Source organism: Chroicocephalus ridibundus, chromosome 10, assembly GCF_963924245.1.
Source record: "Chroicocephalus ridibundus chromosome 10, bChrRid1.1, whole genome shotgun sequence".
Taxonomy (NCBI): Eukaryota; Metazoa; Chordata; class Aves; order Charadriiformes; family Laridae; genus Chroicocephalus; species Chroicocephalus ridibundus.
In genome coordinates, this window is record NC_086293.1 from 359,899 (window position 1) to 644,166 (window position 284,268).

General features: G+C 47.2%; 7 protein-coding genes across 19 annotated transcripts in view; all 7 read left to right on the plus strand.

The window, feature by feature from the left end:
• The first annotated feature begins 3,719 nt into the window (after positions 1 to 3,719).
• Positions 3,720 to 5,642, plus strand: LOC134521550 (antigen-presenting glycoprotein CD1d-like). The gene is made up of 6 exons (XM_063348127.1): positions 3,720 to 3,798; positions 4,121 to 4,378; positions 4,537 to 4,818; positions 4,929 to 5,213; positions 5,320 to 5,410; positions 5,582 to 5,642. The coding sequence occupies exons 1-6, from the start codon at positions 3,720 to 3,722 to the stop codon at positions 5,640 to 5,642; spliced, it is 1,056 nt and encodes a 351-aa protein (XP_063204197.1).
• A 4,213-nt stretch (positions 5,643 to 9,855) lies between these two features.
• LOC134521671 (T-cell surface glycoprotein CD1b-3-like) lies at positions 9,856 to 13,995 on the plus strand. 3 transcript variants are annotated; one of them, XM_063348380.1, is made up of 6 exons: positions 9,856 to 10,023; positions 11,267 to 11,527; positions 12,286 to 12,389; positions 12,501 to 12,785; positions 12,907 to 13,003; positions 13,137 to 13,995. In XM_063348380.1, exons 1-6 carry the CDS (start codon positions 9,951 to 9,953, stop codon positions 13,175 to 13,177), a joined length of 861 nt encoding a protein of 286 aa, XP_063204450.1. In that variant the 5' UTR covers positions 9,856 to 9,950; the 3' UTR covers positions 13,178 to 13,995. The 3 variants fall into 3 exon arrangements, with proteins under 3 accessions (XP_063204450.1, XP_063204447.1, XP_063204449.1); XM_063348377.1 differs by having other exon boundaries at positions 9,861 to 10,023; positions 12,108 to 12,389; XM_063348379.1 differs by having other exon boundaries at positions 9,861 to 10,023; positions 11,270 to 11,527; positions 12,108 to 12,389.
• Positions 13,996 to 14,986: 991 nt separating this feature from the next.
• Positions 14,987 to 19,429, plus strand: LOC134521533 (antigen-presenting glycoprotein CD1d-like). Its single transcript, XM_063348106.1, has 6 exons — positions 14,987 to 15,228; positions 16,381 to 16,638; positions 18,287 to 18,568; positions 18,680 to 18,964; positions 19,116 to 19,212; positions 19,335 to 19,429. Exons 1-6 carry the CDS (start codon positions 15,030 to 15,032, stop codon positions 19,339 to 19,341), a joined length of 1,128 nt encoding a protein of 375 aa, XP_063204176.1. The 5' UTR covers positions 14,987 to 15,029; the 3' UTR covers positions 19,342 to 19,429.
• A 12,046-nt stretch (positions 19,430 to 31,475) lies between these two features.
• LOC134521530 (antigen-presenting glycoprotein CD1d-like) lies at positions 31,476 to 35,759 on the plus strand. The gene is made up of 6 exons (XM_063348097.1): positions 31,476 to 31,565; positions 32,718 to 32,975; positions 34,617 to 34,898; positions 35,010 to 35,294; positions 35,446 to 35,542; positions 35,665 to 35,759. The coding sequence occupies exons 1-6, from the start codon at positions 31,490 to 31,492 to the stop codon at positions 35,669 to 35,671; spliced, it is 1,005 nt and encodes a 334-aa protein (XP_063204167.1). The 5' UTR covers positions 31,476 to 31,489; the 3' UTR covers positions 35,672 to 35,759.
• Positions 35,760 to 47,807: 12,048 nt separating this feature from the next.
• LOC134521577 (antigen-presenting glycoprotein CD1d-like) lies at positions 47,808 to 60,794 on the plus strand. Its single transcript, XM_063348164.1, has 8 exons — positions 47,808 to 47,958; positions 49,111 to 49,368; positions 51,953 to 52,234; positions 52,346 to 52,630; positions 52,782 to 52,878; positions 58,979 to 59,073; positions 59,372 to 59,389; positions 60,718 to 60,794. Exons 1-8 carry the CDS (start codon positions 47,883 to 47,885, stop codon positions 60,792 to 60,794), a joined length of 1,188 nt encoding a protein of 395 aa, XP_063204234.1. The 5' UTR covers positions 47,808 to 47,882.
• A 43,150-nt stretch (positions 60,795 to 103,944) lies between these two features.
• BICD2 (BICD cargo adaptor 2) lies at positions 103,945 to 202,119 on the plus strand. Its single transcript, XM_063347829.1, has 7 exons — positions 103,945 to 104,411; positions 156,244 to 156,456; positions 177,363 to 177,515; positions 179,677 to 180,129; positions 181,140 to 182,159; positions 183,294 to 183,445; positions 196,471 to 202,119. Exons 1-7 carry the CDS (start codon positions 104,172 to 104,174, stop codon positions 196,775 to 196,777), a joined length of 2,538 nt encoding a protein of 845 aa, XP_063203899.1. The 5' UTR covers positions 103,945 to 104,171; the 3' UTR covers positions 196,778 to 202,119.
• A 16,706-nt stretch (positions 202,120 to 218,825) lies between these two features.
• The window catches only part of FGD3 (FYVE, RhoGEF and PH domain containing 3), a 113,851-nt gene continuing 48,408 nt past the window's right edge, over positions 218,826 to 284,268 (plus strand). Inside the window, exons 1-2 of one of the 11 annotated variants that reach the window (XM_063347865.1) lie at positions 218,826 to 219,392; positions 279,792 to 279,962. In XM_063347865.1, coding sequence (XP_063203935.1) covers positions 219,257 to 219,392; positions 279,792 to 279,962 — 307 coding nt within the window. In that variant the 5' untranslated portion in view covers positions 218,826 to 219,256. The other 10 variants (XM_063347857.1, XM_063347856.1, XM_063347858.1 and 7 more) reach the window with 10 other exon arrangements.

Consider the following 284,268-nt stretch of genomic DNA (forward strand, 5'->3'; position numbering starts at 1 on the left):
CGTGCACTGGTGCCTCGCACCACTTGAGATGTCCTTTGGTGTCCAAGGTAAGTGTGCGGGACTGGCAGAAAGGACATGTGAAACCTGGTCTTCTGCAGTAATAAGTCAAGACCATGCTCATAATCCTTGGGTGTGACAAATGTCTGCCGTTAGGAAATGGTTTGTACCTTTACAGTTAATATTCAGAAATAGTGACTTGAGGGGATGAATCTGTTCCCCAAGCTTTGAAGACCATGCTAATATGCGATGACTTGTGTCCTTGAAGTGAATGTTTCTTCCACTAAAGTAGCTCGGCTATAATCACCTACAATAAAGACTATGTTGTTTGGACAGACAATTCACAGCTACCAAGGCTCCTTTGACTAATATCGGGACTGCTAAGTGTACTCATCTATGGCTGTTATATGGGGGGGGGGGGGGGCGCAGCCCGTTGTTACAGTTTATACTAAGACTTCAGCTCAGCCATCTGAAAAGCTAAAAGAAATCTTTATACATTACACCCATACTGCAATGTAACGTGGGAGGCAATGGATGTATTTGAGAAATTGAGAGTACGGGGGAGGCAAAAAGTCTACGTTGCTCCTTGATGCTAATTTATCCCTTGGGGTGTCTTTAATAACTGTGAAATATCCAACTTCTGTGTTTGTTCAGCAAATTTTAACCAAGAAATATGAGAGAAGCAATTAAGCATTGTATACTACCAAACCCATTCAACTTTTAGTAAGTGCAACTAAGAGAAACAGGGCAAGTTGTATCATTTTGTGAAATCACCCACAGCAAGTTGCTCCACACTGAGGTGCTCTCTCTATACGAACAGATGAAAGGCTTCATTCAAAAACAAAACCAGGGAGAGGTGGAAACTAAGAGATTCATCTTCTGTACCAATAGGCACATTTGCATCTTGCACGGGTCTGATCACCTAGGCTCCATCGACACTTAGTGAAGAGAAGCAGGCAGTTCTCAGGTATGATTCATGCCGTTCTTGGGAAAAATAACTTTGAAAGTGCAAGGCTTCTCAGCCCAAAATTTATCAGTCGATCAAAGCCGATTTGACTAGTTGGACAGTTTACTTAATGGGATATAAAACCAGTTTATAGTTTGGATCACTTAAACCACTGAGAAAAATGTCTCATTTCACAAAAAGGACAAAATAACTTAGCATCACTGGGGACAAAGAATGAGGTCTTCAACTGATGGGAAACTGGTATAGCTCCAGCAAAGAGCAAGTGGCCAAGACTGACAAATAAATCATTCTTCACGTACAAAACCTCCCCAGGCAGTCCTAGGGTAAAACCACTGTATGCTCTTGACATACGTCAATGGTGTGTCCATGGTGTCAAGGACAGGCTGTTCTGCAAGGGAAGGTGAGCTAGGAACTGAGGGTGACAGCAAGGGAGTAAGGTTGTTACATCACCAACTAGGAGCCAGGAAGTCAAACCAGCAAACTGGGGGTAAGAATCAGGTTTGGAAATGGTAACCAGCATCAGCCGGGAGTCCAGTGATCACCCAGCAAATCTGAGGTGACAATTCAGATCCACTCAAGCCAATGGGACAGGACTGGTGTCAGGAATGGAGAAGTACAAGACTTGCAGCAGACAGAGCTGAAGCATAGCTCCTGTGTAGCTCCTACACAGATGGGAGCCAAGGACAAGATTCTCGGTTAAAAGCAGTTCCCAAGTGGAGGTGAGGTTACGACCAGGTTTCTTAATGACAGCTGTCATCAGCAAGCCATCCTAAAGCTTAATTTGAAAGATGGAAGTGCACTGCAGTCCCTCATAAATGTAACTTCTATCTTACTATGGTGAATATGCACCAACCCCAATAAAACCTCAGACAAACAGTCATCCAGTTCAAGCCATTGTAGCTGTACTGCTGTAAAGAATTGTATTGGTGCCATTTCTGGGTCCGCCAGGCCACCACAGCATCCCTACTTCTCCATGGGGCAGCTCCACAGAAGGGAAGGGGTTTCCTTGTCTCCCCATGTCTGACTCAGTGTCATGGGATGCTGTAGCTCAGCCCGCAGCAGCCCCATATGGGGCATCCCCATGTCCCCACCACAGCTGGGGACATCTGAGATGAAGACGTGGCACGGGGACACCTTGGAGGGGTCACATGGCACCCTGCCACATTTCAGAGGGAACATCTCTGCCCTGGTTGTGTTTGGAGGTAATCAGGGCGTCCCATCTCAAACTTCCCCTTGGCTTCCCGTTTCAGTTCTGCCTTTGACCACAACATGGGCACCCCCAGGAAAGGGGAAGAGAAACTGCAGGGCGAGGGGATGCACCAGGGGACAGCCGGGGACGAGCGGTGGGTAGGGGACATTGTGGGGGTGAGACCAGCTCTGGTCACCCCATTGACCCTCCAGTGCTGAACAGTGGTCACAATGGGGACAGAGTAGGGGGATGGACTCCACCATTCCTGTTCCCATGGCCATGGGGGGACAGGGTTCCCCACCAAAGATGGTGGTAAGGAAAGGGGAGAGCCAGGCTGCAGCCCAGCCCCAGGCCCTCTCCTGGGGCCGTTTGCGGGAGAGTTGGAGCTCCCCAGCACTGTGGGGTGCAGTTCCCAGGCCCCGTGGCATGGATGGAGCTCCGTGGAAATGGGGAGGCTGTTCATCCACAGCAGCCCTCTGGAATGGGCCTCGGGGTGAGGGGGACCGTGGACCCATCCCTGTCCCAACTTGGTGATCCTGCCTGGCCAAGTGCCACTGCTCCAAGTGTCTTATGACTGTCCGTGGAAAACAGACCCTTCCAGGCCCTGCAGCCCATCTCTCCCCTTGGGGACCATCACACTACAGCTGCTCCAGCCCATCCTCTTCCTGCATCCCCAGAGGAATTCCTGCAGTGGCAGCTTCCTCCAGCCCTGCCTGCACCCGTCCCCAACCCTGCAGCCCTGGGCCTGGAACTACTCGTCACCTCCTTCCTGGGGAGCCCCTTCCCCAGCATCAGGGCAGCGGTGCTGAGCAGTCGGGGGATATCACCAGCACTCCTCACTCTTCCCCCCCAGAGCCGTCCATGGCCACGGTCTTCGCCCGCACACCTGGCCCAGCTTTGCTCCTGCTGGTTTGACACATCACCAGCTAGCTTCTCCCTGCATCCCATCATGCGGGACGGCCGGGAGGTGGCATGGGGCCAACACACAGCCTGGGGGCATGGGGAGCCCAGGCATGTGGCCAGGCTGTGGGAATGGCGTTTGTCTCCTCTGCAGGAAAGACAGCCACGTAGGGGTGAACCTGCCAGGTTGAGTAGGCATCACAGAACGGATGGAGATGTCTGTGCTATGCAGGACCAGACATGCCGGGCCCAAGTGGCAGCAAGAAACATTCCTGTCAGGGACAGTGGATGCTAATGGCCAGGTGGGACCTCCACCTGTAGTGGGGTTAGAAAAGTGGGGGCCCGCCACACTGCCCTGATTGTCAAGGTGCTGCTGCAGCCATGAGGGACCCCTCCTGCAGCCAGTGGGATGGACTTACTCCCACACAAGTTCCCCAGTACTCACAGCCATACTCGGGGTGTCGCAGCCCAGCCCACCCCACGCAGGAGCCGTGGGTCCTCCCCAAAACCTCAGTACCAGCCTCATTGGCTGCCAGGGACAGCAGCACCAGTGGTGCTGCCCAAACAGAGCCACCCTGACAAGAAGTGTGTGGTCACATCTCTCACACCCCCTTCCTCCTGCCGCTGCACCCTCTACTGCATGCTTGGGACCTCGCTGCTGACACCATGCAGCCCCCTCACCGCTGCCTCCTCCTCCTTCTGCTCTACCTCCTCCTCCTCTCTGGGACATGGGCAGACCTGGAGGGTAAGTGGGAGCCCTGGCTCATCCACATCTTCTCCCATGCCCCCATAGAACCCCATGGACGAGGGGCTTCCTGCTCCCCACCAGCCTTGGGCACTTGCCTCCTTACCCCTCTTTGTCCCCTGGTTTTAAACCTCCTCTCTGGTAGGGATGCAGCCACTGCAGCTGGGTGCAGGGGGTGGGAGCTGGGGCTGCCAAGGATGCAGGGGGCTTACTGTGGCCCACAGATCCCTGCAACCTCAAGGACCTGTCCCTCAGCCCCTCCACTTTCCCCAGCCCTCTCCTCTCACTCCCATCTCCCCCGGTCAATCTCTCTCTCATGTAGGAACCTTCACTGTCCGCCTGCTCCAAACCTCCACCTTCCAAAACACCTCCTTCGTGGACACAGAAGGGCTGGGGCTGCTGGAGGACATCGAGCTTGGTTCTATTGATAAGCACACCTGGACCATCCGCTTCCACCAGCCCTGGGTGCGCCCAGCCCTGCCCCGCAGTGACTGGGACACCATTCAGAACATGATCAGGATCTATTTGCAGAAGTTCAACCACCTGGTCAATGAAGGTGCCATGCAGAAGGGTGTGCCCTGTGAGTACCTGATCTTCTCTGTGTCCCCTCTTCAAACAGTATCTGGGAAGCGGGGAAGGACCCAGCAGTGCTGGCACTGCACAGGAGATGCTGATCACGTCCGCAGGAAGGCAGTGCCAGCCCCTTATGCAAACTCTCCCTCCTCTCTGCTCCTCCAGACCCTTTCGTGGCCCAATGCGTGGCGGGCTGTGTGCTCTACCCCAACAGGACCTCCCGGGCCTTCGCCTATGTGGGCTACAATGGCCAGGACTTCCTCAGCTTCAACACGGACAATGTTACATGGCTGCTGTCCCAAGACACCAACCTGTCGCGCTACGTCCAGGCTGTTCTCCAGAACTATACTGCCTTTACTGAGATGGTGGAAGTCCTCTTCAACGATACCTGTGTTGACGACATGGAGGTGTTACTGGCCCATGGGAAGGCAGCTCTGGAGAGACAAGGTGAGACACCCCCCCGACCCTGGCACGGCCACCGCAAAGCCCCCCACTCACTGGGGACAAAAGTGGTGCCCCACCAGGGCTCCCCCCACCCCTTTGCTCTCACACCCCAGAGATGCCCGTGCCCACGGTCTTCGCCCGCACACCCAGACCAGACCAGCTCCTGCTGGTTTGCCATGTCACCGGCTTCTACCCGCGACCCATCAGCGTGGCCTGGCTGCGGGACGGCCAGGAGGTGCCACCAGGCCCGACGCTCAACACCAGCGCCATCCTGCCCAATGCCGACCTCACCTACCAGCTCCGCAGCGTCCTGGCCGTGGCCCCCCGTGATGGGCACAGCTACGCCTGCCGCGTGCGGCACAGCAGCCTGGGCACGCGCAGCCTCCTCATCCCTTGGGGTAGGTGCCACCCACGGGGACAGGGATAGGACTCCTGAGCTGCCCTGCCCCGCGGAATGGAGCAAAGCTGGGAAAGCTCATGGCAGCCTCTGCTTGTGTTTCTCAGGGAACTCGGAGGTGGTGCTGATCGCAGGGCTCGGGGCCGGGCTGCTGGCAGCTGTGGCTGCTATCACAGCGCTTTGGGTGTGGAGACGCAGGTGAGGCCCTTTCTGCCCCGTGGAGCTGCAGTGGGAGAGGAGGGGAGGAAATGCCCCAGGGGATGGCTGCACTTAGCAGCGAAGCTCCTGCTCCAACCCTGCCAGCTGCTGTCTGCACCCCATGAAACCTCTTGCATGGAGTACCCATGAGCAATCCCCCTCTCATTTCAGAAAGCACCAGCAGATGGAGGAATCGGAGTCCAGGAACTCCATCCTGAGCAAAGAAGCTTAGCCTGGAAGGGAGTCAACAGCCCCCGTTTCCTTCCACCACCCTCACAGGGACAAAAACTCTACCTTTTTCTGCTTCAGCAAAATTCTGGACACTGCTGAGTGCGAGATCAGCTCGACTCAGAGACACAGGGGGGGAACCTGGGGGTATCCTGACCAGCTTCAATTTGCTAAGCAGACAAGGATGCAAGTCTGAGACCTTCTCACTCGTTACACATGATCACTTCTTACCTTGTGGCACTGTCCCATACACTCATGGAGGCTCTTTAGGGCACCCCAGTGCCCAGTTGCAATTTCTTCCAGTTCTGGTACAATAACACATTTATCCATAGGCAGTAAGCTGTGCCCTTCTACTGTCACTTTCTAGCGTTTTTTCCTAAAAGCTGCCTTTATTAACCATATTCCAGAACTTTTCCACACAGACTAACAACACCTGGCCACAAACCAGTGCTGAGTAACACTGAAGCTCTGATGTAATCTGTGGGAATTGCAGATGTGCATAAAATGAAATTAAAATGTTCATGTTTTCACTAAGAACGCGTGCCTTTCCTCAGGATTTGGATGGGCTTGGGGATATTTTGACCAGCTGCAAATGGAAGCTGGAGAACCACTGAATCATTTGGGCTAATTGCAGGAAACACCAAAGGAAAAAAAAGGATAAAAGAGTATTTGTGCATATACAAACACGTTCTTACATATTTCATGGAAATAAGCAACTGTGTACATGGGGGTAAAGTGCCCCCAAGCCTCCCAATTAAGGAGAAGAAGGAAGTGAATCTCCCATCAGAGACAGTGGAATTCAGACAGGCATAGGAAGAAAGTTAGTTCGTGCTCCCAATCAACCACACTCTTGAATGTTCTTCAAAAGGCTTGGTTTCACAGGACAACTTCCTGGCAAAGTTGCACGGGAAAAGTCTCTGGCAACTACGTGTGAGCCAACTATCTACTGACTCAGAAGAAAACCCGGCTGGCCTATGGCCACATCCACCACAACTCCGCTGGGGCGGCTTCTCCCCTGGCCAAACCCTATGACCCACAGTGCTGCAGGCAGGACTGGATTTCCCTGACACTCAGAGTCAACCGCCGGCACTGCAGGGCTCAAGGGTCTCCCTGCAGGAGAAGGGATGCTGCATCTCTCCCAGACCTCGCTGAGCTAGGACAGACAGATGAACCTTTCAGCTGCAGGTAGGGCTCACCTCGGGGCTGGGAGCCCGCAGTCTCAGCATCAACAGGGCACATGGGGCAATTCGTCTCCCAGATGGAGGGAAACACCCTGCAGCACTCATGGGACGTGGCAGGATGAAGCTCACCCAACAAACCTGGAGAGCAGATGCAGCCGGTGAGCAAACATGGTAAGAAAAGGTGGTCATGTGTATGATCTCCCAAGAGAACCTACAATAACACTGTCACGGTTTGGTCTCAGATGGTGACAAAGAACCACGTGCCGCTCGCTCGAACTCCCCCCCTCCACGGGGAAGGATCAGAAGAAAAAGGCAAAACTCATGGGTTGAGACAAAGGCAGTTAAACACAACAGCAAAGGGAACAAGAAAACAACAACAATAACACGAATAGAGGAATGTACAAACACGAACCACTCACCGACTGGACCCTGAACGCCCCAGCCCGCTCCCCCCGGCAGCTCACACTGGGCATGGCTCCCATGGGATGGAATACCTGTGTCCCTGCCAGAGCCTGGGGGGAATTAACCCTGTCCCTGCCGGAACCAGGACAAACACACACAAACACCCGGGCATTTCGAGAGGTCTGTTTACGCGTTTCGTCCCAGCCCTAGAGACACTGCTTCTCCGATAATTGACCTTTGCCTCATTACCTGTGGAATGCATATGAAAGTTGACACCCCTGTATATGCTAATGAAGATTTTAGAGATCACGCTAAACGTACATGACCACAGCACTCATCTCTCTACCCAAGGCATACTACAGATCACCTAGGGGAGGGAAACCTCATAATTTTGGGGATGAAAGGATGGAGAAAATGCCTGTTAAACTGGGAGAGAAGAAACTTGATACCTGACGGACCAATCCACGGGCTGCGTTCTCTCCCTCCACCCCAGGCAGGGACACCTTTCGGGGCAAGCGCTGCGCCCTTCACCCTCTGGGGAATGTTACCCCGGGTTGTTGTACTATCGTTATTTTTGCTAGCAATATTAACTTTAACTAATTAGCGCCGTTGTAGTCAGTGAATTCTTTAATGACGATCTCAAGTCTGTTTCTGTCGCTCTCAACAAAATAACTAATTATGATTACTTGTGAATCTGATTCAGTGAAAGTCCTTTGGTGGGACTCTGACAGACAGATATCGGAACTGTTATTATTTTTGCTACACTAATTTTGATTATTTTCAAATCTGACTCAGTGAAAGTCCTTTGATGGGGCTCTGATAGCAAATCAGTGAAAGTCCTGGGACTCCGTCAGACAAATATCAAAACTCTGAATGCGACAGGGGGTTACAGCCCTCACCCGAGGGGAGACCAGAGATTCGTCGGGTATGTGAGGACCAATGGTCACATGAAGTGTTACTGCAAAGTGCTACAGTCATCTCGGGAGGGACAGTGAGGACCAGTGGTCACCTGTGAGGACTGTAAGAACCAATGTCACCTGACGGGACTGTGAGGACCAATGATCTGTGTGGACAAACAGTCCCCTGCCCCCTTTGGCCATCTGCTGACCAAAGGAAGTGACGATATCAAGGAGGAGAAAGTTGAGACCTCTGCTATAGCAAGGAAGAAAGTGCAAAAAGCCAACAAAAACATGAGGACAAGTACATTCAATAGAGATGAGGAAGAGCTAAAGCAGAACTTCTGGTCCACTGCAACAGTGGGAGATATCTGGAGAAAATTTGGAGTGGGTTGAACACATCATGAGCACCTGCAAAAACAGATGCTTGCTCCTGCCCCATCAGGTACTCAGCTACCAGTGACCCCCACATGCACCTGCAGAAGCCAGAGGCCTGCTAATGGCCTATCAGCTGCTCAGCAAGAAGTGACAGTCATCCTAGGGGGAACCGTGAGGACAAATGGTCACCTCATAAGACTGCATGGACAAATATCCCCCTACCCCTTCCCTCACTGGCCACACCATGGCTGCGCTTTGTCATCCCACCAGATAAACACTCTCCTCTGACACCAGCACTGGTGGAACCGCTGGGAGGGATGTGGACATTGTGGTGGCATGGCCGGATATCCCCTGAGTGATGCCAAGGTGACCTGCTGGGGAAGTGGGACTGTTGGTGCCATTTCTGGGCCTGCCAAGCCACCAGAGCATCTCCACTTCTTCATGGGACAGCTCCATGGAAGGGAAGGGGTTCAGTGTTTGGAGGTTAGTGGAGCACGCCCCCTCAAACTTCCCCTTGGCTGTGGTTTCAGTTCTGCCTTTGACCACAACATGGGCACCCCAAGAAAGGGGAAGAGAAACTGCAGGGCGAGGGGATGCACCAGGGGACAGCCGGGGACGAGCGGTGGGTAGGGGACATTGTGGGGGTGAGACCAGCTCTGGTCACCCCATTGACCCTCCAGTGCTGGACACTGGTCACAATGGGGACAGAGTAGGGGGAGGGACTCCCCATTCCTGTTCCCATGGCCAGAGGGGGACAGGGTTCCCCACCAAAGATGGTGGTAAGGAAAGGGGAGAGCCAGGCTGCAGCCCAGCCCCAGGCCCTCTCCTGGGGCCGTTAACGGGAGAGTTGGAGCTCCCCAGCAGTGTTCCCGCAGCCATGGGCTCGGCAGGAACTGCTTGTCACCTCCTCCCTGGGGAGCCCCGTTGCAGGAGGAGCCTGAGCTGGAGGTGCTGGGGCAGAGCGAGGGGGAAAGCAGTTCTTCTCCCCATGTGGGGCTGAGAGGACAGCGGCTCTCTTTCTCCAGTCAGGGCTGAAACCCAAAAGCCACCATCACCTCCTTTGGAGCTGGTACATCCCACAAGAATGGGGATACGGGCAAGGTACCATCGGTGGGGAGGGGGAGTCGGGGGACCCAGCTCAGGTCCTTGAGCAGCCGTTTTCTCCCAGTGTGATTCCTCCCTTTCTATGCCCTCTCCTCCTGGCCGGACTCTCCCCAGCCCCAGCCTTTCACAGCACTTCAGGCTCAAGACCTTATTTCAGCTTTCCTCCCTGCCACTCATCCCCAGCCCCCTGCCTGGGGCCTCTGGGGCCCTCCCTGACACATCTGCACTGGTTTCATTGGCGGAGAGCCACCGCCGTGGCTGCTGGGATGGGTTGACGCGTGGGACCCAACGGGTGCTTCCTCCTCCTGCAGTCACTGCTGCTGCTGCTGCTTCAGCCTTGCTGCGTGCACCATGCAGCCCCCTCACCTCGTCCTCTTCCTCTTTCTCACCCTTCTCCTCCCTGGGACGTGGGCAGACCCAGAGGGTAAGTGGGAGCACTGGCTCACCCCAACCGCTCTCGCCCCCCTGGCAGAGGACCCCACAGGTTCCTCAGGGGAGGCATGGCCAGGCCACCGTCCCCTGCTTGGGGGGGATGGTCCCCAGCATCAAAGGGCCACCCTCCCCTCCATGATGCAGCACCCAAAGGTGCCCTGTCCCTGCCCACCCTCTCTGTTCCTGACTCCAGCTCCGGGCTTAATGCCCCACCGGCTCCAGCACAGAGGTTCAGGCACCCAAGCAGAAGTGGGACCAGGGGTCCCCAGCGAGGCCTGGGGTGTTGGGGTTCTCCCAAAGTTGCCTTCCTCCTACAAGGAGCCCGTGGGTGCTGGGGGGGTCTCAGCTCCATCTCTCTCTCCTCCCCTTCCAGCATCCCCGTTTGTTGGGGAACTGCACCTGCGAGAGGGCATTTTGTGTGATGCCATTGCACAGGCATTTTTCCACAACCCCGTGAGACCTCAGGTTTCTTAGGGGAGAAGCAGCAGCAGACATTGAAATGCAGGACTGATCTCTGGGCTGGGCTATTCTCCTGCCCCTGTCAGGGTTTGGTCTCCTTGAGTTGCCGATGCTGCCGAATCTGGATGAAATGCCCTTTCTCCTCCTCTGTCCTCCATGTCCTCTGTGCCGTATGCAAGTCTAGGTCCTGGCATGGGTGCGTCTTCTGGGGGAAGCATCACCCCAGATAAGCACTGAGGTGCCCACCACACAGACAGACAGCAGACGCTGGGCAGGACGGAGGCAGGGAGGGGACAAGCTGCCTGAAATGCTGTACGGCAGAGAAATACCTCACTGAAAGTAAAATAGAGAAGAACAAAGAGCATCGGGGACAGAGGAAGTTCAGACAGGAAAGCAACCCTGAGCAGGCGAGGAGGTGAGAGTCCAGAGAAGACATGCCTGAGTGCAGGCTGATGGGGATCCCTGGGGTGTGGGGTGAAGAGCGTAGAATCATAGAATGGTTTGGTTTAGAAGGGACCTTTAAAGGTCATCTAGCCCAATCTCCCTGCAGTGAGCAGGGACATCTTCAGGTTGCTCAGAGCCTTGTCCAGCCTGATCTTGAATGTTACCAGGGATGGGGCATCTACCACCTCTCTGGGCAACCTGGGCCAGTGCTTCACCACCCTCAGTGTAAAAAAATGTCTTCCTTATACCTAGTCTGAACCCCATTTCCCCTCCAGCCCCCGCACTCCTCTCCTCTTTCCTGCATCCCTTTCCATCCCCATCCTCTTTCCCAGCAGAGACACAGGTTCTCCAGTTGCTCCAGACCATCCTCTTCACCAATGTCAGCTCCGCTGAGGTGTTCGGGGTGACTCTCCTGGGGGATGTGCCCATCTACGCGCTGGATCCTGCCGACCGGAGCCTCCGCTTCCACTGGCCGTGGTCCCGACAGGCTGCAACCGAGGGTGATATGGGGAAGATAAAGTCCCATTTAAAAGTCGCTCTGCGCAATATGGTCCGATACGTGCATGAAGTGGCGCAGAAGGTGCAACTGGACTGTGAGTACGGGGACAATCCAAGACAGAGCCCCAGTCCCTTTCCCCGGGTTCCAGGTGTGCCCTCTTCCCCACCACCGTGGCATTTGTAGGGTCTCATAGGGTCCAACAGCTCCTGAAAGGGCAATGGGAAATGCTGTGGCTGACAGGGCACAGGGCTAGCAGGGGTGGGGAGAGCAGCGCACCAAAAACAACCCTCAGGGCTGCTGCCATCTGGCACAGGGGAACCCGTCTGCACACTGGGGAGCTGCCACCAAATTTATGGGGGCTGCAGGACCTGTACAGCGCAGATTAGGGAGAAGGAAAGTTGGGTGACTTTTGGGAAAGAGAAATATTTTGGGGGGCAACATTCTGTTTGAGCAATTGCCCCGTGATAACTGGTCCCATATCCACTCCAGCCTTCCAAGGGGACTGAAGCCATGCAGGGTGTCCCGGGGCTCCCTGAAGCATGGCCCCATGCCCCGCTGCCCATTTCACCCTGCTGCCCATAGCACCCCCTCATGCGCCTCCAGTCAAATCCTGCCTTGTGCCACCCATGTTCCACACACTCACGGGATTTCTCCACCGGCTCTGCCTTTGGCAGACCCATTGGTGATACAGAGCCGTGCGGGCTGTGTGCTGCACCCCAATAGGACAAGCTGGGGTTTCATGGATGTTGGGGAGGGTGGCAGAGACCTCATAGCTTTTGAGGTGGAGAGGCAGCGCTGGGAGCCCCGGCAGATGTCCTCGCTAGCAGAGCTGATCAGCAAGTCCCTCAACAGCAAAAAGGCAGTCACGAGTCTCCTGGAGCACCTCCTCTCCATCTCCTGCCAGAGCCACATCCTCGCCCTGTGCAGGTACGGGAGGGCTGATCTGGAAAGACAAGGTGAGACACCCCCCCCGATCCTGGCATGGCCACCGCAAAGCGCCCCACTCACTGGGGACAAAAGTGGTGCCCCACCAGGGCTCCCCCCACCCCTTTGCTCTCACACCCCAGAGATGCCCGTGGCCACGGTCTTCGCCCGCACGCCCAGACCAGACCAGCTCCTGCTGGTTTGCCATGTCACCGGCTTCTACCCGCGACCCATCAGCGTGGCATGGCTGCGGGACGGCCAGGAGGTGCCACCAGGCCCGACGCTCAACACCAGCGCCATCCTGCCCAACGCCGACCTCACCTACCAGCTCCGCAGCGTCCTGGCCGTGGCCCCCCATGATGGGCACAGCTACGCCTGCCGCGTGCGGCACCGCAGCCTGGGCACGCGCAGCCTCCTCATCCCTTGGGGTAGGTGCCACCCATGGGGATGGGGCACAGGGTGCAGGTAGCAGCCACTGGCCCTGCAAGGGGCAGCTCCTGCCTGGTGCTGCCACACTCACATGCCCACCATCTTCTCTCCCTGTTCCAGAAAACCACAGTGGAGCTCCAACCACCAGCATCACCATCGCAGTGCTGCTTCTTGTGGCTGCAGCCTCTGCTGGGGGATTTTGGTGGTGGAAGCGCAGGTGAGGTCTCCCTCCCACCGTCTCCTCTCAGGTTTCTGGGCAGATGGGTCAGGCCAGGGACTGCAGCAGCAGCAGCTGATGCAGCAATGAATTCCCCGGCCCTGAGCGTGGCTCACTGTGGACCCCCCTGCAGAAAAGGTGATGAGACCACATGGGAGACCCAGGAATTCATGATTTGACGCCTGGCTGCCTCCCCACCAATGAGTTCCCTTGCCACCAGCTCTCCTGGCTCATCTCATCTCCCATCCCTGACCCACCAGCACCTACAGGCGTTTGCTCTGGAAAACCACCGCATTAAACAGCTACAAACCTCCCTAGCTGCAAGTGGCTCCTGTGGTTCTCACCCTCCTTCCCCCTCAGGAGGTCCCCCCAGGAAGCACCGCCAGCGCACTGCAGATTCCCCACACTGCGGCCAGGAAGACTTTCCCTTTTCCTGGACACTGGCCCATGTCCCTGGCATGTCAGGAGAAGCAATGCCTCCCCCAGCCTCTCCCACCCCTCGGCATCTCCATGGCCAGTGTCCGTCCCTGGCAGAAGGGCAGTGACAACCTGGGGCCAGACCAGCGTGGGGCTGCTGAGTGGGATGGAGGATGGAGCAGTCCACAAACCAGGGAGAGATGGAGCGATTTGAGCTGTTTTGCTGAGGAGAAAGGGGAAGGGAGGACCCAAGTGACCTCTCCAATCCCCTGACACCGGGAGCCATTTCGAGCAGGTGCGAAGCCGCTCTGGCTCCAGTGCTGATCTCCCCCTCTGTCTGGGATGGGTTTGGATCAGGATCTCCTCCCCTCCTGACTCCTGCCCCCACGCCCGACTCCTGCCCCTGCAAAAGCTGGAGGGATTGGGGGCCAGTCACCCTCCGAATAAGGGAGATCGCTCAGCAATTATCGTCATGAGCAAAACAGACTCAGCTTTAGGAAATTAATCAAATTTATTGCCAATCAAAATCAGGTACGATAATGAGAAATAAAATATCTAAAAGCATCTTCCCCCGACCCCTCCCTTCTTCCTGGGCTGCACTTCACTCTTGACTTCTCTGCCTCCTACTCACAAGTGGCACAGCGTGATGGGGAATGGGGACTGCCATCAGTTTATTATGCATTGTCTCTGTTGCTCCTTCCTCCTCACCCTGCTCCAGCACGGGGTCCCACCCACAGGAGACAGTCCTTCCCAAACTGCTCCAGCATGGGTCCTTCCCAATGGTTGCAGTTCTTCACAAACTGCTCCAGCGTGGGTGTTTTCTACAGGGTGCAGTCCCTCCGGGAACAGACTGCTCCAGCACGGGTCCCACATGGGGTTACAAGTCCTGCCAGGAGCCTGCTCCAGCATAGGCTCTCCACGGGATCACAGCCACCTTCAGGCACATCCACCTGCTCCAGCGCGGGGTGCTCCATGGGCACCATGGTCCTTCACCATGGGCTGCACAGGCACCACGCCTGGAGCATCTCCGCCTCCTCCTTCGTCGCTGACTTTGGTGTCTCCATAGTTTTTTCTGTCACATATTCTCACTTCTCTCTCCCAGCTGCTGTTGTGCAGCAGTTTTTACCCCTTCTTAAATATGCTATCGCAGAGGAACTACCAACATCGCTGACTGGCTCATCCTCGGCCAGCGGCGAGTGTGTCTTGCAGCTGTCTGGAACTGGTTCTGTTGGACATGGGGGCAGCTTCTGGCAACTTCTCCCAGAAGCCACCCCAGCAGGCTTCCTGCTACCAAAACCTTGCCGCATAAACCCAGTGCTCTCTGCCAGGGGTCTACAGAGTAAAGTCCTGGGCGGTACCATGGGAGAAGGCAAAGGCCACTATGGGCTGGACTCAGACTACATCTCCTTGGGTGCCAGGGTGCTGTTGTAGCCGGGAGGGATGCCCACTGCAGCTGACTTTGCACCCACGCAAATCCCCTGGCAGTCACAGCCACTGGCCAGAGCGTCCCAGCCCTCCACCAGCCACACCATCTCTCCATGGGGAACACACCCAGCCAGGCCCTCCCCAAAACCTCAGCACCAGCCTCATTGGCTACAGGAGCCACGCAATGACACTGCCACTGCCAGAGCTGCACAGGCAGAGCAGCCCTGGGGAGAAGAAAGTGGTCACAGCTTCCGTGGCCCCTTCCTCCTCTTGCTTCATTCGCTCCTGCACACCTGCTGCCGGCACCATGCAGCCTCCTCGCCGCCTCCTCCTCCTCCTCCTCTTTCTCCTGCTTCTTCCTGCGATGTGGGCAGATCCAGAGGGTAAGTGAGAGCCCTGCCTCACCCCGACCTGCTCCCATTGCTGCACTGTGGGACCCCACAGAGCTGGCAGGGGGTGGGCACAGACAGGCCACTGGCCCCATCATCAGTGGGACAACCCCCACCCCACAGCACCCAAAGCTGCCCCATCCTTGCCCACCTGCTTGGCATTCCCTGCCCCACACCATCCTGCCCAGCCCAGCACCACCGGCACGGGAGTTCAGCCGCCTGAGCAGCCATGCGGCAAGGGGTCCCTAAGCCAGGCCTGGGGTGCTGGGGTGCCCCCAAAGATGCCTTCCTCCTGCAAGGAGCCTGCAGGCAGCAGGCGTTCTCAGCCCTTCACGGCACAACAGCCCTGCACTGGGCTCCAACCCCTTGAGCAGGTCCTGGGCATCGCCCTTTGCCTGCAGGAGCATTTCTCTTGCATTCAAAGGGTCCCTGAATCCTCTACATTCTCCCCCTGTGAAACAAAGCTGAAAGGTTCCTCCTGCAGCTACAACCAGCCCTGCACGCCCAGCCTGTGCTTGCCATTCCAGGGGCAGGCACTCCCCACACCCTGGCCAGGGGGGCACCCACTGCTCCAAAGCAGGCTTCACTCTGCCCTGCTTATTCTGCCAGATCCTCATTCAGCGCTGCAGCATCGAACTCAGTCCCCTGCCTCCTGTTAGGGTTCACCCTTGAGCATTTCCTGGGAGCCCTAAGCAGTGGTGAAATGCCCTTCCCTCCCAGCCCCCCAAGCCCCCGCAGCGTGTGCAGGTCTCCAGTGGATCCAGTTCCTGGCATGGGCACTCCTTGCCAGGGGAAGCATCAACCCAAACCGTCACCAAGGTTCCCCCTACCATCCCTGCCATGTGGCTAAGTGACAGCTTAGAGAGAGGGACAGACCCTGGGGAGGTGGGTGGCTAAAAAAAGGAAAGTAGAGGAGAAGCGGGGAGAGGCTGAGAGAGCCTGCCAAAGGAAACTGCAAACTGAGTAAAAACAGGGGATTTCCCCCGCCCTGCCCGTCTGACCCATCTTGCCTTGCCTGTCCCCAGGGACACTATAAACCACCGTTCTTCCTAGGGCTGCCCACCAGCACTGGAACTGGCAGTCCCCGATCTCCTCCTTCATCCTCATGTACCCCAACGCTGCTTCCTCTCCCACCTCTCCCCACAGGCTCTTATAAACTCCACCTTTTCCAAACCTCCATCTTCCACAACACCAGCTTTGTGGACATTTCGGCCTGGGGCACCCTGGAGGACATTGTCTTTGTTACCCTGGAGAAATACACCTGGAACATCCTCTACCTATACCCATGGGTTTACCCATCCCTGCCTGCAGTAGAGTGGGAGAACCTCGAAAACCTGTTCAGGACCTATGTGCACAACTTCCCTCTGTCCCTGTCCAGTGACGCCAGGATGTTCCAGGCACCCTGTGAGTACCAGGTGCTCAGCACCTCCTCATCTATCGCAGGGAGCTGTGAGAATGAGCTCAGAGCCACCGCCAACGGCTTTCCAAAACCGGGGCTGCAGGAGGGAAGGGACTGGGGCTTCATCCTGCACCAGCAAAACCCCCGAACCACCCTGTCCTGTGCAGGGGTCACACGGGGCCATCCTGGTCCCCCACACAAACCTTGGCCGTATTTAGCTCCACTTACACCCTCACACCAGCCGCACCTATTCTTCTCCAAGCACCCCAAATCCCACCAGAGAAGTCATCTGAGAAATGCAGTGGAGGGGCCTCTCCACTCCTGTCTGTGGGATGGGACACACAGAGCAAGCACCTGGCCCTACAGGCTGGTGCAGTGCTGGATAACCAAGGGCAAGGTACCCTGCAGAGCGCCACAGTCCTCTTACTCGCCCAAACCCCACACCAACAACCCCTCTCAACAACACCCACCCCAACCCCGTGTCCTGTCACTCCCCCAGAGCAGTGCTTTGTGCTCGGCCAGGGCTCTCAACTCTGTTGTGGGCAGGGGGCAGCTTGAGGACAATGAGCCACAGGGTTAGGACAGGTTTCTCACACACAGTTTCTACCGGGCGTAAAGCAGAGCAGTGACATGGGAGAATAGAATATAGAATACAGAATACAGAATACAGAACACAGAACATAGAATGTAGACTAGTTCAGTTTAGTTCAGTTGGAAGGGACCTACAACGATCATCTAGTCCAACGGCCTGACCAATTCAGGGTTGACCAAAAGTTAATGCAAATTATTAAGGGCATTGTTCAAATGCCTCTTCAACATTGACGGGCTTGGGGCATCAACCACCTCTGTAAAGAAAAGTTTCCTCATGTCGAGTCTGAACCTACCCTGACGCAGTTTGAACCATTCTCATGCATCAAGTCCCTGGATCCCAAGGAGAAGAGATCAGCACCTCCCTCTCCACATCTCCTCCTCAGAAAGCTGTAGACATCAATGAGGTCGTCCCTCAGCCTTCTTTTCTCCAAACTAGACAAGCCCAGGGCCCTCAGCCACTCCTCATAGGATGGGCCTTCCAGCCCCTTCACCAGCTTTGTTGCCCTCCTCTGGGTGCATTCAAGGACCTTCACATCTCTCTTAAAGGGTGGGGCCCAGAACTGCACACAGTGCTCAAGGTGAGGCCGCACCAACACTAACTACAACACGGCAATCCCCTCTCTTGACCCGCTGGTTATACTGTGTTTGGTGCACCCCAGGATGTGGTTTGCCCTCTTGGGTCCTGCGGCTGGCTCAAACTGAACCTGCTCTTAGCCAGCACCCCCGGATACCTTTCTGCACTGTTGCTCAAAAAAGCATCGAATGCCCCCACTTTCTCTTCATCCCTGTTAGTCAGTTGACAATCTTCAACAAGTATCGGTCCAATATTTTCTTTAGACCTCTTGCTATTAATGCACTTTAAAAAAAAACCCTTCTTCTTGCCTGACAGCCTGAAACACTGGCCAGTTTCAGCTGTAATTGAGCTTTGGCCTTTCGTGTCTTCTCCCTGGGGAGAATGACTTGGGGTGCAGAGGGAGTGGGAAAAGGGTTGCACTCAAAGAAGCAGGTGCAATTTAGGGCTCCAGCTCCAGCTGCACTCATGATGACCATTGTTCCCCCCAGACCCCTTTGTGTTCCAGTGCACGGCCGGCTGCGACTTGTATCCCAATGGCTCCTATACCAAATTCTACCATGTCGCCTACAACGCCCATAACTTCCTCAGCTTCAATGCAGATAAGAGCCGCTGGGAGAGACAGCAGGAGAGCGAGCTGGCGGCACAAGTTGAGGGGCAGTTCAACAACTTCACCGTCTTCTCTGACACCCTGCAGCACCTTCTCAATGTCACCTGTATTGACCACATGAAGAAATTCATCGAGTATGGGAAGGCATCTCTGGAGAGACAAGGTGAGACACCCCCCCTGACCCTGGCACGGCCACCGCAAAGCCCCCCACTCACTGGGGACAAAAGTGGTGCCCCACCAGGGCTCCCCCCACCCCTTTGCTCTCACACCCCAGAGATGCCCGTGGCCACGGTCTTCGCGCGCACGCCCAGACCAGACCAGCTCCTGCTGGTTTGCCATGTCACCGGCTTCTACCCGCGACCCATCAGCGTGGCCTGGCTGCGGGACGGCCAGGAGGTGCCATCAGGCCCGACGCTCAACACCAGCGCCATCCTGCCCAACGCCGACCTCACCTACCAGCTCCGCAGCGTCCTGGCCGTGGCCCCCCGTGATGGGCACAGCTACGCCTGCCGCGTGCGGCACCGCAGCCTGGGCACGCACAGCCTCCTCATCCCTTGGGGTAGGTGCCACCCACGGGGATGGGGCACAGGGTGCAGACAGAGGCCCGTGGCCCCATGCAGGTGCCTGGAGGATGGTGGGTCAGGCTCCTGTGGCAGCTCCAGCCATGGCCTCCTGTGCACCTGTACCTCTCGCTCTCCTCTCTCCTCCAGGCAGCTCCAAGGTAGCTCTCAGTGTCGGCATCACCATTGTGGTCCTGCTGGCCATTGCTGCAGCCCTCGCTGGGGCCATCTGGCACTACAGGCGCAGGTGAGGTCTCCTCCTCGCCCAGCTGCACCAGCCCCATCAGCTCCAGACCATGGCAGGTGGGAGCTGCCTGGCCAGGTCTGCCTGCTCTTGTCCAGCCTCACTCACCTCCTCCTCTCCTGCAGGAGCTGAGAGCACGGGACACACCACACCAGGGATTCCCCAGTGCCACACTGGCCCCCGACATCTCCCTGATAATAAATAGCTAATTAACACCACCATGCAATGTGGAAACTCCTGGTGTGCCATGCCCAGCGCCCGCAAGCACAGGGCATCACACAGCTCCTGACCACCCCAGGACAGATGGGAAGAGCCTCAGTGCAGCGCAGGGGCATGCCTGCACTCCTCATCCAAGGGTGAACCACTGGAACAGCCCCCCAACACCAGCAGGGTGTCCCTGGCCCCAGCCCCTAATCCTGGAGGGCATCAGGCTCCCCACGAGGCAGCAGGACTCAGACATTGCCGACGCAGGCTGGGGCAGGGATGCAGCAGGGCGAAGGAGCACCGTCTTCCCCCCACTCACCCTCCTGGGGGCACGTCAGCGCCTCTGCACCAGATCCCAGGCCCTGCTGACAGCAGGCGTGGGGCCAGCACACAGCCTGGGGGCACGGGGAGCCCAGGCACATGTCGGGCTGTGGGAACGGGGTTTGCCTCCCCCATGGGACATACCGCCACGCTGGGGCAAATCCACCCAGTTCAGTGCTGGGGGCAGCAGCACGGAGGGGACAGAGATGTCTGTGCCACGCAGGGCCAGGCTCTCAGGGCACGAGTGGCAGCAAAGGACCTTCCCATCAGGGACAGCAGAGGCAGCCCGTAGCCAGGCAGCGACCCACCTGCACCGAGGGCAGGAAAGAGGGGCCGGGTCACCCGCACCGCCCCAGGTGCCAGGGTGCCGCCGTGGCCATGGGGGACCCCACCTCTAGCCAGGCGGATGGCCTTGCTCCCACCCTAATTCCCCGAGCACTTGTGGCCACAGGCCAGGGTTCTCCAGCCCGGCCTTCCCCTCCTGCTGTGTGACCCCACGGGCCAGGGACACCCCCCCAGCCGCCCACCCAGGCACTCGCCCTCACTCCCCTCCCCACCCCGCTTCTAACCCCGCCCCCGTTCCTCCCCCCACCCTCAGCACCCTTCCCTCTCGCCCCCCCACCCCCGGTCCTGGCGCTGGCTGCCTTCCTCACCCCAAACCGCCCCTTCCCACTTCCCCTTCCACAGCCCCACCCGCCCCTCCTCTGTCCCCACGGGTCCCTTCCTCCTCCCCACAAGTCCCCGTGCCCCCACCCCATGGCGCGAAGCCCAGACGGGGACTGCGCCCGAGCGTCCCGCCAATGGCGACCCGTACTGCACCTGACGTCATCAGGCACCGGGCGGACGAGGGGTGAGTGTGGCGGGGGTGGGGAAGAGGGCTGCGGGAAGCCCCCCGGCCTGACCCAGACCCAGACCCACCCCCCGGATCCCTCCGGCAGCCCCCGGCTCCATCCAAACCCCAGCGCCCCACGACAAGCAACCCCAGGGCTTCTCCCGCTCCCTCCACCCCTTCACGCCCGCATCCAGCCCTCAGCTTCCCCCAGCACCCCGGGGCCACGGATGATCCCCGGGGGTTTCCATCCCGGTCCTCCTCTTTGGCTCTCTGTGTGTTCCTCCGTCCCATAGCCCAGTATCCTCTGCCAGGCAGGGGTGAAGGCAGCAGGGATGACTGCACTGCCTTTAGGTCTGCGGGGACGCCTTCTTCCCTTCCCGAGGAGCCCTGGCTCCAGCACGGGGACACCCTCCTTCCCTGAGCAGGATGAGCACAGCCCACCCTGACTGACCACGGGGCTCTCCCGCCATGGAGGACAAGCACTGCAGGCACCATGTGGGAGAGCCCGGGGGCGTGGGGCAATCATGTCAGCAGTCCCTGAAACAGGTGAGCAGAGCGACAGCAGGAGAAGCTCCATGCAATTGCTCACCCTTGGAGGACAGACCAGCAGCATCTGGTCCCTGGTGCTCGCACACGTGCTCAGCGAGCTTGACTGCGACATTGGCTTCTTCAAGCAAACGTTTGGACAGATTGTGCACGCCTTCATAATCAATAGGTGATAATTTAAACTTGACCTTCTTGAACATGCCCAGCACAAGGTCCTCCAGTGCTTCCAAAAGGATGTCCTAGGAATTCACCTCTCCTGCTGTCCCATGATGAAAAAAATACCCTGGAAAAAGGCAGGACTTTAAAAATTAATTCTCTCCCAAGACCGCAGAGCTGCTTTGAGCCCTTTCCTGCAGCCCCTGCTGTTGTCCCTACATGAGGGTTCTCCGCCTGCTGTGCAAGAGCCAATCCGCACACTGAGTCGAGATACTTGGTTTTGTTCCAGTTCTGCAGAATTGGGTGCCGGCCATTTAACAACAGCCAGCACACCTCACATTTCAAACCACCCAATAGTCATAACGATAAAATACAGCTGATTGGTCAATAATGATTCATTCGCCACTCCTAACTCTACATATGCATCTAGAGCTCATTTTTAAAACGTTTCGGGAGGTTACCTCATTAGCATGCTCATTATTCACAAAGGGGGATGTATTTTAGCATCATAATTACCCAAGGTTAGTTCGGAATACGCTCTTGGCTCAAATTTGGTCCAGAAGTTCTCATTTTGCTGTCTTATGTCTAAGTCAGCAACTGCAAAAGAACACGTAAGACACATTTGTTCCGTTTCACAGCCTAGTCAAGGTTAAATACATTCCTCGATGCCTCAACCATGTCCCCACCCAAACTTCTTGATCAACTTCTAACTTTGTTCTTTAGACATCACTGCCTCAGTGGAAGGGCTGACGCACGGAGTCAGGCTGTGATGGAGCTGCAGCAGCACCCCGCCATGCCATGCGTATAAACCAGAGAGAGGAGCACCCAAGGAACCTCCGGGTCCTTCTGCAGGGACAGTCACTGTGGCAGGGCCGGGGCTGTACCCTCCATGTTTCTGGAGGCCGCGCTTAGCCCAGGAATAGCAGCGTGTCTCTAGGACCCTTACATACAGCATCTTTCCCAGCCAAGGGGCAGCAGCAGTGCTCAGGGAGCCTTGAACACAGCAGCATGCCAATCAGCCAGGAGAGCGGTGGGGATCAGAGACACGTGCCCAGAGCAGTGGGGCTCCAGTCGCGCACAGCATTCCCACTGACAGTACACTAGCCAGGCCCTGGGGTGCAGGCACACGGCTGTGTGCTCAACCTGCGTGCTCACTGGTGGAGCTCCATGGAGCAGTGGCTCCATCCCCAGGAGGCTGCAGCCCTCACCCAAAGCGGCATTCCTCCCTGGGGTAGCCCTGGGCATGCTGGCTCACAGCAGCGGAACCAGGCACGGTGCACCAGAGGGGCTTGGGGATGCACACCCCCAGCAGCGTTCGTTTCCATCATGGGAGCACCAGTGGGATTCAGAGCCCTCGTACACAGAAGCTCTCCCATCCCTGCAAGGCAAGATGGCTCGAGGACTTTGCATTGCATATCGTTTTCCTCAACAACACTGCAACAGCAGGCCTCAGGAAGCCTCAGTGATCCCATCAGCATGAGACCAGTGGTGACTGAGGACCTGGGGGCTGGCTTGTGCAGGTGATTGCGATGTCACTGGTGGGTGAGCAGCTGATAGGTCAGGTGTGGGAACTTGGCTTGTGCAGGTGATTGCAATGTCACTGGTGGGTGAGCAGCTGATAGGTCAGGTGTGGGAACTTGGCTTGTGAAGGTTCTTGTGGTGTCACTGGTGGGTGAGCAGCTGATAGGTCAGGTGTGGGAACTTGGCTTGTGAAGGTTCTTGTGATGTCACTGGTGGGTGAGCAGCTAAGAGGGCAGGAGCAAGCCCCTACCTCGTGTCATGCTTATGAGGTCACTGACGGATGAGTAGCTTTTAGAGCAGGAGCAGGCGCCTGGCTTTTGTAGATGCTTGTGAGTTCACCAGTGGCTGAGTAGATGATAAGAGCAGGCCCCGGCTTGGGCGGGTTCTTGCGAGGTCACTGGTGGCTGAGGAGCTTTGCAGGTTGGGAGAACTCTTGCATGTCCGCTTCCAGTCTGGCCACTTCTGCAGGTGCGGTAATTCTGCAGGAATCCCATTTCTTATACCAATGCTTGGGGAAATTTTTATTGTACCTCTTGCGGTGAATTAAACACACTTTTGTGCTTAAGTTTAGAAAGATTTAATGAGCAATGCATTGGACAGAGTCCTACAACCTTAAGCAGTTCCACAAGGAACAACCCTGCCTTAAAGACGCTTGTGTGCATGTCTCAGCACTTATCATGAGAGAAAGGCCTAACAAATGCAAAAAATACGCTGCCTTTTTCAAGCTGGTTCAGTGCAACATTGCTTTGGGCAGTATGCCTGTGGATCCCAGTTTGACGCTTCAAACCCACCTTGGGTCAAAGCTTATCCTACAGCAACCAAATTCTATTTTGTACTGTCCAATACCCTAAATGTGTAATTGTCATTGCAGACTTGCCGATCAGAGTGTTCCTTTCAAATCTGGAAAAATGCTTTTTGCATCAAAATTTATCATATTTTCAGGACTGAATTAAGGACTATCTCTCCTGAACTGGAAGGAATGCGGGGACTTGACTGGGGTAGTCCTGCACGACCCATTACAGGAGACAACACCTAGCAGCTGTGATTCTGGCTGGCCGTGGAGAGAAGCAAACGCTATGGATGCAAATGGGCTCGTAGAGATGGGCTGTGTCCTTGGAGGCAAGTCTCTGTCTCCAGGATGCTCTGCTGTCTGCTCAGAGTATGCAGGGAAGGACCTGATGGCTTTCCCTGCGCAGCATTTAGCTCTGATCGCTCTCCGTGTGGATTGTGTCTTGTCCTCAGCCAGGCGTGCAGTAGCTTTCAGATGAGGAATGGGACTATTCCAGGGCAAAGCGAACAATCGGGATCCCAAGCCCGTGTCGTTCAAGACAATCAGGCGAAAATGTGCTCTTAGAGCTGTCCGCATTGTGGAATAAATACTAAATTGGCTAAAAATACAAAAGTACAGCATTGTTCACACATTAAGGAAAAGTATAAAATCAAGAGGCTTCTGAGGTAGAAAATAGCCGCAGCTGGCATGAAGGACACAACATCTGTGGTTCCCTGATAAGCTACATGAGGTACGGGGCAGGATGCCATTATTCCGCGGCTTTACCTGATGATGTATAGCAGACACGGGAATGGGATGATACCATGAAACAGATAAGCTGCCAATTAGCTGCCCACTCGATACTCGGAGCCAACATTTTGTCAAATTTTGATGAAATGCTGTCCTTTGTGCGAACTTTGCTCATTATAATGTCATTATAATACCAAAACACACCTCCATCCCGAAGGCTACCCGCCTCCAAGGTGCGACCAGTCCTCCTTGAGTCTGCGCCCCGAATTTCTCGTAAACTATACCTTTAATTGTGAAGCGAGAGAAATTTACACCAATCATAGTAAAAGTATGTCTGACTAAAGTCACTCAAACTCCACCTTGAAGATAACAAATAGTATAAAAATAGCCCGAGGGAGGGGGGATACCCAGGGAAGACACCATCGCGAAGAATTCCATCGCTGATTTCCGGGATCAGTCGATGGGCTGAGCCTCTCTTCCCCCCCATAGGGACGCCTTTGGGTAAGACTTCGATTATACCGAGTGTTTTCTTGGGGACTTAGAAATTTCTCTAGAGAATCTCTTTCCTACATTTAGAGCCAGGCTGTATCTTTTATAACTTTGTCACACGTTTTGTATATGTCACCAGTATAATAGCCAACATTATCATCATCGTGGCTTTACATCTAGAATGTCATCTCCAACACCCAGGTATTTTTCCCTGGGGTTGTCCTTCCTGCATATGACGTATACCTCAGTCATAGTCCCCAAGTTGCTCTCCATGCTAGTAAGTTGGAATCAGACTATCTGTTTTGCCATCTGAGTCTCGCAGTCTTATTTCTTCTTTATCCTTGGGATAGCTGAGCGTGTCCTACTTGCAGTGGTGGCCTGTGACAGATACATAGCCATCTGCTACTCCCTCAGGTTAATGTTACAAGTAGAAGAACAAGCACCCAGATCATCCTCCTTTGCTGGATTGGAGGCTGTCTGTCACCTTTGATGCCTGCTGTTTTACTGACTGATTTACCTTCTTGTGGCTCCAGTGTAGTTAACCACTTCTGTGATACGCTACCGCTGCTGCAATTGGCACGTGTGGGCAAGTATGTGATGAAAAAGATGATATCGATACTTTCTTCTCTGGTGACCTTTGGGCATCTTCCTCTCTGTTGCTATGTCTTAGGTCTATATTGTCATCACTGTCCTGAAGACCCCTTCTACTGAAACCTTCTCCACTTGCGTTTCCCATCTCATGATTCTCTCATTGCTTTGTGGGGCAGGAATTTTCATGTGTTTGCATCCAACAGCAAGGACTTCCTTGAATATGAAACACACTGAGACAGTGGTATACAGTGTGGCCATTCCCACATTGAATCCAATGATCTGCAGCCTGAGAAATCAAGATCTGAAGAAGGTTTTGAGGACAATCCTCATAAAAAGAAAGTTGGGAACTAGATCGTTTGTGTAGCCAATTAGAGAACAAAAGAAGAAACACTTCCTTAAATAAAGGGTAGATAACTTGTGTTTCTTATTCATTTGATAGCAGGATTTTCCAGAACAGTGCTTTAATTTCCAGACAACCAGACAACATCAGATGAAAGTCCCCAAGGGGAAAGGACCACCATATTCTCCAGGCTTGAGGACAAGTTGTTATCACTCACTGCGTTAGACTGAACTGAAGTCTTGGTCGTTTTCAGTGGCATTCCTTTTTTTTTTTACCATTGCTACTTGAGCTACTTGAAGAGCCTCAGTCACCCTGCAACACAGATGGATTGGTCCTGAAATTTCTCCCCTTAGGTTTATGGCATGTTTAAAGCCCATGTTTAGGAATCACCCCCTATCATTTTAGGCATTCGTGGAAAACACACATAGGTGTCATTTTGCTTGTTTGACCAGATCTGTCTAGTGTGCTTCAGAAATGCCCCTGGCTATCTGGCAACTCTGCCTGAGGTGGAGAGGAACCTACAGGGAACTTGAACTGCTTTGAAGCAGGAAAAAGATGCTGGATCACCTGAAATGGCATCGGACAACTCTAGCCTAGGGTCACAGCTCCATTGCTAACAGATGAGATGTATGAGACCAACCCTTCAGTAATTTCTTCACAAGATTTTAGAGGGGGTTTGACTCATTTGCCCGTGCACTGGTGCCTCGCACCACTTGAGATGTCCTTTGGTGTCCAAGGTAAGTGTGCGGGACTGGCAGAAAGGACATGTGAAACCTGGTCTTCTGCAGTAATAAGTCAAGACCATGCTCATAATCCTTGGGTGTGACAAATGTCTGCCGTTAGGAAATGGTTTGTACCTTTACAGTTAATATTCAGAAATAGTGACTTGAGGGGATGAATCTGTTCCCCAAGCTTTGAAGACCATGCTAATATGCGATGACTTGTGTCCTTGAAGTGAATGTTTCTTCCACTAAAGTAGCTCGGCTATAATCACCTACAATAAAGACTATGTTGTTTGGACAGACAATTCACAGCTACCAAGGTTCCTTTGACTAATATCGGGACTGCTAAGTGTACTCATCTATGGCTGTTATATGGGGGGGGGGGGGGGGGGGCGCAGCCCGTTGTTACAGTTTATACTAAGACTTCAGCTCAGCCATCTGAAAAGCTAAAAGAAATCTTTATACATTACACCCATACTGCAATGTAACGTGGGAGGCAATGGATGTATTTGAGAAATTGAGAGTACGGGGGAGGCAAAAAGTCTACGTTGCTCCTTGATGCTAATTTATCCCTTGGGGTGTCTTTAATAACTGTGAAATATCCAACTTCTGTGTTTGTTCAGCAAATTTTAACCAAGAAATATGAGAGAAGCAATTAAGCATTGTATACTACCAAACCCATTCAACTTTTAGTAAGTGCAACTAAGAGAAACAGGGCAAGTTGTATCATTTTGTGAAATCACCCACAGCAAGTTGCTCCACACTGAGGTGCTCTCTCTATACGAACAGATGAAAGGCTTCATTCAAAAACAAAACCAGGGAGAGGTGGAAACTAAGAGATTCATCTTCTGTACCAATAGGCACATTTGCATCTTGCACGGGTCTGATCACCTAGGCTCCATCGACACTTAGTGAAGAGAAGCAGGCAGTTCTCAGGTATGATTCATGCCGTTCTTGGGAAAAATAACTTTGAAAGTGCAAGGCTTCTCAGCCCAAAATTTATCAGTCGATCAAAGCCGATTTGACTAGTTGGACAGTTTACTTAATGGGATATAAAACCAGTTTATAGTTTGGATCACTTAAACCACTGAGAAAAATGTCTCATTTCACAAAAAGGACAAAATAACTTAGCATCACTGGGGACAAAGAATGAGGTCTTCAACTGATGGGAAACTGGTATAGCTCCAGCAAAGAGCAAGTGGCCAAGACTGACAAATAAATCATTCTTCACGTACAAAACCTCCCCAGGCAGTCCTAGGGTAAAACCACTGTATGCTCTTGACATACGTCAATGGTGTGTCCATGGTGTCAAGGACAGGCTGTTCTGCAAGGGAAGGTGAGCTAGGAACTGAGGGTGACAGCAAGGGAGTAAGGTTGTTACATCACCAACTAGGAGCCAGGAAGTCAAACCAGCAAACTGGGGGTAAGAATCAGGTTTGGAAATGGTAACCAGCATCAGCCGGGAGTCCAGTGATCACCCAGCAAATCTGAGGTGACAATTCAGATCCACTCAAGCCAATGGGACAGGACTGGTGTCAGGAATGGAGAAGTACAAGACTTGCAGCAGACAGAGCTGAAGCATAGCTCCTGTGTAGCTCCTACACAGATGGGAGCCAAGGACAAGATTCTCGGTTAAAAGCAGTTCCCAAGTGGAGGTGAGGTTATGACCAGGTTTCTTAATGACAGCTGTCATCAGCAAGCCATCCTAAAGCTTAATTTGAAAGATGGAAGTGCACTGCAGTCCCTCATAAATGTAACTTCTATCTTACTATGGTGAATATGCACCAACCCCAATAAAACCTCAGACAAACAGTCATCCAGTTCAAGCCATTGTAGCTGTACTGCTGTAAAGAATTGTATTGGTGCCATTTCTGGGTCCGCCAGGCCACCACAGCATCCCTACTTCTCCATGGGGCAGCTCCACAGAAGGGAAGGGGTTTCCTTGTCTCCCCATGTCTGACTCAGTGTCATGGGATGCTGTAGCTCAGCCCGCAGCAGCCCCATATGGGGCATCCCCATGTCCCCACCACAGCTGGGGACATCTGAGATGAAGACGTGGCACGGGGACACCTTGGAGGGGTCACATGGCACCCTGCCACATTTCAGAGGGAACATCTCTGCCCTGGTTGTGTTTGGAGGTAATCAGGGCGTCCCATCTCAAACTTCCCCTTGGCTTCCCGTTTCAGTTCTGCCTTTGACCACAACATGGGCACCCCCAGGAAAGGGGAAGAGAAACTGCAGGGCGAGGGGATGCACCAGGGGACAGCCGGGGACGAGCGGTGGGTAGGGGACATTGTGGGGGTGAGACCAGCTCTGGTCACCCCATTGACCCTCCAGTGCTGAACAGTGGTCACAATGGGGACAGAGTAGGGGGATGGACTCCACCATTCCTGTTCCCATGGCCATGGGGGGACAGGGTTCCCCACCAAAGATGGTGGTAAGGAAAGGGGAGAGCCAGGCTGCAGCCCAGCCCCAGGCCCTCTCCTGGGGCCGTTTGCAGGAGAGTTGGAGCTCCCCAGCACTGTGGGGTGCAGTTCCCAGGCCCCGTGGCATGGATGGAGCTCCGTGGAAATGGGGAGGCTGTTCATCCACAGCAGCCCTCTGGAATGGGCCTCGGGGTGAGGGGGACCGTGGACCCATCCCTGTCCCAACTTGGTGATCCTGCCTGGCCAAGTGCCACTGCTCCAAGTGTCTGATGACTGTCCGTGGAAAACAGACCCTTCCAGGCCCCGCAGCCCATCTCTCCCCTTGGGGACCATCACACTACAGCTGCTCCAGCCCATCCTCTTCCTGCATCCCCAGAGGAATTCCTGCAGTGGCCACTTCCTCCAGCCCTGCCTGCACCCGTCCCCAACCCTGCAGGCCTGGGCCTGGAACTACTCGTCACCTCCTTCCTGGGGAGCCCCTTCCCCAGCATCAGGGCAGCGGTGCTGAGCAGTCGGGGGATATCACCAGCACTCCTCACTCTTCCCCCCCAGAGCCGCCCATGGCCACGGTCTTCGCCCGCACACCTGGCCCAGCTTTGCTCCTGCTGGTTTGACACATCACCAGCTAGCTTCTCCCTGCATCCCATCATGCAGGACGGCCGGGAGGTGGCATGGGGCCAACACACAGCCTGGGGGCATGGGGAGCCCAGGCATGTGGCCACGCTGTGGGAATGGCGTTTGTCTCCTCTGCAGGAAAGACAGCCACGTAGGGGTGAACCTAGCTGCAAGTGGCTCCTGTGGTTCTCACCCTCCTTCCCCCTCAGGAGGTCCCCCCAGGAAGCACCGCCAGCGCACTGCAGAATCCCCACACTGCGGCCAGGAAGACTTTCCCTTTTCCTGGACACTGGCCCATGTCCCTGGCATGTCAGGAGAAGCAATGCCTCCCCCAGCCTCTCCCACCCCTCGGCATCTCCATGGCCAGTGTCCGTCCCTGGCAGAAGGGCAGTGACAACCTGGGGCCAGACCAGCGTGGGGCTGCTGAGTGGGATGGAGGATGGAGCAGTCCACAAACCAGGGAGAGATGGAGCGATTTGAGCTGTTTTGCTGAGGAGAAAGGGGAAGGGAGGACCCAAGTGACCTCTCCAATCCCCTGACACCGGGAGCCATTTCGAGCAGGTGCGAAGCCGCTCTGGCTCCAGTGCTGATCTCCCCCTCTGTCTGGGATGGGTTTGGATCAGGATCTCCTCCCCTCCTGACTCCTGCCCCCACGCCCGACTCCTGCCTCTGCAAAAGCTGGAGGGATTGGGGGCCAGTCACCCTCCGAATAAGGGAGATCGCTCAGCAATTATCGTCATGAGCAAAACAGACTCAGCTTTAGGAAATTAATCAAATTTATTGCCAATCAAAATCAGGTACGATAATGAGAAATAAAATGTCTAAAAGCATCTTCCCCCGACCCCTCCCTTCTTCCTGGGCTGCACTTCACTCTTGACTTCTCTGCCTCCTACTCACAAGTGGCACAGCATGATGGGGAATGGGGACTGCCATCAGTTTATTATGCATTGTCTCTGTTGCTCCTTCCTCCTCACCCTGCTCCAGCACGGGGTCCCACCCACAGGAGACAGTCCTTCCCAAACTTCTCCAGCATGGGTCCTTCCCATTGGCTGCAGTTCTTCACAAACTGCTCCAGCGTGGGTGTTTTCTACAGGGTGCAGTCCCTCCGGGAACAGACTGCTCCAGCACGGGTCCCACATGGGGTTTCAAGTCCTGCCAGGAGCCTGCTCCAGCATAGGCTCTCCACGGGATCACAGCCACCTTCAGGCACATCCACCTGCTCCAGCACGGGGTGCTCCATGGGCACCATGGTCCTTCACCATGGGCTGCACAGGCACCACGCCTGGAGCATCTCCGCCTCCTCCTTCTTCGCTGACTTTGGTGTCTCCATAGTTTTTTCTGTCACATATTCTCACTTCTCTCTCCCAGCTGCTGTTGTGCAGCAGTTTTTACCCCTTCTTAAATATGCTATCGCAGAGGAACTACCAACATCGCTGACTGGCTCATCCTCGACCAGCGGCGAGTGTGTCTTGCAGCTGTCTGGAACTGGTTCTGTTGGACATGGGGGCAGCTTCTGGCATCTTCTCCCAGAAGCCACGCCAGCAGGCTTCCTGCTACCAAAACCTTGCCGCATAAACCCAGTGCTCTCTGCCAGGGGTCTACAGAGTAAAGTCCTGGGCGTTACCATGGGAGAAGGCAAAGGCCACTATGGGCTGGACTCAGACTACATCTCCTTGGGTGCCAGGGTGCTGTTGTAGCCGGGAGGGATGCCCACTGCAGCTGACTTTGCACCCACGCAAATCCCCTGGCAGTCACAGCCACTGGCCAGAGCGTCCCAGCCCTCCACCAGCCACACCATCTCTCCATGGGGAACACACCCAGCCAGGCCCTCCCCAAAACCTCAGCACCAGCCTCATTGGCTACAGGAGCCACGCAATGACACTGCCACTGCCAGAGCTGCACAGGCAGAGCAGCCCCGGGGAGAAGAAGGTGGTCACGGCTTCCGTGGCCCCTTCCTCCTCTTGCTTCATTCGCTCCTGCACACCTGCTGCTGGCACTATGCAGCCTCCTCGCCGCCTCCTCCTCCTCCTCCTCTTTCTCCTGCTTCTTCCTGCGATGTGGGCAGATCCAGAGGGTAAGTGAGAGCCCTGCCTCACCCCGACCTGCTCCCATTGCTGCACTGCGGGACCCCACAGAGCTGGCAGGGGGTGGGCACAGACAGGCCACTGGCCCCATCATCAGTGGGACAACCCCCACCCCACAGCACCCAAAGCTGCCCCATCCTTGCCCACCTGCTTGGCATTCCCTGCCCCACACCATCCTGCCCAGCCCAGCACCACCGGCACGGGGGTTCAGCCGCCTGAGCAGCCATGGGGCAAGGGGTCCCTAAGCCAGGCCTGGGGTGCTGGCGTGCCCCCAAAGATGCCTTCCTCCTGCAAGGAGCCTGCAGGCAGCAGGCGTTCTCAGCCCTTCACGGCACAACAGCCCTGCACTGGGCTCCAACCCCTTGAGCAGGTCCTGGGCATCGCCCTTTGCCTGCAGGAGCATTTCTCTTGCATTCAAAGGGTCCCTGAATCCTCTACATTCTCCCCCTGTGAAACAAAGCTGAAAGGTTCCTCCTGCAGCTACAACCAGCCCTGCATGCCCAGCCTGTGCTTGCCATTCCAGGGGCAGGCACTCCCCACACCCTGGCCAGGGGGGCACCCACTGCTCCAAAGCAGGCTTCACTCTGCCCTGCTTATTCTGCCAGATCCTCATTCAGCGCTGCAGCATCGAACTCAGTCCCCTGCCTCCTGTTAGGGTTCACCCTTGAGCATTTCCTGGGAGCCCTAAGCAGTGGTGAAATGCCCTTCCCTCCCAGCCCCCCAAGCCCCCGCAGCGTGTGCAGGTCTCCAGTGGATCCAGTTCCTGGCACGGGCACTCCTTGCCAGGGGAAGCATCAACCCAAACCATCACCAAGGTTCCCCCTACCATCCCTGCCATGCAGCTAAGTGACAGCTTAGAGAGAGGGACAGACCCTGGGGAGGTGGGTGGCTAAAAAACGGAAAGTAGAGGAGAAGCGGGGAGAGGCTGAGAGAGCCTGCCGAAGGAAACTGCAAACTGAGTAAAAACAGGGGATTTCCCCCGCCCTGCCCGTCTGACCCATCTTGCCTTGCCTGTCCCCAGGGACACTATAAACCACCGTTCTTCCTAGGGCTGCCCACCAGCACTGGAACTGGCAGTCCCCGATCTCCTCCTTCATCCTCATGTACCCCAACGCTGCTTCCTCTCTCACCTCTCCCCACAGGCTCTTATAAACTCCACCTTTTCCAAACCTCCATCTTCCACAACACCAGCTTTGTGGACATTTCGGCCTGGGGCACCCTGGAGGACATTGTCTTTGTTACCCTGGAGAAATACACCTGGAACATCCTCTACCTATACCCATGGGTTTACCCATCCCTGCCTGCAGTAGAGTGGGAGAACCTCGAAAACCTGTTCAGGACCTATGTGCACAACTTCCCTCTGTCCCTGTCCAGTGACGCCAGGATGTTCCAGGCACCCTGTGAGTACCAGGTGCTCAGCACCTCCTCATCTATCGCAGGGAGCTGTGAGAATGAGCTCAGAGCCACCGCCAACGGCTTTCCAAAACCGGGGCTGCAGGAGGGAAGGGACTGGGGCTTCATCCTGCACCAGCAAAACCCCCGAACCACCCTGTCCTGTGCAGGGGTCACACGGGGCCATCCTGGTCCCCCACACAAACCTTGGCCGTGTTTAGCTTCACTTACACCCTCACACCAGACGCACTTATTCTTCTCCAAGCACCCCAAATCCCACCGGAGAAGTCATCTGAGAAATGCAGTGGAGGGGCCTCTCCACTCCTGTCTGTGGGATGGGACACACAGAGCAAGCGCCTGGCCCTACAGGCTGGTGCAGTGCTGGATAACCAAGGGCAAGGTACCCTGCAGAGCGCCACAGTCCTCTTACTCGCCCAAACCCCACACCAACAACCCCTCTCAACAACACCCACCCCAACCCCGTGTCCTGTCACTCCCCCAGAGCAGTGCTTTGTGCTCGGCCAGGGCTCTCAACCCTGTTGTGGGCAGGGGGCAGCTTGAGGACAATGAGCCACAGGGTTAGGACAGGTTTCTCACACGCAGTTTCTACCGGGCGTAAAGCAGAGCAGTGACATGGGAGAATAGAATATAGAATACAGAATACAGAACACAGAACATAGAACGTAGACTAGTTCAGTTTAGTTCACTTGGAAGGGACCTACAACGATCATCTAGTCCAACGGCCTGACCAATTCAGGGTTGACCAAAAGTTAATGCAAATTATTAAGGGCATTGTTCAAATGCCTCTTCAACATTGACGGGCTTGGGACATCAACCACCTCTGTAAAGAAAAGTTTCCTCATGTCAAGTCTGAACCTACCCTGACACAGTTTGAACCATTCTCATGCATCAAGTCCCTGGATCCCAAGGAGAAGAGATCAGCACCTCCCTCTCCACATCTCCTCCTCAGAAAGCTGTAGACATCAATGAGGTCGTCCCTCAGCCTTCTTTTCTCCAAACTAGACAAGCCCAGGGCCCTCAGCCACTCCTCATAGGATGGGCCTTCCAGCCCCTTCACCAGCTTTGTTGCCCTCCTCTGGGTGCATTCAAGGACCTTCACATCTCTCTTAAAGGGTGGGGCCCAGAACTGCACACAGTGCTCAAGGTGAGGCCGCACCAACACTAACTACAACATGGCAATCCCCTCTCTTGACCCGCTGGTTATACTGTGTTTGGTGCACCCCAGGATGTGGTTTGCCCTCTTGGGTCCTGCGGCTGGCTCAAACTGAACCTGCTCTTAGCCAGCACCCCCGGATACCTTTCTGCACTGTTGCTCAAAAAAGCATCGAATGCCCCCACTTTCTCTTCATCCCTGTTAGTCAGTTGACAATCTTCAACAAGTATCGGTCCAATATTTTCTTTAGACCTCTTGCTATTAATGCACTTTAAAAAAAAACCCTTCTTCTTGCCTGACAGCCTGAAACACTGGCCAGTTTCAGCTGTAATTGAGCTTTGGCCTTTCGTGTCTTCTCCCTGGGGAGAATGACTTGGGGTGCAGAGGGAGTGGGAAAAGGGTTGCACTCAAAGAAGCAGGTGCAATTTAGGGCTCCAGCTCCAGCTGCACTCATGATGACCATTGTTCCCCCCAGACCCCTTTGTGTTCCAGTGCACGGCCGGCTGTGACTTGTATCCCAATGGCTCCTATACCAAATTCTACCATGTCGCCTACAACGCCCATAACTTCCTCAGCTTCAATGCAGATAAGAGCCGCTGGGAGAGACAGCAGGAGAGCGAGCTGGCGGCACAAGTTGAGGGGCAGTTCAACAACTTCACCGTCTTCTCTGACACCCTGCAGCACCTTCTCAATGTCACCTGTATTGACCACATGAAGAAATTCATCGAGTATGGGAAGGCATCTCTGGAGAGACAAGGTGAGACACCCCCCCTGACCCTGGCACGGCCACCGCAAAGCCCCCCACTCACTGGGGACAAAAGTGGTGCCCCACCAGGGCTCCCCCCACCCCTTTGCTCTCACACCCCAGAGATGCCCGTGGCCACGGTCTTCGCCCGCACGCCCAGACCAGACCAGCTCCTGCTGGTTTGCCATGTCACCGGCTTCTACCCGCGACCCATCAGCGTGGCCTGGCTGCGGGACGGCCAGGAGGTGCCACCAGGCCCGACGCTCAACACCAGCGCCATCCTGCCCAACGCCGACCTCACCTACCAGCTCCGCAGCGTCCTGGCCGTGGCCCCCCGTGATGGGCACAGCTACGCCTGCCGCGTGCGGCACCGCAGCCTGGGCACGCACAGCCTCCTCATCCCTTGGGGTAGGTGCCACCCACGGGGATGGGGCACAGGGTGCAGACAGAGGCCCGTGGCCCCATGCAGGTGCCTGGAGGATGGTGGGTCAGGCTCCTATGGCAGCTCCAGCCATGGCCTCCTGTGCACCTGTACCTCTCGCTCTCCTCTCTCCTCCAGGCAGCTCCAAGGTAGCTCTCAGTGTCGGCATCACCATTGTGGTCCTGCTGGCCATTGCTGCAGCCCTCGCTGGGGCCATCTGGCACTACAGGCGCAGGTGAGGTCTCCTCCTCGCCCAGCTGCACCAGCCCCATCAGCTCCAGACCATGGCAGGTGGGAGCTGCCTGGCCAGGTCTGCCTGCTCTTGTCCAGCCTCACTCACCTCCTCCTCTTCTGCAGGAGCTGAGAGCACGGGACACACCACACCAGGGATTCCCCAGTGCCACACTGGCCCCCGACATCTCCCTGATAATAAATAGCTAATTAACACCACCATGCAATGTGGAAACTCCTGGTGTGCCATGCCCAGCGCCCGCAAGCACAGGGCATCACACAGCTCCTGACCACCCCAGGACAGATGGGAAGAGCCTCAGTGCAGCGCAGGGGCATGCCTGCACTCCTCATCCAAGGGTGAACCACTGGAACAGCCCCCCAACACCAGCAGGGTGTCCCTGGCCCCAGCCCCTAATCCTGGAGGGCATCAGGCTCCCCACGAGGCAGCAGGACTCAGACATTGCCGACGCAGGCTGGGGCAGGGATGCAGCAGGGCGAAGGAGCACCGTCTTCCCCCCACTCACCCTCCTGGGGGCACGTCAGCGCCTCTGCACCAGATCCCAGGCCCTGCTGACAGCAGGCGTGGGGCCAGCACACAGCCTGGGGGCACGGGGAGCCCAGGCACATGTCGGGCTGTGGGAACGGGGTTTGCCTCCCCCATGGGACATACCGCCACGCTGGGGCAAATCCACCCAGTTCAGTGCTGGGGGCAGCAGCACGGAGGGGACAGAGATGTCTGTGCCACGCAGGGCCAGGCTCTCAGGGCACGAGTGGCAGCAAAGGACCTTCCCATCAGGGACAGCAGAGGCAGCCCGTAGCCAGGCAGCGACCCACCTGCACCGAGGGCAGGAAAGAGGGGCCGGGTCACCCGCACCGCCCCAGGTGCCAGGGTGCCGCCGTGGCCATGGGGGACCCCACCTCTAGCCAGGCGGATGGCCTTGCTCCCACCCTAATTCCCCGAGCACTTGTGGCCACAGGCCAGGGTTCTCCAGCCCGGCCTTCCCCTCCTGCTGTGTGACCCCACGGGCCAGGGACACCCCCTCAGCCGCCCACCCAGGCACTCGCCCTCACTCCCCTCCCCACCCCGCTTCCAACCCCGCCCCCGTTCCTCCCCCCACCCTCAGCACCCTTCCCTCTCGCCCCCCCACCCCCGGTCCTGGCGCTGGCTGCCTTCCTCACCCCAAACCGCCCCTTCCCACTTCCCCTTCCACAGCCCCACCCGCCCCTCCTCTGTCCCCACGGGTCCCTTCCTCCTCCCCACAAGTCCCCGTGCCCCCACCCCATGGCGCGAAGCCCAGACGGGGACTGCGCCCGAGCGTCCCGCCAATGGCGACCCGTACTGCACCTGACGTCATCAGGCACCGGGCGGACGAGGGGTGAGTGTGGCGGGGGTGGGGAAGAGGGCTGCGGGAAGCCCCCCGGCCTGACCCAGACCCAGACCCACCCCCCGGATCCCTCCGGCAGCCCCCGGCTCCATCCAAACCCCAGCGCCCCACGACAAGCAACCCCAGGGCTTCCCCCGCTCCCTCCACCCCTTCACGCCCGCATCCAGCCCTCAGCTTCCCCCAGCACCCCGGGGCCACGGATGATCCCCGGGGGTTTCCATCCCGGTCCTCCTCTTTGGCTCTCTGTGTGTTCCTCCGTCCCATAGCCCAGTATCCTCTGCCAGGCAGGGGTGAAGGCAGCAGGGATGACTGCACTGCCTTTAGGTCTGCGGGGACGCCTTCTTCCCTTCCCGAGGAGCCCTGGCTCCAGCACGGGGACACCCTCCTTCCCTGAGCAGGATGAGCACAGCCCACCCTGACTGACCACGGGGCTCTCCCGCCATGGAGGACAAGCACTGCAGGCACCATGTGGGAGATCCCGGGGGCGTGGGGCAATCATGTCAGCAGTCCCTGAAACAGGTGAGCAGAGCGACAGCAGGAGAAGCTCCATGCAATTGCTCACCCTTGGAGGACAGACCAGCAGCATCTGGTCCCTGGTGCTCGCACACGTGCTCAGCGAGCTTGACTGCGACATTGGCTTCTTCAAGCAAACGTTTGGACAGATTGTGCACGCCTTCATAATCAATAGGTGATAATTTAAACTTGACCTTCTTGAACATGCCCAGCACAAGGTCCTCCAGTGCTTCCAAAAGGATGTCCTAGGAATTCACCTCTCCTGCTGTCCCAGAATGAAAAAAATACCCTGGAAAAAGGCAGGACTTTAAAAATTAATTCTCTCCCAAGACCGCAGAGCTGCTTTGAGCCCTTTCCTGCAGCCCCTGCTGTTGTCCCTACATGAGGGTTCTCCGCCTGCTGTGCAAGAGCCAATCCGCACACTGAGTCGAGATACTTGGTTTTGTTCCAGTTCTGCAGAATTGGGTGCCGGCCATTTAACAACAGCCAGCACACCTCACATTTCAAACCACCCAATAGTCATAACGATAAAATACAGCTGATTGGTCAATAATGATTCATTCGCCACTCCTAACTCTACATATGCATCTAGAGCTCATTTTTAAAACGTTTCGGGAGGTTACCTCATTAGCATGCTCATTATTCACAAAGGGGGATGTATTTTAGCATCATAATTACCCAAGGTTAGTTCGGAATACGCTCTTGGCTCAAATTTGGTCCAGAAGTTCTCATTTTGCTGTCTTATGTCTAAGTCAGCAACTGCAAAAGAACACGTAAGACACATTTGTTCCGTTTCACAGCCTAGTCAAGGTTAAATACATTCCTCGATGCCTCAACCATGTCCCCACCCAAACTTCTTGATCAACTTCTAACTTTGTTCTTTAGACATCACTGCCTCAGTGGAAGGGCTGACGCACGGAGTCAGGCTGTGATGGAGCTGCAGCAGCACCCCGCCATGCCATGCGTATAAACCAGAGAGAGGAGCACCCAAGGAACCTCCGGGTCCTTCTGCAGGGACAGTCACTGTGGCAGGGCCGGGGCTGTACCCTCCATGTTTCTGGAGGCCGCGCTTAGCCCAGGAATAGCAGCGTGTCTCTAGGACCCTTACATACAGCATCTTTCCCAGCCAAGGGGCAGCAGCAGTGCTCAGGGAGCCTTGAACACAGCAGCATGCCAATCAGCCAGGAGAGCGGTGGGGATCAGAGACACGTGCCCAGAGCAGTGGGGCTCCAGTCGCGCACAGCATTCCCACTGACAGTACACCAGCCAGGCCCTGGGGTGCAGGCACACGGCTGTGTGCTCAACCTGCGTGCTCACTGGTGGAGCTCCATGGAGCAGTGGCTCCATCCCCAGGAGGCTGCAGCCCTCACCCAAAGCAGCATTCCTCCCTGGGGTAGCCCTGGGCATGCTGGCTCACAGCAGTGGAACCAGGCACGGTGCACCAGAGGGGCTTGGGGATGCACACCCCCAGCAGCGTTCGTTTCCATCATGGGAGCACCAGTGGGATTCAGAGCCCTCGTACACAGAAGCTCTCCCATCCCTGCAAGGCAAGATGGCTCGAGGACTTTGCATTGCATATCGTTTTCCTCAACAACACTGCAACAGCAGGCCTCAGGAAGCCTCAGTGATCCCATCAGCATGAGACCAGTGGTGACTGAGGACCTGGGGGCTGGCTTGTGCAGGTGATTGCGATGTCACTGGTGGGTGAGCAGCTGATAGGTCAGGTGTGGGAACTTGGCTTGTGAAGGTTCTTGTGGTGTCACTGGTGGGTGAGCAGCTGATAGGTCAGGTGTGGGAACTTGGCTTGTGCAGGTGATTGCGATGTCACTGGTGGGTGAGCAGCTGATAGGTCAGGTGTGGGAACTTGGCTTGTGAAGGTTCTTGTGGTGTCACTGGTGGGTGAGCAGCTGATAGGTCAGGTGTGGGAACTTGGCTTGTGAAGGTTCTTGTGGTGTCACTGGTGGGTGAGCAGCTAAGAGGGCAGGAGCAAGCCCCTACCTCGTGTCATGCTTATGAGGTCACTGACGGATGAGTAGCTTTTAGAGCAGGAGCAGGCGCCTGGCTTTTATAGATGCTTGTGAGTTCACCAGTGGCTGAGTAGATGATAAGAGCAGGCCCCGGCTTGGGCGGGTTCTTGCGAGGTCACTGGTGGCTGAGGAGCTTTGCAGGTTGGGAGAACTCTTGCATGTCCGCTTCCAGTCTGGCCACTTCTGCAGGTGCGGTAATTCTGCAGGAATCCCATTTCTTATACCAATGCTTGGGGAAATTTTTATTGTACCTCTTGCGGTGAATTAAACACACTTTTGTGCTTAAGTTTAGAAAGATTTAATGAGCAATGCATTGGACAGAGTCCTACCACCTTAAGCAGTTCCACAAGGAACAACCCTGCCTTAAAGACGCTTGTGTGCATGTCTCAGCACTTATCATGAGAGAAAGGCCTAACAAATGCAAAAAATACGCTGCCTTTTTCAAGCTGGTTCAGTGCAACATTGCTTTGGGCAGTATGCCTGTGGATCCCAGTTTGACGCTTCAAACCCACCTTGGGTCAAAGCTTATCCTACAGCAACCAAATTCTATTTTGTACTGTCCAATACCCTAAATGTGTAATTGTCATTGCAGACTTGCCGATCAGAGTGTTCCTTTCAAATCTGGAAAAATGCTTTTTGCATCAAAATTTATCATATTTTCAGGACTGAATTAAGGACTATCTCTCCTGAACTGGAAGGAATGCGGGGACTTGACTGGGGTAGTCCTGCACGACCCATTACAGGAGACAACACCTAGCAGCTGTGATTCTGGCTGGCCGTGGAGAGAAGCAAACGCTATGGATGCAAATGGGCTCGTAGAGATGGGCTGTGTCCTTGGAGGCAAGTCTCTGTCTCCAGGATGCTCTGCTGTCTGCTCAGAGTATGCAGGGAAGGACCTGATGGCTTTCCCTGCGCAGCATTTAGCTCTGATCGCCCTCCGTGTGGATTGTGTCTTGTCCTCAGCCAGGCGTGCAGTAGCTTTCAGATGAGGAATGGGACTATTCCAGGGCAAAGCGAACAATCGGGATCCCAAGCCCGTGTCGTTCAAGACAATCAGGCGAAAATGTGCTCTTAGAGCTGTCCGCATTGTGGAATAAATACTAAATTGGCTAAAAATACAAAAGTACAGCATTGTTCACACATTAAGGAAAAGTATAAAATCAAGAGGCTTCTGAGGTAGAAAATAGCCGCAGCTGGCATGAAGGACACAACATCTGTGGTTCCCTGATAAGCTACATGAGGTACGGGGCAGGATGCCATTATTCCGCGGCTTTACCTGATGATGTATAGCAGACACGGGAATGGGATGATACCATGAAACAGATAAGCTGCCAATTAGCTGCCCACTCGATACTCGGAGCCAACATTTTGTCAAATTTTGATGAAATGCTGTCCTTTGTGCGAACTTTGCTCATTTTAATGTCATTATAATACCAAAACACACCTCCATCCTGAAGGCTACCCGCCTCCAAGGTGCGACCAGTCCTCCTTGAGTCTGCGCCCCGAATTTCTCGTAAACTATACCTTTAATTGTGAAGCGAGAGAAATTTACACCAATCATAGTAAAAGTATGTCTGACTAAAGTCACTCAAACTCCACCTTGAAGATAACAAATAGTATAAAAATAGCCCGAGGGAGGGGGGATACCCAGGGAAGACACCATCGCGAAGAATTCCATCGCTGATTTCCGGGATCAGTCGATGGGCTGAGCCTCTCTTCCCCCCCATAGGGACGCCTTTGGGTAAGACTTCGATTATACCGAGTGTTTTCTTGGGGACTTAGAAATTTCTCTAGAGAATCTCTTTCCTACATTTAGAGCCAGGCTGTATCTTTTATAACTTTGTCACACGTTTTGTATATGTCACCAGTATAATAGCCAACATTATCATCATCGTGGCTTTACATCTAGAATGTCATCTCCAACACCCAGGTATTTTTCCCTGGGGTTGTCCTTCCTGCATATGACGTATACCTCAGTCATAGTCCCCAAGTTGCTCTCCATGCTAGTAAGTTGGAATCAGACTATCTGTTTTGCCATCTGAGTCTCGCAGTCTTATTTCTTCTTTATCCTTGGGATAGCTGAGCGTGTCCTACTTGCAGTGGTGGCCTGTGACAGATACATAGCCATCTGCTACTCCCTCAGGTTAATGTTACAAGTAGAAGAACAAGCACCCAGATCATCCTCCTTTGCTGGATTGGAGGCTGTCTGTCACCTTTGATGCCTGCTGTTTTACTGACTGATTTACCTTCTTGTGGCTCCAGTGTAGTTAACCACTTCTGTGATACGCTACCGCTGCTGCAATTGGCACGTGTGGGCAAGTATGTGATGAAAAAGATGATATCGATACTTTCTTCTCTGGTGACCTTTGGGCATCTTCCTCTCTGTTGCTATGTCTTAGGTCTATATTGTCATCACTGTCCTGAAGACCCCTTCTACTGAAACCTTCTCCACTTGCGTTTCCCATCTCATGATTCTCTCATTGCTTTGTGGGGCAGGAATTTTCATGTGTTTGCATCCAACAGCAAGGACTTCCTTGAATATGAAACACACTGAGACAGTGGTATACAGTGTGGCCATTCCCACGTTGAATCCAATGATCTGCAGCCTGAGAAATCAAGATCTGAAGAAGGTTTTGAGGACAATCCTCATAAAAAGAAAGTTGGGAACTAGATCGTTTGTGTAGCCAATTAGAGAACAAAAGAAGAAACACTTCCTTAAATAAAGGGTAGATAACTTGTGTTTCTTATTCATTTGATAGCAGGATTTTCCAGAACAGTGCTTTAATTTCCAGACAACCAGACAACATCAGATGAAAGTCCCCAAGGGGAAAGGACCACCATATTCTCCAGGCTTGAGGACAAGTTGTTATCACTCACTGCGTTAGACTGAACTGAAGTCTTGGTCGTTTTCAGTGGCATTCCTTTTTTTTTTTACCATTGCTACTTGAGCTACTTGAAGAGCCTCAGTCACCCTGCAACACAGATGGATTGGTCCTGAAATTTCTCCCCTTAGGTTTATGGCATGTTTAAAGCCCATGTTTAGGAATCACCCCCTATCATTTTAGGCATTCGTGGAAAACACACATAGGTGTCATTTTGCTTGTTTGACCAGATCTGTCTAGTGTGCTTCAGAAATGCCCCTGGCTATCTGGCAACTCTGCCTGAGGTGGAGAGGAACCTACAGGGAACTTGAACTGCTTTGAAGCAGGAAAAAGATGCTGGATCACCTGAAATGGCATCGGACAACTCTAGCCTAGGGTCACAGCTCCATTGCTAACAGATGAGATGTATGAGACCAACCCTTCAGCAATTTCTTCACAAGATTTTAGAGGGGGTTTGACTCATTTGCCCGTGCACTGGTGCCTCGCACCACTTGAGATGTCCTTTGGTGTCCAAGGTAAGTGTGCGGGACTGGCAGAAAGGACATGTGAAACCTGGTCTTCTGCAGTAATAAGTCAAGACCATGCTCATAATCCTTGGGTGTGACAAATGTCTGCCGTTAGGAAATGGTTTGTACCTTTACAGTTAATATTCAGAAATAGTGACTTGAGGGGATGAATCTGTTCCCCAAGCTTTGAAGACCATGCTAATATGCGATGACTTGTGTCCTTGAAGTGAATGTTTCTTCCACTAAAGTAGCTCGGCTATAATCACCTACAATAAAGACTATGTTGTTTGGACAGACAATTCACAGCTACCAAGGCTCCTTTGACTAATATCGGGACTGCTAAGTGTACTCATCTATGGCTGTTATATGGGGGGGGGGGGGGGGGCGCAGCCCGTTGTTACAGTTTATACTAAGACTTCAGCTCAGCCATCTGAAAAGCTAAAAGAAATCTTTATACATTACACCCATACTGCAATGTAACGTGGGAGGCAATGGATGTATTTGAGAAATTGAGAGTACGGGGGAGGCAAAAAGTCTACGTTGCTCCTTGATGCTAATTTATCCCTTGGGGTGTCTTTAATAACTGTGAAATATCCAACTTCTGTGTTTGTTCAGCAAATTTTAACCAAGAAATATGAGAGAAGCAATTAAGCATTGTATACTACCAAACCCATTCAACTTTTAGTAAGTGCAACTAAGAGAAACAGGGCAAGTTGTATCATTTTGTGAAATCACCCACAGCAAGTTGCTCCACACTGAGGTGCTCTCTCTATACGAACAGATGAAAGGCTTCATTCAAAAACAAAACCAGGGAGAGGTGGAAACTAAGAGATTCATCTTCTGTACCAATAGGCACATTTGCATCTTGAACGGGTCTGATCACCTAGGCTCCATCGACACTTAGTGAAGAGAAGCAGGCAGTTCTCAGGTATGATTCATGCCGTTCTTGGGAAAAATAACTTTGAAAGTGCAAGGCTTCTCAGCCCAAAATTTATCAGTCGATCAAAGCCGATTTGACTAGTTGGACAGTTTACTTAATGGGATATAAAACCAGTTTATAGTTTGGATCACTTAAACCACTGAGAAAAATGTCTCATTTCACAAAAAGGACAAAATAACTTAGCATCACTGGGGACAAAGAATGAGGTCTTCAACTGATGGGAAACTGGTATAGCTCCAGCAAAGAGCAAGTGGCCAAGACTGACAAATAAATCATTCTTCACGTACAAAACCTCCCCAGGCAGTCCTAGGGTAAAACCACTGTATGCTCTTGACATACGTCAATGGTGTGTCCATGGTGTCAAGGACAGGCTGTTCTGCAAGGGAAGGTGAGCTAGGAACTGAGGGTGACAGCAAGGGAGTAAGGTTGTTACATCACCAACAAGGAGCCAGGAAGTCAAACCAGCAAACTGGGGGTAAGAATCAGGTTTGGAAATGGTAACCAGCATCAGCCGGGAGTCCAGTGATCACCCAGCAAATCTGAGGTGACAATTCAGATCCACTCAAGCCAATGGGACAGGACTGGTGTCAGGAATGGAGAAGTACAAGACTTGCAGCAGACAGAGCTGAAGCATAGCTCCTGTGTAGCTCCTACACAGATGGGAGCCAAGGACAAGATTCTGCGTTAAAAGCAGTTCCCAAGTGGAGGTGAGGTTATGACCAGGTTTCTTAATGACAGCTGTCATCAGCAAGCCATCCTAAAGCTTAATTTGAAAGATGGAAGTGCACTGCAGTCCCTCATAAATGTAACTTCTATCTTACTATGGTGAATATGCACCAACCCCAATAAAACCTCAGACAAACAGTCATCCAGTTCAAGCCATTGTAGCTGTACTGCTGTAAAGAATTGTATTGGTGCCATTTCTGGGTCCGCCAGGCCACCACAGCATCCCTACTTCTCCATGGGGCAGCTCCACAGAAGGGAAGGGGTTTCCTTGTCTCCCCATGTCTGACTCAGTGTCATGGGATGCTGTAGCTCAGCCCGCAGCAGCCCCATATGGGGCATCCCCATGTCCCCACCACAGCTGGGGACATCTGAGATGAAGACGTGGCGCGGGGACACCTTGGAGGGGTCACATGGCACCCTGCCACATTTCAGAGGGAACATCTCTGCCCTGGTTGTGTTTGGAGGTAATCAGGGCGTCCCATCTCAAACTTCCCCTTGGCTTCCCGTTTCAGTTCTGCCTTTGACCACAACATGGGCACCCCCAGGAAAGGGGAAGAGAAACTGCAGGGCGAGGGGATGCACCAGGGGACAGCCGGGGACGAGCGGTGGGTAGGGGACATTGTGGGGGTGAGACCACCTCTGGTCACCCCATTGACCCTCCAGTGCTGAACAGTGGTCACAATGGGGACAGAGTAGGGGGATGGACTCCACCATTCCTGTTCCCATGGCCATGGGGGGACAGGGTTCCCCACCAAAGATGGTGGTAAGGAAAGGGGAGAGCCAGGCTGCAGCCCAGCCCCAGGCCCTCTCCTGGGGCCGTTTGCGGGAGAGTTGGAGCTCCCCAGCACTGTGGGGTGCAGTTCCCAGGCCCCGTGGCATGGATGGAGCTCCGTGGAAATGGGGATGCTGTTCATCCACAGCAGCCCTCTGGAATGGGCCTCGGGGTGAGGGGGACCGTGGACCCATCCCTGTCCCAACTTGGTGATCCTGCCTGGCCAAGTGCCACTGCTCCAAGTGTCTGATGACTGTCCGTGGAAAACAGACCCTTCCAGGCCCCGCAGCCCATCTCTCCCCTTGGGGACCATCACACTACAGCTGCTCCAGTCCATCCTCTTCCTGCATCCCCAGAGGAATTCCTGCAGTGGCCACTTCCTCCAGCCCTGCCTGCACCCGTCCCCAACCCTGCAGGCCTGGGCCTGGAACTACTCGTCACCTCCTTCCTGGGGAGCCCCTTCCCCAGCATCAGGGCAGCGGTGCTGAGCAGTCGGGGGATATCACCAGCACTCCTCACTCTTCCCCCCCAGAGCCGTCCATGGCCACGGTCTTCGCCCGCACACCTGGCCCAGCTTTGCTCCTGCTGGTTTGACACATCACCAGCTAGCTTCTCCCTGCATCCCATCATGCGGGACGGCCGGGAGGTGGCATGGGGCCAACACACAGCCTGGGGGCATGGGGAGCCCAGGCATGTGGCCACGCTGTGGGAATGGCGTTTGTCTCCTCTGCAGGAAAGACAGCCACGTAGGGGTGAACCTAGCTGCAAGTGGCTCCTGTGGTTCTCACCCTCCTTCCCCCTCAGGAGGTCCCCCCAGGAAGCACCGCCAGCGCACTGCAGAATCCCCACACTGCGGCCAGGAAGACTTTCCCTTTTCCTGGACACTGGCCCATGTCCCTGGCATGTCAGGAGAAGCAATGCCTCCCCCAGCCTCTCCCACCCCTCGGCATCTCCATGGCCAGTGTCCGTCCCTGGCAGAAGGGCAGTGACAACCTGGGGCCAGACCAGCGTGGGGCTGCTGAGTGGGATGGAGGATGGAGCAGTCCACAAACCAGGGAGAGATGGAGCGATTTGAGCTGTTTTGCTGAGGAGAAAGGGGAAGGGAGGACCCAAGTGACCTCTCCAATCCCCTGACACCGGGAGCCATTTCGAGCAGGTGCGAAGCCGCTCTGGCTCCAGTGCTGATCTCCCCCTCTGTCTGGGATGGGTTTGGATCAGGATCTCCTCCCCTCCTGACTCCTGCCCCCACGCCCGACTCCTGCCCCTGCAAAAGCTGGAGGGATTGGGGGCCAGTCACCCTCCGAATAAGGGAGATCGCTCAGCAATTATCGTCATGAGCAAAACAGACTCAGCTTTAGGAAATTAATCAAATTTATTGCCAATCAAAATCAGGTACGATAATGAGAAATAAAATGTCTAAAAGCATCTTCCCCCGACCCCTCCCTTCTTCCTGGGCTGCACTTCACTCTTGACTTCTCTGCCTCCTACTCACAAGTGGCACAGCGTGATGGGGAATGGGGACTGCCATCAGTTTATTATGCATTGTCTCTGTTGCTCCTTCCTCCTCACCCTGCTCCAGCACGGGGTCCCACCCACAGGAAACAGTCCTTCCCAAACTGCTCCAGCATGGGTCCTTCCCATTGGCTGCAGTTCTTCACAAACTGCTCCAGCGTGGGTGTTTTCTACAGGGTGCAGTCCCTCCAGGAACAGACTGCTCCAGCACGGGTCCCACATGGGGTCACAAGTCCTGCCAGGAGCCTGCCCCAGCATAGGCTCTCCACGGGATCACAGCCACCTTCAGGCACATCCACCTGCTCCAGCGCGGGGTGCTCCATGGGCACCATGGTCCTTCACCATGGGCTGCACAGGCACCACGCCTGGAGCATCTCCGCCTCCTCCTTCGTCGCTGACTTTGGTGTCTCCATAGTTTTTTCTGTCACATATTCTCACTTCTCTCTCCCAGCTGCTGTTGTGCAGCAGTTTTTACCCCTTCTTAAATATGCTATCGCAGAGGAACTACCAACATCGCTGACTGGCTCATCCTTGGCCAGCGGCGAGTGTGTCTTGCAGCTGTCTGGAACTGGTTCTGTTGGACATGGGGGCAGCTTCTGGCATCTTCTCCCAGAAGCCACGCCAGCAGGCTTCCTGCTACCAAAACCTTGCCGCATAAACCCAGTGCTCTCTGCCAGGGGTCTACAGAGTAAAGTCCTGGGCGTTACCATGGGAGAAGGCAAAGGCCACTATGGGCTGGACTCAGACTACATCTCCTTGGGTGCCAGGGTGCTGTTGTAGCCGGGAGGGATGCCCACTGCAGCTGACTTTGCACCCACGCAAATCCCCTGGCAGTCACAGCCACTGGCCAGAGCGTCCCAGCCCTCCACCAGCCACACCATCTCTCCATGGGGAACACACCCAGCCAGGCCCTCCCCAAAACCTCAGCACCAGCCTCATTGGCTACAGGAGCCACGCAATGACACTGCCACTGCCAGAGCTGCACAGGCAGAGCAGCCCCGGGGAGAAGAAGGTGGTCACGGCTTCCGTGGCCCCTTCCTCCTCTTGCTTCATTCGCTCCTGCACACCTGCTGCCGGCACCATGCAGCCTCCTCGCCGCCTCCTCCTCCTCCTCCTCTTTCTCCTGCTTCTTCCTGCGATGTGGGCAGATCCAGAGGGTAAGTGAGAGCCCTGCCTCACCCCGACCTGCTCCCATTGCTGCACTGTGGGACCCCACAGAGCTGGCAGGGGGTGGGCACAGACAGGCCACTGGCCCCATCATCAGTGGGACAACCCCCACCCCACAGCACCCAAAGCTGCCCCATCCTTGCCCACCTGCTTGGCATTCCCTGCCCCACACCATCCTGCCCAGCCCAGCACCACCGGCACGGGAGTTCAGCCGCCTGAGCAGCCATGGGGCAAGGGGTCCCTAAGCCAGGCCTGGGGTGCTGGGGTGCCCCCAAAGATGCCTTCCTCCTGCAAGGAGCCTGCAGGCAGCAGGCGTTCTCAGCCCTTCACGGCACAACAGCCCTGCACTGGGCTCCAACCCCTTGAGCAGGTCCTGGGCATCGCCCTTTGCCTGCAGGAGCATTTCTCTTGCATTCAAAGGGTCCCTGAATCCTCTACATTCTCCCCCTGTGAAACAAAGCTGAAAGGTTCCTCCTGCAGCTACAACCAGCCCTGCACGCCCAGCCTGTGCTTGCCATTCCAGGGGCAGGCACTCCCCACACCCTGGCCAGGGGGGCACCCACTGCTCCAAAGCAGGCTTCACTCTGCCCTGCTTATTCTGCCAGATCCTCATTCAGCGCTGCAGCATCGAACTCAGTCCCCTGCCTCCTGTTAGGGTTCACCCTTGAGCATTTCCTGGGAGCCCTAAGCAGTGGTGAAATGCCCTTCCCTCCCAGCCCCCCAAGCCCCCGCAGCGTATGCAGGTCTCCAGTGGATCCAGTTCCTGGCATGGGCACTCCTTGCCAGGGGAAGCATCAACCCAAACCGTCACCAAGGTTCCCCCTACCATCCCTGCCATGCAGCTAAGTGACAGCTTAGAGAGAGGGACAGACCCTGGGGAGGTGGGTGGCTAAAAAAAGGAAAGTAGAGGAGAAGCGGGGAGAGGCTGAGAGAGCCTGCCGAAGGAAACTGCAAACTGAGTAAAAACAGGGGATTTCCCCCGCCCTGCCCGTCTGCCCCATCTTGCCTTGCCTGTCCCCAGGGACACTATAAACCACCATTCTTCCTAGGGCTGCCCACCAGCACTGGAACTGGCAGTCCCCAATCTCCTCCTTCATCCTCATGTACCCCAACGCTGCTTCCTCTCCCACCTCTCCCCACAGGCTCTTATAAACTCCGTGCTTTCCAAACCTCCATCTTCCACAACACCAGCTTTGTGGACAATTCAGCCTGGAGCACCCTGGAGGACATTGTCTTTGCTGCCCTGGAGAAATACACCTGGAACATCCTCTACCTATACCCATGGGTTTACCCATCCCTGCCTGCAGTAGAGTGGGAGAACCTGCAAAACGTGTTCAGGATTTATATGCACAACATCCCTCTGTCCCTGTCCAGTGACGCCAGGATGTTCCAGGCACCCTGTGAGTACCAGGCGCTCAGCACCTCCTCATCTATCGCAGGGAGCTGTGAGAATGAGCTCAGAGCCACCGCCAACGGCTTTCCAAAACTGGGGCTGCAGGAGGGAAGGGACTGGGGCTTCATCCTGCACCAGCAAAACCCCCGAACCACCCTGTCCTGTGCAGGGGTCACACGGGGCCATCCTGGTCCCCCACACAAACCTTGGCCGTGTTTAGCTCCACTTACACCCTCACACCAGCCGCACCTATTCTTCTCCAAGCACCCCAAATCCCACCAGAGAAGTCATCTGAGAAATGCAGTGGAGGGGCCTCTCCACTCCTGTCTGTGGGATGGGACACACAGAGCAAGCGCCTGGCCCTACAGGCTGGTGCAGTGCTGGATAACCAAGGGCAAGGTACCCTGCAGAGCGCCACAGTCCTCTTACTCGCCCAAACCCCACACCAACAACCCCTCTCAACAACACCCACCCCAACCCCGTGTCCTGTCACTCCCCCAGAGCAGTGCTTTGTGCTCGGCCAGGGCTCTCAACTCTGTTGTGGGCAGGGGGCAGCTTGAGGACAATGAGCTACAGGGTTAGGACAGGTTTCTCACACGCAGTTTCTACTGGACGTAAAGCAGAGCAGTGACATGGGAGAATAGAATATAGAATACAGAATACAGAACACAGAACACAGAACATAGAATGTAGACTAGTTCAGTTTAGTTCAGTTGGAAGGGACCAACAACGATCATCTAGTCCAACGGCCTGACCAATTCAGGGTTGACCAAAAGTTAATGCAAATTATTAAGGGCATTGTTCAAATGCCTCTTCAACATTGACGGGCTTGGGGCATCAACCACCTCTGTAAAGAAAAGTTTCCTCATGTCAAGTCTGAACCTACCCTGACGCAGTTTGAACCATTCTCATGCATCAAGTCCCTGGATCCCAAGGAGAAGAGATCAGCACCTCCCTCTCCACATCTCCTCCTCAGAAAGCTGTAGACATCAATGAGGTCGTCCCTCAGCCTTCTTTTCTCCAAACTAGACAAGCCCAGGGCCCTCAGCCACTCCTCATAGGATGGGCCTTCCAGCCCCTTCACCAGCTTTGTTGCCCTCCTCTGGGTGCATTCAAGGACCTTCACATCTCTCTTAAAGGGTGGGGCCCAGAACTGCACACAGTGCTCAAGGTGAGGCCGCACCAACACTAACTACAGCATGGCAATCCCCTCTCTTGACCCGCTGGTTATACTGTGTTTGGTGCACCCCAGGATGTGGTTTGCCCTCTTGGGTCCTGCGGCTGGCTCAAACTGAACCTGCTCTTAGCCAGCACCCCCGGATACCTCTCTGCACTGTTGCTCTCCAGATATTCCCCTCCCAGTTTATATTTGTGTCGGGTGTTACGCTCTCCCAGATGCAGAATCTGGCATCTGTTCGTGTTAAATTTCATGCCATTGACAGTTGCCCAATGCTCCAATCTCTCTAGATCCCTCTTCAAGGCCTCTTGTCCCTCGAGAGTAAACAGCACCTCCCAGTTTAGTATCATCAGCAGATTTGCTAGTGGTGCATTTAACTCCAGCATCCAGGCCATTGATCAAAATATTGAACAGCACTGGCCCTAGGATTGAGCCCTGAGGAACAGCACTGGTGACCGGTTGCCAGCCAGATGTAGCCCCATTCACTACAACCCTTTGAGCTCTGCCGTTCAGACAGTTCTTCACCCAGCGCACCGTGAACCCGCTCACCCCACAGCTGGACAACCTGTCCAGAAGGATGCTGTGAGGAATGCTATCAAAAGCCTTACGAAATCCAGAAAAACTACATCCACTGCCTTCCCTTCACCCACCAGGTGGGTGACCTTATTGTAGAAGGGTATCGAATGAGTTACAGGACTTTCCCTTTGTGAACACATAGTGACTCTGCCTGATAATTACATCTTCTCCATAATTTTTCCAGGTATTGAGGTTAGACTAACAGGTCTGTAGATTCCTGGGTCTTCCCTCACACCCTTCTTGTAATAAAATAATGTCGGTTGGTTTGCAGTCAGCAGGGACCTCCCCAGACACCCAAGACATTTGGTAGATCATTAAGAGGTGTCTTGCCATCACATCCACTAGTTCCTTCAGTACTCTGGGATGAATCCCATCGGGCCCTATGGACTTGTGAACATTCAGCTGGTACAGATGGTTCCTTACAATTTCAGTGTCCACAAATGGAAAGTCACTTTTTCTGTAGTCGTGGTCCTCTGACTCAGTGGACTGGGCAGCCCAAGGTCTATCAGTATTATTAAACACTGAGGCAAAAAAAGCATCGAATGCCCCCACTTTCTCTTCATCCCTGTTAGTCAGTTGACAATCTTCAACAAGTATCGGTCCAATATTTTCTTTAGACCTCTTGCTATTAATGCACTTTAAAAAAAAACCTTCTTGCCTGACAGCCTGAAACACTGGCCAGTTTCAGCTGTAATTGAGCTTTGGCCTTTCATGTCTTCTCCCTGGGGAGAATGACTTGGGGTGCAGAGGGAGTGGGAAAAGGGTTGTGCTCAAAGAAGCAGGTGCAATTTAGGGCTCCAGCTCCAGCTGCGCTTATGATGACCATTGTGCCCCCCAGACCCCTTTGTGATCCAGTACGTGACCGGCTGCGACTTGTATCCCAATGGCTCCTATACCAAATTCTATCATATCGCATACAATGCCCATGATTTCCTCAACTTCAATGTGGACAAGGGCCGCTGGGAGAGACAGCAGGAGAGCGAGCTGGCGGCACAAGTTGAGGGGCAGTTCAACAACTATACCATCTTCTCTGCCACCCTGCAGTACCACCTCAATGTCACCTGTGTTGACTACATGAAGAAATTCATCGAGTATGGGAAGGCATCTCTGGAGAGACAAGGTGAGACACCCCCCCTGACCCTGGCACGGCCACCGCAGAGCCCCCCACTCACTGGGGACAAAAGTGGTGCCCCACCAGGGCTCCCTCCACCCCTTTGCTCTCACACCCCAGAGATGCCCGTGGCCACGGTCTTCGCCCGCACGCCCAGACCAGACCAGCTCCTGCTGGTTTGCCATGTCACCGGCTTCTACCCGCGACCCATCAGCGTGGCATGGCTGCGGGACGGCCAGGAGGTGCCACCAGGCCCGACGCTCAACACCAGCGCCATCCTGCCCAACGCCGACCTCACCTACCAGCTCCGCAGCATCCTGGCCGTGGCCCCCCGTGATGGGCACAGCTACGCCTGCCGCGTGCGGCACCGCAGCCTGGGCACGCACAGCCTCCTCATCCCTTGGGGTAGGTGCCACCCACGGGGATGGGGCACAGGGTGCAGACAGAGGCCCGTGGCCCCATGCAGGTGCCTGGAGGATGGTGGGTCAGGCTCCTATGGCAGCTCCAGCCATGGCCTCCTGTGCACCTGTACCTCTCGCTCTCCTCTCTCCTCCAGGCAGCTCCAAGGTAGCTCTCAGTGTCGGCATCACCACTGTGGTCCTGCTGGCCATTGCTGCAGCCCTCGCTGGGGCCATCTGGCACTACAGGCGCAGGTGAGGTCTCCTCCTCGCCCAGCTGCACCAGCCCCATCAGCTCCAGACCATGGCAGGTGGGAGCTGCCTGGCCAGGTCTGCCTGCTCTTGTCCAGCCTCACTCACCTCCTCCTCTCCTGCAGGAGCTGAGAGCACGGGACACACCACACCAGGGATTCCCCAGTGCCACACTGGCCCCCGACATCTCCCTGATAATAAATAGCTAATTAACACCACCATGCAATGTGGAAACTCCTGGTGTGCCATGCCCAGCGCCCGCAAGCACAGGGCATCACACAGCTCCTGACCACCCCAGGACAGATGGGAAGAGCCTCAGTGCAGCGCAGGGGCATGCCTGCACTCCTCATCCAAGGGCGAACCACTGGAACAGCCCCCCAACACCAGCAGGGTGTCCCTGGCCCCAGCCCCTAATCCTGGAGGGCATCAGGCTCCCCACGAGGCAGCAGGACTCAGACATTGCCGACGCAGGCTGGGGCAGGGATGCAGCAGGGCGAAGGAGCACCGTCTTCCCCCCACTCACCCTCCTGGGGGCACGTCAGCACCTCTGCACCAGATCCCAGGCCCTGCTGACAGCAGGCGTGGGGCCAGCACACAGCCCGGGGGCACGGGGAGCCCAGGCACATGTCGGGCTGTGGGAACGGGGTTTGCCTCCCCCATGGGACATACCGCCACGCTGGGGCAAATCCACCCAGTTCAGTGCTGGGGGCAGCAGCACGGAGGGGACAGAGATGTCTGTGCCACGCAGGGCCAGGCTCTCTGGGCACGAGTGGCAGCAAAGGACCTTCCCATCAGGGACAGCAGAGGCAGCCCGTAGCCAGGCAGCGACCCACCTGCACCGAGGGCAGGAAAGAGGGGCCGGGTCACCCGCACCGCCCCAGGTGCCAGGGTGCCGCCGTGGCCATGGGGGACCCCACCTCTAGCCAGGCGGATGGCCTTGCTCCCACCCTAATTCCCCGAGCACTTGTGGCCACAGGCCAGGGTTCTCCAGCCCGGCCTTCCCCTCCTGCTGTGTGACCCCACGGGCCAGGGACACCCCCTCAGCCGCCCACCCAGGCACTCGCCCTCACTCCCCTCCCCACCCCGCTTCCAACCCCGCCCCCGTCCCTCCCCCCACCCTCAGCACCCTTCCCTCTCGCCCCCCCACCCCCGGTCCTGGCGCTGGCTGCCTTCCTCACCCCAAACCGCCCCTTCCCACTTCCCCTTCCACAGCCCCACCCGTCCCTCCTCTGTCCCCACGGGTCCCTTCCTCCTCCCCACAAGTCCCCGTGCCCCCACCCCATGGCGCGAAGCCCAGACGGGGACTGCGCCCGAGCGTCCCGCCAATGGCGACCCGTACTGCACCTGACGTCATCAGGCACCGGGCGGACGAGGGGTGAGTGTGGCGGGGGTGGGGAAGAGGGCTGCGGGAAGCCCCCCGGCCTGACCCAGACCCAGACCCACCCCCCGGATCCCTCCGGCAGCCCCCGGCTCCATCCAAACCCCAGCGCCCCACGACAAGCAACCCCAGGGCTTCCCCCGCTCCCTCCACCCCTTCACGCCCGCATCCAGCCCTCAGCTTCCCCCAGCACCCCGGGGCCACGGATGATCCCCGGGGGTTTCCATCCCGGTCCTCCTCTTTGGCTCTCTGTGTGTTCCTCCGTCCCATAGCCCAGTATCCTCTGCCAGGCAGGGGTGAAGGCAGCAGGGATGACTGCACTGCCTTTAGGTCTGCGGGGACGCCTTCTTCCCTTCCCGAGGAGCCCTGGCTCCAGCACGGGGACACCCTCCTTCCCTGAGCAGGATGAGCACAGCCCACCCTGACTGACCACGGGGCTCTCCCGCCATGGAGGACAAGCACTGCAGGCACCATGTGGGAGATCCCGGGGGCGTGGGGCAATCATGTCAGCAGTCCCTGAAACAGGTGAGCAGAGCGACAGCAGGAGAAGCTCCATGCAATTGCTCACCCTTGGAGGACAGACCAGCAGCATCTGGTCCCTGGTGCTCGCACACGTGCTCAGCGAGCTTGACTGCGACATTGGCTTCTTCAAGCAAACGTTTGGACAGATTGTGCACGCCTTCATAATCAATAGGTGATAATTTAAACTTGACCTTCTTGAACATGCCCAGCACAAGGTCCTCCAGTGCTTCCAAAAGGATGTCCTAGGAATTCACCTCTCCTGCTGTCCCATGATGAAAAAAATACCCTGGAAAAAGGCAGGACTTTAAAAATTAATTCTCTCCCAAGACCGCAGAGCTGCTTTGAGCCCTTTCCTGCAGCCCCTGCTGTTGTCCCTACATGAGGGTTCTCCGCCTGCTGTGCAAGAGCCAATCCGCACACTGAGTCGAGATACTTGGTTTTGTTCCAGTTCTGCAGAATTGGGTGCCGGCCATTTAACAACAGCCAGCACACCTCACATTTCAAACCACCCAATAGTCATAACGATAAAATACAGCTGATTGGTCAATAATGATTCATTCGCCACTCCTAACTCTACATATGCATCTAGAGCTCATTTTTAAAACGTTTCGGGAGGTTACCTCATTAGCATGCTCATTATTCACAAAGGGGGATGTATTTTAGCATCATAATTACCCAAGGTTAGTTCGGAATACGCTCTTGGCTCAAATTTGGTCCAGAAGTTCTCATTTTGCTGTCTTATGTCTAAGTCAGCAACTGCAAAAGAACACGTAAGACACATTTGTTCCGTTTCACAGCCTAGTCAAGGTTAAATACATTCCTCGATGCCTCAACCATGTCCCCACCCAAACTTCTTGATCAACTTCTAACTTTGTTCTTTAGACATCACTGCCTCAGTGGAAGGGCTGACGCACGGAGTCAGGCTGTGATGGAGCTGCAGCAGCACCCCGCCATGCCATGCATATAAACCAGAGAGAGGAGCACCCAAGGAACCTCCGGGTCCTTCTGCAGGGACAGTCACTGTGGCAGGGCCGGGGCTGTACCCTCCATGTTTCTGGAGGCCGCGCTTAGCCCAGGAATAGCAGCGTGTCTCTAGGACCCTTACATACAGCATCTTTCCCAGCCAAGGGGCAGCAGCAGTGCTCAGGGAGCCTTGAACACAGCAGCATGCCAATCAGCCAGGAGAGCGGTGGGGATCAGAGACACGTGCCCAGAGCAGTGGGGCTCCAGTCGCGCACAGCATTCCCACTGACAGTACACCAGCCAGGCCCTGGGGTGCAGGCACACGGCTGTGTGCTCAACCTGCGTGCTCACTGGTGGAGCTCCATGGAGCAGTGGCTCCATCCCCAGGAGGCTGCAGCCCTCACCCAAAGCAGCATTCCTCCCTGGGGTAGCCCTGGGCATGCTGGCTCACAGCAGTGGAACCAGGCACGGTGCACCAGAGGGGCTTGGGGATGCACACCCCCAGCAGCGTTCGTTTCCATCATGGGAGCACCAGTGGGATTCAGAGCCCTCGTACACAGAAGCTCTCCCATCCCTGCAAGGCAAGATGGCTCGAGGACTTTGCATTGCATATCGTTTTCCTCAACAACACTGCAACAGCAGGCCTCAGGAAGCCTCAGTGATCCCATCAGCATGAGACCAGTGGTGACTGAGGACCTGGGGGCTGGCTTGTGCAGGTGATTGCGATGTCACTGGTGGGTGAGCAGCTGATAGGTCAGGTGTGGGAACTTGGCTTGTGAAGGTTCTTGTGGTGTCACTGGTGGGTGAGCAGCTGATAGGTCAGGTGTGGGAACTTGGCTTGTGAAGGTTCTTGTGGTGTCACTGGTGGGTGAGCAGCTAAGAGGGCAGGAGCAAGCCCCTACCTCGTGTCATGCTTATGAGGTCACTGACGGATGAGTAGCTTTTAGAGCAGGAGCAGGCGCCTGGCTTTTGTAGATGCTTGTGAGTTCACCAGTGGCTGAGTAGATGATAAGAGCAGGCCCCAGCTTGGGCGGGTTCTTGCGAGGTCACTGGTGGCTGAGGAGCTTTGCAGGTTGGGAGAACTCTTGCATGTCCGCTTCCAGTCTGGCCACTTCTGCAGGTGCGGTAATTCTGCAGGAATCCCATTTCTTATACCAATGCTTGGGGAAATTTTTATTGTACCTCTTGCGGTGAATTAAACACACTTTTGTGCTTAAGTTTAGAAAGATTTAATGAGCAATGCATTGGACAGAGTCCTACAACCTTAAGCAGTTCCACAAGGAACAACCCTGCCTTAAAGACGCTTGTGTGCATGTCTCAGCACTTATCATGAGAGAAAGGCCTAACAAATGCAAAAAATACGCTGCCTTTTTCAAGCTGGTTCAGTGCAACATTGCTTTGGGCAGTATGCCTGTGGATCCCAGTTTGACGCTTCAAACCCACCTTGGGTCAAAGCTTATCCTACAGCAACCAAATTCTATTTTGTACTGTCCAATACCCTAAATGTGTAATTGTCATTGCAGACTTGCCGATCAGAGTGTTCCTTTCAAATCTGGAAAAATGCTTTTTGCATCAAAATTTATCATATTTTCAGGACTGAATTAAGGACTATCTCTCCTGAACTGGAAGGAATGCGGGGACTTGACTGGGGTAGTCCTGCACGACCCATTACAGGAGACAACACCTAGCAGCTGTGATTCTGGCTGGCCGTGGAGAGAAGCAAACGCTATGGATGCAAATGGGCTCGTAGAGATGGGCTGTGTCCTTGGAGGCAAGTCTCTGTCTCCAGGATGCTCTGCTGTCTGCTCAGAGTATGCAGGGAAGGACCTGATGGCTTTCCCTGCGCAGCATTTAGCTCTGATCGCTCTCCGTGTGGATTGTGTCTTGTCCTCAGCCAGGCGTGCAGTAGCTTTCAGATGAGGAATGGGACTATTCCAGGGCAAAGCGAACAATCGGGATCCCAAGCCCGTGTCGTTCAAGACAATCAGGCGAAAATGTGCTCTTAGAGCTGTCCGCATTGTGGAATAAATACTAAATTGGCTAAAAATACAAAAGTACAGCATTGTTCACACATTAAGGAAAAGTATAAAATCAAGAGGCTTCTGAGGTAGAAAATAGCCGCAGCTGGCATGAAGGACACAACATCTGTGGTTCCCTGATAAGCTACATGAGGTACGGGGCAGGATGCCATTATTCCGCGGCTTTACCTGATGATGTATAGCAGACACGGGAATGGGATGATACCATGAAACAGATAAGCTGCCAATTAGCTGCCCACTCGATACTCGGAGCCAACATTTTGTCAAATTTTGATGAAATGCTGTCCTTTGTGCGAACTTTGCTCATTTTAATGTCATTATAATACCAAAACACACCTCCATCCCGAAGGCTACCCGCCTCCAAGGTGCGACCACTCCTCCTTGAGTCTGCGCCCCGAATTTCTCATAAACTATACCTTTAATTGTGAAGCGAGAGAAATTTACACCAATCATAGTAAAAGTATGTCTGACTAAAGTCACTCAAACTCCACCTTGAAGATAACAAATAGTATAAAAATAGCCCGAGGGAGGGGGGATACCCAGGGAAGACACCATCGCGAAGAATTCCATCGCTGATTTCCGGGATCAGTCGATGGGCTGAGCCTCTCTTCCCCCGCATAGGGACGCCTTTGGGTAAGACTTCGATTATACCGAGTGTTTTCTTGGGGACTTAGAAATTTCTCTAGAGAATCTCTTTCCTACATTTAGAGCCAGGCTGTATCTTTTATAACTTTGTCACACGTTTTGTATATGTCACCATGCTTTCATTTGCACGTGCTTTGCAGACAGTGTATTTATCACCGGCAATCCTAAGAACCTATAAATCTGTTGTTTAGATAAACTGCACTTTTTTTAAAGTAGCTAGTCGTTTTGGTTTCTCACTGAACGCGACCAAAGACGGGAGAGTGGCCGTGCTGGTTCATGAGCACGACGAGACTGAAGGTGCGGTCCACTATTAGTGTATCCAAATCGTAACAGTTTAATATATTAAACGTGACTGGACTGATAGTGGTGAACTGGGCATCACTCAGAACTTAAACCCAGCCGCACCCGGCCTCCCGCCTCGGTGAGGAGTGTTAGAACGCAAGGGGGTTTATCTTCTGCCAAAACCGCTTTGCCCCTTTTCACGCAACACGCATTGCTTACAATTTTGGTTCCAGTGCTCTCGTGTAGTTCTAATCTTGCAATGTTTTTGCTGCAGCATAGACATTAAATCAAGAAAGAAGGTCTTCCTCACCCACGCGCAGCCCTTCCCCACAGCTCAAGGTGAACAAACAAACTGGTCGGAAGGCGCAGGTGGGGTTCGAACCCCTGATCTTCAGTTTATGAACTGTCCTCTGCTTGGGGGAAAGAAGGAGCAAGGGGGGCGCTTTCAGAGTGATGGCGCTCGTCTCCTGGAATCACCGCTCTGCGTGATGGAGCCCTGCTTTCCTGGAGATGGCTGAACGCCTGCCTGCTGATGGGAAGCAGTGAATTAATTCCTTATCTTGCTTTGCTTGCACATGCAGCTTTTGCTTTACCTATTAAACTGTCTTTACCTCAACCCACGAGTTTTTCCACTTTTCTCCTTCTGACGCTTCTCCCCATCCCCTAGGTGGCAGTGAGCTAGCGGGTGCGTAGGGCTGAGCTGCCGGCCGGGGCTAAAGCCAAACGGTGTCTGTCTCTGTCCTGTGTTTGGACTAGGAGTGCTTTAGAAAGGAGCTTTCTGCTGGGATCTGTGCAGCTCATAGCCCAGGATAGCTGCGTCTGTGACTACCACACAGGTTTCACTCTGTCAAGCCAAGCTGTGATACAAGGGCTTTGGTCTCCCCTGTGTCCCGAGCAAAGCCAGAAATAGCGTTATATGATCAAGCTCCGGTGGGACATAGAGGAAGCTTGTAAGGAAACCATTGTGTCCTGCTGTGTAGGCTTTGAACTAGCCCTGGTGAAAAAGCTGACCAGCAGATTGTCACGAGAGGACTCTCGGGATGCAAGGGCATGTGTTTCCCAGAGCTCGCTTGCCTGGTGGGACGTGTGCTTTGGTGGTCCCATGCCAAAAGAACGTGGACTGCACAGCCAGGCATTTACAGATGTATCTCTTGTACTTCCCAGTGGAATAATCACCTAAGGCAGAGGAGACCGGCGCAGAAGCAGTGAAGTTCTGGCCTTTTTCTCAAGCCAAGGAGGCAATTTCACCAGGAGATGGCTCTCCTTAACAGCTGCAGGCAGCTGCCAGCTGTCTGAAAACATTACAGCTCTTTCCAGGGGTGAGCTGATTGTTTTGTACCCGCTAATGGGCGGCAAAAAGAAAGCATGTGTGTCTTGGCTGAATGAATGGCTGGAGAAATGTTACTCACGCGGACAGGGGCGATCTTGGTGTTTGTCTTCGGAAGTCTGCAGATGGGATATGCTGGAGCCACATCCTCCCCATTCCTGGTCACGGAGGGCTTCACACTGTCACGAGGACCCGGAGAGCAGATGTCTTCCGTGGGACGTTTTGCCCCTTTAACTTGTGTAAGTGGCGGCTTTGGTTTTGGAGGGACTGTGATTCAGGTAAGCTAGGAAGAAAAGCATGTGAAAGGACACCTGCATGCAACTGCATATTTAAAGCTCCTTTGTAACTGAAGGAGTTTGAATTTCCAGCCTCATGAAATTCCCTTCATGGGTGACTTTTTCCTCCATGAATAATATACGTGAGTTACACGGTGCCTTGTAGTGCCAAAGAGTAAAATGCTAAGCACGAAAGGTTTTGCAACTGCATTGCTAAATTATCTTGAAAAGAAAGTGGCTCTCCTGCCAGCAGGGTTCCTGAAACAACAATGGAGGCACTAAATAGTTAATGGTAATATCAACAATATTTTATTGTGCTGAAGTATTCTAACCCCATAAGTAGGTGCTAAGCTGACTTGAAGCAAATGTAAAGAACGATTCTGTGATTATTTTCGTTTTTTTCTTTTCCAGGAGTCCAGATAGGAAGATCCCCAGCAAGTGCTGCACAGTCACTAGCTGTTATTGATAGGAAAATGGCACCTTCCTAGCCATGGCAAAGCAGAGCTTCATAATGAAATAAAGTCCGTGTGTGCCACAGAATATCTCAAGTTGGAAGGGACCCATAAGGACCATCTAGTCCAACTCCCCACTCCTCGTAGGACTGCCTAAAACCAAACCACATGACTAAGTCTTGTCCAGACACCCGGTGAACTCTGACAGGCTTGGTGCCGTGACCACTTCCCTGGGAAGCCTGTCCCAGTGACTGACCACCCTCTCAGTGAAGAACTTTTTCCCAATGTCCAATCTGAACTTCCTCTGACAGAGCTCCTTTCCATTTCCTCGTGTCCTGTCGCTGGGCACCAGAGAGGAGATCAGCAGGAGATCAGCACCACCCCCTCCGCTGCCCTCCTTGAGGACGGTGTAGACTCTGATGAGGGCACCCCTCAGCCTTCTCTTCTCCAAGATGAACAACCCAAGTCACCTCGGCTGCTCCTTGGAAGTCTTGCCCTGCAGACCTTTCACCATCTTGGTGACCCTCCTCTGGACACACTCTGGTAGTTTGCTGCCCTTCTTATATTGAGGTGCCCAAAACTGCACCTCATACTCGAGGTGGGGCTGCATTAGTGCAGCGTAGAATGGGATGATCACCCGCCTCGACTGGCTCACGATATTGTGCTTGATGCACCCCAGGACACTGTTGGCCCCTTTGGCTGCCAGGGCACACTGTTGACTCCAATCCAACTTGCCATCAACCCAAACCCCAGATCTCTTTCTGCGGGGCTGCTCTCCAGGCTCTTGTCCCCCAGTTTGTATGTGTAACCAGGATTACCCTTTTCCAGGTGGAGAATCCGGCACTTGCTCTTGTTAAATTTCACACAGTTGGTGATTGCCCAGCTGTCTAGTCTATCCAGATCTCTCTGTAAGGTCTCTCTACCCTCCAGGGATTCCACAGCTCCCCATAGTTTAGGATGATTTGCAAACTGACTTAACCTACATTTGACTCCTGTATCCAGATCATTTATAAAAACTTTAAAGACCATTGGCCCTAAAATGGACCCCTGGGGAACCCCACTGATGACTGGCTCCCAGGGTTAGGGTTTGGGTTAGGGTTACCTGATGTAACCCCATTTACTATAACTCTTTGAGCCCAACCCATCAGCCAATTGCTCACTCAATGTATTATGGACTTGTCTAGCCATGCACCGAACATTTTGTCCAGAAGGATACTGTGAGAGACAGTATCAAAAGCTTTGCTAAAATCCAAAAAACCAACGTTTTCTGGCTTCCATTGGTCAACGAGGTGTGTGACCTTGTCATAAAAAGGAAATTAAGTTCATTAAACAGGACTTTCCCTGCATGAACCCGTGCTCACTATGACCAATGACTGCGTTGCGTCTCAAGTGTTCTTCAATAACTCCCAAAATAACCTTCTCCATGACTTTACCAGGCACTGAAGTGGAACCGACAGGCCTGTAATTACCAGGGTCTTCCTTCTTTCCCTTTTTGAAAACTGGGACAACATTTGCCAGCTTCAGGTTGACTGGCACCTCTCCAGACTCCCAAGACCACTGAAAAATAAAGGAGAGAGGTCCCCCTATAACATCCGCCATCTCTTTCAGTACCCTGGGATGAATTCCATCGGGCACCATATGCACCAATGCACACCCAGCTAAAGCAGCAAGTCTCGAACAAGTTCAGGGTCAGCTGAGAGTTTATCATCCCCCCAGTCACGGTCTTCCAACACAGGGCTCCACAGGTCCCAGGGCCCATCATTACTGTTAAAGACAGAGGCAAAGAAAGCATTAAACATCTCTGCTTTGTCTATGTCCCTAGGCACGTGAGGTGACCCCACACAACTTCATCAAGTAACAGACCAATGTTTTTTCTTATCTTCCTTTTGCTGTTAACATATTTTTAAAAGCCCTTTTTGTTTTCCTTCACAGTGCTGGCCAGCTTGAATTCTAATTGAGCTTTGGCTGCACAAATTTTCTCCCTACAGCAAAGTGACCAGCATTCATGGACCCCATTAACTTCAAAAGCATATTCCCAGGGGTCCTTACTAACCAGCTCCTTCAGCAGCCCCGAGTCTGCTCTCATATATCCAGGGACAAAGTTTTGCTGGCAGTTTTTCTCCCATCACCAACAATTTGAAACTCGGCTACTTCATGGTCACTGTGACCAAGACAGCCCCCAGTCACCACTTCCCCCATGGGTGCCTCGCTGTTTACAAACAACAAATCTAGGAGGGCACCTTTCCTAGTCAGCTCCCTTAATACCTGCACCAAGAAGTCATCTGCAATGTGCTTCAGGAATTTCCTGGGCCTGTTTGTGTCCGCAGTATGCTATTCCCAGTTCACAACTGGGAAGTTAAAATCACCCATAAGGACAAGGGCAGCTGATCTAGAGATATCCCTTAATTCCTTGTAGAAAAATTCAACAGTGCTGTTGTCCTGTCTATGTGGTCGATAGTAGACTCCCACAACAACATCTGCTTTATTTGCTTTCCCCTTAATCCTTACCCAGAGACTCTCAACCATGTCATTGCCAACTGCAAGTGCCATACAATCCAACCCCTGCCTTACATCCAGCGCCACCTCCCCCGATGTTGCCTGCCTTGCCTATCCTCCCTGAAGAGCCTATAACCATCCAGCACAGCAACCCTGACAGAGAACTCATCCCACCAGGTTTTGCTAATGCCAATGGTGTCATAGCTCCGTAACCAGGCCAACGCTTCTTGCTTCTCTTGTTTATTCCTCATGCTGCACACATTAGTATAGAGGCATTTCAAATGTGCTCTGGTGTAGTCAGCACATTGTGGACCAGGCTGAAGGCCCTCGCTAGCACACTGTCCCTCAAACATTGATGTGTCGCCCCCAGGCTTATCTCTAGCGAGCCTGGTTTTACCTCTTCCCTCCCTTCAAATCTAGTTTAAAGCTTTTTCAATGATCCCTGCTAACCCTTGTGCAAAGATCCTTTTCCCCCATTGAGAAAGGTGTACCCTGTCTGTAGCCTGCAGGCCTGCTGTCGTGTAGACATGATCAAAAAACCCAAAATTCTATCAGTGAGCCCAGTCATGGAGCCAGGGATTGATCAGCTGTATCTTCTTATTTCTTCCCTCTTTGTTCCCTGCAAATGGAAGGATAGAGGAAAAGACTACTTGTGCTCTTGATCCCTTAACCAGTCATTCCAAGGTCCTGAAATCTCTTTCGATTGCCCTCAGACTTATTGCAACACCATGCAACTGCTTACATGAAAAAGCAATAATGGATAATCATCTGAGGGCTGTGCCAGGGTAGGAAGTTTTCTCGTCACATCTTTAACCTGGGCCCCAGGGAGGCAGCAGACTTCCCTAAGAAGTGTGTCAGGCCGACATATGTATTATGTTTATACAACTTATGTTTCATATGTATTATGAAAGTAATTTTAATAATATGTAGTCAGGAAATTGAAACTTTACTCCTATTGCAAAGAAGAAGAAAACGATGAGGTGGGAGCAACGAGTTAAGTGCAAAGATGCAAGACAAGATTCATCCTGTGAAAGCCTTTGTTTAATTTCACACGCAAGGGAGTTATACAGTCAGGCCTGTCTTTAGCTGTCTGGAGAGCAATGGCTCTTGATCTTGAGCACCGAGGCTGACCCCAGCTCCCCACAGCAGAACTGAGCAGAGGCATTTCTGAGTTCCCCTGGTGCATCTGTCCTGAGCGCTGAACAGGGAAACTACCCAGCCTGGGTGCGGCAGTGGCGTTTTGAGTAGCAAGGTGTTAAGGGGTAGCTGAGGTTCCTCCTTCCTTCCTTCCTTCCTTCCTTCCTTCCTTCCTTCCTTCCTTCCTTCCTTCCTTCCTTCCTTCCTTCCTTCCTTCCTTCCTTCCTTCCTTCCTTCCTTCCTTCCTTCCTTCCTTCCTTCCTTCCTTCCTTCCTTCCTCCCTCCCTCCCTCCCTCCCTCCCTCCCTCCCTCCTTCCCTCCCTTCCTCTTTGTTGTCCGAACAGTCATGAAGTCTGACAACATATTATAAACAAAGCTTTATTGAGGGCAGTAAAAAAGAGGATCAACAATGCGCGCATTGTTGATCCTCTTTCTTACTGCCCTCAATAAAGCCACTCACCCAGTCACCAATAGTAAACACAAGATCACAAACGATGGCTGCAGTGGACTGCCAGGTACATAGAATCATAGAATCACAAAATGGTTTGGGTTGTAAGGGACCTTCAAAGATCACCTAGTTGAACGCCCCTGCCTTGGGCAGGGACATCTTCCACTAGACCAGGTTGCTCAAAGTCCCATCCAACCTGATCTTGAACACTTCCAATGATGGGAAGTGTGCGCTTCCACTGAGCCCAGGCTGCCACCAATTTTGACTTCTCTAATTAGTTCGTCTGTGTTGGTAACACAGATCCAGTTATGCTTCTTCTCTGGTTGGGCTGTCATATCAACTGGATTAAGAAAGTATCCTCGATGTATTCCCAAGGATCTCCTGGACTGCTTACAGCTTGCTGTGGTGCTTTTCCAGCAGATGTCAGGGGGATTAAAAACTCACCTTTTTAGAGGAACATGCCATAATTCCTTTTAGACTTTTCACAGGTGTTTCCTATTGGTTTCTAATACATCAGCAGCCCTTAGCTCTTTGTAACTACTCAAAACTCCATACCCTCCCCCCACTAAATCTAGTTTAAAGCTCCCCTTATAGGTCTGGCTGGCTTGTTGGCAAAGACCCTCTTGCCCCGCTTGGTCAAGTGAATCCCGTCAGCTCCCAACAGATCTGGCTTCTGAAAGGTAGATTCATGATCGTAGAAACCAAATTCTTGAGTATGGCACCAGCCATGCAGCTGAGCATTCACCTGTTCAATTTGTCTCTTCCTTCCTGATCCCCTTACTCTGACTAGGAGGATGGAGAATACCACCTATGCCCTGATCCTTTCAACATTGCTCTCTTTGAATGGTTTTAAGTTGCCTTGTTGCAGTGTCATTAAACCCTACATGGAACAGTAGGAGCAAATGATAATCTGTAGGGTTCACCAGGCTTGGAAGTGAACTGCGAATGTGAATGAGAGGTCTTTCTAGGCAGCAAACTTCTCTAGAAAAACTGTCTGGACAGCAAATGGGTGCTTTGTTGCCTCTCAGCAAGGAATCTGCAATTGCTAACACTTTAACATGCTTTTCTGGTAGCACTGGTTCTAATGCAGATGGGTGGATGGATCAACTTTGTACAGTCAGTTTTTCCTGGATCCTGTCCATTGCTCATGTGCTCTTCATTCTCCAACACCAGAGCATCCTACCCGTTACAGAGGGGCACTTCAGGGGGAGGGGGAAGGGTCTTTCTGTTCTGAGCAGAAACAAGGTACCTGTCTCCTCCATCTCATGAATTACTTGTGTCAGTCAGCTTGAGGTTGATTTCAGGTTTACCTTCCCCTTGCACAGCCTTAAGACTGTCACTCAGCCTGGGACAGTGAACAATACCGCGTATCAGTCTCCTGTTCGCATTCCCAGATATACTGCGTCGCCTGTTGAGCTTCTCTTGTAACGTAGCCACTTGTTTGAAGAATTCTTCTAGCTGGGCACACTTGCAGGTGTGACTGCTGCCTTCAGGTAGCAAAGGTAGAGAAGCCTTACAGAGAGATCTTGAGATATAAGAGCACTGAGCAACCATCAACCATATGGAATTTAACAAGGACAATCACTGGATTCTGCTCCTGGGATGGTATAAACCTGGATGTACATATAGACTGGAAGACAAGTAGCTGGAATGTAGCCCTGCAGAAAGGGATCTGGGGGTTTGGGTTGATGTTAAACTATGTGAGTCAACAATGTGCCCTGGCAGGCAAAAGGTCCAACTGTGTCTTGCGGTACATTAAGCACAGTACAGCTAACCATTTGGAAAAAGTGATTGTCCCACTCTACTCAGCATTGGTGCGGCCTCATCTTGAGTACTGTGTGCAGTTTTAGGGCTCCACAATATAAGAAGGATATAAAAATATTAGAATATGTCCAAAGGAGGGCAGCAAAGATGGCAAATGGACTAGAGGGCATGACTTAGGAGGAGTAACTGAGGATAGTAGGTCTGTTCAGAACAGAGCAGAGGAAACTGACAGGTGATCTCATTGCTCTCTACAACTTCCTTATGAGGGGGAGCAGAGAGGGAGGCATTGATGTCTTCTCTCAGGGAATGGCTTAAAGCTGTATTGGAGAAGTTCAGATTGGCTATCAGGAAAAAGTTCTTCACTGAGAGGGTGGTCAAGCACTGGAACAAGCTCTCCAGGGAAGCGGTCATGGCCCCTAGCCTGTCCATGTTCAAGAAGTGTTTGGACAACACTCTTCAATACACTCTTCTTGTACATCGCCCTGTGTGGAGTCAGGAGTTGGACTTGGTGATCCTCGTGACTCCCTTCCAACTCAGGATATTCTATGATTCTATGACAAGCCTCCACAACAGCCAGGTGCCTGTTTTTGTGCTGTCATCTACTCAGCCACATATGGCATCACAAGAACCTGAACAAGCCAAGTTCTGGGTCCTGCCCAATCAGCTACCAGGGACATCACGAGCACCTGTACAAGACAGGTTTTCCTCCTGAGCTATCAGTTATCAGCAGCTTGTTCAAACGGTGAAATGCTGACACGAGCAGCAGCAGTTGAAGTGCTGAGAGGAGTGCAAGGCTTGTGAGCTTGCCAGGAGAGGTCTGAGGGTGTTTCTGTGCCCCTGAAACCCTTGGGCTGTGTGAGTGGGGAGGGACCAGGCAGCAGCAAGGATGACCAGCTGCTGGAGGACACCAAGATGCTGGGGAACTGCAGCTTCACCAACCAGACCACATGCTCCCAGTCTCTCATCACTGGTCATAATTCATCCACTCCCCCCAGGCACCTGACAGAAAGCTATGTCCTCTGCATCCTCTGTGGTATTATCAACCACTGGGTCCAGTGCAGCTACCGAGACAGAGCTCCCAAGGGAACATGCAGCCATCCAGATCTCCAGCTGCAGGTTGTGCCCAAGGTTTCTACTGGTGTAGAAACTGGGCAGTAGCAAGAACGTCTGTGGGAGATGTGCATCCATGTAGAAGAACTGCTGAGCTTGTTGGCCAAGCTGAGGTTGACTGGTGGAACCATACTCAGCCCTCATTGGAACAGAAATGTCAACTAGGCTTTACACATGACAAAGGAGATCCTGCACTCCACCAGGCAGAACGCAGTGAGCTGAGCAATAGTGGTGAATGGAAACAATTCTCTGCTCAGGGCAGTGGGAGAAGCTCCTCCTTGTCTACCTTGCCTTCCTAGGTGCCCTTATGCAACACATACAAGGCTCTAGAATTGGAAGGACAAGGACATGATGAGGTGGATGACAATCCATCTATGCTAGAGGAGTCACCGAGGTCAGGACAGCCTATCCCCTGCGTCATGACCTCCATGAAGTCAAAATGGCCAGTTTTTCCAACTGATCCTACCCTATCATCTGCACAGCTACCAGAAACACCACAGGCACCTGCAGAAGCCAAGTGCCTGCTCCTGCCCTATCATCTGTCTATTTGGGAACATGTGACATCACACGAACTTGAACCAGCCATGGAAAACAGGTGCAAAGTGGATGTAAAGTCTTACACTTTTTCTATAACTAGAGATCCAGCACGTATTTTAGGGACTTCTCTGGGTGTTGCTGCAAAGAAATGTCTCTTAGTGGCTGGCACGACAGGAAGGTCTGACTCTACCTCTACATCAACCATGTAGAGCACCAGCTTGTCAGGGCCTTCGCGCTTCCTTTATTGTGCTGGGCCCCCCCAGCCCCCTGGGGCCCCGCCTCTGGTTGGAGGAGCCTGTGCCTGGCTCCTGCCCACCGACACTGTGGGCAGCCACGGCTGCGCCCGGCTGTGGAGCTCAGCCAGTGCTGGTGCCTTGCAGAGTTTGCTGTTGGTATGAGCCAGACACTTGCATGACAGCTCTATGTCACACTCTGTCACACACTTTTGTGTCGCACAGTGGCTTCATTTGGAGAGAAACGACTGATCCTCAAAGCTGTCAGTAGGGTTTCTGCCACTGCACTCCCAGCCCGTACCTCATGCAGAAGAGCCAGAGAAGTGGGTGCTGGGGACAAGGGAGCCATTTCAGTTTCAGCTTGCAGCTACAGGGTGGCCAGGGTCAGGCCAGGGAGTGCAGGGGCTGGGGACAGGCAGGGCATGCTGGCTTTCCTGGCATGAGCTGCAGCTGATGACATTGGGTCCAGCTCTCAGGGCTGCCAGGGCGGCTGGTCCGGCTGTCTAGGTGTGAGGGCCAGCCACTGCTGTCGATCAGGGTGACCAAAGCTGCGCAGAGAGCGCAGCTCTGCGCAGCTCCCTGTGGAACGAGAAAGCTACTGAGACCCTTGGCTGTGGGTGGGATGCAGCGACTCTCTGGACTAGAAATGCTTTGTGGCTCTGAGTAGCCATCTAAGAAAGCAGTGGAGGGGAAAGCAGCAACTCGTTATTCTCTCCTCCTCCTCTGCCATTTCACTGCACAAGCAGCAAGAAAACCAGGAATGACACTGTGTCTGTCATACAGCGCCTTTGTACATCTTGGGGATGCGAAACCCTTGTGCTTCTCTTGCCGACCACATCTGGAGGAGCAACTTGGGGCGTTACTCAGTCCTGTGCACCACAGATAACCTCACAGCAGGTTTGATAGGGCCAGGAATTCTCTTTTTCCCTCTGTTAGCAGCTCTGCAACGCCTCCTGGCTTGCAGCAGAAGTAAAGAGAACTCCCCAAGCCAGTGCACATCAGTATGCTTGGGAGCCTCTCCTTCGCCTCTCAGCCTTCTTTACATGCTGGGATGTCCATAATCCAGTTTTCCCAGATAAGCACTGTCACCCCCATCATCTAGAGGCAAGCACAGATGAGAAACATTTCCATAGCATGTTAGGCTCCTTGTCTGTCTTAGTGAACTGTAGGCACTGGAAAGGGATTAGGTAACAACATGGGAGCCAGACATAGGTACGGCTTATCAGCCTTCTAGCTGCTTGTGAACAGAGACAGTGGGATCTTTCAGTGTGTATGTACCCATGCAGGAGGAACAGAACTGTAAAGCTCCCTGTGTGAAGCCAGAAAGGTACTTTGAGCTAAAACGACTTTTATGATCATTACATCTCTTGGTGAGACTATTTCTGTTTGCTCCGAGCAGCAGGTAAGCACTGAAACTTGTCTGAAAGCCTGCACTACAGGGCCCAAATGGAGGTATAATTTAAATAGATACTAAAAAACTAATGCTAGTAAAGGCTGCTGATTTGCTAATGTTGAAGATGAAGGCTCAGTGCAGAGGTTCATTACGAAGTACCAAAGAGGTTCATTTGAACAGCCGTGCTTGGAACACTCTGGAGCCAAGCCCCTGTTTCCTCTTTGCAGCATCTCCATCTTCACAAGGCTCTTAACTCACAGTAGTGCCTGGGGTGCGCTGTTATGCTGGGGTGTATCACCGGCGTCACAATGGTGAATGTTCATGTAAAGGATTGCTAGGGCTTTTTTCAACCGCATCGACAGCCCTGCAGAAAGAATAAAGGGCCAACATGGTGTAAAGAAACCCAGTAACTGTTTGCCCTTGCCCCCCTTACCCTCATGTTTGCGTTGATTCTACAACAAGGCAGGAGGCTTTGCGGTGCAGTGAAAACAGAGCTGGTAGTGCTAATTTCACCCAAGACCAGGACATTCTTGAAGCAGTAGAATGTCTGCTGTTTTGTTTTATCCATGAGAGGATTTTCAGATTCCGTTTTTGCTCTCGATTGACTGTACCTTGTGCCCTGACATGGATTTACTGGGATGTTGTGGAGTTGAAGCCTCCTCTCCAGCATGCCAAGCCCTCGGGTGGGAGAGAAGCAGCACAACCCCCAGTTAACAAACACGCAATGCACTAAAGGAGCTTCAGTGCAGTGCTCTAGGATTTGGGTCGTTTCCAGAGAAATTAACAAGTCAAACCAAAAGAAAAAAGGGAAAGGGCACAGATGCTCTCAGGGTATTTGAGATGCAGTTCATCAGACCCGTTCCATCAAAAGTGAAACCAAGTGTGAATCGGCATGATGATTCGGTATCATTTATTTCTGGTTTTGAAAACCCCAAAAAGACATCTGAGCAGTTTGTTTCTCTTTCCATATTTCTAAATAGATGCAGGGTAAGAGTGAGTCACTGACTAAAAATAAAGCCAAGCCTCTTATTTTTTCATATCCTGAAGTAGAAAGTGGGATGTGATGCATTAATCAAGCCTTGATTGGAAGTCCTGTGTAGGTTGGGTGTACTGAAAAAGGGGACTTGATAAAGCTTCCCTTTCTTGGGCAATTTTCCCCCTCTTGGGAATTCTTCATCAAGAAACAGAAATGATACAAAACTGTCACAGGGAATATCTTTGATAGGCTCTTACTTTCTATGTACACATGTGTCAAATTGTGATTTGAGAAGGGTTCCTTGAGACAGTTCCTAACTTTGTGGGTACCTAGTTGTTGCGGTTTGGCCTCAGACGGCAACAAAGAACCACCTGCCGCTCTCTCGAGCTTCTTCCCCCACGGGGAAGAATCTGAAGTAAAAGGCAAAACTCGTGGGTTGAGACCAAGGCAGTTTAACACAACAGCAATTTCTTCTTGTTTGAAGAAAACAACAACAGTAACGCGGACAGAGGAATGTACAAGCACGATTACAGAACCACTGCTCACCGACCGGACCCAGGATGCCCCCACCTGCTCCAAGCGGTGGCGACTTCCAGCCCCCTCCCCCAGCAGCTCAGAGTGGGCATGGCTCACATGGGGTGGGATACCTGTGTCCCTGATGGAGCCTGTGGAAAATTAACCCTATCCCCACCGGAACCAGGACATTATCCACCCCTTATTCCATACCATCTATGCCATGCCCACATCTTACAGGTTCCAATAAATTGCCACCACTTTCCCCTGTCTTACATAATATATATATATTTATGTACATATATATTCATGCAGATATAATGCCCTTAGCCTATGGGCCATCCCTCTAAAACGTCTGTTGAGTTCATTTAATCCATGGCTTTGGGGTCCATCTGTTAGAATAGGCTCTCAGGGCAGGTGAGATGGTGTGTGGTGCTGACTGTTCAATGCTGTATTTTCGGAGCTTGCGGCTGGTGTATCCAGTGTGGCTCATGCCCACAGTCCGTGGGCTGAAGATGTAGATCTCAAGGAAGCTGCTGGGCGCCAGCTGCTGAGGTCAGGTCTGATCCCATCACCGCTGTGCTTTACTCAGTTTTTCCTCAAAGTCCATCTGTCCTAAATTTGGGTGATTCTCACTGTAGTACAGCTGATAGCAATTATAGTAATGAGGACATACAGTGACAGGGTTACTTAGCAATTAACATCATACCATTTGATTCGTTGGCTATTCTCGCCCAAAATCAGATCCCCATGAGGTACACATCGGACCTTCCCATTCTTCCACATCACCCACCAAGTGCACCGAGGTCCTTGGGAAAAGAAATCCCACAGATGGATTTGCCTTTGCCTGAGGCAGGACTAACCCCCACTGTCTTCCCTAACACGTTCTTCACGTGCACTACGGGGACTTTATCCCCTTCTATGGTACGTGGAAGTTTTGATTGGGTAGGGCCCGCCCGATTGGTAGATCCCCTGGGGTTAACTAGCCAGGTGGCCTTTGCTAAATGTGCATCCCAATGTTTTAAAGTCCCACCACCCATTGCTCTCAGTGTAGTTTTTAACAGTCCATTGTATCGTTCCATCTTCCCAGAGGCTGGTGTGTGATAGGGGATGTGATACACCCACTTGATACCATGCTCTTTGGCCCAGGTGTCTATGAGGCTGTTTCGGAAATGAGTCCCGTTGTCCGACTCAGTTCTCTCTGGGGTGCCATGTCTCCAGAGGATCTGTTTTCCAAGGCCCAGGATAGTGTTACGGGCAGTAGCATGGGGCACAGGGTATGTTTCCAGCGATCCGGTGGTTGCTTCCACCATTGTGAGCACATGGCGCTTGCCTTGGTGGGTTTGTGGCAGTGTGATATAATCAATCTGCCAGGCCTCCCCATATTTATATTTCAGCCATCGCCCTCCATACCAAAGAGGCTTCAAACGCTTGGCTTGTTTGATCGCAGCGCATGTCTCACATTCATGGATGACCTGTGCAATAGTGTCCATGGTCAAGTCCACCCCTCGGTCACGAGCCCATCTATATGTCGCATCTCTTCCTTGATGGCCTGAGGAGTCATGGGCCCACCAAGCCATGAAGAGTTCACCCTTATGTTGCCAGTCCAGATCCACCTGAGCCACTTCAATCCTAGCAGCCCGATCCACCTGCTGGTTGTTCTAATGTTCCTCAGTGTCCCGATTCTTGGGTATATGGGCATCTACATGGCGTACTTTCACAACCAGATTCTCTATCCGGGCAGCAGCAATATCTTGCCACAGTTCAGCAGCCCAGATGGGTTTGCCCCTGCGCTGCCGGTTGCCCTGCTTCCACTGCTGTAGCCACCCCCACAGAGCATTTGCCACCATCCATAACTATCCAGCCTCTGAGCAGATCTCCGGGTGGTAGTCTTAAATAGTCGTTTAACCCTAAACAAGACCTGGAACACATTCAGGAGACATAACACTAGGAACATGCTGGTTTGAGCATTCAAGGATATTAAAAATTCTCAAAAGCTGTCACACCTGGCCCGAAGGAAAAAAGGGAGGCAAAAGAGCTGGGGAAAATGTTCCCTCCTGTTTCCCCCATAGACTGGGTGTGATTATTAATAAATGCCGAGAGATGATGCCCAAGGTACAGACAGGTCAGCAATACCACATAAACACCCAAAAATAACTGTCTGAACAGTGATGTTATCATATCATAAGATGATATCGCACAGGACAGCAAAATGATAATCCTGATCCCTCTCCCAGAGGTGATAAACAGCATCGTGGGGAGTACATAAATCATATAGGAAATCATGTAACATAGCCACGAGAACAAACCGAGCAACATGGTGACCAGCAACTATTTACCTAGTACAATAAATGCACACAACAAATTTGTTTTTACAAGCTCTAGTTTGATTTTGTTGTTATCTCAACCCTTCGAGCTCCACGTTGGGTGCCAAAAAGGATTGTCGTGGTTTGGCCTCAGACAGCAACAAAGAACCACGTGCCACTCTCTTGAGCTTCCCTCACCATGGGGAAGAATTGGAAGAAAAAGGCAAAACTCGTGAGTTGAGACAAAGGCAGTTTATCAGAACAGCAAAAGGGAACAAGAAAACAACAACAATAACACGAACAGAGGAAGGTACAAACGTGATTACGGAACCACCGCTCACCGACTGGGACCCAGGACGCCCCCAGCAGCTCCCAAGAGACGACTTCCAGCCCCCTCCCCCAGCAGCTCAGAGTGGGCATGGGTCCCATGGGATGGAATACCTGTGTCCCTGCCAGAGCCTGGGGAGGATTAACCCTGTTGCCACCCATTAGAGTTTTTTGGCCCTACTGGTCACGGCCTGCTGTCAAGAGCCATTAGAGTTAACAGAAATTGCAAAAGAGCAGAGGAGTTGACAGACTGTATGTCATCTGCCTCACAACCTGCAAAGCACCGTACTTGTGTACCGTCCACCAAGGCAGCTCAGGGGTCCTGTTGCCTGGATTTGCCTATACCATGGTAAGCCACAGCAAGCCTTCTAACTCTTTGAGGAAACCAAGTATGAGTCCTGATTATCTGTGTCTTTTCTCCTCGCTTCCCTCAACGCTGTGCCACTATCAACCACATAAACAAAGCATCAAGATTAAACCAGCTTTGGGGAGAATCCTTCCTCAGTCCCTATGATACCTCTCGCAAGGCGTCATACGTAGGGGATGTTTGTGCACTAGCCACCATTTAACTGCACGCAGTGGTTTGTCTGTCATCTAGTGTCCAATAAAACATGCTGGTGAGATTAGTCTATTATAGCTGCCAAGTGACACTCAGGAGTCTGCAATTTTAAGAATGCTTCCGGCGTTTGGCTTTACCAGTTTCTACAGCGAGACCAGTATGACTTGCTTGTTTAACATGGACCCTATGACTTAGTGAGATGCTCCAATATCATCCGACTTCGTAATTTTGAAAGTATCACAGCATCACATGGCCTTATTTGGGGATGTTGTAACCTATTATGCTCTTTGTGGTCTGATCAGTAATAGATCCTTAACCTTAATACAGAGATAGATCTTATTAGGTCTTAATACAGAGCCTCTGCAGTTCGAGTTGTAATTAATCAATCACATTTTTCAGGTATGGAGGTCACTAATTCATTTTTAAGAAGGGTAGAAAGGAGGACCCTGGGAACTAACAATCTGTTGGACTCACCTCTGTGCCTGGGAAGATCATGGAACAGATCCTCTTAGAAGCTATGCTAAGGCATGAGGAGGGCAGGGAGGTGATTTGAGACAGCCAGCATGGCTTCACCAGGGGCAAGTCCTGCCTGACCAACCTCGTGGCCTTCTATGATGGATTGAATGCATCAGTGGACAAGGGAAGAACTAGGGATGTTGTCTATCTGGACTTCTGTAAGGTCTTTGACACTATCACCCACAACATCCTTCTCTCTAAATTGGAGAGAGATGGATTTGATGGGTGGACTGTTCAGTGAATGAGAAATTGGTTGGATAGTTGCATCCACAGGGTAGTGGTCAATGTCTCAATGTCTGAATGGAGATCAGTGATGAGTGGTGTCTCTCAGAGGTCCGCACTGGGACCAGTACTGTTCAATATCTTCATCAATGACATAGACAGTGGGATCGAGTGCACCCTCAGCAAGTTTGCAGAGCTGGGTGAGTGATGGGGCTGATATGCCTGAGGGACAGGATGCCACCCAGAGGGACCTGGGCAAGCCCAAGAGGTGGGCCCATGTGAATCTCATGGTGTTCAACAAGGCCAAGTGCAGGGTCCTCCACCTGGGTCAGGGCAACTCCCAGTATCAATACAGGCTGGGGGGTGAAGACATTGAGAGCAGCCTGGCCAAGAAGGACTTGGGGGTACTGGAGGATGAAAAGCTGTACATGAGACGGCAATGTGCACTGGCAGCCCAGAAACCACCTGCATCCTGGGCTCATCCCCAGCAGCGTGGGCAGCAGGGTGAGGGGGGAGATTCTGCCCCTCTCCTCCGCTCTGGGGACACCCCACTGCAGGGCTGCCTCCAGCTCTGGGGCACCAACATCAGAAGGACACAGAGCTGTTGGAGCGGGACCAGAGGAGGCCATGAAGATGATCAGAGGGCGGGAGCCCCTCTGCTGTGAGGACAGGCTGAGAGAGCTGGGGGGGTTCAGCCTGGAGAAGAGAAGGCTCCAGGAAGACCTTATTGTAGCCTTCCAATATTTAAAGGGGGCTTATAAGAAAGATGGGGCAAAGATTTTAGCAGCATCTGTTGCAATAGGACAAGGGGTGGTGGTTTTAAACACAAAGAGGGTAGATTTAGAAAGACATTTTTTATGATGAGGGTGGTGAGACACTGGCCCAGGTTGCCCAGAGAGGAGGTCGATGCCCCATCCCTTGAAACATTCAAGGTCAGGTTGGATCGGGCTCTGAGCAACCCGATCTAGTCAAAGCTGTCCCTGCTTACTGCAGGGGTGTTGGACTAGCTGGCCTTTAAGTGTCCCTTCCAACCCAAACTATTCTATGATTCCATGTGTTTCTGTCTGTCTCTTGGCACAGCAGGACAGTGAGGCTGTAACCCAGCCTCAGGCAAATCACTGATGTTGGTGGTGCCAGTGGAGACCTGAGAAAAGAGTCTGAAACTGCTGGTGTTTCAAAACACTGCACACAACTGGGAATCCTTATGCAAATATCTGAGATAATTTATTAAAAATGGGATTATAATAAGGACTCTAGAAAGCTATTTTTGCTTCAACACAGACTTCTGTTTTTTCAACTAATGTAATGCAAATCTGTGACTGAAATAGGAGTCCAAATATTCGGTCCCTTGTTCTGTTTTTTCTAAGAGTCTGTGATTTCTAGCTACCTTTTTTGTGCACCACTGCATCTTAGGGCTGGAAAGGGTCCAAGTGATCAAATTCCAACTGAGTCGGGAGAAACATGAGCTTCAAGAGGGCGTAAGTGACACACTCATAGGGCTAGACTTGGGTTCTGATCTCCTCCTTCTGCAATAATTTCATACCAAAGACAGAAACCTGAATCAGCATATGCAAGAGTTCACCTCTTCTGTTATTTAAAAGTGTACAGGCAAGCAACGGCAGCACAGACCCCGCAGTGGAGATCTGCAGCAGAGCAGTAGCTTGGTCTTCACCTCCTTCTACTTCAGAAGAAAGGTCCAAGACACACCAGGGAGAGAGTAACGCACGTGCGCCATGTGAGAACTGAATGAAGGGCCATAGTTAAAGCACGCTATTGGGGAGGCACTAGCCAATTTTTGCCAAAACTGGTTTTGTCAGATAGATGACACTAGGCATATCTGCTAGATGTTTCGGTTCCTTGCTTACCTCTCCTTGATAAGATGCTCTCTCTTAAAATATCAAATCCTTAATATAAACCAAGCAATTTTAATGGATAGGCATTTTTTTGATCCATAAAAGGGGTGACTATTTTGCTATCCTTGTTTATGTACACATGCCTTTGAACAGAACCTATGGCCAGCTAGATAAACAGAAGTACATGCCGCTTGATAATTAAAAAGAGAGAATCTTCTGCACTATCTTTGGTGCTTCCCTTTAACCACAGTTCCTGGGTTACTAACCTTGGCAAAATTTAATTAGAACAACACAATAGCCACAGAATAAGCTTATCAAAGGGCACGCGGGCATTATAAAGTGCCGTTCCCCTTTGTGAGTCACAGTCCCTATAAAACTTGCAAATAACTGTGCTACAGTGCTTAAAGATCAGCTTTGCATATCCTAAAAGAAGGAGCATTTTATATTAATTCAAGTTCTTGTGTTATATTGATATATATGTGAATATTATATATCCAAGCTCTTGTGGCTAACCAGGTTAATTCAAGCAACGGTTTAAGGCCATTGAGTTAATAATGATGGATCATCTGCAACTACCGTCTTGAATATTCCTGCTTAGAAAGACCTCAATTATGTCTGCTCAACTTCAGAATAACTAACTGAACAAAGCTAAAATCAGGGCTTGAACTGCTTCATTCTCTGCCCTTACACAGCAGCACATCAGCTCTGCAGCTAGTGCTGGGCTACTTAGGATTAGTCCAGCGCTTCTCCCTTTGACTCCAGCCAGCCATACGAGCAAACGCGAGTTGCTCTGTGTCTCGGTGGCTGTGCCTACAGGTCGGTGCTTTGACCACAAATAGAGAGCAAGGATCGAAAAGGAAGAAAAAAAGAGGTGGTTTGCTATTCTTATTTATGTTACAATAACACACAGACTTTTACTATTATTTGATGTGCTCAATATAAAGAAATAAAAGCTCCAGAACATTACGGGTTTTTCACTTGTAGCAATTGCATTTGTCACAAATTAATGTGACTGCTTTAAGCGGAGTGTCAGTGCAATTTAGGATGTTACAGGCAAACAGAGCTCTCCGAAAGCGTGCAGGCTGGCAGGGATGACTGAGGCCTTGATGTAGCAGACAAGATATAAAGAGACAAAGCATAAGATCTTCTTCTGGCAGGATCTGGGAAATAGGTGTTAGCTATGTTAGCTTATGTTCTTAGAACAAAGGTATTTATTTATAGAAAAAAAAAAAGATACAGAACGGAAATTTAATATCAGGCATTCAGAAAGAAAATTACTTGCTGCAATTTTCTATGCTTAGTTGAATAGCTACAATCTCGCTCAGCCCATAAAGACGATGGCTGGAAAAAATCCACTTGAAACAATGGGAATTTTTGATGTATGTTTCACTGGGGCCAGGATGCGTCCCGGGGGAGGAGGGATGGGGAGATGTTTTGCTTATTTGTATTACTGTTTGCCCTTTCTCCTCCTTTCTGCTTTTACTTCTAAAGACCTTTAGCAAACAATCGAAATAAAAATGAGAAAAATAATATAATATTGAAATTAATCGTCTATTTGGTTTAACAGGTTTATAACTGGTAGCACAACAATAAATGCTATTTGTGTTCAGCAGCCTCGTGGAGAAATGGAGCATAATCATGAAGGGTTTTGGCTAAGCCTTTAAGGGTTTTAGGACATACACTATACATTAAAGGAGACAATATTTAAACAGGCCTATGGACATATGCCCAACACTCAGATTATCTGATAACAAAAACTTGCCACCAGTGAAAGATGCTGGTCCCCACCCCCTGAGCACGACCTGCCCGCAAGTGGCCTTATCAGGCACTGGGAATTACCGTTGTGTTCGACAGTTCGACAGTAGCTGGGCTTTACTGAAAGGTCCTGGATTTTAAACACTTCAAGTCATGTACTTTTGCGAAGTAATCATAGAAGAATTTTTCAATGTCTAGGCAAACGCTGGCAAGGGAAGACCGGAGCGAATAACGAGGGGGGCGGATGCTAGCTGAATGCGTTGCTTGGGCTTAAGACCAGACTTGCCTGTACCTAGAGGCTGGAGCCAAATAATGGACAAAAACACACTTTACTGAAGTCTGGATCTAATTAAAAGTCAATAGATCATTTCTGCTGTGAAAAAAAAAAAATAGGTTTAGAGAATTTGTTTTGTATGTGATCCATTATTATCTCTCAAATCACTACTGCTTCCGATCAAGCAGAAATGGGATCTAAATATGTCATATTACCCAGCTGCTTACAACTTGAGCAAAAGTAAGTTAAAAATGTTGGGGAGCCTTATTATTCACTTTGCTCAGCCACGCTTTCTTCACTGGTATGGACAGTGGGTTTGTTCAGTCTGCACATGCAGAGGGGGGATCTTATCAACGCTTATAAATACTGAAAGGGTGGGTGTCAGGAGGATGGGGCCAGGCTCTTCTCAGTGGTGCCTGGGGACAGGACAAGGGGTAACGGGCACAAACTTGAGCATGGAAAGTTCCACCTAAACCTGAGGAGGAACTTCTTTGCTGTGAGGGTGGCAGAGCCCTGGCACAGGCTGCCCAGAGAGGTGGGGGAGTCTCCATCTCTGGAGACATTCCAACCCCGCCTGGACGCGTTCCTGTGCCACCTGCTCTGGGTGACCCTGCTCTGGCCAGGGGGTTGAACGGGATGATCTCCAGAGGGCCCTTCCAACCCTACAATTCTGTGATTCTGTGATTTTGGCAGGCGCTAGCAGATGGGAATTAATGAGGTTTAACTGCTGTCAACCCTCCTGGCAATGGTCAAGTTTCATACTTCCAGTTTGGAACTTCTTACTGGTTCAGGACTCTGCTGTGCAGTGTGGATGGGCAGTGCCCCATAGTGGCCCTGCCTGTGGGGAGGGCAAGGTGAAACACTTCTGAAATAAAATTCTGAGTGACAAAATAGAAGACAAAGGGCAAAGGAATAATAATAATTTTAAAAAAAACCCATATTTTGATTAAAAAAAACCAGAACTTGGAACATTGCCTGACTGGAAGCAATTGAGGGACAAAAAGTCACGTCAAAAGCAATTTCAGGTATTTTCTGGAGAGTCCTGCTGGGATGAATTAATTCGGTGGCTCAGTTAATGCAGCATGCGATGAGCAGAGGCAGCTGAAAAGGCAGAGCATATTCATTTCAGCTAATTCTATTATGGAAAGGGGAATAAGAGGTCTAATCTCCATCAGGATGGGAAGGGCAGCTGAGGGAACTCATATGCCCCCATAAACACCTCCAGAAATTTTTTGGAGCACCCTAATGAAGCAGAGGAGCTCAGGACCAGAGGGAGAGCCTCAGCAGCTTTGTACGACACGTCTGTACGCCAGAGCAGAGATCCACACACACCGGTCAGTCGAGAGCTGAGGATAGAGACACAAAATGACATAAAATGAGGTTAGTTAAGGATGGAACAGCTACAGAGCTATATTAGCCGGGCACTGGGTGGCACATGACTTCCATTTGGTGAACAGTTCTTAGTGTAGGTTGGAAGGACAGAACTGACACACACACATTAGGGGTTTCTATGCCAACAGGCATGAGAAAAGATGTGGGCCTCAGCTTATGTACGTGAAAGAAAAAAATGAAAAAATGAAAAAAACCTTACAGCCCCATGAAACCTTTTGCTTCCTACTGCCAAACATATAGGAGACCTCCAGAGATGGAGAGGCAAAATTATTTATAGCTAGTTTTAGAAATACATGCATGACAGAGAGTAAGAACTAATACTAAGTTCAGAAAGGAACTGGTGTAATTTATTTTCCTTGATTCAGATTTCAAGACAAGGCAAGGAAACAGGAAGAAGATGTTTGTAATTGTTGAGCCTATTTGAAAATGCCTATCTCAAGAACATGATAACGTAATCTAACCATTTTGTAAGGTACAGAATGATCAGACCTCTGTGGGCCTTATTGTCATCACATCATTTCTCTCTTCCTCTGTCTTTCTGTATGGATGGATGTATGTGTCTATATATAAAGTGTGTGTATAAAAATATTGAAAATACAAGCCTTCCAATTTCATGCCAAAGCAAGAAAATGTTGCCTTTTGGGTGGGTTATCCTGCAATTCCCACATTTTTTGTGAAACATCTCTTGCTGGCAGGTACGGCAGGCAGAACTCTGAGACGCCACGGTACTAGCACGCCTGGGGACTGACACCAGCAAAATAGCTGCGTATGAGCTCAAGGGAAAAACCTTTATTGTAAAACAAGTTAACCGATGGAGATTACAAACTGAAAAGACTAAAATGCACCCGACCTGTGAACTTCTTAACCCTCATTCAAACACTGGTTTCTGAACGCTTCCAAAACCTCACCAGTATCAGTTTATCAGCAGCTGCTGTGAACCGCAAGTTGCAGACCCAGGCATAAACTCCTCAGAGTTTGGAGGGGAGCATCCGAATGGGCATTTGGGCTCTGATCCAGCCAAACCCTGCAGCTGTACTAATGACCTTGAGAAAGGAGAAGCCCCAAACACTAATAATCAGGGTTTCCTAGGCCATCGGTTTCTCACAGATGGTCATTAATCCCCAGAAAACGCGTGCTGTGCCTCAATTGTTAATGCCTAATTAACCCCATAATGGCCACACCTCTGCCATAGCTACAGGTTTTCTGTTCCCCCTTAAATGTATTGAAGACCCTGATACTACTCAATCAAGGCATGTGCTTTCCAAGAGGCACAGCAGACTGTATCCTATCAATTACACTCCAATTACTGGGAAAAAAAGATCCCCGTGGAGTATAGATATGTCAGATGACACTTTGTACTGCTGCAAGAAACGCATTAGCCATTAAAAACCTGCTGATCCCAGGACTGTATGTGCATTCCAGATCTCTACATACAATATTCCCTTGGAAATTATAGTGCAGAGGACGGCTGTCAGCTTTAGTAACTTTTCTTGCAAAATACCCTTTTCCCAGGACTTCCTTCAGCTGTTGCACGTTGTGTGACCTTCCTGAGAACGGTGGCTGTCGCTGAACCTATCAGAGCAGCAGTGAGCAGCCGTGACTAAACAGTTAATAATTTATTTTCTCTTCACTAGCAGCGGGTGACTCAAGTCTTACCTCCTGCATCCACAGTGACGGTTGAGAATTACCAAATCCTCCCAGCTGTGGTGTACGGTAAAGGCATTGGTGCTTCATGACATCTTATTTTCAGCCCTGTGAGGGCAGGGGATATTTTAACCCACGTTTTAGAGAGAATCATAGAATCATAGAATCATAGAATCTTCATGGTTGGAAAGGACCTTCGAGATCATCGAGTCCAACCATACACACACAAAAAAACCCCGACAATCTCTGCCACTAGAGCATGCCCTGAGGGGCCACATCTGGTCGTTTCTTAAACACCTCTAGGGATGGTGACACAACCCCCTCCCTGGGCAGGCTGTTCAGTGCCTGACCACTCTTTCAGTAAAGTCATTCTTCCTAATAGCTAATCTAAACCTCCCCTGCCGCAACTTCAGACCATTTCCTCTGGTCCTGTCATTATTCCCCTGGGAGAAGAGGCCAACACCCACCTCTCTACACCCTCCTTTCAGGGAGTTGTAGAGGGCAATGAGGTCTCCCCTCAGCCTCCTCTTCTCCAAACTAAACATGCCCAGCTCCCTCAGCCTCTCCTCATATGCCCTGGTCTCCAGACCCCTCACCAGCTTGGTGGCTCCCCTCTGGACACGCTCCAGCACTTCAATGTCTTTCCTGTAGTGAGGGGCCCAAAACTGAACACAGCCCTCAAGGTGAGGCCTCAACAGTGCTGAGTACAGAGGCACCATCACTTCCCTACTCCTGCTGGCCACGCTATTCCTGATACAAGCCAGAATGCTGTTGGCCTTCTTGGCCACCTGGGCACACTGCTGGCTCATTTTAAGCTGGCCATCCACCAGCACCCCCAGGTCCTTTTCTGCCGGGCAGCTTTCCAGCCACTCTGCCCCAAGCCTGTAGCGCTGCTTGGGGTTGTTGTGACCGAAATGCAGGACCCAACACTTGGCCTTATTAAACCTCATACAGTTGGCCTTGGCCCATCGATCCAGCCTGTCCAGGGCCCTCTGTAGAGCCTTCCTACCCTCCAGCAGATCAACACTCCCACCTAGTTTGGTGTCATCTGCGAACTTACTGAGGGTGCATTCAATTCCCTCATCCAGATCATTGATAAAGATATTAAACAAAACTGGCCCCAAAACTGAGCCCTGAGGGACACCACTGGTGACTGGCCACCAAGAGGATTTCATCCCATTGATCACAACTCTCTGGGCACGGCCAGCCAGACAGTTTTTAACCCAGCGAAGAGTACACTTGTCCATGCCATGATTCACCAGCTTCTCCAGGAGAATGCTGTGGGGGACAGTGTCAAAGGCTTTACCAAAGTCCAGACAGACAACGTCCACAGCCTTCCCCACATCCAGGAGGTGGGTCACATGGTCATAGAAAGAGATCAGGTTGGTTAAGCAGGACCTCCCCTTCCTAAACCCATGCTGGCTGGCCCTGATCCCTTGGCTGCCCTGCACTTGCTGTGAGAGCTCATTCAAGATGATCCTCTCCATGATCTTTCCTGGTACCGAGGTCAGGCTGACAGGCCTGTAGTTTCCCAGATCCTCCTTCCGACCCTTCTTGTAATGGGTGTCACATTTGCCACCCTCCAGTCATCTGGTACCTGCCCTGTTGACCAGGATTGTTGATAAATGATGGAGAGAGGCTTGGGGAGCTTCCATTCCCCCCCATCCTCTCCTAGTTCCCCTCCTTCTGCCTGGTGACAAGAGGGCAGGTGATCCTCTGCCTCTCAGAGAAGGAGATAAAGCAGAGGGACATCTCAATCGTCTCTCATTTTGGATGCCCATGTCAAATAATCTCTGACCAGATTTTTCAGAACACGTTAATAGGATGTAGGTGACCCTCCCACTGCTCCTCATATGCTGGGGCGGGGAGTGACAGCCCATGCACCTCTGCCAGCAAGGTGTTAAGCCTCTCACCTGATGTCAGCTCTTCCAGACCCTCTTGTTAAACTTTTCTGTCTTGGGCTATTTCTCCAGCATCTCTTGAGCGATGCCTGCCTTATTCTTGGTCAGCAAAAGTGAGTCATCGGTCTCCCTCCCATGCTCACTGCAGTTGTTCATCAGAGTGGGAAGGGTTGTTTGCCTCCACAGTTTATGACAGAGAAGCAGAAATTGTGTCTCTCCAAGCTTCTTACTGTTTGGAGCAAACATATTTAAAGGAGGGAGAGCTATCTTTGTGTCATTTGATTCCTACAGATCATCTGAACTCGGTTAATTCTGGCTTGGATTTTGGAAGCTCATCCATGCTGGCCAAATTACCACTCTCTTTATTGCCATCTCTATTTCATTGTTGTCCGGTCCTCTTGAAATCTTTCTGAGAGATCTCCTGAGCTGATGTTCTTTGCTTGCACGGGCTGTGTGCAGCACGACCTGGGAGCTGAAGTGCTGGGAAAAGATACAGGAGCTGTTTCAATCATGCTTTAAAATGACTTGTTCCAGATTTTTGCTTTTGTAAACAGCCTTCAAAATTTTAATAATCAACTCAAAATTTGACAAGAGATAATTCCTTTCTTAAAGATATGCTAAATATATACTGTTCCTATTTTTCCCACCAGTGTAGAAATTGGTGTAAAAATGCTCAAAACACCCAGCAAGTTACTCCAGCCAGCATGACCCCATTTGTCCTTTCGGGCTTTCCTGGCTTATTTTGAAGGTAGAATAAAAAGCTCCTAAACTCTATGCTCAAGCCCACAGCAATTTTTGGGACCATCTTGATACATACCGGAGAAAGAAGGGTCAGGAATCTCCACGGAACCTGTTACTCCTTTGCCATTGCCATTTACCTCAGTTTAGCCATTTTTTGTTTTAAACCCTAGATGGTACCAGCCCACCCGTCTGAAACATTACTATGTTTATTTTAGCTTGCAGCGATCTGGCAGCTGGAATCACTCAGCCCCAGGCACCCCATCACCTACCACCAGCTCAGACCCATAAACACGGTCCATACAGCTTGCTCGGGGTGTTTCCCTGTTTATAGCTGGGACTGAGGTCTCTTTTTGCTGGGGGCAGCAGCTTGCCACCTGGAAGTTGGTTTTGCTTTGCCGTAGCCACTTCCTGGCTTTCACATACTGCTGGAAAGAGCAGTGACTGTCTGCAAAGGAAAGGGCAGCATTTGAAATGTCAGTGGTCAAAATGAAAGAGGGTAGCAGCTGTAGCAACTGTAATTTTGAGGGCTACATAGATAGATTTGAATAGCAGAGTAAAGCTGAAATATGAAGATATTTCTTTCTTTCTCTCTCTCACTCCACTCCCTCCCTTTCCCCTCTTCACCCCAAGCCACAGTAATCTGAGCGTTTTTGCTAATTCACCAGCTGATTCAGCTCTTTGCTTGGGAATTTCCCTTGCAGATGATAGAGGTCACCTTAAGAAAACTGTCACATTCACTCTGGTAAAAGGCATTTGGGAAGCAGAGGATGGAGACGTTAGCTCCCTTGAGGGACTGGGACGTGGGTATTTGGGGGTTTCATTTGTTTTTTTTCGTAATTTCTTTTGACAAGCTGTGTACCAGAGGCTTGAAACAGAAGAGGACTTCAGAAAGATATCCTGTACCTAGCAACAGCATGTTAAATTTAAATCCTCATGGCTGTGATAAACAGGGAAAGAACATCCAACTCATTCTTGCAATCTGCAGCTGACAGGCTGTTTCTCAGGAATTTACCGTGGTTGTTTTGTAGAAGAGATAGGAAAAACATCTCTCCTCCTAAAACCCCTTCTGGGGATTTCCAGGTGATCAGGCAGTTCCTTCTTTCTCCAGAATGAGTTTTAACACTTTGGCAAATAGGTGGTTTTTTTTCTCTGACATTATACTGAATAGCATGGAATACTTTAAGGTCGTTTTTACCTAACCTGTGGGTCATGAATTTTCCTTGATCTACTTGTTCATCTAAATTTTGAATTAGCTTCAGTGGAACTGGAATTAGGTTTGGAAACAATCTAGCTTAAGTTTAAAACGTATTCAAGCCTATCAGCCCTACGTAAACTCCATCTTAGTGTTCCTGGATGGATGGATCTGTGTTACAAGGCATCACATCCATGGCAACCTACGCTGTCAAGTCGAACTTTTTGAATTTGGATATCCAGGTAGAAACCTGAGAGCTTTTCTCCCAGATGAGCTGACCCCCACCATACTGATGTAGAAGAATTGGATACCACCATTCAAAGGAACTTTTTATAAAACGGCGAGAAGTCAAAGACAGCCTGTGGCCCAGACCTTGGTACAAAATAGCATAGATCTGCCAGACTGTCCACTAGATGGAAGTGTTATCCGGTCCTTGTGCAGGGGATGTACAGGATCGTCCTTGCAAGGACAGAAATGTCACATGGACTTGAAAGGCCACAAAAATCCATGTGGAAGACCCTTGCGGTCCGCCTTTCCCTGCCACCCGCGCACTCAGCCCCAGTTTGAGCAGAGCCGAGTGAGGGGGACCTGCAGAGCACTTAAGGGTCCTTGTTTGCCTGCAGTTGGCAACCACAGGACTTTTTGTCCTGGTATTATAAGAGCTGCAGAGAGGCTCAGTAGTGCTGCCTGACAGAGAGGGCAGGGAATGACAACAGTCAGCAAAAACCAAACAGAAGACAGTATTTGTTTCAGCTTTTCTTGCCACAGTCATGACCTGAAATCCAAGAGACAGTTTTTTCCCTTTTATCTGTTTCTGCCATCCCCTCCCCAATTATTTCCTTATTCCTGCCTTCTTTGTTTTCTTGTCTTCCAAAAGATCAAGTACTGTATAAACACTATCTCCATCATTACAACCACCTCTGGGAACTGCCCAGTTGCTCCGTCTGTCACAAGTGCCCTGCGCTCTCCTGGTGTGTTCTGCACTCCAACACTTAAATTATTTTTCATTTTTGATAATCCTGTCAGAAAAGCTCGGCTCTTTGAGCAATTGCTCTTACCATTGTTTCCTTGTTAATAACCTCCACACCCTCTTTTTCCTACGCTCTTGTCTCAGGTCCGATCACGCTTACCTTCAACTGGAAATGCCCTCAGGCTAGGGAGTGTGTGTAATTATGAAAGGGATGATTAAATCTCATTACTCTGAAGAAATTACTGTTAATAATGGTCTTAAGAATCCAGGTGAATGTGTATTGAATCAATGATGCTATAGGGAGAGGGAAGAATTACTATATGACCTCTTTGGCTTTACAAAATCAGTCTCAAATAAAGCTTATTTTTGTCCAAAACCTGGAAAAAGCCCTTATAATCTTATGCTGTCTTTATTCTAGGAAAGAAAAATCTCTGCTTGTGGCAAGCTGCTGCATCGCATTCTTTACTAGAGAAGAACTGCTAAAACTCTACTTGAAATAATAAAATATAAGTGTTGTGATTGGAAAAAAATGATAGGATCAAGAGCCATACCCATGTACAATTGACACCATCATCAGTCGAAGGCAGCCTTCTTGTTATAGCTACTATTTCCTTAGTCATTGGCAGAACACACGCAGCTGTCTGAGAGAGAAGCGTTAAGCAATGGGCCAAAAATGTTAGCAAAACACTTTCAAGGCTCACAACGTACTGGTAAAAGAGGCTTGTCTTCATTGCAGCTGGTAAGGATTAACTTCAGCGACTTTGCTCCGAAGTACCTTGCACCTACAAATATTTTTTTTTCTTGGATTTATTTTTTTTCAATAACTAAGTATTTGGAGTAATCATTCGGCACTTGAACATATGATTAAGCCCATTTATGGTGACGCAAGACCTGCTGGCTTCCAACAAAGTAGGTGTGGAAGCATCTCCGTTCCAACGCAGCTGTTGCTCACGGGTCAGGTCCTCCCACTTCCCTGCTGCTCTGCTGAGCCCCGTCTTTTCACCCGTGTTCCCTCTGTGATGACAGGTCTTCCCTCTCCCAGCGTGCAGCACCAGGGTTCGTCCTCTCTGACAGAGTCCCTGTTTGCTTCCCCACCTTCTCGTACTTTGGGTTACCCGGCAGTTTCAGGGAGACCTGTTCTGGCAGCTGGGGCTGGCTGGTCTCAGGGAGACAGGAACTACCATCGCTCCACCTCTGTCTCCAAATAGACGTCATAACAAATACAGGATAGTGTGTGAGTGGGCTTTAGCTGGAATAACAGTGAAGCAAAGAAGCTCTGGCGCCAGCAACAAGAATGTTAACAGCACAAAAGGGTTTTAAGAGCATACGCAAGGCACGCGGTTACAGAAACAGGTGAGATCCCACCACCAGCTGCTACATTTTGTAGATTTCCTAATTACTGCCCAAACTCTCGGGCCACACAATTTGCACAAAAAAATGTTGTCATCTGTCTTTTTTTTTTCTCATTTTTCCTACTGTAACATCAGCACAATGAAAAGGGGGGACGAAGTGCAGAGTGGGAAATGGCCGCCATGTCACAAGGAGAGATGTGACATGAGCTCCCAGGAGCACAGAGCTTTGAAAACCTGACTTTGTCCACGTACACAAGTCCAAAAGGTCTCACTGCACATAGCACGGTGCAGCAATCCTCTCCTGTGCTGCCCAAGCAAAGCACTGAGGATGTATTTCAAAATCCCATGGTGCTGCCCGGCTGCGGTGATCCCCAGGGAAAGCAAGCTGGGGCAGATGAGCCCCGCACACCCAGCTGCTCCTGCTGATCCGGTGACAGGGAGACAGAAAACCTGCAAAAAATGAGCACACCCTGAGATATTTATATAGCCTAGGTATGGTAACAAAGCTGGGGTCATAAAGCGAAGTGTTTGAAGTGGGGATATGAGGAATGTAACCATACAGGAGAAAGAATTACGGCAGGAGTTGAACTAAGGGCTTTGATGGCAAAGCTCTAGTACAGGAGGTTGTGGTCATCTGCAAGTGTTTAATCTAAAGGTGGGGTTGGGCCTTTTAAAGGTTTACTGGACAGGCAAGCAGCATGCGGAAGTGGCAGGAAAAAAAAAAAAAACTGAACAGAAGAGAAATTCAACCCCACAAGTACAGCTGCACAGGATCAGTCCCACTGGAAACATCATCTATCTGCCGGGAGTGGAGAAAGAGGAAAGGGCAACCTCAGAATCTGTTTCTCAAAACACTCTGGTTCCACTCATTCTTAGTTTACGTAGAGTGTAAATAGTTCCGTAGAGTACAGACTCTTGAAGTAGGGGAACAAGGAGGCCACGCTATAAAGTCTCATTCAGATGTCTCCAAGGGTGCCTCACAAATCTCAGTTTTCTAATTGACCTTCTTAATTGTCACTCTAACCTCAGTTCTTCTCATTGGGAAATTACACTGTAGCCAGCGCCTGCTGCAGAACTAGGCTGGAAAAGTGGGGATAACGATCCCTTTCTTTTGATGTTTATTTTATCAATATTTGTGGAAATGTGGAAGTTTTGGTTCTGTCCAAGCTGAATCACTGGTGTAGAAAAATCTGTAACAGTGATGTGCAGACGTAGCTGTCTATAGCCAGCATGTATACTCCTGGGAGCTTGGGGTTGACAATGTATTTGCTTATTTACTGAAGCCGTAAAAACAAACAGACTCTTCATTTCACCCCACAAATGTTTTATTTGAGTGTAGAGTACGGCACATGGTAAGTGTTTGGACCATGTAATAAATACAGCTTATGTTCCCATTTTTATATTTTATCCTAACTTTCTGTATAAAACCCGTGGGGTTTATATTTTTTCAATCGTCTCCTTCTACCTCATCCTTCATTATTTCCTTCAGAGCAACATTGGTTCCCAAACTGAAGATGTTCATGATTCAATTATCTCTTTTCTAAAGGGAATAAATGCAAACATCTCTATGCAAATTGCAACCTTCTGGGGGGTATCTTCTAAGTCAGCAGAAGAACACAAGATACCTAATTACAGGTCCTGTATAGGCTAGTTTGTTAAAATGTGTACAAATCTTCTAGAAGTAGGATCCTCCGGGCTTTGCCTTACCTTCCAAGACTTGAGTGGGGAATCCATTCCCCTTCCTCCTTCCCACACTGACACTTCAGTATTTCCTTTCTGTTTGCTTGTGCAGCAGCATCAGGATAACAGCCGCAGCCACGTGAGTAAATGATTTAGGGGATATCTGGGCTTTATTCTGCTGGAAAGAAGCTGTGGAGAACAAGATATAGAAGCCATATGTGCCAGGCTCTGGATGATGCTCTCTTTCCTCTGTTTGCTCTTTCCTGTTAGGTCAACAGGCAGCAGAGTTGGCTGGCAAGAGCTGTTGAAGCAAGGTCACCTGTGATGTTCCAGCCTGGCGTGCCTCTTCGCTAATGGCCAGAGCTCATCTTGTGCGTGGGGGCAGGTTTGCTCATCTGAGGGGCCAGTTTGGGGTGGTGGGGTGGCAAGTTTCTACACAGTGCAAGCTGAAGAAATTAAACGTGCTCTCTGAGGGCGCCTTTAACCATGCCTTTAATGATCTGTAATCAGAGTTGGGCAATTGGTAGAGAGGCCATCGCATGCTAGCAATTCTGCCTAAACAGGGGGAAGGAGCAAAGTGGGAGATGTTACCAGGAGAGGCTGGGAGTAGCTGCACCAAGCTATGGGAGACCTGAGCTTCCAGTGTCCCCCCAGGTGTGACCTTCCAACCTGCCCTTCCATGTCCTGGAGCTAGGCGCAGGTCTTGTGTCCACAGGAGAGGCTAGAGGGGCAGCCCGTGCCCCAGAGACCCCCTGTCTGTACAATCCTCTATCCCTGGACCGGTCAGTCTCCTCCAGCCTCTTCAGGTATCTTCGTGCACAGCCATTTGGTGCGAGCCTTTCAGCCCACCGCACTCAGGGAGAAACAATCCTCCTCCCAGGGCACAGCATCTGCGCTAGTTATGTGCAAAGCTCTGTGAGAAGCTGTAAAACTGATGTGGTGTCCGAGGAATTGGAGCCGCAGTTAGCCTCTGTGGGGAGTGCCTGTGCTGGCCCCTTCTTCTTTCTTTTGCACTTGTAGGAAAGAATATATTGAGTTCCTGCTCCTGCTGCTGCAATCCATTAACTGCCTTCCATTTCACAGCCGGGTGCTATTTTCCTCAGGGAAAGTGCTGCAATAAACATGCTTCGAATAATGAAAGCTCTCTACCCCATTAATGGCTTTTTGAGTTATGCCTGGAGGGAGAGATTTTCAAAGGTACTGCATGAGGTCCCATTTCTCCCTCTGCTTTTGAAACCTTTCTCTGTTACTGTACAGGCTCCAGGGGTGTCTGGGTCACCCAGTACAAACAAGAGCAAGGTCTTGGCTTTGGCCAGCTTTCCCCTCAGGTAAGTGGGTTGCAGTGCCCGGGCAGGTGGGTTGTTGGTGAGCACCACCTTGAGTTACTACTGCTTGACTGTTTACACCAGACCAAAAACATAGTAGGTAAAAAATCTTTCTGTGTGGGGAATATGTTGTGCTGTAGAGAAGGGAAAGGAGGTATTTTTCCTTCTCCAGAATGCAGTTATCCAACTAGTAGAGAGGATAGCGGGCATGTTATTTGAACGGATAGGGGATATAGTATTTCAAGTGTTCAATGAAATTAAATTTTAGTCTTGTCTTTGAAACAAGTCACTTTTTTTTTTTTAATACAGCACATTTATTGATGAGAAGAATATTCTAGAGATTAGAATGTGAAATTGTGATTTTCCTGGATCTCCTCCTGGCTGAGGGCATTGCGACTACCCGCCAAAAAGCAGTTTCAAAGCGTGTTCTCCATACCTGGCTTACGGGTGCATGTCCCTACATTCGCTGGATTTACTGCATCTCCCACTGGCTTTAGCACTGCTGAACATCCAGAGCAGACGCGGAAATTCCAAACACACAGCACCTAGAATCCAGAGCCATTCCCAGAAATTAATACATACCTCTACGTGAAAGGTGTTATACTTCATAGCTGTTACATGGCTATCCCTGCAGATATCAAGCCATATAAATAGTAGTTATCTATATCAAATAATCATTATGTAGTTCTGGGAATGTTATCTGAAGACTGTCACACAAAGGCAAGGCATACCTTTCAGCAGATCAATTGCTTTCAGGGCTTTTTTTACCTGCAGTTTGTATTTCATGGGACTGACTCACCTTTTCCACAAAAGACCAAATGTACTTACTGGCCACTCTCAAACCCAAATTTCCTATGTGGTATGAGGGACTCTTGCGTGCTTTTAAAGAAGAATAACGCCTTCCCTGTATAGGTACCTTATACGAAAGCAGAATGTACAGGACACGCTGTGAAGCACACAAGGGTTAGCATCCGCACAATAAAAAGCCGGTCCTGCAGTGACATTTCATTTGGGTGTGCGACGTAACAAAAGAAGGTACACTGAGGTATACAATTTCCTTTAGGCTGGTTTAGGTTTAAGTTAAGTGACGTATGTCCAGTTAATGTGCTTTTATCTGGTTATGTCGAACCAGGAGATGGTATCCCCTTCCTCACTGGACTAGCAATAGTTAAGGAGCAAAATAAAACATTTCTCCAGCCCTCCTAGCTCCTGCATGGTCATGCAGACACTCAGGTAAGGAATTTTACTCATGTCAATAAGATCTTTGGAGTTATTCAAATACAGAACTGTTTGCAGAAGTTGGCCTGTGGTTTGCCTAAGCAGTGTTGCAGTTTGAGGCAGATAGTCGGGGTCAAAGCTCTGCTTTCTTTGTTCCTAGCTTTGCCCTCATTTCTGACATCCCCTTATTCCTAAATCCATGTTCAAAGCCCAACTTGATGATTCCAGTTGGTTTATTTAATTTTTCTTAATGTTTATTTCTTTGCACTGAATTATACTGTCAAGCATTGGAACAGGCTGCCCAGGGAAGCGGTGGAGTCGTCATCCCTGGAGGTATTTAAAAGATGGGTAGACGTGGCACTGAGGGACATAGTTTAGTGGTGGACTTGGCAGTGGCAGGTTTATGGTTGGACTCAATGATCTTAACGGTCTTTTCCAACGTAAATGATCCTATGCTTAGAATAAATTGCCATTTTAAAGATGTTACATAGCAGTACATAATCAGCTGGCCAAGTAAAAGATTTGGTTTACTCTTTTCTCCGTAAGGATGACTTCAGGAAGCAATGTGACTTGCCCATCTGCAAAAGGTCTACCGCAGTAGGAGTTTAATATTCAGTGCTAACAGGTAAAGATGGGGATGATGGATTTAGAAACATCGTAAGTGGCACTGCACTGTGCTGGGGACCATGCACCTTTGGGACAAAGAGAAGCTTTCCAGGTGACTGAAACCTGGTCCCTTGCACTCAGCTGAGCAGGGGAACATGGGAAGTAAGAAGAGCTTGGAAAGATGGGAAAGAAACAGAGCAAAACATATGGGTAAAATACTGATAAATACTGCACTCTTAAAAACTAATAGCCACAGCGACGTAAAAAATACAGCTAGTTTCAGTGAAGTGACAAATATGGGGAGCATCTTTTTCAAATGTGACAGATCTGGGATATGTATGGGATATCCGCATGGAAGGGATGCTTAGATGGAAACAGGAGAATGCCGGTTATGTTCTTGGCATCGTGGGCTTTCCATTCTGGTAGCACTTTGTCAGTGGACCTTCTAATTGTAATGATGTGCTACAATGACGATACAATTTGCATTTGTTAACCCCACAAGAATTGCAGTTATTCCAGTCAAGAACAGGACCAGTAACATTTCTTTTATTTGTGCTACGTGTTGAATGGTGTTACCTGTATAATAGTGTGAATTTCTTCACGACAGGGTGACAGAGGGTTGCGGTTCTTTGGACGTGGTTTCACATCAGGCAGTCTCCGGGTTCTAGCTCCTCCCCTCCGACTGCAAGTCTTTTTCCAGATATGGTGATGAAAGACATAGATAATGCTTTGGCCAGCTTACAGCCTTTCCTGACAGAAGAAGAAAGCAAAAGTCTAATTCTATTTTTGTTTGTATTTTTGCCCACCACTTTCTTTTTTTATGCGTTATTGGCAGCCCACCATCACATGGGGAGCTACCAAAAGAAATGGGGCATGTGCTCAGAAAAAAGCTCACCTCTTTCTGTGCACAGTCCTAGTGGCCAGTCTGGTGAGCTGACACTATGGATGGAGGCATCAACTCCCACTGACAGTGCTTAGGAAAAGCGGTGGTGCATCTGCTTTTACCTTTCATAGAATCATAGGGTTGGAAGGGACCTCTGGAGATCATCCCGTCCAACCCCCTGCCAGAGCAGGGTCACCCAGAGCAGGTGGCACAGGAACGCGTCCAGGCGGGGTTGGGATGTCTCCAGAGATGGAGACTCCACCACCTCTCTGGGCAGCCTGTGCCAGGGCTCTGCCACCCTCACCGCAAAGAAGTTCCTCCTCAGGTTTAGGTGGAACTTCCCATGCTCAAGTTTGTGCCCGTTACCCCTTGTCCTGTCCCCGGGCACCACTGAGAAGAGCCTGGCCCCATCCTCCTGACACCCACCCTTTCAGTATTTATAAGCGTTGATAAGATCCCCCTCAGCCGTCTTTTTTCCTGACTGAAGAGACCCAAATCCCTCAGCCTTTCTTCATCAGAGAGGTGTTCCAGTCCCCTCAGCATCTTGGTAGCCCTTTGCTGTCCCCTCTCCAGCAGTTCCCTGTCCCTCTTGACCCGGGGAGCCCAGAACTGGACACAGTGCTCCAGACGTGGCCTCCCCAGGGCAGAGCAGAGGGGGAGGATGACCTCCCTCCACCTGCTGGCCACACTCTTCTTGATGCACACCACGATGCCATTGGCCTTCTTGGCCACAAGGGCCCATTGTTGGCTCATGGTCATCCTGTTGTCCGCCAGGACTCCCAGGTCTCCTTCCAGAAAGCTGCTCTCCAGCAGGTCCCCCCCAACCTGTCCTGGTGCAGGGGGTTATTCCTCCCCAGGTGCAGCACCCTACACTTGCCCTGGTTGAGTTTCACAAGGTTCCTCTCTGCCCAACTCTCCAGCTTGTCCAGGTCTCTCTGGATGGCGGCACAGCCTTCTGGTGTGTCGGCCACCCCCCCCCAGCTTTGTTTCATCGCCAAACTTGCTGAGGGGGCACTCTGTCCCCTCATCCAGGTCATTGATGAATACTTTCTGTGGACTTAGCTTTGCTTATAGCAGCAAAGAATTTGACCGTTGGGTACACGCACATGCCTTTGAAGTACTGCACCCCTGGGGTTTTGTCAGTGTCAATGTAGGCTCATTCTTCCTTTTTAAGCAAGTCTCTCTGTAGAAGGGACCTGCCTTGCTGTGCACCGGTAGTATCTCCGGTGAAGGCAGTACAGCCACGTTTGTCTGTAAGCAGTGTTACAGCCACCTGCCGCACAGCCTGTGAGCGTATACCCTGAACCAATACACCCCTGCGTCTGCTTTGCAGATACACAAAAGCCACTTTGGAAAATAGTTCAGACATATAAAACTGCTGTAGCTATAGAAAGTAGCCCATTAAGGCCTAGTTGTCTCAATGGTTACATTTAACAAGGCGCAATTAACTTGGCACTCCGTTTCCTTGTTTGACTGCACCCTCCCATGGGGTCTCTGAACTGAGCAGTGAAGCATTTTATTATATTTTAATTGTAGATTTTATAATACCCAGTGAAACACTGCCCGTACCAACACATTAGTGTTAGCCCTTTTTATACATCTGATTTTTTTAGTTGCCTGGGGTTGCCTTCTTATGGATTTTGGAGTTTGATTGGGTTGGTTTTTTTTTTTGATAAGAGATATATTTAATCAGTTCTGGAAAGGCAGCATTATCTGAAGGCCAGAGCAGAGGGATAGACATCAAAGGACAAAGACTAAGGTATAAGTCTGTTTATTTCTAACCAGATGTATAAAATAGGAGCCTACTGTTACGATCTTAAAACCACACAGGATCTTAAAACCACAGGCTGAAGTTGAGCCCTGCCTCAGTTATCAGCTGCTGACATTGACCACAACGACACATTTTCCTTTCACAAAATTTTTAATTAGAAATAAGAGGAATTTAATAGGCATTCAAGTTGTCGCAGACGTCAGTGAAATCTGTGAATTCCCAAAACACGTAAGTGGAAATAACGTTCTCCAAAACCCAGCACCTTTCTGTTCCATAACTCGTTAGCGCAGTGCTAAAGGCACAGACTAATTCAGCTGGGTTCTGGATCACACCCTGTTTCCCTTACGGTACCGCTGCCGGTGAGCTGGCTGGCTGGCAGCTTTGTCCCGGCACACTGTGACCTCTCTGTGTGCTTCTGCTTCTTTCCAAAATGCACTAACTTTGCTCCGCTACCAGCCTACGCAACTTCACCAGCCTTGTGATTTTTCTTTGTTTAAACCTGATGATCTTGTCAGCGAGGGCCCTTATAGAACAGAGGAAAATAACGTCGAGCTCAGACCAATTGTGAATTATTTAGTTGATCAGCTTTTAAATGAATGAAATGAATGCCACAGCTAGGTTTTGGGTGTTTGGGGGCTTTTTTTAAGTTTTTCCTTAATCTAATCTAGAAAACTGGCACTGCGGAATGCTACGTTTAGAACAGGGCAAAGTGAACAGAGAAGGACCAACAGCCATTTCCCACTTTGTTGAGCTACTCAGCAGCGCAATGGGCATGTGAATGCATCAGCGAGAGATGTAAGTTACAGCTTAACTTCCCTGATGTGGGGAAAATGCTCTATTTTAAACTCATGCGTCATCTATTGAGTGACATTAAGTCATTCAAAATAGATCAAATTCTGGCCAAGAGGTGAGATGCCACAGAAGCGCGTTTCTTGGAAGCAGAGAGAAACTTTTGAAAGTGACTTTTACGTGAGCTTTGTCTTGAATCTAAAGCAGATCTGACGCACTTCCCAGAGGCTTGCTTTATATTAAGAAAACAGGCATTGCCAGGACGATATTCTAGCAGTGAGAAAATTATCCAGCTGCAGAAATGCTGCCTCACTGTTTCTCCCAGATTAGCTCTTCAGCGAAAATGATGGAGAAGGTGCCAGCAGCATCCTGGGACTCTGGCACGTTGCCGGGGTTTGCAGAAACACTCTTCAAAGGCACCAAAGCTGCTGTATCCCATTGGTGTTTTAAGAGCGTCCTCTCTGGGGCCAAACCCCCGACCCACTGATTTCAGGCACATCCCATCAATTTGGAGTAATTCAACTGACTTCAGTGAAATTCCTGATGCGTGTAACAACGCAGCCAAAAAGCAGGCTCTGGCTGTGCCAGACTCGCTTCAGAGCTTATGAGAAGAGGGAAAACATACAAATGTCTTTTCTAACACTGGTGGAAGTAAGTAGAAATATTTCTTACTTGTACAGAGAAAAGCAAAATCTGTCCCTGCCAAAATACATGCCGCATTTCTGTGTGTCCATCTAATATATAACTATATTACGCCCCTGGAGGTGACCTTTGACACCTGAGGCCCTTCTGAGTTACAGTAGGAAAATGAAGAGGGGAAAAAAAAAATGAGAGAGAGAAATAGCGTTGCAATGATCCACTTGGTTATACTGGTACACCCCGCTGTGCGGGCTCTAGTTTTGCTTCAGTTTAAACATGTGCCTAAATGATTTATCTAAAATGGAACAGGCTTGGTTTAAATCCAAATAAGGGCGTGTTTACCTCATCAAAAGAGAATGAGTAATGGCCGTTCGTTTACTGCTTGTCGGTCAGATTTGCAAAGATGTTGTAAAAGGGAACATTTTCAGCAGTGTGAAGCATAAACATGGTCCTTTCCTGCAGCTCAGTTGAAGAGGTCAACCACTTGGGATGACTTGGCCCTTTCTGCAGACCTACAGGAGGGGCTTCCTCAGGTGAATGAGACCAAGGAAGGAAAATGCTGAAGAGCGAGAGGATGCAGCATGGTCTAGAGAAGCTGTCGGTGGCTCTGAGGGAGGTGCTGGGCTTGCAGTACAGGTGGGAGGAGGAGGAAACGGAGATGTTTGAGGGGGGGGGAAATCCTCCCTTCCTCTCTGGCTTGTTCCCTCCTGGCAGAGTAAAGAAGTATCCTGAGCATCTGCTCCCTGCTGCGCCTCGCAGATGGTATGCCAGGCATACCATTATTTGGACCCTCCAGCCACGCCTTCTTCGGAGCTCCTGGCAGTGGGCCAGGCGCTTATCAGGCTGCACATCCAACCGCTCGGGCCAAGGCGCAATCCCCGCCGTTGTTGTATGCTCTCAAATCCAGCCCAGGCATTTCAAACGTCCAAAGTCAAGGCACCTCTTTCTCCTGATGCTTAGACATCTCAAGAATTCAGTTTCGTGGCAACCAGCTCTTAATTCCTCTTCTCATTTCTTGCATGCCCATGTTACCTCCAGCAGCTTTGTCAGCCAGTTCAGCCAGGAACTCACCAAACTCTTGAAAATAAATATTTACAAGCCACCTGAGCCTTTCAGGTTCTTATTTTGAAGCATGTTTAAGACCAGTCAATGCCATACCTTACCCAAACATCTAGCTAGTCACAAAGTGTTCTTGCCCCTAAAGTAATTCTTTTTTCTTAAATAGGAAACAAGAGTAGGAACTGGGGACCGCTTGTCAGGGTTTCTTACGGTTGTTTCACGGTCACTTTAAAGATTTTTGGTTCTGGTGTTTGCTATGGCTGAGCTGCACACAGATGCAGTGGATAAAAGGAGAATGAAACAATGTCGTGCTGTACCACCTCATTTGGGTACACTTCAACTAATCCAAAGGAAGATATAAAAATAAGGGCATTTTTAAAGATTCTCATGTCTGCAGTCATCCCAATTTTAGGCACAGGTTAGGTTGGCTTTCCACATTCATTCAGCAGGGTTTATCAGAAAATTCAGCTTGTTCCAAGCTGGTCGTGCCTGCAGATACCTGAACGTTTAGAAGCGTTGGATTAGAGTGCCTACACGCTTTGGGGGTTGGACTCGGGTTGAATAAAACTAGCATTGCAGGGCTTTGCCTTTGCTGCGATCTTTCAATCCGGGAAAAATTTTTCTATGGGTAAACTCCCACAAGGAGAAACACTACCCGACTTTATTTTAGTATTCGAGATGGCACCACCTTGTGCTCCGTGGTTAGCTTTAAAATCTCAGCAGGAAAAAAAGACCGACAGTCTGCCTTCTCCATCTATGGTGTAAGGCTTACAGCACCGTAAACACACTCGGCCGCGACACCTTCAGTCGGTGGGGTAACAGCTGAGCCTTTGCATTAGTGGCATTTGGGGGCAGTGAACAGTGCCGAAACGGGCAGCGGACCCTGGCTGTGCCCAGGAGGAGGCGATGGGCACAGGCCAGGCCGTGCTCATGCACTCATTGCGAGCTTTTATTACGCTGCATCGTTAGAGCGAACAGTGATGGGAACCTGAGCTGCTACAAGGCCACTCCAGTTTTCTGAAACTGTGCAGAAATGCTTTTGAAATAGCTATTGCCGTATTTATAATTGCTGCTGGATATTTGCCTTTGCGTCTTGGGCAGTTTATCAAAATAACAAAGCGTGCAACCTAGCAACAGATCTTACTTTTAAGAATGACCTAGAAAACAAGTAATTACCCAATGAAGTCACTTGCACTATGATGAGTTGATCAGCTCGTCTGTATTAATCCCCAAAACTGGTCAGGTCTCACAATTTACTCAGGATGTGAACCGAAGCTCTGTGTCCTGAGAGCAAGTACTTACGTGCAGATTTCAGCTTTGGAAAGGGAGGAGCACCAAAGGGCAGCTAATTTTGTTCAAGCCCGGGCTTGCAGAGAAAAACCTGAGCACAGTGAAGGCTCAGAAAGTATAAGGCAAAAGAAAACAAGCCAGTATTTATAAATTAAAAATATCTTATTGATGAATGAGTTGCAGATGGGTAAGATGAGCAATGCTACCTAGCAGAGGCAGACAAAAGAAAAACATAAAAGGCAACAGATTTGAGAAGAAATCCTAATACTTAAAAACAGTGTGTGGAGGTGAATCTGAGAGACAATGTTTTTATTTTCCTTGCTTTGGTTTAAAAAAGAATCAGGAAGTTTAAACCCCCTAAAAATGGTCTAGGTTGCACGGTGACAGTCATGGTGGTACAGCAGCATAAATAATAAATAGAGTGAAGACGCCTTTACACGAGGATTCAGCATTATGGAAACGGCCTCAAGTTGCGCCAGGGGAGGTTTGGGTTGGATATTAGGAAAATTTTTTTCACTGAAAGGGTTATCAAACATTGGAACAGGCTGCCCAGGGCAGTGGTGGAATGGCCATCCCTGGAGGTGTAGACATGCTACAGAGGGACATGGGTTAGTGGTGGTTTTGGCAGTGTTGGGTTAACGGTTAGACTCGATGATCTTGAAGTTCCCTTCCCACCTAGACAATTCTATGATTCTATAAATAGCATTACACTTTTTTGTTTTCCACATTAATTTCATCTGAAAACAGTGAGTTGCAGCTACTGCCATTTTAATGTGGGCATTTCTCAATAAATACATGGCGGGGACACTCTTTGAAAGCCACCAGAGCTTGAGCAGACAGGAGCAGGAGACAGCTCTGCCACAGCTGAGTGTGCCTGGAGCAGGATTTTAGGAGGTGAGGTCCAATCATAGAATCATAGGGTTGGAAGAGACCTCTGGAGATGATCCTGTCCAGCCCCCTGCCAGAGCAGGGTCACCCAGAGCAGGTGGCACAGGAACGCGTCCAGGTGGGGTTGGGATGTCTCCAGAGACGGAGACTCCACCACCTCTCTGGGCAGCCTGTGCCAGGGCTCTGCCACCCTCACAGCAAAGAAGTTCCTCCTCAGGTTTAGGTGGAACTTCCCATGCTCAAGTTTGTGCCCGTTACCCCTTGTCCTGTCCCCGGGCACCACTGAGAAGAGCCTGGCCCCATCCTCCTGACACCCACCCTTTCAGTATTTATAAGGGTTGATAAGGTCCCCCCTCAGTCGTCTTTTTTCCAGACTGAAGAGACCCAAATCCCTCAGCCTTTCTTCATCAGAGAGGGTTCCAGTCCCCTAATCCCCAGTGAAGGTCGCCTCCCAGGCCGATGGCTGCCTCTGCATCATACACCCTTCTGATGGGTTTCAAGGTATTCTGAGATGGTGCAAGATTCCCACCACAGAGCTGTGGTATGGTTTGAGTCGGAAGAGTTGTTAATTTACGCCTCATTTATGATATATTTTTCCGCCTTCCTAGTGCATTGGCTACAGCATGTTAACTCCCAGGGACACCTGTGTTGAGGGATTAAAAGTAACTCTGAGGAAGTGTTACTGACTTTAAGATGCACCTTCTCCCTCTGAGGACACCTGTTAGAGGCACCTCTCAGTATCCAAAACCAAATCTGCATGATTCGTGATGAACTAACTACCTGGATTTTAACGATCCCTTTGGGGTGTAATACTAGAATTTGCCAAGGTAGCACATTCCTTGAAAAAAAAAAGGTGAAAAAACCCCCTACGTTTCTAAAGGGAAAGCCCATCGGTGACTGCTGCGCCTGCCAACCGTCCCTCTTCTCCATCAGTCCATGGTGGGGCCAGTGTGAGGCAGAGACGCTCCTGTGCCGCCAGCCTCCCAGTTCTCTTAGGGAGTAATGGAGGAGAAGCAGATTCCCACAGTTTCACACGAAATGCGGTTGCCTGAAGGTTTTGCAGTCCGGCGGCCGTATGGTCCAAACCAACAATGGTGTCTTTTGCACCAGCTGGAAATGATGCAAGATCACAGGCAGCCCCAGGTAGTGCCTAAAAGTAACAGGTGCTCAAAGGTAACGAGCTTTGGCATGTGCGGCTGACGTGGCTTCAGAGGAACACCGAAACCCGACACCGCGCCAATGCCAGCGTATTCATTACAGAGTGAGTATGTGAGTATTTTCTGGCTTAGGCCAACCAGATATGTGTCTGCTATTAGAAAAAGAACTTTCCTGCGGAATTCTGAAAATAAAAAGCTAAAGCGATTTCACATACAACAACGTAGGCTGAGGACATCGACCTGCGACTTCTTAGATCCAGGTGACTGAGTGTTGCATTGGTGCTCGTGGGACAAATACATCCCTGCACGTGAGGCACGGGGAGCTCCAGGCAGCGTCGAGGCCCTTCAGAAAAAATTGTCTGAGGCAGTTTCATGACTAAGAGGCAGTGTTCAGATATTACACAGTTTATTCAAGGGACAAGGGTTTATATCTACCAGGACAGAGTGTGATGAACACACGCAGAAGTTGAAAGTAGCTTGAAAAAACCCTGCAGCTGTGAGCAAATACGTCGCTTTATGTTCTAGACCTTGTGGGGCACTCAAACCTGTAATTGTTTTTATCATGTTTGGCATTTGCTTACCAGTTCATTACCAATTATTTTTGACACTGGAAGAAACCCTGAGCCGCATGTGCTGCCCTAAAGGAGAGTGAAGCAGCAGGGGAGCCAGGCGAGCTCTCCTGCTGATGGGGGTGAAGCCATCATCTCCCCCGCCCTGGTGTAAAGCAGGGGCACATTCACACCGCCTTTATAGAGCTGCTTAGGAATTACAACGGTCCAACTAAGAGAGGCGTCAGCCTTCATTATGTTTTAGAAATTAATTCTACGCAACTTCTGTGCCTTTGCCACCGCACTTGCCCAATGGTGTAACCTGTAGCAACAGCTGATTACATTTTCCTACCAGACTGACAACTCCTTTTTCAAGCGGTGTGGTGAGGTTGCCCAAGTATTACCGTCTCACCATTATTCGTGCTGGCTGAACTTGCTGCGACATTTCCTTCCTTCTATCAGGCAGTCCGGCAGTATGTGAGCACCCAGTGGGTGCTCATCCTCAGTGTTATGGTCTGATAAATCCACAACAATTTACTGTTGTTGAGACACTTATTCTGTCACCTGATGACCCCTCCCCACTCGAGAAGGGGAACTGGGGAAAAACAAGGAAACACAAGGATTGAAATATAAATAGATGTAATAGGATAAGACTAAATAATTAACATTCGTAATACTAAAGAACCAGTATTGATCCTGATGCCAGTATAAAATACGCACGGACTGTTCCCAGCCCGTTCCATCAGCAGGAGCCGTGCACTCCCCGTGGGGACACCCAGTGTGGGACCCCGCGAGCGCTGGGGCTGCGGGAGGAAGGGAAGGGCTCGGGGCTCTGTCACCGGGGCAAGGAGTGCTCAGGGTGGCAGCCATCGAGGGAGAGAAAGAGAACTCCTCAGCAAACTTTCTAATTTATATTGAGTGTGCCGTTTGTGGTATGAAATAACCCTGGTGGCCAGCCTGGGTCAAATGCCCGGGTCTCGCTGCTCCTCGTCCCTGCACCTGGCAAGGCTTGAAAACACAGAGACCCTGAATCCCACATGCCACAGCTGGCTATAAAGTAAACATTTTCACAAATTCAAACACTAGAGTCTTCTAAAAGTGCGGTTCTCCCAAGCATTAGAAGGGAAATCAAGAAGAGTCGCTCAAGCCAGGATGCTCGGGACGGCGCTGGGGAAGAGGGTCTGCTCCCCCTCGGCGGACTGAGCACTGCTCGAAGTGGGAACGGATGTCAAACACCAGAAACAAATGCGACGCTCGCAGCCCTGGCGCGGGCTCGACGCCAGTGCGTGGCACATTAACCTTCCGTTCCGTCCGTGCTGGTGGGGCCTACCACACCCTCCCTTCTGGCAGCGGCAGCCATCCCGCCGCAGCCCCGTGACTTTGCCCCCACGCGTGGCTGCTGTCAGACCTCCCTGGCGCAGCCCTCGCCCTTCCATGCTCCGAGGCCTCCTGGCTCCCGCCCGTCCGGGATGCGGGGTGTTTTTGACGCCGCGGCGGCTGAAGGCCGTACCAGCCCGACCCCCGGGCCCGCTCCCGCCCCGCCGCGCTGCCGCCGCCGCCCGGCAGGGGCCGCTCTCTCCCCCAGCAGGCGCCCCCGCCGCCACCGCCCATCGCGGTGCATGCTGGGAGTTGTAGTCCAGCGGGCGGAGCGCCCCAGCCGGGCGGCGGCGGACGCGGACTACCGGCCCCAGCGTGCCGCGGGGCGCCGGGCCGGCCGTTCCTTTTGAATGATTTCACTACGGTCGGCGCTCGGGGCGAGTTCGGCGGCGGCGTGACGGGTTCGGCGGCGCGGCGCAGCGCAGCTCAGCGGGCGCGTCGCCCGTCGATGGCAGCACCAGCCGGCTCCGCCATGGCCGCCCGCCGGCCGCGCCGCTGTTAGGAGCGGCAGACGGGCTGCGCGTTCCCCCTTTCGCCCGGCCAGCTGGGACCCGGCGGCCGCCCCCGCCGACATGTCGCTGGCCATGGAGGAGGAGGAGTACGCCAGGCTGGTGATGGAGTCGGAGCCCGAGTGGCTGCGGAGCGAGATCAAGCGGCTCTTCCAGGAGCTGGGCGAGACCACCCGGGAGAAGATCCAGGCGGCGGAGTACGGGCTGGCCGTGCTGGAGGAGAAGCAGCAGCTGAAGCAGCAGTACGAGGAGCTGGAGCTGGAGTACGAGACCATCCGCACCGAGATGGAGCAGCTGAAGGAGGTGAGGCGGAGGTGGGGGGCCCGGCGGCAGGTGCCCGCCCTGCGGGCGGTTTGGGGACGGCGGGGGCGGGACAGATGGCCATCCCCGGAGCCCGGGGGTGGTGGGCTGCGGGGCCCCGGGGCTGCTGCGGGACGGCCGGAGGGTCAGCATTCCCCCCCCGCCCCCGCCGTTTCCTCGCAGAATTTGGAGGGGGTCGACCAGGCCTCGGCCTTGCTGCAGGCTGCCCGGTTAAAGCTTCCCTCTGCAGAATGACAGCTCTCGGGGGTGGGGGGGGGCGGGAAGGAAAAAAAAAAATGGAGGCTTTTCTGCCCCAGCCCCTCTGCTGCGCCAGGGGGACGTGGGAGGGAAGCTGGTAGACGCTCTGTTTTCCCTTCCCGTCCCGCTTCCCCTCGGGCTCCGCAGCGGGGAGCGGAGCAGCCGGCCCCGGGCCGCAGCGGGGAGCGGAGCCTGCCGGGGAGCGGAGCCTGCCGGCCGCCCCGGGGGACAGCGGAGCGCGCCGCCGGCCCCGGGCACCGAGCGAGCGGTGCTGGGGGTCGGGGGGGGATCCGGGGTGCTGGGGGGGCCGCCACATGCCTGCTGTGGTGTGTGTAGGGAGAAACCTTGCGTTGGTGTCAATGGCTCCCTGATGCGGACCACCACCGAAAGGCTATCGCGGGCTTCAGCTCACACGGCTTTGTTTTGGTGCGTTTCCCTGTTCTTGGCCTTTTTTTTTTTGTTTTTCTTTAAGGGGAACTTCAGATGTAATCTGTGCAGCGGAGCGAGGTTTGTCAAATCCTCTTTTCTTAGGTCAACTGGCGCTTACGTTTTTCTCATGCAAGACCTTCCCCAGGTCTCGACCACGGGAAAAGCGCTGCCTTGGGAAGAGTCTGTGCGCAGGGCGGCACTGACTTGCCGGGATACTTGGACACATGATTAGCTCTTCTGACGAGAGCATCGCTGATCCCCTGCCAGTCTACTGCATACTGTGTGTCCCAGGGGAACTTGCTTGCCTGCCTGTACGCTTGTTATTTTGGTAGCTGTTTCCGTGCAGGCAAACCCTGCGCTGCTTTTCGACTGATTTAGGCCTTGCCTTGATGGCAAAAGATCTGATGCAGCCTATAGAGGTGAATATGAATATACGTGGATTTATTTGTCCAGTGCAAACTGTATCCGGTGGGTCTTTGGTTTAGCTCATTCAGTTGGAAATGGACTTGAAGTAACATCAAAACGTGCTATTTCAAAGGGAAAGTAAATACTTGTAAATGGACTGGCACAAATTCAATTGAGTCTGTGGACACCCTCACTTCCTGTATCCCATGTGTTTTTTGGTCTTGTAAACAAAGCTTTATTCTGCTTTTATTATGTTAAACACGCATAAGCAAAAGAGGTTAATTACTTTAAATTACACGGCTCTGAACTTGTTAACTAAATATGCAAGCTGAACTCGTGAACTGCTATAACTAAAGCCACTTGAGACCAACAGGGTTACGGCAGCGATGCTGTGTGAAAGTCAAGGGTACAGGCAGCCTTGAAAAGAAGGTGAGAGCCAATAGACTTGTGCTAAAGGGACAGAAAAGTCAGTAAACCCTTTTAGTGGGTGGGATGGGAGACACGGCCTCGAGGGGTGACGGGACTGGCCCAACCCCATTCAGCAAGCCAGTGCCTGACCCGTGAATGGAAGCCAGATTGCGTCAGTCACTGGTAGTGCTTTATTCACTGGGCTGCGCTGCGTACGCTTGGGCATTACATGTTTTGGCTTTCAGGTGGAAGAAGGCTTGAAGACAACTTTTTTTCATTCTTTTAGGGCTGCAACACTTCAGAAGATTGTCAAAGAGATTAAAAAAAAAAAAAAAGAAAATGGCAGGATCAGCAATGATTCACTCCTTTTTGCTTTTAACTTTCTGAAGGATTTGCTTTGTGTGTACGTGTCCCGTTGTAATTAAGTCAAAACCTGTGAGGCAAACAATTCTGGGAATAGCTTGAGGACTCTGCTAGTTAGCCGACTAGCAGAGTAGGCTGGGGAAAATGGGGAAAAAGAATTGCTCCTCCAGCTTTCTCGTGATGCTTGTGGAGGAATCTGGTCTGCATTAGATCTTGTAAACCCCTAGCAGATGCATGAAGCATGCTCTCAGAGGAGGAGTTTGTCTTCTTTTTTGTTTATGCAACTCCTTGCTCTTCCCAGACACAGCTAGCGGAGCCTTGCGTACAAGGCTTGCCACATGTCAAGCTCCAATCTAAAGGGACTCCACCTTGGGTTACCTGAGGTTGTTCCTGGGGAAGGCATGGGATTGATGGTGGCATGTCTGACTCGAACAGGAGTGCTTTTCCATCTCTTGCTTCTGAACTATGACTTCACGCAGCCTTTTAAAATACAGCAATTCTAGCTTCTATAAATCTTGTTTTGTTGTTCTCTACTACATCTGGAGACCTCAGTAGTGGCACAGGGCCACGTTATGCTGAGTGCTGTGTGGACACACTACAGAGTTTCCTGTCCTGCTGGGTGTTGTAGGTTTGTGTAGGTTTTAATTTGTTTAATGTTATGAAGCACCCCATATCATGGCCTTGTTCATACCATAGGTAAATGGGCTCCAAGCGTGGTAACTTTGTAATGCAGTCTGTTGAAAGTACAGGTTTTTCTGCTCCAATAATCAGATCTTCCGTAGCTTTCTGGCCAGGCTCTCCTACCTCCCCCCATCCCCGACTGTGGCAGAATTTCATAGCCTGAACCTCCGCAGTTTTATCCCTTCAGTAAGTGCAGATGGCATCCCCGGGGTGTACCCCATTTTGTAAAGGTGTCTGTGTACACCCAGTGTTTGCCATTCGGGTCCTCCTGGTGAAGCTGGGAAGCTGTCCTGTCCTTGCACTGGGGCTCCATGCCAGCCTCTCTTTACCCAGGGTCCTTGATAAATCGTCCATTTACTGGCTTGTGTGCTGACTTGATCTCATATCTTTTATGATAATTATTTGTGCTGCATTTCTTTTTTTGCTTTTGTTTGAGAGAACTAAATCTAGATACAAACCTCTCCCCAGGTACACTTATTGGTTATCTTGAATCTCACCTTTGCTTGTATAAAAGGGAATTGATTTCAAACTTTTATAGATAAATAACACATTTTGTCCCTAGTTCAGAGAAAATAAGCTACTGGCTTTCTTGTGGTGAAGCACTACATCGCATTGTATACGTATAATTTTTATTGTTGTTTTTTCCCCTCTAGGAGATGAAGTAATAAAGAGTTGTTTCTGTAGGCTGTGTTCAACTAGTAAGTCTTCCTGCAAACCTTTGTCTGCAATGGCGCTAATTGTATAAATTGTAGGACTACCTACCTGTCTGAGCTGGGATTTCTGTACTTACGGGGAAGATATGTAGGATCAGCTCTTTGTGCGCTCCAGCTCCCAAAAGTGATTGTCTGGGGATTCGGTTACTGGCGTTCCCGATGATTTGTAGGGGAATGTGGCATGGAAGGTTAGGTTAGAAAAGGGGTTATCTGGTTTACTCGCTACTTTCAAGTTGCTTTTGAGCTGTCAGTTAGATTTATAACTGTTGGTTCAGTTATGAAACCGGTGGCTCTCAAAAGCTCCTTTCTGATTAGGTGGTTGTGTTGTATTGGTGGTTGTAGACTCGTGTTTAAATCCCTCAGAAAACATGGGTTATTATATTATGCATTATTTATTTCTGTAATAATGTAAAAGTATGCAAGTAGACTGTGGCTGTCATTAAAGTCTAAAAGCATGTGTCAGTACATCACAGTTAATGTGATGTATATGGTTTTTGAGGCGGGGGGGAGCTTACAAGGAAGCGTGGAAATGATCTGTACGTGCCTCTTGATTTCTTTGTAGGATAGCAATGGGTCTTGTTTCTTTTTTTTTTTTTCTTCCTGCTTTTAAGGATCATATATTGACTTTATGCCGTGACGTGAATTCTCTGTAGGGGATTCCTAGATAGACTTGGAAGCTGTTGTTGAAAGAAAAACATTCAAATGACACCTTGCTGCTCCATTTCCTCTTTAAAGTGGGGCAGTACTGCGCAACGGAGGTGATACGTCCCAGGCTGGAGTATTTGTGCTGTTTATTTGAATGCGCTGCGCAGGTGGAGTGTACAGTATCTGTGATCACCGATGGAGGTTTTGCTTTGCCTAATTCACTTAAATATGTAACAGTTAATTGGATATGTGATACTTCATCCAGACTGGTCTAACATTTTAGCTGTGCACCTTCAAAAGTGAAGGAGAAATCGTACCCTTTCCTGTGCACCTTATATAAAACTGTATACCATCGAGAGAGACGTATAAGCTGGTTAGTGAAGTAGCAGTGATTTTCCTCACTGGATTCATCTGCTTTCAAAGCACTTTACCAGTTGTGCTGCTGTCCTGCTGTGCTCACATTGTGTGTAGGAACATGGGAGCAAAGAGGGAAGAAATGGCTGGACTAAAGTCACCGAACAAGCTAGTGGCAAACTGGGATTAACTCCTCTGTGCTCCTAGTTCAGTGCTGGATTGACCAGGTCTTTCCATTTAATCATAGTAAATAATGATATTCAGTAGTAATAACTCTAAGGCCTCAGGTACACCTCTGCAGCCTCCTGCTAACAAATATTCAGGTGTAGTACTGATTTCTGCTGCAGGGGAAGGACCTTAATGACACTTGAGATAACCTGTAACCTTCCAGCGCTGTTAAAACCAAAAGGTTTTGTGCACAAAATGAAGGAGATGTTTTTTTAAACAGACCAGCTTAGGTGAAGTTTAATTCTGGTTATATGGTATGTAAATCTAGAATAAATATGATTACAAATTGATGTTGTGGAACTGATCCCGGTTTTGCCCATACCAATGGAAAATAGTTATATTTTTGTGAACCTGTCTTGTGGATTTAGTGGTGATTGTTAATTGGACTCCCACACCTGCCATGCTTGAAATCTAAGAAGAGAACAGAATTGTTGTCTCTAGTGTAAAATGAGTCTGAAAACTGTGGTTGGGGTAAGCAAAATACTCCTGTGTAAACTAAGCTTCTTATATTTTGATAAATCGTAGTTCATTTATGTTAAGAATAGAGCCACCTGTAACTTTAATGTGATGTCTGCAGTGGTAGAGACACTTAGTACTGTGTTTTGGAAAAGGTACTTTTCTTACAGATCCTTATTTTGGAAAAAACAAAGCCTGAAAAGTTAAACATTCCAGTTTTTCCTGCTATACTAGAAATAGTAACCTGTAAGGTTTCATGTTGCAAACTTCTTTTTCTTTGCCAGTGTTGCTTAAACTGCGTTTCTTAAAATTCATAAAAAACCCTAGTCTTAAAGTGATGACTTCAGATTATTTTCTTGTAAAATTGCTGAATTTTCTTGGGCTTTTTCTGATAAAATTCACTGTACCTTGTGTAATAGAACAGCCATGAATATTTGGATGAATAGTAAGGACCTTCTTGTGGAATTAAATTATTAAAAAAACCCTACGTTTCCAGAGTAGTGGTTTTCCTTAAACTGCTGTAGCCTCAGCTGAGAGCTGGGTTTTACTGAAACAGGATGTTTTATTTTTGTTTTGTGATGTTTGTCTGTACCTTGGCCCAGAATGACGGCTGTCCCTGACCCTCCAGCAAACATTAATTTTTAATAATTTCTAATTTTCTACACTAGATTAAACCCAAGGTTTCATTAAACGAAAGTTAGGCAGCAGTAGTGCCATTTACTACGTATTTTTCCCTGGAAGTATGGCAGCGCTGGGTGTTTGCTGTCCTGGTGGAGGGGGATACAGTGAACTGCACTATGGAAGTGAGCCAAAACTTTCCTCTTTATTCGTTTTTCCTTTTTTTTTGTTTTTTTTTTTGTTTTTTTTTTTTTGTTTGTTAGCAAATTTCTCTTTGTTTTCAAATGAGGTCAGTTCCCCGATTTGGGTCACCGGTGCGCTGCATGCGGTTGTGGTGGTACCGCCTCGCTGAGAGCCTGTTGGAGCAGCCGCAAATAGGTGATGAGAAGAGCATCTTAAGCCGGGCTTCTCGCTGCTGAGCTCAGCGGAGAGACTGCTGCTGTGCAGCCCGCGTGGGTCCTTCTCGTCTGCCTGCTGGGAACTGGCCGTCCTGGGGATGCCGCAGTGGCGACAGCGTTATTGTCAGGCCGGCGTTATGGTAGGGGTCTGTACTGGGACGTAGTCTCTCCTGCAACACTCTTTGTCTTTACCCAAATAAACCGTTCCTCTTAGAGGCTGACATTTGGCATCCTTCAGCGTGCAGTCCCGGCCGAGGGCACTTTCGCGCCGAGGCTCTGCATGTGGGGTGGAGAGCGCAACGGTGGGTTCCGCGGCAGGGGGCTGATGGTCTCGGCAGGAGGAACAGGACTCCTGCATGCCGGCAGCCTCTCTCTGCAGGTGCTGCAGGGGAAGGTTTCTTCAGAGCCGTATTGCTCAGGGCTCGGGTGAACCTGGAGGGCTTCTGACAGGCACCGCTACGTGGTTGCCGGCTGCGTCCTCCTGCCTCCCCGAAGCAGAAGTTTACGCAGCCCCTGAGGTGGAAACTAAAATCCTCACCCTGACTGGAAACTGGAAGTCTCAAACCTACAACCATCAGCGTTTTGTCGCATGGGGGTTTTTGTACAGCTCTGCTATGGTGATACCTGCGGTTCACTCGTTTCAAATCACAATTCTTGCTTGCTATTTCAACATCGGCTGGAACAAACTCGCTAGTTTCAGGGGTGTTAATGCCCAATTTATCCCTTTGAATTTAGGACCATTTTTCTTCTAATGTGAAAGAAAATTCTAATGATTTGGAGAATTGCCTGGTTTCCCTAGGAGGGGGGCAAGTGTGTGGGAACAGCAGTTTTTAGGTCTGCGTGCTGCTCTGGAGTTAATGGATTCACCATTTCCTCTTTCGTTCTACTGTATGTGAGGTTGTGACTAATCTGTAGCAGCGTGGGGCCATAAGATGACTTCCAGAGGGTGATGCATCCTCCAGGCATTCGTTTGCTTTCTTTCTTTGCTTTTGGCAGACTGCGGAGAATTGTTTGTTCAGATCTGGTAACCCAGCAACAGAGGAATATAACGTGGGTTTGAAATATGATCCACAAAAGCTTAGCAAAGGGAAGCGACATAAATAAACGTTGCCATCCAAATGAATGCAGGAGCCTCCATTTCAGAGAATAGCTGAAGTTTTAAGTGCAATAGCTGCAGAACTGTGACTTTTTTTCTTATTTTCCCCTTCTTCCAGCTCTTGCCTTCCTTCATCCCGCCTCCTGCTTTCCTTCCCTTCCTCTCTCCGGCTGTTTTCCCTGCTCCGGCTGAAATGCCCACCAGGCAGCAGAGCCTGCGTCCACATCCCAACTGGTGGCAGGCTCGTGCTGCAGACAGGCATCACTTTGGAGTGGGCAGACGGGACCTACCCGAAGAGTCGGCTAAAAGCCATGCTCTGTCTTGCCCATAAAGCAGATGGGTTTGCCACCAGGGTTCGGGGGAAGCAGGGACCCGCATAATGTCTAGAGGGTCCTTGAGTCATAAAACTGCTTGGCTCTGGGGTCTGTGTGCCTGAACATGGGCCTAATTGGGAATGTGTGGCCCAAACATAGTTGAAGCGTGGTGTGGGAATGGTTTCTCTGCAGTCCTGTGGCCACGTTCGGCACTGGGCTGGGCAGCGGCAGCGCCGTATCAGGACCTGTACAGCTCTCTCTGAAATTAATGGCATGTCTGTTGGTGTGCAGCGCTCCTGCTGCACGGCCTGGCCTCTGCGCTGTGCCGCACTCCTTTGTCTCCGTACGTCTTTTGTTTTCACCCCTTAATTGCTGCCTGGATTGCAGTCTGGATCTTAGCGAGCTTACGGAGTGGTGCTGTCGGCAGCGAGGCAGTATTAAGGTAAATTCATTAGAAGTCTCTCCACGTGTCCTGTCTGTCAGCGCTGCACAGAACTGGTCCTGCGGTTTAGCTCTGGCTCCAAGGCAGGGACGTGTGTTGACCTGATGGATGAATAACCTTATTTCTTCAATATTGCTACGAACGAAAAAGATGTTTGAACTGCCATCTAACCTGCCAAAGCCAAACAAGTTTAGTTGCTTCCTATGCACAGAGAGTTTGTTACATCTGCTTTTGGTCTCTTCCCAAGGCCAGAATCCTTTTTGTTTTCAAATGATCAAGGGATGATGTTTGTTTGGAGCTTGTTCTGTTGCATGAACAGATGACTCTGAAGTAGAAGGGCTTTTCTGGCACTCCCTGCACACAGGCTGTGTGTGTTCTGGGGGAGGGATCTGGTTGTGATGCCCAGCGTGCCGGGTATGGTGACCTGTGTAGTCCAGCCCAGCTCTCTCGCTCTTGCTGGAGCTCAGTAGCACGTGCCTGGCCAGGAGCAGTGAATGAAACTTTTCAACAGTAGGACGTCAGGAAGAAAACAGAGAGAATGCGTTTTCAAGCAGTCGGTATATAATTATTTTGTGGTTATCCCGGATGTCATTTGGAGGGGGTGTTCTGGCTTTGAAATGGGAGTTGACTATTGTAGGGTGAACGTGGCTGTCCCCGAGAGGTGATGAGCAGAAGAAAGCGGTGTCATGTAGCACGTGCCCTCGGGTTTGGTACATGCTATCAAAAGAAGATCAAGATTATTTTGCCAATACATACTTCCCTACATAAATTTTGGTCTCTGATTGAGCTGAAATCGTTCAGCAGTGGTCCTGATCAAAACTTTTCGCTGGCAGGGTTTAATCTAGTAGCTTTCTGAGACCTGTACCTATGTGAATAAAGGCTCCAGTCTAACTCCTGTCTTAGTTCACTACGTTCAACAGCTGTGCAAGCAATCCCGCTTGGCTCTCTTTTGGTGATGCTTTCGTAAAGTGTTTGTTTTTAACCAAGAAGTGGTTAAAATCAAATATTCTCAGCTGTTTAAATCAGATAATCATTTTTCACATTAAATATTTCTCTTGAAATGAGGAACAGGGATTGATCGAGTAATTTCCAGCTCAAATTTTCTTCTGTCCCCTTCAAATCTATATAAATGTACATAATTTAACAGCTGTAATACCAATAACAGTGAGGGTTGACCTGTAACAAGAGGTGTCGTTTTTCCCTCCGTCAAATACCTATTCTTCCGTGTGGTTCCTTTTTCCCCTCCAACTTCTGTGGCTTCAATCTCTGGCATTTCTCATTGCAAAAGTCCATTTTACACATTTGGTAATGGTTTTCATTCTGTCAATTAGCAGTACTGGGATATTCTCCCACATCTTACAGCTGCGGTGGTAGGCAGAGGGTTTTAAAGGAGAATTTGCATTTTGAGTACGGCAGCATATTTAGCGTGACAAAATGTATAAGAAAATGCAAACCTTTGTGCCCCCTCTGAAGCGTTAGTACCCTTACGAAGGCTTTGTCCTGACCTTGTTCTCTAGAAAAATACGCTGATTTTCTTTTCTTCCAATTATAATGGAATGATAAGCTTTGTGATCTTAAATAAATCTGACCGCTCTAGCTTTGGTTGGCCAGCTTTCTGGTCTTTTATAACAATATGGATGGTTGTTTTTAAATTTGAATGGCTAGTTGGTTTTTGAGGTGAATGAGACCCTGTCACGTAAAAATCTCTCTTATGTGTACGTACCAACTAAGCCTAATGTGAAAGTGGGATCTTTAGCATACTGTTTAGCTAGACGGAATCTGCATTTAAATAGTATAAATGAGTTAACTCCAAGTCCGTGAAAACCAGAACATTTTGTTAAGTTGTAAAATCCCCTTGTTATGGCAGATTTATTAGGCATTGCTTGTGTGTTTGTGGAGGCCTTTTCTTTCCTGATGGGAAGGAGAATATGACTGACTTTTATTTTTTTATATATATATATATCCTCTGACTTTTGTGTCATTAGTTTTTAGTAAGCGCTTCTGAATTTTTCAGTCTGCTTGTGTTAGGGTATAATGGTCTCTTCCTCCTGGTGTTTTTGTGATCAAAACCATTCCAGGTGGGCAGGAAGGTACTTACCTGTCCCCTCATCTCAACTGCAAAGGTTACAGTTACATTGAGCTGACGAGGGCAGAATTGTAATTTCCTTTTCCTAATTAGTAAGATCCCTCTGATGAATCAGATGAAGTAATATCTGATTATTCAGTTGTGATGAGATCCTCTGGGATCTCATCCTGAGGTCCTGAGACTTCAGTGGAGCAGAGACCAGTCCAATATGACTTTGTTTCACAAGCGAGTTGTGGCAGTCCTGCCGGAACTAATTGAAGCAAGAGGGACATAAGAAAACATTAAGGCTTCTGTTCTGCCATGTGCTGGGGGGGACGTGCTGAGATCTGTGCCCGCCCTTGTGCAGCAAACTTGTTCAGGGGAGACAAACGAGAGAAAGCTGACCCTCTAGCCTCAAATACAGTTTTTCATAGACAAAATCTTGGCTTTGCACACCTGCCTATTTATTGGCAGGGTTGCCAGTCTTAAATGCCAAGATATCAGGAATTGTGCCTTAAAAAAAAAAAACAACCAGTCATGCCTATGGTTTTTTTTTTTTGAAGTGAAGATAGCAGAAGGAGGAATTGAGAGTTGACTTGTTTCTTTTGTGCACCCATAGAGGCTAGAAAGTACCTGAACCGCCGTGGCATTTCACCCTTCCCCTCTCCCGAGGAGAGCAATTTCCGTGGCTCCAGTAGTTGTGTTTTAAATGCCAAATAATTTAAGACCTCTCATACTCATGAGACGGTTTTGTATTTGCATGTCTGAAGTGTTAACTGAGCATCTAACCTTGTACAGATGTTTGTACTCCTAAGTCCTTAATATAAACAAATGCATGCACAAAATCATGCCCTGAGCTCTGTAGCTGCTTTGAGCTTAATGTGAGTTAAGGCTTGTGCGCTCAAAGAGCCTTTGTTGCAACTTTTCTAAAAACAGCAGAAAAGTGTAGTCTGTGTTGTGCTCTAATTACTTACAAAATGGGAGATTTAATGGGAATGCAGACAGACCCTGAAACCTAATGACCACGACTGCAATGACCTTTCTTCCCCGCCAACAGGAAAATTATGTGCTGGCATTTCCTTGGAGCTGAGCCTCAGTGTTTGGTGGGAGAGCATGCACGCTGCAGCGGGGAAGTTCAGTGAGACACCCTCATAAATACTTGGATTTTGTTCTGCAGTTGCAGCACCAGATTTTTGTCTTGTTTTTCTCCCTCCTTTCTTTAAAATGGGTTGGGAATGTTTTATGGGCAGGAAATGGGAATGACTGTTTTGTGAGCGCAGCTGTTTTAAATAAACTTAAACCAGTGGAAGGGTGTTGAACTCTCTCCTTTTGGAAATGGCCAAAAATTTCATGGAATTGGAGTTTTTGGAATAGCTCATTTGCTTTTTGAAACAGCAAACTCAGTTTTTAAACTGTCCTCTTGCATCCTTGGTTTACAGCATCACAAGTTTCCTGACTCCGTCAATGAGGCTATTAAGGATGTTTTCCTCATTAAATTTGTGAGAAAGTAAATTGAAGGGAAGGGATTTTAGATTTTATGCTTTACTGCTGTTTAATGCTCTTTTATGCTGTTTAATCTGAAATTAACATTCTTTTCTTCTTTAATTCTGTTTAGGGTTTGAATTTCTAATTCTTGTTACCCTTGTTGAGAAAGGAAATACATTCTGAAATTCCAAAAATCTGTTTTCAGGTAAAACTTAATGTGCTCAAGCAATTCTTGATAAAACTCCCTTAGCTACAGTCCATGAGATTAGTGCTTTCTTTCACCTTGGTGCTACAGTACAGGCAATTAAATACTGAATGGATGGACTTGGCTAATTTAATGTGAACTGCGTTGAGAAATCTCTTTGAAGACATCAAACCTAATTGTAAACACAAATTTCTCAATGACACGCAACTAACACAATGCAAATATCTGTATTACATTGGAAGCTAATAAAGTATAGATGCGTACTGAGTATCTTGCAACAGGAGGCAGCTACTTGTATTTTTAGTCCTTACTTTCAGTGGGTACATATGCATATGTCTGGCAAATTCTAGCACTGTGAGAAGACTGAAAAAGGTCAAATCTTTCTTTTTTGCATACATAGCTAAATACAAGAAGAAAAGACCTTAAATCTGCTGCTGTTTTTAAGAATGTATTTTGAAAGATGTTTATGATCTCTCACATTTTTTTATATATAATGAAAGGATGCGTAAATCATTCTCTTATGTAGATCTTGGCAGGTGCCAGTTAAGTAGGGGGAAAAGGTAAGGAGAGCAAAAATGAGATATGAGCTAGCAACTGAGCTTGTAACTGTAAATCCTTGTTTATGCTGAGCATTATCAAAACATTCCCCATGACTACCCAAGCACTGTGTTCGACAGAAACCTCTTTCCTGGAGCTGTGGGGGTGGAGGATGTTGCAGCCCTGCCTGATGATTCCCTTCCCGATTCCCTTCGCCTTCCCTCAGTCTTCTAAAGTTTTGAAAAGGGTGTTGTGTCTGGTTTCCAAATAAACTTTCCTGGAGAGTTTAATTGCATCCGTGAAAGGATTTTTGAAGGCATTCCCAAAAGTGAGTTGGGCAGTTGTAGAGCTGCCTCTCTCATTTTCTGGCTCCTAGTCATTCAATGCTTGTCATTGCACGAAGGTTTGTCCCTTCTGTTCAGATCCTTTCTGATTACAGGTGCGGAATTCAGTCTCCTAATTCAATATGCATCTTTTTGGTAATTCAGTTAGGTCTTAAAATTTCTTCGTGTTCAGAAGATAAAAGGAAATACATGGAAAAGTCAACAGATTTTTTTTTTTTTGGTATTTTTTTTTCCTCAACGGATGCTGCTTCTCTCACCCTCCTGCCTGTCCCTAGATGCATCGTGCGCTCAAGAGCCACTGTCATCTTCATGAACTTGAAAGGGAATCTCTGAGGCTGGGGGTAATCTACGCTGGACAGGCGGGACGACTGGGTGGCGGCAGGTAGGTCTGTCTGAGCTCCACACAAGGAGAAACTGCAGTGGTTGATCGGACAGACGTCAGCCAGCTCCAGCTTCCCTCCGGCCTCCCCTCCTGTGTTCCTCTGTAAACCCAGGGGGCTTTGGTTTTGTTCTGTTACTGGTGCCGATTGTGAAATCACTGCAGTTGGAGAGCAGAGCACTTTACATAACGTTTTATAAAGTTTCTCCTTTTTCTCTTCCTGAAGGATTTTTTACTGAAAGGCCTTCAAAAGTGAAGGCTTAGAGTAAAATAAAAATTACTCGGAGTTTTATTTGAAACTTAACATTACTAATCTGTTACAAGCCAGCCATATTTTTCTTAAAATGTTACCAGTTACCATGTGTAACTGTTGCTTTGAGTTGTGTGGGTATGCCAGGTTTTGTCCTGCGTGGGTTTATTTATATAATAAACATTACATGGTAATTTCTGTATTCACTACATTAGTGTTATAGCAATGCCAGGTGTACAAGTACGTGCACAGTTGGCTTAAAAAGAAAATAAGCCTTGTCCCAGGCTACTTTGTCTAAAGCATAGTCAGCAGGAAGGAATGTTGTTCTGCCCAGGGTCAGGTAATGTCCGGACGGCAGAGCTGTCTGTCTCTTGTGACTATCTCTAAATACCAGCCAACTTCAAATGAAAGTTTATCTTTGCAAGATAAGTAAGTTTGTCAGTGGTGGAGAGAGAGCTGATGGTGATCTTACAGCACATTTGCATGTTAATAACTTGATGCTTCTGCGTCTTTTCTTGAGGAAGGGATGGTTTATCGGGGTGAGCATGCTGGGTGCCGCGATGGTGAGCAGCAGCGGCACAAGAAGGGGACGTTCCACTGGGAAGCTGCCGTACGCCAGCACGAAGCTGACTGACGAACAGATGAGAGGCTGTACGTTCTGTGTGAGAATAAGAGAATAAGTGAGATTGACCTCGCGATGGCTGCAGGCTGGGGGGGATGGAACGGAGTCAGGCCATGCTGGTGAGGAGCGTCCGCTGGTGGGAACGTGTCTGTGTGTCCACTGGACTCTTGTGGCTCTGGGGTGCAACTTGGGGTTTGGGATATCACATCTGCTCGCTCCCACCTGCAGCTTTGTTTGTGGCTTCGTTTCAGCCACGCTTGACTCAGACATAATAGGTGAAATATAAGGCAGCTATTTTTGTAAGTTTCTTCTTTTAAGGGTAATTAGTACTTTTTTTTTTTTTTTTTTTGCATGAGTGCAGCCTATGTTCTCTACTGTGAGACCAATTCAGGAAGCAATTTAAAGGTCGGCTGAAGCCAAAATACCCAAATTAATCCCTGGGAAATGAGACCGCTTGCACTTAACTGGCTAAATTAGAGCAGTGTTTGGGGAGCAGGGGTGTTTTAAAACGTCGTCCCCCCCCCTCCGCCCCTTCCCCCCATGCTGGTTACAATGAAGTCTTGTTCTAAGATCCTTCAGTAATCACAGAAATATTTTAAGAGCACATTTGAGTCACTTGGAACCAATCCATCTGTGTAGCTGTTTAGCTCCAGCCTCTAGTGTATTTGTGTTGCTACAGAACAGTCCATAAAAAATAAAGACTGAACTACAGAACATACGTGAGTAACCACAGACACAATGTGCCATGTTTAACTTATTTTCTCTTTTGCTATTCTTTGCCCGTAACTTATGGAGCCTTCAACTTTGGAGGCATTCAAAACCCAACTGGACAATGTCCTGAGCAACCTGCTGTGGGTGGCCCTGCTTTAAGCAGGGAAGTTGGACTAGGTGATCTCCAGAGGTCCCTTCCAGCCTCAACTATTCTGTGACTCTGTTATTCTGCTGCTTTTTAAAATACATATATATGTGTGTGTGTGTGTGTGTGTGTTTTACATACTGTGCTTTATAGTATGCCCCATGGTTTGGGATACAGTTCTGAAGTTTGAACTCATTTTTATGATTTCCCCCTTCCAGCTATTTTTAGGCAGCGAATACTTGCTGAAGGATTGAGTAGCTGAATCTAGATTTTAGCAAGTGGAGCATGTGAGCTATGTTAGTTGTTTGACTGGATTTTGGGAGGGCTAAAGGAATGCTGTCTGCTGTGACACTTGCAGCATTACCTCTTAGGAAAGGAATGCAGAGATGCGTTGCCTTCTGTCAGTGTTGGGCCTTTCACAGGCTTCGTAGTTTCATTCCTGCATTTAGGTTTTTGCAGTGATCTTACTAATAGCTCTCATGTTCAGGAGTTTTGAAGCCCTCCTCTCATATGTTCTGTGTCATTCTACCCTCTATCCTTGCAAACTGCTATTTGATTCCTAGAACGGTGTGTATGAATCATGGTCACCTTTAACTTCTGTGGGGTTCTGGGATGGGAAAAACCCTGTATTCCAGGATTAATTGTGACTCAAGTGAGCCATGGTTGTCCTCCTGGGTCCCCAGTGGAGGTAAGCACAGTGGTGAACTGGAGGGAAACTGTACCTAGGACCGTCCACGGCCAGTAGAATCAGGCTTGAAGTATGTATTTTAGCTTGTGACTCCTCCTTTCTGAATTTTGGGAGGTTTTTAGGAAGATGAGAGAGTCTGTGAGGGCTGGGATGTAGGCTTTGCGTCAGGGCTGCTGGGACAGTGGACTCGAACGGCGAGCTGACCAGGAAGTTTGGAGGAAAACTTGCCCATCCAAATGTTCTTCATTTCAGTCTCTCATGGATATGTGGGAGGCTAGGGAAAGCATAGCTTTCCTGCCAGTTTCATGTTTGAGATACTCCCCACCCAAAGACTTGCTAATAAATCAGCTTGATCTTATCCTCTGTGTGGAAGGAGGCAAGGAAGAGGAATGTCTCTAAAGATTCCTTGTCGCCTGCTCGTTTGACTTTGGAATCAGGTAGAAACCAAACAACAGGAGCACTGTAAGAAATGCGGTGACAGAGAACTGCTAATATCTGCAGATACATCTGCAAAGAATGAAAGCTGTGTAGATTTACACTAGCTACTGTACTGGTTTGTAGCTAGTTGTTCTAATCTAGCCTGTGTGGCCAAGCGCCCTAAAATATAAAAGAGTTATTGGGACCGAAGCAAATAGACTCTTTTAACATGACACAATGCCTGTTAACATCAAAATTGGTCTGATGTTCCCTCTGACCCCCCCATTGTTAGGGTTTGCAGGGAGCATAGTAAGGCATTCATTCCTTTCATGCTCCTCAGCGTGTGGGACTGCAGCTGGGGAACGTCTCTTGGAATTTGGCTTATCCAGGGAGCCTTTCGGGGCTGGTGAAGCCCCTGCAAGGTGTCTGTTTGCTTTTAAGGTTCTTGGCTCTGGGAACTGTGAGGACCGGCCTCAAAGAGCATTTATCGACCCGACCCTGTGGTCTGCCATGCCTTTTCTTCATCAGCGTGGTTGTGTATGTCCTTATCTTCACAACAGGCCTGTCCTGTACTGACTCACAATAGGCCTGAAATAGCATTATGGCTGACCCTGTATTCCTGTGTGTGCTTCACAAGGAATGTATTTTCTCGTCTTATTATCGTTGTTCTCTGGCAAGGTCATCTCCATAGAAAGTGATTAATTTTGATGAAAGTATTTCTCTTGCCCTGGGCTCCTCTATTTGCTGCATAGTACCATGCTGTGTTAGTCATGTGTTCGCTTTGTCTTACTGCACATAATGTTAGGCTTTGTGTGAAGAACGTGGCCTTAATCTTCAGTGGGCACTGCTGTAAAAGGGAATAGAGCCTCCACGAGATGTGGAGCTTATGCAGATCTCCGTTTTGTTCCATGGCGCTTGGTTCAGTGAGGTTCTAAATCCAGGTTTTACTTGTAAGAGATAGCCAGAGCTACCAAGAGCAGCCCAGTACTTGGTGTCGGTGGGCACGTGAATACTCTCCAGTTCACAGGCTTGGATTCTTTAACTCTTCCTCTTGTCTTTCAAGATCGGTCTTAATGCTGCCTTTATAACTGGTGTTGCAGCAGAGTAGTTACAGCGTTTTCCCATTGGATTTACTGATCCTAGTGTCTTGAAACTTCAGGACTATAGATTGTGTATATTTCTATCTTTCTTCGTGGAATGCAGAAAACCAGTCTAATAATGGAAAAGTTATGTTTGAGGAATTTGAATAACATCTGTGGAGAAAGCTAGAACTCCTCTTACTCCATTTATTTGGTTTTTCTTTAACTTTGAGGCCTTCGTGTGCCTGAAAATGGTGTCTCTTTATTATACAACAAAACAACTTGCTCAAATTCCAGCTCTAATTGTGAAACGAGCTCTTGGAGAGACAGAGAATTCTTCCTTGTAGTCTTAAAAATTAAACCTGATCTGCTTCAGTATGTCACTGAGCGCGAGATGGGGTGCTCTGCTTCTCTCGGTTCTGTGTTGGGATCGTAGTTCGGTTTTGAATTAATCGTGCTTTAGGTGTTAGTCCTGTATAGATGCACCCAATGTTTTGTTTGAGAATGAACAGCAAGGGCAGCAGTGGTAGTGAATGCAAAGAAGTTTAATAATATCCAAGGAAATGGTGGGGTGGGTAGCATGCTATTAAGTGTGCCCTTAAGAAGAGCCATGTGTTTGATTCTGAAAGGCTGAAGAATGTAGCTTTAAAACTTATTTCGGTGTTGACTTTGCTCTTTACTACAGTCTCTTGCTTAGTCTTCTAAAGCTAGGAAAATGTACTTTTCATCAATCACCTCTTTGTGACCAGAGTAGGGCAAACCTGAATGGAGATGTGCTACAGCAGCTCATGAAGCTGAACACTAAGGTGTAGTTAATGTACTCCATGGCTCTGTAAACATCACAGTGTATCTGCTGTGTCCCTGATGTGTGACTGCATTAAATAAGTATTGCATATTTGGGGTCTGGTTTCCTTCCAGGCCCACTCTCTGTCTACAGCACGCTACATCTTAAATGTAGTTAGATGCTTTCAATCATCTGTTGGCAGTAACTTCAGCGTCCGTGAGCTACGGAATTCCTTCACATTCGGTCCTGGGGAGAGTGGTAGGGCGATGAACTTCTTTTATCAGCGTGCCAAGATTGTGGTAGTTTGCAGTGGTTTATTCAGTCAAATACTATTACACAAGCACCCTGAATATTTAACTGCAAAAATACATCCCTCATTAAAAAACAAAACCAAGCAAGTCAAAATCCCACTACTGTTTGTTCCTCTAAAGTGTCTTCCAAGGTACTTTTGAGTGCAGTGCCAGGCTACTTGGTGTTGAAGGGAACTTACATGTTTAGGGAAAAATGTCCTGGGCAAATGACACAGTTATTCAAGTCAGGTATTGTTCTCACATAACCACTGTATTTCAAACTAGTATGTGCTTGCTCGCTAAAGCTGAAGTTTGGTCATCTGCTTTCTCCACCGCAGCTGAAAGGTCAGAAATGGTCTGCTTGCATGTGTGAAAACTAGACAAAAACTGTAGTTCTTGCATACTGCTAAGTTTGAAGCAGCACTGTTCCTTGTCCTGGCTAGGGTGGTTTCCCTGTCCTATGTAAAGATTTAATCTGAAATAATGTCTTGAATAGACTTGTGTCTCTGGCAGTTGCTGGTTAGCTACATTTGGTCAATGTGTGATTTTTAAGGACTCTTACACAGCTCTGTTGGAGGCCATGCTTGTCGATCTTTACCTTGGGAGACCAGCATGGGAGACAAACTTTAGCCTTAGGCCAAGAAGTTGGAAGCGGTTACAGTGCAAAGTGGATGAGGACAGCTGGCTGCCCGCTTGTATCTGAAGGGCAGTATGGTCGCGTCTCATCTTCCCCCTCCGACTTCCTCCTGCTCTTGGTTTTGTTCTTCCTCAGTTTCCTCCTGAACTCCATTGCAGCCTCTGCCCTGCAGGTTCCTTGATCTCCCTGTGCCATTGTCTTTACTGTCTTCTCTTATCTTTTCCCGTGGACACATGCTCTTTGCCTCCTCCTTATAAGATTGGCTTTCTCCCTTGAATCTAGTAGTTCTCATGGTTCCTCATCTAATCAGTCCTTTCCTGACAATTTTCTTCTCCAGCTCCCAGTCTCCTTGCTGAAGAGCCCCTTTCCTCCTTCCCTGCTTTCCAGGATGTTCATTCCCATGGCTCGGTCACTAGGCAGTACCATCGTCTTTCAGGCCTGAGGCCTTCAGAAGTGCCAGGCGCTGCCAAGCACTCGTAAGAAGTGGAGGAGGAGGAGGTTTAATGTTGGCTTAAGGCCTTCTCTATGCATAGAAATTACTACCTTTCATTGAACTTTTAAAAATAAAGTTGGGTTGAGTTAAACTGTGCAGCAGGCTCCGGGATGTCCAATGCCAGCCTAAACTGGGATTATTCCAGTTTATTGTTCGAGCACAGCTGCAAGACAGGTGTTACTGCTGCAGCAAAATCTGTTTGAACAAGAGTTAGATTTTCCTGGACCCCGTTCTGGAAGAGCATTAGGATTGCCCCAAATTAGATAACATTTGTAACGGGCTCCCAGGTGGCTATGAGCTATTGGATCTTGGCAGGAGTATGGCAACCCTACACCTGAGGCATGTTGTGCGTCTGCTCCGGCAGAGCTCTTGCTATCCAAAAATACAGCCCGGTGCCTGGCTCACCCTGTCACCAGGGAATGGCAGCGGCATGGCGAGCTGAGGTCTGTGGGGACATGCCCCTGACCTGGCCAGTCTGATGCCAAAATGGAAGAAATTGGCATCTCCCCTGGTATGTGGTCTCTGCCTGAACCAGTCGGGGCCCCGAGCTGAGCCCCTGCAGGCTGGGCCCTGTGCGTTATTTACATCCGAGCCCCTCGCAAGGCCGCCGCTCCTCCCCGTCCCTTGCAGCACCTTCTCTGCCCCTCATCACCGCAGGCTCTGCCAGATTCACATGCCAATGAACGAGGGGTTTGTGTCTTCCTTCACACGCCATTGACCACAGAGCCACCAGCAGCTGCAGCGCCACCAGCTGCCCCTTGCCCTGCCAGCCCCCAGTGGCCAGCTGGAGACAGCCCGGGGTGGCCATCGTGCCTGGCCCAGTGGCTGGCTTGGGACAGCCCGGGGTGGCCATCCTGCCCAGCCAGGCTGGGGACAGCCAGGGGTGGCTGTCCTGCCTGGCCTGGTGGCCAGCTGGGGACAGCCCGGGATGGCGCTGAGCTTCTGGCTGTGGAGCTGTTGCTGGCTGGTTGGAAGCTTTGCAGGATAAACGCTTTTCATTGCTGCCTGTGTCTGCCAGCTCCTATTGCAATTAAAGGGTAATCTTTTCTAAATGGTGCTAAATTAAGGCTAAATCCCTCCCTCATGCCACATAAGAGGATGAATCCTCGGTTTTCTAAAAACAGCTTATTGTTTGGGCCACTGTCCAGCTGACCCGTACAACAATGGTCTGGATAATTCGTCTGTTGAGAGGACTCAAACTTTTTGGTCGGTCTGTCTGTGTAGATCGTAGTCAGACGTTCCCTATGGGGGATTTGGAGAAGTAGAGGGGTTATTCACCATTTCGTTGTGCTGCATTTGCGTGGAAACTTGGGAGAAGTTTTTGTTTGCTGAAGTTCTTATCCTGGCTGCCGTGGCGGTGGGGAGATGGCTTTCCCCATGACCGGCCTGTGCCGGGCCCATGCTGGCAGCCGTCAGCTCGCTGCCCACTGGCTGTGCGGGGTGTGAGCCTCGTCTGTCAGAAAACAGCTTTGGCAGCATTGGTCAGGTTTTTTTAATCAAGGCAACTGTGTGTGTAAAACTGTAGCTTAAATGATGGTTGTTTGACACAAGGCCACTGCCAACGCATAAATCAGTGAGGAGGGGGGTTAACTTTTGACCTCTCTTTTGGGTTTGCTGATCTGGATTAATAAACATGATATGCAACAAATTTCATCCTGGAGGAAAGGAGGAGACTGCCTTTTGATCACTTGGTAACACTAGTCTTTTTTGCCTCTCTTTAGGTGTGAACTACTGTGTCTGCAATCAGAAGTTTATTTGCTTATAAATACATGGGCTTGTTTGTCAAAGGGTTCTTAAATAAGGAAATGCAGTTGAGTAATAAGGAGGGACGGGGCAAGAATGGGGGCAGAAATTGGTGCCCAACTCATCAGTGAACGTGCTGTTGTAAAACATCCAGAAGCTTGTTTTTATTCCATGTTTTAACACAGGTTCCTCAGGGAGAAGAAAATCATTTGGGGAATTTCAGTGATAGGATATGAAATCCTGCAGTATTATAAAGTATTGTTATATAAAATCTTCTATTGTTATGTAAGATTTTTTTTTTCCTTCCTGTTCACTCTACAACCAGATGTATAAATGTCTGTAGTATTCCTACAAAGATCAGACCTGGTTTTGGCTTTCTGAGTGCGCATGCGGTCTCCAGGACTAGGTGACTCCTGAAGTGGTCTGATCTCACCAAAGCGTAAGAGTTGGTGGTTCTTGCTGGGGTGCTGGCAGGTGGGTTCAAAGGCATAACCTCAGGCAGGTGACCTTAGGCAGCTGAACCTTTATAGAGGTGTTTGGATTATAATTAATGGCAACGAAACCTGCATTATGTTCGTACTAAATGTGAGTTCAGAACGTGAGTAAAGATCACAGAATCACAGAATGGTTTGGGCTGGAAGGGACCTTAAAGATCATCTCATTAGAACCCCCTGCCCTGGGCAGGGACACCTCCCACCAGCCCAGGTCGCTCCAAGCCCCGTCCAACCTGGCCTTGAACCCCTCCAGGGATGGGGCAGCCACAAATGATGTGTTTACTTGTTTAAAGATGGGGCTTCTATTAGCAGCTACCATCTGTAGGAAGTATTCGGAAAGCAGGCTGCACCCACGTGAAAGGCCTCTGGCTGGAGATACGGTAAAAATCTTTAATGGGCATCCCCTGTCTTGGAAAACAAAAACACAAACAAAACCGAAGAGCTGGCTCAACAGCAGCGCTGATCAAAAGTGGCCTTTGAATTAGTCCTTGCAGCAGTTAAAAAATGAAGCTCTCTCACACGTCCAAAGTCTTAAATGAAGTTTCCTGCATGCGTGTTTTTTTTTTTTTTTAAAGTTGATAATGACATTTGTTTCTTTTTAGCGGGAATGGAAGCCACTGAGAGCACTGCTGAGGAATGTAAACATTCCTCTGTCCTTCCTGCTGCTCAGCTTCACTGCAGTATCCTGCTCTGCTGCAGTCAGGGGTGTGATGAACTTGTGAGCAGAAGAAATAAAATTAGATTCATTCAGAGGAAGAAAAGTACTTCCTTTTTATTTTTAAACACTACTTTGCTGTCACTTCCTTAGTACTGCTTAAAAACCTGCTTAAAAACTTAGCCCTGACCTCTTTTTATTGGGTTTTTGTGTATGCGGTTATGTCCGGTGTTGTTTAATAAGCAATTTAGGATCTGCTGTTTGTGGTCAGGATTTTGCGTTTTTCATCAAGGCTGTATTTACTGTCTCCCGTGCAAACCACAGAGTTCTTCACACCTTTACACAGAAGACGTACAGTCATACCGGGTCAGCATGAGCAGTACTTTGAGCCTAAGTGTACATTTGGAAACAGTTACCCATGGAGCAAGGCAGCAAAAATGAGATTCTTATCTCCTGAAATGATGAAACACGCGTAATTATTTTTAAATTTGTCTGGAGGAGAGAGAAAATCAGTTGACTAGATGTATGTATGAAGTCTCAGTCTTCTTAGTTGGAAAATAATTCTTTAATGAAATACAAGATATATTTATGTTTTGACTTAGCTGTAAGCAGATGTATTTCACCATTTTAGGGCCTCTGACTGTGATGTGCTTTCAAGGACTCCGAAAATTCGCGGACTTAATTTACTGCCTTTTATTTCTGAATGTGTAGAGCTTTGGAATAAAGTAACCACGTAGATTATTCAAGTTGCCCGTCTTTTGATAATCTTGAACGGATTGCTACAGCCTGATCCGCTCCTTTCCTTTGTAGTGTTTTCTGCAGTTTCTCGCTGTGTATACATCCATCATGCTGTTTCAGCATCTTTGTTGCTCTTCCTTAGATTCTCTGGAGCACTAGTGCCATCTCAGGTTTCAGACCTTGGCTCTGGGCTCCCAGAACAGAGGTTTTCAAGACACTCTTCTTGAACTTGTTGTAATGCTTTATATATTTGTTGATTTCTAACTGTAGTTAAAATACCCTTTGCATGTAGTAAGTATCTGGGGAGCAATTCTCTGAAGAGTTTGGGAATTCCATCTTTTCTGCATTGAATCCTGAAAGTTTTGACGCATCTTTTAACTTTGAAGATTTATTTTTTGGTGTTTTGTGTTTGTCTTTTTGTTTGGTTGGGTTTTTGTCTGTTTGTTTTTTTAACAGTTTGCTTTTCTGTTGTGCTTTACAGTTCAGCCAATAATTAAAAAACCTACATGAGTTTTCCTTTCATAGTTCTTTAATTAACAAAAAAAAAACCCCTTTGGCATTGCCAAAATGAGTCAGGCTCTTGTCCTGTTATCATTCGGTCATTTATTTTAAATAATTCTGGTCTCTTTTCAGTATCCTGTGATTGTGTACAACTAATTTGCAGTCTGAAGACAGCTTTTTCTTGACTCGTCCCTGTTGCTTGCTTGCTGCGGCATTGCCGGGAAGGACAGGCTGTTGGTTTGGTTTGGTTTGCTTTGCTTTTTTCCTGAAGGCCCATTTTGGGGTGTGTTTTTGTTTGTTTGTTTTAAATGACAATTCTTCTGGAATTTTTTTTTTAAGTCAGGAACAGCCCATGTTCAGAGGCTGTCTTGGGGTTTCTCAGGTTACATCCAATTTAGAGGATTTGGAGTTTATGCTGATTTCGGACACTGGCCTTGCTGTGATAAGGTAGCTAGACAAGGAGTCTCCCATTGCGTTTAGCAGCTTGGTCTCTCAAGTGGTGGGATTCATTCACTGCCTCCCCTCCCCTGGGCAACACTTAAATCTGTCCTGGTGGAACTGAGAAGCTTCAGTATGAGGAAAAAGTCTGTATTTAAACTGTTCTTTTTGAAAATCTTGAAATATGTAACAGGCTTTCAGTTTTCTTAGAGCTGTAGTTCCTCTCGGGTAGAAGCTTAGACCATGCCTCCCATGTTAAAAAAGTCATTTACCATTCAGGCCTTGAACCTGATCAATTCTGGGCACCCCCAAATGTGAATGGGAACACGTAAATCCTTGTCTATGGCTGTCCTTAAATCACATTCCATAGTCAGCCACTTAGCAGTGGCAGTGGAAGTGGCACTGTTTGTCCAGGAGTGGGAACTGTGATGTCATCATTGCCAACGGCATGATGTTTGGCACAGGAGCCCATCAGATGGAAGGTGTTCACTGTCTGACGTGTGTGATCTGCCATTTAATCGGTTGAGGGCAAATCTGCAGTTTTGTCATCCATATAAACAAACTGTGCTGAGTGAACTCTGGAACTTACGATGCATGGACCATGCTGACTGGTCTCTTTTCTTTAAAAAAAAATAAATAAAAAATTAAAAAGGGAATTTGGAAAGCCATTGAGAAGATGCATTTCTTTTTTCCCACTGACATCTTTTGGTGGAAGGGGAAAGTATCTGAATGAACTAATTCTGCCTTGTAACTCATGCAGACACCGATGTTTGGCTGAGAAATTGGCCAGTTTTGAGGAATGGGATCTGTTGGGGTTTTTTCTTATCAGTTTTAATTATGGTGTTTAGTGCAATTTGAGCAAAGACCGTTATTTCCAGCTGAAGTGCCAGAAATCAGTTTTGTTATTTGCTATTTGTATTTATGGGACTGACCTTCAGGGAGACATGCCGTCATTTGTAAATATGGGGAAGAGCAACGCTGAAAAGCGGCTGCCAGGAATAATTGTAGCTCTGGTGATCTTTGTGCTGGCATGCAGCGTTTAATTCCTCTCGAAATCAAGATACTGTGGCCTTTGTCATGGAATTTCTACGAGTCTGTTGATTTTCATTTACCTTCTCCTTGTTTCCATGCTAACTTGTCTGTCACTTTTTTTTTTTTTTCTGCTCGTTTAACAGGGGCATTAAGACTGCGGAACTGATATTGAAGGGTTTTGTGCTTCTGATGATCGCCAGCAGATTGCCATTGCACAAGGTTATTCCTGGTGTAGCTGTATTTCCTAAATAGAAATCAAATATCTATTAATAGAGTCTTTATTATTTTGTGCACCCTGCACCTTTGCTGTTCACCTGTATTTTTCCATTGTGTTTCCAACAACCTTATTCCCTCGCAGGTCAGGCAGGATACATAAAAAACCCGTAAGCTTTAATGTCTTAATGCAATCCATTTGGATCGATGCCCTTGTGCTGCATCGTGAGGGAGGAGGCGGTATGGCAGGGGAGACTGCCTTTGGGCTATATTTGGCCGCTGACTGCACCGCGGTCGGCGCAGACTCTGCCGCAGGCATCCCGCCTGCAGAGCACGAGCTGGACGTTGTCTGCAGACGGGGACTTGGCATGTTGGCATGACTTCGGCTTCGCTTTTGCAGCGGCTCTGTGCTAGCGAAGATCCCCTTTTCTTAACGATGGCAATTGCTTTTGCGCGTGCATGTTAGACTAAATAAAGCCTTGTGAGGAGAGCCCTACACTTTCAGGGGCAACACAGAAGCTGAAAATTTGTAAGGCTGCCTGTGTTAAATTTAGATCTAATGGAAGAAAAATGAATTGGCCAGAGGGGCTGCAAGATTCTGTGAAGCAACCTGGTTTCGGTCATTCGGAGAGTCCTAATTTAAGGAATGCTGAAAGTTTTAAACACAAGGGCCTTGCATAGCTGGAAGACTGACAAGGACTAAAGGATTGATGCTCTTAATGGGCATCTGTAATTCATAGCAGCAGGACCTCTGCCTGTGAGTGGTAATTTTTTATAATTCTAAGTAACACATGATGCTTATTAAAATCATTAAGAGCTGAAGAATGAAGACTTATTTTGATGAATTTTTTTTAGCGCTGACCATAGAAGAAATTAGCATCTGTATTGAGTGAGTCTTCCTGGGTGTATTTAAGTTGTCTTACTAAAACCAGCAATGTCACAAAAAAGCGGCAAGAAATCAGTACTAGAATGGCATATTTGCAAATTTGTGAAAGATTTTAAATGTGTACTGAGTGCTTCTTTCTTTCTGTGATACAAACAGCAGTTAACTGGGTAGCATGTATGAAGACTAGGCATCTCTTCTGATATCAAAGAATCACGAATAGCAGGGGTGGGAAGGGCCCTCTGGAGATGATCGCGTCCAACCCCCTGCCAGAGCAGGGTCACCCACAGCAGGTGGCACAGGAACGCGTCCAGGCGGGGTTGGAATGTCTCCAGAGACGGAGACTCCCCCACCTCTCTGGGCAGCCTGTGCCAGGGCTCTGCCACCCTCACCACAAAGAAGTTCCTCCTCAGGTTTAGGTGGAACTTCCCATGCTCAAGTTTGTGCCCGTTACCCCTTGTCCTGTCCCCGGGCACCACTGAGAAGAGCCTGGCCCCATCCTCCTGACACCCCCCCTTTCAGTATTTATAAGGGTTGATAAGGTCCCCCCTCAGCCGTCTTCTTTCCAGACTGAAGAGACCCAAATCCCTCAGCCTTTCTTCATCAGAGAGGTGTTCCAGTCCCCTCAGCATCTTGGTAGCCCTTTGCTGTCCCCTCTCCAGCAGGACTCCAGACGTGGCCTCCCCAGGGCAGAGCAGAGGGGGAGGATGACCTCCTCCACCTGCTGGCCACACTCTTCTTGATGCCCCCCAGGATGCCATTGGCCTTCTTGGCCACAAGGGCACATTGCTGGGTCATGGTCACCCTGTTGTCCACCAGGACTCCCAGGTCTCTTTCCACCGAGCTGCTCTCCAGCAGGTCCCCCCCAACCTGTCCTGGTGCAGGGGGTTATTCCTCCCCAGGTGCAGCACCCTACACTTGCCCTGGTTGAATTTCATAAGATTTCTCTCTGCCCAACTCTCCAGCCTGTCCAGGTCTCTGGATGGCGGCACGATCTTCTGGTGTGTCAGCCACCCCCCCACCCCAACTTTGTTTCATCAGCAAACTTGCTGAGGGTGCACTCTGTCCCTTCATCCAGGTCATTGATGAATATATTGAAGAGGACTGGACCCAGTACCGACCCCTGGGGAACACCACTATTTACGGACTGCCAACTAGACTCTGTGCCCCTAAGCATGACCCTCTGAGCTCTGTCTTTCAACTAGTTATCTATCCACCTCACTGACCATTCATCCAACCTAAGCTTCCCTATGAGGATGCTGTGGGAGACTATGTTGAAAGCCTTGCTGAAGTCAAGGTAGACAACGTCCAGTGCCCTCCCCTCATCTATCCACCCAGTCATGCCATCATAGAAGGCTATCAGGCTAGTCAGACATGATTTCCCCTTGGTGAATCCATGTTGAGTACTTCAGATTGCTTTCTTTTCCTCCACATGCCTTGAGATGACACCCAGAACAAGCTGTTCCATCATCTTTCCAGGGATGGAGGTGAGGCTGACCGGCCTGTAGTTCCCCGGCTCCTCCTTCTTGCCCTTTTTGAAGACTGGAGTGACATTGGCTTTCCTCCAGTCCTCAGGCACCTCGCCTGTTCTGCAGGACCTTTCAAAGATCATGGAGAGTGGCCCAGCAATGACATCTGCCAGCTCCCTCAGCACTCTCAGGTGCATCCCATCGGGACCCATGGACCTGTGGACATCTAATTGACCTGATTGATTTCTCACTTGATCCTCCTCAACCAAGGCGAAGTCTTCCTTCTATACTTGTTTTTATCAGTCCAAATCTTTACCATCTTCCACTTACGTTCCTGTAAATGAAAGCAGAACTTAAGCCCTTGGTGTAAAAATTTAGGGCAGGAAGTGGGAACAGGAAAGACTTTGTCCTAAAGTTGCATTTTTGAGCCAGCAATTATGGGTGGAAATGGCAAGAATGGTATTTGTCAATAGTTAACTACAAAGGTCTTTAAATTGCTTCTGTAACTTCAGAGTTACTCAGTAGGCAGAAGAGAAATACCTTTCTCTCATACTGTGGCACAACTAGTTAACGTGTGGCTCTGGCATCCATTAGGAATTCACAAAGAAGGGAGGTAGACTAGCCATGCTTTAAAAAAAGACCTCAGGTTTTGTTTTGGAATGTCAAGGTGCTTAATGTCATGGATGCTTTTTGTTCAGGGTTCATGTGGAATTTTGTGTCTCCTTTTGATGCTGTTACGTATCAAGGTGTGGAAGTGTTGATGCCGACAAAATAAAAGAATGGGCTTGCGTTAATGTTGTTTTCATCAATGTATTAAAGTGTCTTGGTGTTCCCAGACAGTTCTGTCCGATTCTACAGAATTGCAGTTTTTTGTCATAACTGAAGAACTCAACGTCAGTAAGCAAAGCCCATTGCTAGAAGGCTGGATTGTTTGTGGTTGCCTGTGTGATAACAGGAATTGAGCCACCTCTTGTTATTTGGTGCCAAATGTGGACGTCTTCATTATTATGGATCCTGTGATAAAGTCTGAGCTCTGTACGCAAGGTAGGGGGGTACCTGATTATCATTCCTCAAGTAGTTGGAAAAGAGGTATGTGGAAATACAGTGATCGTGTGTCTACAAAACTGAGGAAAATGAATGTGAAACTGATGTAGTGTTTTTTTTTTTTTCTTTTTTAATTTATAGTACAGAATAAGTATTTACTTTCTAGCTATTCCAAGGAATGGCCCACGGGCATAAAAAGCAAGCTGGAATCTTTCTGATTATAGTAATTGCAGACATTCTCTAATTATTTAAACAATGTGGTGCTTGAAATAATCTACATAGGAGGTGCCAGAGCAGCCCGGGGTACTGTCAATCTGGGCTTTGGAGACTGTGGCCTTGCTCATAAGGTGAAAAACAAAAATTAACTTAAATCACAAGAAGTATGAGAAATATTTAAATGCTTGAAGAGAAAGAGAGGGCATTCGCTTTGCCGCTGATGCAGTGTCGTGAGAAATTGGTGATTCGGAACGCCTCAGGTGGCTACAGAGCAGTAACTGGGCCTGGGTGCCATCCCTTTGGATACTGGCGATGCCGCTTCCACGCAGGTGTGGAACCCGTAATCGCTTCAGCACGTATGTGGTTGTGTTCAGGTCTGCCTTTTGTGCTACCCATTTTAGCAAAGCCTCTTGCTCTTTCTGTCTGCCGGCGAGAACAGTGTATGTTATTTCTTTATTTTGACAGGCGTTCTGCTCTGAAATAGGTGGCGACTGCGGCGACCCTGATGGGGCTGTGTGAAAACAGCCACCAGTGCGTTGGAGAGGTGCTGTGCTGGGCTGCTTCCTCCACACCAGCGTGGTTCGCTGCTGGGACCCGCAGGGAGCGACGGGGCTCGAGAGGAAGGAAGTCTGTGCTTCCTGTTTGCCGGTGTCGCAGCAACGCACTGGGGCTTTGTTTCCTCCTGTAGTTTGCAGTTCTGTCTTCCCTAATCCTTCTCTGTCCTCCAGAAAGCGCCTCGTGGAGTCGTGTGCGTTGAAATGCATTTGTCCTCCCTTTTTTTTTTTTTTTTTTTTTTTTTTTTTTTTTTTAGGTCCCGGGAAAAGCCTGCCCTTGAACCGTTCCTGGCAGTGCTGTCCCTAGCAGCCAGCCGCCCATCCGAGCACGGTGGCAAGTCCCCCGGCAGCGCTCCCTCGCGCGGGCTGAGCGCTGATTTGGCTGCATGTTTCAGGTGAAATGGCGCACGCCAGCGGCTTGGCCGCGTGTGCAAGCAGGGCTGGCAGTTCCTCGCTAGCGTTTGGTTGTAGAAATTGTGTTACAAGGAGGAGGCTGGGGTTTTTTCACTCTCCCTTCTTGCTTTTTAACTCAAGCCTTAACATAAAGGCCCAAATGTGTCTGTGTATAATATTTTTATTTTTTTTTTTTTAAACGACATACAACCATTATGGGCAATGGTAAGTAGATGTGCTGTGGGTCAGCGTGAAGCCTGGTGGATGTAGGCTGCAAGCAAAAAATGTGAAATGGAATCAAGAAACTCATCTGGAGTTTGCTGTAAATACATTATGTACTAGCTGGACACAAAAGATTATGCAGCTGTAGTTGGATTAAATTCTCTGTGCCTTTGCGCAGGTTCCAAGCGTAAAATAAATTTGCTATTCAGGTTTAAGGAGTTCTTAATGAAAAGATAACAAGAAAAAGTCTGCTTTTGTAGTGCAGAAATTGCTACTAATGGTATATTTGACGATGTGCCTTGTGCAGTCTTGTGTGCGTATGCCAGAATGATTGAAGACCACTATGACCAAGATGCCTGAGCAGGAGGTTTGGTTTTTAGAAAGCTCTCTGTGTACAAGGCAAATGAGCAACTGAGCTCACGTGGGCACAGGCAACTTTAACATATGTAGTAAGTGATTCCACAGTTATTATCATTCAGTCTCCTTTACTACTTCAGTGATTTAAAAGTGCGCTTAGGTATTTTAAATAATTAGCCTGAGGTTGATTTTTTTTTTTTCTTTTATTTTTCCCCAAAGTGCCTCATGGCTTGGCTCATTCTGGCCCTGGCAGCTCACAGGTATTTACATCTACTGGACTGTGTTTACGCAATCATATTTCTGACTCCTTGTGGACCAGGGTTTGTTCACGAAAGCCTCTATCATTGCCACATCAGAGGAAGCCACTATCCTGTTCAACGAGCAGCAGGGTGATGAGCTTTACATTAAATATGTTTTGCAGGATGCCACTTACTTCCTCTTGTTGTTTCTTGAGTGGGTGGCGCCCACTCAGCGGGCGAGCATTGCTCTTTGTCAGGAGGATTCCTCACGCAATGAGATGCTAATGGCCATTAACTACTATATTAAAAACACACAAAAAAAAGGAAAAAAGTTACATGAATATTACTGCAGAATTTCATGCTCACTGTTAGCTCGTGGTACGGATAAAAGATCATTTGCTGGGGAGTAAAGCTCTCCATAGTGCACCAAGTCTCAGTACTGAAGAGAAGAGAATGAAGGCTTCTAATTCGGTACCCTGTGCGTGCGGGTGGTCCTTTGGTTACCAGTCATTAAAGAGTGAGTGGAAGCTGTGTCTTCTCATCCCTAAATGCTCAGACTTGCTCCCAGTTAAAACAGCAGTCTTCTCAGCTCTCCAGCTGCAAATGCTGGGTGTGGGCACAGGAGGTGAGAGGGGTTGAGTCTAATTTCTCGGGGCTGGGTGCTGCGCCAGGGAGCACTTCCCTCTACACTGACTCCAATTTTTGCTTGACGTTTTAGAAGTCTGCAATGAAATATTGGTTGCACAAGCAGGTTGTGTTCATATTCAATCAGTAATCTTTCTTGTGTGAGAATAAGGTGTTATACCTGGTATTTTATTTTTATGCTAACTTTATAGAAGAGTAGTTCTTAATACTGCAGCAGCATCTCTCCATTGTTAGGTTAGCCCATCGCGTTGGAGGACATCTATCAGGCTTTTATAGGAGCAGATGAGGAGCCTGATACCCTGAATTTCTGCAACGTCGGTTTGTTTCCTCACAGTTGCAGTCTATTACTTAACAGGCACCTAATGATAAGCAAGCTCTGCCGCAGAGTTGTGCTGCAGTCATGTTCCAGAATGACTAATCCTGCTCCAACTCAAACCACAACATTTTATAGAAAGGCAATCTAGAATTATTTTGTGTATTAATTGGGCTTTCACTAAAAAAAGCACACACCATTATTTTAACAAAATCGAAGCCAGATTGTGGACTGGGCTCTTTTCTGGAGTGTGCACAGATCTTCACTGTTGCATCCCCTCTTGGAAGATTTGGTGACCGTGTGTGGGGTGGGCTGGCATGATAGGAAGTGATGTGTTGTTTTGAAAAGCCTCATGACTTCCTGGTAGGTACAGGATCGACAGTGAGCTGGTGGTTGTGAATCTGCTCCTGCTCCTTAGTCAAGGTCTGTGTTTGGCCCCTGGGGCTATTGGAGTGTGGGAGGAAGAGCCTGCTCCCAAGCTTGTGGAAATGCGAGAGCTTTTGCAATGGGAAGGAACAAATGAGGAGCTGAGGTCTGTCCCTGTGGTTACACTGACACCCCCGTGGTGGCTGGCCGCAGTCTGAGCGTGGGCTGGGGCTCCCGAGGGAGCTGGTGTTGGTGCCGGGCTGGAGAGCAGAGCCTGCCATGGGGAGACTCGGACACTCCTGCTTCAACGGGGCCACACACGTTTGCACTGCACATGGCCCAGGCTGCAGTCAAACTGTTTGCAGATGTTCAAATATAAACAAAAAAGATTTTTTCTTTTTTAGGGGGGATGTGTGTGGGGGGGGAGTAATTACACTGTTTCCATTTTGGTCTAATGTGAAGGACATAATCATAAAATCATAGAATCGTTTAGGTTGGAAAAGACCCTTGGGATCATCGAGTCCTGCTTTGTCAGATAAACATAACTTCTCCTAACTTTAAATACAGTTACACGTGTGACAACCAAGAGAACCGAGATCTCATTTTACTTTTCTTTTATCTAGTTTGCAGAAGTTTTTAGTTGTAGCAAAAGTTCAACTGACTCTGTGGGAATAGCATCGTGGTACAGTACATTAGGCTAAACGTAAAAGAGCAAAAAGGCACATGCATGGGGGGGAACACTGGTGCTAATGGTATTGAATATTACTTAATGCTTGTCCCCCTGCCAAGTTATGTTGTTAGGTTGAAGGTAAAGACAAGAAGCAATGCAATACTGTCAGCAGAGGTATCTCCGTGATGCATTTGCTCAGTTTCCAGGGATTTATTGATCAGGCGCTTGCTGGACAGCAATAGCTCTCTTTGTGTTTAACAGCACCCGATGAAAGATTTCTCTTGCATGAATTTTTATAACAAAGGCTGTGTGAGGCATGTGCTTAATAACCACCCACAGAACCACAGAATGGTAGGGTTGGAAGGGACCTCTGGAGATCACCTAGTCCGACGCCCCTGCCAGAGCAGGGTCATGACATGTATAATTTCAGTATGATTTTGTTGACTTTTAAGTAAAGAGCTAACATTTTAAGAAGGAATGGGCTTTTTCTAACATTTCTAGTGTCCGTTACAGCCTTGGAAAGTTCATCACATATCTTCTCAGGACTATTAATGGACTTCAGTTACTTAACGCTTTGTGGTCAGCTGCCAGAGATCTACTCTAATGTTTATAGATCACTGATCTTGGTTTTCAGTTTTTAAAAATTATTTCATTGTACATAATACCTACATCAAATTTCTGCACTATTGTTGTTCTATGCGAGTCCTGACAATTGCTCAGCTCAAGTGCCTGTAGAAGAGCAACAGCCCAACCGGACAGTATTGTTCATAATCTGCTTGCAGGGCAAGATGAAGACCTGATATCCTACTTAACAGGATCAAACTGATGTTGTGAACTGACCTGTACAAGCAACGCATTCCGTCAAATTTAGCAGAAGGGTTTAAACATCAGCAATTGATGATAAAAATTCCCGCAATCGGGGAGTGAGTTTTAGCTGTGCTTTGGTTCCCCAGTGGGCAGTGAAGGGCACCCTTTGCACTCGTGAGTAGACGTTTATAGTCTCTTCTGCTCTCAAACTACTAAACAGAGCTGATGTTCAGCAGCATTAACTCCTTATCCCACACATCTCCATCCACGGCAGCATCTTTCATTTCTTTATGGCCTGGTCTTGAGCTGTGCAGATGTCTGCTGGCAGCAGACAAGACCATTAGTTCATTGATCTGTTATCATGCAGAGGAGAGAAAGATGCCTCAGGAGAGCTTTTTAAAATTTTTTTCCTTTATCCATCAGACTTGAAATTATCCTGAAAGGAGGGCTTTTTTGTGTTGACTTCTGTATTGCTCCCCTTCACATTCCTGCCCCCACATGCTCTCCTTTTCTTTATTTATAAGAAAGCACAAATGTATGCACACCAAAACCACTGTTCCTCTCTAACTTAAGCTCAGAAAAATGCATTTGGGGCCTTCTAATTTTCCTTCCCTGCTATGGATACAGTAATTTTTCTTAGAAAAAAAAGGACCAACCAACTGAAAAAAAAAAAAAAAAACCCAAAAAAACCCCAACCAAACAAACAAAAAAAACCAACAAAACAAAAAACCCACCTTGGATGGATGCCCATTCCAGTTGCTGAGAACCACTAGCGCAGCTGCTGGTTAGCCACTTACTTGCAGGTGGGCTTTGAAGCCGGCCACTGGCCAGGTGGCTTTCCCAGGAAGATGTCTAATGGTGGAGGCAGCACCAGGTTCTGATCTGGTCATGGGGACATCGTCCCACAAACTGTCCCCAGGGCAGGACTCTGGGGGCTGGGAAAATGCTCCACGCTGTCATTAAGTGTATTTTTGATGTCAGTAGTCGCGTGTGCTTGTAAGTGACAGAGAACATATTTTGGGAAGGTATGAATACTGATTTCTAGCATGAGCAGTGAAACAAAACTAGTGTTTGCATCTTCAGGGACAGGGCGTTGTGGTGAGGGCGATGCTGGCAGGAGGGAACAGTAATGACTGAAATGCCTTGTGACTAGTGTCCTTTGGCTTTTAACCCCAAGCTCTCCAGTGCCTCCCCTTGGAAGTCAGAGCGGACAGTAATAAGCCCTGGCAGGGCTGGCTGTGCTCGCTGACGCCCAAGGGAGAGCGCGTGTGCGCTGAGCACGTTCCGGTGCCGCTAGTTGAAGGAGGGGAGGATGTGTGGTGTTCTCTGCTAACCGATACAAAGCCTTCTGGAGGGAAAAAAAAGCCTTCAATCTCTTTGAGCTGTTGTAAAGAACAACGGAAGGAAAACGCTTTCTCTGATTTTTTGATCTCGTGATTTTTACCCATCTTGATTAACTGTAGCTTTTTTAATTTTCTTGCTGGTTTGGGTTCTATTTAATTGTTGATGGATAACCTCCTTTTTCACTGGAAGCACAGCTAATGATAGCCTCCTAAAAGGGGCAGTTTCAGCAAATCCTGCTTGATTTTCAGCAGAGAAGAAACTGAAACGCATCTACTAGAGTGCTCCCAACCTGCAAACAAGGACCTCTGTCGTGTGTTTGCTCTAGCGATGGTACGTACGTGATGCTGCTTTCCTGGAGCATGCACACACGCAGACATTGCTGTGCTTTTCAGACTTTATTGGGAAAGGCAAGGGATTATTTTCAATCAAGCTCTTTTATCACCTTTCCTCCCGTATTTATGCCTGCTTTTCTATTCAATGAGTTTGAAACTAATTCCTCTTCTTTTTAACTTGCCTCTGGGAGGAACGCATTGTGCATGTTCCAGGCGGCTTGTGATGGTGCATCATACACGGTAACGTGACTGTGATAACAAGCTTCAGCCCTTAAACGTCCCCGGGCGAGTGAAAGCAAGGGTTAATGCCTCATGTGGGTTCATCGGCTGAGTAGAATTAGCTTCATCTAGTGGTGTTTCACTGCAGAGAAAAGGGCAGCATGGCATTTATTAAAGGCGGCCCCTCAGTGCTTGACATCTCAGCATCACGTGCGGCTGGATGCACAGCCCGGAGAACGGGGAGAAATGTGCTTCTTGGCTGGGTGAACGCTGCTGTGGGACGTGCACCGGCGATGGAGACTTCCCTCGAGCAGAAACGAGCACGAGGGATGCTTGCGTCCAGTTTTCCCTGCACAATTCCTTTATGAGGTTAAAGGAGAAAAACACGCACCCTTTGGTGTGCAGGCCCCAGGCAGTCAGTGGTGCCCCGTCTCTCCCTTCCAACTGACCGTGCTTAATTAGGGCCCGCTGTGATAAGGCCTTCTGACTCCAGGGCGTTTGTGGTCGGGCAGGAGTTGTGTGGTTTGCTGCCAGCATGCTTTATCGTGTCGGATTGATCCTGTTTTCATTGTATTTTTCAAACCTCTCTTATGCTTTTGAAGATTACCTTTCGATCTCAGAAAAGCGGTCACTGAGGTAACTGTCTGAGGAATTAGGGAGGCTGGTGACTAGCAGAAATGCATTGGTTTTCATGAGCGTTGTGATGTTGTTTGCAGGACAGAAGACCAAATCGTAATGGAAAAAATACTCTCTCGTGTAACTGCTTTCCGTTTTGTCATCGGATTGTGTATGTAACAGTGTAAACGTGCTCCTTCTGTAGATGTTGATTCTGAAGAGACGGCCCTTGGCCAGTGATGTGATGATGTGGAAATACGTGGGAAATGCTAGTCGTGACCCAGGGTGCACATCAGGAGTGAGCACAAGCTTCTCGCCTTCGTTATGAAGTCCACAAATAAGTGCTCTTCCTAGCAAACTGGGTTCACAACAAAGTTAAATGAAGAAAGCTTACTAATGCAAGGATTGCCTTTGAAAACTGCTGCCAAGCATAAAAGCGCTGGGGCATTATCACGGATTAAGTTTGTCCTTCCTCCCGTGTTGTGTATGAATCTCTTCTTGAGGCAAGGGCACCTTTGGACTAGAGCTTAGGTTGGTTTCATCTGCTCCTTCGTCTGCGAGAGTGCAAGAGGTGACGTATAAACCCCAAACTTGGTTATTGGGTGCCCGCCCTCCTCTTTTGTAGATCTACTACTACGCTGTGCTTTACAGGGCATTGGGACTGTTGTTTCTGTACTCGAGGTCAGGAAACTGAAGCAAAAAGGGATGAAAACAGCAGTCCAAATAGTCATACAAGAAACTTACTGAAGAGCTGGGAATTAAACCAGTCTCCTGGCGACATACAGCTTTTAATTCTTAACTTTCTTACTTAACAAAGACTGTCCGAAGGGAAGCCATTGCAAAAATTAGATTCCACATTTAATATCAGCAAACATTTTATGGGCAAGGATGGTTTGGTTTTTGTTTGTTGTTTGGTTTTGGAGTTGTTTGTTGTTTGGGGTTTTTTTTGGTTTGTTTTTTTTTTTTTTTCTCAGGCGTGTTTCCTTTAATCTCTGGGAGGGATAAAATTGGGATGAGGACAGGAAAACTCTGATTTTTTTTTTTTTTTTTTTTTTTTTTTTTTTTTTTGGGAGGACAGATGAAGCTTGTGAGTTTCCTCTGTGCCTGCAACTGACCAGGCTGGGAAAAAGGAGTCCCTAAACACAGCATGACCAGTATAGGAGAATCCTCCTCTCCATTCCTTTTTGCCCACTCTTTCTTTTTCTAGTGTAGATCTTTGTACCTGTGCTAATTTTGGGTTAGATTTACGTTGGTGATCTTGTTTTATGGAAGTTGATGTTGACCAGCCTTTTGACCTCTGAAGTGAAATCATCCTCCTGGCATCATTCTCTAATTCATTCTCTGTTCTTCAGCATCAGATTTGATGAACAAGGAAGACAAAAAAAAGACCCTCAAAAGCAATAGGTAGGACTGAACTAGAGGGAGTGTGTGTAGGAAGAAAAATAGTTTTGTTTTGTTTTTTTTTTGCTGGAACTCTTTATCAACCTATTTTGGAAAGGGCTTTTTTGGTTTGTATCCAAATTTGGATTGCCATGAACGTTGTATGTTTAGTTTAGGTTTAATTTAGTTTTATGGTGAGATCAGGCAACTCCTTCCCCCCTGTTTTTTCTTCTGAGATGTCTTTTTCTTCTTCTGAGATGTCTTTTTCTTCTTCTGAGATGTCTTTTTCTTCTTCTGAGATGTCTTTTTCTTCTTCTGAGATGTCTTTTTCTTCTTCTGAGATGTCTTTTTCTTCTTCTGAGATGTCTTTTTCTTCTTCTGAGATGTCTTTTTCTTCTTCTGAGATGTCTTTTTTTTTGAAGCGTATTGATTTAATTATGAAGAAACCTTTTTCATAATAGGTTTAATAATTCAATAAGATACTGTCTCACAGACACCTTGATATATCACCTTTTCTGCATGTTACGCACTGTTCAATGATGTGGTGACCAGGCATGAGCAGGATCACTAGATACTACTGTGCAATAAAGCGTGCCAGTAGGAATAAATTCTCAATGTGGGTATTTGCCTGTAGGGAGGCAGAGTAATGAAGCTGAAGGTTGTCTGGTCAGGAGACTTGGCAAGCTTTGGGTTTATTCCTTCTCTCATTGATTGATATTTAACCTTGGGTGAGGCATTTAACCTCCTTGTATCTCAAAAATGGGCTGTAACACTTCGTCCTTCCTGTGAGAGTTGAATTTCCAGCATGAGGAAGAGTGTAAAAATGTTACAGGTAACGTACAAAGCCTCGTTGCTTGTCACTATGCTTCTTCCAGCATCTTCTAAGAGTGGCAGAAAGCAAGATGTATGTGTAAATCCTCACCTAGCATTATGTGTGTATATTACAGTAGATGGAGACCCTTCTGTAGTTTAATGCAAGCATTGATCGTGCAGGTTTTCTCTCAGAAACCAGACCTGCGGTACTAAACTCTGCAGCATTAATTTGTTAGCTTGAGCTCTTTTTTTTTTTTTTTTTTTTTCTTCCCTGTGCCATCTCAGAGATGCTTAATGCTCCTGGTCTCTTACCTTGCATGAAATCCAAAAGCCTTTTCACGGAATCACGGAATCTTCAGAGTTGGAAGGGACCTCTAGAGATCATCTAGTCCAACTCCCCTGCTAGAGCAGGATTGCCTAAAGCACATCCCTCGGGGCTGCATCCAGGCGGGTCTTGAAAATCTCCAGAGAAGGGACTCCACACCCTCCCTGGGCAGCCTGTTCCAGTGCTCTGTCACCCTCAGTGTAAAGAAGTTTTTCCGTGTATTTGAACGGAACTTCCTATGTTCTAGCTTGTGCCCATTGCCCCTTGTCCTGTCACTGGGAACCATTGAAAAGAGTCTGGCTCCGTCCTCCTTAAACCCACCCTTTAGGTACTTGTAAACATTAATCAGGTCCCCCCTCAACCTTCTCTTCTCCAGGCTAAAGAGCCCCAGCTCTTTCAGCCTTTCCTCATAAGGGAGGTGCTCCAGTCCCATAATCATTTCTTAAAATGTGTTTCATCACTTACCGCTCTGTTCAGCGTAGCGTTATACCTCACGCAATCCCTTACCGTCTCTGCACGGCTGTACACGTTGCAGGCGGAACGGTACCGTGTGACGAGTCAGCGACCGGTTTCTGATCTTATTCTTTGCAATAGCACAGAGCTGCCAGCTAGCAGCGCCTGCCTTATCCTGACAGATCATGGGGAAGCTCCCATGAATTATGCGGGATAGCCTGACCCGTTTGCGGGGCAGTCTGTTGGCCATTCCGGGCAGGCGACTTGCCGGCTGTGGGATTGCCTTTGCCGTCAAGGATGATGGCTGCTCCAGGTGCCGGTCCTGCGTGGTTTGCCTTACCAGCCTGCCTTTTGTGTCCCCCCACCAGGGAATGGTGGGGAAAGGGCTCCAGGCGTGTTCGGATTGCCTGCTCGCTAACGACCTGAAGGGGCAGTTCAGCTTGGTGGATCAGGGGTAGTTTAAAATAGCCGATGCGTGTTTTTCTCTGTGCTTGAGCAAGTGTTGCTCTATCCCTGTGATTCTAATGGGACTGTTTTGTGGGACAACATGTTAAGCAGATGTTTTAAAAGACAGGGAGCAACCTTTCCCCCTCCTTAGTATGTTTTATCAGCGTACCGTAAAGGGGATGGGAGCTGCCTCGAATTTTAACTTGACAATGGGTTAACGGGATGGGACAGCCCAAGCGATTTCACCTTGGGTCAGTTGGGTCAAGAGTGTCCAGAAATAAATAAATAATTGCTGCTTCATATCTGATGTGTGGCCTTTATGAAACAAAGGGATGGTTTTGGCATGGGCAGGTGTCCGTATCAGGAAAACTTTGAAATTAAGAAAGCAATCTGAATGTCTGAGACCAGCAGGGAATCAGCGCCAAAGGAGCACAGGTACAAGTGTCCGAAGAAATTTCTAGTTTCTTTCTTTGGAGAAAAAAAAAAAACCCAAAACATCTCAAAATTGTACTTTTCCAGTCCTGAAGTATCTAGCTGTTATCCTTTCTGCATAAAAAACAGTGAAAGAGTACGACTGGGTCATTTTGCAGTGCGATCTTCAGACTTTTTTGCTATATTTTTTGCATTGCGGGTTTGGTTGTGTTGTTCGCTTCTTTGTTTGGGTCTTTTTTTTTTTTTCTTCCTCTCAAACAGCTGTCAGCCTGAACTTCTATACCTGGGGATGAATGTTTTATGAACAGACTTTGCGTTCATTGCTGCTGCCCGCCCTTGCTTAGCTCATGCTGTCTGACTCTGCCTGTGCTTATTAAGGTGGTCCCGGTTCGAACGCTTGGCCTGCTCATGGCGTCCAAGGTTTATTGCTGAATGAGGGAGCAGAAGGGCGAGAACTGGAATGGCTGAGAAAAATTTCCAGCTTGACTCCCTGGTGGGGCTGCTAGCCTTGCTGAGGAGAGAGTGGGCAGAAGAGCAGCTCCATCACACCTGAGCTGTGGTCCGCAGGGGAGGGTAGGCGAGGAGATAATGCTGCCGACGCTCCTCATGCTGGATCTTGTGTGCGTTTCTAAATCTCCTGATTCAAGAGCTGTCATGTTAACGCCTTTTCACATGAATTCACTTTGGAAGCAAACTGACTCTTTGCTGCTTCAGCAGTTTCCACCCTTGAAGCCAAACTCTCGGCTTCAGTAATCCCTTTGGAGCCTCTTGGTTCATGCCCATAGGAGGATCCTACCTACCGAATCGTAAAAGCAATGGAAATGGAGCACTCCTGCCTGTGAACAAAAGCAGTCAAGTGCTGGTGGTTTTAAGTGGAGTGTCTCCTGCCTTGCTCTGAGCCATTTCCACTGCCTTCATTCAGCGTGTGTTTTATCCCTCACATATTTTTTTTGGGGGGGGGGGTTTGGTGTATTGTGTCAAAGGAGTATTTATTGAGGGAGGAGAGGAGGCTACAGCCTCTTCCCAGCTGTGTCCGGCCAACATCTGGCCACTATCTCCTGTTAACAGTATGTAGAGTTCCTGCTCAGGTATTGATTTAGGCACAATTGCATTTATCCCTCTGGACTGTGCAAGTTAATACAGTTTAAGCGTCTAGCTAACTAAGCTGACAGGCTAAATTAGACTTTTATCATCAAATCCTTTCCTCCTAGGGGCAGTGCACTGAAGCAATATATTCTAAATATAGGCTCCAGTATATTTTTGCCATTCTTAAAAAAAAAAAAAAAAAAAAAAAAAAACAAACCCAAACCAAACCTCTAAATCATCTGTGGAATGAATGTCTGTCTAGTCTGTGAGGGAGAACACTGCGATCTTTTAAGGCATTTGCATGTCTTCCTGCTGAACTTGAAATTTTGTTAAATCTCGTGTAAATCTGAGGGAAGCAAAGGAGCCCCGGAACCTGACCACGCCGCTGCTGGCCTGTCCCTCCTGGCTTGTCCTCTTCTGGCGCTGCCAGAGCATCCCTTCTGGTCTGCTGCGCCAGTCTGGGGTAGGGAAACTGGACGGCTGGCTTTGTATCTCTGAGGAGAACAAATAGGAGCCTGCACGAAATAACTCACGCAACACAAGACCCAGATGTCCTCTGAACCTTGTAGTGCGGTATCCAAACCTCACGTTTGGTTTTGGGAGGGTTTATTTTTGTTTGTTTGGTTGGTTTTTTTTGTTCTCTTAAAAAGTTCAGTCTTGTTCAGTTTCTTGAAAGCATCAACTCCTGTACAGCGCTTTCTTCTAGGGATGTGATGGCACAAAACGCCTCTCCTGTTTGGGCTGGAGCTTCCCCGGTGCTGCCGAGGGTTTAACAGCAGCGAGGTCTGCGAAATGAAGCAAGGCTCCAGGTAAAGGTACTGGAGCGGGTTAGAAGAAATGTGAAGGAGCTCGGTAGCCTTGCTGGTGTTAAGGACAGCGGGGCAGCAGAGCTGGCTGTTGCTGGAAGGAGCGATGAGCATCTTCTGGCCCTGGTTCGTGCCCCTCCATCCATCCATCCATCCATCCATGCCCTCCGCCATGCCAGTGCTGCCGTCGGCCCTGGTCACCCAGCTGAAGGCACTGGGAGCAGAGAGGGACCGAGTCCGTGGGAGCGCAGGATCAGGTCACGCTCAAAGGATTACGATGTTTATGGGAGCGCGTGAAAACGCTTGTGTCGCTGCAGCTTTCGGCTTCTGATACAAGTCTGGTGTGTTCGTTTAAGGACTTGGCTGAGAAGCTGTTAGAGCGCGGGTCTATTAACTGAACAGTGCATAAATGGCCACTTTACAAGAAAATTTAAAATGAAAATATGTGAATGCAATGCACAAGAGGAATGTAATACCACCTTTTATTAAATCTCTTCCTCCCTGTAAAGAGGCATCAGTCTCTTCAGACAGTGTTTTTGCACTTCATTATTGCTATTTTACATCGTTATGGTCATAAGGAATTTGCTATTATGAAAAACATGCAATGCTTGGTGAAGCCATGGAAAACATCTTTGATTTTGAATAATAATGAATAATAAGCAGAAAGAATTAGGAGCTGAACTGGTGGTAAAATTCTGTAATTCAGACAGACAATGCAGAAAAGTGAACAAAAATTTAAATGTCCTTAAGTGCTCATTAATCTTCTCATGCATATTAACATATCCTGATTAGTTTAATGTTGATGAGACATATTGATGATTAAAATGAAGTTTCTAGGAGCAAAATACGAAAACGTGGGATTTTCATGAGGGAGGACTAGAATACCAGTATTGCCTGGTGCCATTTGAAGCCTGCTTGCAAAGGTGCCGGCAGCTTGTCTGTCACCGGAGGAGGAACGCGCTTCAGAATAAGAGTGAGAGGCGCATTTAAATTCAGATTGCAAGCTGGGTTCAGAAAAGCCGCAGTCTGCGCTTCTGAAGGTGAAACTGCCCAATACAGATTAAATTCTCCCCAAAATCACAAAATGGGGGGGGGGGAAGGGGCAGGAGGGCTAGAGGCTGGGGAGAGGTGGGAGGCTTCTCGTGCAGATGGCGCCCTTGGGCGGCTGATGTCACCATGGGCCTGTTTGCAGGATGGGTGGCTTGATTCAAGCATTTCTCCTCTCATGCTTTCTTGTGCCTATTTTGCGGGATTTGGGGTATGAGACTTTAAGAGCAGCTGGTCACTGACCGAAAAAAAGCCACGGTTGCTGTTGAGGGTGGGAGGGGGTAAGGGAGTATGAATAAGTTGCCGTATTGAATCAAATCTGCCATCTCTTCAGTCCAGCGTGTTTCCGCCGATGGCCAGCAGCTGAAAAGAGGCATTAGGAAGATGCAGAATTATCCTACCAGCACGAGGTAGCAATCCCTAACGACTAGAGACCATCTTAAGCCCCGACGCCTGAACGTTAACAACTTTTCCAAAATGTTTTGACCTTTACTTCTGTGTCATGCAAAATGTTTATGTGCAAAAATGGCCAATGTCTTGCTGGTATTTTCATGCCAGTGGTCTGATTCTCTGTCCTGTAGCATTGCACTATGGTTTATTCTTTGTATTTTTATTGAAACACTTCTCTCTTCCTTTTTTTAATCAGTTAGGCATTTGGTAAAAACAAATCCCTAGTCACCCCAGAAAGGCACATAATTTTCATTCCAAGCTGGATATAAAAAGTTAATTGCTTTACTACAAATACCTTACTAACATCTTGACTATCCTTCAGTTGAAGGTTTTGTGGTTAAACGTTGACTTGAAGCTAGCATTTCTGTCTTTTCCATTGCAGTGATAGGTCTGTTTTCCCTGATTCGTTTTCAGTTACAGATAACTGGCAGGATTGAAGATTTGATCTTTGACTTCTTTTTTTAAGTCTCTTCTTGCTTTTTTGTTATCATACCAGGTTTGTGGAATAAGCAGCGAAACATCCTCAAAATTCAGTATCAATAGCAAGAAATGTCTACAAGAGACTTACGATTTTTATATGCTGTTGATCTTATCCAGAGCTTGTATATCGAACATTAATGCTGGCTGGGAATCTGTGATAAGCAGAGAGCATATTAACTCCGTCTGTCTTCCTAGCTCTCTCTTTCTGTGAATAAAGCAATCTGGTAGCAAAATACCCTACAGTACAACGAAGAAGGCTCAAACAGAGCAGTCTGGAGAACAAAGGAAGGTTCGGCACCTCTAGGTTTAGGCTCTCTATAGCGGGGAAAATTAAGTCTTGGCCTCTAAAATAGATACTCTTGAAAACTGCAGTACTAGAGTTTTGTCATGTCTAAAGCAAGCTGGAGCTTGAAGTTGCTGCGTGGTTTGTAATCTGGATGCTGTTTGTAATGCGCGTCCATGAAGGTTTTCTGAAAAACCAGGACTGCTGGAGGTAGCGCCCTGCCTGTCAGCAGGGGATGCCAGGGCAAGGCATCGTTACTATTATGCATTATAAAAAAAGGGAAATAAAAACTTTTATTACTACCAAAGGCATCCGGTTACTCAACATTTTGAAAAATGGTATGAATCCTAAAAGGACAGTGGTGTTTTGTCATGTCCCGAGCAGTTTCAGGTGACTTCATTTGCATGGCTCCTTCTGTGTCCCTGATCCTAGCGTGAAGGCTTTGGGTTAGATTTTTATTTTTTTGGTTTTTTTTTTCCCCCCCTATCTGAGATGACTTGGGGACAACGCTAGTGGTCTTTGGCACAGTCTTGTTTTCCTATTGACTGCTTCTCTGTTGTCTCTGCCCAGCTCGGAGCGTTGCAGCTGTAAAGCCGGCGTCTGTCCGCTGCTCCTAGCATTATGCTCAGAGTTTTATTTTCCCATTTCTTCCATATGTCTACAGATACATAAGCAGCTGCAACCGGTGACTCCTTTTACATCCCGTGTTTGTAGTCAGTATTAGTGAACCCCTTGGCCCAGGCAACTCTAGTTCTGGACTGGCAAAGCCACAGGCTTATTGCTTTGGGCAGGAAATTGTTAAGGGGACACAAAGTGGCACAAAAGTGCCGCTTTCTTTTATCCCATATGGAGGGTGGGCTGTGCACCCTCAGTTCTAACCAGGTTTGTGACTGATCAACGCACAGGTCAAAGACTAGCCGGATGGCCATCGTCTACCTTCTGGTACTGCTTCCTACTTGCTCTCTCCATTGTGATGCTGTCGCATGCAAAATCACCTCTCCTTTTGAGGCTTTTGGTAGCCAAATCCCACTGAAACATGTGTTTGTAAACCAGTGAAGGTTTTTTGAAGTGCAAGGTTTTGCACGTGCGTTTGATTTTTAGTGACATCACCATATGATCCACGTCTGTCACTGCGATGCAGGGTCACTTGCTTGCCCATAGCCCTCTGTCTCGTGAATTTATGTTTGGAGCCTGTAGGTCTCTGCCTCCAGAGCCTGGGACTCAGACCTTTCAGCTGAGCTGAATTATGCCTCTGCCCACCTGCTAATGCCATTGTGCTTGAATATTGCCACTTTGTTCTTTCTGATGTTCTTGATTCAAAAGTTAATTGATATTTTCTGTGTTGGTATTTTTCAAGCTTTCTTTATCCTTGATTAGAAACAGCAGCTTAATTTTTAGATCCGTGAAGCATCAGGAGCAAAAATACATTGTATTTTAGGTGGTGTTTTTTCGTTTTTTTTTTTTCCCCTTCCTGTCCCTTGGTGGATGTGTACAGCTTGGTTGGCAGGAACGTCCTGCTTCTCAACACTGAGCATGTACTACACGTATGTGACTATGGAGTACCTAAGGATTTTGTAAATACTGTAATGCAACACCCCCCAACCCTCCACCCCCCACGCCCTCCCCCCGCCCAAGACCAAAAAACCCAACCCCATCATTCAGGCTCTGCTCCGTGTCTGTTTCCACCAACTCAGAAATTGATGTGCTCCAAGGACTGCATGCAAGCAGGAGCTGTGCGCAGGGGAAAAAATGGGCGATTTACTTGAATTTTACCTTATTCCCCGTTTTCTTTGACCTTGAACTGTTTTCACTTAAGGAAGGAACTGGTGTGTAGTATGAAAATTTGGCAGCATACGTGTAATTCACTGGAAGATGTGCTACTGTCTCTGTTCACCGAGGCATCTGTCCTTCCCTCTATCTGCAGATGGAGAGGAAAATTTTAGAAACACTCAAAACTTGTGTTTATCGAAGAAAGGTTTGACGTTCTTGACATGCTGAAGAAGAGGTGTGGTAACCTCCCTGAACGTTGCACAGCAGGAGGATTTATTAAAATTGGGAGCTTCATCTCTCAAGCCCCCCCCAGCCTTAACCTGCCCAGGAGATGGTGGGGGTGATGCGCGGGTTGTCTCGGGCTCCCTCCGAGGAGCTGGTTTTCAGTCAGGGGATGCAACTTGAGCACAGTGTTAGAGCCACTTGGAGCTGAAAATATCCTTGGCTGGCATTCATGTAGAAGTGCTAAAAGCAGTGGGCTGTTGTATGTGGGGTTTCATGTGCGCCCTCGTTAGGACTTTTGTAGACTAAGAAGGATGGATTTAAATTTGCAAGTGCTTTCACTTCATGAGGGTATGTAAATGCAAATTTTAAGCAATTACAGAGTAGATGTTAAAATCACTAATAGTTTTAATGCTATCATTTATTTAGTAACTCTATGCTATTATTATTTAGTAACTCAGGACCGATTGGGGTGAGCAATTCGTACGTGAAAGTTTGGGGTTTTTTCAAAGAATAATCTATGTACGTCAGCGTTTTGACGAAAGAGCAGACAGCTTGTCTCAGAAAGGATGAAATGATCCTTTATGGTCCTGTGGATGAAGAGGCATTAGCAAGCTCAGTGGGGTTGTCTCCAAATGATAACTAATGCCCGGTGTTGGCCCTAGGCTGTGTGCAAACAGGTTAACCAAGTACCTGTGCCTCTTTGAAAATCTGACCTTGGTTTCTGATGTGTGTTTTAGAATATGTGAGGTTTTTCTTTTGTTAGTTCTCAACTGTTTCTACCATAGCAACCAAAGAATGTGAGATAAGCTGACCAAAGGAGGGGAAAAAAAAAAAAAAAAAAAAAAAGGAAAAATAGCAGATTTTTTTTCTTTAAAAAGATCATTTAGGCTTGTGTTCAGGCTAAAGAATTACACCAGCAAAACATTTATTGGCGGGGGGATAAGTTTTTCATGCTTGTTGCAAGCCAAAGTCCTTTTTATTTTGTGTTGTTCGTTTGTTTGGTTTTTTTTAATCTGAAGGAGTCAAATTTTGCATGTTACTAGGATGACACATACTGTCCAAAAGCTGATTTGTATTGTGGAGTCCTGAGCTCCTTCAAGATTTTCCTTCCTCTTTCTTAATCCTCAAAATCATTGTCTTTCCCTCCTCCCCTGGTTCTTTAAATGGAAACCACTTTATTTCAGTTGTAGATGACAAATGGATTTGTAAGCCATTTATCTTATGAAACCCCTTCACTGAAATATTTTTGTTGGTCTCTGTTTTCTCGGATGTGTTCTTTCATGGTGCAGGAACCTCCCCATCATTTTGACGGAGCAAAAGGGAGATCTTATTTTACTGTTTGCTCTGTAACATCTCGGGGGGCGGGGGGGGGACTCCATCCTGGCCGGTGCATCTGCTTTAAGGAGCTCTGGGGCTTTTTCTTTGCTTTTCCATTCTTGCCGTGGTTCAGCGTGTGCCTCAGCTCACACACCGGGTAAGAAGACGGGTAGAGATGGAAGCGTAGTGCCTAGGGAGGCGCGAAGGTCTGGAATGGTCCCTGTGTCAGATCTCTGCAGACCTTTAGGGACACCAGCTCTTTGCAGAAGTCGTAGAGGATTTGCTCTAGCTCAAAGACCTCTCCCCAGCATAATTTTTTTTTTTTTTTGGGTATTGTTTGGTAGTCCAAGAAGTGTGTTTCAGAGATTCTTCGCGTTTTGTGTGAACATCTGCACATGAAGGAACTTTTTGAAAAAGATTAGGTAAAAGGTCAGGTTTAAAATCGTGTTAAGAAGTACTTGATGCCTTAGCAAGTATGCTAATGTGATGGGTTTCATCTAAAAACTGTTCGCTCATCTATAAGATGACTGGGATCAGATTCCTCCTGTAAAATACACAGATGAATCTCTGTAATCATCAAATGTAGAGGAAACTTTACCTTTTTCTGAGTCTGTCTTTTGAAAATTGGCACTTTAAACCCGGTTTGAAATGCAGTTTGATCCAGGGCTTCATCGGAGCTGGTTTGGGCCATTTTGTGTAACACCTCAGTTATTGGATGAATTTGCCTCATCCTTTTGCTGTCCAAATTCCTTTTCCCATTTGTAAAAATACTGTGGAGAGTTTTGAATTCTTGAGATTTAAGGCAGCATTGGCTTAAGACTAAGTTTGTAGAAATCTCCTTGATTTTTAGCAGTTAGATTTTCTGGGCTATTTAAGAATATGATGCGCGCGTTCTCTAATTGCTTTGAGTCTGCTGATGTAGGTAATGCCACAAGCAAGAAAGTTGATTCAATAGCATTTTGGTCGATGATATTTATTCTGGCAAACCTTCATCAGCTCATTTTGGTAAATTTCTCGCTGGCTTCAGGGGTGCCATAATTAGCCTTTGGGCAGCATTCCCTAGCATATGTGTGGGAGGAAGGCTGAAGGACTACGTGTACTGGCGTGGCTGGTAGGGGATGGCAGCTCGACAAGCGAAAAACTGTCTGGGTTTCAGTTGATCTGCAGCTTCGCAGCAGCTGCGGCAGCAGGTTATTAGCAATAAGCAATAATTAGCATCTGAATGATTTGGTGCATTTCTCAGGGCTCAGCACGTGCTCCTTGCAGGGTGCGCTGCCCTCGTAAGGGCGAGAACCCTGGCTGGGAAGTGTTCCACGTTCACGTGATCCGGGGAGAAACGGCTATACAGAATTGGAGGCTGCGCGTGGAGGTGGAGGTTGGTTTTGGTTAGTTTCACATAGTGCTAAAGCCAAAGGAGGGCTTTCGATCGGTCTCTCGTGCAGCTTTCTGAAGAGATGGATCAAACCCGATCAAACCTTTGTCCAGCAGCGTATAAAGCGTTTTCCAATGTACCGATGAGCACATCTAGCTGGGGAAATAGCAGGATTGCGTTTTGGTTCATGAACTCTTTGATCTTGCTTTTGACCTGACCTTGGGAAATCTGGAAGAAGGGAACTTTGACAGTCCCTTAATGAGTTGTTTTAATTCCTTGAGGCAGCTTTTCAGCAGAACATGATGCTTTGCAGCCCTTGTGTCCAGCAAGGTGTGTGCAAATGAGTTGTCAGAAACTCATTTATTTTGTGAAGAGACTATACTCCAATGGGCAGTTATTCTGCTATAACTGTGAATGCTTTTCTTCCCTATTTTGGTACCTTAGTAGATAGAGGTTTAGGAAGAGGAGGAAGAACAGAATAACTCTGACTTCTATTTCTGTGTTTTATATAACTGTTAAAGCAAAAGTGGATGGGTGGATGTGGGACTTCTGGGTACGTGAAGGTTTATGGGTTTCATGCGTATCAGTAAGAAGTCAGTTTCCCTTTTTAATACCTTGATTTAAAACAGGCCTGGGTTGTAGCCGTGGAAAGTAATTGCATTGCCCCTGTAATTTTGCACAATTTTGTTAAATGTTCTGTTCCACACAGGCTGTTGCAGTTATGAAAATGGCTTGTAACATGAATGTATGAGGTCCTTTCTAAGTACGTACAAGAAATAACGAAGCTTGATTGGAATGGAGGTGCTTTTTAAGTGGTCCCTTATAAATCGACCCAGATGGAATTGTTCCAGGCTGCCTGTCCTGATGACCGTGCCTGTTAAGGTGGTTTCTTGTGTTCTGTGTAGTGTCAGAGATGGTTTACTCACAGTTCTGTACCCGTCTTCCTGACCCTTGACAGTAATACCGTCGAGGTAGTGGCAGGGTTTCTGCTGACGCTTCACAAGCTTGCTGGTTGAGAGCAAATGGAGAAATAACTGGGGCCCGCAAAGAATAGCAGCATCCTTCAGGGGTGACCCATGAGCTCGCGTCCGCGGTTGGTCTGGGTGAGCTGGCACCTGCAGGTCTCGTTTGGCTGAGTTAGTCTTGCAATTTGGGACAAGCCATCATAAAAGGCAGTTTCTAAAAAGGGAGCCCGACTGTCTTAGGGCACGGAAAAAAACTCTCAAACATAAAAGTGAGGTTCACGGAATAACAACACACCTTCAGGTCTCCTAACAAAAATAGGTTCTCTTTTATGAAAATGTGGGAAATTTGTAAACTGACCAAAAACTGTCATGTGCGAGTATGATTTAAAACACGTAATTTATTGCTATACAATTTTATCAAGGCCAAAAATGCATAAAACCATGAAAAATAAGGTGGTATTTTACAAGGGTAACTAAATGTTAATAGCTCTTCTAAATTTACATTAAGCATTCTGCTTCAAGGCTTAAGGCAATCCCCAACTCTGGGAGATTACGGGGTTTCTTGCACCTTTCTCTGAAGCATCTGGCATTAGCCTCTATAGAAGACAGGATATTGGATTAAAAAAAAAGCCCAGTCTCATCCCCTCTGCCAGTTTTTGTGTTCAAATACTCCCTGTCAACAGTGGTGTCTGCGAAATGATGACATTCTCTTCTCAGCTGTTAAAGAAAACCAAGGCCTAGCGCCTGCATCGAAAGTTTTAAGAGCAAATTAGTCGTTATTCTCAAGAATTTCTCCCTTAGCGGTACTGCTGAGCACCTCGATTGAATCATGCTTGGGCTCTGCTGTCGGGCTGATGAGATGTGGCTTTGAGTATCCTGAGCTTCAGCGTGTGCTCTGCGTTGGCATCCCGCTGCTGAGAAATGGGTGCCACTTCCCTGGGCAGACGGATGCCCGCAGTCCCTTTCTCTGTGTCAGAGATTTGTAAAAAATGCAGGTCTAGAAAAGGTGGGTCTTAATTCTTCATGGAAAAAAGATAGCGTATTTGAGAGGCTTGCGTGTTTTTTGCTATCCCTTTAACATTTATGGACATCTTAGGTATTAGGCTTTTAAGCTGCTTTGTTGAAACTCATTTGACAAGGACTTGCACAGATGGTGCTTTACTTTCTGTCTGAAATGTGACGCTTTTTCATTTCCCTTGGGTCATCTCAGTGAATCTGGCTAGAATTTTTTTTCCAATGGATATTTGTCTCCTGTATCTTTGACGTACTTGCTTATCTGAAATAAGATTTGATCTGATAGGAGCGATATGTGGGCGTCTTTCAACTGTAGGAAGAGCTAACACCTTCAATCATCTGTTTCAGCCTGGTGTATTCAATAATTACTGTACTATTAATGCATCTGCTGTAATATACAGAAGTAATAAAATACTGAAATCTGCTTCTCTTCAAAGCAGATTTTTTTTTTTTCTGTGCCGACAGTATATTTCTGAAGAGCTAGCAAAAGATGATTAATTGAAAATGTAATGCACAACTAGACAAGGAGTTTTATGACATGCTGATCTGTCCTTGACCTGGCTTAACGCCTGGTATTAATGTTGGCTATGAAAATCTGCCGTATGGATATGGGCATCCCTCAAGGTGCTGTGGCACCTGAAAGCTCCAAATATGTATGTATTGGATTGTGGTGCGCGCACACGCAGCAGTTAAAAAGATATCATTCGTTAATCTCATTGACTTTGGTCCATCTGCCAGGCCTTGTGTTACAAATATATACCTACTTAAAATGTTAAACTCTGTACTTTATAACGTCTGTTAGCGAAAGCCACTGGCGGCTTTCTTAAATGCTGCAGCTGGGATGTCGGGAAGGGCTGCTTGCGCGCGTGCTGGAGAGCAGTGCTGCGAGGAGCGTTGCCTGGTAGAGTTTCAAGCAAAATGCAAACCTCCAAAAAGAAACGGGAGGAGGTAAAAAACGAGAACATTGGGTCTAAACAGAGGCGCGCGATGCTGAAGAGGTTAGATTCCTGTGACCTGCCTCTAAGTCCTTTCACTGGCGCGCTGCTAGAGGTGACGTCCCTAGACCAGGCGGCAGCGCTGGTTGGGCGAGCGTCCGCTGACCTACTTCAGCCGGAATGACCACGTTGGCTTAACCTGGTTCGGGAGTAGCCCTGCTAACCTCGCGTGCTTGTGGCTGCGGTGGGTTAGCAGGTTCGAGGGGGCAGTAATCTCCTGCGATGAGCAGGTGGTGATGTGTTCCTTTGGTGTAGCTGGATCAGGAAGAGCAAGCACGCTCCCAGCTTAAGAAATGGAACAAGCTGCTGATACTAAATCTGTTTTCAGTGTTTCATTTTTTGTGGAAGTAAGTCTGACCCGACTATAGAGACTGCCTGCACGCAAAAGTGTCTGCTCGTCTTGCCGGGTGTCTTGTTGAAAACCAAAGTCTTGCTTTAATAGCAGACTCAAATAAATAAACTGTTGTTCCCTTCCACAAGGGTTTGTATGAGGTTCTATCCTGTGCACCGTCGCAACACACTGTTTGGGTGCTGCATGTTACTTTCAAAAGCCCCATGTGGCCGCTTGATAGTATTTAAAGGTCTCATCCCAGAAGAGGGGGGTGTAGGAAAAGGTTGCATTGGTTTGCATCAAAGAAATACGAGGGTAGATAGTTTCAACTCCTTAAAATGAAAGTTACTTATGCAAAATTCTGAGTTTAGTAATAAAAGACTTTTTTTCCTGACTCTCCTAGGCTTTTGGGCAGGCCCATACCAACCACAAGAAGGTAGCAGCAGATGGAGAAAGCAGAGAGGAGACCTTGATTCAGGAATCGGCTACCAAGGAGGAGTACTACATGAAGAAGGTTATGGAGCTGCAGACAGAACTGAAGCAGCTCAGAAATGTCCTTGCCAACACCCAGTCTGAAAATGAACGCCTTAATTCTGTTGCACAGGAACTGAAAGAGGTGAGTGAAGGCGCTCAGTGCGCGCCGCGGCGTGTATTGTGGTTATGTTGTCTTGTGCTGCGTAACCAAAATAAGGAAGATTCTTGAGCTGATCGTTAACCTGTTTAATACTGGCAGCTGCTAAGCTGGGTCGCCTCTCGGAGACTTCAGCAAGGCATTACATCCAGCCGAAGCTGTAATTCAGCAGTACGGTAAATCCAGCTTTCTGGTTCCATCCATTCAACCCAGCCTGTCGTGGCCACAAGAGTTCTGACCCAGTGCGAATTCACCCTGCCTTGTTCAAATACCTACTACTTCTGCAGTGACCACGGCATTGTGTCCCCAGCTCGTTTGACAGACACGGGCCACGCTGGGGCTGTGCGTGCTGCGCATCAGTACTTCCAGTCTGGGAACTGCTGCCTTAAAAAGCAGAGGAACGTGTTTAGTCCAAGCACAGAGATGCTTTGGAGGTACTTTTTCTGCCTCACTCCCCATACAGATTTTCTTGTTGCACAATATTTGGGACATCATTTCCCCTTTTATTACTTTTTCCACCCTACGCTTCTAAGGATGTGTGAACATAACAAAACACTGAATTGCACAGAAGGAGTAATAGTGAAGTTTGTAGGTTTTTTTTCTCATTGAAGCGATGGCTCTTACTTTTTCATAGGTTGCTTAACTTACTATCTTGAAGTACCTTTGACTTTTTATTGTTTTAGTATTGAAACTACCTGTTTCTGAAGGGAAATAATCGCTGAGAAATTGACCTTAAAAGCTTAATTACTTAAGAAATCTGTAGCTCAGGAGGAGTCTCTGTGGCACGGATGCAGAAAAGACTGTTTTGAGAGCTCAAACTCTTGCTTATATTCAGACTGGGTAAAAGATAGAGACTGTAAACCACAGTCGGACATGGTAAACAATCAGCGATTATTACTCATGAGCTTTCGTGCACGTTCCTGTGAAGCATTGGGTACTCGTCTTATGTGGCCCGGAGATAATCGACGGGCCTCCCCTGCCAGGAGAGGAGCCAGCTGAGATCCCACGTCTTAATCTCTGCATACTCCACATGACCACGGCTGAAAATCACAAGTGTTCCATTTAATTTCTTTAGGACGTAGTAACAAATGTGTGGATAATATTTGGTGGTAAAATTCATGAGGAAACGTGGGTTGGTTACTTCTGTGGAGATGTGGGGTTCAATAGTACCCCTCTTTGGGGTATGACAGAGGAGATTTGTGGGGCAAACTGTCCCGGGTGATCAAACAGGCCAGTCAAGCTCTCGTTTAATTTCGTGGGTCCTGGCTGTGGGATACCAGGGCTGGAATCAGTCCATGTGCTCTGCTTGGGCAAGGAACCGGTCCCTGCAAGCGCACACACACACAACTCTTGCCTTCATTTCCTAACCTTTAAGACCAGCTTAAAAGAAAAGCTCCCCACCCCAGAGGCAGCATCATGTCCGTAACGGATTACAAACGCTCAAGAGCATGCTGAGTGGCAGATTTCAATCCAGCTCCCTGCGCCGCTGCAGCTGAAGGTGATTTTTCCTTCTAGATGATGCCATGTTGCGGCCACCTTTGCTGGGAGATGCATTTTGCTTTGTACAACCCTCTGCTGAGCTGTCGGTTTGCAAGGTTTTAGGGTGTTTTTTTCCTTATGCTTTGTCCTTCCACATTGGCCACGCTCCCTTTTGCACAAACGCACTTGTATGAAATGGGGTCCAGTGAGAACTGAAGAGCGCAGGAAGGGGGGAAGTGGGTGACGTCGTGTTTCTTGGGAAGATTTTAATTTTTTCAACGATTTTTTTATTTTATTTTGGGGTCTCTTCCGCTGAACAGGGGAAGATGCATTTAGTTAGTTGACTAAAGGCTGATGATGATTCAGTGGATGTGACTGATTTTTAAACTTTGAATGGAAACTGAACTCAGTGAAAGAAAAATAAAAATCAAAACCTAATGCGATAAATAACTGGAACCTTGGAGTTAGGGGTTTCTCTGCCTGTCACTCTGTGTCCTCTCAGTGTGTGTGTGTGCTTCTTTCCTTGCCTTTTTTTTTAGCCTAGCTGTTCCTTCTGCTGCTGGCAAATGGTGGTGGGGTGAAGAGGTGAGGAGGAGAAAAAGAAATGGCATTAAAGCTTTAGTGTTAAAATGAAAACACCTGAACCATTTGGCCATTTGTGGCTTGTGATTCTTTTCCTCTGAAGATGTCTCTGTGTGTATTGCGTTTTGGTTTGAATTGCCTGATAATTACTGGTAGGGAATAGTGAGGTGGGGTGTGTGAACAGAGATACCGGCCTTCCCCTGGCCCACGAAAAAGCCCAAGTCGACACGACCATCTTGAGGGACTTGGCTTTTCTCTTGTCGGTGCATCAGAAAGTGGCAGAAGTTCAAGTAGTTCCTGTGTCACCGTTGTTGTCCGGGTAAGTGGAAACAGGAGGATACGCACAAGCCTCCTGTGATGATTTGTAGATCTAATAGAAAATTTAACGTGAAAGCATTGTGTGAGAGAAATCAAGAGGAACGTGTTGTGTCCCTTGTAAGCTCGGGAGCAAGATGGAGCAGTGTGCTTTTCCCCAGTCCCTGCTGCCGCGCTTAGCTTTAGCCTGCCTCATGGTAAAAGTTTTACGTTGATGTTAGTCCAAGGAGACTCTGTGCTGTGAAGAATGCTGCAGCAGCCTGAAGGTGTTGGGGATGGGGGGGGAACGTGATCTACTGTTTTATACTGCAGAGACGGAGTAGAAATTCCTCCCTTTTCTCTGGCGGCTGAAGAAAGAAAAACTGCTGTGGCTCTTCTCCATCTTGTTGTAGAGAACGTTTGTAGGCAGATCTAGTCTTTGTAGTGTGTGTTTTGGAAGTCAGGTATTATTGCCTATCAAGAGAACTGACTTGCAAGACGTCAGGGGAACAGGAAACTTTACTTCCATTGCAACTGTTCTGAATTTGGTAAAGGTAAGAGGAAGGATGTGGGAAATGCTTGATTTTGTGTCCTCTGGCCAGGCAGAGGCCGCCTCCTGTCAAAACTAAAAGGATGTTTAAAAGATAAAAAAGAAAAAAAAAAAAAAGTAAAAGGTCAGGAAATCAACTGAGGCTGCATCTCTGCTTTATTTTATTATTATTTTTGCTTGTCAGGGCTGGCTGCAAAAGTGTTTACCTGCTGTTTTGTATCTATCTGATAGGATACAGAGTTTTACTGTTGCTGGGGCTTTTTCGAAAAAAACTTGTTTGGCCCTTAATGGCGGCAGAAGGAAGATGGTTGAGTGTATCTGGCAGCAGCTCCTCTTGGGATGATGCTGGTAGCAGCGGTGGCGGTGGGTTGAAGCCAGATGTTGACCCGCATCAGTTGGCAGCACGCTCAAGACTGCGCGTTTAAGATGATGTCATTCCTTCCGTGTCTTCTCAGGACACTCACACAGACGCGATGAGCTGTATTTGGAAGGAGAAGAGTGACATTTGGTACACCTGGAGGTGCTGTAGCAGACACAAGTGGTTTTGACGCTTTCTGTTGCGTTATCTAACTTTGGCCTGTTGAGACAGGCTGACGGGGCGGTTACAGATTATGAGTTTTACTGCTGTCATTAGCTAGCTCAGCAGCTCCTGTGGCCTGGAAGAGCCACTGGAAGAAGTAATTGCTCCTGAGTAATCGGTAATTGCCATTTCTTTTTAATCTTCTTTCATCTCTCCTATGTTTTAGCGGCACCAAAACAGATTTCATAGGGTGATGTGGCTGTGAAGTCATAAGCCAGCCATGCTCAGTATAGAGAAGCTGAAAAATAAATGAGCAATTCTTTCCCAGGAAAGTAAAAGGTGTTCTGATTATCTAAACTAAAGAAAGAAATATAAAAGCACACACATTAAATTATATGTTAGTTAAGAAAAACAGTTGACGTGCATGGTGCAATATAATACGTACTGAATAACTTGTGGGGTTTTTAAAACACGCTACAGCAATGTATGAGTAATTTCATTCCTCCAAAGCTATACAATACAAGCTGGTTTTCTGAGGTTTGTTCTGAAGAAACTTTCTCGTTCTGCATTATCGGCTGATAGGCTTCGTCAAGAAAGTGTGTGTCAATCTAAAGGATAACGAACAGCATGCGATGACCCAGCCCTGTATGCACAGGGGACTTTCTCTTTTTCCTGTTGGGATTTTCAAGTCCGTGTCAAACACGGACACACAACTGTTTATTCTGGGGGGTTTTTTTGTTTGTCTGTTTTTAACCTTAGAGAAAAGGAATACCCAGCACAGAGGTCTCTGCGAAGATCTGTCATTTTTATCCCTCTGTCCTATTCTCTTGCCTGACGTTGGAGGAATGGTCATCGGTTTGTTTTTCAAGAATTTCAAGTGACTCTGACAACCCTCGTGCTCTGGTCCTGTTGATAATTTCCTTCCCTAAGTTTACGGCTTATGAAGTTCACCCATACTGTCAGAGTAAACCTTAAAAAACCAACCAGCCCTGACATCTTCATTCTTCAGTGGAGACCTAGACCTTGGTTCCTGGCTGTGGGCAGCTGAATGCTTCACTGAAGGACACACAGAAATTGCCGGCGCTCTGGTTAGAGCAGCTTCAAGTGGAAGCTGATCTTCAGTCACTGGAAACATAAGACGCACTGCGTTAGATCAGGCCACTTCGACCACGACTGCCTTACGCGTGCTGGAACGTCATCGCTTGCAGTCATCTCCCCGTGTCCTTGGACACAGCGCTATTACAGATGCTTGTATCGGCTTTCTGGGCCTTGCAATTAAAAATACGTGAACCGAGGTAGAAGAGACATTCCCGGGAAGCCCAGGACACGGTCTGTTCACAATAGTTGACTGTTTTAATTGCTAGCAAGCGTTTATTTTTCAGAGCCAGTGTTTTCACCATGTTAGGCCGTTGTTTGTTAGACGTGGCCCTATCCGCTCAGCAATGATGGCTGGTTAATTCTTCTGTGAATACACCGTAATCTGATTGCTGAAGTTCTTCACGTTTCCTTAACATTATCAGTGAAGGAAGAGTTTTCCTGAAGTTATGATTACAATTCTCTTTCCCACTAGGATTTACAGCTGAGATGCAGAATAGTCCTTTGTGTTGCTTTCTCTTTCTCCCTCTTGGATGCTCTGGTAACCCCCACAGGAACATGCACAACACATCTCCCCTGCAGCCAAGGAAGGAAACCCTCTGTGTGCTGCTAAAACCTTTTTTTCTTTTTTTTTTTTTTTTTTAATGGATTTTTATTATGTTTCAAATGGATACAAACACAATGCTGTACTTCCTTGCCTTTCCTAAAAGCTGTATCAGGAGCCGTGTTTAAAGAAGGCGTGGGTTTCGCTATAGCAGAGAATAAGTGGAAGCAACACTTTATTGTGCGCTGTATTACAGCCTGCGCACTACTGCTGAGTGTGTTCAAGTAGTTTATTACATTTTATTCTAGATTTGAAGTCCTGTGGTTCATGTAGTCTGACCTGTAGTTCTGTGTCCAATCAAGATGGCTCTTTCTTCCCTTTTTAAATAAAATGCTTTTTTTGATGAAACAAAACTATATAAAATTCTCAATGTTATCGCCTTAGTATTTCTGGATATATTGCAACAAAGGTCAAAGAAACTTGAAGTAATGTTAGTTACATAGCAAAAATATGCGCGTAGAACATACTTGTACACGCTCGTATGGTGTAGAGTAAACCACCTTCCCCATGCTGGTAGTGTCTCATCTGTCATGCCGCACGTGTAGGTGAACAGCTCAGAGAAGGGAAAGTGCTGGGAGGTTTATTGTCTTTCATAAGAATAATCTTGGAAACGAAAGGAAGAAAAAATTGCTTGATCCCTAGAGGAGTTCTTTCCAAGCAGAAAGGCAGCAGAGGAGGATTTGCAGCTTTTGGAAGCAGAAGCATGAAGAATGGAAAAAAAAAAAAGAGGTCAGAGATGTGAATGGCATTAAAATGGTGTCAAATGCAGAAAGCGGGGGGAAAAAGGCACGTTTTTCATGGAGAATATGACTTGGGAAGGAAGATGGCTTTAGTGCTAATATTTGGATTAATTGGAGCGAAGGAGGCTGAAGAGCTGTGAAAGTTGATGGTAGAATTGGTTGCTGTGGAGCAACAGAGCTTGGAGTTCTGGCAGTGTAAGGTTTGTGGTTGCGCTGAAGGAAGGTGTAAATACAGGCTTTTCTAGAAAGCTTGCCTCGAGGAGGTACAGAGAGTTGGAGACCCCGTGGAGGCAGAATGAGCTGAGAGAGAAACTCGTCGTGGTCACCAAAGGAATGGGAGCAAGACTGTTGATCCTAGCAAAAGACGCAAGAAGAAAACGGAGGGTTAGGGTAGGATGTTGATAAAGAGCAAGGAGCAAACTCCTTTCGTTTAAGGCACTAAAACAAAAAAAAGTCATGTCTTCATTGCGGAATATGATGAGCTTTGCGAGAAGGCCTCTGTAGCATGGCTTTGTGGGTGGCTTCAGCCTTATGTACCCAAGGAAGCTGCCTGGGTGCTGGGATAACTTCCAGAGGGAGCCGGCGAGGTGTACGCGGGGGCAGGCGGACCAGTTACACGAGTTGCTGGAGAAAAAAAAAATAATACAAGAAAGCAGAATTGTGTAAGAGAGCCGAGCGCTTTGCATAAACTTTTATAAAACCAAATTGCAGGCTGGTGAGTTGTGGGGAAAAGGATATTTTGGTTTTTTAAAAAAAAAAAAAAAAAAAGTAAAAAGCAGAGTTTCCCCTGCTCCGGCTGATGAGTGTCAAAGTGTGACCACCTGAGGTGGCTGTGCTGGGGGTGGTGTGGTTGTCCTCTCCGCTGCAGGGTTGGTACGACCCATCCCTCCCTGCCAGTCCCGCACCACGTATGGGGAACGCTGCCGGCGGTGGGGGCATTTGCACGTTGTCTTTTCCGCCCTGAAAGCTTGTAGAAATGGATGTGAATTAGCGCTGAATGAGGGAGCGCGGCAGCAGCATGACACTGCTTTCAGTGCAATGCTCGGGGATAAAGATGGTTCTCCCGCATTTCTTGTTCAAGGATCCCGTGGCAACCCTTAACTTCTAACGGAAAAGCCGCAGAGCACAAAGGCTTTTTCAGGGCTGATTACCTGTGGATTTTTAGGTCCCTTCTGGGCCCAGGTGTAGTGCTCAAATAATACCCCACAGCAGCGTATAGAAGATATTCCTTGATTCATTGCTGGTTTTTTTCAGCTGTGCATATGGAAGCACATTTAAATCATGCTAAAATACACTGAGAGTTACCTCTGAAGTGAGCAGTGTGGCTGGATATCTGCTGATAAACGTGCTCCCGATGTAAAAGTGGCTGTTTCCAGATGGGTAAAGCTCCGTTTCTAAAAGCCAGGCAGTGACGAGCCTCTGCCTCGAGGGTACTGAGCCCATCAGATTTACCATGCGGGACTGGATTTCTTGTCCTCTAACGTGTTGAAAGAATTAGAAGGGTCACAGTGTGACTAGTATTGTGGGTTTTGGGGTTTTTTTAAAAAAAAAAAAAGGGGGAAAAAAAAACAAAAAACAAAAAACAAAACAACCGTTTCTTGTCCAGTGCAGGAAGTTCAAAGGTGGCGATTAACAGTACGATAGCGGCGCGCCGCTGCGTGCTGGCTCAGCACATTGCGGATGGCTGCAGATGGCAGCTGGTTTCTTCCCACCTTTTTATTTTCATTGAAGTTGTTTTTTTTTATTTTTTATTTTTTTTTAATACCGACAGAGCGCATTTGTGTTTGATTTGTTTTGTTTTTTTTTAAGAATGACGACAGATGAATATTTTTACAGAAAGGAAGTACTGCAGAGTGTTTGTATCCATTTGAAACATAACAGAAATCCATCCCAAAGAAGGCGAATTGTCATGGAAATTCAGCTGATGTGCTTTGCGCTTATTCAAGGAGGCATCTGCTCGTGATTTCTCTTTTGTTGTTGTGCACTGATATATTCAGAGGAAAGATGTTAACTACCGTGTTTCTCTTGCTGTGGTGGCAGCTGCCTAGAGACTCAATGGCCAAAAATCAATTAAGAATGAAAATGGGGGCGTTGAAAGTCACTATTTGAACTCGGTGTTTTTTCATTTTTTTAAAGAACTATTCAAATAAATCCATGTTCTTCTGACAGTATAAAACTCTAAATATGATTCTCAAAGGTTCGGTTATTAGTTAAGATTCCACGAGACGCTGTTTTTGGGGGATGGATTAACCTCGTAGTACGCTTGCGGGGGGGGATCTCTTCGTTGTTCCGTTGCAGTTAAATCGCTGGGTGCCTGGCGGTGCTGCAGGAATAGCAGGATGAGTCCCGTCAGGCACGGCTCCTCGCCACCCTCCTGACCACCTTTTGTCTACCCAGGGTTTCCAACTGGCATGAGCAGCGGAGGGAGAAAGTCTCTTCTGTGCATCTGTAATCTTTTAACAGATGTAAAATAAATACGCATGATTGAAAGAGTAGCTGGAAGGGCTCTAACTGGTGAAACAACGGCTTGAAGTTCCTTTGCAAGCTGTTAATTAAAGAGGGTTTGGGGTTTTTTTTTGTTTTGGTTGTTTTTGTTTTTTGTTTTTTGTTTTTTTTCTTTGATGCTGAGTGAAAACTTGCACTTTGCCTATAGTGTGATTTTTTAAGACGCCGAAGCAGGCAGATTGCTTTGTGTCAGTGCTTGGCACCGCTTCCGTTAAAGCAGGTGGCCCTTGGCAGTCTGTCCAAGTAACATTTGTTTGGGTCAGATTGGTTGGTTTTGGGTGGGGTGTTTTTTGAAAATAGGGAAGAGCGTGTACTACAGTATGCCTCAAAGCAGTACTGTAATATGCTTGGGGAAAAAAAAATCTTTTTTTTTTCTAGCTGGTAATTCTGTACTGATGCACTGACTCAGAACTGCACCCTGAGACAGATTTTCAAGGCACGTACAGTGTGTTTTGAGAACGTGGCTTGTGACAAACCACCACTCGGGCAGAAGCACAAAGAGCCAGCCAGGGGATGTGCCTGTAGGATCAGAAATAACACATTGCTGTGCTGTTGCTGCTTTTGCAACTGTGTTAAAATTCTTTTTTTTTACCCTATGTTGCGATTTTCAAGTATAGGTTTGGTGTACTTTACTGCAATTCCTCTTTATCCCCCTTTTTTTAGGTGAAGTGGATTTGGGGTGGTAATGTATCGAGTCTCCCTCGCCAGCTCCCCATAAACGCCCACTGGAACACCTGGAGGTGAAGGAGGGGCTCCGGATTTTTTTTAAGTGACGTTGATTAGTATTCTCCCCGGTTTTTTTGCTTAGTGAGCGTAGCTACCTCATTAACTCCTGCTACTTTTTTAGCATTTGATTGCCCAAAACGAGGTGTCCGCTACTCTAAAAGTTGAGCGGATGAGAGAAACCGGGGGCAGCTGGCATTTTCCTGAACCAAAGCTCCCTGTCCTCTGTCAGACTGGCCCTGGTCTGAGCTGTTCCTGATGTAGCCAGGACTGAAGGAGAAATACTGAATGGAATAACCAGCTACAATGAAATCCAAGCTGCTTCTGCGTCGGGTAGCTTAGGTCTGGAAGCCAGAGAGGTATCCTTGGCTTTTCTTATCTGGGGTATCCCGACCCTCCGTTGCTGCGGAGATTGAAAAGGCGACGCATTTCAACCTGATAAATAACTGGTTCGGATCTGGTTTTTGAGAATACCTAAGGAAGTTCATGGTGTTACAGTTGTGTGGCCAATGTGAAAACAGTCAGCAGCTCTAGGAGCAATATTTGTTGGGACAAATGGCTAACTAGCAGTACAGGCACTGGCAACTGCTTCGGAGAGTGGGATGCCACCACTTCCACTGTCGTGGTATTTTGCCTTAGAAATGCAGTATCTAGAATGGAGACTTGCCCTTTTCGTGTCTTAATGGTGGCGTTGTATGTTCCGGTGGTTACTCTAACAGAGGTGTTCGACCTTCACAATTTCTCAGCCATTCGAGCTCAGAGGAACTTAGACAAAAGCTCTTGCGGGAGGAAAAGCTAGCATGGGGTCAATGAACACAGCTTTTTTCACGACAAAGGGACTCTTCTGTTCTGCTGTTGCCAGTTTTGTCTACATGTAGATTTCTTTGTACAGTATAATTTTAGTGTGATCTACCAAAACGGTTCTTAGGAAAATATTCTTTTTTTTTTTTATATATAGAAAGAGGGCAGTGCGTTACTTTTATTTGGCCAGAGATTGACTTTTTTTTTCCTTGCTTTATGAAAATATAGGTCAATGGCCTTATAATAGGCACAGCACATGCACTTGGAGTGTGAATGGTTGTGAACAAAACAGTATCTTGCTAATTACTGGTATAGAACTTCAGTGTACCGTATCCCGCATGCAGAACTCGGCCGCTCTCTCCAAAGCGTGTCCTGCAAGGAAGGGGCTGCTGTGGTGTACATACATTCAGAACAACTGACACAGTGGTGGTTTTGGCTTTTCAAAGCCTCTTGTAGCTGTAAGACAACAGTCAGGAGACAAAAGAAACCTCTGGAAATGGCATTTAGTCATTGTTTGACGAAGATCTAATTTGCTGTGTCCCCACATCTGTTTATTTCTGTAGAATCCAGGCTAGATGTAATGCAGTGTCTGGAGTACCGCTCTGAAAAGGGAAGCAGATTTCATCATTTGCTCATAATACATATGAAGTAGTCGTATTAGGTCATCAGAAGGTTATTAAAGTCTGTTCTGCTAAGTGGTAAACAAGGCTGCTGAAAGAAAATCTGAGCTCCTTGGGTCCTGTTGTAACCTGCGGTTTGTCTGTTTGAAAACAGATGCCGGCTGTGATACAGCAGGAGCTGGGGTTATGCCCCTGTGGATCTCCCTCTACTCCATTCTCGCTTTCCATCCCTCCTCGCCTGATCCTCTTCTCTCACCAGAGGTTCTACCTCTAGTTTAATGCAAGTTAACACGTGACAGCTTCATTAAAAAAAAAAAGTTTCACTGGAGACACTTGCAGTTCACGCAGTCCGTGTGCAAGTGGGTGTGTTGTGTGTGAAGCGTTACTAGAAAATGTTGCTGGTGAATTGGAAAACGACTTTGAAGTGGGAATGCTGAGTGATCCCGGCTTGGCAGCATGAACCGTGCTAGAGCCTGAGGACGCCGGCGTGAGAGCTGTTCCTGCAGCCGGAGACGAGGACCTGGCTGAAGTTGGCTGTCGAGCGTCAGTGAAGACTGGCAGGGCTATGCCGTTAGCAGAGCAGGACTATGCCGTGAGCAGGAGCCCGGGAAAAGGAAGAGCTGTGATGCTTTTTATCCAGAATCTCAGTGTAGAGCTTACTGCGTCCGTTGGTTGCGTGGTTTCCTACAGCTGACGAGTGCTGGAGCCCCTCACTGCCCCGGGCAGCAGAGGGAAGGCTGCTGCGTCCAAGGACACGTGGCTGGACCTGGCGGGTGTTGCTGTGAGTTGGACTGGGGATTGGTGTCACTCCATGACTTGTGCCGTGTAGTCTGGGCCTTTGGAGCTGCTAAGCATCTGCTTCACCTCTGCTGTACTCCAGAAGGAGTACTATGCCTGTAAAGGGAAAAAATCTCGATTTTTTTTTTTTTTTATTATTTTTACTTTTTTTTTAATCCAGCCTCCATAAGGCTCCCATATGATATTGTTCAATATTACAGCATTTTCCTTTATTCCATGACGTTTTCTGTTAATAAGTACCACTTTCATAATCTAAATGTAAGCAGAATCTTTCGTATACCTCCGCTAGTTGTAAAGCGGTATAATAGGTATCATTAATGTAGACAGATAACTCCTTTGAGATTTAGTTTGTTAAAATTGCTTGAAGGAGTGATGGAGCTCTAAGCCGGTGGTTTTGGGATGATTGTATCTCGGTAGGATTGGGTGGTGTAAACTAAGCACTTTCCACATCCAGGAGGTGGGGCACCTTGTGAAAATAGGCCACTAATGCTGGGAGTATAAATTCAGCCAAAGCTTTCATCTCGTGCTTTACATATAAATTAGTTATGGCCAAAGTCAGTCGGTAGGAGACCTCTAATCTTTGATAGCCATACTAACTCAACATTTTGTCAATTTTATTTTTACTGTAAATTCTTCTAAGTCTGACCAATTTGTGGCATCTAGTGCTGAAGTACCGCAGACTCGCTCCTGGCCCGCTGCCGCGGCGTGCTAGGGTTAAACTGCCCGAGAGAGGCTGTCGCCGCTGGAAACGGTTAATGGAAACTTTAACACAGGCCTCTAATATTAGAGTAAGAAATATGAGTAAGAAAATAAATGGGCCTTCAAAAGACCTTGTAACAGAGGAGGGCAGGCTTTAATTAACCAGAGAAACTTGTACTTAAGATGACTGAAAATATGTGGTTTGTGGACATTTCTGATGAAGCAAACTTAACATGGATTTGCAAAGGCACATAATAGAGTAAAACTGCAGTTTTGGACTGCAGGCATGAAGCACAGAGCACAGCGTAGAGTAGATCTTCTCTAATATCATTGAAGGGGGAGATTTTTGGTCATTAATTGTCACTGATTAATAGAAGGATGTTAAAATCAAGAAACAACAAAACAAGTAACAACAACAAAAAAAACCTAGACCAGGGAGAAAAGTGTTTAGAAGTTATCAGCGGGCTGGAAAAAGTGGTTTATAGAAATACTAAAACATTAGACTTGTTTTAGCTTGGTTAGGGACAAGCGAGGCTATTCAGGACATCGACTGCAGTGACGACAAGGAAAGGCGTAATGGGGTTAGATGGGGTTCCCGGGCACTTCCCCCCACGGGGGGCAGCTCCTGGCTGCGGCTGTCCCCAGGTCGTCTGGTGCCTGGGGACATCGGCCGCAGCTGCTCTGGGGGCTGTCCTGGCTTGGCCAGGGCTGGGACACCCGCGGGCCCTCGGGGCCAGGGCTAGGGCAGCTCACGGGGTGGTTGACCACATGCAGGGCCACCAGACAGTGAACTGTCACCTCACCGAAGACAGTCCCCGTCCGGACAAGGGCTATGGGATGTATTGTGAGCCGTGTTCCAGCAGCATGGCTGGTCTTGAGATGAGGAGTGTCTTCCTGAAACCAGAGATGTAGGCCAATTTCTAGACAGGGAAGTTGGTCCGTTTTGAGTTTGCTACCAAATTATCGCTGTGGATTGCGCGTGTTTGACCCTCCTAAGACACCTGTGCATTAAAGGAGTCCAGACTATATCCTTCAGTTGGGAAATGAAACCCTGAGAGCTTTCAAGGATCTGAAATCCATTTCAGCAAATTACTGTCTCAAAATTTGCTTTGTGATCTCTTGTTCTGTAACTCCTTAGAGCCACCACAGCTTTTCCAGGCAGAGCAATATCTCACTTGTAGGTTTTATTGCTGTTTTCTGCTAAGGAGTGCAGGTATTGGGGGTGAAAATATATCCGAAATACAAAAAACTGTTTGATGTCACAGTATACTCTCGTTTAAAAAAAATTAAATGTGAATTAGAGCAAGGAATTGAAATCCATCTTTGGTACTACTTTATTCCTCTGAGAGTGCGCTACAGACAAAAACACAGAAGAGGCAGCAAAGGCTCTTTATGCTTTTTGTGTAAGTTTAGCTGGTTTATTGTTCATTTTGTTTTCCTGGAAGTGTGCTTCGTCTTTCCAGTCCCCTGCTAGTTTGCATCCATAGAGAGAATTACTGCACTTGGAGCTCGGTTTCAGGTACTCCTGAGGTATACCTGAGATCAGCTGTCCCCCAGGGGACGGCATCCCTGTGCCCTCCCGAAGATGGGGGAACAATGGGCATGACGCTGTGTGCATAGGGCTGTTGTCTCCGTCACCGAGCTCTTTTCCTCCTTCTCCTTTCAGATTGAAGGAGATTTGCTGAAACAACCTTGAGCTTGTTTCGCTACCATCTGAAAATACAAACACAGCGCACAGAAAACCCTTCAAAACCTGCCAGTTGAGGCGGCAGGCGTGCGGCTGGCGCTGGGTGCAGTGGTGAGCGTCGCCCGTCTCTGCGGGCGGGGGGCTGGGGACACTTTGGGTTGCAGGGACCCTTCTTAGGGCTGGGCTTGGCTCCACCAGCCCTTCCGGAGGTCAAAGACGACAGCTACCGCAAAGCTTATTGTGAGGTCTTGGAAGGGTTAAATGTTTTCTTTGTGGCAGTGAAGGACGTGGAACAATGCCAGGCATTTAGATTTGAGATTTGAAAAGCAGCTGGAGTTTAACCTCTCTTAGCAAGCAATTCAGTGCAGGAAGGGGGAGACAGTAGTAATGTTACACAGTGCCATTCATAACGCTGTCGTCGAGTTTGGGTCAAAGTTTTCCATCCGGACTCCCAGGCTTGGCTGGAGCCTTGGTGCAGAGCCCAGGCCCACCCGGTGCTGCAGGAGGACAAGCCGGGGTCTCCTGAGGGGCAGCGTGGCTGGGAAGGCACAGAGCGAGCGGGGTCCCCTGTTCTGCTCCTGGAGCTCAAAAATGGCTCCGTTTTATAGGTGATGAGAAATGTGTGGAAACGAGACCATGAACAGTAACTGACTTATTCCAGTTTTAAAAAGGGTTATTTCGGATGGACTTAAAAAGTTATCCTCTGATCTCGGAGATTTGTCGGTGTCCCCAGCTTCTGATCCCGAGACTCATTGCAGTCCTCCCAGCTGCTTCTACACCATGGGTCTCTTTGTTTCTGTGAGGGCATTGCACCACTGCTGCTGCCTGTGTGGGCTTGCGCCAGTGCCAGACACCTCGTGTTTAGAGCCCAGTGGGCTGCCGGGGAAAGACCACCAGTTTGGGTGGGCAGCTAAAGCCTGCGGTCAGGGGGAGGTGAGTTTATCCTTGCCTGAATTATAAGGTTGCAGCTGGAGAGCATCACTGGAGCAGGGCTGGATGCTTACACAAGGAACTGAACCAGGAGTAGGAGAGACTCCCAGCCGTGTGTGCACAGGTGTAAACCCTCCCCGTGACAAAGAAAGGGTTTGGAGGATGTGCTTGGGATTTGTTTCTTTAAAGCTTCAGAGCTGTGGGAGCATTATGTACAAACGATGATAAATAGCTAGTGCACCCTTTCTGCAGGGGGGTGAGTGTGCCGCGAGTTGTGCGCATACCGCTTCCTCCCTGTCATCTCTTATTTTTGGTCCCTGCGGGATGTTTGTCATGGAGTTGAACCTGACTGTGCTGGGGAACACTGGGCACGTCTCACCTGAATTAGAGAGCTTCAGATCTTGTCTCCTAGTCCAAAAAATAAAAAGTAAGATTGCAACTTCTGCTAGGAAAGAGAAATCAGGTCAGATTTGCTCAGTGGCTCCAAATGCATAAAATGAGCATACACCTGGCCCAGGTGTAGGAGAAACCTCGAAAGGGGTGAGGTGAGGAGCCTTTTTTAGTATGTTCTTTTAGTGTGTGTTAGAGAACAACCCCAGGCGCTCCCCCGGCGCTGTGTCCTGGGGGCTGGCGTCATGCTGCTGAGCCGTGCCAGCCGCGCAGAGCTGCCCGAGTGGCGGCTGAGCGTGGGGGTTCAGGTTCCTGGGAGAGCGCCGGGGACGAGCGCTGCACTGGTGGGCTTGGGGCTTCCCTCCTGCTTTTGACTGCAGGCGCTGCTGATGGGGTTTGGGTTTTTTTTTTGTTGTTGTTGTTCTTCTCCCTGCCTCATTCCCAGAGCGAAATCATATTTCGGAGGAACCTGGGAAGGGAGACTTTGACTGGGATATGAGTCAGGTCTCTCTTGGGGTTTTTTTGGCTCAGTAGTTTTTTCTGCATGAAATGTGATTAAAACTTGACTTTGCTTTTGAAAACACACCGACGAAACACTATTTCTTCTGCTCCTAAGTGACCATAGTGCTCCGTCTCCCTCTTTCCTTCCCTGTTTGTATCTGCCTCCGTCTGCAGTCACACCAAGGCTTAGAAAGCTGAGCAGCTTTTCAGCAGATAGACCGTGTCACGGCATGACTTGCAACAAAAGAATGCAGAAGAGCCCAAACTGCAGTTTAGCATAATATCTACTTTATTTCTCTCCAGTGGGCTTGTGTGAACACGACACCAAAAGTACTTGCTATACAAATAAAGTCTGAGTGGTGCAGACAGTGACTTTCTCAGCTGGTTGTGTGGTCTGTCTTTTGCGATGTTTCTTTTGAATGCGTTTGTCTTGTAGAATGCTGCTGAGAGCACACTAGTTTTTCTGTCGCTTATTAGAACCATTTTCTTAGTAATTTCACAAACAATGTTTGGAGAATAGGACACAGGCGCTGGATACAATTAGAAAAACCAAAGGTCTGTATCCACAGGACGGTCCGTTCCTGTTGTGCAGGGCCGGAGCCGTGTGTCTGTGGCTCATGAACGGAACCGAAGTATAAACGCTACGATAGTGACATTTGAGCGACTGGGTGACTGTCGTATGTCACTGAGCATAGGTGAATGCTGAACAAATGTCATAAACACGAGTTTTATGGTTTTACATATATAAAAAACAGCTACAGGTATAGCAGTGCCTGCCTCTCAGCTTTCACCAGACTTGTTTTCCTTTCCCGGCATTCACTGTGTGCGTATTGGGATATAGCCTGACTTTTGTAGAGGAGTTGTATGGGAAGTAAAACTGCTTCTTTTCCCAACTTGAGGTTGCCTGAGCCATGGTACCTACAGGTCTTTTATTTATAAATCTTTCCCCATACAAAGGAGCATCTTACGCTGCAGCAGCGCGTGTGCACACACGATATCGCAGGTGCAGGTGCGGATGAGGAAGCAGAGACAGGCCACCGTGGTATTTCTCCTTCGCATAAATAAGTAAATACATGTTTTAATACTATTTTATGGGCAAATTTTTAAAAACAAGAAGCTCGTGTAGCTCCAACATCTGAGGAAGACGAGAGAGAGAAGGGCCTGGTCAGGAGGTGCTGCTGGGCCACGCATGGCTGCTGGGCCACCTGCCACCCCCGGGGCCTTTGTCCGATGCCGGGGGCTGCAGCCAGCCTTGTGACACAGGAGATCTTTGCTGCAGTACTGAATGATTATTTTTGGTTTCTTATGCAATCTTAATTTGGCGCTGTTCTAGGGGTGTTTTCTATCCCAGCCCTTAATTACGCAGTTATGTGATACTTTGCCACAGCACCCCACTCCTCGCATGTGCAAAGGAAACGCAATTAAAATCAGGTGGGCAGCTGGGAATTTCACACACAACTTGCAACTGCTGGTTTTTGTAGCCTAAATGACGTAACTTCTTAGCTGTGTTAATGTCTAGTGATTGACTTGAAATTTTCTTTTTGGGCCTAGAAAAGCTTTATGGTCCGTATTTTGAGTAATTGGTGTCACCAGCGGTACCTGCGGTAGGTGGTGTGGCTTTGAGGTCGGCTCTTCTGGAGTGAGAGCTGTGGGTATGAGACATGTTCAGAAAAACACTGGCTGAAGCGCCTGCTTCAAAAAAGTGCTGAGGAAGGCACTAAGTTACGCAAATGTCCAAGGATTAGTCTTCCCAATTTTCATGCTGATATTTAATAAAATCTTGAAGAAATGACGTTTTATTGATTTTTTTGATGGACTTGGTTGTGTTAGGTTAACGGTCGGACTTGATGATCCTTAAGGGTTTTTTCTAACGTAAATGACTGTGATTTTCTCCTCCCCACAGAAACAGAATATTTATGAGTTGCAGTCCTTTCTGACTGCAGTGTGTTTCTTCCAGAGAGTCTGCATCCATTGTTGGATGCATTCCTTCCTATGAAGAACACAAGAGGGAATTATCGTATGTAGAAATATTTATTGCATGAAGCATTAAATCTAATCCTAGAATTAGTAATAAATTTGGGCAAGCTAAGTTTTGACTCTGGATGATAACAATGTTGTGTAAAATTAGGTGTGAGCGTGTTCACTGCAGCGGGGAACTCGAACTGAGCCGTGAGCTCAGGAGCTGGTGGAATTCAGGGTGACAGAAACTGTGCTAATGACACGCTTCGCTTGCACGACCAGCCTCTCACCGTGTCCAGGTTGTGCAATGCCTAAAAGAAAGGAGGGAATGACTGAGATACCTTGAGATTTTTTAATTGATTATTTTAATTCTCAGGGTCAAGTTATACGTACCTTTATGTGCTGGGGTGTGCTAGAAAAGTAGGTGCTAAGGAGCAGACTTTTGGCATGGATGGAGGGCAGTAGTTGTGGTTTTGATAGGCAGGCAAGGGTGGATTCAAACTGCTCCTGAGGAAATCCCTGCCATTTCTAGGAGAAACCCCACGCAGAACTCTTTGAGGCAAAGCTGAGAGGATGAAAACGCGGAAGACAAGCTCTCTAGCAGCAGGAGCAGAGTAGTCAATGGCCTTCAGATCAGGTGAAATCACGGCCTTTTCCTGGGCAGGGTGGATGAGAGGCCTCTGCGTAGCAGCGATATTCTCTAGATTGAGAAGTTGAGGGGTTTTGTCAGGCAGATCACAGACATAGAATGGTTTGGGTTGGAAGGGACCTTAAAGATCACCCAGTGCCACCCCCTGCCCTGGGCAGGGACACCTCCCACCAGCCCAGGTCACTCAAAGCCCCGTCCAACCTGGCCTTGAACACTCAATGGGATTTTATGGCCATAAATTCTCCACGCAGTGGTAGTGATGTTTTATAAGTGCTGTATGATTCGCTTTGGGTGGAGACGAGGCCTCTCGAACAGCTGAGAGCCTGGCCAGGCATGCTCTTGTGTTCCAGCTCCCCCTTCTCCCCTGCGCCCGCGGTTGCCCAGGGCAGAGGAGGAAGGACAAAGCCACTGAAGCAGCAAGACTCAGAGAAAGGTTCAAACCCATCTGTAGCTCTGCTAGCTTTTTCTGTGTGCTTGAGGAGCTATAAAACACCACTCATGCAATCTATGTGTGTCTGTCTTCCAATACATGGCTGCCACCTTCTTGATGGGTAATAGAAGAACCTGATGAAGGAAGGATGCAGTAGCTTCTCTTCCCTGCAGCAAAAGATTCCACCTTTTGGTCAGTTAGAAAGCACGGCACTCGACATAACCTTGCAGCTTGCAAGCATGCACGTTTATTTGACCAGAAAACGCTAAGAGCAAACTGAATGTACAGCTTGTTAAACAGCCAGTAAATCTAGGTTTTATCTTCCTTCCCCAGTCAGGAAACAAGGGAGCTATTTTTAAACCTGGCCTTCCTGTACACACTGAAATAGAATGACTTTTTCTTGTGCTAGACAGAGCATGACAATACTTTCACATTAAATGGGTTCTTACTGTTGCTCTGAATTAAACGGGCAGGATTGGACAGAAACCAAAAAAGCCCAGCTCCAATGATTTATCCAAGCATTGACCTCTGCAAAGAGACAGATTAGATCATCCAGGGAGGAAGAGGAGCAAAGCAACCTGAACGGTGGGGAGAGAAGCTTGCTGGTAGCTTTGTGGGAGGTCTTCCATTGCATTTTGCTTACTCGGGAAGGGGGAAAATTACAGATAAGATCTCCGACTTCATATGAAACTCGGTGTGATGCAAGAGCCTTTTGCAGTTCCATCAAACAGTTTGGATTGTCTGACTGGAGGCCGTTTCTGCCAAAGGCAAGAGGTCTTCATTGCGGTTGTTAAGCAGAAGAAGTTAAGATGCGAATTCATGTCAGCCTGTAGCCTCCAGCTGCCTGCGGTGCATCTTCCCCTGTGGCCCTGGGTCTGTTAGAGCCAACGCTTGCTCAGGCGTGGAGTATGGGATGTAGCAACTCTTCATTTGCGTTGTTGCGCTGTAGTGTCTGGTTTCAGCAATTAATATTTATTTTAGCTTCTCAGTGTGTGGGGAAGTAGTAGTGCTCTTCTCTTCATTGCTAAAAATAAGCAGACAAGTTTATATAGTCTAATCTCCACCTGACATGTGAGGGAGCTATTATTTAAGTTTATTGGCCTTAACACTTGCAAGTGATGCTGTGTTTGCGTTCAGGACGTGCCAGATTCAAGTCTTGGCATATGCTCCTGCCGCAAACATCTCCTTTATCTCTTAGCTTTCTGTAGGTGCCTGCTGATACCTGTTGTGTTCCTGCCGCACGCTCACAAGAGGACTGAGACCGTACTTTATTCATTGCCAACGCTCTTGTTTCTATCCAGGAGCCGAGAACTCTAAGGGACTCTGTATACCAGAGGATGCAGCTTTCTTGGCTAGGCTGATGGATAGATGAAAACAGAAATAAGATACCAGAACCTGCCTAGCCGAATTGTTTAGCTGTCTCTTTCATGAACTCGGGTTTGTTTTGAGCTGATTTAGAACTGTTGGGAAAACCATCCTGTCACTTCACAGGTACAGCTGCTAAAATATCTGGATGCTATTTTTATAGGCAACTACACTGCCTATTTGACTATCTCTGAAGCTATTCCTACTAACGTTTTAGAACATTTTTTTTTTCCACTTTGTTTTAACTAAGTATTTAAGGATGTGGCTTGAAGGAAAATAATGTTGGGAAAAAAACAGAGCTAAGTACAGTGAGCCATTCACTTAGCTGGATACGTGTTAGCTCAATTTATTTAAGTGTCTATGTATATTCATGAAAGATCTAAAGGTCGTACTACTCCAATATATCGAGTCAACCACAGTTGCTATTTCTTTCTACCAGGGATCCTGGATTTCATTTGAGCCCTAACTCAGTGTCTCCCTCCAAAAGGATTCATTGGAACATAAATCAAAATTACTGCACTGGGCATAAAGAAAAGGTCTGTTGAAAAGCAACAGCAAATACATGTCCAAACAAGAATCTGTCTTTCTCTTGTGAAAAGGCCCTTCTTGTTTAAGTGTTCACAGATCCAGGCATTGACTTCTGATCTGGAAAACTCTTGTCTGTTGCTTTCAGCCGGTGAGACAACATTGGTGTGAATGCTGCTTTCCCTGCTTGCTCATTAACTTCTGAGTCAAAAATCTTACATTTGAGTTAATACGTCTCAGCGTTTGTAAGAGAAGCAAGAAAACAAAATCTAATTATTGTGTAAATGACTTGGTTTTCTGTAATTTCATTCTGTAATTTCATTCGGGAGGAGTTTCTGTTTGAATAGAATCTAATTGATTAGCACGCGTAAGGAAAGATTAAATTTTGAAGTTTAATTGCAGCTGACCAAATCACCATGATTTTGGGGTTTGTTTGGTTTTCCAGGTCAATCAGAATGTGGAGATCCAAAGGGCCCGTCTGCGAGACGATATTAAAGAATATAAATTCCGAGAAGCACGTTTGCTGCAAGACTACACTGAGCTCGAAGAGGAAAACATCTGTCTCCAGAAACAAGTGTCCGTCCTGAAGCAAAACCAGGCAAGCTTTTAAAAATAGTAACCATTGCTTTGGCAGCACCAGTTAATTCCTGTGTTGTGGCGTTGTTCTGTCTCGTTTGAACATCTAATCACTTCTTTTCTATGTTTGTGCTGCTTTTAAGGCTATAAGCTCTATCTTTAAGTACCGAGAGTTGTCCCAAAACATTTAAGACCTTTCTGACTGTTTATACACAGTCATAAGACTTTATTGCTTCTGCTTTGACCTCCAGGTCCTTCCATTTTCTTCTCTCTCTTTGATGGAAATGAAATCTCTACCAGTCTGCTTTGTTATGTGGTTTAGTCTTTTTGCTACAGTAGTTCTTCAAAGCTTCTTTGCAATACTTCCCATCCATCCAGCTGTCCATCCTCTTCTACGGTATCTCTAACTAGGTCTATTTCTGAACGTATGTTTTTATTTCTACTTAGTGCTTACATTTATCTTTCCGGTTATGTACTGCTCCTTTCTTCTCACTACTTTCTTTAAACTTGGACTACTGTTACAGTAGCTCCATGCTGTCAGACCTGTGTGACTGCTTATCTGAAAAGTCATGTTTAATTGTGCACTCCCAGCTATTATCAGAAGTTTAGAAAACTGCATTTTTGTAAAAACTCAAGAATTTCCCTGAGTTACCATTTGCAGAGGTAATTGGATTAGACGTGGTCTTTGGCATGGCTCGCTCACCTTCATTTATCAATTGAGGACTTGCCAGTTTTATTCTCCAGGTACCTGCCAGCCTCATTGTATAAATAAAACTCAAGGTTCAATTGAGAAAATTGTATAACGTTCCTGAAATATCAGCTCTTGAGGAAAATGGCGGTGCTCATACCATCTCTTGCAGTGAGCACGTAGCAAAAGCTTATTAGGGTTTGCTTCAGATCTCCTTCAGTGTTTCGAACGAAAGCTGCACTGCCAGGCGAGGTATTTGGGATACTGGATGTATTTCATTTGTCTCCAGGTGAAACTCATTGGCCTCACTGATATGCCCAAAAGGGGGTTCCGGGTTGGACCTGTTCTCACCTGAATATATTTGGTCTAATTACACTGGTTTGGGTGCCCCGACATGCGGGTAGGGATGAAGGGACTCTTTCACTCTAGATGCAGGCTGGAAGAGATAGTGAACTGGTAAAATCCAACCTGTGGAGTTGGCTGCTTCTGGTTTTTACCTTTCTTTGTCTCATTCGTTGTATTCAGAGGAGCAAGTGACAGTTCCCAGCTCCATGTTCGCATTCTAAAATAACGATATTCAACAAGCCATTCTGGGCTGTGCCAAATTTAACCTCAGATGCTATCTTGTCAGTTGCTAGTAATTATTGACTACTGTGTTTGTATTCGGGAACCTTTGAAAATAGACCTTCGCAAAAAAAACAAAACAAAAAAAAAAAACCAAAAAAAACCAAAAAAAAAACCCAAAACCTTTGCAATCTGAACTATTTGAACTCAGGGGACATATCTAGAACCAAGAGCTAATTCTTTTCATGGCAATGGATTATTTCATTTTCTACAGTGTCCTAATCCTAGGCGATAAGTTTTATTAAGCTTTAATTATCCCACTGACATAACTAGAAGAAGCCATCAAATTTTCCCAGGCTTAACTTGCAAAACTGAATTACAAAGCTTGTAATTGTGCAGAAATAATAAAACATTTTATTTTGGATGTAGAAGAGCAGAGTTTGGTAGCTAGGTGTATCCCAACAGTTTTAAGCGCAGTGGCATATATCTAAGAGCAGTGCAGCGGTGTCAGAAGCATAGCTTTGCAATGCTGGCTTTTGGAAATGTTGAGCTTGAATTTGTGGGAAGATTGGCCAAGGAATTTGTTAATCAAACAGAGAAAGAGTTTGCATAATGTGCTAGGAAAGCCTGTTTTGTGATGCCTCTGTATCACACGCTGTATCTCCCACCTGGCTTAACTGAGCTAGAATAAATCAGCTCATTCAACGATTTGCTTAGAAATTTTATTCCGTGGCCTCTGTGAAGGTAAATTATGTAAACAGTGTTGGCAGTCATAGTGCCAAAGCTAGACTCCAGAACTGAAAAAAATTATTCTATTCTCACCATATTTGGTGAAATCAAACATTCAGAAGTAAAATTACTTGGTGCCTTGCAGGCAGACATTTTCATGAGAGGTTGTTTGGTTTTTTCCCCTCCATTTGTGTATCTCCAGGTGGAGTTCGAAGGCCTGAAACATGAAATCAAAAGGCTCGAAGAGGAAACAGAATTTCTCAACAGCCAGCTAGAAGATGCCATACGGCTGAAGGAAATCTCCGAACGCCAGCTTGAGGAGGCCTTAGAGACGCTGAAGACAGAGCGGGAGCAGAAGAACAATCTTCGTAAGGAGCTCTCTCACTACATGAACATCAATGACTCCATGTACAACAGCCACCTGAACATCTCTTTGGATGGACTGAAGTTCAGCGATGAAGCCACAGAGCCCAATAATGATGAAATCATGAATGGATTTGAACAGAACTGCCTCAGCAAACTCAGCAATGGCAAGAATAGTACATCAACGCCCAAGAAAAACGAAAGCTTCCCTCCAGCCCCAAGTCTGGTTTCAGATCTTCTGAGTGAATTAAACATTTCTGAAATCCAGAAGCTGAAACAACAGCTTGTACAGGTAAATGAGTTTCCTAAACAACTGTGCACTTCCAAATAGCTGCTAGAGTTTATTCAGGTTGTAATTGCAGTCTTTTTCCATATCTCATGTGACCATCATACAGTATGAACTATATTTGTAAAGGCTCTGATTGATTTAGAATTTGAGGATGTTAAATGTTTGTCAGTGGAAAACCATAGCTCTCTTTTTTTTGGGTTTTGGGTTTTTTTTTGGATGCAAAGAAGCTAGCAGTCATGTCCTGTGTTTGGAGGAAAGTCGCAGAGCATCTTCTGTGCAGTACATGCCGTGTCTACTTCCTTATGGCGCTAGTGAGAAAGACAGTATTTTGTTTAAAAATGGATAGTTACTCCAGTCATCTTCATGAAACGGAGTTTTGTACGCCATAGCTCTTTTCTGTAATTAGTTTGAAGAACATGAAGTTTTAATCAGTACCAAGCATTTCTGTCTTACATTTGTGCTATTGGGAGGTTGGCGAGTTTGAAACAAGGTACATGTTTGTGTTGCATAGGAATGTTTTCAAGTTAGTTTGTCAAGCATTTTTAAGCGTTCTATAAGAAAAAGCCTTTGTGGGGGGAAAAAAAAATACTGTATTTTTTCAAAAGAAGACCTTTCGGAGAAGAAACTTTAAAAGTTTCAGTATTTCCGAGTCTTTCATGAAGCTCTAATCTTCCACTGTGGACTAGCTGCATGTTTTCTAATATTTACTTGATAATTTGCAAGATAACAGTAAACTTCAGCTTATCTTCAGCTGAAAGGATGTTTTCACAATGAGACCATCAGCTATGAAAGAATTGTGTAAAAATGTGCATTTTGGAGTGGAAATGAGAAAGAATTGGCAAGGAACGCTGCACTTGAGATAGTTTTAGAATAAATTAAATAGTCTTTTCCATAACGTGCAAGTGACTGGATTTCTGTAACCATATGGACCTTGGCTAAGTTGCCGTCTCATACAGTAAAACCATTTAAGTGATAGTTTCCTTTACATAGATATCTGTGTTCGTGCATTTCAGATGGAAAGAGAAAAGGTGAACTTGTTAACAACGCTACAGGAGTCTCAGAAACAGCTGGAAAATACACGGGGGGCCCTCTCAGAGCAGCATGAGAAAGTTGGCAGACTCACAGAAAACCTAAATGCAATGAAGAAGCTCCAGGTCAGCAAGGAACGTCAGTCTGCCCTTGACAATGAGAAGGACCGAGACAGTCATGAGGATGGAGACTATTATGAAGTTGACATCAATGGGCCAGAGATCCTGGAGTGCAAGTACAAAGTGGCTGTGGCAGAGATTACTGACCTAAAAGAAGAGCTTAAAAATCTTAAGGCCAAGTACAAAGAATGTGAGTCTAAATATGAGGAAGAGAAGAGCAGATATGAGACTGAGAGCCAAGCTCTCACCGAAAAGATCACCTCGCTAGAAAAATCCAGTAGGCATGATAGAGAACAGGTGGCCAGACTGGAGAAGGAGCTGAAGAAAGTCAGTGATGTTGCCGGAGAAACACAGGGCAGCCTCAGTGTGGCCCAAGATGAACTAGTCACCTTCAGTGAAGAACTGGCCAATTTATACCACCACGTCTGCATGTGCAACAATGAAACTCCAAACAGAGTGATGCTGGATTACTACAAGGAAGGTAAAGGTGGACGCAGTAGCCCAGAGACCAAGGGAAGAAGGTCTCCCATTCTTCTTTCTAAAGGGCTGCTGACTATAGAGCTAGGAAAGGCAGAGAGCGGAAGCGGTGACAGCAGCCCATCTCCAGTGTCATCTTTGCCGTCTCCTGTGTCAGATCCTCGGAAGGAACCAATGAACATCTACAATTTGATCGCTATAATCCGGGATCAGATCAAACACCTGCAAGCTGCTGTGGACAGAACAACCGAATTGTCCAGACAACGTGTTGCCACTCAAGAACTTGGGCCAGTGGTGGACAAAGACAAGGAAGCTCTCATGGAAGAAATCCTGAAGCTGAAGTCCCTGCTGAGCACCAAGAGAGAACAGATAGCAACTCTGAGAACTGTGCTGAAGGCCAACAAACAGGTAACCGGGTCTTAGAGACGTGAAGGTTATGAGCTAATTCATAAACACGAGAGAATTTGGCTTTGAGGTCACCCTGCCTGTACCCTCAGCTCAGTGGGGCTTTTGTTGCTGATGCGTGTTTAGTCTAAGGCTGAAGCAAGTTGTTTCATTAGAGACACACAACTGTCCTACTGTACGGCTGAGTGCTGGGGCTTTAACTGGCGTTCGCTTGGCACGTACTCATGGGACATTTTATTACGCTTAAGATATCTTGAATCTACTACCTCTCTGAATTATTTCAGTTTATATTAAATGTAAGACAGCGAAAATGAAGAGGTAAATCTTATTTTCTACTTGAAAGAATTCTAGTAGTTGCCCTTAAAAGAGTTCTTAAACTTATATACTCTTCTCTCTCAAACTGCAAAATAAAAGAAAGCCTTCCAAGACGAGGATGTAGTATAAGAATGTGGTCAAAATAACAGGGGTGAAAGGTAAAATTAGTCTCTGGGGATTGGGCTCTCCCATGTGATACACATTAGCAACGCAGCAGATGGAAATAACTACCATTAAGACACCACGTGACATCCTTCGTTGTCCCCTCTAAAGTTAAAAGTAATGCGAATTGAAGTTTTCTTCCAAAAAAAAAAAAAAAAAAAAGTAGTGTTTATGAAACATATACATACTTTTGAGTTTTCTTTTGCAAATTTTAATAAAGGTGTCCCGAAGTGTAAGATCAGCAAAACACTGTAAGGGTTAGAGAACTGTGCAAGTGATTGATGAATGCCTTTAAATCTAGAGATGCTATGTAGGCTATTTTGTTCTTTGTGTTGAGAATAACTTACGTAAAGTGTTTTCTTTCAGTAGTTGGAGACGGGTGTCACTAAATGTATATTCTGTAACTTCCTAGATCCTGCTGCGTGGTTAATGGGAGTGGGAGACCCATATGTCTGATTTGTTTCCAGTGTTCAAAAAAGAAATTTTATTTCATTTGTACAAGAAAAGTTGACCAGAATTTTAACGTTCCAGTTAAGTTAACAAAGTAAATGTTTCCGTATGTGAGTAGTGATTAGAAATCATTACTCTTAGCTCTTAGCCAGCCACTTTAAGAAGAATTTTATTAACTGGTACGTTTTTGTTCTTCTTGGTAAACAACAGACCGCAGAGGTAGCCCTTGCCAACTTAAAAAGCAAGTATGAAAATGAGAAAGCTATGGTTACGGAGACAATGATGAAGCTGCGAAATGAGCTGAAAGCTTTGAAGGAGGACGCTGCTACTTTCTCTTCCCTGAGAGCAATGTTTGCTACAAGGTAAAGAACACGTGAACTCCGTAAAATGTCATTCCTTGTGCGTGGGAAGAGCTGAACAGCCTGCCCACGTGGAGGGCGGCGGGGTGGGGTGCCTTGTCCCAAGTTGGTTGCTTACAGTGTTTGGCTGCGATACGTTCCAACTGATGAGGAAAATGCCAGGGATGTAGTATGTTGCCACAAACCAAGAAGTTGTTGTGGTGGTATTTATTTAAATCGTGTGCGATATTCTCTGGTGCTTTAGAAGCCATTAACTCTCTGAAGAGTGACATTTATCAATGCAAAAATGAGCGTTTGTTACACAATGAAGATGTGACTCTGCTTGACCTGTAAGGATCCAGAAAAAAGTAAAAGGTGTTGCAAGCATTATTAGGTTGTCCATTGTGCAGTTGGCACCTGTCATTTCATTTCCTTGTGTGAGCTGATTTGGGTTGCGTATGTCTTTGGAACTTGCTTCTGCTTCGTAGCTGTGCTTCGTGGTGTTAACAGACAAAAATACCTGCTGGCACGTCACGTGCCGGAGAAGTGATAAACGCTATTTCGATCTGCATGTTGCTTACTGCTGCTGCTATTGATTTCTCCTTTGAGTCTATGCATTTCTTCTGAGGAAGGTTGAGGCAGCAACATCGTGTTAGACAATCCAGACCTGCTTCACAGCTAAGGAACGTTCTGTTGGCTCCTGTGTGGAGATAGCCCTGGAAAACAGGAAAAGAAAAAGCTATTATGTAAAAATTGTCAGTTCTGGCTTGGTGGGATTCACAGGGGCAGCCCTGGCAATGTTCCTTTGCCTGGGTATTCCGTGTGTCGCTTGAAGAAGATGGAGAAGAGAGATTGTAAAGGATGCTGTTTAATGTAACCTAGACACTTGCTTTTAAGCTACCCCAGCGGGACGGGGGAGTCCCCATGTGCCGTATGCTGCTTTGTTCTCGGCCTTCTCTGGACACTTCAAAACAAAAAAATCCCAGAAAAGGTTTTCTTTTTGTCATCCGCTAAAAAGTACCAGAGTAAGGAAGCATGAGGGTGCTTATGAGAATTCCTGAGGCTTTTCTGAATGGTCTTTTGTGAGGGTGGTTCTGCAGCAGCTCTCGCGTTCCTTGAGTAACCTTAGGCTTCCTGGTGATTCAGCCTTTCTCAGGAGCAACGGAGCATGTGGGTAAGCGTGGAAAGGAGAAATGGATACCAAGGAATGCTAAAGGTTGAATTGTGGCAGCTCATTTATGCCAGAGAAAGGAATGCCCTGTACAGTGTGGATTTGTCCTACTTTCTTGCCTTTCTGTCTCCTTTTCTGGAGTGTAATTAATATGCAGAAATTGCAGTCGCTTTGTTAGTTGTAGGTAAGCCTGAAGCTGAGAGGAAAAGGAAAAAGCATACTGTTAACTTTCAGTTGTTTTTCCTAGATACAGATAGCTAGCTGTCTAAATTACACGTCGTGACAGTGTGTTTTCCTGCCTCAGTGAGGAAGTGAGAGAGTGACCGTGAGCTGGTTTGGCGAGGAGGAATTGTCAGTGGGGTGACTCTCTCTCTGCCTTTCTCTGCGTGTCTAGAGGTCAGTCTCGTCCTTTTACTGGGAAGGCAATAATGAGGATTCCTTGGCATGGGGAGATGGGAGGCAGAATAAAAGTTTTTCTGAAAGCAGCAGACTGAAGAGCTCCGTCCTGGAGGAGGAGTTGTGGGTTGGAGGCAGGAGCGAGCCCTGGCTGGGGAGGCACAACAGACTCTCCTGCCTAAATGAGAAATGGTAATTTATGAACTTATGCTTTACTTAATAACTGTAGTGGGGGGAAAAAAAAGGGGGGGGGGGAGGCCAAGAGGACTCAAAAAGATGAGGATGGAGCGAGTGGAGATGTGTCGCGCTGAGCCTTTCATCTTGTGAGCACTTTCATTCCTGACCGTGGCATGGCAGATAAGCAGCTGGGCCTTACACTTGGCATCTAGCCTGTGACAGTTGCACAGAATGTGAAGAATTGCTTCTTTCTCCCAGCGTGCCCACTGTTTCAGACGCCGCAATCGCTATCAGGACCTGTAGGTCTTGACAGTAGGGTACAGTCGCCCTTCTCCCCCTGATCCCCGGTCAGAGAGGATTAGCACCTTGGTGGCCGGCTGAGCACGTTCCTCGGTCAGGGGCTGCTTCGCCTCCGTCTCTGTTTCAGGCGAGGTAGGTTTGGAAGGGGTGATCCTAGGTGCTTTGGTGAAGATAACCTCAAAAACTCTTTTGGAGTCTGATTTTTTTTTTTTTTTTTAGGTGTGTTTCAAAATATCAGAAGAATGTAACCATGCAGTTTGTCTTCACCATCGCAAACAAGCTGCTGATGGAGCACCTCTCTACAGAGTTGTGTTTCTCCTCTGGCCAAGAGGTTTGCATCAGCAGAGACTAATGACGAGTGCTGGGGCCGTTACCTGGCTGTGGTTGTTTCGGTGTGGGATGAAGCAGACTGCTGCACGCAGCTCTGCGTTTTCCACGGGAAACTGCCCGTTTTGTAGGATGCAAGAGGGTTGAAGGCTGGGCGTGAATATAGTAACTGACCTAATTTCCTTTTTAAAGTAGGCTAATCCCACTAATTTGACAATGCTACCAGCTATTTTTAATAAGTAGTGAAAATACAGTAAGACCTCAGCCTGGAGACAAAGGGAGGCTTGCAAAACACAGATGAACAGCTTCCAGCCCTGAGGGGCTGCTGCAGCACTCTAAGCAACGCTGTGCGCCTCAAATTACGCTGTCGTACAAAGGAATAAATCAAGATGTGCATAATGTACTATAGACGCACATGCAGTAGCTGTCCTGTTAAAGTCCAGATTTTCTTAATCAACACACACGTCCCTGTTGTATGCAGAAACAGACTGGAAGCCAGATTGAAATCTGCCCTGTAGAGCCGAAAAGGGAGTTTATCTGCTTAATTAGGCTGTAACAGGTATTTATGTAACACCGTATTACAATCAAACATTTTGATGTCTCATTAGTAAACTCCCTCTTCACCAGAAAAAAAAAAAAAAAAAGATGCAATCACTTCCCCATTTAATGTCCAAAGAGAAGCTGAACATTTTTTCTTGTTTTACTTTGCCAGGTAGGTTTGCGTTTGCTAACACGCAGCTTGGGGGCTGCAAAACGTAAATACAAGGCCTGACGATGGTGCAGCAAATGTTCATTAGGGTGCAGCCTTCAGCTTTATTCCAAGGTGTGAAGTGGTACTTCTTTCTCTTTATGGGTACCATCTGGCTCCTGTACTTTACCTGCTATGTGGAGCAGCTGTTTGAAAGAGTATATCCCCAAAATAATCTTTCTCAAAATTCATCGTACAAAACGCACTACTGTGGTTACTGTTTTGAGGGGGTTATGAATGTCTTTACGTAGGAATTTAACAGATTCACATGATGAGATTGAACATTGTAAAGAAAGCAGTCATTTTTAATGTACACTTGCAACATTGAACTACAATAATATATGGGGTGGGGATGTTCTGTATTTTAAAGAATAAATCCTTGCAAATTGTCAAAAGAACACGCAGCTTCACACCAACCATTCACGTTAGAATTTTTACCTTGGACAGTTATAAACTAATAACTAGTTTGTTTTCAAATATAATCTTCAATGGAAATTTCCAAAAGGCAGAATAAGTCTTTAAAATGCAACGCTTACTCTCAGAGTTTGAACTGTCTCTTGAGTTTTAACTGCATCTCTGTAACAAAAAAAAAAGTATAAAGAGCACATATTTGCAGTTAACTCATTTCACTCAGGTCTTTGTTTAAGTATATAGAATCACAGAACGTGTTGGGTCAGAAGGGACCTCTAAAGGCCATCTAGTCCAACCCCCTGCAGTCAGCAGGGACATCTTCAACTAGATCAGGTCGCTCAGAGCCTCATCCAGCCTGGCCTTGAATGTCTCCAGGGATGGGGCCTCCACCCCCTCTCTGGGCAACCTGGGCCAGTGTCTCACCACCCTCAGTGTAAAGAACTTCATCCTAATGTCTCATCTAACCCTGCCCTGCTCTAGTTTAAACCATTGCCCCTCATCCTATCACTACCTGCCCTTGCAAACAGCCCCTCCCCAGCTTTCCTGTAGGCCCCCTTCAGGTCCTGGAAGGGGCTCTAAGGTCTCCCCGGAGCCTTCTCTTCTCCAGACTGAACCCCCCCAGCTCTCTCAGCCTGTCCTCACAGCAGAGGGGCTCCGGCCCTCGGATCATCTTTGTGGCCTCCTCTGGACTTGCTCCAACTGGTCCATGTCCTTCTTGTGCTGAGGGCTCCAGAGCTGGACACAGTGTTCCAGGTGGGGTCTCAGGAGAGCGGAGTAGAGGGGCAGAATCCCCTCTCTGGATCTGCTGGCCACGGTTCTTCTGATGCAGCCCAGGATGCCATTGGCCTTCTGGGCTGCAAGCGCACGTTGTTGGCTCATGCCCAGCTTTTCATCCACCAGCACCCCCAAGTCCTTTTCCGCAGGGCTGCTCTCTATCACCTCATTCCCCAGCCTGTATTGGTAATGAGGGTTGTCCCGACCCAAGTGTAGGACCTTGCACTTGGCCTTAATATGAAGGCCATATGATATATGAATCAAGGGACCACTTTCGAAGTGTTTATTGAGTATTTATTGAGTTCGATGTGACCAACGCCCTATGTTAACAGCACCAAGTAAGGAAAAAGCAGTGAGTGGGAACAGGAGTTCCCAGTCTAGAGGTAGATACCACTGGTGGTATTCAGGTCACTTCAAGGTGGTGCATAGGGAGAACAGAGAGCCAGGAGCTGCTACTGTTTTTTCCTGGCAAAAATATTTAACCTCCAAAAATATTTTATGGTAGGCTTAATTTTTTTTTTTAACTCTCATTTAGTGGGTTAAGAAAACTGAAAGATTTTATACATATATATATATGTGTATATATATACACACACACACACAGAGAACAATAGAAATCCCTACTTAAGTGTGAGGAGGGGGGCTAGTGGAAAATTTGAGATAAATTAATTAATCTTCCTCTAAAATATTGTCAGAAGAAAGACTGACTCCTTTCTTTGCTAGACAAAGAGCTTCTCCCAAGTGCTTTGAGAGAACTTGAAGTGAATATGTCCCATTTTCTAATTATTTGGGTGGGAGTAAAGCACGGTTTCCTTGTCTTGTAGGTCATGCTATGTTTCTAGACTGCCTGTAAGCAATTTGTCATTCAAACTTGCAAGCGCATTGGAGCTCAGGTTTCTTAAAATTTATTTTGGGAGGGGAAAAATATTATATCAAAACATATGAGAAAAATCCAGCTTGGAATTTAAGCGCGAGGCTCGTTTAACTTAATTTTTCAGTAAGGAAGGAGGGAGGTAGAAGACTGTAGGTTTCTGCTAGTTGTTTGGAGAACACTTCCGAATCTGCAATTTCCAGAGCACACCGCAAGGGATAAGGAAGCACAGGTACGCAGATTCATCAACTGCCAATTCAAGGCAAAGTCCTTAAAGGATGGTTAGATGAAGAGCAGGACACCAATGTGGCCATCACTTCACAGCCAGGAAAAGAATGTACTAAGAAACGCTTGTCACGGATTCAGAGTTTAAACACAATTTTGCATTTTAAAAAGCAAAGGTTGTTTTATTTTTTTATGCTACTCTGTTCCTTGCCTTTGATTTACTAGAATTTGAGTAAGCATCCTTCCAAAAATTCTACTAAATATAAAAAAGGGGAGAAGCCATACACAGTGAAAGTACAACATGGTTTTTCACCTTTCTCTTACCTCTGTTTTTTTTTTCCTGCTGTTTTTCTGTCTTTTGATATAGCCTGAAGTCTCTTGTCTCCTTAACCTGCATGTTAAGTACTACGTGCTCTCGTGGGAAGACACTGTAATAGCTTCTCTCTAGAAGTACCTGCCGAGTGACAGGTTACAGGCAAACTCTTGCAGTGGAGGGAGCAAAGCCAGGCTAAAACCAGCCGAGCTGGCTCCTCGCTGCCTTGTTTGCTCAGGGTCAGGCAACAAAACCAAAAAACTAGATGAAGTTGCATTTTTCCTAATAAATCCTGAAAGACTTGAACAGGCTGAGACGTGACGTAGGCTACATCTTTACTCCTCTGATTAAAGACACACGTTTCTCAACTTTGCTCCTCATGTATTTTTGGTTTCTTTTCCAGAGCCTGAGAACAAGCAAGGATAGAAAGAGAACAGGCATTTCTCACCGCTCTAAAATAAACATAGAACAGTAATTAACAAATATAGCAGAAGCAGAAGGCTTTGAAAAGCAGAGAACAAATATGCCTGGATGTCAATCATGGCTATCCTCGTGTTCCAGTGTTTCATAAATTGTAAATAAAGGGAGAGACAAACTCTGCAACAAGTCAGCAAGGGGACAAGCGGCGAGTGTTAGAACATACTGGAAAGCCTGATGGCATGTAACAGGAGATTAAATTACACGATAGTGCTTGTGATAAAGAAACAAAATCATGATTACACACAAGAAACCAGCAGCTAGCTATTGTTCATTAATGGAGAAAAAGTGTTTCAATTGAATACACGTGTCAGTTCAGTCATACAAGCTCTGTCAGTTTTCCAAGTATCCAAAGCATTTGGGAAAATATTCTTGCGTTCATGGACATCAAAAGCCTGCAGAATATAAAGGAGTTGAAACTCATGCAAAGAACAGTGCAGTCCTTACGGGATTGAGAACTCTAGCCAAAGGGTCTTCATACTGGACTCCACACACTAGAAGTATTCGACTTCTCTAAAAATATCCCATAGGATAAATGCTCAGAAGAGCCAGACACAGAAAATGTGACTTTGAAAATTTCCAGAATGGGATTCCCAGACAGGAGTGACGGTATTTGCCTCCTATTCCTGGTGCTAGATCTACAGGTGATGAATGATGTCTGGAGAGAGAAATGTCTGGGCTGCCAGCACTCACGTGAAAGCAGGGAGACGTCCAGGCAGGACGAAGGCATTTGACTCTCCTATGGACACGCTGAAAAAATGTCTTGGGCATAGTCATATTTTTAACAGTGATGTGCCTGCTCTGGACTCTAAATGTGCCTGGCAGTTGGAATGTCTACTACAAGCAATGCTGGAATATTGAGGCTCAACCTTGGTGAAGGTGCCCCTTGTAGACAGATGCTGGGCCTGGGTTGCAACAACGAGTTCACGCTCTTTTCCCAGATATTTTTCGCGGTAGCCGTGTCCACACCGGTTCCTGTGTGCTGTGTTTGAACGCCGGCCGTTAGGGAGAGTAAAGCACAGGAGGTGTTCCTGTGGTATAACAGCGGTGCTGGAGAAATACTCAGACTAAAGACAGTAACAGCTCTCGTTACGTAGCTTGTCTCCCCTTTTGGTTTTAATCAAAATGAAAAATGAGTTACTTCAGAATACCTCATATGGGAGACTGCTGCAGCAGCAGTTACTTGTATCTGTAGTCTTTTAGATAGGCAAGTCTTGGTTTCCTTTGGCATTAATAAGTGTCAGTGCCCCAAACCAAAGCACGTGCGCAGCTTCAGCGGTGTAGGGTAGAGAGGGCTGGAGAGTTCGGGATTAGATCCTCCACCCCTTGCCATCCCCTTTGGTGAAGAACTGGGGAAAATGTCCTGCCTGCCTGCTTTATGATTGCTCCTAATCTAGTGGCATAGGATTGTTAATTTCAACCTTGAAATACAAAAAAAAAGAGTTTTCTTTTGAATTCTAGGAAGAGGGAATTTGCTGTAGAAGTTCATGTTCGCTCTGTGAGAATTTTTACCGGTGGAAATTCAGAAGAGCTGTAGTGTCCAGCAGCGTGGGGCTGGCTGTTCCCTCTCAGTGCAGGAGGTAATTCTTCCCATATGTTTCAAACTACAGGAGAGATTCGTGGTCTGATTACTTCCTTTAATAGCTCTTACTAATGGGCATTGATTACACAGGGCTGATTATAAACGTTCTGGAAAACTACAGCTAGTTAGAAACTGTTCTCTGTTCTTAGTGAAAATCACGATTTATACAAATAAAGGCCACAGCATTAATTCCTTTCAAATATATGACTCAGATGAGCTTTTGGTGCAAGGTATTGAGGAAGCAATTACAAATTAGCTAGGGTTTCCCTAGATTCTCCCTTGAACTTGCTCATCTATAATGATAAACTGCCTAAATCTGGTGTGTCCTTTCTCCTGCCTTCTTCAGGATTTGTGCTTTATTTGGTTCTTCAGGAATTCTTGAAGAACACGGTACTGGAGTGTGGATCTGCCCAGTTTACAACCGTGCAAACCAAGGCAAGAAATGGGCTTAGATCACTTTCTAAAACTGCCTCCGGGACGCTGACGCGGCAAGGGCTTGGTCCTGCAGCCGGGGCCGTGCGAGCTCGGCTGCGGCCGCGCTTGCACAGGACACGGGGCAAACTCGCCTGGCCTGGGGCTGGGGCTAAGCTTTTTAATACTGCCACCTCAACGGCTTTTTAAAAAGCAAGTGCATTTGTTTTTGTGGATATGTAAAAGCATCCAGCGCGAGTTCCTTCAGAGGAGACCAGCTCAGACAGATTGCGTGAGACAATCGTTATGACGTGGTTTCTGAAGGCATGCCTGTCTTCTGCTGGCAGTCCCCAGTAACAGCCTTCTGTGTTCTTCCACTTCAAAACACAAACGGCGTATGGCCTGGCTCTCAGTCCTGCCCTTGGTGCTGAGGAGCACAGCTCTGCGGTGCATCATGGGGCTCGTCTCTAGTTGCCATACAACACAGGTGGAAGACCACCGTGTGAGGGGAAATTCAGTAGCTTTATTCATAGAATCATAGGGTTGGAAGGGACCTCTGGAGATGATCCCATCCAGCCCCCTGCCAGAGCAGGGTCACCCAGAGCAGGTGGCACAGGAACGCGTCCAGGCGGGGTTGGGATGTCTCCAGAGACGGAGACTCCCCCACCTCTCTGGGCAGCCTGTGCCAGGGCTCTGCCACCCTCACAGCAAAGAAGTTCCTCCTCAGGTTTAGGTGGAACTTCCCATGCTCAAGTTTGTGCCCGTTACCCCTTGTCCTGTCCCCGGGCACCACTGAAAAGAGCCTGGTCCCATCCTCCTGACACCCACCCTTTCAGTATTTATAAGCGTTGATAAGGTCCCCCCTCAGTCGTCTTCTTTCCAGACTGAAGAGACCCAAATCCCTCAGCCTTTCTTCATCAGAGAGGTGTTCCAGTCCCCTCAGCATCTTGGTAGCCCTTTGCTGTCCCCTCTCCAGCAGTTCCCTGTCCCTCTTGACCCGGGGAGCCCAGAACTGGACACAGTGCTCCAGATGCGGCCTCCCCAGGGCAGAGCAGAGTGGGAGGATGACCTCCCTCCACCTGCTGGCCACACTCTTCTTGATGCCCCCCAGGATGCCATTGGCCTTCTTGGGCACAAGGGCACATTGCTGGCTCATGGTCACCCTGTTGTCCGCCAGGACTCCCAGGTCTCTTTCCAGAGAGCTGCTCTCCAGCAGGTCCCCCCCAACCTGTCCTGGTGCAGGGGGTTATTCCTCCCCAGGTGCAGCACCCTACACTTGCCCTGGTTGAATTTCATAAGGTTTCTCTCTGCCCAGATCTCCGGCCTCTCCAGGTCTCTCTATTCCTAACATAATCTTCTTCCCGATGTTTCTCCTTTGCTAATAGACAATTGTCGCTTCCTCTGTAGATGAGCTGGTTCTCACCAGGGGTTGGGGCAAAGGGAAGATGGGGGGAAGGTGTTAAAATTCAGTCTTTAACACTAATTACTAATATAAAGATTCAGTTTGAAATAGCAGGTGGCTAATATCCCTTATAGCCGAACGCAGTCAGCGCTCATTTACATGTCGTTTTAACTGCTTCACTGCTAGTATGTTTCCCGGCTTTAACAAAGTGATTTTAATCCTCCATATTTTAATTTCTCACGTAGGTTGACAATTTACTCTCTCAAGGTGGAACTTAAAGTAGTTGATGCTTCTCTCAAGAGACCTCCTTCAGTCACATCTGTCTCGCCTCTTGGAAGTTGTCACACGGTCCTGGTGCTGATTGCACAGGAGGGAGGGCAAGTGTAATTACACCCACGAGCATTTGGTTATGTTAGGTGTTTTTTTTTCCCCGGAACACATCTTGATTCAGTAGTGAACTTAGCTATAGATGTTATTAAATATAGCACATGCTAAAGCCTAAATAAAACGGTACCCAGAAATAAGGCACAGCTGGTATTTGTGGGAAGCAGGGGTGTGCAGCTCGAAAATGAGACAACCTGTTGTTATATTCTTCAATAATTTGGCTTCAGATAGTGTTTTAGAGGGTTTGGGTTGTATTTCTCATAATTCTATTTAACATTAAGGGTAATTATTTCGTCTGTGTAGATGTTTGTTGTAACTGGCGTTGTTTTTAAAAATCTAGTTGATGTTTCCTTAAGCTCCTCTTTTTGTTGTTGTTAATTACCAGTCCTAAGAAAAGAGGCAACATCAAAGCCTTCTGTTCACCATCCTCTTAAAACTGTGGATGTGTAAATGTACAACAGGCTTATGCTAATTTCATATTCTTCTTTAAAGCATGAAAGCTCAATTATTTTCTTTCAAAGGTGTTTTTAAAAGGGAGACGTCTTGTTTTCTGGCCTTCTAATGATTTTTGCATTGAATATTACAGCTGGGAAGTCGCTCAGCCCATGGCAGATGAAATTGTGAGAGGGAAGGATTGTTATATCTGCAAAGCAGCGAAAATATAGATATACACACCACAAAAATACGCTGCCGTAGCTACTGCCAGTAGCTGTGCGTTCAGCTGAAGGAGTGCTAGGGCGCTGTGTCGTCTCGTATGCTTAAGGGAGGCTAATTTTTTTTTTTTTTTTTTTTTACTGAGAAAATCAAACTGGGAGATGGTGAACAGCAGGAGTGAAGGACAGAAGTAGGGTAGATCCCAGTTAGATCCCAGTCCAGCTGTGCACGCGATGGCTACAGTAAAGGCTATAGTCAATGCCTTGTAATTTCTAAGGACGTTCATTTGCTGTTTTAAACATTTGTGCTAGCAGAAAGCTGGATGAGATGATGACTTGCTACAATGACCTTTTGGAGTCAAAATCAGGGCTTTAATTATAGCTTGGCTCACGTGCAAACGACTTTACTGCCTTTTAGACTCTGACAAGCCTTCCTCTGTGTTAGCAGCCAGCTGTCAGTTTTGGCACAACTGACCGTTTGATGGAGAGGCATTTGAGTGACACCAAAAACGGCCAGAGAAGAGGATTAAGGGATGTTAGCGAGACCCTGTGGGAAGCCCCTACTCTGCCTTACTGCGGTGGTTTTGTTTCCTTTTCATCATCTCTTTTGTTTCTGGATGGGGCAGGGGGAGCAGAGAGACCTGCCCCTCTTGCCTTGGCTGGCTTTGATTAGTCCTTCCCTGGGGGTAGCCAGACCGCAGCCACCCCTGGCACGGCTTCACTCAGCTGAAAACGTTAGAGCTAAACTAACTTCTTGTTCTGTACCCAAAAAAAAAGTGGACGCATTTTGTTTTGCAAGAAAGGAACTGGGAAAAGCAGGGGGGAACCCAAAAACCTCCCCGTAATTTCACTTTGCCCCAATCTCTCGGCAGCATAATACTGAGAATGAAACAAGGGTAACGGGGACAGGTCACCCCAGTGCCAGGTCACGTTTGGCTGAAGCGATCGCATTACATTCCTCAAGGAATTGGTAACGTTTTCCGGACATTCCCCTGGTTTGTGGAGCTCTGAAGGAATCAGGTTGGAGGCATGGGTAGAAAAGAAAGCAGCGAGGTAAACTGGTGGTAGAACCAGACTCGCGCGGCTCACGTAGTGGCTCTAAACTCGGAACCTTCTGGTTTGCTAAGCCACATTGTGGTTGTAGTTCACATGGGTTTTATATGAATATTGCTGGGTTATGGCTTAATCGCCACGTGTATTCAAAAATAAAATTCTATTTTTTTTCCTTACCCTTCCCCCCCCACACACCCCAAGCAAATATAATTAGGAATATGGGACTAATCCTGCTGTTGGAAGTCAGGGAGAGCAGAATTCAGGACTTGATAGTGTAAGCACAGCTGATGAATCTGCATGTGAATGCAGTTGTGTTCTGGGCAATCATTACTTAGTGATGATAAATGTCCCTTAAAGTCAGGGGCCTTTCCATTTTCATGTTAAAAGGAACTTCTCTGCTAATGTTTTTGCGTCTCTGAAGAAGCTCCATTTTACAGATGTGGCCATTGTAAATGCCGGCTGGTACCTATGAATACTTCTTTTTCTACCCAAACACAGAATTGGTCTTCTATGTGCAGCAAATATGCATCTACATGTAAAGACGTTAATTTTTTAAATCGTTCAAGATGCAGCGTGCAAGTTTAAGTAGCTTCTGAGCTCAGTGACAGTGGCTGTAGGTGGGACAGCTTGCAGGCACATTCCCCCGCAGGCGTCCCAGTAACGCTCAGTTCCTTTGCTTAATTGTTTTTAAATTAATTTTGATGGTGAAAACAATTATGTAAAGGCCCCTTGCTATAGAAAAAACAGTAATGAAGTACTATTTGTAGAATTTTTACATCAGGAATCGGAGTAGGTTAAAGTAGAATTATGAAAGATGCTTATTTTTAACAAGGCTCTTCAGTCACCACTGGAAACTTGTTATTTGGACTCCGTGCGTAAAGTAACAAACTGCGAAGTTCAGGTGCTTCTCCAAAACGGTACCGATGGCCATTTCAGTAATGGCCATTTTACAGCGCTCCTGCTGTTCCCCTCGGGCTCCCGTTCCAGCCTAAAGCTTTACAGCCGTTGTGGTCTCTGTGTAAGCACGGACAAAAGTAACTTGACTGCACTGTGTCTGTTCCCTACGGAAGGACACCTCGCTAATCTTTGCACGTGCCTCCTTTGGTATCAGACTCCGTCCTTCTCTTAGCCGAGGATGCTGTTCGTTGTACTACATCTCGAAAGGCGTGATCGGAAGTGCCGAGTGTGGGGTTGTGAGAACCCCAGTGAAAAGTAATTGTGATTTTTCTACAGGTTTGGTTGAAGTTCCTATTTAAAAGAGTGTGTATGCAAGCACCTGCAAAGCTATCGCTCTGCTAATATCGGCCGGACACAAGGGATTCATGTTTTACAGGTGGAAATAGGATCGCTAAAGATTGATGTATTTCATTGCAGATGTGACGAATACGTCACACAGTTGGATGAAATGCAGCGGCAGCTCGCGGCGGCTGAGGACGAGAAGAAGACTCTGAACTCCTTGCTTCGGATGGCTATCCAGCAGAAACTGGCACTGACCCAGCGCCTGGAACATTTGGAGCTAGACCATGAGCAGTCCAAAAGGGTGCGCACAAAATCTGCTTCCAAAGCCAAGAGCAGTAACCCTAGCGTAAGTCACATTCGGTCCTGCGGAGACAGGCCTGAAGGATCTGTCCTTAACAACCAGGTTTTTTGTAGTGAGAAATACAAAATCTATTGTGACTAGGACAGGCGTGTAGAAAAATCGTATTATGCATCTTATTTTATGCTGTAACTGTCAGCGCAAATCCCCACTATCTAATGTCGCAGTGAGTTGACTTGTACTAGTATGTCGTTGAACCAGGTAATACAAATTGTATTATGGTGGTCTTAACTGTAACTCATTCGTAAGTACGGGGATGCTATTAACAAGTTAATAGTGGAAAGGAATTAGCTTTTTCCACAATTAACATGTATGGGTTTTGCTGTTTATGGTAAGTGTTAAGAGAGTACACCTGGTATAGTATATCTGGTGCTACTAACTGTAGTTCGTATAGCACAAAGGTGATCCTTCCTCCAGGGTTGCAGCATGCTTCGATAAATGCTTTCACGGGCAGCAACAGAAAACCTTCCTTGTTATCGTGGCTTCAGAAGTGGTGAAAAGCAAATGTTAAAATTAGAGACATGTCTTGAAAGTGCAGAGCATTTGGAAACTGGAACCAAAATTAATGAATCTGCCTGTCGTGGCAGGTATGAAGAAGTTGCTGTCACATCACCACTGACCAAAGTCCTAAGGCTTTTATAGGTGATAAAAGCTAGACAAAAAACTCGGTAGGGTACCTTCTTTACACTCTGCTTCCCTCTCTTCAGAGGGTGAACCAGAAAAAACTTGCACATTTATATTAAAAATATGCAATATTTAACCCCGTCTGATATAAAACTTAGAATTTTAAGAATTGGGATCCTACCTGGTAGACAGTTCCACTTTAAGAAGTTATGCTGTGGAAAAGCGTCACGTCCTGAAAGGATCTTTGTGGTCTCGTGTTGCTCCTTGCAAGCGTAACACTTTGGAAAGAACTTGTTTTCTATATTACTGTAACCAACACAACATGTATGTGTAGAATTAATGTGACTGTGCTCTAGTATTGTCAGTCACAGAAAAGTTTTTCTCAGCTTTCAGTATTAAGCTAAATAGGGTAGTATTTCAGAGCTCTGATCATTTTTTTTATTATTTTCTTTTTTAAAGACACAAAAGATATTGCATTCCTTATGCAAGCACATGTTTCACAGGGCTCTACATTATAGGCAGAGGAAACTGAACCAGATCATCCTGCTAATAATGACTTATAAGTAGCTTAGTATACGTATTAATCTTTAAAAACAAACCTTTTGTCTGCTACCAATCTTTTAAGGGGCCTTTTTAGCCGCTTAATTACAATGTGTTTGATAATATAAAAGTGTACTTCATAATTGGTGCCTATATAAGAGAAAAAGATTGAAAATGTCGTTTCTAAAATTGCGGAAGATCTGTGGAGCACAAGAAGGCACGCTTTTTTCTTTAAACCGGAGTTTCGAAGTGCCTCGCCTCAAGCTTTATTTTAATGTAAAGCCCTGTTCATTTTGTACTCCTTCAAATAATTTTGTATGCCTATAGTATTACTAAAAGCAATGCGAGACTGCGCAGTTGTCTGCTCGATAGCGGTGTTTTATGAAGCCGTTCTAATACTCCTGGTGTGGTACCGCCTCATCTCACTGCCATTTCTTATAGATGGTCAGCAGCTTGCTTCCCGCGCATTGCCGCTCTGCCTATAAGTAGTCAGGAGATCTCACAGTACTAATACGAGGTAATAAGGAGCACAGCTCGTTTTCCCAGTGAGGGGAAACCACCTGGGATTTTGGCTTCCCAGGTATTAGCGGGGCCGGGGGGGGGCGGGGTGCATGTGGAGGGAAGAGGCTCCTAAATTCATACGGTGAGTCTTGAAGCAAATGGAGCTGTAGGAACCTTGCCGCGAAGCTGGGAAACATCAAAATGCCACAGTCCAGCGCCGGAATTGCATTGACCGATATTGAGAGGAAGGGGAAAAAAAAACAACAAAACAAACCAAACCCAAGGGATTTCAGGCTTAACACGTTGCTCAAGCATCAGCGTGTGAGGAGGTTAAGCAAACAGCAATTCTGGCTTGAGAAACTAGGCCCTGTGCGTCTATTATTACTTTTTTTTAGAAAACACTGAATTCTCCTGAATTTGAGCTTTAATATTGCTAAATAGCAGGTTTGATATTTTAGAAGCAAGACACCTTTTAACTTTTTGCAACCCTGCTTTCACTTCTTTGCTGCACAATCTTCCAAAAGGCCTTTATTCTTCTCGTTCCTGCATTAAGTGTAATTTAAAAATAACTTGTAAAAGCGGGCGTTTGAGTGCTAACTTTCTTTGCACCAATAGAAACGGTTACAATTTTGCTTCCGCTGTGGTAGGGAGCTTTAATACAGTTTTCACTGCTTCCATGTCTCTAATGGCAGTACTTTTGCAAAGTACTGATGGGAAAAAGGTAAATTGGAGAAACTAATTGAATGCGTTGTTAGGGTTTTTTCACATTAACTGGAACTTTATAGAAAGATGTCCGTGTTAGCAGCCAGTGACTGTCACCGTCGGTCTTGCCTCACACTTTCAGTTCCAAGTATGAACAATTTTGCTGTTGGCCCCGTAGTCTTAGTAGTCGTTTCCATCTTCATTCGTTTCTGTGGATCTTTAAAACAAAACAAAAAAGCCAAGAAACCTGACTGCTGGTTGAGCTTGTCAAGGTTATGGTTTAACTTATTTTAGCACCTGTTCTAAAAAGAAATGACAAATGGTGGTAAGGTGACTTGATCCTGCTGTTTGTATTTTTAGATAATATTTCAGGTTGAGTCTTGTAATTGACAATTAACAATTTCTTGACATGTACGTTTGCTGTAAGTCTTTCATATCGCTTTCAATGGGTTGGGATAAAGCATGGAAAATTCCTTAAGCCGTCACCTACCTCTGGAAGCAGGCTCTTCTTCCGAGCGCTTTTCTCCGCGTTGGCCTGCATGATCTCCTGACCCGCATGTTTCTGAAGAACCTAAAGCTTCATTGAAAATGTTTCTTGCACATTCGTTGTGGTTAACTTGTGCTCGAACGGCAAAGCTTCATTCAGTACTTGTAAGAAACTTTCTGCAAAGCTATTGCTTCCGGGCTAAACCCATAAAGCATCGTTTCACCGGCTTGGAAAGCGTCTATGAGCTAAAGCGGCTGCTTCTACCCCAGTAACCTAACAGACACCCTCAACCAACTAACCTGCTTTTGCAGCACGTTATTTTAAGTTCTTTCATTGAGAAATAAACACTGATTTTTCTTTTTTTTTTTTTTTTCTAATGCTATTTTATTTTTCCATTTTTCAGCTGTAGAGTAGTCCCTGGAGAAGGCCTGTACAACAGTGCAACAGCATTTCTTAGCCTCTTTCATTGTGGTTAAAAGTGGTAGCCCATTGCACAAAGAATGAAACCACTGACCTGATCCTAACTTTTGAAAACACCTTTTCCTATATACTACCTGAAACTTTTGTGTCTGAAGCTCTAAAACAAACAAGCTTTACCTGTAAGTGCTGCTGCAGTAAGAAAACTTACAAGTGCTGAAGAAACCTACTTCAAATGTAATAATCGCCACATTAGTTCATGATCTACTAGAAATGTTCAGACGGGAGAATTTCTTATTTCATTGCATACGCTCATTTTTTTATGTCATTGTTAAACCTGTGCACTTTTGATATTTTTCTTTAGCTTCTTTAATTCCTTATGTAGAAGAGTTTATACAAATGCAGTAGTTTGTGCTCATAGTCTCTCTCCGATTTGGGCTTGTGATTTTTGGATTCTACGTCAGCGTGTGGCAGAGATTTTGGGGGGGGCTCTGGATTGTGATTAGAAAAGAGTTTCAACGAAAAACAGGAGCTCTGCTAAACTGTGTGCTGTGCTTCAGCAGCTTTTTTTTTTATTATTATTATAAAACGTTAAGCTTTATATGTTCAAATTACTGACTTTTTTTTTTTAACTGCCATGTTCATTAAGAAATCCAGGGTATTCAAATTCTGGGGTTTTTTTCATATTGTATTATTATTCTTAGGAATAGTTCAATGTAACAAGAAGAAAACTTGACTTTGCTCTGGTTAAAACAGTAATAGGCACTTGAAAAATATTAAATAAGTAGTATTACCTATAAATTCCAGAATTCCTGGGTTTTAGGAAGTTGAAGTATTATTGATTAACAGAATTTTATACAACTATACCAGTTAAATTCCAAATTGGAATTGTTTTGTTACTTTTTCGTTTTATTGTGCCAAATTATGGTACATTTAGAAAGAAAAATTCTAAAGTTGTCAATGATAGGGTGTTATGTATCAGCACCTTTCTGTCATTAATTATTGCCAGTAGTGCCTTTAAATCATTTTAAGGGAGACTCGTAGAATAGCTTAGTCTAAGTTCTGTGACTGAGGAGAAATGGAACGGCTGGTTTGGAATTTAGTCAAGACACGGAGCAATAAGTGCAAAGTGAACTCCCCTTTCGCACATTTTTAATGGGTAGTCTTACTATAGAGATTATATATTCAAGGAATTGTAAAAAATTCTGTTAGTCAATGATATTTCATCGTGCAAATCCTTGCAAATTCAGGGGTATAGAGAGAGAGAGGAAAAAAAAAAAAAACAAAAAACAAAAAACACAAAAACAAACCAACAACAAACCTAAACAAACCCAAATACACTTTGGGAACCAAACGGACTCACGTTGAAGAAACGAGCAAGGTGTATTAACACAGTTGTGGTAACCGTACAGAGGGTGTATCAGGAATATTGATGTTATGTTAGCTTTGTATGGTGGTGGTCGCAGTTAACCATAGTATTGTTTGCAAACGTGAACAACAAAACATTGGTGTCTTCTCTTGCATGTTGTATCTAATCATTGTAATTTCAGGAAACAGAAACGGAGAAGCGCATCAACAAGCCGTACCCATCTCTCTACCGTTTGTTGAGGCTCACGCGAATGATTAAATTGGTACTTGTTGGGGGGGAGCCTTTCCGCCCCTCAAAAAAAGTACAAATTGAAATAATATTGACAGCGGGGGGAAAAGATTTCTGTTTGCTGGAAAAAAAAGCATTATTATTCCTAGATGTGGGGACTTATATTTCCATCTTCTGTTACAGTATTGATTCATAAGAAATATTGTTGCATTTAAAATTACTACATTTGTATGTGGGTATTTATTTGAAATGATGTCGAAGTACTGTATTATGTTTCATGTGCATTACCTTTTAGTGGTGGATTGGTCTCCATTTAACATCGTATGCATGTATTCTTGCCAAGTAACCTTTACACAGATCCGGAAGGGGGGAAATCTTAAAGAGAAAATGTGGAAACTTCTTAAAGGTGTAACTGTGTGTTAATTGGATAACCTTAGGGAGGCACAGAGGGCCAAACGTTACTTCCAAATTAATAAAAAAGCGTTTAATGTAGGAAAGCAATCTGCCTGCGTAAAGGTAGTCACATTGGCAGTATCAATAAAAGAGAAAAGGAATCACGTTTTCTGCGTGTTGTTTTCGTGTTTTAAGAAGGTGCCGTTTTAATTAGTCTTCCTAAGCCATTTTAAGTGTGGGGCTACATAAATATTAATTTTTATCTGAGGGAAACGGAAAACTTAAAACCGCATTTGCTGCGGAACTAGACAGTTTATTATTTGAGCTCCTATTTGTGGAGCGCCATCCTCTGGGCTGTTCCACGAGATTTTCCCGGATTAGTTTTGGCCTCCATCGGACCGGTTTAATCTGTTTCACCAAGGAGCCACGGGAACGCTTGCACCGGGACAGGAACGGGGAGGGCGGGACTAAGGCTTTTGGTGGCGGTAGTTGCAAGTCTTCGTGAAATTACAGCTTAATTTCTCATATACTCTCCAAAATGCATGAAGATGATGTTTATCTGTAGAACGAACAAACAAACTCACAAAGAAAACCCTGAAGGAGTGCGCTTAAAGTCTGAGGGCGAGGCGAAGGTTCGCCCCACCAATGCAAGGACATTCTTGGGTTGATGAATCGATGTTGTCCCCTGAAAATATCAACTATGGTTTTATGCTACAGTTTAACAACTCTTACGCCCCCAGGTAGGATTGCTAGAACTACTCCGCTCCTTGTCTGTACACCTGGCAGCAGTCGGTTGCGTTACACCAGCTAATCCCTTTGCGGTGTAACTGCAGAGCGACACGACAATTTCTAGTTAGGCACTGAAGATGCTGCTCGGATTGTGTGCAACAAACTAGCAAAGCGTATTCGCCAGGACGCTTGCGCGGACCGTATAGTTCCGCATTTGTTGTAACGGGGGCTTTATCTGCAGGGTGATCTAAGGGAGAAACATTTCATAAACAGAAATGCGTGCAAATGACAGACGAACAAGAACAGGCCTGTGGAAACAGCAAGACAGTGTGACTCCAAAATACGTTACTAAGAAAATAAGAAAACAAGAGGAGGAGAATATTTAGCCTAAAAGCCTGTCTAGTGAGCGCCTATTAATTAAAAATATCAATTTCTTTGACTCTTTTTCTGTGTAGAAAAAAATGCAGTGCCTGGAGGGAATGTCGCCTGTGCCGTGTTGGGAGGGTGCGTCCCCGGCGACGTTCCGTACGGCCGATGTTGCTGTCTTCAGTCTCCGGGCTAATCTGCCAGCTAACATAACGCTCCTGCTTGCCACGGCGTCAGGAGTTTAGTAGTGATCACTCGTTTCTTGCAAGTAAGGCTTGAAAACAAGCTACTAACTTTCCAGAGGAGGAAGAGGGCAGATTCCAGTAGACATATTTAGATGCCTAAAGGTAAGGAGAAGTGGACCTGAAAGCCCCATGTGCCTAGTTTTGTGGGATGAAGGCAAAGAAAATTAAGACATGGGTGCTTTTCGGAGATCCCACTGGATAAGATGGTAAAATTGAGCCATGCAAATATTTACAGAAGTTGCAGTTTCAAAAATATACTACATCTTGTGATTTTTTTAAAGGCTGATGAGGTACACGGACCTACAGGACCAGGAAAGGGTATTTTTCCACCCAGGACTTAGCAAGAACACTGAAAAACTATAAAGACCACTTCTGTGAGCTCAAAACCAAGCAAAGCAGCCAGTTAATATTATTTTGAGTATATGATTATTTTGAGTATTGTATTGAATGTTTATATAGAAAAGGTTCAAGCAAATATTCCTTAGTGGCTGCTGGGGAAAACACTCACATAGAAGCTCCTCAAAAGATGACTTCATCCTATTCCTTTCTTTTCTTCCAAGACGGTTGATGTCCTTTCCCAGTAAAGGAGGGGGGTTTGCTGCTTCTCGGTGCAAATTCCCCCAAGAAGGAGCTAGCACAGCTGCAGAGTGAACTTTTTTCCCCTTCTGTAGGGAGCATGGTCCCTCCAAGGTAATCCCAGACCCGGTCTCTCCGATGTGGAGTCTGGGTCAGCCACCCTTCCCTCATCCCGCCCTGTGGCGCTGGGACGTGCCGCTCTTAACCACGTCATCAGGTTTGACAATTAGCAAGTGAAGTGTGGTAAAATGTCTGGGATTCACTAACTGTTTTTTAAAAAAGCCAACCAACAAAAAAGCTGGATCACATTGGAGATACTAACGATGACTATTTCTGAAGTAACGATAATAGGACGAGTGGGGGGAGGGGGATGTAATGAAAGCTGATTTTTGCGATTTTGCTGGAGAAAACCTGAGAGGAAGTTTAAAATTTACTTAAAACCTAATTAATACTGATGTTTAACTAGGAGGATGTACGTAACGCAGTACTTGCCGATTAAGGCTACATACCCGAGGCAAAGCTTGCCCTCGCTGCGCACAGATGAGGTGACTTTAAGCTGGGGTGAAGTAGGCACACCCAGATTCCCACCATCCTGGCAAGTCAAGTGTCGAAGTTGGTTAACTAAACTGAAAATGACCTTATGGGTGGATCCCACAAATGCTGCGGCTTTTTACTGAATGGGATGTTGGGTTAGAAGGACGCGCTGCGAAGGCCAAAAATGTACCTGCCCCGTTCTCTTCATGTTGCAAGCATTTTGAACAACTTCACATTTTTAAAATATCTCTGGGATTTTATCTTCAAAAACGTCAGCAGAGGGACCTTTGAGTTGTGACTGTCCTGTGCCGAAATACCGAAGGATGCTTAACAGGCAGGAGAACCTTTAAAACTTGATTATTTGTTAAACAGATCATACGTATTAAAAGAGCACAACTTTAAAAAATAAATTCTTGCTAGCACTTGCATAATCCATTATTCTCAATAACAATTTTTTTTTTTTTTTGCTTTTTTGAAGCGGATTAATTCTGCTTTCCAAACAGTAACATATTTGAGGAATTACAAATCTCCATATTTAAGTGTAAGGAGAGAAGGAAAAAGAACTGTTCATTTTAGTATTTGCTGCTTCACGTTGCTTGACATTAAGAAAATATTTTCTCCTTTGTCTTCTCCTTGAAACCTTGCTGCCTATTTTTTACACAGAAATTTTAGGTTAAAACAGTATCCCAGTATTCAGGTGGTGCACGCTAACTCAAAACTAAGGAAAACGCTCGGTTTGGCCATTTCATAATCAGAAATATTTTTCCCTTAATTTCTGGTGATGAGGCTGTTCCTAACTAGGACAGTTTGTATACTTATTGCAAATCATATTGAGTAAACATTCAGGTAGCTTCTACTAATCCCAAACGTTATTATCTTATTTTCCTGGATGGCTTCCACCCTGGAATTCAAATTAATGCAGCTCAAGGCTTTATCAAGGGATAAAGAGTAAAGTATTTGATCCAGCGGCAGAACATTAGCTCCCTGTTATCGCCAGATGAACAATGAGCCTTTATTAAGCCAATTATTAAGTCTTCGAGACGGAGCATTAAGATCTCCCTTTAGAACAGCGACGTCGCTGTCGGGTTAACGCCCCAGTGCTAATGACGGCTCGGCAAGGAGGGGTGTAGAGCGGGATCTTACCTGCATCTAAAGAAGAGCTTCAACTTGTGCCTTATTACGATGGGGAAAGCACTAATTCTTTTTAGCTGGTAGTCCTGTGGTTATTTAGTAACAGGTCTCAAAAATAAGGCTAGATTTTGTAAAAGCGAGTTCCTTGTCGTTTTCCATTTCTCCATAGGGACAGGACTCACGGCTATCAGCTACCCCCAGTATGCACGCGCTTTTCACACTTAGGGTGTTAAGTTGGTTCGGGTTTTGGGTTTTTTTGTTTGGTTTTTTTTTTTGGTTAGTGCAAATACTTGAGTCAAAGAGCAGAAAGCTCAAGGAGAACAGCCAAAGTGCAGGAACCTGCTGTCAGCGCGTCACCAGCAAGGTTTCCTCTGCGGGTACTGCCGGTGAGGTTAGCAGAGCTGTGCACCACCGCAGCCTCCCCTGCCGGAGGTTTGCTGTGCCTCAGATCTCTTGGCAAAAAGTTGGTGTTTGCTCTTTCCTGACTCCAGCTGCTTCAACCTGAATAACCAGCCAGGGAACCGAGCGGGCTCAGCATAGCGTGCGTATCGGTGTCAGCGGCTCTGAAGGTGCTGCCGTGTTGCAGGATGAAGCAGCTGCCCAGGTGAGCTGAAGTAGCGCATCTGACGGTGCTCCGAGAGCTGGGCCAAAGGAAAACTGTGCCACCACTGTAAAGTGTCAGACCAAGCTCCCTGTCTTCCTTCTGTTCTCCATGACAAGGGAGTCTTGGGCCTTCAGATCTCGCCACGAACAAGAGCGCTGCTTTTCTCTGGCAGGTTCTTGTCCTGCTGTTGGGTCTGTGGAAACTGCTGAGCAGCCATTAGAACCATAGAATCATAGGGTTGGAAGGGACCTCTGGAGATGATCCCGTCCAACCCCCTGCCAGAGCAGGGTCACCCAGAGCAGGTGGCACAGGAACGCGTCCAGGCGGGGTTGGGATGTCTCCAGAGACGGAGACTCCCCCACCTCTCTGGGCAGCCTGTGCCAGGGCTCTGCCACCCTCACAGCAAAGAAGTTCCTCCTCAGGTTTAGGTGGAACTTCCCATGCTCAAGTTTGTGCCCGTTACCCCTTGTCCTGTCCCCGGGCACCACTGAGAAGAGCCTGGCCCCATCCTCCTGACACCCACCCTTTCAGTATTGATAAGTGTTGATAAGATCCCCCCTCAGCCGTCTTTTTTCCAGACTGAAGAGACGCAAATCCCTCAGCCTTTCTTCATCAGAGAGGTGTTCCAGTCCCCATAGCATCGTGGTAGCCATTAGGTATCAATTTTGGTCTTTGCTGACATTACATTAGGAACCAGCAGACACAAGAATGAATCCAATTTTCAGGCACAGTGTAATTTGTTTTTCAGTTGCGGAAACAAAGCCATCTGAACTCTGCAGGACCTGCTGGGGGTTCTGCCGGGCAGTTCACTGGGGCTGGCACCTTCTGTTACGCTGCCGGCAATTCATCAGAGAGAGTGGCACCTTCTAGATGTCTCTGAATTGCACCTTTCTACGGGCTGCCAATGAAACTACATGCCTGACTTTGCATCACTGATAGTGGTTTTTAGGGTTTGTGGTTTTCTTAAGTTACCACTTTTAGGTACAGCACTAGAATGGTAGGGGAAGAGAAAATGTTGCATCTTCGACTTCTACCTTTTTTCCTTTATGCTATATGGATGAAAGCCTGGGCATATTTTTTTTCCTTTACATAACACAGGAATATATATATATATATATATATATATATCTCTTTTCTGATTGAATGTTTACCTTCTTCAAAAAAAAAGTTTGCTAAAAGTTTGTTCAGCCTTTAATTGGAACAATGAGGACGTGGAATAGCTGAGAACACTTCTTCCACGAGCTCAGTTATGCAGAGGCTTAAAGCGTATTCCATCAACTCAGTCAAATACGCAGTTAAGCTCTCGGTGATGTTCACAACCCCCCTAGTTATCAACTGTCCACAGCAGAACTGGAATCACAGCCCAGAGAAGGGCTTGTGGTTCTGTCTTTCTAATCTAGTTGCAGAAGCTGGTTGGGCAGTGGAAAATACATGCCTTTTTTTGTCCCCCCTTTGTTTCTTATAACCCTTAGAGTCATTATTATCGTGAGGTTTCACGATTCCTCTTCTGACTTGAGTTCGGACTCTTCATTCTTCTTGGGAATGACTTTTTATTCTCACCTGGAAGGCTCTTCCCAGAGGTGTGGTTAGACTCACTTTTCCTGCTTCATCATATCTACGGAGCTCAGGAGTCTTCTGAGAAACCTGACAGAACATCTCCTAGCAAAAGGGCAACACATATATCTCCTTCCATTTCTCTATCATTAGTAGGAGGCGAAATTGTCGTTGCTGCTTCTCCCATCCCTCTGAAGGCCAGCTTTCACCAGTGTCCCATTTCAGAAGGGATGTTACTCCCACAGAGGCAGAAAAAAGCTAGCAAAAGCAGCCACTGGTCCAATCCCAAATATCTATTCCTACAAAAACTGATGCGTTTCAGTGGGGGTGAGGAGAAGGGGAATCACAGAATGGTTCGGGATGGAAGGGACCTTAAAGATCACCCAGTGGCACCCCCTGCCCTGGGCAGGGACACCTCCCACCAGACCAGGGTGCTCCAAGCCCCGTCCAACCTGGCCTTGAACCCCTCCAGGGATGGGGCAGCCACAGCTTCTCTGGGCAACCTGGGCCAGGGGCTCACCGCCCTCACAGCAGAGAATTTCTTCCTGATATCTCGTCTAAATCTCCCCTCTTCCAGTTAAACCATTACCCCTCGTCCATCCCCATCTTTCCTGTAGCACTTTTAGGTACTGGAAAGGGCTCTAAGGTCTCCCCTGAGCCTCCTGCCCTGGAACTGGCAGGAGGAGAAACAAGAAAGTGTGGGGAAACTGTGTATGCATGAAGCTGATTTTTTAAAAAAACAGTGAAAAATGAGAGGTAGGTATGCAAGAACATAAAAGAGGCAGCAAGGAAAAAATGGCAGCAATGAGGTAGGATGGACTACGGAGCAACTCGAAGCAGCTGGATCTGCTGCGGGCAGGGATTGTTTGGCATAAAGCCTAGGAACAACTCAATTCCAAAAAAGCAGCTGGCAATTTAGTGTAGTCTGGTAGTACAGACTGCGCAGTGTGCATTTCCCCGTCTTAAAGGGATCGGCTAGCACATTTATTGGCCATCAGGGGCTAGGAAGAGGCATATGAGACTACAGGAAGAAGGCACAGTGCAAGAAAAGGAGGAGAATGTGTGGGAGAGGACGATGTTCCCTGGCATATTTCAGTGGTTTTGTGTGTGGTTTCAGACCCTCTCATGCAAGTCTCCTGGGCTGCAGCAATCCTCTTTGTTTGAGCTTCAGTTCATAGAATGATTTCCTATCAAAGTATACCAAGATATTTCTTCTAATTAATATCTGAATCAGTCTCAGTACGGCTGTACTTAATGTCAATACCGAGCGTAAGCAGATACATTTGACTAACCTCAGGGCAGGTTACTTTTAAACATGGTTTTAACTAAATTCTTTTCTACGTTGTTTTAAGAGAACTAAGTTTGCTGCCCAGGCTACCTATGGAAAGCCAGTAGCCAAGACAGCGGCTGTGTCCGTACCAGCTTCCAAAGGTGAAATAGCCAAAACACTGTGATACCTTGTCCTAGTGATGGACATGCTCCTGGGGGGCGCTGCGGGCTCTGAACCTTCGGTACCCTCTGGAAATGGTGCGGAAAAGTCATGGATAGAGAGAAAGAGAAGGCCAGTTAGGCAGAGGCAAGAAAGCCGGGCAGCGCAGGACAGGTCCACGGAGAGGGAGCCGCAAGGTTGTGTGGGGAAGGTGGCAGTGGGTCCCCGAGTGTTTTAGAACTTAATATTCACTGTGTGATAACCACGTAGTGCCCAGTTCTACCTTACTCATTTAGCGCCTGCATCTCTGTGACGGCCTCACTGGAAGTCCCTCCTTTAGCCCGCGGTCGTTGCGCGCAGCTGACACGTGTAAGTGCAGATGCTGTTCTAAGTCTGCTGGGGTGGTCCGTTTCCAAAAAAAGCTTCCAGGTTTTGCGTGATGACAGACTACGAAGGCTCCCGACACAAATACACATATTCTGATGTGCAGTTGTTTCTACCGCACAGTCTAAAACTGGTTTTCAGCGTGGAGAAATCTTTTCCAAGACTAAAGGGCAGGCAAGAGTGCAAGTCCGTGCGAGGCAGTATACCTGCCCGTTGAAGACTTGACAGGAATTCTTGTCCTTTCACCTTTGCTGGCTGTGGTTTTCATTCTTAGTGCCCAGCAAATCAAGGCATACATTGGGACAGATTAGTTAAAATTTGTACTAGCAGATCAGTTTATGCAGCACGGCTGGAGGATCTGGCCAATAGGAAGGTGCCTCTTAAATCATATTCTTTTCAAGTCTGGCCACCACTGACGATCGGAACTGTTTTTTCTTCCATGCGGCGTTTGCACGGAAAGCTCCACATTTCCAGTTCCGCCCCCTCCCGCTGACTACAGACCTGCTACATGCCTGGCCCAGCTCTCTTTGTAACCTCATCTCTGTGAAAATAAGATTGACTGTGGTCTGAGAGAAGGGAGGAGAATCCCCAGTGGGAGGTAAATCTTCACATCTTTCCAAAAACTCTTTTCCAGATATCAGGATACAAGGGGTAAAAAACAAACAAACAAACAAAAAAACTACAGAAGCCCAAATGCCAGTGCTTCAGTTTAGTGCCAGGGGCTGGTTTCGAGGTCTTGCCTCTATAACGTTATTATAAAAGGCACGAGCCATGAATAAGTTCACGGAAGCTCGCTGGGAGAAGGCGGGATGCCCTGTTCGTGCTTTCCTTCTCCCTGGCTTCCCGCAGCGTTGCAGGGAGTTGTTTCACCTTTGTTAGCTTTTTCGTTCCAGGTGCCGGTACGTTCCCGCGGAGAGCGCTGTCAAAGCTTTGTGTGGCGTTTGCAGATCCGCTCGTTGCGCTTGACCACCCGATGCCACTCGCCGCTCGCAGGCCCTGGGCTGCCGAAGGTTGGAGCGGTTCTGCCGAGCGAACAGGAGATGGCAGCTCAACACCGGTGGCGTGGGCGGCGCACAGCGTCCTCGGCTGCCAGCAGAGAAAGTGGGAGCTGGGAGCAAAGCAAAAATTGTCAGGGTTCTTCCACGCTAAAGGATTTGCCTTCTGCCTCAAGAGTTCTCCTCCCTCCCCTCCCTCCCCTTACGCCGCTTGGCTCTGCCAGTTGTTCCCCGTGGCTTCTCACAGCTCATCTTGAATGTATTTCTTGCTCTTCTGACACGTTGCTAGCTCGGCAGGTTTGGAACATAAAGCTTTATGAATGGTTACCATTGCTGCAACTGATTAGCCGAAGAATCACGTGACAGACAATAAATGGAACCACAAGTGTGAAGAAATTTTTCTACTTTTTTTTTTTTATCCCTCTGGTAACTCAGCTTGGTTCTTGAGACTTTGCCATTTGTCAGCGTGCCACGTACATTTAGGCCTGTGCTGGACCTGCCGTGACCAGGAACCTGCCCTGCCTGCTAATTTTAATGCCCGGTAGCAATGGGTTGTGGGCCAGCAAAAGCTGTTTCCAGCCGCACGTTAGGTCAACAGGCTTGGCGGAGCGGGGGGTCAACCAGCAAGAGCTCAGCCTGCATCTGCCACTTTGCCCGTCCTTAACCCAGAGTCCGAGAGCGCTGTTTCAAACCCACGTGGCCAAGATTTCGTCACGGGCGAGTACAGCAGACTGCGGGCGGTTCTGCGGGAGGCGCCGGCAAATCGGTGAGCACTTCCACGTATTTTCTGCTCACCACGTACCGGTTTGTGCAGGGGCTTTGTGAAAGGTAAGAAGCCAGGCAAGCACTGCAGAGAGGTCGAGTCCCATAGTGCAGAGAGGTCGAGTCCCATAGTGCAGAGAGGAACAAAGCGAAAACTATTGAAATAAATCATAAATCTCATTACCTAATGGATAGCATGGCCACATATGCCTGGCAGATAGAAGAAAATTAAATATTGAATTTTATAGAAGCTGTTGTGCTTTGGCGCTCTTCCCTGTCGTGCCATCACTGTTTGGGGTCGCATGCTATTTTTAGGAGTCAGAGAACCAGGAATCTGCTCTTGCTTTGCAACTGATCAGGAAAAGATTTAGGGCTGATGGGAGAAGTACGTTGGGCTTCCTGCCACCCCCAAGCTACTTTCCATTAAGGAGCAATGGTGAATTCCTGCATCTCTGGTCTCCTCATCAGTCGTTTCTTGCTGTTTCTGTTCTAGCTTGCTTCCACATGCATTTTGGGAAAGGTGGACCTGTCAGCTCAGGGCTCTGCAGTGCACGGAATCATCCGGAGATAGGATAGCTTTGCCTGTGTAACGTTACGTGCTGCAGGAAAATCCGGTGTCTGGTCACAACATGATCAACTAGTCTGAAAAGTTATAAAGAAAGATGTGTCTAGCTGATTGATTGCTTTGTCCTGCACGGACCTGAATTCATGCTGCACCTTTTTTGGTTGCCATCACTCTTCGCATAAGAGAAATAACGTGATAGATGCTTTTACCGTTCTGGTAAAAAACAACCCCCGGAGGCAAACAGCCCATCTCTGTGATAAGACTGAAGGAAAACCCAGACTTTAGCGGGCAGTATTAAGGTATCAAGGCAAGAAAAAAAGGATGGAACTTTGCTACTGAATCATGGTAAGATATGGATGTCCATGGAGATGTTGGCAAAAATTAGCCCAAGAATGTTGCAAGGGAATTTGATACACAGAAAGGACCTACATTTAATGGCTTGCACTAACGCTGCCACCTTTTCCTTTTTTAATGGTTCAGTCTTCACAGAGGTGGAGTCTTCCTCTCATTTGCAGAAAGGATTAACACACAGACGTGTTTTGTTCCTTTCTGGACACTGGTGGAGAAAAGTCTGAGGTAGGGGAAGAAAAACAACGTGGAGCAAATTGAGGTCTAGATGACCGGCTTCGAAGTATTGAAACGAAAAGCCTAGTTTCATTGGTTTACGAAGTTTTGCTGCCTAGTGCTAATGCAGGAACTACGGTAATTAATTCCAGTGGCACACCTGCTAAAATTGGTGTCATTTCTTAACAGGAGATGGACCTACTACATCAAAAGTAGTAAAGAATTCTATTATTTAATCAACAACTAAAGGCTAATGGCACTCCAGGAAAGACTTGGTTTCTCAGATTTAAAGAAACTCCACCAGAAACTCCAGTCTTGGGTCTGTAGTTCCTCTTCAATTGTATTTTTTCCTTCGTGAGTAAAGCATGTGGGAGACTGGTTGGTGTGTTTAAGCCTCACAAATGGATTCCTGGTAAAGATGATGCCCCTTAAAGCCTGTCTTTTCTCATTACAGTGACATCTAAGAAAATATAGGCATGAAGAAAAACAGATAGTCTAGCATCTCTTATCTCTTAAGTATATCCAAAATGTATGCACAAGGTAAAAATTACACCTGCTACATAATTCAGCAGATAAAGATCTAGGAATAAAGTCCTTTGGCTAAAAAGCCACTCGTAGATTCTGACTTTGATGGAAGTCGAGGCTTTATACAAGTATATCAATTAGATTGGATTTTAAGAACTCTTTCTGAAGAGGTCACGTAAGATGTTTATGCTGATTCAGCCTACCCGATAAATTCTGTGAGAAAGTCAGTTGGCCATCCAACTCCTTGAAGACAGGAGCTGCAAACTGACTGTGCTTTAATAAGTCACGTTTACTCACCTGCTCTCCTGGGGACAGCGCACAGGATCTTCCACGCCACAGAAAACAGGCACATCATTGCAGGGCAGGAGCTACACGTAGACCTTTCTCTCCCCCCCTGCTTTCTGACTTAGCTAAGCTACGGGGCTGGCCAGAACGGTAATTATCACGATATTAGGATGTGGTTGTAAGGGGAGCTTTGAGGGCTGCAAGAGTAGGTTTGGGGTAATTTCTTGATGTTCCGGCATTCATCAGGATCCTGATAACACATAGACCAGGTCTAGGAGAAGAGCAATTCACGACGGCTGGTTTGAACCTTTTATACATAATCATTCAAGACTGTTATTGTATGAGGACCTTTTAATAATTTCATGAAGGGTCAAAGATAAGCTATTTTTAGAGGATACCTGTTTGTATTCTGGAGGATGTAGTAATAGATTACGTAAACATTGTAGTAACCATTTTGGTTATTTTTTTTTCAGAGTAAAGAAGTTCTAAATATTTTGGCTTCGACTGATTTGCCGCATCACCCATAAGTCACGGAATAATTACATAATTGATGTGATGTATTTGGAGTAATATAAAAAAAAGAGATGAGAATGCCTTTCTCAAAATTCAAAATAAGTCATTGTTTGTTTCTGCACCAATTAACAGTGACCAGGATGACAAAAATCAAGTGCCTTAACTCTCTCTTCCTGTTTAAAGGCTAAACCTTATCGTCTGCCAGACCATTGGGGCATGTCTTAAAAGTCAGCATTTCTAGCCTCTTTCAGGCCGAAGCTGGAGTAAATCTCTAACCTAAAGGTGCCCAGAAAAACAGTATTTCCCTCTCTCGTTTGACAGAGATTCCAATTATAGTACCTCTCTAATCAAAGCAACAAGCCGACAGAATCTCAGTTTGGCTGATTTCAGGTTACTGAAAGCTTTGGGGTAAAGTCTACAATGCCCTTTAGATTATTTAAATATGCAACTAATAATTTGTGAAAAGGCGTAACCTAAATCCTGCTCAACACTAAGAGCATTTAGGTACCTCTGTCCTTTTCCTTTTGCATAATGGAGCTTATGTTTCTGAAAGACATTGACTTTTGAAAAGTATCGCCTTCAATGCATCCGCGCCACGTCAGATGACTCAATTCACAAAGCAAATCTTGGTTTTGAGGGTAGTATGAAGGTCAGTATTGTTTGGAAATGTTTAATCGAATGGTGACAAGCTGTCACTCCTCAATTACTTCATAATGTGATACAAAATAAATTATGAACGTGGGAGTTGAAAGCACCTTCTGGGTCACTGAGTTCATCCCCAATTCTGCAGACGAATGTACATGTCTGACAGGTCTACAGCTTTCAGTAACCTAAAAATATAAATGCAAACCCACAGTAAACAGAATCTAATATATGCACAGAGGTTTCTGTAACGCTACTGTGTTCTGTCCTAAGTTTAGCCTCGGCATTCTGGTTGCGGCTAGCAAACAGAGACGCACTCACTGAGAGATCAAGAGTCTGCTGGCTGCCACACATGTTGACTTTCAGCTAAAGAGGTCGGTAACACCTCCTCGTTCTCATCATCCTCTCCCGTGGGTGCAGACGGGCGCAGATTAAGTGTAGCTTTTCTGGTCAGGATATTAGGAGTGCCCTAACAATCTAGGGTACTGCCCCCTTTTTATGCCAGGGGCACAGAGGAAGGCATGTGGATCCACCACCCTCGTAGCTCATTGTTATTTGTCAAGGAAGGGCAGCAGGATTATTGTTTTCCCCAGCCCAGCATTTAGAAGATGAAGAATGGCTCTGTTGCCCTCCTTGGGGACTCTAAGAAGATTTTTTGTTGTGAAGATCAGGCTCTGGAAAGAGGTGACACACTCTGTTCATCCGTCATCTGTGATAGGAACCAACTTCTGCTTTCAGGGAGTCCAGATAACAACTCTGATGTATATTATCTTAAGAGGATCTGAATCAATTCATATTAAAAAATGCTAAGCCAGTGTATAAAGAATACCAGTGAGATTAGAAAGTCCGAGATATGCAATGCCTCGGTGTTACGGAGCGTTAGCATTGATTCAGAATACAAGCCCTAATTTAAGTCGAACTCCATTACAAAGCAGGGATAAAACACAGAGTATTCCACTCTGCGATAAAAATCTTATGCCAGATAGAAAAGCTGCTGACGGGACTTGTGCCCTGAATGGAGGACTGCTGTACTTTTTTCTGCAGTTCCTTATTTTTGTCTCTGTTTTTCTGTTGTTTTTTTTTTCCCCTGGATTCCTGGCTGCTCTGGGAACTGGTGTTGGTGAATATGGCAACTTGCTTTTGCCTAAGGTATCATTAAAAAAACCCAAACCCTACGTCCATAGGGTTTCAGCTTAAAAATATTTCCGCTTGCAAGCTACCTTTGATGAATCATTTTTTCTACTTTTTTTTTTTTTTTGCAAATTTAAAGTGAACCCCACAGAATCCGTCTCAGTGCTGCCGTAGATTTTATTTTTTTTATTGCAATTGCTAGTTTAATCTCATTGTGAATGCAAAATAAAGCAGTACTTCTTTCTCTGCAATTGGAAAGGCTCGGTTTCAAATTCATGAAAATGAGATTGCGTAAATACTCAAAGGCACGTTACCGTAACCTTCAAATCGTCATCTTCAAAAGCAAAGTAGTCTCTCCAGAAAGGGAAAAGAAGCTCTGATCAAAATTCTGAGAGTTATAAATAAGGACTCTGTACACAAAGGAACTTTGTATATTCAGTAGCGTGTCATATGATGGCAAAAGCACATGAGGGTCACCCCAAGGATTACATCATCCGGAAGAACACAACATGCATCTCTTACATGAAAAGCACGTCAGACAAAACCCCTGTATTTGCCAAGTCTTAGCTTCTTGGTCTCCAATGTCTCATTAAATGTATAAGAGGTTATTTTTACCCTCTTTAGATTTATCTTTCCTGGACATGCGCTGGTAATCCTCATTTAACTGCAAAGCCTACCATGAGGGAGAATTAATTTGTGTTGAGGGAGCTCTTCATGTAAAGGAATTTTAATATGATATGACAGGCAACTTTTTTCTTTTGGGGAGGAGAAAGAATGAGTATTTGTGTGAACTTCACTAACTGCGTACACTGCGTTTATTGACCCTCTTCTCTTACCCTTGCATACAAGCGCAGTAGACATCAAGGGTTTGAAAACAATAAAAAATATCCCACGATAAAGACCATATTCAACGGTCGTTGCCTGATGCTTCAAAGCTTAAAAGAAAGAAGTACATTGCACTGGGTACAAAGTGCAATTTGCATTTGCAAATAAGGTTTAATAAACCCAAGACCTTAAGGTGCTCAGCAAGGTCCAGTTCAATGCAGGAGATGATCGCCAATCACTTTCTATTCTCCTCAGCAGAAGCTTTGACTTCTTTGAGGTTAAGGCTGAGAAGGGCAGAAGTGACGGAAATGTTAACAAGGCGACCTTATTCCTATTACGACTTCCTTCACTGAAGGGGAAGAGCTTGGGCGCCTGAGACAGGCAGGTTAGGAGGAAAGGACCTAACGGAGTTGGATGTGGCTCTACAGCCTGCAACGCGATAAAAGGCTGAGTCCTGTGCTTTGCCTCAGGAGTCGTAAACTGTGCCACAAAGCACAATCCCGGCTTTCGTTCCCTACGCTTTTAAAGGATTGGATGCCTCTCCATTCAGGGGGAAAAGAATTGCAATATTCAGAGGAAGTGTCCCTGCAAACACCTTCCTGTTCTAGAACCAGCTCTGCACTGTTCTGCTTTTTTGCTGGTAGTGTCAGGCGACCTTCTCGGCAGCTTTCATTCCTTCAGCTCCCTAGCAGAGTTGGAAAAAAGAGCCCTTCTTTTCTTTGTTGCTTATCTACCGAAACTGCTCTCTGACTCCAAATTTACTTACCTTGGTTGAAGAAATGGCTTATTCTTAGATGTGAAGAAACTTATACTGGCCCTTTGTTACAGTCTTAGCTGGCCAAAAGTAATGGCTGCAATTTAATGTTTGCTTAAATTGTAAAGTCCTCCAGAATTACTCTTGAATATAACTGGGTCTGGTCAGAGATGCAAATTAAATTCTGCAAATGCCCGGACTGTATGAGTTGGGAGCATCTACAATTAAAAATGCTCTAATTCTCTAGGGAAACAAACAAACAAACCAACCAACCGCCAAATCAAACCAAAATGTGGGCTCGGGTGGGGAAAGAACTGGACAGGCAATAAAACGATCCTTTCAAAGAGCGCTGGTTATTTGGTGTTCTGGTGCGGTATCAGATATGCTTAGCTGCTTAAAACAAACAGTTATTTGTCCCAGCTTTATAGTTCAGAGCAGAGACCTTGCTTTCTTGAGAGCAAAAAAACCTGGATAATTTTCAACAATTTTCGAGTTTGTGTCTGCTGCTGGACACCCGTTGTACCTGATAGCCATGTAGCAATAGTCGGTAAGCTCAGATCTGCCTGGTGAAAGCGCGTTAGAGATGATCTGCCTCGTTGTCCCAAAGGACGGGGCTAATCTCCGGGAGCTATAACCATGTCGTACCGCAATAAATGTGGGGTGTCCCATCTCCGAAATGGTTTAGTTGTATGTTAAATTTGTATACGTATATTAATGCTTTGAGGTAGGATTTCAAAAGTAACATCAAGAAATCCAGGTTGGTTCATTACTGATAAACGTACTTTCTTACTCTGGTTTAACTAGACCCTATTCATAGAGTTACTGTAGAACGGCTACTCTTTTTATCCTGTAATAATTAGTCCAAGGAAATCCATTTTATGAATTTAATTACGAGAAATATTCTTCCATTCCACCACGCTATTGAAGTTACCCCAACGTGTGTTCCCATAACAGGGCCTACATCAAAGCCGGACGTTTCAGGGGAAAGGTACGGAGCAATGACTGATTACCGGGTAGTAAAAGATAGACGAAAGCTCCACGTAGTTAACTTTTGAATTTACTGTTTTGCATTTTTCCCTGAAGGTAAATACCTTTGTGAAGACAGTTTTACACAGTTTTATTCTTTCAGAGATAGATTACTTGATACACGTTTTGAAGTCAAAGACGTTTGTTGTGCCCGGTGTGACCGGCTCCCCCCAACGAGGAGCCGCTCCCCGCCCCCAGAAAGCTCTCCTTTTGCCACCCACCTCACCTCACCTCAAGGGCAGGGTTTCCCCCCGGCTGCAGCACACCCTCTGCCGCAGGGGCGCTTCACGGGCGCCGTGTCACAGGTGCGGTGAAGGAAGGAGCGCATCGCCCCCGGGCTCGGCTGCCGTGGCTCCGGCCGCGCCCTGTCCCAGGCGCCCCGGGGACACCCCTTCGCCCGACTTTTCCGCAAGCCCCGAAAGACCTCAGGGCTCGGGGTGGGTTTCTGGGAGGTGGGACGAGGTCGGTCGTCTGAGAGGACTAAACAACAGGGCTCGCAGCTGGATCGCCCTCCCACACTACCTGGCGGAGAGGACGCCGGTGCGGGCAGCCACCGTGGCCCCGGGGGCGCGGCTGGGCCTCGCCACATGCCCCACGGCCGCCCCCGGCAGCTGCAGCGGGAGCGTTTCGCTCCGAGGGCGACAGCTGGCGCGGGAGCCCGTCGCCCTGCGAAGCCGCCCTTTCTGTCGCTTTTGACGTGAATTTGGGCTTTGCCCTGCAGACGCCTCCCGCTTCTGGACCGGGGAGACGGGCAGAGCCGGCCCTGGGGGCTTGCGCCCCCCTCCCTCTGGCGGCGCGTCCCGTGAGGGGAGCGGACGGCCCGGGGGACGCAAGCGCTGGCCGTTCCCCTCCCCTCAGCCGCTCGGCGGGACGGGGGCAGGGAACGGGGCGGGGGGGTCTTCCCCTCCCGCCGCAGCGGCCTGCAGCGGGGCCCCCGCCCCTACCGAAGTGCTAGGCCGGCCGGGCGCTCTCCTCCCCTGGGCCGGGAGCAGCATCTGGTCCACCGGCAGCCGGCGGGTCCGTCCCGCGGGCCGCCTGGGCCGGGCCGGGCCGTGCCGTGCCGAGCCGGGGCGGGCGGCGCGGGGCCGAGCGGCGGCGGGAGCCCCTCCCGCCTCCGCCGCCTTTGGGGGCGCCTCGTCCCGCTGGCGGCGCCTCACGGCGCGATGCAGCTGCAGGGGGAGGGAGAGGAAACCCACCCCCATCGCTCAGCGGCCGCCTTTGTAACCGCTCAGCCCGGCCCAGCTCGCAGCAGCTCGGGGAGCGCCGGAGCGCGGCGGCGGGAGCAGATGGAGCCGGAGGGTAAGGCTGCGCCCCCCGCGCCGCGCCGGAGGCTGGGCCGGGCCCCGCTGCCCGCCCGGGGAGCTGCCCCGGCGGCGGCGGCACCGCAGCCGCCCCCCCACGCCCCTGGGGAGAGACTTCTGTGCGAGCTCCGCGCTCGCCCGCCAAGTTTCCTCCTCAGCGGAGGCCGGGGCGGCCAGGGGCCGCGGGGAGCCCGGGTTGGGCGGGGGGCGCGGGGTCTCTCCGGCGGGAGCGGGGGGAGGCCGGTCCCGGTCCGGCCCCGCTCCAGGTGTGAGAGGGGCCGGAGGGGCAGCGCGGTGCCGGCGGCAGGGCCCTCCTCTGCCCGCCCCTCCGCGGGCAGCCCCGGGCGGCGGCGCCCGGGGGTCAGGCGGGGGTGGGAGCCCGGCCCGGAGCGGAGCAGCCTAAGCAGATCCGGGGTGACGGCTTAACTTCTTTTTTTAATTTTTATTTTTTTTTCCTCCCCCCCTCCCCCCGTGAGCGGGCTGGCGCGTTTCTAAGGCAAACCCATTGTCAGCGGTGTCCCAGCCAGCCCGCTCTAGGCCCGAGCTCCGCCGCCGGGGTGGCGCTGCCCGGGGCTGCCGCCGGCGCGGGGGGCAGCGCCGGGTGCCCGGGCAGGCGCGGGGGGTGTCTGCGGGCACCGCGGGGAGCCCCGGCCCGGCCGCCCGGCTGACAATGCTCAGAGGCTGCGCCTTTGAGTAAATACAGTACTAAGCTGTGTAAATATATTTTTAGTTCTCCTAAAACCACATAAAACCAGTTCTGTTAAACACTTATTTTGGTAAGACTATTATTAACTGCATAGATCAAATTTATTTCCTGCCAATCCATATTTAGGCACTTATGAAATGCCAAGTTTTTCTCCACTCTCTCCTTTTTAAATACCTTTTGGAGCTGTTAGTACTTATAATGTAAACCGTTTCTAGTTGCAAATTGGAAACCTCTGAGCCATAATGGTCTGTTGCATTTAGCTGGCTGTTTCTTGCAAGCCATACATTCTCATGCAAAAAAAGAAAGGGCGGGGGGAAAAGCCCTAAAAAACCTTATGAGATTCATGTTTAGAAAATTGGCTGCATACATCGTAGCTGTTTGTTAAACCTCAGTACCTAAGTCACATTTTCCATTCCGAGTATTAAGAGTAGTTAAACTATGTTAAAGGGATATACGCTACCTTAGTTCCCTTGCAAGCTTTAGGGAATTTTAACACAAAGGAAAATGGCTCTACAATTTAAAAGAACCTGGGACTAACCACTTCTTGCAGTGCCTGATACGCAGCAGCACCAAAGAGACTATTGGCAATTGTTAATGACCAGAATTGGTTTTGTTGTGCAAGCAGAGAAATAGGCAGAATGTAAATGGGATATGTATGGTGATAAATACATTGATAAAAGTATTCTTGCATTCTTTATAAGAAGTTTATTTTTAACAGGTATCTAGTTTTCACAATGCTATTAGGATGTTTTAGTTACACAGTTCATACTCAAACTAGTGGAGCTGTGTTTATAAAATCATACCCTGAAATAAGCAAGCTGGTGTTGTTCCTGATTTAGCTCATTTATGACCTGGTTCTTTTTATTGTACGTCTCCTTACCGTAATAAAGCTAGAGAAAAATTATAAAAATGAAATTGAGTTTAAAGGAATTTCTGCTTTTTTTAAAAAATGGAAGTCCTCTGCCCTACTTCTTGGGTAGGTAAAGGCTGGATCAACCCAAGGAAGACGATGGTGAGTTGCGGACCTGCTGAGGTTCCCCATCTGCCCTGGATCCAGGGATATGCAGGCAGTCTGACTTCTGGCACCTCCTGAACTACTTGGGTACCAATCTTTGGTATGTTACGATTGGAGACAGGGCCTCCCGCATGGAATCAGGCCTGCAGGAGCTGGAATACCTGTGTCAGCAGCCTCACTCTCCATTAGCTATAGAAGGAGCTGGGGCTCTCACAGTAGACACTTGTAGATAGGTGCTATACGTATCCCACTGTACGTGTGAATATGTAGTTTTGTTGACTGTGGTTGTCTCTAGTGAGTTATTTCCCTTTACCAAGTTACAGCACCTGGAGTGTGGTGATCTCATGGAAGTCCGTAGAGGCTAAGCTTGCTGTTATGACTTGGATCAAATGTGCCGTGCATGTGTAGTCCTCGCTCAAATTATTCTTGAGTAGAGCTGGCATTGCCATTGTCCAGTCCCCTTTAGTGCAGCTCCTTGCTGAAAGTGAAGCCAGGACTCTTTCTTCACAGAGGAGGTTTGCCTCTTTCCAAATGTGCACATGAAGCCCTGTCAGGTGCCTTCCACAGAGACGGGGAAGAAGTACGGGGGGTTGGTACTAGGTTGCCCTTTCCTTAAGGAAATCCAGTGTCGTCTAGGAATGCCATGGGAAATATCGACCCACACAGTTCTTGTGGTTGTCCCCCAAACTCCAGACATCGACTGAGGTGATTATGTGTGAGGAGGTTGGGACTTCAGAGCTTCTTTAGTCTTGAACTGTCTCAGAGATGCAAGAGAGGATGTTATGTTCAAACCAATAAAAATGGTGGAATCAAAATAGAGTGGTGATGGTCCTCATGGCTTCTTGTGTGGGATGAGCTTCCAATAGCATGACCCAGAATGAGGAAGACCATCTTAGGTCAGTAGCAGTGGAAGCAGGTTGTCAAAATCCCGGGACACTGTGAGGGAAGGACTTGGGAAGTCAGAATCCAAGATGATGGTTTTTCACTGGTGCGTTGTTTGCATTGCAGTGTTTTCAAGACAGGCTTTGTGGCTGGGTTTTCCAAAGCATCCCAAGGATTTTATACTGTGAGCTCCCTGATCAGGTTGCTATGTGTTTGGTTTTGGGGAAGCCCTCTTCTCAAACAAGCTGTGTGAGATGAGGTGATTTGGGGACTACCGTCCTCTGAAATGCTGTCTAAAATCCCTGTGTTTCCTACTGGTTTTCAATGAAAAATGAACAAGTAACTTCTGTAGGAGGTCTTTGGGAACAGTTTTGTCTTCTGTGTGTGTCCGTAAAGTGTCCAGCTGAACGGGCACTGGATGTTCCTGACTGAAGCTTGTCTACCTGCCCAGCTCAGTAACAATGAATGTATGTTTTTTTCAAATTGTTGGTACCTTCTTTTATTTTAGGGATCTTGTTAAGATTATTTGACATCAGTAATATTGGTGCAAATGGTCCTGTTTGGTTTGTGAGTGTGACCGAGTGGCCTATAAGAGAATTGAAAGGGCAGAGAGTATAAATGCAACAGTGATGTAATTAATGCTTTGTTTCCTCTCTGACTGTGCACCAGTTTCTACTAAAGCTATAACCTTATAAAATGCTCTTGAGTAAGATTCACGTTCTTCTTCGAGCTTTTTTATAAACATTTAAAATATTTTTAATTTACTATATACTGAAAACTCTAAGAATTCGAAACTATTTGAAAGACGTGTCTGGTAAAACCTAAGTAATAAATATCTCTAGCTCCCAGGACTGGATACAGATACCGTGTTAGAGATTTGAGCTATTGATTGTGTAGATGTTAACTTGTCTGAATGGTGTAAATAGTGTGGCAGATTAAAAGTAGTAATAACTACCGCGGTGTTCATTGTTGTTGGCGTTATCAAATTTTAATGTGAAAGTGAATGTTTCACTTGAGAGATCTTGGTTTACGATTCTTGTATAATGATGAATATTGACACTGTTTGCAAAATATGTCTCTTGTTCCAAATTCTCTGAACTAGTTGAAAGTTCATTTTAAGTAAAAAAAATAACTTGATATATTTTTCAGATGTGGAAACAGAGAATTTGAGATAGCCTGAGACAAGGTGGACTAAGGTACAAGTGAGTGAGAGAGAGAAATTACGAAGTATTGCTGAACTCCTCAGCCAGTTCTTTCCATGAAGTGGCAGCTGTCAAGCCGCACTGCTTACCCACCACCAGCTCTCAGGTCTCTCATTTTCTTGTCCTCTGCCAACCCCTTCAAACTTCCCGCTGAGCACCGAGCCCAGTTCCCCCGAACACAGGACCCTGGCCCTCCACCGTGAAAATCCACCATGAAATTGGGAATAGATGTTTGCAGATCAGTGTTGCATTCTCTGGAGCGTACGGTAATTGGAGGCCGTCAGTCACGACATGAAATTCTGGCTGGTTTGGAGGTTATGAGTAGTGAAATTTGAGAAGGCCTTTGTTGGTGGAACAATAGTGGAGGTACACTGGAAAGTGCTTCCACTGAAACTTTTTGCCCCTCCCTCTACACCCCCCCCCCATTCCCCAGCCATCTCTTAAAAGTGAGGTTTAGTGTAACTGTATTTGCGTTTTACACTTTGCAATGTCTTAAAAGGTTATGGGTCTTCAAATTCTATTTCACAGTTCGTGGCTTTTCACTTTATTTGTACTGGCTGTCATGAGGAGTTTCTGGTGCTGAAGTACTGCGTGTTTGCTTTACCTTGGTACTGGGCGAATGCTGTACCAGCCAGTGCAGAGAAGAAATGCAATGCATGGTGTCCTCTCCTGCAGTGCTAAATGGAAAAAACAGCCTGATGTTCATCTCCGTTCCCTCGTTGGTATGGCCATTGCTTTTTCTGGCAGTAGTCACCATATCACCTGGCTTCTCGGGGTTAAGTTGCTGAATTTAAATGGCATTTATTTAAAGCACGTTGCTTTTGTGGTTCCTGGCAGCTACCTTTCAAAATGCTGTTCTTGCTGCTTTTTCTTCTGGCGTCACTGACTTCTGTTGCTATTTTGGTCTTTCTGTGAAACGCAATTGTATTTCAGAGTTTATCGGTATTACCCGCTTCCTTGTTTTCTGGGTTGCATTTTTCTTATTATTTGGCCAGGCTTAAGATCCTGGTGTGGGACAGAAAGCCGGTGATTCAGTTGCTGTGGGAGGGCTGGGTGGGGAACCAGGCAGGAAGGTTGGGGAGAGGAGGTGGTTTACAGAGCATAACCTTAGCTGTCTCGTGCAGGATTCCCTGCGGGGTCCTTGAGGGGCTCAGAGAGATGATATCATCAACTCGTCACCTCCAGAAGCTCCATTAACAGAGGGTTGAGGTTCCTACCTCGGAGCTGGGCTGTCTGAATAACCCTTCGGATATCGTCAGGATACTTTTCTCCCTCTTAGTATGATTGGTGTTTTGGTTATGAACTCTAGAACCCCATGGCTCTTTGACAGTCAACTATCAGCATAAAAAAGTTGCAGCAGTGCTAAAATGGCATTTTTCTCCTGCATTAAGACACTTGGAACTGCCTAAATGATGTAATGTGCATTGGTGGTGAGACTGGGAAGGCCAGGCTTACTGTTGCATGACATCCCCAAGAGGCTGTTCAGATGGACCTTTGTGGGTCCCACTCTACTTGTGTTGGGCAGTAATGGCCTGGAGAAGGAGCTTTTTTATCTTGAAGAATTCTGTCAAGTGTTACCAACTTTTGTGTCTTTCTTAAATGCTGGTGACTTTCTGGGGAGCTCAGTTTTATTAAAAGCAAGAATAACCATTTCTAAGTTTTTTAATTGCACAGGCTTTTATGTACGTTTAAATGTGTTGGAAGTACTGATTGCTGTTCTGAAGCAAGTTCTTGATGTTGGGTAAGAAGCTGTCATCAGGCAGTGAACAGAGTAATGTACAATTCATGGTCTTCAAATTTGTTGTTAGTAGTAGGAAAAGGCATCTCGGGATGACAGAATCTTCAGTGCATTAACAGAGAGGGACGGAGCAGATGACTGGCAACTGCTGTGAGAGGCGAGGAACTGCTAAACATGGTAGGTCCTCAAGAATTTCAGTACGGCCATGAATAATTATATTCCTGAAATTATATTTTAAAGGGATGAAGCATCTCCTTTTGAAAGCTAGTTCTAGTTCTTGAGTTTCTTCAGAGATTGATTTGATGCTGCTTCTTAGAAATTCTTTGGCTTAATATTCAAGGAGAGAATATTTTTATGCCGGACTGATGAATGAATCAGTTTTGCATTATATTTGCCATTTTTCTCACTTCAAGCATTTTGAATATTCTGCTGCTGAAGTATACAGTCACTGCTTTAAGTGTAGCTACCTCTGCTGTTAAATTATGGTGCTCGTTGAGCTGGTTAATTAATGTGGAAGGCTAAAACAGTGACACTTTGGTTAGATGTCAGCCTCTTATTGGAAGCCCAACCACCATCCTTTGGAGGGAGCATTTGGGTACAGTGTATGCATGCAGCATACACGTTTGTACACATCGTCCTGGCAATCTGGATGGAGATTTTTGGAGCCTACCAGCCTTCATAATTAAAGAATCTGATTTCTAAAAGTCCAAAGAGCCTTGTAGTCTCATTGGTTTTTTGGAAAGCAGGAAGGCATCTAAATATTGCTTGGATGTCAGAGGTTTCTCCTGTTTATTTTAGACTTCTGAAAAGCAGGCAGGTGTCTGACTATAATGAAGGAATTTAACACTGGGCTCTAGTTTTCTTAAACTCTTGGCCTCTTTTTATTCTTTCTTTTTGAGCTTGCAGGCTCTGAGCAAAAATTCTTTCTAGGTAACTTAACTCTGAGCAAATATTTACATTCATGAGATTCTTGCTACTTCAGCAATCGTTTTGGGCTTTGAGGTTGGAACAGGGGGAAAGTTACTGTACCAAACATTGGGGCTGGGGAAGGAGTGGGGAAAGGGAGGCTGAAGAAGCCTCCAGATACGGTTTTACCATGTTAGGAAGGAATCACCTGTTCAGTGTATTTTGGTTGTCACTCCACGATCATTGTCGTATTCCAGAATGAGATTTGCAGAGATGTCATATTTCCTGCCACTTGCCCTATGTATCTGATGGGTGCTTGTGATCTGAACTTCACCCATGCCTTCAAAATGCTGAATAAAAATGTTTGTGTAAAAACTGAAATGAATGCAGTAGCGGAAAAAAGACTGAGATGGAAAAGAAGGAAAAAGCAGCGAGTACAATGCAAAAAATATTGAAAGGGGCATAGGAAGAGATTTTGAAGAAAGAGCTCTAAAGTCAAAATTACTTAAGAAATCTGAAATTTGTAGAAGAGGAAACCTGTACAAAACATCGATTGAAAACAACCTGTGGACGCTGCAGAAATAAAGGAAAGCTTCTCCAGGGTACAGAACAACAGAGAGCTGAATAAATTAGGCAAAGGAGGGAGTGATCTCCCCCAAAAACAATGGATGAAAATACCACCAGGTCTCAGCCTCCTGTGTTTTAGTTTTCTACATTTTACCGTTGTCATCCAACAGCATGCCCTGTGCTGGCAGCACCGCTGCTGGGAAAGAAAGAGGATGAGAGGGAACTCGGTTTTCACTCCCTTTGTGGGAGAAACAGGCAGGTTTCTCATGAGGGTTCTCAGCAGAGGCTGAAAGCTGATGTAGCTTCCTCCCCGCAGCCTGTCTCTGACGCACTGCTTGGGGCTATGTTTGGAGCCCCACCGTAGTCGTCTGGCCCTTGGGCTGCTGCTGCTGCAGTGTTGCTGACGGCAAGCTGCCGGCAGCACAGTGGAGCACGCGCTGGCATAGGAGAGCTGAATGAATGAAGCCAGCACAAGCTGTCTATTGTATTCCCTCTTAAATTTGTCAGAAAAAGGGGTTGTGCCCCCGCAGATAAATGTGTACTGTTGGTTGACACGGTTCTACTGGAGCTGTGGCTGAATCTACAATAACTTACGCCGATTAAAGGTCTAGCCCCGAGGCTGCAACAGCATATAGCTACATGTTGGAACTGTTACGGTTTGCATTGAACTAGCGTGTATGGTTTTTCTGTTTAATTTTTTTTTCCCCCTGTTTGTTGAATATCTATCTGCAAAGCCCTGGATTGGGGGTGGATGAATTTTGCCAGGAGAAAAATCTCAGCCGTTCCAATTTCCTGTTGGAGCCAGGTGTGCCACCTCTGTGCATCGCTCCCACCGGCTGGCGGCGGGGGCCGTTCGCTCGCAGGGAAGTTTCCCAGGGAGGAACAAACAGTGCTGCCTGCTGAGCCCTCCTGGACCTGTTTTACTAATTGCTGTTGAAATTCTCACAGCCCGTTTCTCGGCTGTAAAAATGCAGAGCCAAATATCCAAGTTGGGGGGAACAGTCCCCCCCTCATTATTATGCAGTTCAGAAATTAATTTCTTAAATTTTTTTTCAATTTAAGCAAATAATACATGTCTTGCCTTGCCATTCCTAGTTTACTAATGGAGTGTTCACAAGCATTCACAGCTAGGAGAGAGTAAGATTTCCTCAAAACAATAAAATAATAAAAGTAGTAAAAAAAGCCTGTCTCATCCATACTGTCTGGTGTTGTTGGAATTGGGTCGCCGGTTTGGGTTACGGCTGCTTGATTTTAATGGTTGTGCAGTTGAAAAAGTTGCTTCACTTGGAATAGAGAACAGATGCTTTGCTTATTCATTTGAAAGGATGGTCTAATTTTTTTTTTGTTTTATTTCCCAGACAGCGCAAGTACGAAAAGTTGTTTTAAAAATTGCTAATCCTCTTGTTAGGACAAAAAAACTGTGGGAGTGAATTTTGAGACTGAAGGAACTGTTGTGTTAATCGTCCATCTATTCCAGGGTTCAAGCTCTGCTCCCAGCAGCTGCTGCTTCACCCTTGAAAAACTTCATAGCAAACAGTTATGGAATAGCTGGCATCAAGAATTGGTTTGGGTTTTTTTGTTTTGTTTTGCTTTTTCCTTCCCCCCACACCCAGTTGTTTAAAAATTGGATTGTGTCGTAAAGCAGGAGGGTTCATAAACGCGCCAAACTCATGGCCTCCACTGAAATAGAAATTTTCTTATGGATGGTAGTGGATTTAAGGTACATATTTAAAAAAAAAAAAAAAGTTCATTTCTCCTTGTTGAGATAGTAGTACAGGGTGGTGCCACTGTTCCACTTGTATGTTCAAAGTGTTAAAACGTTGTATTTTGACAATAAACTCAGGGAGGTGGGGGATGTTCAGCCCTGTTGCTGTGTGCACAGGCAAAATGTTGCATTTTGAATTTAAGCTGGCTGTCCCAAAGCGGTGAGAAAGCTGCAGATAAGTCGGTTCCAGCTGGAGCAGAGCACGCACCGTTTTGGTGCTCCCTTTTCTCTCCGTCCTCCTTGTTCAGTTAGATTTCAAACAAAACCACCATTGAAAATCGAGTGGGATCATGCTTAAGGATTAGCTATGGCAGCGGAGCCTCCATAGCGGGGTGTTTTGTTTTCTGTTCGATGGAGGGTCGGAAACCCAGGAGCCATAGGTGGTGCCTGTAATTTGGGAATGGCTTGGTAAAATGTGCTTAAAAATCTTAAACCTTGAGAGCACGGGCTTTAAACTTGGCTATTGGATTTCTGCTACATCTGTTTTTGCACCTGCCTTGCTTGGGTCTTCCAACCCCACAGGTATCAGCCTCTAAGAGTATAATCCAAATCTGCCAAACTCATTAGATTATCCTGGCTCCTGTTTCCTGATTTATTCCGTCAGCTTCATTGGATGAACCTAAAACTCCTCTTGAACCCAGGTCACCTCTTTGTCCCACCCCAGGACTATTGAGGGGCCCTCATGTGCTACCAGTGAAGGTCAGCATCAGCTTCCCGCGTGCTTTTTCCATTTCTCACTGTTGTTGGTCTCTCACCTCTCCTGATGTCTTGCAGTTCTGTGGTACCTTCAGGATACTCCTATCGACATCTCTTTTGAGATACGCTTCTGTTGTGGCATCTGCTTGGCAGAGAGTCTGTCACAAAAATTAATAAACCCCAGGTTGCTACAGTTGTAGGCTATCTTAGCATTGATCTTCGGATCCTTCTGGTGGCCAGATTGCAAAAACGCACCTTTGTGCTTTCAGCCCTCTGAAACTTTTGGTTTTAAATCCAGAACCTTGGGGTTTAGATGAATCACGTGCATGCAGTTTTGATAGCTGCAGAATGGTGCTGCTGCTTCCCTGGTGGTTTTTTTTTTTTGGTGTCCGTCTGTGTCCCGTCCCATTCCGTCTGGCCCCTCCTCTTCCCCACCCCCCTCCGAGAACTCATGTTCTGATATCTTGCAATGGAAAAAAATGATCTTATATATTAAATCAGACTTTTGAGCATGTCAACTCTGGGTGTAGCTTGCAGAATTCTGGGTGTGGTGATATGATAAATAATGAAATTGGTCATCGTTGTCATTCCCTAGAACTGTGCATCCTACGGAGAATCCCCCAGGCGCCCTACCGAGGAGGCGCTTCGCACTGAACATGGGCTTTTTAAATTTCACTCTGTAGTGAGGGAAACAAGATGAGGCTTTATCCAATACCCATTTGATTAGTAAATTGATATCTCATATTGATCTACCTTTTAAAATGCATTAAAGATGTCTGAACCTCATGTGACGTATTTTGTAAAAATACTGCAAAATTATCCTCTGCACTGAAGGCCTTAGAAGACTTTTTTGTGGTATATAATTGAAGTTTTGCTTTTTAAAATGTTGTTTGGGATTTTCAAAGGAAGCACAGTTGTGAAAGGGGAGCAGTTCAAATGTAACTCGATTCTGTAACTTCCATTTTGATTTAGTTAGTTTTTTTTTTTTTTAAGACTCAAAAATCTGTGGTGGTTTAAGTTTTTGGTTTGGTTTGGTTTAAGTTGATGATGGTGACTGTAGTGGTGTCCCCTTGCTGAAAAGGCATATGGCAGACCTTAAAATCGTTATTTTGTCAATCTGGCATAATGATGCAAGAGAGAAGACGGTCATTCATTTCAATTAGAAGCAGAGTACGCAGAGTGCTCTGGTTTTTAGTTTTTCAGCAACTTTGGTGTGAAAAGACATGACCCAAAGGAATTTTACGTTTTTACCCCTGACCTGACACCTCTGCTGCCAGATAGTGAGGGGAGGTCACACTTAAAGTGATTAACTGAGGATGGAGCAAGATAAAGCCTTGTCTGAACAGGCAGATAGGCAGTACTTTGCATGGGTATTGATTCTTCTTGGATGTCTTATAATGTCAGTGGACAGACAGTACAGGACTCGAGTCAGTCATCCATGTCGCATGCCTATAGAGAAAGGGAATCTGTTTGAAAAATGCTTTTCCGAAAGGGAACCTGGACTGGAAATATTGGTGGTGATGTTCAAGTTACCGTTAGATTTATATGCAGAGTTCTACTTAAAATGCTGCGTCTTTATTGTATGTATTTTTAGGTGGTGTTATGGCTGGGTAATAGACTCATGGAAATATGTCTCTTGAATGAATGTGTAATTAACGCTTTATATTATGTCCAGAATAAAGAAAATATAAATCACAAGATTTTTATTCATAAGGACTGCATTTAGAATCATAGAATAGAACCATAGGATCATTAGGTTGGAAAAGACCCTTGGGATCATCGAGTCCAACCATCAACCCCATTGTAGAAAGTTCTCCCCTACACCATATCCCCTAACACCACATCGAAATGGCCTATTTAGCAAATAGGTTTGATTTTTCTTACTTAGGAATATGCAGAAACTGGATGTGGATTGTTACCCTTTCTTGTTTGGGCTCTGATTTTTATTGGTTTTGTTTTTAGTGATGAAAAGGTGTTGTCCTGTGTTTACCTGATGCTTCAGCTGACTCTGAGTTTGTCCCCACTCCCTGCATACAGCTGGTGTATTCAAAATGGTGTGTAGATCTGGAGTCTTCATTTAAACTTGCTGGTATTGATGCTTGGATTAAACTGTTCTATCTGATATTTTTTTTTCCCCCTCCTTTTAAAATATGTTAAATGTATTTTTAAGAGCTCCATGCTGGATCTCACAATTGCAGGATTTGAGCTAGTTTGTTTAAACAAAAAAACCAACAAAAACTGGAAGTCTGCATTTTTTCTGCATTGTTATTTTTACACTTCTTTAATGGCAGTCATGATAAAGTCTGTTTTATGCAGGGTTTGTGGCACAGACTCAGCTGTGGATTTCTACAAGCAGAATTTTAGAGAGCTTAGAAGTGTTTGCAGAAGTTAGATAATGGCAGTATTTGGTGCTGTGCCCTGGCTGAAGTATGTAGCATATTAAGTAAAGATATCGACGTATCTGTTCTCGTCCTTCGGGCTGGTCTAAATGGGTCAGTGTTGCTCCTCTCTCTTCAGGCCTGCTCATTAAATCTGTTCTGTGTGGTCCAAATGTGAGGGCTAAAATCAAGATAAATGCATTTTCAGGTTTTTTTGACTGTTGAAATTAAATCTTGCATGTTTTTTGGTTTGGATTTTGTTTCGTAGTTTGGGGTTTTTTTAATATATTAATTGCAGCACAGTCCCTTCTTGAGAGCAATCAGGAATATGACTTCCTTCCTTCCAGGCTGTTTTTCAGCGCTGACAATTGTCTTCTAAATATTTGGTCCGAACTGGCAGATTCACGCTCCATCAGGCAGACCTGCTTCCGAATCCATTCCTGGCACAGTAACTTTTCCAGAAGGTTAATGCAAACACTTACAGTTTCTTCCTTCCCTCAACTTCTGTCATACTGACCATGTAAAAATAACTATTTGTTTTTAAATTTGAATTATTTTCTTTTGCTAGGCTCCAAATTTGGGAGTGCTCTTTAACCTCTCTTCTGCTAAGCCAACTTGTAGGTATCAGGACCTGGCTCTTTGGGGCTGAACACGTAAACTAGGCTGAGGTGTGGCCAGGGTAGCTGAGGGTCTGCTGGCTGGGAAGACAGCAAAATCTTTGTTATAAGTACTGTTTTGCAGGCGGGGGAGTGGGGGAATGGGGTTGTGTGTCTTTTTTAAGCAGGTCTTTGAAGAAGGGAGACCCTATAGCAGCTTTCTAGCATCTGAAGGGGGTCTACAAGAAAGCTGGAGAGGGACTTTTTACATGGGCATGCAGTGATAGGATGAGGGGTAATGGCTTCAAACTGAAAGAGGGGAGGTTTAGATGAGATATTAGGAAGAAATTTTTCACTCTGAGGGTGGTGAGCCCCTGGCCCAGGTTGCCCAGAGAAGCTGTGGCTGCCCCATCCCTGGAGGGGTTCAAGGCCAGGTTGGACGGGGCTTGGAGCGACCTGGTCTAGTGGGAGGTGTCCGTGCCCAGGGCAGGGGGATGGCACTGGGTGATCTTTAAGGTCCCTTCCAACCCAAACCATTCTGTGATTCCATGAAAATAACATCGTCTGTTGTACACATGATGAAATACCTCCGTCCCAGTTGAGGCAAACAGCAGATCCTTGGCTATTGCCAAGGTTCAGCTTTAGTTTGCATTATATGTTGGCAGATCCTTGGATGGGTTTGCCACTAGAAAAGGAATATTATCTTCCAAATTCAGGTTGGCTAACCCACTATTAAAAGTGGTTTTTACTTACAACCAACAAAATGGTTGTAAGTTAGGGCACGCCATAGTCTTATATCATGTACCCAGGATTGTTATAAACAGTGAAATGCTTTCTGGTCTCTACACAGTCATGTTGAGTTTCATGGGTTTTAGGATGACACTTCAAAAACAAGCACCGAAACTCGATTTTTAGTGCCATAGGCAGCCTACAATGCTAAGCAGACCCAGTACAGCAGAAGATAAAATATTTACCAGTGTCTTGTCAGGGAAGAAAAAGATTCTTCTGATTTCATGGGGATTCAGTATATTCCCTTGCAATTATATCCAGCTTTGTAAGAAAATTGGTATTTATTTTGCTGAGCTTTAGGTCATAAGTACGCTCAGAGATCTCTCTGAACCAACCTTGGAGTTTCCTGTAAGTCATGGCATGGGTTTTCTCTCTTTCACGTTCAAATGTTGGGTAATCCTTAGGTTGTTTTTAAAAGTGTTTGAGGATACAGATTATAAAGTCATGTCAGTGTTTAGGATCTGTGGTGCTTAACAGTTAGTGATTCTCTTCAGCACATCAGTATCATTAGGAAAAAGCCCAAGCTATTATAAGTTCTTTTTCTATTATCTTTTCCACTCTCTAATGACAGGCTCATTTAATGGGCTTTATCATTTAGGTGGCATGACGGACATTGGTCAATAAGAGCAGGAAATGACGGGGAGAAATGTTTACTGTGTGCTACACCCCTCTGTTCCAATGGGAAAATAAAAGTAGGAGCAAAACTGTTTTATTTTTTTCCCTTCGTTTTCCTCTTAGTCAGATGGGTGCAAGTTCATTACAGTGGAAATCAGTCGAAGAAGCTCCGTTTGCGGTTCTGCTTATGAAGAACATGGGTCCATCTAGAAAGACTAGATTTCTTTGAACTTGGGAAACAAGGCAAAATTGCAGCAGCCAAAGGTGTCTGGTGTTCTTGTGGTGAATATAAGATGTTTTATGATCAGCGGCTCAGGGGGTTAAATATATACTTAGGAGGGCAGTGGGAAAAGTGAGATGCTGGATGCTGAAAAGTGGGGGGATTGGGGTTCGGTCAAAAAAAGGAGCTTTGCAATAGTCTTACTCAGCGGGGAGTGCTCTAAACCGTTGACGACTCTGCAGCAATTCTGAGCGTCTTGCAGGGGGTCACAGCGGTAGCGGGGATTGTCTTGGCATCTTGTAATGGCTAATCAAGTCTGAGAGAAGAAAAGCATTTTCTGCATTTCTGCAGCTGCTCACCGGTGCTCCACTGGTGCTGCAGGAAAGCCCTAATTGCTAACATTGTTAGGGATTCTCTCCCCCACACCCCCTTCCCACCCCCCACATCCCATTGCAATTCTGAGTTAGTACTGTGCTGGCAGACAGCATACTTGGCACCAACAATAAAGGCAACACTAGAAAGAAGTGCGTTTAAGGAATCTGTGACATGTATGTCAGGAGAAGATTTCTTTAGTTGGAAACTGGTGCCGTGGTGGAGTTCTGTCTGTTTGTATTGAATAAACTGGCATTTAATTAAGTCCTCAGAAGACCACAGATCTCTACTGGAAAAAGTGGGTGTTGTAGGAAATTCTAGATATAGCCATGCTAATTCTCGTAAATCTCTCAGCTTCTTTCCATGCCCCTAAACATAGGGTTTGCAATCCCTAATGGGGTATGAAGACACCGTATTGAAGTGGCTTTACTTGGCACTGTGTTAAGACATTCTGGGGCCTTGAGCCGTAACACAACTTGATTCTGGCACCGTTGTTGCACTGCAGTTTGTGCAGGAGGGCTCCTCTTATCATATATGCAGAGTCAGGAGCTTTTAATCCTCCTAGATCTAATGGCAAGACCATATCTTCACCTCGTGGCACCAGGGGTACACACATGGGGCTGTATACTGATTATTGTTCTTTTTGTGTTGTTTTTTAATAAATATTTTAACCTCCTTAGTTACCTTAAGTGTTTTTACATTTTGCCCAAAACAACTGGGCATGGAATTAGGAGGTTACTGGGAGGCGAGGTGCTGCTCGCATGACTGTCGTTTCAGCTTTTTGTGCAGTTAGGCAGGCCGTGTTTTGCGCTTAGTCGCCTGACAGTTTTGAATCAGGAGAACCAGAAACTTGTCCTGTTTCAGGTACTGACTTGGACTGTATAATTTAAACCACTGAACCTTTAGTTGTTAGTATGGAGTACTTGCACTTTAATCTAACTGGGAATCAGCTACCTTTGAATTGAGCCTTGAGGTAATCTTTTTGGTCTTCGTCAGCTCAGTTGGACTTCTGACAGCTCTTGAGAAAGTCGAGAGGAGGACTGGCTTTGTTTCCTCTGATCTATTGAAGCTTTTTGTCTCCTTCTTACCTCATCTGGGGCAGTTGAGGACTTTATTTGGAGTCTGAAAAAAGAGGGTTAGATTATTTTGAACTGACTGGAAAACACTGCTGGACTTGGGAGCTTCAGCTTTAAGGCTGCCCAAAGGCTTGGACTGGATCTAGGCCAGCTTGTTATTGGCAAGGCAGCTCTTTGCATGAAGAGCTGGGTCTCCTGGTGTTTTGGATACCTTTAAGGTTTCAACTTGATTTGGAGTGTCATTTAGTGATTTAGAGCCGCATAGTCTCCCTTGCAATCAGATGGATCAGCTCTCCAGCCATGGCATCAGCATCTATCAACGGCAACTGTGACTTGGGATGTGGAGGTGAGCAGTCCCGTGGGTGCTGCCTGGTAGAAATCCCTGCTGAGAAGCTTTCTTTCTCTCACCTCCTGAACAGCCTGGACTTCGTTTAAAAAAAAAAATGCTGCAGTGGTTGGCTTCTCTCTTGTGTCAGGTTTGGGGGAAGACTGGATTTGGCTAGTACAGGAAGGCATTTAAACCGTTCCTGGAGTATTTTTCTTTCTGGTTCAGGAGTGGGAAGCAGTTCCATTTGGTATTGCCCTTGTTAGGGTGTATTCTTAGGTTTTAATGTTTAGCAATAGGTTTTGCTTAGGTAAAACATTTATTTTTAGGTTTAAAATATCAAAGAAAGGGAAAATAGCTCATGTCGGCTAAGTCTCCGTCAGCAATAAATGCAGCCTGTAGAAGTGGATCTGTGTAAGGAAGCTGGTGCTGAGGACTGCCCTGTGTGTGTCTGAAGGGCTCTTACATTAAGTCAGCTCTAGATAGGCCCTATGGACCCAATGCCTGTTAGCTGCTGTTGGGTGCTAGGTGCACTCCTTGAATGCCTCTTCTAATTTCATTTCCTCCAAAGGGAGTCCGGGTCATATGCTCCGAGGCTGTGCTGAGCTACAAACCAAACACAGTAGGGTGAGGCGAGGTGGGAGACTGGCTTCAAAGGAGCTCTCTGGTCAGAACTAAAATGGGGACGGTGACACATCCATCGTCAGCCCTGCTGAAATCCTGCACGGTGGGGTTGGACGGCTGGCTTGGTGGGGCCATGCTCCACAGCTCAGATTGAGTGTTGGCTGGTATTCTCTGCCCAACCTTTGATCCCGCACAGGGAAGGAGTGTCAGAGCGTGGATTGATTCTGTATCCAAAAGGCGTACTTTGCTCATCAAGTTAACTTTGGATTAATACTCAAGCTTGATGGAGTCTAACGTCTGTAAACCTTGACAAACAGAACCATGTTGTGAAGGCTGGGTTGCCTTCTCTGGCAATCAGATTTTGCAGTGGTTTCAAACAGTTAAAGTTGCTTTAGTGCCATCGATAGCCATGATCTTCCATAGTAAGTGATGAAATTGTTTGAAAGGCCAGGAAGATACTGCTGATCTTTCTGCCTTGTAACATGATGAACACTCATCGTCTCCTAACAGCTTGAGTGTTTCCCAAAGGTATCTGCACCATGGTTTGCTTATCAAGTTTGCTAAACGATGTATTTCAAAATAGATGTCTTTAAAGTAATATATTTGGTGGAGTGGGGGGGAGGAGTTACTTTTAGGGTGGAAGCATTAAAACTGATAGAAGTTAATATTTTGGTGGTGATCCTGGCAAAGACTTTTCTTTCTTTTTTTTTAATCTTCGTAGCTTGGTTAGAAGTTTATTGTAGTTGCTCTTCTGGCTCTGCATCCTCTTCGGTGATAAGAGAGGAGAAGTATATTTTTTTAAATCATCATGTCAGAGGTAGCTCATCTTGGTGTAGAGAGAGGAGACCAGAACGTGTGTTGAAATGCACAGAAAGAAATAGGAAGTTTGGTTTCTAGCTTGTATTTGCTTTTTTATTTAAAGCGTTACAGCTTACCTGTTGGCCTTGATTAAGGCATCTGATTTTTTTATTCTTTTTCCTCATGAGGGGAAACAGTTTGACATACCACTGAAGTTGATTGTTTTCTTTTAAAGCTCCAGTTCCTGATTCAGGTAGTTACTTACGGATCTCAGATTACATTTTTTAAAAAAGTCAGTCATTTGACCAAGGGTTTTTTAGTGTCTTTGCTGGAGACCTGTAGCTTTCTGAATGCTTTTTCATAGCTTTCAGATAGTAAGTCGTAAATAACTGGAGTTTCCTGAACTTCAGTGAGGTAAGTCCATCAGATCCCCAGGTGTGTTATGAGAGTCTTATGGCCGATCCTCTTCTAAACACCTGTACCTGATAGAGGTTTGCACTTCTGTTTGCATCTCTGAGGTCACAGGTAAACGTTCTCTCTGCTTAGTTTGTTTATTTTTACTTCCGTAGTAAAATTTGCTCTAAGGAAAGGTTACTTTCAGTGCAGTTCTGTATCAATCCACCAGATGACACTTGATGCTTACAGATGAAAAGATGAGTGGTCTTGCATTAAAAATTCTGTATTCCTTTGTTGATTTAGAAAAAGAAAAACTGAGAACATTTTGTTTCCAAAATGTTTTCATATGGTACTTGTAAAATTTTAAGTGTGCGTATCAGAAATGCTTATATGATCAGAATTGCTTATATGCTCTACTTGGGCTTTTCCTACGTGCCCATAAGAAAGAAAAATAAAAATTGAGGGTAGACGTTTTCATAAAGGCTTTGAACAAAACTGTGCAGAAGGTAAAACCACAGTCATAGTTACCTTCTGATGAACTGCTGTCAGAAATTATACTCTTGTTGAATGAGAGGTTAGTGGTGGGAGCAAGGACACTCGGAAGGGTTTACGCTGTTAGGCTCATCGGAAGGGGAGTTTTTTTGTAGTCCGTTTCTGCGGTGGAGTCCTGGTGACTTTGCAGGCTTTACCACAATACGGACACTAATTACAAATACGTAGATGGTTCAGACGCAGCTTTGTCAGTGCACAATGCTGTTGAACACATACTCGTCCGTGCAAGCCAAGCTGTGATGAGAAACCAAGGGAAGGTCGCTCTGTTTTGTACCAACGCAGAGCTGAACTCACTGAACAGCAGCGGTGTGTTAAGACAGGGGATTAAAATCCGGTGTTAGCGTACAGCTCCTGTGTGTATTTTTGTGTGCGTAGGAAACTGGGTAGACAAATGAGCCAGAAAATTTTGCTGTAGTAATACTTCTTTTCTTAAGTCAATAAAATAATGTGATGTAAAGGGCTCTGGGTGGTGGTTTTTATCAACTTGGACTCACACCATCAGATACTGAACTCGGGGTGAGTACCAGAAGGCTCCCAAGTGCTGGGGAAATGGGGCTCCATCCCTTTGCGACAGATCCTGGAGGCACGTTACGTCCCCAGCTTGGTGGTCGTGCCGTATTTATCTCAGCGGTGCTTTCGTACACCTCTGACATTTCTCACTGCTGCTCATCCTGAGAAGCAGTTGATAATTAGGGAGAGGGAAGTACGAAATGGGTTGCATTTAGCTGTTGCAGTTCAAACTATGTAGTATTAGGAGACGTAGAGACACGTAGAAGGGGTCGGTGGCTGGTTTGTAAGTAAAATGCTTAATTTTATATGAAGTAGTCCCCCTCCTGCCCAAAAACTTATTTTCTTGCAGTTTTTGCTCTCCTCATGTCTTTATGCTCTGCTGAATATTTTATTAAGGTACTGTGCCTAAGCGATATGAGCAATTACATTGTGATTTTGGCAGTAACGTGCCTCACTGGTGTTTTTAATCAAAAGCTTTAAAATTACTCTAACGTTTTATCGATACTATCTTTGAAATAATGCAACTTGAGTAGCCAGCACATGAACTATGTTTCTTTTCCCAATGGCAAACATAAATCTGTGGCTGTGCCTTACTTGTTTTCCAAGGTAACTTACTTGTGTTTCCTGTTTTGTTTATGAAGCAGCTGGTTTGCATTGCTCAGCAAAGTGTCTGCTTTGAGGCCCTCAGTCCTGGGAAGCGTTTTGCTTTGCGTGGCTGTGACCTGGCATTCGTGCTTCAACGGGCGTCCTCTGAGACACTTTGACATCCTTGTTCCTCTTAATGCCATTCCTGATGATGAGAGAAGGCACAGCGAGCGCAGACGTTTGAGAGACGTTTCCAATCTGAGACATCAGAGTATGGTCCGAGGATTTGGCGATTGTACTGGATTGACTGAAATGTAAACTGGGCATTTCCTGAGTGATATTTTTTTATTTTTTATTTTTTATTTTGGCCTGGTTGGAAAATACCAAATCATGGCACCTGATGTAGCTCCTGCAGAATGCTTTGCGCTTAAACATACTCAGCATCCACGGTGCAGGCAAGGGGGTGGTGGCGGCACCATGGAGGTCACCCGTGCTGGCTTTGCTGCTGGAGCTGGGAGATTGCAAACCGCGAGATGTCCTTGCAGTCCTGAGTGCTCGGTGCTGTGTTTTGCTCTTTGAAATTAGCTTTTCTGATGAGCAATATAAAGTCTGAAGAACTTAGGGTTTTATGGGGAAATTTTGAAACCTCAAATTCAATGCCAGTATTTTTGTTTGGTTGTCTGGTTTTTTTTTTTAGTAAAAATTAATCAAAAAAACTACCCCCACCTGATAAACCTTGTCTATTTTAATGCACTAGAACGTATTACTCTCTCTCTGGACAACTAGTACAGGGCAAAAAGTCTGCAGGACAGGAGAAGTGAAGGGGAATGATATTTCTTGCGGAAGACGTGGGAATCATCTGCTTAGCAGATGTTTAAAATAAGTCTTGCAACTGTTCTGCTTATAGATTTGTGTGTGTACATGGTTTTATGTACATTCTTGGTATAAAGACAGAGTTCCCCTGAAAATACCCCTGATCAGTTAGTGATATGGCAGTATATATGTTGTCAAGTCCACCTGTGTTTGAAATCTGTCCCAATATAAATCTTGGGGAAAATTCAGGATGGATCGTTTCCATTAGTGGACCCTTGCCCAGGAATTTAGTTCGGTCTGCGTAGCTGGAAAGATTGGGTTGTTTGTCTGTTCCCGACTGCTAATTTTAAGGAGCTGCAGATCTATGCTATGTAGCCCACCTTGTACGTTTCCACTGCCTTTTTTTTTATATTTTTTTTTTTAATTTTTTTTCCCCTTTCCTCAAGTTGAAGAGAATGCAGAGAAGGCTTGAAGAATTGCTCGTGGATATTGACCTGGCCTAGTGATAGGTTTCTTTCTAACTTTGTAGGAAAAAAAAAAAAAAGCAGAGGGGAAAGATTGGACACGTGGAGCTGCAGGCACCTCCTGAGAGCAGACCAGCGCCAGACGTATGGGTGTCTTCTGGAGAGCTGCTGCTCAGAGCTGGACTGAGAGCCGCTGGAGCTGAAGGGCCGCGGGCATGCGTAGCGGTGTTGTCTGTCAGCCTAGCAATTCCTTTAGCTAAGGTCCAGGTTTTTAACGTTCGATGTAAATGAACAATATTTTATTTATGGTTGCAGGATTTAAGCTGACTTTTGCAAATCTACAATTCTACTTTTTTCAGGTCTTATACACTCTCTTTAGCCCAGGCAGAAGTTCGGATGTTGTCTAAGTCAGTCAAAGGGTCAGTCCGGGATCAATTCGGGAATACTGTAAGAACGGCTCGCTTGCGAAGCTCTGTGGTCTCCCTGGGTGAGATGCTGCAAGACCTGACCGTAGGGGTACCTCCATTTAGATGAGAGGTGGACAGTCCTAAACACAGCTTGGAAAGCTCTTAAGTGTCAGGAAGAACATTAAAGTTTATGTTTGGAGGGTTGGCGAAATCGAGTTCAATAACTGGTACCCTTTATAAATGGGTCTGAGTTTCCCTTTGTCTTTTATCCTGTGCACACACTGAAAACGCATCCTCACCCCTTCCCCTTTCGCTTCCTTCACCCCTCACACCTAGGCAGTATACTAAAATAGAGCAATTCCACTTCTGATCTCACGAAAGCTAAGCTGGGATGAAATAGTTTACAGGCCATAGTATGTCCCTCCTCCCCTCCCTCTTCCCTTTCCGTCTGTTATCCAAATCCTTTCTTTTTCACTTTCACTCTTTTTTTTTTTCCTTGTATTGTTTACGGCCAACTCTTTTGTTACTCTTTTCTTCATTTTTGTCTCAAAGCCCCATAAAAGAATTATATTGAAAAATAAAGCAGTAATTCTCAGCCAAGATGAACTTTTAAACTGTTCAAAGGAGATTTGAAATTAGGCAGTGGGAGTTTATGCATCCCTAATTAGAAGCAAAACTAAACAAGCACGACAAATTTATTGATGATAAACCTCAGCCCTGATTAAACATCTGTTGAAGCTCAATTTAATAAATTACAGCATATTATTGCTGCCTGAGATGCAGTTACTGGGTGTTTGCCGGCCTCTGGAGGAGCCGCATCGTGATGTGTTTGTGGGAACAGTAAGGGCAAACCTGGGGCTCTGTCTGCTGCGCGCGGCTTGCTGCAAGAGTTAAGAAAGTCCCTTGTTGTTCTTAAAATCAAAGTAATTTGTTTCATTAAAAAAAAAAAAAAAACAAAATCCAGAATCTTCTCAAGGTATACTACTGAAGGGGACAAAAGGTAGCACATAAAACTTAATTTTCTTTTTCATTAAAGAGGATCTGAGCAGATCCTGAAGGCAAGCAGAGGCTGTAAAGTTCCTAGGGCAACAAGACATTTAGCTTAATATAAACTTGAGCTTACTTGTGCGGAAAATCGTGTTTTACAGGTTGGAGAAGAGTACAGCAGGACAGCAGTCACGAGGCGGTTCAGTGAAGCGCTGGTTTAGCGCTGTTGGAACTAACCCAGGGGCACGGGTGGTTGGTTTGACTCCCGGCATGCACGTTTTCCCACTGTGGGAAACCTGGGCATTTCTTGAATATGGTGGTTCTCCTCTCCTCGCTTCACTTGTGCCCTACTTCGGTTTTTTTTTTCTCCTACGGTCCAACAGGTCTGCATTTTGGGTTTTTTTTTGTAACTGGTACAGTCTTTTCCCACCTTTTCCATACAGGGATACTCTTTTTTCGTATTCATTTAGCAATACCGAAAGATATTTCCTCGAGAAAATGGGTTTCTTGAGCCAAGAATGTATTTCCAAGTGTTTGTCTAAAGCATGTCATTAGTATGGACAAAACAAACGATAACCAGCCCAAATCCAAACCTCTTGGCAGCAAACTAGAACAAAGAACTCTTTTGACTGTCTTGTGCCAGATATTTAAACCCAGGCAAGAGACTGTGCTTAAAAGAACAACATTCAAAATAGAAGCCCTGGGTGCCATAAAATAGGCAAGTTAGTGCAAGAGAAGAGGGCCTGGTAACTTTATTCCTCCAGCCAGGATGTAGTTTCATGGCTATTTGAAAAATAAGAGATGAAAAGTAAATCCTTCTCCTGCAAATGCTGCGTTTTTTCTGGGTCCAAAGCGTCTCAGGCTAAGCTCCTGTCATGGAGCAGAGCTCCTCCGAATAGCCCTGCTCGGCGCCCCAAAAGGATGCTGCAAAATAGCAGCTGGCAAAAATCAAAGAATTCGGTCTGTTGATTTGTATGCCTTTGTCTGGTTCCCTTCAGCAAAAACCTGCGAAATCTCAGCTGGGAGGTGTCTGAATTTTTGTAATTGATAGATTATTCCGTGTCAATAGAAATGTAACTTCATAAAGTGCTTTGGGATTTTTTTTTATTATTTTTTTTTTTAAAGTCTTTTGTGGAATAAGATTATCATTAAGCCTGATTAATTATGATTGAATGCGTTCCAGAATCCAAGATGAAGGCTCTAGAAACTACAGGCTTGAGTTGATTGTAATTTTACAGATCTTTGTACAGGCACTGATTTTTGATCGATGCAATATAGAAATTCATAGGAACGCCCAGATTTTTTTTATTATTTATTTATTTATTAAATTTGCATGAATACCGTTTTAACTTTTCCCTTGGTGTAGGAAGATGCACTGATTTGCCATGCCAGGCAAGTGTGCTGCTGCCGGTTCCTGGCAAGGAAACTAGGTCATTTGTACCTCTTAAGCCTGGTAGACAAATGAGCAATTGAGTGAATTGTAACCTTTCTCTTTACAGCAAAGGATAAAATGAAGGGGAAAATTAAAGAAAGACCTTTGCTTTGTTTTACATGAAAGCATACACATGTACAGATAATTGCAAAAGCTGCGGAATAAAGCTTTGAATGCAAAAGCTTTTTTCATAAATCAGAAGTAGAGTAATAGGCCGTGCTACAGTTGCTAATATAATCATGGTCTCTTTGTTACTGTGCAAATTTCTGCGGAGTAATTAGTCTAACACCATTTTTGTTGTTTCTGAATCAATTTGAAAACGGAGCAAGGGCAAGCAGAAGACCTCTGGTGCCAGTTGGGTGTTTAAGTAGAGGAAAGCAACGTAGCGTTCTGCCTGCCCCAGTGGGAGACGCGTGCGCCAAGCCTGAAACCAGCGCAGAGGAGAAGACTCTCCTATTGCAGGGTGCTGTCACCTTCGCTCGTGAAAAATGGCTCTTTATTCAATTACATTAATGAAATTAAACTTTTCAATTTCTTTGGCTAAGGCTGCTGTATTTTGGCATGTGGATGAGAACTGGTCCCTGTTTAGAGCATCCCAGATCTACATATAGATCCTTACAAAAATACAGTTTCTGTTTTGTATAATATTACTTTAATATAAATTGATATATGCCTCTTTCCATGTGCCAACGGATACCTTTTTAATAGAGTTGTGAAAGCGAATCCAATGCTCTTCTACTTGTGGAGGAGAAGACCTTTCCAACGTTAAACCTTGTAGTGGCAGCTGTGGAATGACCCTGCTTCAGCGTAGCATGAAGAGGAAGGACGCTCTTTGCAAGACTTGAAGTTTTGCTTGGAAGCACTAATTTAAATCTTTTAAGGGAACGATCTCTTTGCGAGTATACTTTGCAAGTACTCTGGTGCAAATGAATCTCTATGGTAGGATACTGGGTTCTTATTACTGCTTCTTGCATGAAATGCTATTATGGTACTGACTTCTTTGCATGGTGTCGGTTCTCTGTGTGCTCCTTTACAGGTTTTTTTTTCTGCAGAATTGCATATTCTGCTTGCATTGGACCGTGACTAATGTACGGATTTGCTTTCTCTAGCGCCAGTGGTGTTCTGCCAGTGTTTTAGCAGGGGATTCCCTCAAGAATTCCCCGGCTTCTCCCATGTGGCCAGGAGTTGTGTGCATCAAGAATACATGTACTGCGTTTATTTACTTTGGGGAGTGGGAAAACAAAGGCTCCCGTTTACTTTTTTCTTTTCTTTTTTTTCTGAAAAGATACCACCAGCTCAACAGCTGGTGCCGGAGGGGGCGGCAGCCCTGTCACGGGAGCTGGGTAGGACGCCCTGGCCAGGAGTCCGTGCTCCAGTTCTGTTCCCGCTGTGAAACCTTGGCAACACTTTCCTTTTTTTTTTTTTTAGTTCTTTTTTTTTTTTCCTTCCTTTTCTTTCATTTTCAAGCATTCTTTGTTTGGACTGTGAACAAAGACTGTTTTTAGTACGTACTTGTACAGTGCCTATCTTGCTGGGCTCTGCTTTCCTTTGGGATTGTTTCGTGCTTTTGTAGTAATAATAAAATTAAAACTAGACACTGGTCAAACAAGCTGCTATCAAAATGCTCTCACCAAGAGCAAGGGCTGTCGTTCCACGTCCAAAAAACACGTGAAAGCCACAGAAATGCAGGTGATGGCTTACCTTACATCAGGCGTATACGCCTGTTGAGCTAATTGCAGAAATTCATTCTCTTCACTGCCCCTTCCCCTCCTCTCCTTCTCCCCACGCCCTCCTGCACCCCCTGAAGCACATCCAAACGCTGCGGCCAGCGCTAGTGCTGTGTGGAGAGACCATGACCACCCACCAGGGCACCGGGGGGGGCTCGGGGAGACCTCTGTGTCCTGGTGGTGGTGGGTTTATCTTTTTTTTTTTTTTTTTTTTCTTTTTTTTAGTATGAGGAGGATGATATGCTCCTGAGATCCTGTAGGATGACTGTGTCCGGGATTTGGCAAGAGGATGAGTAAAAGTAGCTTTAGAAAATGCAGCCTCTAATGAAGGTGTCTGTGTGCGGTTTGCTGTTTCGGGAAGGATCTATGGATTAAGTGCCCCTTTTTCATACTTGGCAAAATAAGCAAATGTGAGCATTTTTCAGCCTGTCTTTACTGCTGGACGTTTTTCTAGTACCGGATTTCAGAACTTCACAGACCCCAACGCTAACAGTGTGCTGCTCTCTGGCACTGTCTGCTATGGCAGCAGAGATTAGAGGTTTGGGAAGAAAATTACTCGCTGATGTGTTGTTTGTGAATAATTTTTTATTCCCGTTGCTCTTAAAGAGTCGATGCATAAAATGAATCGGGGAAAATTACTGTAACAGCAGCAAACTACCTCTTTGTAAGTTTGTAGTTATTAAAGGGAATGATTGTCAAGGTGTATACACATACGCGTATACACATATACGTAAAATATATGCACGTGCGTGTGTATATATATATATATATACAAAATTAAGAATTATATATATAAAATTAAGAATTATATATATAAAAATTTCAAAAGAATTGACCTGACTCATGCTCTTGCTAAAGCCGTTCAGCGTTATGCACCATTGAGAGTACACAACTGTGGTTCCCTTTGTACAAAGGCTATCTTTGTTTTTCACGTGAAGTCATAGTCTATTTAAAACTCTTGTGTTTTAATAATGGATTTTGCTGGAAACTGGAGGAAATGAGTCCGTGGGGTTTTGTCCTGATAAAAACCAAATTGGAAATTGCCAAGTCAACTGTGAATAAATACGAATGTCATATTTTGTTGTTTCTGCTTTCCGGTTTTGTCCCTCTTTTCTCAATGTTTTGGAAAAAAATTATAAAGCTCACATCAGTGACTTCATACAAGTAAGTTCTACTTAACTTTCAAAGCGTATACTGACAACGGAAATAAAATGAGCATGGCAAAAAGGCACTTCACACCTTTCACATTCATTTCTGATGCAGGTTTGCTGCTGAAGGCAGGTACTAGCACTGCCTGGCTGTTGGGTGATGATGGTGATAATCATCCATTACCAGTACAACGAAATTTAGTACTTATTGGATGTGAAATGGAAGTAGCAAAGATTTTTTTATACGAAGACACATTCATCTGGTTTTATTGCTGAATAATTTTTTTCCTTTTAGACGAAAAATTAGCAAGCTTAAGTAGCTGAAGTTATTTGGGCGTTTAACCTTCTTTTGACACCAGTTACACCCTTCAAGTGACTTAAACTTCTCTGTTTCTTTTTCCTGCAGGATCTTAAGGGGAAGTGTCAAAAATAAGTTGCAGAAGTCCATATGACCAGGGCAGAATTTTCTCTTCAGTTTGTTTAAGCCTAAAAAAGCAAAGATGCAGAGTCCTTAAAGGAATCTTATCTTTGCAGCAGAGGTGACTGACAGCAAAGCTAGTTCCATTTTCTCAAAACTTATTTGGTTTTCAAAAACTTATCTACCAGCTGAGCAGTGATAAAACACCATTGCTGGCTAATACCACCAAGGAAGCTCCAAGTGTACTGAACAATCATGCTGTAAAGTTGCAACGCCCCTGTAGTAACTGCAGATTTGGTGAGGGGGGTGTAATTGATAAACACTGTTTCATAAGAAAAAACTTTATTGATATTTTAAACCAGCCTTAGTTTTCGGGCTAGCAACTCTAAGCCGTATTAGCATGTACGAGGAACATTTCTGCTGGTGTATGAGAAGGAAATGCCATCCATCAGCAGAGATAGGTTTTAAAATGCTTAAAAAAATCATTTCAGCATCCTTTCTTGTGACTCGGACTAGGTGAGAATACGTGGGAAACCTGCATGGCTCACAGAAAGCATCCTGAGTTGACCCCAGTCAGCTCTGCGCAGGGGAAAATTGTAAAAGTGCATATTGCAAACCACAGCCCACCCCTGGATACAGCAGATACCTCTGTAAATCCATTTTCAAGAGCTCCTGCGCCATTTCAGTTTGAGTTGTTTTACTTGGGAAGCCGTAGCGTATTCGCGTGGCGCACTTGTGTAGCTCTCAGACAAGTCAATAGTTGTACATTTTTGTTGGTTATTTAAAAGTTAGCGCTCCATTCAAAAGAACGGCTCTTTTGCGTAATGTTACGGTATGGCTCAAGTGATTCAGTGCATCCTCTGGGTTTTTTGGTGATGTTTTTGCCCCATGCAACTACTGATACGATTAATACACAGCAGTTGAAGCGTCTGCATCAGGTACGTAGTGTGCAGTTAGGGAAGCTGCCAGCGTTTCCCTTTGTTTCGTACGCAGGTGAACGTAGTTGTCAGTATTAAATAAAGGGTAGACAAATAACAGGTATCTCCTTGTTGCCTGTGTACATGATTTGAAGTGTTAGTTTATCCTTAACCATGGCCTTTTTTTTTTTTTTTTTTTCAATTATACCTCTATTTTCTTCTTCCAGCGAGAGGTTATCAATAATCTAAAAGCTACTAGCAACTGAGAGATTAATTCTTCATTTCGTTGCCTGCGAACAATTCTAATAAAAAGCTTCCAAGATTCCAGGAGGATCACATGGTAATGAATAGCCATCCACCTGTCATTTGTGTTCCAGTTACTCTTTCTCGATAAAAGACTGAAGTCTGTTTTTTCCCTTAGCTTTGCCCATCTGATATCTTGCCTTTTTCCTAGGAGACGCGGTATGATATGTTGTGTTACGTTCCTCAAGCCCAGTGGTATTCGCCACTTAAGCACAGGAATGTAGGCTGGTAAGGATCCGTTGCTATTTAGCTGTTAGAAAGTCTAAAACAGTAATGCTTTTTCATTTGTTCAGCGAGTCTTTGAAGAAACCTCCTGGCTATCCTTTCCGGCCACACCTGGCTACATGTGATTTTTATATACATATAAAAATATATGTGTTCTTCGATTTTTGATGATCCACGGATGCTATTCCTGTAATTTCTTGGCCTTCAGCTGTGCCTCAGTTGTTACCTTTGTCTCTCCCTGGCAGGCTACCTTCCAAAGAGCAGGATAATACAGCTGAACTGCTCCCATGTGAATTCCCCTGCTCTTGCGGAGCTTCCTCGGTAGTCAACAGCGTGGCTTTTTAATCTGGTTTCCTGAGGAAGTGGGGTTTATGCAATTGTGCTGTCTGTCCTTCCTTGCTCTTGCGACTGCAGGCTCATTCCAGAGCAGGCTGATGAAAGGGGTAAAGAGCTCCAGAATACGTTGGGTTTTTTTTTTTTTCTCTTTTTCCTTTCAGCTTTTCCAAAATCCATTATTCGAATAGACAGGTCGCTAGAGAGGAGGAGACAAGTGGGCAAAACCATCGGGCTGGCACCTGCCAGCTGGGCGATGGACACATGGGTTGCTCCAGACTAGCCCCGTCCCGCGCGGGTGGGTGCCTGCTGGGGACGTGAGGGGCACGCCGTGGAAAGCTGGCGTCGCTGGGAAGGGACACGGCCAGAACCGTGTGGGCCTGGGCTGGGTGGGCCACGCAGAGCTGCTCCTCGCCTTTCGGCTGCAGCCGTGGCTGGGCTGCTCTGGTTTCTGGCTGTTTGGATTTTTAAGCCTCTTCAGCCCTTCCCCATGGCTTGCTTCTAGCAGTGGGTGTTCGGTGGTGTTTTGCCGCGTTTGTGTTGGCAGATTTAGTTCTGCTCTTCCCCGAGTTTGTGTAGGAATTGTGATTTTGCTTTGAGTGAAACTTTGCTATTAGTGGTCATAAAGACGCGATGGTGGGGGCAGCTGTGGGAGCACAGGAAAGCACAGAGTATCGTGCTCTGTGCGAGTCTCTGTGTACCATGTAATCAGCAGAACTTACTTCTATTGCGATGTCATAAAATAAATAACATTCGCATTTTATTTGTATTAGGCTTTTTTGATTTGTGGCCTAGTGAAGAAACACTGAAATCCTGTTTGGGGAGGAAAATGGGTGGAAATACGTGATTAGGCTGTTTGCTCTCTGCCTCGCGGGAACATGGACTACCTTCCCTCTGGGGTTTCTCCACTCCTGTACCAGCAGTATGTCTTCTAGGGATGGTATATGTATGAACGTAATATTGCTTCATCTTCCTGCTGGGAGATGTTCTTGGGGAAGACATCTTTTCATACAGTTTGGGGGTTTTTTTTCCCATCTCTCAAAGAAAAGGTGCTCTTCCACAAGCTGCATGTTGAAAAAGCCTTTAGTAATTCCTGTGTGTTCAGAGACAGCGCGTGGGGGCTTTTTTCACGTGGAAAATTTAAATACGTTAGTAAGAGCTGATGGTCAACTGAGGTCTGTGGAAGTTGCTGTTGCTTTGTGGGAAATACTGGGCAGTGAGTATTGCGCTTCTGTCGCATTGCATTGATGTCCCTGCACCCAGAAGCTCTTGAGCTGAATCAAACGAAATTTGTATCAAATCTAATCAGTTTGATGAAACTGTATGGACCGTCCTTGCCGGGATTTTGGTGCCGGGCTTCAGTTTAACGTGGATTATTTTTGGTTGGCTTTTAATGGGCGCTCGTTGACAAGACCCAAGGAGGGGGAGCGCGGCATTGGTGTGGAGCCGGGGTCTCGCCGCAGCAGCCGCCGTGGAGCGGTGCGTGGCAGTGCCCGCCCTGCTTTTGCCGATGGGCTCTTCTCAGTTCTGCAAGCGACAGCAAAATCATTGAGGTGATCTGTTTCATACTACGTGTGATAATTGTCCGTAACAGAAATGCTACCTTGCATTTGAACGATAAGCTGACGATGCTCCTTATCGAGCCTTCCTGAAACTAGTCATCCTTGCTACAGCCTCAGCTCTGCAACAGGTTCATCCTTGTCACGCAATTTTTAATTGCAATTGAGCATTAATTACCATCTGCGCAAATTCCAATATGTAAATAAAATTCCGGTTCTCCAGCTCCTCCTTGGAAGGCTCTTACACCACGCTTGTTTCAGGCAGCGTCCCCCCAGCATCTCTGAGAAGTTCCCTGCTTTTCAGCTGTATGAAATTCAGTGAAAATGAAAGTAAGTTGAGATAAAATTGTAGTGGTAGTAGTAAAACACATTTTCTTCTCCTGGTGTAGTCCCACGCAGCCTGGCTTTAAAGCATCTCCAGCGAGTAGCAGCGTTACCATCAGCGAAGCCCCCTCCCCTTCCCACATTTATTTCCATGGTAACCCGGGGAAGGCATTCTGCAGCCTCAAAACTACTTTTGCTCTTTCATCATGCAAGCTGGCATTGTCAAGGGCTGAGTGTATTCCTACAGCTTTGAATGAATATAAAAAAAAAAAAAAAAAAAAAAGGCTGAATTTGGATGGGCAGTTGTTATTTGGGAGGCCCTACAGCAGGAAAGAACGGGCAACCTTCAAGTGACCTAGTGTCCGTACGCTGCTTAGTAAGGAAAAAACAGTCTTGCTTCATTAATTGATTAACTTGGAGGGTGGGGGTTATCAGAATGATCCGTCTGTGAAGTGAATGCGGCGATTTCCTGAATCGGCTTGGAGGTAGGGGGGAAAGGGGCAGATGGCTGGCCAGGCTGTGCTGGTGAGCCGCCGGTAAGCTCGCATGCTGGGATCTGTTGCAAATCTTGCTTTCTCGTGGAGTCTTTAATGTCTTTTCAGGTATCATTTAGAAAATGGTGTCTTAACAGATGCCTGCTCTTTGACTGTATTATGCATTTGCCTTTTATTGGTGTAGAAGCGGGGATGTTTAGCGGCATTTGGCAACGCGTGCTCTGTGTGAGCAATTTAGGAGCTGGTAGTAAAGTGTTTGCTGTGTTTCCTGCCATAATGAGCTGGATTGATTATATGATCTCTACAGTGCATGCTTTCTAAAATCCGTACTTATGCAGCATTTGCGTGTAGATGTTGGGAGAATTTTATTATATTTGAGCAGGCTAAGGCTATTTGATTGCTATGTGTGATAAGAGTAGCATGTGGAACTGGTAGGACGCGGTGAAAGAATTGCAATTGCTTGCAAGCAGTAGCTGCAAACAAGGAGGAATGAAATGATGTTGTAAGTAATTATTTTTAAAACATTCTGAAAGTGGAAACCTGTCTTAATACAAGCATGGTCAGAAGCGTTTCAAATGGTATCCTTATCTTGTATGATAAACGGATTGGACAGATTATTGTTTTTAATTTTCTGCCTGTTTGCAGAAAAATGTCTGTTTCGATGTTGTCCGAGTACATGAATCGCAGTGCAGTAATAGTATTGATTAAAATATTTCAGGGCTTCTGCCTGATCAAAGGATTAGATTGCCATTCAATTGGCTTGTGACAAGCCGGGAGGATTTTTGTTTTTCCTTCCTTGCATTATTTGGTTGGGGAGGGGTAAAAATGTAGCTTTCTTCTAAATGTGTCTGAAGTACATAATGGCTGTGAAGTCACCATGACAACACAGGGACCTGCATCAGATATTTCCTCCACCCCTTCTCTGTTTTGTTGTTTTCTAAATATTTGTTATTTATGCATTCTCTGAGATGTTTGAGGGGAGTATCTTAAAGCTGCCATTGGTATGGGACTTATAATGATACCCAGCTCTTAAAGTAAATCGTGTTTGCAGGGTTTTCTTTGATTAAGTTCAGTCCAATGTATAGAATTGTACAGCTAAGGTGGGGTCTAATCAAGAACATGAGCGCTTCCAGCAGGAGCTAAGGGTCTGCCTTTCCCACAGTTCCAGCATTGGAGCCCTGAAGACTTGTGTTGAGCTCTTTGCATGGTCCTGGAGCTTCCAGTGTTCCCATGGCATTGCCATGTGGGACGTGGGGCCTAGGGACTTCTGGCAGTTTCGTATGAGCTGAGGTGTAACAAACAGCATCTTTTTTCAGGCATGACTGGAGTTTGGGGCAAGCTTGGGGACAGCAAGGAAGAAGTCTGATCGTGGTCAAGAAACAAACAGTTCTTACACTCTTCTTTGCTAAGGGGGGCTGAATGCACCTCCCAGGCAGAAAGAGGGTGGAGGTTTTTGCAAGATGCGGTGCCAGACGTTCTTCCCACTCGTTGGGAATTTCTAAAGATGCGCTGCCTGGGGTGGAGCGATACTTGTCTTCGGTTCCCCTCTTGGTCTGAGGCACTCAAATTGCACCACTCAACAATTTTCCCAGCCTGCCGAGGGTTAGACCGTACAGGGCGCATCAAGCTCTTCTGAAGAGCTTGAAGAGAATTATTAGATCGCCGGGTTAGAGAGGGTGTGCAAGAAAGGCAGTCACTGCAGCACGGTGCTTAAGAGGCTTTGGTGGGGAGTGGTGGTGGGAGAGCATCTGGCTTCTGATCTCCACTCCCACAGCTGTGGGCACGCGCGTGGAGTTAGATGGGTGCTTAATTTGTGGTTAGTGTTTTGGGGTGACCAAACTCCGGAATCCTCTAGGTGAGTATTTACTTTGGGGAGTAGACGTCTTACCTGGAGGTCTCTCCCTAGTGCCGCCATCTGCCTCCTTTCGGCAGGATTTGTAGGATGGGAGGGAAGGCGTTTGTTTCACACTTGTAACAGCAACCCGTGTAATTCAGAGTGAAGTTAGTGGAATGATGCGTAGTAGCAGGTGTTCTGTGGAGATGGTGTTTCAATGTCAGAGAAGGGTAATGATGTACTTCGAAGTTAACGTTATACTTCTTGATGGCAAAAAACCACTGTAATTTGGGTAAATGGAAGGTAAAAATCATTGTAGTTGTTGTCGCTTGTAGTATCTGTGTGTGTAGTATCTGTGATGTCTTCTGAGAACATATGGATTTACTTGCCCTTGTGGCAGAGTTGTGAGCATGTTTCAGTAGTGAGGCAATTAAAAAGCAAATACAACACAACGGTGGCTTTTGTCTTTGTCTTATTACCCTGCGTGCTTGTTGACACGAGGAGGTGAAAATCTGGGCATTTTCCTCTCCACTCACATCAACCTGATGTTTCGCTTGCTACCACATGAATAATATGACTTCTTTTTAATTTGGAAAAGTGTTGAGTTCTGTCTAATACTGGAGCTGAAGTTCCAAGTAACGTTTAACAGGAATTATCTGGAGCTGGGTAGGATTGTGGTCTTTGAAGAACCGCGTGTCTACGTGATACAGCTGATTTCCTCTTCTCCTGAATGTTACCTGATGTTATCATTTCAAATATAGCAACTGTGTAGAAAATCCAGTCCTATGGAAATTCATCTCGAGTGTATGGGAAAAGATTTCATTTGAGCCAGAGGCTAAAAGCAAGGAGATAAATCAGTGATGAGAACAACAAGTAAGAGCACGAGTCTGATGGAGTTAGGTTATACAGATTTTTGTGGTTACGTACCTTGCTTTCAAGATCCATAAAGTTAGGAAACATACCATAAACACTAGAGGCAAAAACTTGAAAGTCATGAATTTAGGAGTAGTTCAAAACCAAACCAAACGAAACCTAACCCTCCCCCCAGCGACAAACAAGGAAACAAACCCCCTCTTCTTCCCAAGGTTCGAGCCAAGCTGGGTGCTGTAAGGAAACCCAAACCAGAAGAAATCCCTGTAGATGTATGAAGGTCCACTGGGGATAGGGCAGACTGGCATGAAGATGGCATTACAGCATTCTTAAGGTACTTAAGGGTCCTGGGAATTGAAAGGATGCTTTTTACTCCATCTGATGTTAGCAGTAGTGCTTTAAGAGCCCACTGACACTCACCTGAAATCAAGGCATTTGGCTTTTTTTTTTTCTTATTAATTTTGTCCTATTAATTTACTAAGTTGGGAAGGGAAAGACTTGGTTTCAGTCCTGCAGAATAGGATTACATTCGTTTGCAGTATTTTGTTAGGAATGACCTGGTTTTGTCCTGTGTCGGAGACTGGCGCTAGCTTGTAGCGTAACGCCTCTTCTTGCTCTTTCCCAGCACACGGGGACTGTTGGCATATGGACTGCCATGAAGAACTGCAGCCAAGGTCTAAAAATTCTTTCCAATTTATAGGGTCCTTTCCCCAGACCCCCACAAAAAAAGTGAAGAATTCACCGTAGCGGATAAATTCACACTTCACTGTTAAAATGGAATCCTGTTTTTATAGAGCTGTTTTCCTTTGCTTTCCCCCCGAAAGAAAACCCCAAAAGTTTCTGCGTTTGCAAGTTGCACCAGGAAACCAAAATTGAGCATTCTCACTTAAGCATGGGATCAGTTCAAGTTTCATTTCCCCTATAAATGCAGATATGGCATTAAATAACCCTTGCCACAAAAATGACAGAGGTCTGGGAAAAATGCTTCACTGAAAATTCTAAGGCTCTCAACCTCTTTGGTTATCAAAGACAGGCTGGTTTTAACTTGAGTTAAACGTATTGAATGACTGGCCAGAATGCCACGGTCTGGGAGGGTGGGAAGATGAAACTGTTGTTACTTTGCTTGTAAAGGTGATTTTGTTTTTAAGAAGAAAGAAAAGTGTCAATTTTTGCATACTTCTTTCAATACTGCTGATTCCTGTGAAAGTATTTTGTTGCAGAGCAAGAGGTTTCCATATTCTTTTCCATGCCATTACGCAAAAATAATTGAGACGCAATACTTCTGCCTGCTGGCCAGTTGAATTGCTGTAGCCCGTGTCGTTCACAGGGTTTTGCAGAGCGCAGGACCTGTCAAAATAGCTGCCCTATCTGTTGCTTGATACGCTGGCGTGGAAATAGATGACACACGGAGAGGTCGTGGAGCTCCCGCGAGTTGAGTCTCCCGTCCAGAGGAGCTGCCCAGTGCTCCTGCGTTCCCTCCAAGCAGCCTGGATAGAGAAATACGAAGGGCTTCGGGACTGGGTCCTTAAAGAGTTAAGTGCAGAGAAGTACTAACCAGTGAATATTTAGGTCATGGAGGACTAAGACTGGAGAAGGGCTGCACATTCGCGACAGCTGGTGGGTTTTGTGTTGGTAATAGACTGGAGAATATCTTCTGTCTTGTCTTAACACTGGTGTTTTGAGTTTCTAATTGTACTTTCTTTTGCATTTGTGTTCTTCGTTGCATTTGCGTTGCTTTGCAAGAGGTGAGGTGTGCAATGGGTCTCTAAATGGGCTTTCTGGAACTATTACTTGTGTCTTCCGTCATGTCCTACATCCCGAGTTGGAGCTGATTTCCCAAGAATAGTAAATGTTTTGAAGACGAAATAGGGGTAATTTGTTGTCTTTTCTGAGGCAATGCTTCCAAAATTCAGTGTCTTCCCGACTTTCTGCAGGGCTCTGACCCATAAACCACTTCTCAACCGTACGGGTAGTCCTGGCTTTGAACACTGCGGGTGAGTGTTTGGGTGACACGTGTTGTAACTGTAGTCGTGTGAGCAGTACCCCTGAAATCCGTGGGATTACTCCTGCGTCTGGCCACGGCCACGTTCGGGCTTGAAAAACTTTAATTTAGCATCCTGGGTAAGGCCTGCAGGAGTTTGTTGTGTTTGTTGTGTTCCCTCTCTGCTCTGGGCCAGACGCACCCCTAGAAGCTCGGTATGACGGCGCTTGCCTGCAGCTGAACCTGTGTGAAACAGTTCTGCTCAGGGAGACTTTTATCCAAGCACAGCTGTGCTAACGTGGCTGGAAAATAAAAGAAGTTGGATTAGCACGGAATTTTTAATAGTCTTGCGAGAAGGGCTGGGTGTCAGTGGTTTGGAGAAGAGTCCACTGAATAAAGCTTACTGAAAACACTACATTAATGGGGCTTCTTTTATGGTTAGTGTCTGTATTTACATGGGAAAAGTAGGGTGAGGATGAGTAAGGGACACTGAAACACTTGCTGATGTGGCAAAAAAGTGACTGTGTTTCCGAAAGGGTAAGATTCACTTTTGGAAATGGAATTATTTCATGCCTTTGTTCATGGTTCTAGAATTTGTAAATTGTCATTCAGTGAAAATAACTCGCGGTGATTGATTTTTGCTTTTTTTCTTATCAATGGACTTGGTGTTTCTGATTAGTTTCTTGTCTACTTCAGGAGAGGGTTATCTGTATTTGGGAATGAATTGGGTTTTTTGCTTGGCATTGTTGAGAATTGCTCAAACTATACTATTACCATCAACGTCCACAGGAAATGAAATGCAACGTTAGTATAGGTGTAAACCCTGAGTAGCCCCCACACCCCCTGCACTCATGATTAGAAAGGTAACTTTAAAATGTTAAGAAAAGACAAGCAAACATTCCCATTAATATGGTATTCTCTCCTGGTTTCTTATATTTCCAGGGAAGTGGAATTACATGCTTTTTTTAAACGTTAAGGTAAAAATAGGTAGCGTATACTTTGCTGTGTACAATAGAACTTCCATCTCTTCCTACTTTCATAATAATTTTGTTTGGCAATAATTTTAGTGTGGGTAGATCAAGGCAGGGGCATTGCTGGTGGCACAAAGCTGGGGGGGGGTGGCTGACACCCCAGAAGGCCGTGCCGCCGTCCCGAGAGACCTGGACAGGCCGGAGATCTGGGCAGAGAGAAACCTTATGAAATTCAACCAGGGCAAGTGCAGGGTGCTGCACCTGGGGAGGAATAACCCCCTGCACCAGGACAGGTTGGGGGGGACCTGCTGGAGAGCAGCTCTCTGGAAAGAGACCTGGGAGTCCTGGTGGACAACAGGGTGACCATGAGCCAGCAATGTGCCCTTGTGGCCAGGAAGGCCAATGGCATCCTGGGGTGCATCAAGAAGAGTGTGGCCAGCAGGTGGAGGGAGGTCATCCTCCCCCTCTGCTCTGCCCTGGGGAGGCCGCATCTGGAGCACTGTGTCCAGTTCTGGGCTCCCCGGGTCAAGAGGGACAGGGAACTGCTGGAGAGGGGACAGCAAAGGGCTGCCAAGATGCTGAGGGGACTGGAACACCTCTCTGATGAAGAAAGGCTGAGGGATTTGAGGGCTGAGGGATTCTTCAGTCTGGAAAGAAGACGGCTGAGGGGGGACCTTATTAACACTTATAAATACTGAAAGGGTGGGTGTCAGGAGGATGGGGCCAGGCTCTTCTCAGTGGTGCCCGGGGACAGGACAAGGGGTAACGGGCACAAACTTGAGCATGGGAAGTTCCACCTAAACCTGAGGAGGAACTTCTTTGCTGTGAGGGTGGCAGAGCCCTGGCACAGGCTGCCCAGAGAGGTGGGGGAGTCTCCGTCTCTGGAGACATTCCAACCCCGCCTGGACGCGTTCCTGTGCCACCTGCTCTGGGTGACCCTGCTCTGGCAGGGGGTTGGACGGGATCATCTCCAGAGGTCCCTTCCCACCCCTGCCATTCTGTGATTCTGTGATTAAATGGTGGCATCTTTGCAATTGAGAGACAAAATGTTCACAAAATTTAAATGTAGCTGTGTCTAGTGCTCTCGAAACAATGAGCTTTGAGGCAGTATCTGTAGCCTTGATCTGAAAGATTGTTCTGTCTTTTACATGAAAATAAATAATTTCTACCTTACGCGTTTTCTGAGCTGCAGTCTCTTGTGCTTGTTCTGAGCAGGGTATTCTGATGGCAACGTTCCATTAACTTTTTTCTGCTATTATTTTTAAAAAGTAGAAATTGAATCTGACAGTCTGGTGCCCTGAAGTATTCAGCTGACAGCGAAATTATCTAAATGATACGTGCTCGTTTATTCCTGCACTTGCCCCGTGTTGTGTGCCCGAAGTACAGCAGTTTGGATGAATGTTCGTTTTTATGCTGCGGTAGTGCGAGAGAACACTAAGAGAATATTTCAAAGTAGGGAAAATCCTGGGGTTTTTTTTTCATCCTTATGTACTTGGAAACCGACTAAAGAGCTCTCTCAAATAGTATGTGAATGTGTTTATTAAATTAACGTGAAATGGGTTTATTTCTAAGCCACTTAATTAAATCTAGGGGGACATGCAATGCAAGTCTCTCGGGCTGCGCGTTGCTGCCGGTCTGGAGCGTGCTCAGAGAGAAGGGATGAACTCGGTGGGGTCAGGCAGCGATGTGGCGCGCTGGGTGCTTTGGTCCGAGCGCTGGTGGAGTGGTGGAGAGAAAGTTGTCTTGACCTTAAAGAAAAAAAAAATAGTTGAAAAAGGTCAGAAGAAAAGTGTATTGGGAACTTTCTACAGACGCGTTTTCTGCCTAAAACAGTGGTGTCCAACATTGGTTTACCTGTTGGCTCAGTTACTGAATGGAGCTAATAGAGGAAAAACAGTGTACTGTACTCCCTTCGTTGACTTCAGCTTCGGTTAAAAAAATTTTTTTGCTACATCATGTTGTCACCATGGTGTTGCTCGTGGTTTTAATGAATCCTTCAGAATAACTGATTGAGAGCCTACACTAAAAGTGCGTCATGTTTCCATCCTTGCCTAATTTGTATTGTGTCTATGGATCAAAAACCACACTTCCATGGACACAAAAGATAGTTGTGCTGTGCAAATTAAGAGTCATCCTGCCGAAAGCAGTGGCGCTGCCCTCCTACCCCCGTTCCCATGATCTGTGGTGTGTGCCCACGTGGTGTGTTTGGAGCGCAGCTGAGGAAAGCAGAGAAAAGGAAAGTGAGGGCCAAGAACACAAGTTTAACATGTCACCAACTTATCAATGGCTTCAGCAGTGAGGCAAAAATTCTGGTGGGAGAATAATTCCTCTGATGGGTATGGACGGATCTATTGCTACATGTAAAGTAGCTCCCAGCAATGCTTTGAATCATAATTAGGGGAAAAAACAGAAGCGTATTCAGTATGTAAAGTACAGCAGGTGTGACCATCGGTTCTCTTTAATGTAGAGGAATTTTCCTGTCAACAGAAGGAGTATCTCAGACGGGACCTGCAGTAGTTGAAGTGTTTTTCCACCAGCAGGGCTGGCTGGTAGTTATTGCAGGGCTACTGGCTGCAAGTTGCACGGTTGCATTAGTCCAACACGGGTTCAGTGCTGCCAGATCTGCTGAGTTTTCTGGGTTAAAATTTGGATGAGGGAAGTCAAAACGTAGGGAGGATTCAGATGAACCTGTATCTTTTGGAGACAAGAGTTAAAAATACTTCTGCCGCAGTTTACATGTAATAAGAACAATGAGAATTAGACTGCTATCGGTGGGTGGGCTAATGAAAGCCACCTAAGGATACCAGATTTCATGTGGTTTCGTTAAGCCCTGGACTGTCCACCTCCCTTCGTAATGAGTTTTCCACCAAAGTACTTGCTGTTTCTCGACACAGCTATGCACAGTGCAGGCACTTGGGTTTTGCAGATCAGTACTGTTGTGTCATGCAACGATAAAATATTGCTTCCTTGTTTATCCTCTGCTGATCATAGCACCATTAATACTTTCTTTGGTGGTATAGATTACGTTCCTTTCAAGCTTGGTAATTACATTGTCTTCAATGTGTGGTGAAATTTAAGCCATTGTCCACCCTGTGAGGACCGTCTGCTGATGAATAGCTGCATTCGCTGGTACTCACTCTCGCTCCAATTCATCTGGCGAAGAATTGGGTTTTGGATGTTAATTATCCAGACAAATCAGCAATCGATTTAAAGCATTGTTAAGGACAAAGAAAAGAATAAATAGCTTCTGCAAAATGTGGCATTGTGAATGGTACTGATAGTATCTGCTGTAATTTGTCTGTCTGCCTTTGAAAGCGCTGTGCAGAAAGATGAGCTTAGCTTTTTGAGGTGATTGCCCATAGTGAGTATGAATATTAGCCTGTTCCTTCCTTGGTATCAAAAAGACAAAAGGCAAATTCATCATGTGCTTTTTGTAAAAATAAACAAACCAAAACAAGCTACTTAAAACTGGGCCTGAATCTTGCAGTCCTCCTGCGAAGCGTCCCTGGTTTCAGCATCTGTTCATGCTTTCGTGCTCCAGGAGAGGCGTTGGCAGGGTGGGAGATGGGTGCTGAGAACTGTGCTGAAGTACGCGGCACGTTGGAACGAGTTTGGGAGCTGATTTGGGTCGGATTAGGGGGATGGCTGTGTATGCACACGCGGTATTTAAGCTACGGTAACACCACCAATGAATCGATGCTGCTGGGTGGCTGGTGCCCCACTGGGGGGACTGTCGGCATCTCTGTGAAGTGGTGCAAAGTGCCACCCACAGATTGATTCTGATGATGAGAAAGGAGGTGAATGCACGTATAAAGTAGAGTTTGACCTCATAAATACCGTGTTGTGCTGCCTCATAGCCAGTGAACGCGCTCTCGCTTGAGGTGCGTTTTCTAACACAACAACCTGAAAAGCTTGCTCGTCTAAGAAATGCACGTGAATGGTTGTGTGACGCACACAAAGGCTTTAAACCAGTTTTACCATTACCCTTTATAGTTTAATAAGAAAGACTAGGGCCTGAATTATTTAGGAATACCTTTCTGCCAAGGCACCTCTCTACCCACGTTGTCTTGCTTCGTCTGATGTGCTGCTGTATCCAGGTACCTACGAACTAAAGTGGGTTCAGAAATAGGGAAGTGTTGATTCTCTCTTGGTTGTGGATGAGTGCTGCTTAGGAGAGTTTTATTTTTGCTTAATGGGACTTCCCTCCATTAAGTTTTGAAAGAAATTCTCATTTTTTTAGTGGAAAACAGAACGTTTGAAAAATCTCCAGGAACGATTTCCACTCCTCCCTCCCAGTTTTAACTTCTGAGCCAAGTGAGAAGAGAGGATTAAACGCAGCTTCTGCAGTGCAAGATACAGAATCCCTTTGTGCCGTTAGGCTTGAGTCTCTTCTCAGGTAGCCTGAAAATGTTAATTGAATTGAAGCAGTTAAGGGACCGGTACTGGCCTTTGATATGCTCCTACTGAAGTTTGGGGTTTTTTGGGTTGGTTTTTTGTTTTTCCCCTGTTCTTTTCCATTTGTCCTAAATTAAGGAATGCCCTAAACCAAAAGAAGAATTTTAACCTTATAAGAATCCAGGAATACAACCGTTTGCGACCAAATTATGGCAGAACAGTAAGTTACTGTCTTATCATCTCAGATCCTTGGTGGTTAACGTGCGAGCTCTTAGCTTGCCCCAGTTTTGAGGTAAAGCGTGTCAGTTTGAGGTTTCTCGTTCTCTGCGCTCACCCAGGCACTGATGGCAGGTCTTCGGAGGAGGCAGCAGTTTGCTAAGCTGTGGTAACTGGGGGTGCCGCGTCCCTCCCGCCTGGAGGCAGCAGCAGTCGGGGAAGGAGGACAGTTATTTTTCTTGGTGGAAAATGTTTACGGGCATTTCTTCCCATTGCTTGCCGGCTTCTGGAAGGCTTATTGCCGATATCCATCTTACGATGCAATGTCGGGCGGAATATGGATTTGCACCTAATGAAAATAGAGTGAAAAAATTATCTTTGCTGCTCGATGGCTGGTACCCCACTGGGGTGGCTGTCTGCATCTCTGTGAAATGGTGCAAAGTGCCACCCACAGGCAAATCAAAATACTAATTTCTGCAGCCATCTTGCAAGGGAAGCTAAAAGCCATCAGAGAAGGTTAAACAGGAGTAGACTATTTCATGTTGTTGCTGGTTCTACTCATGCCTCTCTGTTAGTCAAAGGCTGACCTTCCTTCTCCTCAGTTTGACACCGTTATAACTTGCAGTTATTAGCTCTTTGTCGTTGTAGTGTCTGAGATTTTCCAGCGCATCATCTGCTTATTCCAGAGAGTTCCCAGTTTTCTGGTCTCCTTCCTTCATCAAACAAGGAAAAAGTAGACACGGGGCAAAAAACTGACCTTCAGTTCAAGCCAGAATAAATTTCTAGACTTCTTTGCTCCCAATTCTCCCTGCTGTTACTACGGATCTGGTCCTCCCCAGGTCGCAGGGAGGACCACGCGGCTTTCTCTGTGGATCCCTCCTCCCCTCCCCAGCGCAGCCCAAGCTCTTTGTGGTGCACAATGAGTCGAACGAGGTAGGAAGAAGCGTCCTGACGGTGTCCTCTGCGCTTGCTGCTGCAGATGTGCCGAAGGGATGGATTGCAACGTGTGCATGGTGTGGTTGGCCTTGTTCAAAAACGCTTATGGGAGTTCTGCTCACAGGGCTCTGCCTCTGTCCTAGTAGGTTTTGGTTCCCAAGGGCAGGGCTTTCTAGTCTTTCATCCGTCTGTCGTTGAACATCTATGGCAGGGCGTAAATAACAACGGTAATGACGGTCTTGCAACCTGGCGTGTTTCCCTGGGGAGAGCAGCGACTCCTGCCCCGCTGTTCCCAGGCCCCGATGCCCAGATGGTGGTGGCTCTTAATAGACTTGCGTGCATCCTGTCTGAACACCAGAACTACTTAATTTGGCAGCCTTTGTCAGTTTATACACAGTCGTTATGAATCCCGCAATCTGCCTTTCAGGTGACTTTTTCTTTTTTTAATGTTAAAAATGATTTTTTTATTTTTTTTTCAAGTACCGAAGCCCAGTCATTTTAATTTAACGTTATCATCTGTATTTCCAACAGATTGCTGAGTGGATTAGAGTTTTATGCTGTTAAATGTAATTACAATTCAAGTTCTATGTTCAAAGAAACTAATGTGTAGTTATGGCTCTAGCTTTTATATTTGTAATTCTGAAAATGTTTTTAAATAAAATATATCCTATTGTATAGAAGAATGAGGAACCCCATCATATAATACAGTTTAGAATATGTGATAAATTGAATTTCAGTTGATATGAAAAGGTTTATATAGTTTTCATGGCTAGAATGAATTCTTTGCTTTAACTGTAATCTAACCATTGTAACTCCGCCACCAAAGGAGATCAGTGACCCGAAGTATTTGGGGAACGTCTCTGATTGAGTCACCTATTTTGAAAACTGCGTGTACTTTGTGTATGCTCTGCACTCTGGCATTCAGATATTATTTAACGTTTTTAAATGACATGTACAGAATACTAAGATTACTAAAACATGGGCTGGGTATCCGCTAAATTAAACTTGTCAATACAAAAAGAACCGATGATTAACGCACTTCATGTTTGTGCCACTTAGGGCAGTCGTGCTTTTCTGTTACCTGATGCATCCACCTGTTTGAGGAAGTGGAAGACGGACGTAGTGTTCTCAGCTCCACATCTTGTGCTCTGGGCCTTTCCCTCAACATAAGCCCGTTGCAAGGCACGGTGCCTTTTTGTGCGCCTGCGGATGCCGAAGTGCTTAGCGGGGAGGAAGGAGTATGTCTTCAGTCGAAGAATGGTTTTCCTAGATGCTTGGTTAGGGAAATTAGGCTGTAGGGTTGCATTCCTGGATCTAGCCAGGCGGAGGAGGCGCAGCACAGTGAGAAACAACAAGTTCGCTGTGAAAATCGGAGAAATTAAGTAGAATTTTTTCCGTTTGTCTCTAGTTTTACTCTGGTTGCTTTGTCAGCAACTGTGCATCTTGCAGTGAACAAAACGCAGCATCCTTCCTCATCGTTAGCACAAACGAGCTTTTAAATTAAAAACCGCCTCTAAGCAATTACTTTGCAGTTCTGGTTTTTCCTCTGCTACAGTCCATAATAAAACCCGACCGGAGTTTTTCCATTTCGAGAGCCCAGCTTCAGCCAAGGCAGCCCGGAGCCGAGGGCTGGTTCCCGCGGGGTGCCTGCAGGACGGGCGAGGGGCAGCGTGGTGGGGGGACACGCCGGTGGCCCCGCCGGAGTGAGCAGCGGGGGGGAAGCGGGGCTGGGAGTGCTGGCAGTGCCTTGCCGTAGCCTTCGGAGTCGCCTGCGGCTGCAGGCTGCCTCTTCGGGTTTCTCCAAAGAGAACTGTCACTCCCTAACGAGGGAGGTGGGAATGGCTGATGCAGGCTTTGCATGTATTTGTGAATGCCAGATTTGGATAGGGAGGGGATGCCACCTAAGCTCTGAGCATCTCCTTGTTAGCCACAGTTTATTTATGAGCAGGATAACATGGCTTAAGGCACCTTCTGAGCACTAACTTTGTTTGGTGACAATCACCACGTCATTTTGCTCATCAGATGCAAAAGCAGAGCTCTGGTGCCACGGGGCAGCGGTGGGTCCGCGGCCAGTCGGTGTCAGTCACTTGTGAAGCGGATCGTGCTCAAGCGTAAGCGCGTGATCAGGCGCTATTGCAGTTCATGGGCGCATGTGCTTTGGGGGTTGGGTTTTTTGTTTGGTTGGGTTTTTTTGGAAGGGCTTTGGAGGCCTCGCAGTGCCTGCTGAGCAGGGTGCTGCCAAGGAAGCAGAAAGGGGAGTAGGGAATTTGCAGAAGTACTGGTATTACTGGTTTATTGTTTATTGATTGATGCTAACTCAGGTCCTCACTTTAGGTGTAAAGATACTGCTCTAAAAGGTGTCTCATTCCTCGCCTTGCCATGTGGCGTTTGCAGCAGGTAAGGCTGGCTGAAGCCAATACTCCTCAGATCTGAAAAAAACCAAACCAAACAAAAAATCATTCATCCATGGCCCATTCTAAGGAACTGACACAATTCTGATGATATAAATAAATTATACTTTCACTGTCAATGATTGTAAGAGCTTAGAATTACAAATTCATTACAAGAGTCATTCATTATCTGAAATAATCTTGTAATGATCTCTTTTCTCTGGTTTTCTTCTACAATGAAAATTCCTTGCATTTTTCGTAATAGCTTCTAAATTTCTGTAATCGTTTTTATTTTTAAATCCCTGCGTTATTTCCAGTCATCCTTTCTCCTTAATAATGCAGCTTTGCCAGCAAGCATACGTTGTGTGCATTGCGCATTCTCCACCAATAAAAGGACAATGTGGAATAATGATGCAGAATTTTCATGAAAACCAGCAATTATTGAAACAGTGACTGCCATACAGTAAATGCTGGTTTATGCAATATAATTTTAAACACATTTATATTTGAAAATGGTAGTTGCCAGTTACGTTTCATGTAACGATAGATCAAAGTCTTCCTTAGTTTATTTCAGGATTGAAAGCTATCACCTAAGCAAGGGAGAACGTGCGCTATTTTCAAGGTGTTAATTTGAATATATATTTGGGGTTAATGATCCGATTCTGAAGTTGTCACCTGTTTGTGTTCATCTTGAGCTTCAGATGTCTTCGGTTTTCTTTAAAATCATTACTGGCAGAGTTGTAATGCGATTTTGAGATTATGCGTGATACGGCTTTTTCTTTCGAATGAAGATTTAGCAGTCCGTCACGAGGATTTTATTGCTTGTGGTTTATAAGTGTTGTCCCAAATAATCACCTAGGTGCTTACAAAACGTCCTTATTGTCTCATCTGGCAGTTACTGCTTTGGTGAAAGTGTGGTTATAGATAACAGGAGAGATGAAATGGTTGCTGCGGATAGAATAAATGAACTGGGGCTTTGTTGGGGAAACTCATGCTGGTTCCTTTCAGTGCAGTGTTTTTCTGTAGTCTGTAGTACAGGCCTTTGGGCTGCTGTTACTTTCTTTGGAGCTTGCCAGGCTGAGGTAAATACAAAGGATGCTTTATACTATCCTGCCTCTGCCCTGGGATCCAAAATACCGGACCTGGTTCGGTGGTTTTCAGTCTCTTCCAATTTATTTATCTGTGTGTTGTTTCCATGGAACACCTTTAACCTTTCCCAGTTCTTTTCCTTGCTCTCGCTTTAGCCCTGTGGATCACAGGGTGAAGAAGCGTTGCTCTAGGCTAAGGAGACATTAGTACAAGGGAAATAATGCTCTGCTCTCGGTTCCTTCATCTGCAAAGTACAGAACGCTTGTGTAGCCCCTCGGAGTTGGAAGCGACGTGGAGTTTGACATGGAATAACGTGTCAGGCTCGTCTCTGCTGTGTGTGCCCAGCCGGGGGCTGCACGGGCGGTGGTAAGCATTGTGCTTTCTAGTTAGCTGAGAGACCGGCGCAGTGGAGCACGAACCTTTGGTCATTGCTGTTGGCTGCCCAAAGTCTCCCAAAAGTGGGGTCTGGGCTCTCGGTGGCTGGACCCCTCTGAGGCTTCCGCCGCGACGGCTTTGCGGTAGCCACGGGGGATTGCTTTGGCTGTGGTAGAAGCACGGGCGTGAGGAAGCAGCTCAGAAGGAGGAATGCCTTCGCTTTTAGCCCCTCAGTGCTGTACAGGCCCTTAAAGGCTTCTCTGAACCGTGATTACGGTTGTGGCCCAGCGTGGCACTCGATCTTCCAGCGTGCAGCAGGGTGTACCACGGTGACCTGTTTGCTCCTCTCCAGTTCCTGCCCGTGTTCAACCTCATCAGACAGAAACAAACCATTTTCTTCTGACTCCTTTTCTCAGTAGAGTGCTTCTTTATTGAGAAAGAACCATTTATGTTGTTCTTTCATTATATTTGTATTAAATAGGAAGGAAAACAATTTCTTTTATCATTGTAGATGTCGTACCGTTGTACGTCTGTCCATCCTTGGAGATAGTCAAAGCGGGTTCTGAGCAACCTGCTCCACGTGACCCTGCTGTGAGCAGAGGGCTTGGGCTGGAGGATGCACAGCCCCTTCCAGCCTCAAAGACTCTGCAGCTTTGTCGTTCTCCGTAAAGGCAGTAAACTTCAAGTAGAGAGTTACCGAGCCAGCGCTACGGGCTGGAACATGTTCTCCTTTAATGATTATTGTGAACTGCTGGAAATACGCTACTGTGAAATTCCTCTGTATTTTGCCATGTGCAGCTCTGCTACCAAAATAGCACATCAGTGGGTAAAATCAGTAAAAATACTCATTATGCTTTTCAATAATGAAGTTGAATTTTCTTAGCCTCTATAGTATGGAGTGCCAGCACGTGGTGGTAACACGGAAAAGCTAGTTCTGTGCTGCAGAGCTCCATAGCAGAACATCGGCACTCAGTTTTACCTTCTTTTATTTGGTACCTAAATAGACTTTTAAATGAGCAGCAGCTAATTATTGGTTTACTAAAACTAATAAAACAATTCAAGATTAAAAAAGAAAGACAGTTGGTTCGGACACTGTTGGAGAGGCATTATATTGTCTTAAGTGAAGGATAATTTTTACTCTCCTCATCGGTTCAACGAGAGTTTGCGCGTTGGAATGTGTGCCACTAAGAAGATTCACAAGCACATCAGCTGGGCAGCGTGAGAGGCTCTTGGCGTGCTGCTTTTGCCATTAGCAAAAAAATTCAATAAGCTTCTAGTAAAAGGAGAAATGAAGCCCGTGGAGCCTTTTTTTATGACACGGTTTTAAATGAAGGCTGGAATCTTGCTTACAGGGACTAGCACCTGGCTGTTTCCCTCCTTTGGGTAGAATAGTCTTTTAAATCGCTGGAAGGTGGGCAGTGTAATGCTTTTCCCTCCTTTTCTTTCCTCCCTTCTCACCATATAGACAATTCTGGGAATTGCAGATCTGCTGTCTCCCTCTTTGCCCTTGTGAGAGAATCCCCGAGACAGTAAATCACCCAGACGCAGGTAATCTGAAAGGAACAAACCGAAATGGCTTTAGCTGGGATGATTTGTTTGTGTCTAACTGGTACAAAATCTCTTTAGGTTTTTACAGTAATGGATTGCTCTGGCGTTACGACTCCTGTGTTAAAGCGGTACAGATGCGAAGTCCCAGGAGTGTTATTAGCTTGAAATATGTTCTTTGATTTGCATAATCAGTGTAATTATAAATCAGGACTCTTCCATCGTAACGAAAAACCTGTTACCCATCAAGGGAAACAGGAAAAAAAAAGAAAGTTCTGTGCTCATCGAAGAGGAAAGTCTCAGGAACGCTGAATTAACGGTTCTGCCCACGTCCCGTCCGCCGGGGTCCAGCGTGTGCATCTTCGCAGGGGAGAGGCCGCGTTGCAGGCACCTGGCATCAGCCAGGGCTCCGAGGCTGTCAGACAGACACCGTGAAAATGCGTTTATAGCTGCAGCTGCGTACCGCACTTCGCCCTTGGTGGCCCTTCGCCTGATAGCCGAGGACACTGCGTATAGGGATCAAAGACAGTTTCGTGCGGGGTGTTCCTGTCGGGGGGGCCGGGGGTGGTCCCTGGGTAAGCATCCTCGTGGTGTGCAAGAAACATCCGGGCTCAGTCTCGAGAGCAGAGCTAAACGGAGCTAATAAGCAGAAAAAGGTGGGATGAGAAGCCGGTTTGAACTGTGAGGATGGAAGGGGAGGGAAAGGTAAGCTGTAACACCGCTGCCCTGCTGCAGGACACCGCGGTGGTGGGACTCGGCCCCTGAGTTGGAGAAATGCCCCTTCTTCTGGTCACCTTGCTAGAACAACGTGGTGAAATTATGATGAGAAATGCTTGTCTATCAATAAGTCTATCAATAAGACTTCCTTCCAGAGTGCTCTAGTCTGTGTCAAGTGCTTCCCTTAGTTTTTTTCTCCAGGCATGTTGTCTGCCCAATACTATATAATACCGCTGAACTTTTTTGTAATAACAAATCAGGAATAAATTAGGGAGAAGGGAGCATTTTCTTCCGTTTTTAATGAATCTTTCTGCAAAAGAGAAAAACGAGGTCTTATGAATTAACGAGTTCTGGGTTTCATTGTAATTGTAATGAAATATAGGAATGAAAATCAAGTCCTCCCTCCCTCTTCTAAATCAGGCACCTGCAGCAACTTAAACTGGACTTTTGATATCTGGACCTTACCTGCTGCGGGAATTAAGTGCGACATCTAGCACTGAAGTTAAACAAGTTGGTTTGCGCTTCAGAAGGCAAAAACTAGGCAAGACTTGTACGCACCAAAGAGACGGGTCCAGCTGCTCATCGCTCCTTGCTGGCCTTACTGTTGTAGAGGACCGTCACTTGACGTCCCCGCTCGCTGGCCGAGTCTCCTGACGTGCGTTGGGAGCAGCGTTACTGGCAGGGCGGTTGTCACCCGCAACGCCAGGCTGGCTGCTATTAGCCCCAGGCTACTTCTTTACTTCGTCGCTCTTTATGCCGCGATCTTTATATGTCATTTAACCTGCTTTCCTTACTAGATGGAAGAGTCTCAGGGTTTTTTTTCTTCTCCCGTAGATCTTGGTGTCACAGAAAGTTCCTGTGCTTATTGTTTTAGCCTAGAGTAAATCAATTATGCCGTTTTGGGGGAAGAGTCAGCTAAATGCTTCCTCCAGAAGAATGAGTTTTTTGTAGCCTGTCCGTTTTACTTTGTTAAATCCTAAAAGTTCACAACTGCCTTCCAGTTTTGGAGATTTGGTGTTCAGTGTCCCCCAACGTTTAGGCTCTGTATGCCTACTTGAAAAAAGCAGTCTAAGTGTAAATTTTGAGAATACGATAGCTAAATTCCAGAATTGACTTATAGTCAATAATAGTCAGAATAGCCAGAAACATAATAATATTAAATATTATTATATATATTATATATAAAATATAATAGTCAGAAATACTCTGGTGTCAGAATAGTCTCTGACACTAGAGTAAGAGGTTAAACATGGGGTTTTTTAATTGAAAATCTGTTTCCCGTGTCACTTGCATGAACGTCTCTTGAGGCTTGAAATTATATTGCCAAAGTCCGGGACCAGATGTGGTCAGATGTGTCCACAGTCTGAGCTGTGACAGAAATGCTATTGCACTGAAAAGGTTCCTGGCAGGCACCTGTGTCAGAGTCATCTGCGGCGATGAAAGCAAAGGGCAGACCGATATTCTCCGGAGGGGCACAAAACATAGGCAAAATAAGACAGAATTATGCTGGCACAGTTTTTTTTACGAATTAGCAAGAAAGAGCTTGAGAGTTGCCACTTAGATAACGTGGAGGAGCACGCGTTTGGACGCTGGCATCGATGGGGTCACTGACTGCGTGGTTTGTTGTCGTAGCTCAGACAGCAGCATTCTGGATGCAGGAACAGAAATCAGAGCTAGAAATTAAAATACTTTAATTAAGCCACAAGAGAGAGAGCATACACGACTACTTTAAAAAAGCCCCCCCGAACCCAAAAAATCCAACAGCCCCCCACCTAAAATCCAGCGGGAGTTTAAATAAATTGATTTAGAAGCGTATCAGCCAAGAGACAATGACAGGTGGTTTGCCACTCTCGAGACTCGCATCCGTGCGGTGCTTGGGTGACGTCGGTGTGCAGTTAGGAGAGGCTTCCCCACGGTCCCTCGTCCTCTGGGGGAGATGGGGTGAGGGCAGTCGGGGTCCCTGGGGTGCCAGCCCGGAGGAGCCGGGGCGCCTTCTGCGGAGGTTCCGTCCGACCCTGGCGTTCAGGGTTGACTCCTGTGACTGAAGGGAGGTCGGGGCTGTGCGGCGCGGCCAGCCATGTCCTCGGTGTCCCTGCAGATGTTAACGGAGGGCTCAGTTTGGTTTAAAAAGACGACAGCTTTCTTTGGTTTTCGTGTCACTAATAACTTCAGGAAACGAAGGTGAGAGATTGCTGACTGCGATACCACATCCTGTTTCGCACAGGAAAAGAAAATATTTTTGGTTTGGGGCTTTAATGTCTTGATGGGGAATGTATTCTCTGGTGCATTATTTTGGTTTCTTTCTCATTTTCCTTTTAAGTGAGTGTATTTTTATTCTGTTGTCAGGATGCTTTTTCTGGTCGCCGCTTCCACTCCTACAGCCCCCTTGGAATCACCAGGGTCGGCAGCTGGTCCTTGCTCCCTTTCAGCTGCTGGTTTTTTCCCTTTGCCTTGTTTTCGGTGAGAATTGGCTTGGCAGCCTGCTATAAAATAATATCACTTTTTTGCTAGGGAAAAATGGCTTTCCGTACAGTTAATGGTAGATTCTGCCTTTTTGCCTGGGAAGTCATTTAAATTTTCTCCGTCGGCAGCGAGTTGAGCTGATCCTGTATTACACCCCTGCAGATACTGTCATTCCCACGTTGGTGGCAGCGTGGAATATCTGAACGGTCTCTTAAGGCTCCTTGCTTTGTGTTGCTGGGGCGTGCTGCGGTGGCCGGTGGGGTTTGGAGCAACGTAAAAAGCCTAAAACCAGAAGGGAGTTCCTGCTTGGTTTCTTGCCTGGTTTTTGACCTGTCCCAGTGTGAGGTTGTGTGTAATGGCTTTATGGCAGCAGGGTTTCTACGACGTGCTCGTGTTTTGGCCTTTTCTTTACCTTACCATGTAGTAAGTATATCGATCTCGGCAGCCCTATGTTGAGTAGCGCTGTAATACGGAATTAGTCGTGGAGCTCCTCATTTCTGTCACTCACAGATCTTCTCCTGGCTGTTGTACATTATATAAACGTGTATTAATTATATACATACACGTAAATGTAGAGCAAACGCTTAAGAATCGCTTTTGTAGCCAATTTTTAATAGCAGTGTGCCAGCTAACCATGTCTTAAGGGAGAAGCCCTAGTGACCAAGCTGCACCCAGCGCTCCTGGGAGGTCGGAGAGCCCGTGCTGACACCCGTGGTCCTGCCTTCCGTGCTGATCGAACGATCCCAGCAGTGTTTCTTCCTGCCCAAGTGTGGGTCTGGGGCGTGAGTTTTCTTAATTTACACGCAGGCTAGAAAATGAGGACTGTGCTGCCGTACCCTGTCTGGGCAGCGTGGAGTGGGACGAGAAGTGTGCTTTAGTGTTGTGAGACAAGGGCGGATGTCGGGCTGTTGAAAAGCTAATTCTCTAAATGAAATCAAATCAGATCAAAAGAACCATGAAAATTCTGTAATGATTTCTTTAAAGCAGTTGTGGAGTAATCCCTGGCGGCGTGATCAAGTGTGAAAAGTCCCAGAGGCGGAGGACGGTTTGAGTGGCATTGCACAGGGATGCCATGCTGTTCTGGATGGGGCGATACCAACAAGATTGTAACGAGAGATACGGAGACTGCACCGAAATAAGCATGTAAAACCAGAAAGAGTTATAAAATCAACAGTGAAATCTCAGCCCCTTCTGAAGACAGTTGTGAAATAGTCGGGGGTCAGATAATATCCTTAATTTCAATGGAAGCCGTGTCGCTGCCTCTCTCTGCGGCTCTCCAGCGCACGTGGGGAGCTCACTGCTGGGAGCGACGCTCGGCAAAGCCACAGACCTTCGGGACAGGCTTCAAGAAGGACAGAAAAAGTCGGAGCTGAAAAGTGATTTCTCAAGAATATGTCCGTTGTGATTCAGATCACGAGAGGCATAAGGTGTATGCGAGCGCCGGCGTAAGCGTGGTCTCGAATTGTTTGGATTCGTGCGCAGGAACTTGCTTTAAAAGAATCTGATGAGGTTAAAGGTGGGAAATCTTATTGCAAGTTTATGGAAAATCCTATGACAGCGATGTTCAGTAGTGACCCTTGGGATGCTATGGAAATGTGTGTTAAAGGAAGTGTCCTCACATAAGGCATTTAAAAGTAGTCAGAACAGGATAAAAGTACACCAAATCCCCAAATCCCAAATCCTAGCACTACAGGCCTCGGGAAGCTGCTGGTCCTTCTTGTGCTTTACACGCACAAATTTGTTTATTTTAGCTATTTAGTTCTCTCCGTGAAAAGTCCTCTCTTTTTTTCCGGGGTGTATTTCTGTGTTGTTGAGCGTTACACTGAACATACCGGATTTCTCGTAGCCCTTCTCAGACCGAGCGGCTTGGCGAGGTTCGCAGGCTCCGTGTTTTTCTTGTAAGGATGCAAACCAGCAGCCCTTCTGTGGCTCCCTGGGGACGGCGCTTGCCCCGAAAGGAAGCATTTAATTTGAAAATTTTACATTTTGTCCGTTCCTTTATCGTTTCCCATGGTAGGATTCTGCTGGGAGAGCAGGAGGAGGGGGGAGAAAGAGCGTTGAAAATTTTCAGGACTTCTGATGGAAGTCTCTTAACCAGCTCCTGCTGAATTGCATTTACTATCACTTCTGTGGGCTGCTTCCTAGCAGAGCTTTGTGCCTTTACCTTCGGAAGGCTCTCTAGACACCCCGATCCAACCGTTTGGGGAAGACTATGTGTGGTTGCACTCTGGCACTTCATTTCCCAGAGGAGCCGTGGAGCAGCCTGAGAGTTTCAGTGCCGAGAACAGGGATTTTCTTGGTTTCCGTGGCATGTCGCTGCTGTCACCGGCCGTTCTTGCATTAATATTGAACTGTATCTAAGCCCAAAGCTTTTTAAAGAGATGTAGCTTTCTCTTCTTTCCCACTTCAGAAAGATTCCGGCTCCCAAGCCACCCGCTTCCTATGCCTTACATTTCGGACATGTATGAAACTTAAAACCAAGGAGCGTTTTTCTGCCAGCTCTTCCTGTGAGTTGTGCTTAGGAAAGCTCCTCTGCGGGCGTTTGCCACGTCCGTGCTCTTTGAGTCACCTAACCGCGCTGGTGGTGGGAAGCGGGAGGGGGCAGGCCGGTTCCTCTCGGCATGGCAGTTTAAGCCGTGGGGTGAGAGCTGCAGCAGGAGCTGATCTCCCTTATTTTTGGTTGTCTTATAGCTGGAGCAAATACGGAAAAATGCAGGGGTCTCTGCTCGAACACAAGTAAGTGACTGATGTACTTCTCTTTTGATAGAGAATTGCCAGATTCTCGCTCGCTTTCAAACAGAATGTTTTCTGGATTGTGTCTGTTTCTGAAAGGTTATGGTGGTAACTTTGCTGTCACTCGTTTTACTGAAGCTGATGTTTTGGAATACCAGAAAAATAGGTGTCACGTGAAAGAACCATTGTCAGTGTCATTGAGGTGGGTCTGACAGAAGGCCGTACGTACGGCGCCAGCTGCTTTCCCACCCCCGTCAGAGGGCCTCAGGGTGCACGGGCAGGAGGAAGAGGTGAGTTTTTAAGTGGGTTTGAGGAAAATGCTGGAGTTAATGAAGCAACGTGAGGGGTAAAAGAAGGGTATGCCCGGTGGCGGGGGGGAAAGGCTTTGCTTCCCCCTGCTCTCAGGAGGGCGTTAGGAGCTGGTCTAGAGCAGGGTAAAGTTGGAGAGGTGAGGAAGAACACAGGCTCCGGAGCCGGCGGTCCTCGACCACTCTGAGGATGGTGTTGGGTGCGTCGTGGCCGACTGGAACAAGCAGGATAACGTTGTGCCATTACCGGAGCTGCCGCCATGAGGTAAATGCCATCGCAGTGCGCGGCGGGTAAGGCTGTCAACGCTGGATTTTCCCGCAAGTGTAGCGAGTGCTGTAGCGCCCTGAAAGAATCCTTTACCCAGCTGTGTCTGTAACACAGCCTGCGCACGAAGGACACAGTATTACACCACTTGCCGCATTCCTGCTGACACAAGGAAGACGAACGCAGCACCTTTTAATTGGTGTCAGAGTTCCTCTTAGCAGGGTGGGTTTTTTATTCAGATACATACATTAGCTCTGCCCTTGAAGCCTTCTGCTTTCTGGCAGTAAGTTTCTGCCTTAAGAGCAGCCTCTCCTCCTTGAAAGGCTTTTGCTAAGGAGGGAGGGATGAAGAGAGAGAGAACTTCGCTATCAGTGACAGTGTTAGGGAATGCCCAAAGTGGATGTTTCAGTTGGAAATAACAGGGATGCTTCAACTGGGCATAATGAAACCTGTCAGCGCCCGCTCAGTCTGTAGCCAAACCTTGGGAAGAGTGAAGTTCCTGTTAACACGTCTATTAAGATATCTAGGCAAGAAGTAGCTTTCAAAATAACTCTACATGCTAACAGCTGAGGGTTTTGTCGTCGTTATTTTTCAAGCTGGTCAGTTCTGGGCACATGCTTAGTTGTCCAGACTCCAGTTAGCTTGAAAAATGTCTTTTACTATTATATCGATTCTAGTTCATTTATCCCTGTGTATTTTCCTGCAGACAGGTTTTTAATCAGGCTGGTGATGGTTGCGTGTCCATTTGATGTGCATGACGCATGTTACGAAACAGCGTTAGAAACGGACACCACTGCTGGATGCGTTTCTGGACGCAACAGCCAGTTTCCGTCTGGAATATTTTCCCTTTCAGACACTTGAAGAAGGAGCAGAGAATTGTAATGCCTTCCTGTGCTTAGAGTTGTACCTGATGGGTCACATTACGCCGAATTGCCTTTTGTAGCTGTTGACTTCACTGATGTTGCAGAGAGCCTAAATCGGCAAAAAAATGGGGAAGCTCCCGGAGGTTAACTTGTGGGCAAGGGCAGTGGGTGATAGCAGTCGTGGCGGGAGCAGGAAAGCCCTTCCACTGGTCACTAAGGCTATTGTCTCTTCCCTCGAGGTGGCAGGGAAGGTTTCCCTGAGGAGGAGCAGCAGGGCCCCCGTGGCCGGGGTCGTGCTGCCTGCGGGGCAGCTGGGAGCCCTGGTGTGCTGGTTTGAATGGCACGAGACGAATTCCTAATGCTTGGGAAAACGGGACTTTTAGAAGACTCTAGTGTCTGAATTTGTGAAAATGTTTACTTTATAGCCAGCTGTGGCATGTGGGATTCAAGGTCTCAGTGTTTTCAAGCCTTGCCAGGGATGAGGAGCAGCAAGACCCGGGCACTTGACCCAAGCTGCCAACAGGGTTATTACATACCAGGAATGAATGGCACATTCGATATAAATCGGAAAGTTTGCTGAGGATTTTTTCTCTCCCTCGACGGCTGCCACCCTGAGCACTCCTTGCCCCGGTGACAGAGCCCCGAGCCCTTCCCTTCCTCCCGCAGCCCCAGCGCTCGCGGGGTCCCACACTGGGTGTCCCCGCGGGGAGTGCACGGCTCCTGCTGATGGAACGGGCTGGGAACAGTCCGTGCGTATTTTATACTGGCATCAGGATCAATACTGGCTCTTCAGCATCATTAATGTTAATTATTTAATCTTATCCTATTAAATCTATTTATATTTCAACACTCATGTTCCCTTGTTTTTCAAACCATCACACCTGGGGAGAGCTTCCCCTCTCCTGGGTGTCCCAGGTTTGGGCATGGCAGAGCGCAACATTTCTGGTTCTTGCTGCTATCAGTCACAACCTCCAAGATGCATTTTATTTTAAACTGGAATTATTTTTGACGGCCACTGCCTGGGGACTAGGTGCCAAGCGCGAGATCCGAATCTGTCTTGTGCACTGGGGGAAAAGCCCAAGAACTCAAGTTCAGCCACTTGGTTTCAACTGGTCACTTTAACTGCTGCACTCAGTGGAGCACGCAAAATCTTTATATTTTGTCTTGGTCTAATAGAAATATATAGCACAACCTTCAAGTTTGTGACAGCATCTAAGAGAATTTAAAAAAAAAATACTTTCTTCTGGCTGCAAACAGCTCAGTGAGGAAAAGGGGAGAGGCTTGATAAATTTTTCTGTGCCATGAAGGGTTTCCTGGTGGTGTTGAATCCTCTCAGAAGGACTGAAGTTATTTTTCCATTTTAGTGAAAATATAAATTGTGTATATATATGTATATATATGAAAATCCTAGGCATTTTCAGAAGTTTCGTGTTTTACCTTAGTAGGAGCCTTGAATGCGTATTATTTTATTAATGCAAAAAATTATCTCTGGAAAGCATCACCTTTGGTCCTTTTCCGCTTGGATTGGTTTCGAACAGAGAAATTGTAAACAGCGTTGTTCACGTGAGCGGAATTACAAACGAGCCGTGAAGTCCTTGAGCTTACGTACGTTGGAGACACGAGGGCTGCGTGGGGCCAAGCTGGGTCGGGCGGCGGAGTCCTCTCCGTGTGGAGCACGCGCAGGGCTTTCGGGCGGCGGAGTCCTCTCCGTGTGGAGCACGCGCAGGGCTTTCGGGCGGCGGAGTCCTCTCCGTGTGGAGCACGCGCAGGGCTTTCGGGCGGCGGAGTCCTCTCCGTGTGGAGCACGCGCAGGGCTTTCGGGCGGCGGAGTCCTCTCCGTGTGGAGCACGCGCAGGGGTTGGCAGAGCTCTGCCTGTCGTGTGCCGGGGAAGCGCTGGCACCTTCCACATCCAGACAGGCTGCACCTTTCTGCCCGGGGCTGTTGCAGGTAATCAGGGGTCAGACGTGAAGTCAGCATCAGCCAGGCTCTCTGGCAATAACTCTTTATTAGTAGTAGCCTTTTATAAGGTTTGGACACAAATAACCATTTTTTTTGGTCAATTTGCACATAGCGGTACACTTCCCAAGTGTTTCCACGGCTAAGCCGGTCTGGGGAGGGTTTGCACAGTCTAACGCTGGACGGGAGAGCAGAGAGGAGGCGGTTTCTGTGCTGGTCCTGCAGGTTTGGTGGGTACCGTCACCCGCTCCCACCTCTGGGAGCGTCTGGGCAGAACGACGGACATCTTGGAGGTGGCTACCTGGGCTACGCCTGGATCTTATTTACGTTGTCCCTCTCGTTTTCTGTGCCCAGGAGTGTCCTGGAGCGTGCTCGGCAGACAGTGGGTTTTACTTTCAGAGAACTCCATGTGAAATAATCCAGTGAATCTTGTTTCCACACATCATTTTCGAGCACTTGAAAAAGTATGTAAGGAAAGTGGATTTTTGTCTTGTGTGCAAAAAGCAGCCCTTAGGGGCCACATCAGAGATGAACAGAGAGAAACATCTTGGCTTAAATTAAATCAAATAAGAATGAAAATCACTTCTGTGGTTTCATCCATGCATATTTGTCTTGATTTAGGGCCAGCACTGCATTTGGTGTTTGAGGCATTTGTGTCTCTCCCAGTTCCTCTTCTTTCCAGCTACTTACCAGTTTTATTTTCTGCTTTGTGCCCACTTGCTCCTTGGATGTCCTGTCAATAAATTCATGGCTTAAGTGCCGGCAGTAGGTGAACGGCGATAAATTCCCAGCACTAACCGGTATGTGCAATCATAGAATCATAGACTCTCTTAGGTTGGAAGGGACCTTTAAAGGTTATCTAGATACAAGATGATATAAAATATTGTATTTTTAGAGGACTATGGATTATTTTTTGTTTGGGTTATTATCAGGTCTTGTTTAACGGGAAGTAGCAGAATGCTTCACTAAGTATTGACTCTGCCAGTGCCTCTGAGCACAAGCCCTAGAGCATTCAGAGCCAAGTTCAGGGCTTGTTTCGGGCAAGATGGACACGTCTGTTGCGTAATTACTAGTGGAGGATCTTGCGCCTGGATTGTTTGACAGGATTATGCAGCAGAAGAGAAAAACTTGTTTGTGGATTTTTAAAATTAGCATCAAAGCACGCTGCTTTTCAGTAACGTAAGTGGGTTGTAATAGCTCTTAGCCTAGACATAAGAGGTGTCTGGTGGTGCTGTGCACTTGAAGGCAGGCAAGTAACCACTAGCTCTTAGTGTTACCAGTAAGAAAGGAAGGTGGTTGGACCTGCTTTCACAACGATAAATCTCAGAGGAAAGCAAAAGGAATTGGGTTTTTGTTCCTTTTGAAACTTTACAAAATGGTATCAACAAGACAGTCCCTTTTTGGGGCAGTGGTTGAGGAGGAACAGGGAATGCTGAGGGCAACCGGTACCTTATCCCAAGTCAGCGCAGAGGGAGCTGGGCTTGGCTTGGGATGCCCAGCTGAGGACGCCCCAGGGACGCAGTACCCGAGGACAGGAGGAGCTGCGGCTCCCTCAGCCGCTGCGGGGGCCGTGCCCACGTCCGGCATCTCCTGGGGGCTTCAGCACCTGCCAGAGAGGAGGCCGGTGCCGTGCTTCTGCGATCAAACGACATAGCGTGGTTGGAGGTGTCTGCTCATCTCTTCTAGAGCTGTTGTAGGTACAGAGATTTGTCCACCGAGAATCGGATCGCTAAAGTAATTTTTAGGGAAATACAATACTGCTGCATTGCCTTCCGGTCACGGGCGCTGGAGGGTACCTGCTGAAGCAGTGAGCTCTCTCTTCCGTAGGATGCCCTTTTGATTTTCTTGAATTAGAGCTTTTCCCTTGTGTGCTGTTTTAATTTCTTCCTGTGCCGAGCTGCTGTTAATAAGGACGAAGTCTCGGTCCTTTCCCTAAAACGCCGTCCCTTTGCAGCACTGCCGCTGCCGTCACAGGGGGCTGGTGGTACCCGGGGCTGAGGCGTCCGCGTGAGCTCTTTCTGCCGTGGTGTGTTCGCAATGATCTGTTAATCCGCTCTAATAATCCACTCTACTTTCACCGCGTTTTCCTGATAAGTGAAATTATATTTGAATAAAACCTAATACTTATAAATTCCTGGTTTCAGCTGGAAGGATGTTTTAATAGCTGGTCTCAAATCTGCTGAAAAGCAGGTTTTGTGGCAGAAATGCTAATGAAGTTTCATCAGCAACAACCAGCAGCCAGACCGAGCAATTCAGGGGTTGTATATTTGGGTGACAGAGATCAGTAAATAGACTCGTGCCATCTGAATCAATTTTTGTCAGCGAAATTGACTTTCAATATTTTATGCTTATTTAAAAAAAATAATCGGTGTCACCGTGAAAGTCTCCGCGTTTTGAGGCCAGCTCGCAGCTAATCTTCCCGGGCAGTCTGTACGGCTCAGATTTCAAAGTCTTTATTCAAAAGGTCAGACCATGATTTAATACCATCAGTATAAACCCAGGATAATTTTGTGGATGCGGATGGAGGTGCTCGTCATCTCAGTTTTTTGATCGTAACATAAATCCGGCCAAGAGTAGGTTGCCTTTGTGAAGCTGATGTTGTGTTCTTGAACACGTCTGAGGAAGGTGAAGGCTGATTTTTTTCACGTTTAGATGAATACTTTCTACATGATGCAGGTCGCCTCTCGCTCCAGCAAAACGCTGGTAGTTTCAACTAGCCCTCTTTAAAATGGGAATATGGAAAGAATGTCTGTCATGTTTTCTTTGCCCTTTTTTTTAATGTGTCAGCGTTCCAATTTCTACATTTGATACGTTTTCCCCTTCTCGGTACTGCCGGAAGCATATGTATTCATGTGTTCATGTGCAGCAATTTTAAACCACAGTCCTTTTTAAACTCTTTTTTTTTTTGCCTTCTTATGACACACCAGTAAAGCTGGCATGAGGATTTCATGTAGGCTTGCCGCAAGTCCAAAAAACCCCAGATCCGCTATGGGAAAGTGGATATATGGGTTTATTTCCACAGTGCCCAGAGAAATGTTAAATTAAAAGACAAACAAACATATTAATCGCTTCTTTCTCTCTTTTCCCACTGGATCATATCTTAATGGCATCTTCTAGACTGGAGCCTTTCGAGGGAATGTTAATATTTTATGTAAGGAGGAGTAATAAATAGCTGTAAAATGCAGCTTGAGTGATTAAGTCTCCTGAAGGAACGGCGCTTGTACCATTCCATTCCCCCCGTGCAGGACACATTTCTAATTCACCACAACTTAGGTGTATTTTACCAGATAATGTGATGATGCGCTTGTATTTCTTTTTGGAGAAATCCCATTGGAATGTTTTTTTTGTCTTTTATTTTTACTCGCTTAGTTTGGGTGTCCATAGTGAAAAAGTAAGTAATTAAAGATAGGATTACTGAAATTCTGTCTGTCTTACCAGTCAGCTAGTTGGACATGCTCGTTAAGGCTGGGTATATTGATGGTAATAACTTGTGAGCGGACGGCTCACCCCTCTGCTACCACCCTCCCTTTCCTCAGGAATTTGAGTGAGCGATGTGCTTCTAGAAGTAACACAAGTTTTCTTCAGGATTAAATAAATATTGACTTTTTCCCCCCCTCTCCCTCAGGTTGCCCTTGTTCTCCTTTTCAAATCAAATGTCACATTGACTCAAATCCGGCGTTGGAAGCATGCGGGGAACTGCAGCACGTCAGCCCAGCACAATGTATCCATCAAACTGGAAGGAAGCCCAAAACCAAAACTCCGCTGGCCAAAATGCATCCTCTGCAGAAACCCCAAGGCAAGTGGCTTTGTCCTTCTAGCAATTGTATGAGCCGCTATCGCGCGTGAAGCGTAATCTTTTTAAATTAATCGTTTTAATTGTAGGTCACAGCGAAATAGTTACTTCTGTGTTCTAAGGTTCAAGTACATCTGGTAGGGTTTTATCATGTTCATTTTTTCCAACGTTAGAGAACCTCTTAGGGAAGCCTTCAAGGAGAAGTTGATGCAGGAATAACAGATTACTTCACTTGTCAATGTATGTTTCCTGTACTGCTGTTATACCTCCTGCAGCTGTGAAGTGTAAGTTTAATTTAGCAATATTGTTTTCATTCTTTATTAATATTTTTTTTTAAAAGTATTTAGGTAAGAATAGCTTATTGTTTAAACCAGATCTGTTTTCCATTTATTGTAAGAACTACGCGTAGCAACAGGAAATGCCTAAATGGAACGAATGTATTTAAAAACTGAGAAATAGAAGCTGAACCAGTCACATGCAAGTGTAACGTGGGCTGTGGCAATTCCACAGACCTGGCAGACTCATAGTCAAGTAGGTGGCAATCCCAAAGGACAGTGGAAGAGACGGCAGGAAGAAGCATGTTCCAGCTGGTCTCCAGGCAGGTCTTCTGGTCTCCCCAGGCTTTTCTGCCCTAAAACTTCTGAATGCTAAAAAAAAAGGCTGCAGTAAGTTTCTTGGAAAGAGGATAAATCGTTTTCATGTTTCTCCGTCAGTGAAATGACAGGTGGTCTCTCTTTGTATTGTCGATTTGTCAAGTGCCTCCACTGCCACCACCCCCTGCTTTGTAGAAGTGGTCAAATATTGTATTTAATGGGTGCTTGCGTTAAGGTGGTTGCGGATGCGGAAAACATGTAGTTTGGGAGGCGTTTGGAACAAAGGCGGGTAAGCCTGAAGAAGATACCAAGTTCATAAACCAAAATTTTTTTCAAGAAGCATGTCCATGTGATAGGCAGTCACTGTCATGTGAGAAACAAAGAAAAGATGTTTTGGTCGCCATGAGGGTGTGTTGGACAAACCGCGCCTCTGCACCACCACCCCCTCCCGATTCAAATGCCTGTAGGAAAGCAGTTTTCTTATATGCCTTCAGCCTTAAACAACTACAAAGAAAGTATTGTCTTTTCTGATTCTGGAAGTAGACCTTAAATGCTTGAAACGCCTCCTGAGGTCGGTGTATTTATGGAGCTTTCACCTTGAGGTCTCGAGCGTCCAGGTTTAACTAGTGGGTGTTCCATGAATGTTACTAGTTACTGTTGTTAGTATTCCATGACTACTGCCAATGAAAAGGAATACCGGAAGTGTCTGTTCAGTAAGGAACAGAATGAATTCAGCTGGTGTGGATCCTTTCGTGTTGTACTGACTGCCCTGATTTCCAATTACAGAGGACACGGCGTGGTTTTTATGGGTAAGTATTTCAGAAAAGTTGGAGGGAGCCTCCTTAGCTTGATCCATCAAATCATGCTTAAAAGTTACCCAAGTGGATTAGTGTGATCTATTTCCATCACTGAGATAGGTACTACTTCTTTCTACTGCTCACACGCATCCAAGCTCCCTCTCCCATAACCAAGGTTACAGCCATAACCTTGAACCAAAGAAGTCGGCGTATCTTACTGGCTTGCTATTGCTCTGAAAAGGAGGGAAATTTGTTCATGAGGTGAAATAAACACCCAAAGGTAAAATGGTTTCTTGACTAGTTACTCTCGCTAATACTTTTTTTTGACTGAACTCTGTTTGTTGGGCTTCTTGATGTTACTGTAAAAGTAGTTCCAGAAGAAACAGGAGTCCCAGTGAAAATTCCCATGGGAGCGTTGCGTAGTGCCCAATACTCGAGAATGAGACCACCTCGTGTTGTCTCAGACTGAGCCACGTTAGCCAAAGCTACGAATCGCCATTACACGTCTTGGTCATGGATGTGTCGGTCATCTTCCTGAAAGACACTTCTTTGTCATAAATTTTAAGTAATAATTTTATTATTTCACTTCACTTCTTTATAATAAAAGTACTTTTAAAAAGTGTCTGCAATTAGCTTGCATATGACAGTAGAGAACAGTATGTACGATACTTCGCAAGGAAGATGGTACAATTTTTTTTTCTTTTCCCTTTTATTGACTTTGTAATTTGAAATGGTTTTTTTTCCATTAATGTTCTGTTACTATATGGTTTGGATACCCAGTAAAGAAAGGAAAACACTTCATGCCTCTCCAGGAAAATTAAATCATCAACATAATAATAATAAAAAAAAAGGTTGTTTTTATTAAATTGACTGTATTGAAGTTGACATTTTTCCTATAAACCATCCTTACTTCCTCTTCATGGCCATGTCCAAAAAAAAGTAGTTGTGACAGTGTGGTGCATTTCCTTGCAGTGGACATAAAGTTTTCCTCAGTTTTTTGTTGGTATTTTTATGCAAGAACCTTTCCTCCCAGGGCTTTGTCCCTAAAGCTCCACGGATGCCTCATTAAGGCATTGATTTGTTGGATGGGATGCACTGGCATCACCACTTGAGACTCTAGGAGCATCTCTCTACCCTCACCCGCGGCTGTGCTGTTGGGTCATTTATTTACTTCCCAGGGCATAACCCTTCATAATCTGCTTCATGACGCGTATTTATTTGGTCCCTTCTTGTCAAGGGACCTTAACTGAAGTCAGTAAATCCGCAAGCGCGACTCACACCACTTGAGATTCTCTTGATTAGGTCTTCCTGGCTTTCCCAGTGAGTCACAACAGACCCACCGCCGCTGGGATGACTGACGGGAATGCCTCCATCGAGCTGCTAATAACTGTGTCGACCGTTTGCATTACCGTAGAGGAGGCACTTGTGAGAGGGAGGTTCACGCGTGGGGGCTGACGTAATGCAGAGGCTGAGCCGCTTGTTTTGCAGGGAGGCAACGGTCCTTATTCCGTGCTGTTTGACAGACCCGGGGTCAAGCCTGGACAGTACCTTCTCCCGCATGTTTAACCTTGCTTTTCTAGTCCTGTCCTGCTGCTTCTCGTTATTTCACTTGTTTCTTCTGCAACAAAGAATTCGTGTCTTGGTTTCTGCCTCCTCCAAATAGCTGTGGGCTGCTGTGTAAAATCTTCAGGAGACGGAGGACTGGGGAAATACCATTCCAGTGCGCGGCTTCAGCCTTCGGGCACCACCTGAAACATGCTCCATAATACTAATCTCTTCCATGCAGCTGGCTTGCTTTCTTTCCTCTGCTGGTTTACTCGTCTGCGCGCATGACGGGCACTGGAAGCTGCATCCAAGGACATGCTGCTTTGTGCCTGGGATGGAATCACAGAATCATAGAATGGTTTGGTCTGGAAGGGACCTTAAAGCCCACACAGTTCCAATTCCCCTGCCCTGGGCAGGGACACCTCCCACCAGCCCAGGTTGCTCCAAGCCCCGTCCAACCTGGCCTTGAACCCCTCCAGCGATGGGTCAGCCACAGCTTCTCTGGGCAACCTGGGCCAGGGGCTTACCACCTCACAGCCAAGAATTTCTTCCCGATATCTCATCTAAATCTCCCCTCTTCCAGTTTAAAACCCTTAAAATCCTATGGCTCCCCTCCCTGCTCCAGAGTCCCTCCCCAGCTTTCCTGGAGCCCCTTTAGGGACTGGAAGGGGCTCCAAGGTCTCCGCGGAGCCTTCTCTTCTCCAGGCTGAACCCCCCCAGCTCTCTCAGCCTGTCCTCCCAGCAGAGGGGCTCCAGCCCTCCCAGCATCTGCAGGACCTGCAGGAAGAAAATAGTAGCGTTGGTTCCTGTGTGGAAGGTGGCTCCAGAGCGTGGGCAGGAGTTCTGCTTGGGCTCCCACTTTGCGTCCTGGATCCCTGCTGAAAAGCAGCACCTTCTTTTTTCCTGGGGCTGACTGTTCATTTAGTGCTGACGATGGTGGCGCACGTACAGATGAGCTCATCTAGTGCTGCTTGGGTTTAGCGTGCAGATCTTTCATTCGCTCTTTTGTGGAAGTCCAAAATGGTTCTGAGTTTATGATATGTAACACCGCTTCCTTGTAAATTCTGGATGTGGGCTTTTTGTGTCGGCTCTGGAGTAGACTTCTGGTGTGGTTTGAATTTTGTTTCTTAAGTAGTGCTTGATAAGATCAGTGGCTTTTTCTGCAGGCTGCTGTCGCCTTTTCTTAAAATTCTTTTAGTAAATAAACATTCAGAGCTAACAAAAGTGTTTTCCTCCGTCCTTTTTGTCCAGAGCAGAGTGTGTTGTCTCAGGTGATTCAGGTAAAGATGTAAAATGTTCACGTGGACAGCAGTGACAGCCGTTGCTCTTAGTGTCGGGGCTTGGGCAGTGAACGTGTAACCATTGTGGACCAGT

What these genes read in the sequence shown, in the direction of transcription:
- LOC134521533 (XM_063348106.1), top strand. Translation starts at nt 15,030, where the DNA reads ATGACACTGCCACTGCCAGAGCTGCACAGGCAGAGCAGCCCTGGGGAG. An exon ending in GATGTGGGCAGATCCAGAGG is followed by an intron (nt 15,229 to 16,380) that starts GTAAGTGAGAGC and finishes CTCTCCCCACAG; the next exon opens with GCTCTTATAAACTCCACCTT. An exon ending in CAGCCTCCTCATCCCTTGGG is followed by an intron (nt 18,965 to 19,115) that starts GTAGGTGCCACC and finishes TCTCTCCTCCAG; the next exon opens with GCAGCTCCAAGGTAGCTCTC.
- BICD2 (XM_063347829.1), top strand. Translation starts at nt 104,172, where the DNA reads ATGTCGCTGGCCATGGAGGAGGAGGAGTACGCCAGGCTGGTGATGGAG. An exon ending in CCGTCCTGAAGCAAAACCAG is followed by an intron (nt 177,516 to 179,676) that starts GCAAGCTTTTAA and finishes GTGTATCTCCAG; the next exon opens with GTGGAGTTCGAAGGCCTGAA. An exon ending in TGAAACAACAGCTTGTACAG is followed by an intron (nt 180,130 to 181,139) that starts GTAAATGAGTTT and finishes CGTGCATTTCAG; the next exon opens with ATGGAAAGAGAAAAGGTGAA.
- LOC134521577 (XM_063348164.1), top strand. Translation starts at nt 47,883, where the DNA reads ATGCAGCCTCCTCGCCGCCTCCTCCTCCTCCTCCTCTTTCTCCTGCTT. An exon ending in GATGTGGGCAGATCCAGAGG is followed by an intron (nt 47,959 to 49,110) that starts GTAAGTGAGAGC and finishes CTCTCCCCACAG; the next exon opens with GCTCTTATAAACTCCGTGCT. An exon ending in ATCTGGCACTACAGGCGCAG is followed by an intron (nt 52,879 to 58,978) that starts GTGAGGTCTCCT and finishes TTTTTGCTGCAG; the next exon opens with CATAGACATTAAATCAAGAA.
- LOC134521530 (XM_063348097.1), top strand. Translation starts at nt 31,490, where the DNA reads ATGCAGCCTCCTCGCCGCCTCCTCCTCCTCCTCCTCTTTCTCCTGCTT. An exon ending in CAGGATGTTCCAGGCACCCT is followed by an intron (nt 32,976 to 34,616) that starts GTGAGTACCAGG and finishes TGTTCCCCCCAG; the next exon opens with ACCCCTTTGTGTTCCAGTGC. An exon ending in CAGCCTCCTCATCCCTTGGG is followed by an intron (nt 35,295 to 35,445) that starts GTAGGTGCCACC and finishes TCTCTCCTCCAG; the next exon opens with GCAGCTCCAAGGTAGCTCTC.
- LOC134521550 (XM_063348127.1), top strand. Translation starts at nt 3,720, where the DNA reads ATGCAGCCCCCTCACCGCTGCCTCCTCCTCCTTCTGCTCTACCTCCTC. An exon ending in CATGCAGAAGGGTGTGCCCT is followed by an intron (nt 4,379 to 4,536) that starts GTGAGTACCTGA and finishes CTGCTCCTCCAG; the next exon opens with ACCCTTTCGTGGCCCAATGC. An exon ending in GGCAGCTCTGGAGAGACAAG is followed by an intron (nt 4,819 to 4,928) that starts GTGAGACACCCC and finishes CTCACACCCCAG; the next exon opens with AGATGCCCGTGCCCACGGTC.
- LOC134521671 (XM_063348377.1), top strand. Translation starts at nt 9,951, where the DNA reads ATGCAGCCCCCTCACCTCGTCCTCTTCCTCTTTCTCACCCTTCTCCTC. An exon ending in GACGTGGGCAGACCCAGAGG is followed by an intron (nt 10,024 to 11,266) that starts GTAAGTGGGAGC and finishes CCTCTTTCCCAG; the next exon opens with CAGAGACACAGGTTCTCCAG. An exon ending in GCAGAAGGTGCAACTGGACT is followed by an intron (nt 11,528 to 12,107) that starts GTGAGTACGGGG and finishes TGCCTTTGGCAG; the next exon opens with ACCCATTGGTGATACAGAGC.